The sequence below is a fragment of the Pelmatolapia mariae genome, linkage group LG10_11 (genome assembly GCF_036321145.2).
Source record: "Pelmatolapia mariae isolate MD_Pm_ZW linkage group LG10_11, Pm_UMD_F_2, whole genome shotgun sequence".
In the NCBI taxonomy this organism is placed as follows: domain Eukaryota; kingdom Metazoa; phylum Chordata; class Actinopteri; order Cichliformes; family Cichlidae; genus Pelmatolapia; species Pelmatolapia mariae.
Genome location: NC_086236.1, coordinates 3,552,957 through 3,830,638, shown reverse-complemented (window position 1 = coordinate 3,830,638; position 277,682 = coordinate 3,552,957). Strand labels below are relative to the sequence as shown.

Below are 277,682 nucleotides of genomic sequence, written 5' to 3'. Positions count from 1 at the left end.
CCTGCTTCATGCCCTGGGGGACGGGCTATGGCCCGCCACACCCTCTAGCAGACCATTACATGGAGAAACCTTTTGAATACAAGCGCGCTGATCCACACAGGTGTGCACACGGGTGTTCACTGTTCGTAGCTGCTACTTCAAAGCACATTGTGCGCTGTCTGTCCTGCGTGCTGCACAACAACATTCAATATTTAGTATTTACTGCTGTTCACACTTAGCTAGATTAACGTGATGGTGTTGTGTTTAGTATGTTGCTTTGTTTTGGGCTTTTTTGCTTGTTTTCTCTTCTTTTTCTCTCAACAGGTGATCCAGGAGATTTTTTTTTCTTTGTCTTTGTAAGTGCCCTTTCTCACTGTCTCTCTTCCCTTCTGTTTTTCTTTTCCTTCCTCTCTTTCCTATCCCCCAGTCATGTCTGTCCCATCTGTAGCAACTGAAAATAAAATAAATAATAACAACAAAGTTTGATCAAATGGACCAATACGGCAATGCCATGATGATCCATTTGGCAAAATAAATCCATTTGGTATCCTTGTTGGTCTTCAGACAACAATTCTGACGGCTAAAGAACCAAATGGGACAGACAAAAAAAAAAATAGTGGCGCAGTCCACAGCGTGGATATGGACATTACTTTTATTTTTATTGCACAAACGGGTGAGAGCGCGATGGTAAAGTGGAGACTACTCCAGGATAGAAACAACTGCATTTTACAGCTAACACGACTCTGAGCAAGCAGCTGCACAGAGAGCATGCTAACGCTAAGCTAGCCAAGAGCCCAGAATGATGTTAAAGCTGAGTGAATGCTGAAACCAACCCAGCACCATGATAAAGTGAGCGGTCATTTGCAGTAAGGCCCGCCACCGAACTTCAACAGGTAACAAACTGAAGCCTGTAGGCTCTGTTTCTACCTGTGCATGTTTCCAAAGTAGAATCACCGTGGCGATAGCTTTAAAGTGTCTTTATGCTGGTTTTAGTTTTTGATTTGTGCTGTCGGCTTGTGTTCATACCTAAATACTAAGAGAAAGATCACGTGTCCTCATTAGCATAGGGATTTGTGTTGGTGTGTCGGGCTGTAGCCTGTAGCTTATATTGTTAAATGGTCTTATGACACAGTGTGTTTCAGATCATTTTACAGAGAAACATGAAAGTAACGCAACGGGTACTATAACGAATTTCTTTCTCCTGGGTGTAATTAAGTAAGAATTAAGTAAGTCATTTTAAGAAAAGAGTGCTGTGTAATATGTGTAATAACGTTTTACTTTCTTTGAGTAGTGACCCCAACACTGATCACAACAAAGGGGGGTAATACCTTGAACATGCACAAACATTTGACCACCACGCAGCGTGTAATTAATTTGCATGAATGTAATGTATTTGAAACGCTGCTTAGAGATGGTGGTGACTCTCAAAGTGGAGCTAATGAGAATCGATAAGTGATATCGATAATGGAATCAGAATCGATACATTTTCATCAATTCCCATCCGTACAGACAACATTGGGGTATGCTTCTAATGAGACAACGAATGGTCTCCTGGGGGATTTTCACAAGATCTGGACCAGGACATCACTGAGTTCCTGTCCTATCGCACGCGCTCAAGCTCCTTCAGATGGTACGAAACATAATTATCCAGAGGAATTCTACTGGATTTAGGTCACGTTGAGTGTGGGGGCCAGTCAGTGGTTTGATTTCCATCATCCTCCAGGAACTGCTGGAACTGCCTCCATATTATCGCCGCATTAGACCAGCCATTGTTATGTACCAGGTGGAACCCAGGACCCACTGCACCACTGTATGGTCTGACACTGGATCCAAGGATTTCATCTGGATACCTAATGGCAGTCAGGGTGTCTCGACTGTTGAGGTCTGTGTGTCTCTCCATGGATATCTCTCCCAGGGCGATGAGTGACCCACCACCAAACCAGCATCCTCAGGAGAATGCTACAAATGTTCCACATAATAAAAAGCAGTAGAGGCTGAGAAAACTGCATAGATTTAAGCTCCTGTCAGGGCGAGCCTGGAGGCCAGTACGTAGATTTGGACCCAAGCGCAGATTCAATCACGGACAGCAGTCATAGGATTTTAACACAAACTTTATTGTGAAAAACAAGAGTAAGCAATGACATGGGGAAAGAGTGCGTGGCACGGTGATCTCGAGTGTGAAGGTTCTGGAACAGAGGGAGAGAGTGGGATGGGACACAGGGAAACGTAGGCTAGGAAGGATGAGATAGATCTGGGTTTGGTGGCTTATTAGTGGAATGGAGATTTGCTCCGGGGGGAGTAGTGGTGGCCGGGTGAGTGTCCTGTAAGATGGTTCAAGATTCAAGGTTCTTTATTCGTCACATGCATAGTTATACAAGTATAACACACAGTGAAGTGAAACCTTGAAGATGGGTGAGAGTTGTAGAGAGTCCGACCTGATTGATCCAGTGATCCAGAACTGTGGAAGGCAGGAGGGCAGGCAGGTGAGGAATCGTGAGCCTGTGAGCATGAAGGAGCGTGAGGAATTCCAGACTGGTGACCACCATCCAGGAAGGTATGCAACTGTAGGCAATGCATGTGGAGAATCCGAGGAGCTACTGTGAGCACATGGAGAAGAAGGTAAGTTAAGCATGAAAACAAAACACGAAACGCAAAGGCGGTGTTACGAACACGCGATTAGCACACAAACAGTTTTAAATAGTGATGGTCTTACATGGTGAGTAAGACGAGGGCTCCGCCCAGAGGTGGGAACACTGAGACATCATGGAAAAATACAGCCACTCACCCAAACCATGACAGCTTTGTTTGTGAGTCGGATTGAAATTTGTGTTTAAAAATGTCTTTTTGCAACAGCAGCAGGTTAAAAAGGTGAGAGCATCATCTGAGATGCTTGGACGTGGTATCAGTGTTCGTTGGTGTCTTTGTGTAGATATGCTGTTAAGAGTTATAAATCAGTAAGCCCAAACAATCATATAATATGAATATATTAGAGCAATGATAAAATGCATGTTTAAAATATAGTTTCTTTTTATTTGAGAAGCAGCTTATATTTGATGCTTTACAACTTCTGGGCAACAGAAGAGTTATTTAGCGTGACACCCGTCAGGACACCTCTAGAAGCTTTCTCCATATTCTTTGAGTTTGATCTGAGTCTAGTTAGGCTTTTTCTGTTGTTGTTGTTGTTGATTTTATGTTTCATACCCATATTAAGCCTTAAATCTCTGAGCTTAAATCTCCCCGGAGCTGTTTACAGTCGAGCGCTCGTGCTCCACAGCTCAGGAACCGAGTGAACTGAAGGCTTTGCTTCAAATTCAGCAGCTATTTATTCAACCTGCTAATGTTTAAACAGAAGCCTTTAGGACCCACAGTGGACCACAGGGTGTAGTTTTAGTTATTATTCATTGATTCACGTTTTGCTCTAGCTGTTCGTGTGTGTGTGCTCAATCCATCACCACTGCAAAAACACGCCCTATCTGTTTGATGCTCCTTCCCCCGACCACCAACTGTTTGTTACGAGCAGCTGATGAAAAATGCCGCTCTCCTTCGACTAAACTTTTTGTGCATGTCTGCCTCTGGTTTGTTTTTGTCTCTGGCAGGTTGCAATTAGTGAGCGCTGTTTGTCAAACAAGTGGCCGCCAGCGCTGCGGGTGTCCAAAGGGAAAGTGTGCAGGCCATAAAACGTCCATGCTCAGATTGTGTCCATGTGCGGCAGCTGTGTAATCATGTGAAGCCTTTAGAAACTTCGAAGTCTATCATTAATGGCTCTTTGTGGCCCGTATGCACACACACTCCTGTCCAAAGAAATGCTACAAAAACTCAAGGGGCAATAATCATCCGATTTACAGATCAACACAGACTGATTAGAGCTCGGGGAGGCAGCCTGTGTTTGTGTCAGTGGACAAGAAAAATCTGTCTTTCATCCTATTGTGATTGAAGTAGTCTGAGAGGTGAGTTAAACTCCTGCACCTCCTTTATGCTCTGTTGTCAGATCTTTAGAAAACTTAGTTTGTAGGAAAAGTGGTTGTAAGGTAGAGAACCTACAATAATTCAGAGAAAACCCCAACAATCAAACGACCCCCTTTGAGCGAGCACTTGGCGACAGTGGAGAGGAAGAATTCCCTTTTAACAGGAAGAAACCTCTGGCAGCACCAGTCTCAGGAAGGGGCAGCCATCCATGGGTTCAGTCCCTCGTTTTCATTGTGCTGACTGAAAAGTTCTGTTAGTAATCCTAGCTTATTTTCATGAGTATACCTGTGATATGCTAATAAGTTTGACTTGTGACATACAGTTTCAAAACACCAAGACGTTTCATGAACACTGACCTCGAGGTTTTAATCTTGCCACAGGACTTTCACGTCCACAGGCAGCCCTATTAATTCATGGTACATTGATTAACCTCCTAAGACCCGAACTCTTCCACTGCATGCATTTTTAATTTCTCTTTGATATTTGGGCTGATTGGGGCCCGATGAATGTAAAAACAAAGAATTACCAGATTTATTTATTTTTTACCTGATTTTTGTTTCTAAGAAAAATGAGAGCCACATATGAGGATATTCGATTAAAATTTCGATAGAACAGTAGCAGTATAATGTCCTCATAAATAGACATCAGGCCCTTGTAGAGCAAAATTTAGTATTTTGGTCTAAATAACCCAAAATGTGATGTCCACATATGTGGACGCCAGGTCCTAGGAAGTTAAAGGCATAATTTGGCTAAGTGGCCCACGCTGCAGTAGCAAATCATGACTGAACCCAACACTAGTAGGAGTGCAGTCATTTTTGTGGATGAGAACATAAAGCTAACAAAAAGCTCTCGTTAGCTGTCAGTTCTGAAAGTGTATTTTTAACAAACCTAATGATCTCTTACAGCGAGACATAACGAAATAAAAACATCAACACATCCTTTACTGCTTGTTAAAGGGGTGCGTCTTACCACCGCCGCTCAGACTGGAAGTGACTTTCCTTTAAATCGCTTTGATGGACACTCCCGGAGAGTGGTTGGCATCATTATGTTTGTTCAGTTTTACAGCAGCAAAATAAAAAAAATGTGTTTCATGTTATCAGTTTTCAGAAGATAAGCTGTGTCTTTGTACCGACACATAGAAGGTGTAAGCTCTCTGTTGAGCGTGAACTTATAACCTAAACAGCTAATTGGAGCCAAAGCCTGCAGTACTTGTTCCAATGATATAAAATATGGTTCTCAGGAAGTAAATACAAGTTTAAGACACACCTGCAGCTTTAAATCCACACCTTCACATGAACAAGGCCTGTATTAACGCTAAACTACACCTTCATGCTGCACAGTGTCCACAAAACATATCAAAACGATCAAAGTAATTGATAGAAATGAGGCAAATCACTTCACTGCTTATATTAAAATAAACCTTCAAGACAATTATATATAAAGCTTTCGTTTGTTGATTCCTACTGTACCAGAAGTCCCTGCCAGAGATGGAAACAGCCTTTAATGCCTTGGCTAAATAGATATCAAGAAAAAAACTTGAAATAACTAGACCTTCTTATTGCAGGGTTAAAAATCCCGCTGTGAGAAATGCTGTATGTGAGGAGATAGTCACTCACTTCCTCACACCAAGGACAGATCAATGGTTGAAGAGACAAAAAAGTAACAATGTTTTTCAAATAAATTAAAGAGGGAGAAGTGAAACCCGGAGATGGTAGCATTCGAAAACCCAGCATCTTACACCTGCACCTGTCATTTCACTGCGGGCAATTCATTACACCTGCAGCTGCTTCAGACCCACACCCTTTACATCCTAGATGCCAAATCTTTGGGTAGTTTGTACCGTAACAACTGTACTGTAATTCAGACATGAAGTAGCTTTATTTCTTTTATTATGACTCAATACTTCGCCACAACACTTTGCGCTCTGGTGCAGGAGCTCGTAGTCTCTGTGTTCTCTGTCTGAGGTGTAATGATGGCACGCTATCAGGTTCACATTGTCATATAGGATTAAGATTTTATTTGTTTCTATTATTCACTCATCCATCAAAATCATTAAATTCAGGTGTTCCAATCCATCAGTTGATGCTGGGATGCACAGAGGTCACCAACTTTCTGCAAAGTCAATCAAAACAGACCTCCAAACTCACAAACAGTAGTAGTAGACAGCTCCATGGAATGGGTTTCCATGGCAGCTGCATCCAAGTCTTACATCACCAGGGGCAACGCAAAGCAGTGTTCTTTGGAATGATGAATCATGCTTCAGATGGGCGAGTCTGGGTTTGGCGGTTGCCAGGAGAACGGTACAATTTCATGCTGGGAATAGTTTATGGATGACCTCTTCCTGTTCCAACATGACTACACCCCAGTGCACAAAACATATAAAGACATGGATGAGTGTGCAGGGCCGCTGAGTACTTCCACACCAAACTCAGAGTCCTGACCTCAACCTGACAGAAAACCTTTGGGATGAATTAGAGCGGAGACTGCGAGCCTTCTCGACCAACCTCAGTGTCTGACGTCACAAATGTGCTTCTGGAAGAATGGTGAAAATTCCCATAAACACTCCTAAACCTTGTGGAAAGCTTCCCCATAAGAGTTGAAGCTGTTATAGTAGCAACGGGTGGGCCGGCATTATATCAAAACTATGGATTAAGAGTGTGATATCACTCAAGTTCATATGTGTGTGAAGGCACACGAGGAAATACTTTTGACAATATGTAGCACATACTGGGTCACATTGAGCGTCCAAAGCACCTCCTGTGTGCACTCAGCCAACAACGCTTATCTGCTTTAATGTATGTATAATGCATATAAGCCATCACAGCCATGTATTAACAGGGATGATGGAAGGCAGCAGCGGATGTCAAATACAGGAAGGCCTATTAAGCATGCATTAAAATTGCTGATGGTCCACTTGTATGCAATTCATTTCAGCAAGATAGAACAATATCTATGCCAGGAGAGACTCAGAAGGTCATCAGCAAACAGCGCAACAACAGCGGTGCTCATTACTATTCATTGAAACTGGCATGTAAATTGCAAGAAAAAGCGGTGCATGTGAAGCCCCGACTGCCACAAAGCTGCCAAGAGCTAATGAAGAACCTGTGCATCGAGGTGCTGAGAAAACAGACAATGCTGGACTGATGTTTATTAGTTGCTGTGCTCCTACGGCGCCGCAGAAGCTAACCTTAACCTCTGGCATCAGTCTGTTGGCATCAAATGTCCTGGTAAGACCTGTGTGTATTTGTGTATGTGTGTGTGTGTGTGTGTGTGTGTGTGTGTGTGTGTGTGTGTGTGTGTGTGTGTGTGTGTGTGTGTGTGTGTGTAGCATCTAATGGCAATGATTACACCTGTATGAAATGCTGCCAAACTCAGGCACACACTGAAAAGGTCTGAGCAGGTGCAGAAACTTGTAATGTTAAAGCAGACCCTTTGTGCTATCTGCATATTTATCACGTTTCAAATTGTGGCCTTATGTGAAAAAAAATAATTGCCCCCCTTGTTAAATCATGAATTTACTTTGATTAACAAAGGTTTTTTTTGGAAAGCTGAGCTCAGTTTCACTAACCACACCCGGGCCTGATTACTGGTGGACCTGCTGAATCAAGAAATCGCTTAAATTGAACCCATGTGACAAAATGAAGCAGGCTAAAAGATCTCAAAAAAGCAACACATCATGCCATGAGCTAAAGAAACAGCTGAGAAATAAAGTTACTAACATCTACATAGACATTTCTAAGGCTTTGGGACTCCATTGAACCACGATGGGAGCCATTATCCACAACTGAAAACGTGGAACATTGTTGAACCTTCCCAGCCTACCAAAATTACTCCAAGAGCATATCAGCAAATCATCTTCGACAGCGGTCCCCAACCTTTGTTGCGTCATGGACCGGTTTATGTCTGACAATATTTTCACGGACCGGCCTTTAAGGTGTCGCGAATAAATACAACTAAATATGTCCACTACCAGAACCAAAAAAAAGAAGATTTATTCATAACACATGGGAAAAGACCCAGGGAAACTGAGTTAACAATTAAAACGATTTAAAAAAAATAACAATAAAAGCCAATAAAAACCCTGAAAACCATCAATTTCACACCCGAGCCTCAACTCTCGCGGCCCGGTACCAAACGACTCCCGGACCGGTACCGGTCTGTGCCCCGGGGGTTGGGGACTGCTGATCTTAGAGGTCACAAAAGAACCCAGAACAGAATCTAAAGAACTGCAGGCCTCACAGTTAAGGTCAGAGTTCATGATTCAACAATAAGAATGAGACTTAGCAAAAATGACATCCATGGGAGAGTTCAAGAAGAAAACCACTGCTGAGCAAAAACAACACAAAGCATATGCCGACAAACATCTGGAGGATCCCCAACACATCTGGGAAAATATTCTGTGGACTGACGAGACAAAAGCTGAATGTTTAGGAAGATTTGAGTCTGGTTACATTTAATGTAAAACTAACAGCATTACACAAAAATAACGTCATGCCAACAGTCAAAAATGGTGACAGACAGGGACTGCTTTTTGCCCTGAAGCTCAAGATCACTTGAGTTATGTAGTAGAACAATGATCTAGAACACAACAACAAGTCCACCTCTGAATGGCTAAAACATGGTTTTGGGGTGGTCTTGTTGAAGTCTGGACTTAAATCCAATTGAGATGCTTTGGTGTGACCTTAAAAAAAGCTCTGAATTGAAATTGCTCTGCAAAGAAGAGAGGGCCAAAATTCATCCACAGCGATGTTAAAGACTCGTCGCCAGTTATCACAAACACTTGATTAAGTATTTGTCTGCCAAGGATGGCAAACAAACTAAAAATTTGTTTGATAATTTGACACGTGTAAATATGACAAACATTCAAAAAACTAAGAAATCAGGAAGAGGCCAAATGCTTTTTTCCAATAATGTATGCACGGGCAGGTAGTGCAGAGATGAGTTACACATTCTGTAAACCAATTTTGTAGAACAGAAAACTAAAAGCAGCAGAGAAATGAAGAATCGCTTTAATAAAAATGTAAAACATTTTGCTGCATCTGATAGCAAGCTTAACTTCATTCATGTGAGCCTGAGAGAAGGATTACTTACAATGATATATCAAATCCAGCAGGTTCAGAGCAGTGGAGTATTAGAAGATGGCTGTTCCCCCCTGATAGAACATCTGAGAGCAGCACAAACGGCTGACATTCGACTTTTCATGTGTACAGAGCCTGAAGCTGTTTGGCACAGGCGTGTGTGCCAAAACTAAGACTATAGAGAGGCCAGAGGAGGTTATGTGTATGTCCACGCCAGAGGACTGATTTATCTACTGATAGCTCAGCGGTGGTAAATGAGAAACTGAGAGGCTGCTGGCAGATCTCAGGGTCCTCTGGCCTCACAGAAGCTTTATCTTTGGCACACTCTCTGCCACATAAAGCTGCAATATGACGATGGCAGGGATTCATATAACACGCTGATGAGGTACAGCATGTTGGTGGTGTTCATTTATAGACTTTGCATCTGCTTGCAGGTAATTATCCAAAGAACAGGCTTTTAGTTTTAATTCAGTGTTTCGTCTTGTTTTATTTTGTTCTGCTGTATTACAGTTGCTCTTCCTGTCACCTCGTCATGTGTGATGAGACGCACTTAACTGCACTAATCTGAATGAAATGAAATTTGAATAGTCTGAACGCTAAATGATGGATGTGAAATCCATAAAGAATACTTACAGTGTGCTAATACAATTTAATTCACATAGCACCAGTTGACAACAATGGTTATCTAAATGCGCTTTATATAACTACAACGGTCAAACAGTCCACCACAAGAGAGTTTCTTAGATGTACTCTTGGCCTGATAAGATTTAAGATTTAAGAACTCCGGATCAGGACTTTTTCATACCGAGCGCGTCAAACCACGCAGCAGCATGTTAACGACTGGCCCTGTGTTTAGATAAACCGTGTCTGTTTTTTCATGTTTGGTCTGTTTTCAGCATCTTCTTCTTCTACCCGTGATATGAACTTTGAGAATTTAACCCTTCCCTGTAGCAATGTATTTATAGTAGCCTAACCATAGTTAGCAACAGGTAGCACATCATTAGCTCAACTAGAACTAGGCTAACTTTACTAATAACACTGTAAATGTTACAGCTATTTAGATTTCCATTTTTTACACTCACAATTGTAGCCATTGATTCTTTTTTAGTTTAAAGGATTTCTAAAAAAAAAAAAAAAAAAAAGAAAAAAGACTGTGGTACAGTGTTACCACCTTTGGATGGACTAGCTAGCTAATGCACTGCTAACCTAAGCTAATCTATTTCTCACTGATACCTGGATGCTAAACGCTGATCATTTTATTAGATATGAAAGAATTTGAAGCACATTTAACTTTCAGTGTCACCTCAGTGTTTGTTTCCTTTGGAGAACCAAGTGAACCTTAGCGCCTGGCTAATGACATCAGGCTTAATAAGCTAATCGCAGCTTAACTAATGGATGGTTGAAGTTCACCTGATTCATCTCTGACTATCAGTCTTGTTAGAAGGGAAAGTTTGGAGCGTTGAAGTTTCCTGAACCCAGACTTGGAGCATGTTATATCCAGCATGATGATAATACAGGATATGTTTTCAATGTTTATCACATCTTTTTACAAAAGACTGTGACGGTGAAAACGATTAGCTCAAGGCTTCAAAAATGGGTCATCGCAAACCAGTGAAAAACGTGGTAGTAGCTTCTGTGGCGGAAATTTGTAAATGGTGGCACCTTTAAACCATTATCTCCAGAGTAAAACAGCCACAACAAATGCTTACACCTTATGTTTCAGCTTCTCCCAGTTTGCAGTTAGACAGAAAAAGCACAGCTCTGAGGTCTTGGGTCTTTGGGCGACCAGTATTCTCAGGTAACTTAAAGGCATCATGATGGGAAGAGAGATCACACTTTAATAAACTGCACTAAAAGCTGAATGTGGTGATTTTTATTCTTTAAGAAAACTGCTAATATATTAACTGCTACTTTGATACAAGCTTCTACTCAAAAACGGGATGAATAACTTCAATGTTGCTTTAAATCCTGTTAAATTCACAGGGCATCTCTGACCATCTTTTTTACTCCTCTGATTTTTTTCTCCTTCTATCTTGTTTTCTCCTCGTTTTCCTTTTGTCTCCTTTATTCTTCCTCAATTTTCTTTTTATTCTCCCTCATGTTTCTTTTTCACTTGTGGCTTTTATAGTCCCCCTACATCCCCCACATACCTTTCAAGGACAATCTACAGGTAAGGATGTGTTTGCTGCAGCAGCGATCCTGACAGCGCCCACTTTTATCCGGAGACTCAACACAACTTCACTTTGAAATCCATCATGTCTGTTCCTATGGGCTCAGCGTGAGGAACATGCGCGGGGGGTTGAAGGCTGCGTGGTGAGTGTTGCTGGTGCTTCAGTGGAATGATGTCATCATGTCTACCTTAATACCCCCGGAAACTGGGATCCACGTCGGACAGTTCAGCACAAATAAGCCAACCATGTCATCCCTCTAACTGGTGAGATTATGTCTGACAATGGAGGAGGTTAGGGCATGTTTCTGTTCTCACACACACACACACATACACACACAGAGACACACACACACACTGAAACTCAGGAAAAACTGGGTTGAGCAGCTTTGGGATCAGAATGGATGGATCGTGGCTTCAGGGATCCAGCGTACAGCATGTGTGGATGAAATCACATCAACAACACCAACTCGTTCTTTTATTTTAATCTATGTCCCCTCACATACAGCTCAGAGCTGATAAAGCAGAGTTCCTAATGTGGCCCATATGATCAGAAATAGCCCATCCTCTGCTGGCAGCGATTTCCAAAGTCTGGAATGGGAAGTACCATCCAGGTGGGCCTCCAGAGCTCATTCAGATCAATGTTAGGATTTGAGTAAAATGAAGCCAGGATTGTAAACTATAACGCAGGACGCAGAGTGACACAGAGTTGCCATTTTAACAAGGTTTATTGTTACACAAGTTAAATATGAACAAAAGGTGCAGGACTGCAGGAGATCACAGGAAGAAGGCTGTTAATGCAGAAAAAAGCTGAGTCGTAGCTTGCATTGATCTCAGAAAGCTCCAGGAGTTCAGGAGTGGTGGAGGGTGGGCAGGCAGGTGAGCTCTGGCAGGTAAGCAGAGCAAACCAGTCGGCAACTATCTGGCTGATAACGGCTGCTCGCGCTGGTACGTGCTGTAATGAGAAACTCAAGAACAGGTGTGAAACTGGGAGTCCACCTGAGAGTCTGAGAGAGAGAAGATAAAAGGAGAACAAGTAAACATTTAATAATGACACAAAGACGAGACCTATAGTCCTATTAGTGCATATTATTATCTACATCTTGTTACCTTTAATGCTTATTATGAGGACCTTAATTTAAAGAATTCCCTCAAACACAACCATACCAAGTGAGGTGACTTAGCATGACAAATAGTTGTGTGGTTAAATTCTCCAGCTGTAGAAAAGAGCAACACACAGATGCATCTTTAAGCACTTCAATGGGAAGCCTTCCTTGTGTGCAGTCAATGACAAGGTTCCCAAAATGAAACGTCTAAATAAACTGCACTGCCGGAGCTGTCCTCGAAGGTGACGGCGGCAGTGGAAAACCCATCAAAGCCGCCAAGGCCTTTAAAACAGCTTTGGGTCAGAGGACAGCAGAAGAAGAGAACAATCAGGAGCATCACAGAGGCAGCAGGAGAGGCGGAAAGACAGCTCTGGATCACGGATGGCAACCAAGACGTGGCCTGATTGCCTCTGGCTACACTGGATAGGCGAGGAGTGTTGAAAGATGTGAAACACCTCGTAACCCCGGGTGATGGTGTGTATTTAAAGGTGTGGACAGTGTAAACATAAGTCCCCCGGAGCGTCAGAAAATAGAAAGTATGAATTTTTAAACCAGGTGGCAACCTCCAGGGCTGAGGGCTGAAAAATAAAGCCAACATGGACATGAAAAAAAATTCTCTCATGACCACTGGAGGCCAAAACAGAGTCAATCCCTACAGACTCCCATGTTAAACTTCCAAACTTTTATTTGGGTAAGATGCCACCACTTTGTCCAACTTCCTAAAAGTTTGCTTTCCAAACTGCAGGAAACACTCACCTTCAGGCAGTAGTGAGGCTCCACCCACTTTTAGCAAAATTCTTCTGATGAGGGGCATCCAATCAGGAGAAAGGTAAAGGGGGTGGAGGTAAAGCAGCTTTTTTCAGATAGAGGATTTAAGGATAAGATATATAACGATAAGGACCAACTCCTCTAAGTGGACTTTTTGTATAACATTGCACATGTTTGAGCATATGTGAAACTCCAAAACTGAAATTTAAGGCTGAAAGGAAAAAAATCTTAGAGCTAACGAGAGGAGCTGATGTTGGAAGAATGTAATGTTCAGTCAAGCTTCCTCACAGAACATTTAAATCCATTAATTCAGTTAAAATGCAGCAGATTTACAAATTGAGGGAAATTGTTTTCCATTCCTTGTTTGTAATTTGGGATGACAAGCTGAGTGTTTTTCTACCCCCAAAAAATCTAACTGTGTGCTGCTTTGTTGTCTCAACCGAATAATGTGTTTTGGTAAAGAGGCTCCCATGAAGCACAGTGCAGCTTCAATCAAAGATGGAAATTATTGCAGTGACAAATTTTGAGCTAATCAGGCAGCTTCACTACAATTTTTAATGATTGTGACTCCTTGATAAGACCTTGTAGGATCTTACCTGGTACATTATCACTGCAGCAGGCTGGTAGTGGTTATCAACTGTGTCAGGGTTAGTATAGGCACAAAAACACAACTTACAAGCAAATAACTCAAATTAACACCAAATATATTTATTTTAATTAACAAAAAAAAAGGAAAAAATTAGAAAATATTAAACAAAACCTCACAAAAACAAAAGAAATGACAAGCATTAAGAAAAACAACAGAAACAACAACCTACAAAATGAAAATTACAATATTTAGATAATAGAAAAAAAAATTCAATAAAAAAGCTGTTAAAGTATTTCAGAAAAGATGAAACAAGATGAGAAAACATAAGTTGACATGAAATTTCACACAATAAGTAACATAGAAAATCACAGCTTTATAAAAAAAAATAAAAATTAAATAATTTTAAAAGTAATTTAGAAAGCACAACTTGTACAACGTAGCTCACAGATGTTGAAGTCCAGTCCTAGCGGGCCGGTGTCCTGAAACTTTTCCATGTGTCCGTGCTGCAACACACCGGAATAAAATTAGTAGGTCATTAGCAAGACTACAGAACTTGGCTGCATGCTGAGGTGGCGATTCAGCCATTTGATTCATGTTACAGCAGCTCATGAGTGAATGAACATGATGCAATAAAAGTACTGTTAGAAGTACTTTATTTTTTAAAGTTACACTGTCATTTAAATTTACTTGAGTAGGGTTATGGGTTGTCACCTCGGCATCCAGTCAAGTCTTGCTAATGATCTACTAATTTTATTCCTGTGTCTTGCAGCAGGGACACATGGAAAAGTTTCAGGATACCGGCCCTCGAGGACTGGAGTTCGACGTCCCTGAGTCATAAAAGGAACCAAACTCTCTGACAAAAAATGGAGGCGGGCACCAGAGTTCATAAAAGCAACATTATTGATAACTAAAACACACAAGTGTAACTGTTGCAAACAGAACATGACAAAGTCCATGATAGTATCGATACTGACTCTGGTATTGGTGTCAGATCGATACCAACGCGATGGGATCGATACTTTGTTTTTATCCTCTCAGTTCAGCACGTAGCCCACTTTTGTTGAATAAATTATTTTTTTGGAAATGAAAAAAATATACCTCAAACATGCACTATGAAAACTGTCTGAACCTTTTTGTGTTGACTGTGATGTCTGTTTTATTTGCACCCTAAAGCACAGTCGGTGTCAACAGAAGTGGACCGGCACATTTACAGCCCAGGTCTCCAAAAAACAGCTGAAAATACACAAAAAGCTGAAAAGTGTGTTTGGTTGTGTTAAAAAATTGAGTAAAAAACACAGTGATTTAGTGTTCATTAAAGTCTATTCAGAGTTTGCAAATTCATAATGATTCATCTCACAAATCAGTTTTTGGCCGATAGGTTAAAGTATTGGTATCAGTATTGGTCCTGTATGTAGCTGGTATCAGATCAATTATCGCACATGACTCAAATGGATTTCCTCCCAAGCCGTCCAAGCTAAAAATAGAAGTATTTCAATAAACTTTAATTATTTTGAAACTTTTGGAAATGTTCTTTTTTATCAAATGTTTGTGGTTTGTGTTGTTGTGTTTTGTAAAGGTAAATAAAGGTGATGATCAAACGTTCGGAGCACGGTATGAATTAACTGATCTCCCATCTGAGATCAACTTTTACTGGCAGCTCAGAAACATTCTCCCTGGAAGTCCAGTCCTGACCACTTGCATTAACTTTTGTTTCAGACTGACCCAAATTTAAGGTGGCGGATCATCACTGGTGACAGGAGCAGGGTCTCCGGCTACGACGTGGAAGAATCTGCAGTTTGCTGAGCTCAGAGGCAGCGAATCAGGTGGGAAACAAAACCAGAAACATGCTTGTTTTTTCTTTTTTAATATTCAGTGTTGTGTAAGGTGAGTTCTGCTACAACATCCTGAGATATCTGAGGCAGGAAATGATCCACTCTGTGGCTCACAGTAAGAAAAAGGTGTCAGTTTGCAGCAGAGCACATTAAAAACACAGGAAGCTTTTTTTTTTTGGCCACACTAGCCCAATTTTTGGTTCCCGTCTGGATTGTTTGTTAGATTTACCTCTGCATGACTTCGTCCACTTCCCACTTCCTTTGACACACGGGAGGAAATCCAACCTCCATCACAAAGGCGTAATTACAAGGAGACATGAGAAGCCAGCTTTAAATCAGGCTTTTCATGTTAGACAACCAGACTCTTTGCAGAGCAGCATAAATGACTGGAGCGTTGCTTCTATATAAATACATCAACACACAGAATCACACTGAGAAAATCATCATGTGGACTCTTATTTTTGTTCCTACTATAACCTGACAGTGGATGTGATGGTTTATGATGGCACTGTTACAGACAGTGTGCTTTGTGCAGCCCTCACTCACAGTTTATTTTGGGATATGCAGTCTGTAGCTTCATTCTAAGCGGGCCTCGTATTTTTGGACCATAAACACGACATCGAGTGCACTTTTAGGGAAATTGCTCCTGACGGATTGCGGCTCTAGTGACTCACATTTTACAGGCTGATAAACACAACACGTGCAGGATGCCGCAGGAAGTACAGGAAGGTTAAGACGGTCTGACAAGCTCAACTGTACACATACTTAACGTCACTGTCAACACGGAGTCAGCTGTAATCAGGTGAAAGCAGGAAGCACTGCATGCTAATCAGCATTGGATTCACTCTGCCCGCATCTCATTCTCCTGCTTTTTCACGTCGGCTCCCTTCATCACAGCTTCTCCACCTCATCAAATCATGAAGCACATCTGTAGCAAAACAACTGCAATCATGCTGGAAATGACAGCGACTCCGAAGTTGCACTTTTGCAGTGTTTTTGTAGAAAAATGATTAAAATATGGCTCAGAGTAGCCACTGATTGGAACGGGACCATGACTCGCCTTCAATTTAAAGCCATTATATCCATAAAAAGGCTCCTCACACTAAAGGTGTGCGCTCTAAAACTCCAGACCGACAACATTACGGCGATAGCACTGAGCAGCTCCTTCAGTGGGAGAGTGCGGCACCCACGGTGTGGGACGGAGAGATTTTGCAGGTCTTTCCTCCCCACTGCTGTCAGACTCCACAACAAAGACTTTAACTGATCAAACACACACATCCACAAATGTGCAATAACACTAATGTGCAATAATCTTTCTGGCACCGTTGTATTTTCACTCTGTTGAATATAGCATTTGTATTCTATTTTTATCCTATTGTATATTTTATTCTATTTTATTCTACTGTATATAGTATTCTATTTTTATTCTATTCTGTACAGTTGTGTACTGTATTTATTCTTATTTTATTTTATTCTAATTGTCCTTCATAACTTTTGCACTGTCCACTTCCTGCTGTGACAAAACAAATTTCCCACGTGTGGGACTAATAAAGGTTATCTTATCTTATCTTATCTTATAAAGTTGTGTTTTTGACACTATCTTGGAAGGACAAACGAAACTGAAGGAAATGCTTCAATATATTTATTGAAATGTGGTGGGGGACGTACGGCAGGGAAAAAAAGACCAGCTACACAATTTTCAGCCAGTAGCGGTGGCAGATTACACGTTTTTATCCGTGGAAAATAACGCCGTTCCGTTTTGTCGGGATTCCTCCTGCGTTTCATTATCACGGGCACGGTGTCCTTTGGTGTTGCGGAAGTATTCCTGCTGTGAGATAATGGTCCTGTTTGTTTTAGAGAAATCTGCATTTCATCTACAAGACCTCGGTTTGCATCCCGTTGGGACCTCGTGTTTTCTTTTCCCACTTATTTTTGACATTCACTTCCACTTGTTTGTTTAGTTTAGTCGGGGAAAAAGGAGTAAAAACAAAACACCCCTTCACAGCAGTAACCTTTGGGGACTCGGTGTGAAAAGTTCCTATAGGTGCTGAAAAGAGCGTTATTGGAAGAAACCAAAGAAATCCTATTGTGTTTGGTTTAGGCTCTACTGCTGTGTGATACTGCAAATTTTTGATGGAGATCCAAAACCAAGTAATTACAGGGCAAGTATTGCCAACACCAATTTAAATGACCACTGAAGCATTTCTACTTTCCACAATAAAAGACGCCATTCAGGTGCCGCAGAGAGAGCTGGATGGTGCCAAAGCAACAAAAGATTGCTGTTGTTCAAATAAAGTGTCAAACACGTCCCAATCAAACACTGTGTGGGTCCGTTTGTGCCACAGCTATAAACAAATAGACGTGACAGTCAACACAAAAAGACAAGTGTCAGCAGTGGCATCACCCAGAGACGCCAAACAGCTGTGTGGGTAAACGAGCCAACCTGAGGTCCTGATAAAATGACACTAAGCGAGGGCCCGGGATCAGAGCAGGTTGGTTCTGGTGAGTGCACAACCTGCTGTGCTCGCTTTGAAGTCCAGTCTACACCAATACGCACAGTCTACTCCCATAAGAATCCAAACTACACGTGGCTGGATCGCAGCGCAGTTAAAAGAGAAGTTAAATAATATTTAAATTTTACTTTAAGTTTCTGAGCTCACACTCAACAATGGAAACAGTAAAATTAACTTGATTCGTTTCTCGCATTACTGAAATGAACTTTGGCCCACTCTGGGCACTTCCACATTACACAGTCACGCCAGCAAAGGCTGGAATATCACACAGTACGCTTCCTTATTAACTGCTTACAGCCTCACCTCAGTGTTTACAGCATGACCTCGGGACAGGAGACAGAGCGAGCGCATTAGCCTGAAGGGAGCCGGAGACCGACTCCGAGTGTACTGTGGTGATTCTGAGATGAGGGTCAGGACCCCGAGCGCCTCTCAGGACGGACACCGGCGGGTCGTTTTTTGAAAAAACCTGTTTTTATGTAATGAGCTCTGATCCCAGGCGCTCCCACTGAGGCCCGATTCAAAATGCAAAAGTTTCAGGGGCTAATTTCCATCTCTCAAAAAAAAGGTCCAGGGATGTCCAGAAGTCTGAACGGGGTTTCCTTCTGTGGTTTGCAAGCTTGATTTCATCATTATTTCAAGTGGGCACGCTAAAAAGAGTGAACAAAGGAGTTCGGAGATACAGATTCTTATTGGAATAAACTTTAATTTGAGGCGCTGCATGACAAACAGTCTAGACGTGGTTTAAGTGCAGACTTTCAGCTTTAATTCAAAGGTTTTGTCGAGAGTATTGAATGAACTGCTCAGGAATTACAGACATTTTTGTCCACAGTTTCTCACTTTTAGAGGCTCTTCATTCACATTTTGATGGTTTGATGTAAAATCCACTTTGGTGGCTTTAGAGGCAAAATTAGAAAAAGTCATGTTACTCTCCAAATACTTATGAACGCCCTTTTTTTTTAGGTGTCTCACTCACTTCTGTCTACCCAGACACTCTGTCTTCCATTATTTCTCTGTCTCTCTTCCAGGTCCAGCTACAGTATCTATAATGGTTTCCACACTCTGGGGCATTTTGTTCTTTTTTTTAACGAGCAGAGCGTGGGATTAATGTTTGCCAGCTGGAGGCAAACGGTCGTCCTGGGAGTTACCTGTCAGGACCCTGCAGTGGTTTGGGCCTCTCTGCGGGGCGATGGATGTTACATAACAGCAGGACACGTCACTTTGGAGGAATGTGGGAAATGGGAGGGGGTGTTAGAGGGAGATGGAGGGAGTGGTCCGCCTCTGTGTGATACCCAGACATGAGTCACAGGGAGATGAAAATAGGTCAGTAGAAATCAACCTGAAGAAATGCTCCAGTTACACAACGTGCTGTGGCGTGCAGACAATGAGACGGTTGCATGCAAATGAGTTCTGTCCAGTGTGCACAGCTTTCTGTACCTCCTACACAAAACATTCAGTGAATGGATCATCAGCTGACCAATAAGGGATAGCATCGGCATGCATTCAGCGTGATTAGGCCTAATATGAACAATGTTCTGCTTTAACGCACTAGAAACAAATGCTTTCTGTAAACAGTTTGCAACAACATAGCTGCCACTGCTGAAGCCTCTATATTAGCACTCGAAGGAGTTTTATTGGGCAGTGGGAACTGATTCTAATGATGCACGCCAGCCAAAGCTCACGTCACACTGAGCTGAGCCAAGGTCAGACCGTGCCACGTTCAGAGCTACACCACATTACACCACAAGAGCTACATCTCAGACTCTACAGGCCTGAGTTAGTATGTTAAAGGTTAAAGTACATGACAGGACAATTAGAATAGGACTGAACCGTTTTCTTGGAAACGTTCCAGAGAGAAAGCCTCGTCTCTTTAAAAGAAACCTGGAAGTACAGTCATGGTCAATACAGTCAGTACGAACGAGACCAAGCTCCATGCACTCATAATTTATACAGCTGACAGCATCGGCCTGACTTTAAAGGTAAATCCTTGTTTAATGAGAATCTAAGACCTTCTAAAATTAACTATCAACAGAATGTAACAACAGTTTTAACTTTATGTCCACAATGTTTGTATATTATCATGCAGAGATACCAGTTTGAACCACAAGGTGGTGCAGTGAGTCAGTGGTTCAATCACGAAACATTCACAGACACTGCAGCAGTCTGGTAGTTAGAACAGACCATTATTACGAATTATGTTCAAAGTACAGACTCTAATAATAATAAAACTTTGGTAAAACTGCTGCCACCTTGTGGTGAAACTATGAACTTAAGTTGGTACAGTTTTAACAGCAGGTGGGTGGGGCTTCTGTTCTTACTGAGGCTTAGTATGGACTCTACATGCACACTGTCCAGCTTCTTTCTGACTGCTATTGAAACTGTGGAAAGTTTACCTTCAAAATAAAAGTTGCCCCTTTTGAAATATGTTGGCTGCAAAGCAGAGCTTTTACTTTGAAAGTGAGTCTTCTCCATTTCTTTGCACCGTACCTTTCTAGGTTTAGTACTACTGGGCTAGTAGTTAGAGAGTAATTGCGGACAAGCATGACCAACCAAACAACCGTGGCAATCGTGTGATTTGGTCCAGGAGCCACCGCCAGCCAGTCGGGGAAAACTCATTCATCCTTGGGAGATGCGTCCCAATGTGGTGGACAAATCTCGAGCCACGTGTGCGTGATGTCACATGAGAAACCTGAATAGCCAGATCTGTGTGGCTGAGGTGACCGTAAAAGGAAAGTCTGTGACTGTATTTAGAGCAGTGAAGCCTGAGCTTGCACATGCACTGCCATGTTTAATGTGGACACCAAGAGTAAGAGCACACAAATGAAGAATACTAAAAGCGTGTTTCCTTTGAAAGATGAACTATTTTTATCTCATTAAATACAAAAATATGTAGAAAAAGTTCAGGTCCAGTGTGATCGCTCTTGTCGTGGATGACTTCTGCCTCTGACTGGCATCTTTTTCATAAGTCAAGCAGGACGCGATGACAAAAAAAAGGAAAAACAAACAGACACGTCTTCATTGGCTCGTCACTGCCACGTGCACCTGTGCTCCTGTTGCCTTCAGACATGCTGAGTGTGAATGCTTCCTGAGCCACAAGGTCAGACAGACGGTGGCAGTGTTCAGACAGCTCACACACTCACACTCGCGCACACACACACTCGCACACACACAACATGGACGAGCGTCTTAAATTATTCAGGAGTAGACAAAACCCAGAGTCGGTAACTTTTCCGAGTGTGAAAGAGAAGGCTTCTCTGTCAGCAGGCTCCCTCGGGGACGCAAACCTCTTCACATTCTGACCATTCAGGCTGAGCTTCCTGTTGGAGGGAGCAGCAGTGGTGCTCTGTGAGCGGACGCAACAACAACAAAAAAACGCCTGCGAAATTGCAGCACGACATTTTTAGGTTCCGGACTAAAACAAGCCTGCAGGATTTGACCGACTTTACCATCAGACTCAAACATTCTTCTGCTGCTTTAACACTACAAGTTTTTTTTCTTTGCATTGTCTTTATTTAAGAACATCAAATGCCGCTCATTTATTTGGCCATGCTTATCATCAAAAGCCCAAAATAGACTCTGTGTCCTCTGATGCTATAAATGCAGTTTCTGGGGGGGGGGGGGTTCTCAGAATAAAGAATAAAATTCTGGGTCAGTCTCTGAATTATGAAGCGGTCCTGGCAGGGCACTCTCTGCTGCATATACAAACATTCATCATTATGATCGCCTCACTGAGCCTCGATTTCTGTCAAGATATTTCAGAGTAGGTTGGAATGATCATTAAAATGCTGACGCACTGCAGGTTGTCTCCTCAGATTGAAGCTGCAGGATGAATATTGCGAGGCGAACGCTCTGTGCAGCCTGTTCCTTTGTTTTAGGAAGGTACCGTTCCAAAGGGAACTTCCATATAATCCAGGTTTACAGTTGGAACAATTTTCAGAAGAAGTGCTGCAGAGCTGCGACTCGGTTTACTAATAATGGTTAGTTAAATATAATCAGCCATGATTGTAGGGAACAGCAGTAGCAGGATGCTTTTCAGATCCTTGAGTGAGAACTAGAACTCAGGAGGAAAGCCTGTTCTCATTTCCAGGCTGTTTATTCTCAGGTGTCTAACAAATACAAAGGTCACACAGGGCTACAGAGCACCTGGAGACCTCTGCTCGTTAGAGAAGATGGTCGCTGGCAGTCGCTGGATGAACAGGATGCTGCAGCAAAAACCTCCTCGCGATCATAGACACTGACGGAGTACGAACATCCATGCTGTACCCGCATATCCCTCGGTTTCATTTGAGTAAATCAGGTCGTTCGACTGAAAGTTTTGGAGTGTCACGTAGTTGTTTAAATGTTAGAATTGAAATGTTTTTTATTTAGATAAAGAAAAACAAAAAAAAACGGGTAAAACATCTGTAATTTTGCTTCTTTCATGTTTGGCTGATTCCAGATGTGAGAGTCACAGTCAGTGAGCGTGAGGCCCCTACAGTATACTGCCAACGCTTTTGTGTCAATGTTTTAAGGACTAAATTATTACTTGGGGTGCAGAAAAATGAAAATTGTATTATTTAAAACCTGTAATTATATGTAAAAGACTTTAACACTAGAATGTTATTGCAAAAATCAAACTGATCTTTGTTTTCCTCTGAACCTCGTACATAATATTTGATACAAAGATTGATTTAATCTTCTGTCTTAGCTTGAACTTGTAGCTTCTACCTTCAGGGTTGTTGTTCTATACACATCTATCAGCAGCTGACCTTACAGTCAGTAACTGAATGAACCCCTACAGGCTCGTGATCTTACTGGAAGCTGCTTTTTTGTCCTACTTTTTTACTTTAAAAAGCGATATTCATGAAAACTTGATGTCTTTACTTTGTTGTTGTTTTTGTTGAGTCTGTTTTTTTTTCTTCTTCTTTTTTAGTTCAAAATAAAAAATCTGTTTCGTTCTATTGTGAAGCTTTAAATAACTGTACAACTTTTCCATGTAGCCATGGCGATGAAGTTATCTTTCATCGTTTTTAATCATCCGTTTTATCCTTTTTAATACCTCAGGTCTAATTTAGCACCTGGCCCTCTCTGAGCTTAAAGGATCATGTTTCTGATGTCATTGGACAAAAAAATCCATCAAAACCTTTCAGCATATTGAAATGTAAGCTTTTGGAGAGGAATTGAGACTCCAGATCATCTGAGTGCTGCAGTAAGTTTAAAGAACACTTGTGCCTGGGTGAGCGGGGTTAGAATCCCATTTGAAGCCAGAAGTCGGCATCGTGTTCGGCGTTAGAGTCGGCCATACGAGCTGCAATTCTTGACTTGTCAACATGCCGCAGTGCTGTGGTCCATCCATCCAATCAACCATCCATGCAACTTCCAGTCTGGATCTTGCTAGTGGAAGCCTCTCCCTGGCTTCCAGCTCCGAGGAAAACCGTGACGTCCAATCATACACTCAGTATACCCAACAAGGGCACCCAGACGACCTCATCCTTAGCTTAGTCCTTATCCTTAGTCGACAAAACACACGCAGACTGGTTGGTGAAACTCCCACGGCCCTTCCAGAGGTAAACATCTGGTCCACAGCCAGGATGGAGTCCGCACTGCTCCAAGATCCAGGGTTCGACAGGTTGGTTGGAACATGCTTTCCATCACCCTGGAATAAACTTTTCCCAGGGAAGGTGAGCACCGTGACACAGCTGGATAATTGGAGCACACCCTCCAGTCCTCCTTTTTGAAAAGTTGACCAGCAATTCGACTTTTTCATCGTTTCATTTTGTCATTTTGTTTTGTTTTGTTGCCTTTTCTAGATTTTAGTCTTCTGTGCCTTGAACTCTTTACGAGTAATCCTTGAAGCAGCTACCATTGGAAAAACCTAGAAATGATTCAAATGGTCGTCTCTATTGGTCTACGCAGAGGTGTCAAAACTCATAAGTGCACTAAGGGGGCAGGGGAGATCGTCAAATGTCTTCATGAAAGAGTGAAAACATGTCAGCTCATCAACAGTACCAAAGGATCTGGGTAACTGCATGCAGTGAGCTTATTCCTGCAATGCTATAATCCTTTAACATATGAATTCCAGGCAGTTTAGTATGTCTTTATTCTGAAAAGACAAAGAGAAAAAGACGTCCTTCTTCATGACTGATTTTGACTGGTTTGTGGGCAAAGGTGAAGGGGAAAGAAGCCGTTTGTCCTTCCAGTTCGGAAGTTTGCGTCTTCCTGATGTGATTTCAGGGGATAAAATGTGTTTAGTATTGATCCTCAGAGCATTATTCCCTCCACTCAGACCGACGTGGAGAGTGTCAGAGCAGTCGGTTAACCAGTCACATCAAAGTCATTCAGTCAGTCAGTGCCTTACTCGCTCTTTTTGCTGCATTCATGTGAGAATCACTTTTAAAAACTAGTTTAAGACTGTCAGAAATCCAAACTGCAATTATGACACACGATTTATTAATAATGCAAAAGAGGAGGGAAATGTGTCTGCTTTTTAAAGCAACTTTTACCAGATTTAATGGATTTCCTGACAATAAAAAGCGGTTTTAACTCTTCAGCCTTGCTGTCAGGTGAAGCTGTCTGATAATATGAAGACTCATTACTTTCTAGCCTTCTGATGTAGGACGTCCTGGAAGTCCGTCAGTAAACTGACATTAAAGCTGAATTTGAGGCGAGATGCATACGTAATATGATTCAGGTGTTAGTGCTCGTTCAGTGGAGCCAAACAAATCCTGTTTAGTCAAATACTCCAGCTCTGCTGATCCAATCACAGTTTACAAACATCTCTAACAATGGAAAATGAGGTTGTCGCTTGTGCGCTGTGACTCGACAATGATCTTTGCAGCAAAAAAATGTAATAGCAGAAATATATTTTGACAAATGCAAACTGATAATTGATGCTTTTGAGCTTGATTTGTTGGAGACAGACAACCGTTTACAACATTTATAACACCATAATCTCAGACATCCTCACCACCAAACTGGACCAGCTTCAGTTACCACTGCCACCTGCTCCTGGATCAAAGACAAACCAACCGGACTCAATCAGTCTGAATCGGCCCCCCATCATAGGTGTACACCTACGACTGCACACCAACCCACCCAACCAACGTCATTGTAAAGTATTCCGATGACATCACTGTGGTTGGACTCATCCCTGATTTAAATCAAACAGCATACAGGTTGGAGAAAGAGAACTTGTCGCACTGGTGCTCAGAAAATAACCTGAAGCTGAACGTCCTTAAAACAAAAGAACTCATAATGAACTTCAGGTCCCTCAGACAGGTCCACTCCCCTCTCATTATAAGTGGAGAACAGAATCTCCACCTTCAGATTTCTGGACACCCACATCACCGTCGATCTCACCTGGACCCAGAACACCATCGCCCTGGTAAAAAAAAAACAGCGCCTGCACTTCCTCCGTGTCCTGAGGATGAACAACCTGGACCAGAAGCTGCTGCTGGCCTTACCGTTCCTCAGTGGATGTTTGGTACGCAGGGGCCACAACAGGAAGAGTGCGCAGGGGGTAATTAACACTGCCCAAAAATTCATTGGCTCCCTCCAGAGGTGGCAGAGGGTGACAGATTTGTCGGACAACCTTTTACAAGATTTAAACATCATAATACAAATCTATCATGCAAAATAAAGGCCCCACCCAGATTCATACACACTTGCTGTGAGGCAACAGGGTTAACAACCACACCACCATGCTGCCTGGTAAAGACCCTTCAACATGACTAAGAAATCTCAACAATCAAATGAACCCCTCTGAGCAAGCACCTAATTTCTAGTTTATAGTTTTGGTCACATTTGTTTTATGAAAGCTGGTGATAACTGTAATTCTTGCTCTTTTTCTTACTATCAAGCAGTGGATTAAGGTTTATGCTTAATAAGACTTCAAGACCTCAAAAATTTCCAAAAATATGAGGAAGTAGTTTTCAAACATGCAGACTATGAGGATAATCTGCCAGTCCACCATCTAATGTCTCACCCACGATGCTGAGAAGGTCCTCTATGCAGAAACTTCCCCGAGGACACAAACCACAACCCAGCACTTACACAAATACTCATATATTAAAAAAGGAGGCAATGATCTCATTATCTCACCGGGGTGAATGTCTTCACATTCAGCTGGTATAACTTTTCAAAGAACTAATAAAATCTTAGTCACATAAATGAAAAGTAGAATTCATAAGCACTGTATTGCATACTTGCTCAGTTTAACGCACTCAGGCTGTGCTCTTTGGCCTGGTGTGACCATTAGCTAATATTCTCAAACTTTATATTGGTGATAACTCTGACATTGCAGAATCAGTTCACTGATCCCACTTCCTTTAATTGCATCCTCGTTTCCCACACTCCCTTGCCACTCAGTCTCTTTTTCCTCTAAACCATCATTTGAAGCAGCATCTGTTTCTGATGGAGGCCGATCAGCTGTCGGTCTGCTTTTAGGGCTCAGTCGAGAGTTTGGTTGGAGGAGACTATGTAAGTGAATTCCCTAATTATGCACTGTCCAAATACTAATAAGGACCCTGCTGTTTGCTGTTGTCTATATCTGCATGTGTATTAAAAACCTGCCCTTGAATCAGCCAAACCACTGTGGAAATGTGTAGCTCATATACAAAGAGGTCAGGCAGGGCATGAAGGTAAGTTAAGCCACAATCCCAGATCATCAAATGCAGCATAGATTAGAAGGCACGGCTGGAAAATCTCTGCATTGCTCCGTATTTAAGCTGCTGTAGCCTGTCTGCAGTTGTAGCCGCCTCTGCAAGCTGCTTTGAAACCCACGTGTATCCCAAGCTCCTCTCTTTGTTGGTGGTGCCTGCTCTGTTCTCATTGGATGTTTTTCCCCACCTTGTGCATATATGTTTATAAGTAGGTGCATGGAGCAGCTGGGAGATTCCTGACCAGAGTCAAGCTGCCAACTTCAAATGAAAGGAAATAACAATCTTGTTTTGATTACAGATTAAAGGTTAAGGTTAATTTATTGCCTCAGATATGAGGAAATTAGTATTGCAGTTTCCCAAGACAAGATAAGCATTACAATAAAATAATAATGAGCCAGTTTAACTGACAAAGGTACAGATGAATGTTAATAATGGTTGAGCTTACATAAATCCTGTCTGTTCTTCAAGAATACATAAAATGCATACTCAGAGTGTAGCATATGGGAAAGGTCAGCTGAAGGGTCATTTCTATAATCCTACCTGCCGGTTTAAGATTACAAATTTGAGGTCACCGCTCAAGCATGAGCGTGATCCCAAGGCCACCAAACCTCCTGCTGCTTGGCTACACCTCCATAACAGTTATTAATATAATCAACGGGATTACATCACCGAGTTGTGAGTTTGTGTTTTCAGATGATAAAACAAGAACTCGCTGATTAATTAGTTTGCTTTCTGTTTGTCATTTTGTGACTTCACAAGGAGCAACATCCAGCATCCTTCAGAAGATAGCGTAGCTTATGTTGACCTGAATTATTTAGTAGTCGTTACAAAGGACTCTGTTTGTGTGTTTGCTCTCCATCTGTTCTGTCAACAGTGTGATCTTTGCAGAGTGCAGAACAATAAAACCACTGAACAAATCCCCGTTCAGCCTGAATAAGAAATCACTTGTTTTCTGATGCATTCTCTAAATACATTAGGAACATCCTTGACTCACTGAGATTTATGGTAAAGGTACTTTTTGTATTTACCTTCTGCAAAGGTTAACTAAAACTTTCACCACCAGGGGGCGGTGTTTTACCTGTGCTGTGCTGAGATGTTTTCATATGTCTGCTGCTTCTTTAAGTTGATGCTAAAGATGTTTTTGCCATTAAATGTTCTTAACGACTTACCTGGTTAATTAAATAAAGGTTACAGTGACTAACTGCCCCATCTTGTGGTGCAAGCTGGTATTACAAAGCTTAACTACTTTTAAACACGGGAGTTTACAGTACCTGTAAGGCTGCTTACGACCTTCTGACGTGATCCTGACCCTGAGGTGTGAAAACAATCCAGGAAGCCGTCCCTGGCTCAGTCTGTCCCCTGTGTGTAGATGTGAGCAGGACTACCAATCAGCCAATCTCCTGAGAGGAGACGTGAGGTAGGAGGACGCTGGTTTGGACTTTTGTTTGACAGCTTACCTTGGCTCTGTGTGAGATGTTGTTTTTGAGGCTGCTGAGAGCTTCCACATCCTGCTGCTTTCACCACTGTTCTCAAAGCTTTCTTCTCGGTTTGAACTGAGAACTTTGGCTTTGAAGTAACATTAATTTTGCATGCCGGACTTTCAGATAGTTTGTCTTGGTTATTATAGACACTGGAGGAATGAGGTCAGTGTATCAAACACTGTAGTTAAACCTATGTTTTGCTGACTGCTGCACAAAACCAGCTGGACTTTGACAGTGAAGTAAAAACATATTTTTTTATTATTTGTGCATCTAGTTCCTAGTTTAGTATAGATGGCTTTAGATGTATTAGTTCCCTTTAGCGTTCCCTTCCTGTTGCCTCAGTTTCATCTTTGCGTTAGCCTTGTCTGTCTTGTTCTCCCGGTTGTGTTGTGTTGTGTTGTGTTGTTGTGTTGTGTTTAACTTGCCGTGTCTCGTTATGCCTGATTTATTCCCACTGTTCCTCTTGGCCTTTGTTGCATCAGTTTCGTGTTTCTGTAATTTAACACTGAAACGCAGCACTCTTGTTGTTTTACCAGCTCCAAATGTTTCCTGTGTTCCTGCTTTTCAGCTTCATTTTTGGTTCACCTTTAAAAAGTTTGTCTCAGGTTTGCATTTGAGGTCCTCAGTTTACATGAAAAATGTCAAAATAATGCAACCTCGCAGACTCCAGTTGCATGACTGAAGACTTTGAGGAAGTTATTGCCCAACTTGAAGAATGCTCACAGTGTGTGATTAATGCTACTGTATCCTACAAAAGACTAATAAAAGTTGTTATTTTTCTACCGCTACTTTAGCTACATGGAAATATGATAGATTTATTACCATATACTAACCTCATAACATCCAGCAGGTCATCACTTAGGTTGAGCCAGATGATTAAAAAAAATCATATAAAGAAGTAGACATGAACCAAACAGCTTTGTGATGACCTGCTGGATATTAGCAGTGTTGGGAAGGTTACTTTTAAAATGTATTCCATTACAGATTACAGAATACATGCCCCAAAATGTATTCTGTAACGTATTCCGTTACGTTTCTCAATGAGAGTAACGTATTCTGAATACTTTGGATTGCTTAATATATTATCATGCTGTTTACAACTACGTGAATGTACTATTGCTGTGATTTATTACTGTTACTGAAGGTCCGCGGCTCCGAACCGTAGTAAAGGGACCTCTGGCTAATACGTCGGGTTCCGTGTCGGCTCGTAGCCGAAAAATAGCTTTACTTTGTTGTCTGGGTCAAGTTTGAGACAGAGAGAGGCGTTGAAAGGCTGCTCCAACGGAACTTATTGTTTCGGAGGAAAACACGAACACAGCGTACAGTCGAGTCTTAATAGCTTACTTACAGCTGGGCTCGTCAGGCACTCTTCTTGGCTGCAGTGGTTATTATTATATTTACATGCTTCCAGCTCCCGTTTCTGCTCGATGACAGCTCGCACTTTTCCACTCTCCTTTTTCTCCCTCCCTCGCTCACAGACATAACGTGTATGGCAGTCCATTCTCCCTGCAGCACGGACTACACTGCCCATGAGGCTACATTCTTTAGAGCTATGCCTGTAGCATTCTGCCTTTTAGCTTAGCACAACAACAACAACAAAAAAGCGCTCTCTCACCCAGGAAACACGCAGAGAGAGAGCGTCACCCTGTAACCATGGCAACCGTAACGCTGCCGCCTGGAACAACAGAACGTAGCTGTCAAACAAACCCAAACAGTCCTGACCCACAACAATATGAAACAGGAAAGTACCGCCGTGTAATCCATTTATTTCAACAAAGTAACTGTATTCTAAATACCACCTTTTTAAACGGTAACTGTAACGGAATACAGTTACTCATAATTTGTATTTTAAATACGTAACGGCGGTACATGTATTCCGTTACTCCCCAACACTGGATATTAGGAGGTTACAGTAGTTGATTCTAGCATATGTTGAGGCTGAATTCACTGAGCAGATACGTGGATTATCCACAGCAGGGTTAATTGTGTCACCACCCAACACTTTTTCTTCCATGTGGAAAAACAACACGTTGTCATCCCAAGACGTAACATACAATGCCATGTGACAAATCGTCAGTATGTTACGCTGTCGGAAACATGAGGAAATATGAGAACCGTTTGGAATGAATCTACACATATACATTTATTTTACTTTCTCATCAATTGCTTTGGTAAGCACTATATAATACGATTAACATTTTGCTTAAGGTCAGGATTAAGGTTAGGGTTAGGGCTGAAATACACGGCTGGAACATGTGTTACCGCCAGGAGCATCATTCTGTTGGAATGGAATAGGAATCTGTGGGATTTTTCTTGGTGCTTGGTGGTTCCCCAATCTCTTTATAAGACTGGGGAAACCTGCAGTCAGCTGAGACTGAAGAGGTCACTTCTCCCACTGAAAACGCTACATTCAGATGAACAGAACCAACTTTTGCGGATTTACTTATCTGGATGATTGAGCATGCATCAAGACATTATATCAGTTGGTATCCAACTACTATGTTATGGATTCACATGCATGCTTTTTCAGGCTTCATCGCTCTTCCGATTTATTTTGCCTTGTGATGATGGTCAAACCAACAATAACTGATCAGCAAAGATCCGCTCTAACATCGGAAACATTGCTGCACGAAGCCTCCCTCACGGTTTGCTCTGTATATGTATTCCCGTTTGTCTCCCACCTTTAATTTATGATTCTGAATCTCTTGATCAGATCAGGACTTTAAATCACTGCTGAGCGTGTTTTTAATGTTTTGTTTTACCTGTGCTGGAAAGCTTAGCGCCGCTCGTCAGCGTGTCTTTGATCACCGGAGCCTGCCTGAGGTTTCCATCCTTTTCTCCACACTCAAACACTACAACAGATTCTCGAGGTACCGAATCGCTCCCCTTCAGCTGGACGCTGCGTGCTCAGATATCTGATGAACCGAGGCCATGATTGGTTGTTACACTTAGCTGCTGGTACCTTTGATCTGTGGCTTTGAGGTCATGTGATGAAAGAGATTAATATTGGTCCGGAGCGCTGCTGGGATCAAACAGCGAGCCGAGCCGAGCTCAGGTACAGCCTCCCACGGGTCAAATTTATCTGTAATCGATATTTTGGGAGCCAACAGGCTCATTTTAGAGAAGCTACAGGTGTTCCTGTACAGATGCTTTCTCTTTACATGAAGGTGAGGCCCCAGCAATGACAATCCTGCACAAAGAACTACAAGCATATTCTCCCAAATTTAATCCTCTGGGGTCTGGCTTTTCATTTCACTGCTGCCTCAGACCTCTAACTATACGAAGCATGAATACACTCAGATACAAGCACGTAACTGATATCATTTTTAACCCAGGCTGGACTCTCTGATTGTGTGTGCTGCCTTAATGCTATGCAGTGATAAAAAGGTAAAGGGTAGTTCAGACTTGTTGTAGCCCAAGGCCTCAGGTAAGAAGCGAGGCAATCAATCGAGAGAAGCAAGGTGCACATAAAAGATCATCCCTGAAGGGAAATTAATAATGGACCCCCTGACAGATTTTAACAACCAGCATCGTTTTATACCCACTGCTGGACTCGCTCTCTCTTTTTACACTCGCTGTAGTCCACAATCAATCCACATGGTGATAATAATAGTTGAAAAGCAGTTTTGATACAATTTTAAAAACACAATATTGAATTTGCAGGATTATTAAAGTAATTCATCTAAAATAGATCTAATAAAAGAACCATGGAGCTAATGTTTTGGGGGTTTTATGCTGCGTTTTAGTGTTTTGGCTCAAGTATCAACTTTTCTAAATTTAACAAGCTCTGAAACAACAGCTGTGCATTAGCTTAGCATAGAGACTGTATATAAAAGATGGTGGTAGTCCCCAACACATCATGGTGTGACCTCACTGCTTGCGAAATAGCATTTTTAAATCAGTTTATGTGGTATCTCTATGTTACCTTGTACCTTTTTGTTTTTACAAATTGCAGTGATTTTGTACTGGGGGATCACATCTTGTGATTTTATATATTTAGTGTATTTTGGAATGTGGATTACATTTTTTATGGTTGTTTTTAAATTGTTTGGATGGATGATTTCTTGAGAGCCTAAAATTAATCACCTGAACTGAGTGCTAAGTTATCAGCTAATGCTAGCTAGCTTGGTTAGCGAGGTGGATCCATCGACTGTACAGGTGAAACACAGAGACTGAAGGAGGAACTTCTCAGACACCCTGTGGCTTACCGTGGACTACAATATTTAAATACTGTTGTCTGTTACAGTATAACATGAAAACACTCAAAGTGTTTTCATGTTATACAAGATGGAACTCCATTTAGCATAGGTGAAACCTAGCATCTGTAGCTGCTAATTCTAAACGCCTGCACACCCCAAACTGCAGCATCCAAATAAAGGAGTCATTTTTTAAAACGCTTAAGGAGTCGAGCATAAATGCGGTCAGACTCCTCCTTTCCTGTGTCCTTACAAACTTTCTTTCCCACTTTGCCTCAACCTCGTGACTTTTTCCATCACGGTCAGTGTAAGTGAGGAAAAGCTAGTAGGAGGTTATTTAAAGATATTCTGAGTTTATCTTTAAATCTAAAGCTCCGTCTGTGCTTTGAAGCAAGAGGGAGACTTCTTGTTTTACACTTTTATGTCAGGGTCAGGATACCATCAGCGCTGAGATTCATCACAAACCTAAAACTTTTACTCACCGTTCTACGTTCACCTCCTCCTCTACTTGGTTCAAGCTGTTGTAGCTCCTCTCCCTTTACTTTCTCCTGATTGGCTGCCCCTCATGAACAGGAGGTTTAACCCTTTCACGCATAGTGGTCACCACAGTGGACAGCTATTCAAACGCTATTTTCTTGTATTTGTGTCAGTGGTGATGATATACTTGCACATAAACCACTACATTGGAAACTGATGTGTCACACCATGCACATCAGTTTCCACTTAAGTGGACATGTAAAAAAAACTCTTTAAAAAGTACATGTTTAAAAAAATGAAGTTCAAAAATATTTTTTTGTCACGGACCCGGTTCCGGGGACTGTGAGCAGTGTGGACTATTATTACTATTATTTGATGTGTGTTTCTTCTCCACTATGCTGTCATGTCTGCGTTCCACATTTTGTATGTATAGGCAGGGTGTGTGTGTATATGGGTGTGGCTGTAGGATGGATGACAGGCACCTGCAGGCCTGATGGGTGTGGCCCTGCTGGAGGACTGGCCACACCTGAAGCCCATGCCACCACCTGCTGCTAATTCGACTCGTCGGGGGAGATATTTAGGAGAGTGATGGTGCTCTTTCTGACGCGGGATCATTGAGTTAAACTCCAAGTCAGTGTGTGTCAGTGTACGGTAGTGCAGATTGTGTATGCCCGCGAGGGGTCAGTGTTTGACGGCTGCTTCTGTTGTTTTCCTGCGGGAGGAACGTGGAACAAGGAGGACAGCACGCACAGCCTACTGGGTCCTCCTTTCCCTCACATTATTTTTCATGCCTAAAGATGAATAAAAATGCTTAAGAAAAAAATCCTGATTGAGGTTTTCATAATTCATGCATGAAAGGTTTAAACAGCAGGTGGGCGGGGCTCCTGAGCTCACACCAGTAGCTGTTTGCTTATAATTCTGGTTTAGAAAGGTGCTATAGAGATAAAGTTAAAATGGTTCTTAGAATTGTTGTTGTTGTATTTGAGATAACCCCCAATATGACATCACAAAGAGCCGAGAGTAAGAAAAAAGCACTGTATTTAACAGCAGAAGAAGAGCACTTCTACATAAAACAAAAGCACGTCCTTGTCCTAATACGTGCTTCTTATACACATGATGTCTTAATAGAAATGAGACAAACATGGCTCACATTGATCTCGTGCAAATGCAGCCTGTGAAAGTTTTCATTTTGCACACATTTCTTGTATTTTCTTCCCTGCGATGCCGAGCAAAGTCTCCAACTCTCTTAACGCAGGAAATGAGACTCTCCAGCTTTTAAGGACCTAATGTCACCTGATTATTACCTCGACTGGACACCTGAAAATGGAGCAAATGTAGAAGCAGAGAGGAAACATAATGAAGTGTTCAGAGGAGAATGAAGTGCCTTCCTGATTGAATGTAGCTCTATTTGTGTTCAGCATCGGTTCTGAATCATACCTGGACGATAGCTGTGACACTCTCGCAGATGAAGGGTCACTGAACCAAATCTTTGCCCAGCTGGAGCAATCAAACTCGGGAAAATCACCTCCACCGACAGGAAGTCCTGATCAGCTGCGCCTGGATCACACTGTATGAATGTGAGGTGGTGCCCTGCAGGTGGAGGACGAGGAGGAGGGGAACTGCAAATCTCCAGGTAATAAAAAGCAACCACTGAAGGTGTTTTGCATTATGCAGCGTCAGGCCTCAGTTTGTCTGCAGAGGCACATCACGCATCACGAGTTTAAGGTCAGATTCACAGCGTGGCATCATTATTCTCTGTCCCACTCTGTTTCCACTTCATTTTAAATGCTCCGCTGAGCTATTTTTCTCTACCTGACTGAAAAAAATATGAAAAGCAAAACAGCGATCGTCGGCATCATAGCTAAGTTTTTCGTTATTAGCACGGTCAGGTTGAAATCTTTTTAACTTCTGAAGCAGCAGCAATCTGATATTTACTAGAGAAAATGTCTTTATTTATAGTTCATTCATAAAATTAATCTGACTATAGGCCCCTATATGAGGCACGTGTTTGTGACTTTTGGGCCACAGCTGTCCAGTCTAACATTTTCCCTAACCACTGGACCACATCTGGACCACACAACATCTGCCAGTGTCATAACTGAGCCAAATGTAGTCCAGATTAGACCCAAATGTTCCCAGAGTTTACAAAAAGAAAGACAAAATCTCTCTAGGGGTTAAGGTGCATATCCCAGGAGTGCAAATACCTTCAGCTGTGAGCTCCTGGTTTGATTCCAGTTTCCATAAAGCACCTCTGGAGTAGATGGCATCTCCACTTTCACCACAAGATCACGAGAGATATCGCTCGCCACAAGTGTTCAAGTCAAGCCACTTTATTTACGAGCACATTCACAACTACAAGAATAAAATACTAGATTTTCAAACGGGTTTTGAAGTGTCGAGTGAGTGAGCTCCTAATTTAAAGGCCTGATCTCTTCTCTTTAATCTGCTTCTCAGTCCAACTGGAAGCATTGGGTCAGCTGACCTTAATGATTAGAAAGGGGAGGTGGTGTTAACCCATTTAGTGACTTAGAAGAAAACCTTAAAATCAATTCTGAAAGCCACTGGGAGCCGACATGAAGAAGAAGGAGAAAGCAGAACCTATTCTGATGATCAAGCCTTGATTAAATGAAGGCATGGATTACTTATGATTAGAAGAGAAAGTCCTTAGCCTGGTAAAACAAGAGCTAATTTTGGGCACCCCTGACCACCAGAGGACAGCACTGTGCCAGACTGCTGTTAATGAGGTGAGGTCAGAGGGCAATAACAGCGGCAGACAGCGGAGAGATGACGAAACCCAACAAAAGCATGTAACTGACAGGAAAAGTTCAAAACGGAGCAGAAGATGTGAGCTGCACTCGCTGCTCGGGCTCCTGCGGAGAGTTTACTGATGCTGTTTGCTGCAGCCAGAGGCCCGAATGCTGCTCTGAGGCAGACAGCTCATCAAGATGAGTGACAAGCTTGTGGGCAGGAACAGCAGCAGCAGAGGAAAAAAGAGGACCAGACTCAACAATACAGTCTGTGCCCAGAGGCAAAAACTGGAGGAGAGGTGAGCAGAGGAGACGGGCTTTCAGTCCTCTTGACAATCAGAGATATTGTGGGCTGAGAGCAGCGAGGGGAAGCTCAACAAGGGGGGAGAGTTAATGATACTTTGGACGCCCGAGTGTGTGGATCTTACACTGTGCTTTAGCTCCGATGTGTAGCTGAGGGATGCTTGATGCACTGGAAGTACTGATGCTTTGGTTTAAGCAGTAAATCCTGAACTTGCTGTAGCTGAGAGTCCCAGTGTGTTGATGCTTCAGTTCCTCCTCAACATTTCTCTGAATACGAGCAGTTTCTGTTGGAGAGTTAGAGGAGCATACAGGAAACTTCAGTCATTGGCACTTTAATTCTGACTATCGGGTGTTTTTTTGTTTTGTTTTGTTTTTTTTATTGGGTTTTCTGAATCGTTTTATTAAAAGTTTTTGTGCAGGAAAAGGGAAACACAAACAGGTGAATGTTCAACAATTACTAAAATATAACCTGATGAGTCTCTCAGCCTGTCTGTCGCTTTCTTATCTTCTAGCAATTTTTAAGGTTGTCTTGAGCAATAGTTCTCCAGACTCTCTGAAGCTGTTTTTCTTTGGATTCCTTTTTCACTTACTTTCAGTCGGGTCCTTGAAGTCTTTGGACTGCTGGGTTCTGTTGGGCCTCGTTGTGTCTGCAGTTTCAGATTATCAAACAAAATGTAGCATTGGGTAAAGATAAAATCCAGTTTTTAACAGTGTGGACCTAATAGCTGTTTGTGCCACCTTTGGCAGTAAGATGAGTCACAGTGAGTCTTTCATACCACTGAGCAATTTAGCATCACCAATTAACCTAACCTCACTAATTGCATGTCCTTGGACTGTATCCAGGGAGAGTCGCCTGGGCCGTCGAGACGTTTTTGGAACATGTGAGACGGACTTTGGGTTCTTTTTGGTGCCATCATGTCATTTTTTCCCCGTCTCTGTCTTACTGTTGAATCATGAACTCTGACCTTAACTGAAGCAAGTGAGGCCTACAGTTCTTTAGATGTTCTTCTGGATTCTTTTGTAACTCCTCGATGAGTCGCCGATGCACCCTTGTAGTAACTTTGGTAGGAAGGCTACAACTGGGAAGGTTCACAACTGTTCCAAGTTTCCTCCATGTGTGGATAATTTAGTGCCAAAGCTTTAGAAGTGACTCTGTAACCCTTTCCAGTCTGATAGATGTCAATGACTTTGTTTCTCAGCTGTTTCTGTGTTTCTTCAGTTTGTGACATAATGTGTTTTTTGAGTAGATAAGTGATTTCAGAGTCAGCAGGTCTGGCAGTAATCGGGTCGGGGTGTGGCTAGAGAAATGAAATTCAGCTTTCCACACGGGACCAAGTATAGGTTTGGATAACACTTTCCCATTGCATGAAATTATTTAAAAACTGCACTTTTAAACAAAGATAACCTGATTAAATAGAAGACAAAAATTTGTTTGATGATCTGAAACATCCGAGTGTGACAAATATGCATAAAAACTCAAGTCAGAATACTTTTTCACAGCACTGTAATCATGATGAGAATAAATACACAGACTTTAACTTGGAATGATCACTGCATTAGTGTCACAACAAACTGAAAGAGCAGATTTAATTTGCACTGAACGGGCTGCTTTAAAACAAGACAAATTGTCTGCTTTAATGCCTTCAACCTTTGTGTGTTTTGTCACATTTATTGGTGTCGCTTTGATTTTGCACATCGTCTCGGAAACAACAGAGCCGAATCCCGCAGCCCGTCACGGCGTCGCCGAGCCAAACTCCCACCTGCTCTCTCGTGCTGGTGAGTCACTCTTGATGAGTGCATTAGCGGGACGCATGCAAATGCAAACGGATGTGCTCTGTCACTAGTAAGGCTGCGCCTTGCTTCTTCGTCTGCTTGGCATTTCCCTCTGATCGGCGGTGAGGGGAGTTCAGATTTGTAGTGGCGCAGCGTGCAGCTGAGTGCTATTTAATTACCTGCTTTTGGAAAACCGCTGGGAATGCAACTAATTTAGGTCTTGTTTGAAGGGTAAACAAATGTGCCAGAAGATGTCTCCCATCACCCTCCCAGCAGAGGAAGAGGAGGGAGGGTGGGAGAGGCAGGAGCTGCTTCCTATCACAAATATTATAATAGCTGTCTGAGAAGCTCTTGGACAGGATTGAAGGCGTGCAGTAATGGTGACACTGAATGTAATTTTTTTTTTTACTCTGCATAATGCCGCAGTGAATTGATCGAGCTTTGGGTTGTGCTGATATTCAGAGGGCTTTGTTCTCAAACACTTGAGGGTAAAGGCTGTGGAAACAAAAGCAGGAGAATAATGAGGGAAAGAGCTCTGCTTTGATATTTGAGCTCAGTGTTTCAAAGCTGCAGGTGTTGGAGCGAGCTGAAGTGCTGACTGTCATGCTGACAGATACTTTACGCCAAGACTTCAGGTGCTGGGTGACTAATGAAGGAGCTCGAGGAAATCCTCATTTTCGAACGGGGAAATTTCATCCTCTTGGACTAAATTAGAAGGCAACAAAACTTCAGAGGAAGTCTTTGTCGCGGTCAAGTTCAAGTCGAGTTCAGTGTTTCATAACTTTGGAAACTTGCAGACACAAACACGGCCCTTTGTTCCCCTCACAGCCACTGTAATTATGTAAATGCACAAAATAGACTTACAGACTTTTTTTAAAAAGGCATCCGGCACAATAAAACACAAAGGATGCTCAGTGCCAGAGAATCTGCTGATCATGGAAGAGGGTGATTTACGTAAGGGGTGCAGTGGGGATGACGAAGGAGTTCATGAAAGAATAATAAACCTAAGGAGAAATGCACAAAGTTAAGGCAACAAACACACACAACAACTGGGCAGTGGGTCAAAGGAAAGCCAGATTAAAACACTTAACAATGATAACAGGCACCACCGACACTATAGTTACTACAATCAAAGTTATGATTTGATAGCAGTGTTAAATCAATAAGCTGCGGTTCTTGCTGTGAGTTAAAACGTGGAATTTCTTTCTTTCTTTAAGATCATTTGAGGCTCGACTTAAACATTTCTTTTTAAAATTATAACAAATAAATAAATACATCAGAGAATAAAAAATGTGAATATAAATATGATCCTACTAACAAATCAGGTATTTGTTAGTAAAATCATAAATGAAAACAGGACCCGCTGCAGTGATGGAGATTCTGTATGATGAAGACAGAGCTGAGCATGAAAGTAAGCTGTCGATTTACCGACTGATTTATGCTCTTACCCTCGTCTATTGCCAGGAGGTCTGCAAAGTGACCAAAAGAATGAGATGGCAGATACTTACAGTGGAAATGACCTTTCTCCGAAGGGTGGCTGCACTCTCCCTCAGAGCAAAGGTGATGATCTCAATCAGTCGGAAGAGGCTCAGATTTGACCAGCTACTCCACATTGAGAGGAGGCAGCTGAGGTGGTTAAGGGTTCTGATTAGGATGACTCTCAGAAGCCTCCCAGGTGAGATGTCTCTGAGGCCCGGGAGCAGACCCAAGACACACTGGAAGGATTACATCTCTCAGCTGGCTTGGGAACAACTTGGAGAGCGTCTGGATGAACTTTAGGAGGTAGCCAGGGAGAAGGAAGTCTGGGCATGGCTGCTGACATTGCTGTGGATGGATCTGATATCACCCAGTTCTGAAGTTCTAATCTCAGAGTTTCGTGGAAACCTTCCTCTCCAGATGAGAAAAGATGTTATGTCCATGCAGCTGGGCTGCCTCTGTGTCCACTGTAGAGCCCATACATCCAGGAGCGCCGAAGGCAAACGAAAAAAAGCTCAGTTTATTCAGATCTGCCCAAATAGAGCAGCTAATAGCAAAAAAAGTCACCACAATAATGACTGGGGCAGCAGATACCGAGATATCAGTCAGACGAGCTGTTTCTTTCTGCACTCTACCTGAAAGCTGAGTCGTGTGTTCTGAAAACTACTTCACTGTTTTATTAAATCCCTTCACAGACCACACATGAACATTCCCTTCTCTTCTCCTTTAGATTGGAGGCCAGTAATGTAAATTCCCATAATGACGGTGCCAGGAAGGAAAACAAAACTGGCCAAAATTAGCTCTCAGGTGACCAGAGGGAGAGCTGGATCAAAACTGCTCTGCTGCGGTATGAATGTGTCGATGAAAGCAGCTGATAACAGCTTCTCCACCATCATCAAACTGACAACTGAGTAAAGGGGCAAAGTTAAATGAGGTGGAGAGGCCAACGGGTGGTAGGAAGCAGTGGAGGGGGGGGGCAATTAAACAAAATCGGCATCAAAGCAACAAATTGACAATTTACTGTCTGGTTTTAAAAAAGCATCATAGTTACAATTTAAAATTATAGCATGTGTTTCTAATGTGCAGCTATTTTAGTCTCTTACGCCACAATAAATAATAATTCTATTGCAAGAACAAAAAAAAAATCAAGTGTTTTATTATTAGAGCTTTTAAAAAGTTTCCCCTAAATAAGTAAGCAACATGTTCACAGCCATCTGAAGCTGTTCAGATCAGAGATTTGTGACCTGCAGGGAGGCTAGAGGTGGTCGCTTCTATCATGACATCCAAGGACAGGTTGTTCATCATGTGAAGAAAATCCATCAGCTGGGGAAAACATCAAGCTTTACATCCTTGGATGGACAGGCTGAGGCTGTTTAGTAAACAGATAGGTCCAGGTGTCCAGCTGTCCTTAGGTAAGACACTGCAGCTCTAGTTAAGAGCAACTTGAGGCTCTACCTGTGAATTACTGTGTGTGCATTTGGGTGAATGACAAACACATTACAGAGCTCCCAGTACGGTTGCTGGTCCTATGAAAGTGCATTCTAATGGACATTATCACCTTTATCTCATCCATAGGTTTGCATCTTGGCCACTGCTATTAGAAGCGACCATATGTGCAAAATGGCTTAATTAGGAATCTGCACCTTCGTCTTTGAAGCTCTGCCTCGAGTTTCCACGTTTCACAGGTATACTGACAAGAGAAGAGAGCACAGAGAAATGTTTTTGTCTCTCCAGATGGTTTTAACCTTCGCTCTTACTCTTGTCTGTGCTATCCATAAAATTCAGTCACTGTTATGAAGGGGAAAACATGGGAATCTGTTAGGATTATGGAACTGCAGATCATAAGATTATTTCAGCATTAGGAGAAATGTATGGCCCTTTATGTGGTTGATGAGACTAGAAAAGTGCCATATAACTGCAGTCTGTTTAGCTAATTCCAGCCGTCTTTAAATAGCCAACTTGTGGCCTAAATCTAAGCACACTTGATCAAAGAACACAAAAACCTGACCTGATAGTCAGATAGTGAGGAGCCATATAAGGCTTTCTCATTCTTCAATTTAGCATTTCCCCAAGTTTTTATCTTCTCCTGCTCTGTTTATTTAACTTTCCCGAGAGAGGAAGTGTGTTTTTACCGCTGAAGATGACGAGAGTAATGATGATGAGGCATGTTTGTTGAAGGCTGGGTGGTTCCTTAAAGCTGAGATTTTCTTCCTCAGCAAAACATTTTATTTGAATCCTACTGAACTATTATTCACTCATCTCAGGACTTTATGAAAAACACAATATTTCACAACTCTATACTTCACTGCTCCAAGAGAAATGTTGGATTGTTTAAGACCAGTCTAGTCATTTGTGTTATGTTTTAAGTTATTTAACGCTTATTCAAGCCAAGAGTGGCTTAACTAGCAAAGTCTAGACTAAATTCTTTCAGCACAAGTCCAAGTTGACTTTTAAGCTATTCAAGGATAGATCCCCATGAAGTCATGTATCTTATTTTTCTACTTCTTCTTTTTGCTGCATGCATCCTTTTCTATTGTCTCTTGTATGTCCCCTCATTGGGTCTCTTTCTGTGATGTTATAGTCATGTCCTTACAGTATAATGTGGCTTAAGTTGACTACTGTGATTCATCATGTAGATGAAATTGATTTCTCTCTCAGGTTTGTTAGAGTCAAGTAGCAAGTCATGCAAAACAATTCAAATGCATAAGTCCAATTTCAATTTTCAGTCATTTATAACTCCTTAAAGAGTCATTTTCTCAAACTGTTGGTCAAATATCACAAAGACACCAGAAATCCTTCATATGAAGCTGTTTCTCCACTTGCACTGCAACTTTGAACTCTTCTACAACTTTCCTGACAGAGGTGCATGTGAGAACTCAGATGTCCAACACAATCTGATCAGACTATAACTGGTCTTTAATCTGCCAGCTCTGTAATAAGAAGTCCATGTCCATGACCTGTCACATTGCATTAGCTCAGCTAGTATTCTAGGACATTTAGTAGTAGCAGCTTATCGGGGCCTGGAACCTGGGGCTCGCTCGGGCCACTTCGGGGGTGGGGTGCCCTCGGCCTCTCGGCCTGGGGCTCGGTCACTCAGGCACAGCTGGCTGCCGGCGGAGCTCACGGGCACGTCACTGCAACCCCCCCTGGCTTCTGCTCCGCGGCTGCTGAGTGATCCCTCATCTGGGACTCTCCTCAGCTCTTTCTGGGATAGTGGCGCGGCTGCCCCTCTGTTGGTCTTCCTTGGTCTCTTGTGTTCTGGGGGCCTCTGGATGTCTGGAGTTTTGATCTCCTCCATACCTGCTTCATGCCCTGGAGGATGGGACTGTGGCCCCCCACACCCTCTAGCAGATCATTACATTAAGGAACCTTTTAAATACAAGCGCGCTCATGCTCACAGGTGTACACACAGGTGATCACACACACAAACTACACCCTTTTTGGCTCCTACCTCAAAGCACACTGTGCGCTGTCGATCTTACGTGCTGCACAATAATGTTTAATATTAAGTATTTAGTGTTATATTCCCATATATCATTGTGATGTTGTTTATTCTATTACTCTCGTTTTCTTCTGCTTGTTTTTTTTTTCTTTCTCAACAGGTGATCCAGGTGATCGATATATGTATTTTTTGTCTGCTTATTTTGTTGGTTTTTGTTTTTTGCCCTTTATCCCCGTCCCTGTTCTCCGCTGTTTTGTTTTTTTTGTTTGTTTTGTTTTTTCCCCCCTCTTTCTTTCTCCCTTTTCTTTTCCCCTGTCCCGTATCTAGCAAGTAAAAAAATAAAATAAAATAAAATAAACAATAAAAGGTAAATCAAATGGACCATTACGGCAAGGCTGGGATGGTCCATTTGGTAAAGTAAATCCGTTGGGCATCTTTCTTCGCCTTTAGACAATAATTCTGATGGCAAAAGAACCAAACGGGACAGGTTTAAAAAAAAAAAAAAAAAAAAAAAAAAAAAAAAGTAGTAGCAGCAGTGAAAGGAAGTCTCACTGGGGTTTGACCATCCAGTTGAAAATGTTTGGACATCACAAAGGCTTACAGGTTATGGTTCTGCAGATGTTTGGGGTGCCATGGTCATCGTTATGACTGATACGGTTTGTGTGACCAAAGTGAGAGCTATGTCTAGTTCCATGGCACAAAATTAGGCATGTTGTTAGTAGGTGCTGGACTCCACCAAGGTTCTGCCTCGTTGCCAAGATCTGACGATCTATCCTGTGCACCTAGTTAGTCAGGGGTTCATCCTACAGCAAGATAATGACCCAAACCACAGATCCAAGCTATGCCAGAACTACCTCAGGAAAAAAGAACAAGATGGTAAGCTTGGAAACATGGAGTGTCCAGCACAGTCTCCAGACTTAAACCCCATCGAATTGTTATGTGAAAGCAAAGCAACCTACAAGTGCCACATTTATAGTAACGTCTGCAACAGATGTGTGAAGAACTTTCTGAACACTTGATTTTTATTGTATTTCTATTGGTCTATAAATTAATTCCATGATTTCTTTTTTAACTAAAATTTGCTTATTTGTACTATAGTTTCATTTCAGAGTGCAATGAGACGTTAAACTGCACAACTTCCAATAAAAAATGGAAAAATTGGGGCTTTCTAAAACTTTAGACCAGTAGTGTCTAAATGAACAACTGAAAAACATATCCCAACCTGATTCTCTCAAAGTTGCTCAAAGCTCATGTGAGAAAAGTCTGACAAGTCAATCCTTGCATCATTCCAAACAAGTCCAAGTCGGCCTCGTCTCTGAAAGCTGTTCCTTAAACAACAGCCTCCCTTCAAAGCTTTAAAGTTGCTTTTACATAACTGAGACCAAGCTGCCACCACGAAGAGGCCTGATAATGAAATATTCAGTGTGTGCGGCAGTGCAGTGTCTCGCAGTGTGCATGGAGTGTTTGTGTTTATAATGTGAGTGTGTCTGCTTCCTTTTGCGTGCGTGTTTATACTGCTGATGCCTTTAACCCAGGTTAGATGTCATTTCCTCCCTTCGGGCCGGCCAAATCCTTTAATTTCTCACACAAGCACGCACACACAAAAGATAAATACTTCTCATTCTCGCTCTGCCTCGCACACACACGGACACTCTGTAATCATTCGCTTATCTTTCAGCTACACACACACACACTGAAAATTGCACTGATATTTTTGTGAGGATCTTCGCTGACATATTACATCCCCTTGCCCCATAAACAAATTCTTAACTCTCAAACACCCTTTGAAGGTTTGTCCCAAAGTTTGGACCGTCCCAAACATCCTGACTTTATGAATTTGGCTCTCACAAAGATAGATGTACCCACACACTTAACTTTCTGAGTGTGGAGCTGTAGGGAGGGAAAGGGCTGTGCTGTTTCACAAATTGCATGCAGACTTTTTGCATCAAGTGTCAGCCCCCCCTGCCTCCTCTTCTACCTCCTCCTCCTTCCTTACTTTGCTGAACTCTTAAGTGAAGCACACCCTCCGCATGAGCCGTAACAGAGTGAACGCTGCCCGCATGGATTAGAAACTGTCCAGAAACGCAGGTTTCTCACTGGGAATATGTGACTGTCGAACGTGTGGAATATGGCTCAGCACACGACGGTAAAATCTCAGCTGCGGAGATCTTTCAGCGAGCATGTCAAAGACTCCACCAACAAGGCTTGGGATGTCTTCTGGAGGGGTGTGAGGGAGAGGCGGCTGTGGGGTGAGTTGGGATTCGATGTGGGTGAAGATTAATTAGCTGGAAAAAAGTGGTTTATGCAAGGTTGCAGAAGTGTTTTGGTGAAAGTGTTTTGTGCAACTCAGCATGGTGAAGGAAACTGATATTAGGGAAGGGAGGTATAGTTAAAATCATTCGTCTGTTTCCAAAGCAGTTGAGATGCTGTGCAGAAGGTGAATTAAATCAAAATGCAGTGGTTTGCAAATCAACTGAACCCTAGAGTCCAATCACAAAGTTTTAAATTAGCAATGTCATTGTTTTTCTGCTCATCTTGAATTCAAAGCAAGGAATGTATTTCAAAAAAGTTGGATTCGGAGCAACAATAGAGTGAAAATTTCATGCTTAAAAGCATTAAACACCTGGTGGAACATGTTGCTTTTCACTGAAGTTCACTGGCAACAAGTCAGGAGAATGAGTGGGTATAAAAGGAGCCTCCCAGGAGGCGATGGGGATGGTTTCACCTCTCCGTGGAAGAGTGTGTGGTGAAGAAGTTCAGTAAGTTAAGTTCCACTGATGCTAAATGAAACATAACATCCAGGCTTTGTTTAATGACAGAATGTTGCTGAATTAAGCAACTTTGCCTAAATCAAACACTCAGCAGCACTGGCCTTTATCAGTCCAGACCACAAATCACCATGTGAAAACATTTGGATCATTATGTGACAAAAACAACTACACAATTGTTGTTGGAACAAAATCAAAAGCTAAGACGTTTTTCAGAGTCATCTGCAGATGTTTCTGGAAATTCCAGTGCATCTCTGAAGGAGCTGTGATTCACACACTCTTCATTTACAGAGGCAATGCTGAAGTGAGTCAGAACCCAGTTTGATGGGAGATGTGATCAGAAAGCCTTACCTGATTGGCATTTGGCCAATCCCACACTCAGAGTCACCTTCTCATACACCTGTCTGGACTAGTTGGTGTTTTTAGGTCAGTCTGTTCACTCTTTACCCAAAGAAAGCCTACTAGGAGTAGTCTTTGAAGCTCTTTTGTGAACTGAGTGGTTTCAGGCCTGCTGATAATAGAAAGTGACTGGATTTGCATCAGAAGTTAGGGAGGATGGTCTCTGCCTGTGCAGCTACCTTTGGGAAAACCCTGAAAAGTATTCTAGTGTTCATCAAACTCGTCTTTGGTGATATAAACTGAGGTGTCGAGACTCAAATGTTGTCTTTATGGGTGCAAAGTCCTGTTGGGTTCCCTTGCTCACGCGTTTCTGTGTCGTGGATTCTTTACCTTGTTTTTTATTTTGGAGGATGACGTTGCGGGGACACAAATCTGGTGAGTGGTCCAGAATGTGAGTGAAGACTGTCTGTGTAGGCAAAATTGAGTAAAACTCCTGGATATCACATTGGAGGATGAATTCATGGTGCACAGCACAACAACAAGAGACTGTTGAGCTGGTTCGTTATCTCACTCCTCACCTGATGCCCTGGCTTCAGGTTTGGATACTGTGATCTCTACAACTGAAACTACTAAGAACTTGTAGCTGAACAGCCAATCTATTATCATAAGCCAGGAAAAATCTCTTTCTAGATGACAAAACAAGGTTCGTTAAAGAAAAGTTAAACTAAAATTGTGCACGAGTTTTGCAAATTGCAATAACAGATAATATGTACACCATAAATTTAAGCAAGAGCTGCAAGAACCTATGATACAGAAGGCGTTGTAAGTTAGTTTCTAAGGTGTTGCTCTGGCTTTTCCTCATCTTCGAGTAACTTTGCTGGTGTCTTCAATCGAGGTATTTCGATTATTTCTGTTTGGTTCATCCAGAGACACACTACGTGTTGTTCTGGGGCTCTGACTCCAGTGAATTTTGTGAATTTTGAGCAACTGACACTTTATTTCCAGCATGCTGGTGAATTTGAATCAGCATCAGATTATGGTAGAAGTGTATTTCTAAAGAAGACCAAGTCCTGAAGATCTGAAGCATCGTTGTGCCACTGGTTAGCGTTTTCAAACACATGTGTGCTAAATGCTGGCATCATGAAATCTACACCTTTGCCTTTAAAAGCTATGAATAATAAAATCCATGGACCGTATCATAACATGGTGGTCAGCTGCTGCTTCCTGCTGTCCATCATAGACAGTTCCATGAAGCCACTAGCATGCGAGCTGCAGCTGTGACTGATTGTGGTTTCACGTCTCATTGAAGCTGAGTGTTTCCCGCGCCTGTTTCGCGCTGCGAGGCAAACTCGCCGGGTGATACTCGGGGTGCTAAACGGAGCTCTCGGTTTTCGAGGAATCCCAGCGTGGCGTCTGTAGTGAGAACTTGAAAGCTCTCTCTCCATCTGAGAGGTCAGGGGTAGCATTTCAGCGCTCTTAACACAAAGCAGGTTTTAATGGATCTGTGAGCCCGCGGAGAAAATATCATGCGGTCGAGCCGAAGCTGGGTTGGTCTTATTTTCCTGGAGGCCGTTTGTGTGTGGGCTTGTTAGTTGAGCCTGTGACTAAAAGGTTAATTCACTGAAGTAGCTGGGAAAATGTCAAGGTGACCCCCGAGCGTGACTCTTCGCCTCCACCTGCTGCGCCCTGTGTGCTCCACTCTCAGGTGTAAATGTGAATGTAAAGCAGGATGCTGTGAAATACCAGCGCTGGCAAAAAAGAGAGCTTCAAAGGACTTTCAGTGCTAAAGTGAGAAGTTGAGAATGGAATAATATTTTCTGCTGTGTGCATATGGATGGATTATGAAACCGAGCTCCTCCGGGCAAGACCTCCACACTGCAGAAAAGACAAAGCAGCTCATGCAGTTGTGTCTTTTTGACTCCAGCTCTGTGTCTTGCAGGTGTTTCGTGAGTCCTGCTGGTGATTTGACATCTGTTTGCAGTGTTTTCCATCGACGTTTTTATTCCATCCTTCAGTAATTTTCTGCCTTTTGTTGTTATTCGTCTTTGATGATAGTATATCATTTCATTTTTGGTCATTTCCTGTCCTATTTTGGTTATTTTTGTATTTCTTTCTGGGCTGTTGTGCAGGTAAAGTCCAATTTTCAGTTATTTTCACATACTAATTAATTCTGACCTGTCGTGTGTGCTTTATGTACTCACAGCATTTAATTTAAGCTGCCAAACTGAGAAGAAAGTTGATGAGTCAGCTAATTTTGGTAGCTCTCATAGCCTACAGAGATTGTGTTTTGATGCTTTCTGCATAATCGTTGGATGTTTCTCTTTTCATTGGTGCTCATTACTCTCAATAGTGTAGTGGTTTAAACATTACCTGGACAAACAAAGGGTTGCTGGTTCGATTCTATCCACAGGGTGTGTGTCAGAAAGAGCCAAAAGACAGTTGTAAAACTCTTCTGAATCAAACATGTAGATCTGCGCTCTGTGAAGGAAGCAGGAAATGTAGCTTTTCATTATTTCTTAATGGTATTTTATAAACAATGGTAACCCAGGGATGTCTTTGTGAGAAGGAAACTTCACCAAAATAAAAGTACCAGCTGTTTCTTTCTAAGCTTTCACACCAACACCAGGCTGACACTTTTCTATCAAAGCGAATGGTAGCAAAGTGAAACTGTGAAGCAGTTTTCATATGTTGGTTTCACAGGATTATATTCATACTGGCTCAAAAAAATTTTTTTTCAATAGGAGCCAAAAATGGAAATGCTTTTGAGGATCACAAATTCTTCAAACTGATCCATTGTTAGCGTTATTTTAATTTTGTCCGTAGCATTTGGAAAGAACACTTTCATGTGGGCGTGCTTTACAGATCCCTGATTGGATTTTTTATACATGTCCTCATTGTGACTTTGTACGGAGCCCCGCAAGGGACATAGGAGAAAAAAAAAATTAAGATGAACTTTTGTGCAAATGTTTTGGCCGCATCCTTCAGAGGTCGCCAGCTCGAAGCCGACCGGGAATGCCGGGAGTGCGGCGTTCCCCCCGGCTCTAGTGGGCATCGACCTAAAGTTAGCTTTGAGATGGTGGGTAACAGACGTCTCCGAAAACATCTGAGCACTTTTACAAATATGTGATGTCTTGATAAACCGAGCAGATACTTGAAGTTTACACAGCTACATTAACGCCTGAAAATAGCTTAAACGTTTATTTTGTGACCCAGAAAGCGTAAGATTAAAACTAAGTAGCTGCCGCCATTGTTAGAAATGACTTGGCTGGGCCGCGCTATGAATTCTGGGATAGGTTGGGTCAGGAAGGATACACCGACTCAGCCTTCAAATGCGACCTGCGAAGGATGCAGTCTATTTTGCGAGATCTTGCAAAAGTTCATCTTAATTTTTTTTTTCTCCCATGTCCCTCGCCGGGCTCTGTAACTGTGCAATTCTAACTTTTGTGCAAAATCAGAGATAAGTGATTGAAACAATTAACATATAAAACACCAGCTTGCCTCTACTAAAACACATATTGTGTGAGTTTTCCTGAATCTGAACACCACATTAATGTGGCGCCACAGAACTGCCACATTAATCGGAAACACACAAGATTGAAATATACACACATTCCCATTGACCCCAGTCTCCTGTCATAACATGTAACTGTGGCCTCATTTTGGAAGAAGTGGCGAAATGAAACAGAGTGTGTGTTGATCCAAACAGCGGGAAGTTCGATATGTTACAGATCAGCAGGCTGCAGAGGACGAGGCCGGTCTCTGAGCTCAGAAGCTTTTAATGACAACGCTGCAAGAGCTACCTGCAGGTCTTCGAATGAACGTGAAAGTTGAGTAATCCTAGTGCTGCATATTAACACCAGTGTGTGTGTGTGTGTGTGTGTGTGTGTGTGTGTGTTCTGACAGCTGGTTTGGGTTTTCTAGTGAGAACAGATACCTGGCTCCAGCTGTGTGTACATTTACATCAGCGTGTGTGTGTTTCTGGATCAGATCAACAAATGACGTTAGAAGGGTTGTGCTCACTGATTGGCTGAGAGAGAGATTATGTAATGCTGTGGTTCAGATCCCTGCAGCACACATATTCACACACAGCTGAGAGAAAAGCACAGGGTATAGGAACATAAGACGGCAGCCTTCTGGTGACGAGAGAGAAAATCTGTGTTTGCCTGGTGACTGCAGCGTTTTTTGTTTTTTTATGGTGGTTCAGAGGTTGAGTGTGCAACACCCTCAACCTGTTGGCGACCACTTTCAATCCAGAAGGAGAGGAAACTTTCATTTGCTCTATTAGGTCACCTAGTTCACAGCTGTCTTGACACAATAGTGACTGACTTCAATGGCTCTCAGACAGACTGTCAAACATTACAAATATCTACAGCCTGATTGCCAACACAGACCAATGAATCTGAGTCAGTCTGTACTAATGAGCACAGACTGCGATGTGTCTCTTTGCTATAGAGAACTTAACTCAACTGGTTGCCAAATGTAAAAATGCAAGGCTCCTTAGCACCACTGTCATTGCACTGATAAATCATCATCCTGCAGCAACTGAAGCACAATTTCTGTTTCAAATCTGTAAGGGCTCCATCTGGACTCTAAAAGTAAAAAATGTATGTGAATTAGTGAATCAGAGTGTGAACGCAATTTCCAACATGTACCCATTTGATTTCAAACTGATTGTAGAGTAACCATATATTATTGTCATTTTGAGAAACTTAGCAACTTACTGCCATCTTTAGTGATATTAAAGTTAGTGAAGATGGCATCTGACTGGTCCCTGTCTTTGAACCAACCCTTTGAAAGGCAGCAAGAATACATTTAGATTTTATTTTTGTTTGTTTGTTTTGGCTACGTTTTTTTTTTTTTTTTTTTTTTTTTTTTTTTTAATTTAAACTGTTGAGCAGCTGAGGACATGAAACAATTAAATGTTGCTATCCTCCATGTGTGAAACCAAAAATGTGATTTATTAAAATAGTATTACTCACAAAAAACAAACTTAAAAATAATGTCATTTAATGTTACCAAAGCTAGCTAACTGACACTTCTACTCATCACTTACTAGCCAGCTGCCAATAATTTAGCCACACTATAGAGCAGACAAAAGTGTGTAACATTCATAAAATAGTTTGAAAATTGCCAAAAAGCTTTTGAGATTGTCAAGCTTTTGAGCTAGCTAGCTAAATGTTTGTATTAGCAGGTGTTCTAGTGTTAGCTAGCATAAGTTAGAAAGAAACACGGCTCAGGGTTAGAGTTGATTTTGTAAAACAAACAAACCCCTTCATGAATCGATTGCCTCGCTGATGTCACTTATAGTAATCCTCCAATAGCTACATTTCCATTTGGTTTGACAGGCTCCAGATAGAACTGGTTAATGTTAGCTTATCTGCTAGCATAAATAAGTTGTTTGATACCCAGTGTAGCATATAGCTGTTAACCTCATTGTTTCTATCTAACAACACGTCAGTTTAGAGATTTTGTTTGTTTGTCAGTATGTTTCGTTTGTGTTGGAGCGCTGTAAACTAGTCATTTAGTGATGTTAATGGTTACTGAGCTCCATTTCTTAGCTGACATTAGTGCTTGCAGCTAATGTTAGCTATTGTTACTTTTGGGTTTCTGAGGAGCGTTTGTCTAGAGTCATTCATATAGAAATAAGTCCACAGGCTGTTAGAGGCGCCACAGAGTAAAGTCTAATTTGTACTGAGTGTTATTACAGTCTCATAAGCACAGGCAATAAAGCTTAACCAATAAACACTAAAAACTACAACTATTAAGATGCATAAAAACAATATACTGTTTGTGATTAACATTCACATATCAGTATCATTACAAAAAGAGTTGTTTGTACACTGTTCAGGGGAACTGAACCCTACAGATTTCGATATCCATACATGATATTCAAGCTGTTACTCTGGTGACAGGTAGTGATTGTTATTTTCTTCTTTTATAACCAAACTGTCTCTGAACTGAACCAGGTTTGTGTCTCTCCTGAGGAGTGACAACTGTGTTGACTTGTAGTGTGAACACAACCCTCGAGAATCGCCTCTAATTTTCATTCCTGCCTCTCGTTTTGTCCTCTGGTTTTCTTTTGTTGCTCACAGTCTCTGAGCCTCTCTACCACGGCAGCCATTCTTCATCAGCCTGTCCCGATATTTAGAATAAAAAAAATTTGTCATAATTCAAATCCCAAATATGGCTGTCCATTGAAACCTTGCAGGCAGCATGACTCCAAACAGTCTGTGTCATAAGCTTTCTGTAAACTCTTCTCCACCGATATGAAAGCATGAGAATATCCAGAAACTCACAACAGGTGCAGGTGCCTGCAGATTCATATCCATGGAGAATTTGAGTGCTTAAAAACTAATTATAATCGTGTGGATTAAGCTCATCTTCTGTATTTTATGCAAACATTATGTTTGCATAAAAATAAACCATTATGTTTAGCTGAACCTAATCCAGTTGCTTTTACTACCTAAACTTAACCAGGGAACATATCTTGGATCAGCAACGTCTCCCACCTCCACCAACCCCTCCAACCTCTACATTTCAACTTCTTTTAAAATTGTAAATCACTAAATATAAGAGTGAAAATTGTCATGATGGACATGGAAAAGTTGGCACAGCAACACAAGTTAACGGATTTGAGGTTCTGACTACTGCCTATAGACTGGATCTGTTCACATAAATCACTTTAATTCAATTAAATGTCAATTAAATTTAAGTTAGTTGCATGAACACAGTCACGCTGGGCACCCACGAATATTCGTCAGAGACTAATTTTCCTGCCAAGCAAAATTAGCCAAGCTTCCTTTTTTCCATCTTAGCTAAATTTTGCCAAAGCTGAAATATTTTCACTTGAACAAAAGCTCATTTGCCATGTTCGCATTATTTGAGACAATTCCCCTAACTATATACAGCACCACACAAAACGCTTTGCTTTGCATTTGGTGGATTTTGACATCACAGAGATCCAAAAGTGTAAAAAAAACTGTAAAGCTGCTGTTTAGAGGACTTATTATTCGTATATGTTTGTTTTGGGTGGTTTTTTGTTTGTTTGTTTTTTTACTTTGGCCATGTTTAATTTGTATGTGACAGAAAATAAGGACAATTCTAAAAGGTCCAGTTGAGAGTTTAGGCTTTGTCATTGTCGTCATTTCCATGATTTCACTGTGGGCAGCTTAACCAGTATTTGAAGACAGACATGAGAAATGCTTGATAGATTACTAATACTCTACATAAAATGCTCTTTTAATTTGGGCTTGCTCGCTTTGGGATCAATTTGCCACCAGTAGAGTTTTATTGATGGAGAAAAAAATAATTACAAAAAAGCGTACATTTCCGTCCTTGCATTTTTTTTTCTTTCCGATGAAGCCGTAGAAGCTTCTGCTCTCCATTTGCATAAACAGACAGCAAATTATACAGTGATTTTACAGTTAAATAGCCTTGCATAATGAAGTGGTTCTTGAGGATAAAGATGATTAAAACTGAAAATGAGAAAGCAGAGATTCACTGAGGCTCTGAGCCAAAAGTGATGGGGGAATCGATGTGAAGGCTGGTGTTTGTTCTGCGATCAGAGACGGGCCAAACTAAACAGCCGAGTGGGGAAAACTGGGGTGAGAACCTGGGTGACACGCACACACCGAAACAAAACACAAACTTCCCCTTCATGTCTCTGCAGGCTTGACAGTAAGAGGATAACACACACAGGGTGACACACACTCTTTATAATCAGCTTTCAAACACACACACACACACAGAGTTTTGTTTTTTGCAGCTTGTGTGGTAAATGGATCTGTTTTGGGGCAAAAGGAGCAGCATGACTGCAGAAAAAGGGCATGTGTGTTTCATCATCTGTCTCTGAGCGGCGGCAGGACGTGAGGAAGAGCGTGTGTGATGGAACGAACTGCAGGGTTTAAAACACAGGAGACTAAGAAATAACAAACACACTGTACTCTCCCACAGTTTGAAGGCTCAGTCATGGCAACACTGCTGACACACAAAACAGTGGACACAAATCAGTCCGTGCCCTCCCGGCCCACAGCTCAACCTGGAGCTGTTGTCATCTAAGTTCACGCAGTTCTTTGGCCATGGGCCATCACACACTGAATCATTATTTTTAATAAAAGAGACAAAAAATGCTTAATGATGTAGCAGTTTGGCTGCTGTAGATCAAACAGGATGCATTCTTAAAATCAAGAGTGCTGCGACCCACACAAAAACCAGAAAATCCCACACGGCCCACTTAATCTTAAATCTACATCTAATCAACATACATGAGAGTTTATTTAACTTAAAAAATGTTATTCAAAAATTATAAACAACGTAGGCTGTTTCAAGGCCAGTGTGTGTGACCCACCACGAGGAAGCAAACATCAGTATTAGATCAGTAAATTTAGGTCAGAGTAATGAGTAGCATCACAAACTGACCACTTCTATTACCAGTCTGAATTCACAATTATTATTAAAATAAATGCATACATTTATATAAATGCAACTGCACATCCTCATTTCAAACTGAATTTCTGTTATTACTGCAACCCACCTGCAGTACCTTCACAGCCCAGCAGGGGGCCTACCACTCTGGGAATCACTAAGCGTTAGAGCACCTGTCGATACATTCACGAAACCAAGAAAAAAAGATGAGGCTGCCAGCGTCTCACATTTACATTGAAGGTGGTTTTTGGCGTCACTGTCTTCACGCTCCTGATTTATTACAATCTGCCTGACCGAGCGTCTTCGACGTTTGATAAGACGCTCTCTGTAACATGCTGCAGTTCTCTGTCTCCTTTATTTTCAACCATGACTCTTGTTCTCTCCAGCTTTTTGTTGACTCTTGTCATGTGCACCACATATATGAACTTTAAAAAACACACATTGTAGCTACAGCCGACAACCTCACTGAGATTTCACTGTGGACTTTTAAAAGCTTTTTCATAGTGAGTAATCAGCATACAGCGGCTTGCAAAAGTATTCGGCCCCCTTCAACTTTTCCACATTTTGTCACATTACAGCCACAAACATGAATCAATTTTATTGGAATTCCACGTGAAAGACCAATACAAAGTGGTGTACACGTGAGAAGTGGAACGAAAATCATACATGATTCCAAACATTTTTTACAAATCAATAACTGCAAAGTGGGGTGTGCGTAATTATTCAGCCCCCTGAGTCAATACTTTGTAGAACCACCTTTTGCTGCAATTCCAGCTGCCAGTCTTTTAGGGTATGTCTCTACCAGCTTTGCACATCTACAGACTGAAATCCTTGCCCATTCTTCTTTGCAAAACAGCTCCAGCTCAGTCAGATTAGATGGACAGCGTTTGTGAACAGCAGTTTTCAGATCTTGCCACAGATTCTGGATTGGATTTAGATCTGGACTTTGACTGGGCCATTCTAACACATGGATGTGTTTTGTTTTAAACCATTCCATTGTTGCCCTGGCTTTATGTTTAGGGTCGTTGTCCTGCTGGAAGGTGAACCTCCGCCCCAGTCTCAAGTCTTTTGCAGACTCCAAGAGGTTTTCTTCCAAGAATGCCCTGTATTTGGCTCCATCCATCTTCCCATCAACTCTGACCAGCTTCCCTGTCCCTGCTGAAGAGAAGCACCCCCAGAGCATGATGCTGCCACCACCATATTTGACAGTGGGGATGGTGTGTTCAGAGTGATGTGCAGTGTTAGTTTTCCGCCACACATAGCGTTTTGCATTTTGGTCTCATCTGACCAGAGCACCTTCTTCCACATGTTTGCTGTGTCCCCCACATGGCTTGTGGCAAACTGCAAACGGGACTTCTTATGGTTTTCTGTTAACAATGGCTTTCTTCTTGCCACTCTTCCATAAAGGCCAACTTTGTGCAGTGCACGACTAATAGTTGTCCTATGGACAGATTCCCCCACCTGAGCTGTAGATCTCTGCAGCTCGTCCAGAGTCACCATGGGCCTCTTGGCTGCATTTCTGATCAGCGCTCTCCTTGTTCGGCCTGTGAGTTTAGGTGGACGGCCTTGTCTTGGTAGGTTTACAGTTGTGCCATACTCCTTCCATTTCTGAATGATGGCTTGAACAGTGCTCCGTGGGATGTTCAAGGCTTGGGAAATCTTTTTGTAGCCTAAGCTTGCTTTAAATTTCTCAATAACTTTATCCCTGACCTGTCTGGTGTGTTCTTTGGACTTCATGGTGTTGTTGCTCCCAATATTCTCTTAGACAACCTCTGAGGCCGTCACAGAGCAGCTGTATGTGTACTGACATTAGATTACACACAGGTGCACTCTATTTAGTCATTAGCACTCATCAGGCAATGTCTATGGGCAACTGACTGCACTCAGACCAAAGGGGGCTGAATAATTACGCACACCCCACTTTGCAGTTATTTATTTGTAAAAAATGTTTGGAATCATGTCTGATTTTCGTTCCACTTCTCACGTGTACACCACTTTGTATTGGTCTTTCACGTGGAATTCCAATAAAATTGATTCATGTTTGTGGCTGTAATGTGACAAAATGCTCAAGGGGGCCGAATACTTTTGCAAGCCACTGTATTTGTAACTAATATCGTGCTGAAGATGTGCATGAATTTGGTCCATTTTCAGACCCTCTGCATTAACTTTTTTTATTTTTTGGAACAATTTAATCATAACCTTAAGTTGTTCCTCTCCTAATGTGTTTATATCAGCCTAATTATAGCAGTGTAGCTAGCTAGCATGTAGGAGACCAGTATATGCCAAGTAGCCAGACTTTGCTAGCTGTCCAAACATTGTTGATATTTGTGGGGCAAGATGTCAATTTCATGTTTGCACCTTGTTAAACTCTAATCATATTGTATTATTTTTTATGCACCTACCAGTGAGAGTGCAGGATACCAGTGATTGACATATGACATTGCCTAGGCAACCAGAGCCCAAAATGTCCACTTGTGACCAACTATCAGGTTCAAAATGACGAGAACAAAGCAAATTACTCGCTGTATGGATGCAGTTGTAGTAGGTCAACGCTCTCTGCAGATTATGGGTCATTACGTCCCTGTTGTGGAAAACACAGGGACTTAACAAGTGCCATCTATTTGATGTTATCCTTTGTAAGCTTTATATTTCTAATGCTTTGCATTCAGGTAGCTGCTTGGTGTGTACAGTGTTAGGTGCATGGAGTATGAGGGTGAAGTCAAAGTAGTGAGAAGTCTTAGCTGCAGCTGTGTCAGGGAAGAGCTGTGCTCACCACAGAGACAAAGAAATCTCTTTGAGATTGTTCGCTTTCATAAACGCATTGGATGTCTGTCGTCATCGCTGCCTGGGTTTCATCAGTGGTATTACCTCATCCTCAATGCCTTCCTACACTCCGTCTTTTTTCCTTTCCCTCGCTCTGCTTTGCTCTTTTCCTCTCCATGTGCTGCCTCCGCTCTTCTCCTCTTTCCTCTGTTTGCCATCACTCCGGCTGCATTCATACGACGGACTCTGGAGAGTACCGAGCTGTGTGTCTGTGTGTGTTCGATGGGTTTTTTGCCATTCAGATGGAGGCTACGCTACACTTAAAAAACCTTTCCAGATGTGCAGTGGGGGCACAAAAACTCCAGCTGGAATAAAAGAGTAAAGGATTCAGATTTCAGGTTTCTCGACTCCAACATCCACAAAGAGAATATTTGAAAATTGTCTTATTTACTGATAGGTTTCCCATCTGCAATTTTCCCCTCACAGTTCATGAATATTTTAACGTATGAAGCCCTCTGAATCATTTTTATCAGAAATTGTTTGATTTATGAAGATGCAATCTTCATGTGGGGGAAGATGAGAATAAGGAGGAGGCAGGTCTTCCTGTTCAGAATGAGAATGATGGACTTTCTACTTGAAGCTGAAAAGAAAATGTCAGGAGAGGCAACAAAGTGGTCGAGTTTGCGGAGCTATTCAGGGAGCCTGTTAACACCGCCATCGACCGCATCTTCTTCTGTGAGTTAAACTTAATGGTTTCAGGGCCAATCACAGAAAGCTTTGTGTTTTTAAACCTTTAAGTTAGTCCAGTGAATGACTGATGAGTCGGTGAAGAAAAAGCAGGACGTTCAAGAGATGGGAGTTTACTTTTGACTCTTCACACAAAAAAGCAGCAAAGATGGACAATTTTTCAGTCACTCGGCTCTGCATTAGGGAGGAGGACGGCTCAGCGTGGCAGCAAGCGCCGTACCACCTGGTTTAGTTACTTATTGCAAAGGTTTGGATCGAAATGCTTCATGAGCCGATTCATATTCAGCCCATGTCGGATGCAGAGGAATGAAATTTTCATGCGCTACGTCCATCAACGCTCAACTGCGGTTAAATTCCAAAATTAAGTAATTTCCCTGAAAACAGTATGCACTGGTCTGATTGCAATACACCACTGTGTTGATTTCCATTAGGACCTAATAAAAATCAAATGAATGAGCTACTGGAAGCTAGAAAACTCAATAAAAACATCCTCGCAGTATTTTAGGTGGCTGCAGTTTGGCTCCTAATGAAGAGATTCAGCGTTGAGTTTGAAGGTTCAAATTTACTGCCCTGAATTCATATGTCAGTCTTATAAAAACTAAAAATCATCATAGCAATGACCTTGACATGTTGTGTACTGACTTTAATCAAAAACCACTCTCTCTCGTTTGCAGCCTCTAACAACTTCAGCTCGAGTGCAGTCGAGCCAATAGGACCAAAAACTCTTCACTCTGTTTCCACACCATGAAGAAAAACCTGTTTCCATTAAAAGCCACGTTTTCAAAGTTCAATAATTACAGTGCTCAAACCTCTTTAACCAGCTTTTTAAACACTGAAACATGATGCCATACAGAAAATTAGATTTTCAAATTAAGATTAATTATTAAATTGAAAACCCACAATTTGGAACCAGTAGTCTGAATATTTCAAATAAATGTTTTCTCCAACCTATAATTCACCTGTAATCACATCTTGTGACCGGTTTCTTTCCTTCTGGGATATTTTAAGGACTAAAACGTGTGCTGTTGTAAGGTGGTACCAGCATTCAGGATTCCTGGAGGTAGTACAGCTGGTATTTTCCCCATTTTCCTGCCACAGATTTCAGTGTCGAGAGATTAAATAAAATTAAATTATTAAATTATTAGAAAGCAGATCAAACATCCAGGGTACCACTGCTTGTGTTGGACTGAGAAGTAAAGGAAAGTCAGACACAGGTTAAAGTCCAACAAAAAAGGTTTTTCTATTAACCCAGAAAACAAACTTGGTTAAATTATACTAAAGATCTAAATCTCGGGCCCATAAAAGAGGCCAAAGTAACAGAACTCTACTCAAAAGTTGGTAACAAACAAACTGACCTACCTAAATAAGACTTAAACTTAAATACAGCCCACAAAAAGGGGTAAAATGCACAAAAACGTAGCTGAAACTAACATAACAAATTCCATTTCCCCCCCATGATCCAGAGTTGTGGTATGACCCAGTTTACAGGTCTCCATATAGCCTTGCTCCGCCCCTTTTTTCACCTATTAGCTCGTCAACCAAGGGACTGGGAGCAGCTGCCACTGAGAAAACAAAGAAAGATGAAATAATACACATTGCAGTGTAAACTAAAATGTGCGCACTTATTTTAAGTGATTGTATAAGTAAATTAATTATAAACCAAAACCAGTTTTTATTTCCCTTTAAATTAAATCCTATATTTAAAGAGAAAAATATAAGTGTTGTGTTATGTAGAAGTCCACTGTAGCACTGTGATGTTTGACAGATATTACCCAATATATGTGGCTGTAACTGACAGAAAAGAGCAGTGGAAAGTAATTTTTGATGTGTTATGATGTAAATGGTTTAGTCGTCTTTTTGATTTAAATAAAGATGTGGGCCAATTAGATCATTTGTTATTATGTAACCTGGCCAATCAGCAATGATTTCCCAGCGACCCTTGCTGTTGACTTTGGTCCGATGAGGTCTGTGGCGGGAGGGCACGAACCTCGTCGAGTGTGGAAAATCTAACTGGTTAGAAGGAAAATGTCAGAAGTGGCAGGACAGAAAGTCAGCTAGCCACTAAGCTAACAGCTACAGTAGAGAAAAACCCATAAGCTGTGTCCCAAAACCTAGGCCGCATCCTTCGGAAAACCCGTCCTTCGCGGTCTACCTGGGTCGGGTCCTTCAAAGACCCAGAAGGCCGGAAGTGCGAGGCTGTGAAGCGGGACGGTCTAGCCTTCAGATTTGCGTCACCGCTGTCTCGGTGGAGTTTAATAAACTCGGCCGTCTGCTCCTCGCTCCCTAAATTATAACAGGACACTGGAGCAAATTCTCGACCATCTCACACTTCTGTTTAATCAGTTTTCTGTTTGACGTTTATTCAGCTGTGTGAAAACTATAACTTTAATCTCAGCCAAACCGATTTACTCAGGAACAAATAAAACACTGATAAAGCCAAACAATAACAAGTCTGACACGGACCAGAAAACTGTACTACGCAAATTATGCAAATCATGCCACAAACCGGCCCCCACCTCGGACTCAAACACGGAAAACCTTTTCGACCACCTACACAAGAATCATGTGAAAGAGTGTGGAGAGAGTTTACAGATGAGAAGCAAAACAGAGCCGTCAGGCGCTCAAAATAAACCTTAGACTCAAACTTTAGAACAGGCTTTCCCCCGCAGCACGCCGCGTAATAAATACTCACAAAGAAAATGGCGGCCGTTACAAATTATGTCTAAAAATGTATAGCTTCATGCATCGGTCAAAACACTCGACTGCAGGTACACGACGCCCAGCTGAAAACACTTCACACAAGTCAAGCTGCCCGAGATTCATTTAATTTTTACAGAAAATACAATATTTGGTGATATATATGTTTATCGGGATAAGAAATGTTTTATGTTATGAGATTTTGGTCATATCGCACAGCCCTATGGCCTAGTGTCCTTTTCTCTAGTTCATTGACATTACACTGGTGCAGTTCATTGAAACTGTGATCCCATGATACTGGTGCTCAAAGCTGGCTATAGAAACAACGTTTAGCTTCAGATCGTGACACTTGGAGTGACTGTAAAACTGCTGTGGTTTTTAACAGAGCTTTAATGTGCTTTTAAGCCCTGAAAGTATCAGATGGATGTTGTACTAGTTAAGTTAGGAGGGATCAAAAATGCCGGGATTGTTTAAAATTACTGCATTATTTAATGTACCACTATTTTAGGATTTTCCCCTTAAAGATGTGGCAATGCAAACACCTTTTGCGTCCTCCCCTTGCATGCATGCTTGCCGGGCTTATTTTCTATTTAGAATTTGATATAAATGTTTTCACATTTCAGGCCACTCAATATTTGCCTCCAAGAACCGAGCCGGCAGCCAGTTGGCGGGTTTGACGAGGTGGGAAAAAAACTGCTCTCTGCATCTCTCGCCACAATGAAATTCAATGTAAAGCACCTGCGGTTGTATTAAAGCAGCAGAGGGACACAGCTTTGAAAGGACAGCAGAATGAAAAGAAGAAAATACGCTTTCAGCAAAAGCCAGAGTCCCATATTCCACAATATTTATTGAGTTGGATTTATTATCTTGGAGGAAATGTGCTTTAGTTGTTTCCAAAGAGAGCAGAGAGGCGAGGAGGAGGCGGCCACCTGAGAGCCACAGAAAGGCCCAAAATGGCTGCTTTTCTCATCATCTCTCAGCAGATTTTCAGAGAGGCAGGGTGTGGCAGTAAACCAGGGCACAGCCGAGGAAAATGGCTTATCTGAAATGATTCTGCTATCCTGGAACAGCAGGGTGTCCTGTGGCTTAGAGAGTGAGTTTGTTAAAGGTACAACAGACTCTTCATCTTGTGGCAGCAATAGTTTCGCCCGTTTCGGTGCAGCTTTTACTCACCTCCTCATTCCACAACCTTAAAATCTAGTTTCTGTCTTATTGGATTTGAGAGTCATTCTGTGGAGCTGAAGTGAGAGACATGGAGGTGCTATGAAAACACTGTATCACCCCCTGCTTTGCCATATAACTTATAAGCTTGTTATAAGAGCCTCACATAAAAAATAAGGGTTTTTTTTATTATTTCTGGGAAACTTAATGTCATACATGTTAGAATAACCAGAAACCCAGGAAATCTTAGACTGGCTGCACTTACACCAACTCCAGCCTTCGTTCTAAAGCTGGTGAACTCGATCGGTGAATATCGAGCCGTTTGCTGCTGAAAAATTTGGTGTCACTGACAAACTTACACAATCCTGGTGCGTTAGTGTATTGTGTGTTCTATGATGGCGGATTGCAGAAGACTTTGGCCATTAGCTCAGCATTAATGAAGTAAAGTCAAGTTTATTTATACAACACATTTAAGTACAACAGAAGTTGAGTGTTTATGCTGAACAACACACGATAAAATAGCAAAACATAAGAATATAATTGTAAATAAAAGTAACATCCTATACTGTTCATATACCTTTTCATGATTTCACTTCCTGCCTTTTATTTCGATTATGCTGCACTATCCATAGACATCGTCATGTTTCTGCGTTCCCTTTAGGCTGAAGAACTGTAAAAAATTATTACTTCTATATTTCCCATCATGAATATTGTTCTGTTAGCTGACGATGAGCAGTGGTGGATGAATGTATGGAGCTATTCATTCAGTAAAGGAATAAAATAAGTAAAACATTTGAAAGTGTTTCCAAAAAAATTATTTCGCCAAAAATGTTACCAAATAGCGTTAAATGGATCAATATTACTTCTGCATTTGTTTAATATAAGCTCAGTTTAGATATTTTTTATTCATGTATTTTGTTCAATTTTGAATATTGAAATATTGAATCATATTCTATAAAATCATATATTTTTCCGTGTGGCTTTCATGTTAGGACCATGTATCACTGAAAAAAGAGCTCTGACAAACAAGCTAACACCTGTTTTTTTTTTTTTTTTTTAAACATACATATTACAATACAGTAATTTAAAAAATCACAGCTGAATTAAAGGGTTTAAGCCATGTATGACAGCATCTATGGGAGATTTTTAAAAAACTGTGAAATCGAAATCGCTACAGTTTCAGTGGTGCCAAAAAAGTTAAAGATCCCTGGTTTGAGAAGGAGACGCAAATCTCTTGGGGCTTTGTCAGGACCTGTATCTGGCATAGAAATCTGCCAAATCACATATGCAGGACTCACTGTAGCGAAGCCTTATTAATAAGCAGTGTTGGGGAGTAACGGAATACATGTACCGCCGTTACGTATTTAAAATACAAAATATGAGTAACTGTATTCCGTTACAGTTGCCGTTTAAAAAGGTGGTATTTAGAATACAGTTACTTTGTTGAAATAAATGGATTACACGGCGGTACTTTCCTGTTTCATATTGTCGCAGGTCAGGACTGTTTGGGTTTGTTTGACAGCTACGCTCTGTTGTTCCAGGCGGCAGCGTTATGGTTACCATGGTTACAGGGTGACGCTCTCTCTCTGCGTGTTTCCTGGGTGAGAGAGCGCTTTTTTGTTGTTGTTGTTGTGCTAAGCTAAAAGGCAGAATGCTACAGGCATAGCCCTAAAGAATGTAGCCTCATGGGCAGTGTAGTCCGTGCTGCAGCGAGAATGGACTACCATACACGTTATGTGTCTGTGAGCCCGAGGAGGGAGAAAAAGGCGAGTGGAAAAGTGCGAGCTGTCACGGAGCAAAAACGGGAGCTGGAAGCATGTAAATATAATAATAACCACTGCAGCCAAGAAGAGTGCCTGACGAGCCCAGTTGTAAGTAAGCTATTAAGACTCGACTGTACACTGTGTTCGTGTTTTCCTCCGAAACAATAAGTTCCGTTGGAGCAGCCTTTCAGCGCCTCTCTCTGTCTCTCGCTAGCAAAGTTGACCCAGACAACAAAGTAAAGCTATTTTTCAGCTACCAGCCCGACACGGAACCCGAGGTATTAGCCAGAGGTCCCTTTACTATAGTTTGGAGCCGCGGACCTTCAGTAATAGTAATAAATCACACAGCAATAGTACATTCACGTAGTTGTAAAAAGCATGATAATATATTAAGTAATCCAAAGTATTCAGAATACGTTACTCTCATTGAGTAACGTAACCGAATACATTACAAAATACATTTTGGGGCATGTATTCTGTAATCTGTAGTGGAATACATTTTAAAAGTAACCTTCCCAACACTGTTAATAAGGCAGCAGTGGGAAGTAGCTTTCTGGGTCAACTGGAGTTAAGGCTGCTTCCAGAGACAATAGTCAGCTGTGGCCACAAGATGTCACTAAGTTTAGAGGATGGTCTGCACAGGCAACAAGAGAAGCTTAAGTGACAGAATACTGTTTGAGATGAAAGGAGAGAAGATCAGTTTAATTTATAGATTTCACTGAGTAAGCAGTGCTTGGCCTGACAGAAACCCACCACATTAGTGGGGCAGGCCTTTCCAGACAGTTTGGACTTTTAAAGTTTAGGTTATTTTAAAAAACAAATTCAGTGTAAAAGCTAGCTGGAACTATTAACATCTATCAGTTAGCTAACCTAAGCATTCACCGTGGTGTATAAATTGATAACATGTCTTAAGGACAACCCTTGGAAGCATTTAAAAGTGCTGCCACTGCCTCTAAAATCGCCCGATCCACTGCTCAGCACTTTTCATAGTTAAATGTAGCTCAAAGTGTTCCACAGAATCACTGAAGTTGATTAAGACGGAACAAGCGCAGACAATAATTAGCTGGATGGAAAAAACCACTGGGCAATTAAAACTCAATAAGTTGTTATTTCACCTGTCACAGCTGATCATCCTGTGATGTTCGGTCAGTAAGCTGATTAGCTTTTCTTGTTATTCCTCCTGGATGTTGTTGTGCTTCCTACTGAAGGCCTGACATGATTTGTGTTATCGTTTTCACATTCACATAATGTTGGGGTTGTGAGCCTTGGTTATTTTATGCTGTGTTTTTGTAGCTGTTGTTTCACATTGAGAAAATCTCTCTACCTGACTGACTGTTATGTTCATTTTCATATCTCTGAAAACTCCCAGGATACAGTCATCATTTGGGTATCTGTGGCTGAATAACTTTCCATTCAGTTTCCCAGGGGGGAAAAAAATCTGTTTATTTACTTCTTGTAGGAGGACGCATGATAACAGCGCAGGCGACGAGTTGGTTGGGACAATTGAGCACAGCGGCATTGTGCTGCTGAGACGGATGGGAGCGCGTCACCTCGCACAGTGTTGTCCCCAGACGGACCTCATTTTCTCCTCTGCTCGAGTTAGCACATTCACACTCACTGCTGGGTGAGATGCTTCAATCTTAGAAAAACTGTTTTTCTTATGTAACAGCTTTTTAAGACGTGGGTCTGAACACAGGAGCTGGATGAATTTGCTTAATTCTCTGTTGGTTATGTTGTCAGACCAAGTGGGTAAGATATTGATTTTATTTTGAAGTCTGTGATGCTTTTCATTCTTTTCTCAAGACTTTGCTCACCTACCACTTTACAGTATTTGGTACACTTTGCTAGTACTGGCTTGGACCCCATTTTCCCGTTTTACCGCTCAGCAGTTATAAAAGGCTGATGGGGTAAAAAAGTCACCCACCCGGGTGGGCTGGCAGCATAAACACCTATGTTTGTGAATAACCCGAGAACAAGATGATGTAGGTATATCTCCTAAAAATCTTGGACAAGTTCAAATCCTAGTGACCTCAAGGTCAGAGGTCAAGTTTTTTGAAAATCTTGTGAATGCAATAAGTCAAGAACAAGTCGAAATGGGATTGATAGGTGTATCTCCTAGCACAATAAGGGACTGAGTTAAATGTTCATGGCATAGATTCAACAAGGTGCTGGAAACATTCCTCTGAGATTTTGGTCCATGATGTAAATCTCCTGTTACACCAAATCCCACAGGTGCTCTGTTGGACTAAGATCTGGTGACTGTGGAGGCCATTTCAGTACAGTGAACTTGTTTTCATGATCAAGACACCAGCTGATTTGAGCTGTGAGATATAGGGTGTTATCCTGCTGGAAGCAGCCAATGTGGACATCAGGCAGGATGGATCCATGGTTTAAACCAAATGTTCCAGCACCATATTAGACTCATCAGAACAAGCAACATTTTTCAGTCTTCTACGGTCCCACTTCAGTGAGCCCATGTAAATTATAGCCTCGGTTTCCTGTTCTTAGCTGACAGGAGTGTGGTTGTGCTTTCAGAGATGCTCTTCTGCATAGCTTGGTTGTAACAAGTGATCATTTGACTGATGACAAGGCATCTTCTCCCAGAGAACTGCCACTCTTTGGGTAGTTTCTCTTCTTTAGACCATTCTCTACAATACCTACACGGTTGGCTGTGTGGGAAAATCCCAGGAGATCAGCTTTTTGTGAAATACTCAGACCAGGCTGTCTTAGCACCAACAGCCATGCCACATTAAAAGTCACTTAAATCACCTTTGTTACCCATTCTGATGCTCAGTTTGAACTTCAGCTACAGGTGAATCTGGAGTTTTGGAAAAATTAAAAAATAGCCTCAGGCTCATCCCATACTGTCAAATCAGATTCTGGGAGGAGCTGAGATGGAGGAGGGTTGCAAAGCTTAAATAGTAGACCCAGAATGAGATTTGCCAGTAAGATGAGTAGGAGCCATCAGTTAATGTGTGCTGGCTGTGCAATCAGCTGATGTGCAGGGATGCAGCTGAGTTTGAGTTTGCCAATATTAGGTTAAATATACGAGTCCAACTTTGTCTTTATTATCGACTACCGTTTGTCCAGATTCGGGTGTGAAGGCAGCAGCTGAAAAACACAGGTGCTTTTACTCCCTCCAGATCTTCCTGAGGGGAATCTAAGGGCTCCACAAAGCTCCAGCGTATCCTTTGGGAAACATCCGGGTGGCAGATGACCCAACTACCTCGTTTAGCTTTTTCACCTCGAAAGAGCAACAACTCTATTCTGAGCTCTTCGCCCTGTTCCCAGGTGTTGGTCCACAGTCCCAATGGAGAGAAGTCATTTCTCTGCCACCTGCATTTGTGAACTTTCCATTACTACCAAGAGCTTCCTGACCCTGGGTGAAGACAGGAAAACATCAAGTGCTGATTTCAAACCTTTGTTTTGGAATTAGCGCCTGAAGATTAACGTCTTCTGTCAAAGAGTGCGCACTGTCGCAGATGAGGCTGCAGTCTCCCTTTCTCCTGTCTACCTTCACTCATGAACAAGCGTGAACTCCTTCAACTCTCTCCCAGGTTCCTGAGGCCAAGATGCTGTTTTCTCCCAAAGTACCATCTCCCATCAAAGCTGTAACCTTCTGTAAATGGTCCATTTTTGGTACTGAGTAAAGTTTGGTAGTGTGTAAGCTGGAGTTTAAAAAATAAAATTGGAAGTTGCTTCATTCACAGAAACTGTGATCTTAGATAGAGTGGATGGCTGGGTCGTGCTTGTATTCTCGAAGTGACGTTAAAGTACTTTATTAGAAAGAGTCCAACAGAGGATTCTGACCTTCATCTCTTTCAGTCATTCTGACAGTACACTCTGACCAAAATCTCATCAGCTCCTTCACAGTACACATGCTCACATCTTTCTTATCCGGGTGCACAGCTCTCCAGCATCCCAACAGTCAACACAAAACGAGTCCATTTCAACAGACTCTCAGCTCAGCCTTTAATGAAACAGACTGGCTGGAAAAAAAGTTGCAGCTTTCTGCAGGTATTCAAAAAGTTCACCGGTTCATGGAGAAGTACTTAAAGCTTGAAAAGATTAAAGCACCACATCAAATACAGCAAAGTACTGGGTTACATCCCATATATCCACCATAGCCACGATATCTTTGTTAGTGAGTTTAAGTTCCTAACATCTTTATGTCTGTGTGTACACAGTTTGAGATTTTACATCTTTCTTTGCAAAATGTCTCCATAATGGCAATGTGGGTCTCACAGTTGTTTAGCAGAAACTATAAACAGTTACTGAAATGACTGTCAGTCATCAATTTGATGCTAATATTCAAATCAGAGGGTAAATCTTCATCATTCAGATAATTCATGTGTTAATCCTTAAAAGTGCCAAGGTTGATTCATTTGAGATGCAAAATAAAGTATTTTGTCCTTAAAGGTTAACGTTAGCTCTGCCCTGTCCTGTAATATCACATATTTGAGTTTTTGATGTCAATTCTGTCCATCCGACTGTCTCAAACTCCTCTGCCTTGGACTGCAGCTGGTGTTTAACCACGCAAACCAAGGTGATGGAGTTGGACTCCACCTGCAGGATGAGGGATTCGGCAGAGAGGCAACGCTACAGTAACACCAGAGAAAACAGTGGTTGGAGACCACAGCATGACCAAAATTAGTGCAATAGGGTGCAATGCATATGCAATTTTGCAACTGTTCAAATGTTGTGGCCTTTAAACCGACATTGGTTCATCAAGACTGTGACAAAATGCATTCAATCTGCTGTCACTGTGCGATGTAATGTGGTCAGGTTAGCAGTTGCATGCACTCTGTTTGTGATAATATGGCAATTAACTGTAGCAAATCTGCACAAATCAGACGTGTTGCTGTGCATTTGTTGAAATCTGTTGACATTTATGTACTTTACATTAAGCAGAAATTCATGAACTACTTAGATTTGAGTCCAACTAGAAGCTCACAGGTTTAACACAGAAATTCCTCCACAAATCGGGCAGCGTTTAAGTGTTCATCGGTTATGCTCATCAGACTGATCAAAATATGTTGGCTGTATAATATATGTGTCTGTCAAACAGTCTGAGGGTGGTCGCAGTCAGTCCGAGTCAGACTGTGATCATTGGAGAGAGGTTGCCTCCCACCAGGTGACCTCTGCCATCATCTTAAGATGGGCATGAGGTTGACAAACTGGAAAACAGATGCCAGAATGAGGCAGTTCTCATGTAGACTGTCAGATTGCTCTCCCTCAGTAGTCTTGCATCTGAATTCTCAGTCTTGGTAGTTTCTACTGAAAATAATGAAAACAATAAACATATTACTGTCAGTATACTTCAAACTGGGCTTTAATATACTGAAAACAAATATATAAACTGTGTGTTTTGGTTGTTGATCGTTGACTGGCCCATCAGTAATGCATTTTAACCTATTTTCTGCTGCCAGACTCAGAGTCTTTGGATGAAAGCTTCAGCATCATGCTTAAAGCATAAAAATGTGACTGCGTTTCTTATTCAGGCTGAAAGGATATTTTAGACATTGTGGGATTAGTTCTGCTCATTATGTGCACGAAATGATTCTCTGTGTGCGATCGCTGTCAGTCATTTGACATTTCAAATGTTCTCTTGCTATTCTTTCCACTTTCACACCAGGGGGAAACAACGATTAAGTATGCAGCAGTGGGGCTGCAGTTCATACATGTATTCATGCGTAGTAAATGTGTAGTGAAGTGAGAGTGTTTAACTCGGTGGTTGTTCCTGCCCACTGATACACGTCTCTCCGCCGCTGCACGATTTACGTGTTTACACTGCGTGAATCTGTCAGGATGCCTCTCAAACACAGCTGCGGTGATGTTTGATCCGGGTTTTACCTGCACGTACGCAGTTATCACAGAGCATCAGGAGAATGTAAGACTCAACGCTGGCGATGAACAATATTGAGTGAAAATGATAAAGCACTATCACTGAAACGTCAGTTATTAATTGCACTTCAGGAGCGACTATTCAAACATGTTGATTTTTAGTAGGAGCTGTCATCTGCGCTCATACTGCGCTCCATGATTTCCCTCTTCACTCCAGTGTTTTAGGAATTAATGACTGTCTGCCTGTGTCTGTCTGCAGACATCAGTCATACCTTATCAGTATGAGAAATAAGGTGCTTCAGGAAGTTCAAGAAAAACTGTAAACTATCGTTGCAAAACATTTCCCATTTACAAGTTGTCATCATTTACTTTGGCTTTGTACTTTAGTTACACCCTATACATCTGCTCCAGATGTTTTTTGTCCATAGCCATTCTGGCAGGCCTCTATTTTGAGCTAAATAGTAACATGCTATTGCTTGCACTAGTTCACAACAAGGCGAGCAACACTTGGTGTCAACAGGAGGAGACCTCCAGCAGAGCCAGGCTCAGAGTCAGGCACTTTTCTTATGTTATCTATTTGCTTTCTTACTAAAAGATTCATTCACTCGTTCACACAAACATTCATACAGCACTTTTAATCTAACGTTCACTCATTCACACTCTGATAGAGTCACTGGGACAAACTCGGGGTTCTGTATCAGTAAAGTACCTTTAGTGAGATCAGAATTGCTGTGGGAGGAAATCCACACAGTTTTGTCATGTGGAGGACGCTCGTATGGATCCTGCTGCTCATAGAAGCTGCAGGTGAAAAATTCCTGCCATGATTTCTGGGAATGCAATGGACATTTCATGAGGTATTTCAGTCTGGAGCAGAAGTAGTAAATCAAAAATATCACCATCATAAAAAAGTTACATTTGCTTCAAATGCTTATAAATTTTTAAATGATTTTGTTACTTTTTTATTAGAGAGTATCGATCTGCCAGCACCTGAGTGACATCAGTGATAATATAATTGAATGTTTGACTTGTGTCACTGTGTTAACCATGAATACCCTCACTAGAAGCTTTAATGTTGATTCATATGTTGTATTTTGAGTAATGTGTGCATCCTTTGATATAAACTCAGTGGTGACTTTAGTCATCTGAGCATCCATATGTGCTGCAAACATGATAATTTCCATAAAGCACTGTTCTTGCAAACAGTCCCTCTTGTTTTCCGCACATTTCACATACACACTTAGCCGTGGAGCTAAAGTTGCAGTCCCCCAGAGAAGGATCTCTAACGGTGTCTGATTGGTGCTTTGGTGGCTCTGTATCTTCTACCTGCCTGTGTCGTTGTCATTCACATCATCACAGGACAGAACTTTGTTTGCTTTTATAGCTTCACTCGGAAACCACAAACAGATGAACAGATGCTAAATGGTTTTCAGAAACGGTAAACAAGCATCTATATTCATTGTGTGTCTGATGGAGTGTGTGGGACTGTGTGTGTTATAGGATTGGCTATGTGACAAGTAACCCTGTTGTAAAAGAACTTCTCTGCTCGAGTCTCACGTCAAACAGCCAGAAGCCTTATGGCCCTAAAAGGAGTTGTGCTGTCGGACAAAGATGAACATCTCTGGTCGGATTTGTGTTTGGACTAAAGCTCCCGCTGAACCTGGAGACTTCAAAACAAAAGTGTTAGCCTGCATCATTTCTCAGCCGAAGGGTGACTGCCTCCGTATGCAGCTGTTTTTCAGAGGTGTCCACGGGGTATATGGGCTCTTTTCTTTTGCTTTTGCTTTTTTAAGGGGGGAATGGGTCTATCCGCTTGTTAAGACTGAGCTCATTTGCCATTTATGGGTCCAAATATTCGTGAAGTTCCTAAAGTACAAACTCTGTGACACAGCTGAGAATTAAAAATGGTCCTGATTTGTTCAGCTCCAAGAAAATGATGAGTGTGGCTGTTCTCCTGGGTGCTGCATTAAAGTTTAATGTCCATGAAAACTAAGATTTACGAGGCTAGAGAAAAATGTGCACTCTCAACCAGCTGGCGAGTGGTTGCAGGAAGTTGCTGAGTGAAATTGGACCCAAAGAGGATTCTCCACCAAAAACAACCACGAGCAGATTGGTGCAGTTGCCCGTTGTTTGCATGGAAAATGCCAACTTGTCTGCAAATACTTGGAGAGCAGTAGTAAAGCCTGAAAAAGCATGACGCAAACCAGAAACGAGCACCTTCAAAGTAAAACTAGTGACAGTTTCCGATTCATGTCACACTTCTTTTTCACTACCGCTTAGAGAGTATCGGAAAAGCATTCGTAGACAAGTCAGCATCTTCGATGCAAACTACTGACAACCGCTGCAATCTGCTAAGCCAAAGCAATCAAAAGGAGGCCTTTGGCTAACCGGGAGTACACATTTTCCTCAAGCGAACAGTCAGATGGCCGAGGACCAATCACTAAGCCTTATTCACTTGGCCCCACATGGTCGCCGTAAATAAATAAATTGAATCTCATTACTGCTTCATGAACCAGCATCAGACTGTTTGGTAATTAGAAACTGATCCTAATTAGTGCATCTTATTGGAATAATACATTTTAAAATATTAAAAAATAGTAACAGTAATAGTTTCCGAGAGAAGTCTATGGATTATTTATTAAATGAAATGCTCTCCTGCAGTGCTTTAAATCACCAAACTTTCCAGTTACTTTCTCATCTATATTCTGAAGGCAGATGCTAAAGGGGATTGTTCATATATCATTCATAGCCAGATTTACAGAACATTTTATACCTACAAACATGGCCCAAACCGATTTTTCTGGAGTTTGACAGTTTTCTGATTTATGGAGTGATTAAAAATAAAACATTTCTAAAATCCTCCCTGCAGAAGTGCTCAGATCTACCAACAAAATCAAACCGTGTTCAGATCTCTGTGATCAGTTTTCATCTGATTGGCTGTGCTGTGAAAAAGTATTTGCCCCACTCCTGATTTCTCAGGTTTTTTTCTTGGTTTCTTAGCTCAGATAATTATTTAAATAACGACTATAAGTTCAGAAAGGGGAGTGGCAGTGCTTTCTCACAGCAATATATTGGAGATATCCTCTCTCTGACATCATGCAGATGCAAGAGTAGAAAAAACTGACAGAAACTGAGTGTTTCTGTCGTCTGAAGCTGACTTGGATATTCACAGAGTCACTTATTTGAAACTTTGGGCATATTTTAAAGCACATGTCATTGTAACAGTGCAATATAAGAATAGCGAGTCTTCTTTAAAATGGACCCATAAAAATGATTATTCTTCCCCAATGTTTCCCGGCTTTAGCTCAGTGTTCATTTCTTCATGTTAAAGAAGACAGATGATGATTTTTCTCTATTACGTTCCCCTCTTAATCCCAAACCTGCTGTTTTACAACTCCATCGCCACGAATCATCCGTCTTCGATAATGAGTTTACTTTGATGGCGACAGTCGATTTGTCAGAGTTGCTGAGCGGGGTTGTGAGGTGCTCATTTACCTGGAGGATGCAGTCAGGCTGTCTGAGCCCAGCTGTGCCTCCAGACAGAAAGCCCGCCGTCCCCGAGCGCGAGAACTTTGTCATCATTTAATGTCAGTGAAGATTTTCAACGTGAGCCTTTCATTCATCAACATCAAAAATGTTTTTGTTTGCCGGGTTTTCACAAGCTTTGCATCGATGTCTGCTCTACTTTTCTTTTTTGCTCTAATGGAGACCAGAATTTACTAAATAAATATCATGTTGCATTCAAAATCACACGAAAACAGTGACTGAGACCACAAAGTCGTCAGCAAAGTGTTTTCTGTGCTCGTAAAGAAGTAGGGCCATATTTCCACACATGCAATCTGAATTCAGATGAGGCGCCCCCTGCTGGTCACTGAGCAGAATACAGGTTTAAGGTACTTAACTGACTTTCTTATCAGATATGGAAGCTTTTGGTCATTTTTTGTGGTAATGTGCATCTCTGGGTGTTGTAATGTAGGTAAACACCTCCTCCCAGGTGTGTGTGTGTGAGAGAGATTGTGTTTACATATCTTTGTGGGGACCAAAGATTGGAAGTTTACTATGCTTGTGGGGACCAACAGCCCTTATGGAGACAAAAATCCTGGTCCCCACGAGTTTGAAGGCATTTTTCAAGCTTAAAATGTGGTTTTAGTGTCAGGGTTACAATTAGGTTATGGTTAGGTTTAGGCTAAGGGTTAGGCATTCATTCATTTAATGGTTAGGATTAGGGTACGCGGCATTATGTCAATTAGATGTCCCCACAAAGATATGAAAACACAGTGTGTGTGTGTGCAAACATGCATCCCTGCATTAGTACCGTTTCACATTTGATCTGCTTTGCTTTATTGCGAACAACTGTGTGACTGCTGTGCCAAATCAGTGTAATTCAGCCAGCAGATTATTTGTGCTAATGGATGAAAGCAAACCAAAGGTGCTGGGTTTTATTTGTCTCGTCTCTCCTGAGGACAGAGCAGGATTACAGCAGCCGCAGAGGAAGCAGCCAGAACAGGAAGTGGACATTTCTTTTATTCTCTTATGAATGCAGTCGTAAACTTGGCAGAGTGGCTCCAACATTAATCCCGATCCGGTTGCTCTGTTTTCCTTTTTGCTTTTGCTTTTTCATGTTTCTGTTGTTGTGTTTTTTTGGAGTCCTGCGATACCACCGGCTGAGGATTACTCGTCCCCCCGCTGCGTTCCTGGCTCCAGCAGCTCGTCCGGGTGGCTGCGAACCCCTCCAACGATTCATATTCGTGCGGCGTGAATGTGGCCGCTGCTGATAAAGTGGAGATGCAGCGGCGGCGTTGTTCCCCTCAGCGAGCAGAGAGGAGGCTCAGACAAAAGGAAAGGAGAGGAGAGGAAGGGAGGGATGTGGGAAGTTGAAACCAGGTCCAGTGACGCATCATCTGCATTTCTGACTGTCTGATCGTGCTGCATCTCCATAGACTCCCATGTGAAGATTTCCACCTTTAAACACGTCTACAGGCTTAATCATGTTTAAATACTTCAGTCTCAGTCTCACACAGCTGTTAACCTCCTTCTTGACTCCAGATGTGAGGATCACAGGAGCCTCGTAGTTTGACTTCCATGTTTTTCCTTTTGCTGTGCAAGGTGTTCCTGCTATTTTAGGAAAAGCACTGTTTACTCTTTTCTTCAGCTGGAAAAGCTGCAGTGCAGGAAACAACTGAGCTGTTCCTCATTTTTAAGTGGGCACCCTGAGGAGTCCCTCGAGGACCCCCGGAGCGCCCCACATCACTAATTTGCTGCTTTCTCCCACCGAGCCGACGGTGGAGAGTGAAACTTCATGACAACTTTATTTAAAACAAAACAAGATGTTCAGCTGAGCCGAGCGTGTGTGTGTGTGTGTTTGTGTGCGCTAATGATCTGATATTGTTTTATGGGTTTGTTTTGGAGTGTGTGTTTGGTTGTGGTTAGCAACAACAGGCCTGCAGGGATTGAGATGTGGAGTGAGAAAAAAGAGGGAGAGAGGGTGAGGATCCAGCCAAGAGGCTCCATATCTGCCAGGCTGTGTATGGAAACACAAAACACACACACACACTCAGTATTGCAGTGCTTTGTTGCAGACTCATCTCTCCTGAACCCTCTGAGCCACATGAAAAAAGGAAAATCAGGATCTCTGACTGATGCACGCCCTCACCCCTCCCCTGCAGATTATTCCCACATCATGAACTTTAAAAAAAAAGATGCTGCTCCAGCAACTTCTCTCTTTTTTTGGAGGAAGTCAACCTGCGACTCTCGGCTACCGTCCCTCACACCAAACCCCTCCGTCAGGCGACATTCAATTTGCAGTTAGCTCTCTTTCCATTTGCAGTTAGTTGGCTAAATGTGAGACTCCGGGGATGTGAAGAGCAGGCTGAAGATGAGCAATCGTTGTGGCGCTTCATTACTTAACTCTTCTCCCTTTTGGGAGCCAAAATTCAGTTTAAGTGTATTTGGAGGAGGTGAGAAATTTGGCAGCAATTAAAAGCCCCCTCCATCCACGTCCAGAGACAAATATGTTGTTTTTACTGAGGTTAATGCAAATGTCTGATAACCTGAGGAGAGGATCTCTCAGGTGTAGTCAATCAGCTATTGAGCAGAATATTTATGTCTCCACATTAAGCTGTTCAGAAGTGACAAGTTTGCACATTTCTCCCTGTGGAGGCGTTTGTTTGAACAATCATTGGAATTTCCAGTACTTTATAATTTTGCCCGTTTGGCCATCTTTTCCATCTTAGGAAAACACTGGGTGCATTTTATTTTTCTAATTTATTACCTTTGTTTTACCAGGAAGTCTTTACAAGACAAAACATTTCAAAAATGCTGCAAATAAACCATAAAATACAAAATCCACTCTCTACTCTCTAGTATTAATCCAGTACCGACACTGGTGTGAATACTCAGCCCTAACATTAAGTGGTTTCACAAAAGAAACATCTGTAACTGGTTGAGACAAATCTCTCCCATACAGCAAACAGGCATGTTTAGGCCACACCCCCACTTTAATGCCACTTTCTTGTGATTGGTTGAACAGCAGGTGGGTGGGGTTTCTGGGGCTGGGATGACCATATTAGGGATATATGCAATCTGTGACATCATACAGATCCAAGAGTAGAAAAAATGCCTGAAAGTGAATGTTTCTGACAAAAGTTTGAGTTTGTACAAACGCCGGCTTCTTTATTTGAACTTTTAATCATCGAAATATAAGCATCCACTTATTCAGGTAAAATGCAACTGTATATCTGTGACAATAAGGGAAAGCATATTCGGGCCACTTCTATGAGATTTCTATGAGATTTTTTAATTTTAATGTTTTCTGGTGTTTTCACTTCTGATTCAAAGCTGGCAGTTTTTAAAAGCTCACAAACTCCACCCAGCTGCTCCGTCAGCAAGCCCTTATACACGCATCTAATTTTGTTTGTCCACCTTTCACTGCATCAGCCAGTGTGGAGATTTGAGCATCTCATCATTTACATGGTGAATAACTTTGCTCTGTTCTGCGAGGTCACAACTAAAAGCTCATCCCAGATTGCTTTCAGAGACTCGTTAGCCTTCTTGGGGAAGATTGATTTATAATTTTACTCCACGAGACGTCCACAATTACAAAAACTGGTTGCTGGCATGAAAATTTATAACAAAGCAATTATTAAACTTCACAGCTACGAGCCATTTGCACAACCGTAAGGATGCAGCCATCCTTATAATGCCCACCCTAATCATCCGTGTCATCGCTGTCATTGTTGTCTCAAAATGTGTGCAGCTTCTCCTGTTATGGATGAGAAAATTCAATACAAAATTACCCTGAATGTAGCCCACCATCTGTTAGAGCCAAGTTCTGATTGTCGTCATCATCATCATCATTAGCGAGTAATGGAAGACTACCAAACGGAGCTGGCCTCTGCCCAGCGGTAGTGTGTTTTTAAAGTGAATCGAGGATGGCTTCTCGCAGTTGTTCTGCATCCAGCCGACAAGAAGATGAACAACAAGAGTGAGTGAAAGAAAACCAGCTGCAGAAACAAATTAGTGTCCTCAATTTACATTCCAGCACAGCGGTGCAGGAGAGTTTTTGTCCTAAAAGTAAACTGCCATGGTTACGTATTATCGATATATAACGGGCCCTCCTAAGACTAAACAAATGTTTTCTGAGCTAAGAGGAAATAAACCACCAGCTGTGATTAAAAGATGCCATAACTGTTGGTTTCTGAAGGAATTCTGAAGCTTTTTGGAATCAAAACTGACTTTAGCTAGCGAGCTTGGTTAGCAAGCAATAAACATGCTAATGAGAGCAAAGTAGCTAAGATGGCTTCCAAAAGCCACAGCTGTGTTTTCAGTTCTTCTCTCTTGATGCTTTTGACAAATTTAATTAACCAACAGAGCTCACAAATACTGATGGTTATAAGTACAGCCTGTAAACTCTCACCAGATGCTTTACCGAGTACACCTTGCTAGTACCGGGTTGGACCGGGTTTTTCCTTCAGAAATGCTTCAGTTATTCATTGCTCAGAGGTTTTGGTCCATGTTGTCATGACGACATCACACAGCTCCTGCAGATTTGTCTGCTCTACATCCATGATGTGAATCTCCCATTACACCACATCCCAAAGGTGCTCTGCTGGACCGAGATCGTTCGAGCACACTGTTTTCGATGGTTGAGCTTTGTGACACAACGTTATGATCATGTCTGCATGCCTAAATGCAACGAGTTGCTGCCATGTGAACTTACTGCACATTTTCTTTCACATCCTAAAAACAGTAACAGGAAGTGTCCTGCTCCCTCCTTCCTCCACGGCCGGTCCAACCACTGCACACCAGAAAAATCATACTGATTATTTAGCCGTCCTCTCTCTGGCAGATTTGTGAGAGTCTCTTGCTTGAAGCGGCAGTACTATTCTTCTTTCTGGTATTGTTATGTCTCACTCTGTCATGGCTCCAGCGGATCTCCGAGCCAGCCGGGGCAGCAACGCCTTCGCCGCCGATGCCAGACGTGCTGCTGGAGGACTCTGCTGTGGCCTGGCTGCTTCTCTTCAGTCATTTGGCCTGATGGATAGCTTTGTGCTGTTGGATGAGTCTCAGGGATGCACCAGGACTACTTTGTCACTGCAGCTCTGTCTGCTTTGTGTAGAGCTGCGTGCTGCCCAACAGTCTGCCTACAACTGTAACCGAGGCAATCAGCAGTGAACCCGAACGCTGTGATGCAAAATCAAAAAAGCTTCATTTACTCGTTTAACAACAACAAACTGACATATGTGATGTGACACCAACTTTTCTGCACGACTCTGACTGCTCTGCTCCTCACTAATAACAAAGAGGCGAAGCAGACGAGGTCACCCGAGGGGACGACGGGTTCACGGAGGCCATTCGCCGCCGTAGTTCTCATTACATTGTGCCGCGGGCCCTTCAAACCTCATTCGTCACCGCGGGGATGGAAATGACGAGGAGGATGCAGCTGAGACGAGGCAGGAGGCTGAAAAACAATCTGTTTGTGTCTGAGATGGAGCTCTGAGGGAGCTCGCTGCCTGGGGATCAGAGTCAGGGTCAGGCAGGTTTGTAAAGGGATTCATATCTACATGTATTTTTTTCATTTGGAAGCAAATGTTCATATTTGTTGCTGGAAACTTGTTAGAAACTTTCCAGGAAGTAGAGCTGTAGCACTGAAGTACTAAGGAGGGGAAAAAATGAGTGAAATGGAAAAATAATTAAATATTTCCATTACATGTTGGAGAAATGCAGCAAGCTTCTGCCTGCAGAAGGCCTGCATGTTTCTTCAATGAGGGTTAAACAAAAAATGCTGATTAAAACAAGAGCACAATGAAAAGAAGTTATTTATTAAAGCCATGAACACATTTTAAGCTGCACGAACTAACAAATTCCTCTTATTTTGTGAGCGGTGAGTGTTTAGGTCATTTTATCTGCTCTGCGATGTTAAACCGAGCCGCCTGAACACTTCCAGCGCTGATTAATGTTGTGCAAAAATAAACAGGGCTCTGAAACTGAACTGATCTTAATGAAACAAACCTTTGCAAAGGGATCAATACAGCAGGGACAGGTGTAAAGAAATATTACCAGCTCGTTTACACCCACACTGTGGATCCAGTTTGTGTTCAGCTGTGGAGAGCTGTGGTTGTAGGAACCAGCCTGATAATGAAGACACATAAAGTACATCAGGACCTTGAACACAGCTTACAGTCAGTTGTTTTCCATCTTCAGACTCACTATAAGCAAACAACGTCTGATGCTGCACCGTGTCCTTCCTCAGAGGAGAATCCTCAGTTCTTTTGCTCGTATGCTGGATGAAACTCATAGGTCCTTTGGGCCAGAAACAGCACGACGTAGGGTCCGATCTGACCCACGAGGCGGCTCTGCCAAGAAGGGCTGGGTATCGTCACTGATTTCTAGAATCGATTCGATTCTGGTTTCGATTTGATTTGATTTGAATCAGGGAAATCAGAGTCAGAAATATTATAATTCTGATCATTTATCAGTACTGACACTTGTGAGACTTCATCACAGCAGATGCCTTTCTGTCAGAGTAACTGAGGATAAAACACAAAAAAACATGAAGGAGATTTTTGTGACTTTTTATAGCAGGTATCTACGGTGGCCCTGAGAGGCCAAACGGACTGCAACTTAAGAAAACACCAGTAATAAGAAAAAGGCTGCAAAAGCACACAAAACACAACGGAAATAGGAAAAAGGATACAGAAATAGGAAAAAACAGATTTCCAAAAGCACAAGGGAAGTGTTTCTGGGGAGACAATAACCCGACGGACCAGTTGCAGGAACCCAAAACATGCTAGGTGTGTTTTATTATTCATATAATACTGATGACGGATTTTTAGGCTAATAGTTAGGCTAACACACTTACCTCTCATCTTTCTTTCCTCACAAAACCGATAGATCCTCCACTTCTTTTAAATGTCTCCCAGCGCAATTCTTAGCATATTTTGGTTCCTGCAACTGGTCCGTCGGGTTATTGTCCCCCCAGAAACACTTCCCTTGTGCTTTTGGAAATCTGTTTTTTCCTATTTCTGTTTTCTTTTTCCTATTTCCGTTGTGTTTTGTGTGCTTTTGCAGCGTTTTCCTTATTGCTGGTGTTTTCTTCAGTTGCAGTCCGTTTGGCCTCTCAGGGCCACCGTAGTTAACCTTAAAAATATTCTGCAGTAGAACAAGAACAGAAGAAAACCACGAATCAACATATAAACATTACCTGATGCTGCTGAAGTGAAGCAGAGCAAAGTTGCAGAGGTTTAATTAGAGACACAGCTGAGCATTTTGCAATTCGGTATGATTTTAAAACGTTTACATTTCTTCGGTATTGAACAGCAGAAATGAGGCTTTCTTGTCGGAAGTGATTAAAAAGAAAAACAGTGGCCGACAGCGCTGTACATAATGGTAGACTGGTGCGTAATAAGCAAGCAAATAATGCAGAAAAGAGAGATTTTTAGATGGGAAACTGTTCTTGAAGTACACTGAGAGAGAGAGTTGTGCATGAAGTGTGATTTTATCGTGGCGGAAGCAAAACAGCAAACATCAGAGAGAATTAACAACAATGTTTATGTGAAGCGTAGTTTGGATCTTCTTTTGCTGCTGGTTCAGTCAATTTTGGTTGGAGAGAGACAAAACCTGCAGCTTCAGAATCTAGCGCAAAAAAAGACGTAAACACAGAGCGCAGACCCGCCGACGCATCAGAATCGGTGAGCTGTCGGCTTTCAGCCCCGACGGCGTGTCCGTGTACGGGTGAGAAAGCCGACATCTCACTGATTCTGATGCCACGCTCTTTGTGTTCACGTCTTTTTGCGGAATCCGTGTACCTGCTCTCGTTTGCTGTTTTAGCTGTTTGGCGGTTGTTGCGGTCAATGCGGTGAAGCAACTGGAAGTATCTGTGAACTTTACAGATCGTGGAAATAAAACGTTATTGTTTCGTTCCAAAGAATCTCGACATCATCGGTTTTGTTAATCGATTTTTTTCATTGAAGGTGAATATTTTGAGGATGTGGCTCTCTACACTGACGGTATTTTTATTGAACTTAAAAGAGCCTAACACTCCTGGATTGGGCACCAGGAGAAACCCTGCAGCTGCATGTTGTAGATAATAGATGTAGGTATGGTTTCCCCTCCTTCACACTTCAGATGTCTGCACTTTTTAGAGTCCTTCAGTAACTCCCTCAGCTGTTCTCACATGAAAAAGATGTTTAGATGTATTTAGATGTGGAGTAATTCAGCAGCAATGACAAAGAGTTCATAAGTCAACCTGAGTTAGGGCTGTCAGAGGAAATTTAAAGGTTAATCATAAAATCACATTGATTGTGGAGATTAATATTCAACGTCTCCCTCTCGAGAGGGCAGAATGCGAAGCGAAGCTGTCGGGTCCACACACTTGTTCAGGGTTTCTAAACCGCCACTGTGATGAAACTCCTCATTAGGATCAGTTTGTGTGGTGATCTTCTGTTTGTCACTTGAAGGAACATTTTTGCACAATTATGTATTTCCTTGTTAGAAGGTTTGTGACAAATTGTGCAGTGAAATGAAGCAGACCAAGCACTGAGCAGTGGAGGAAGCAGTGATACGTGAGGTTTGAATGTATGACTAGCAATAAGCAAGTTCTGACTGCTTAGACTGGCCGACCATGAGCAGGTGACTGAGTCCTGACTCAACAAACCAGCTCTTCTCTGGGGTTGTCTGAGGCTGAAATAGAAGAAGGGTCTGGTTTTCAGGATAAGGGGGCCATCCCGAGCCGGAAAAGTTTGCAGAAGCGGCTGCATCCATGAGTCAGAGTGTGCTGCAGGACATTGTGTGTCAGTTAGGCTAAATTAAGAGCTCTGCAGCTCTGACAGCCTCCCAGCCATGAAAGAACCTTTTTTTCCTTCCCTCCCTCTCTTCAGAGGATGGTGTGGCTCAGCCTGTGAACTAAAAACTCACCATGAAGATTTATGATAAAGGCCTGAGAAAGCTGCTCTTATCTTGAGCTATTTCTAAAATAACCGAGCTGAAAAACAAGGGCTGCTATCCAACAAACACAGAGGCACAAACTCTACAAAAGATGGATGATTTTTACAAATGAGCTGCTGCTTGTTAATGGAGATCGTCTCCATGTAGGGTCATTTTTTATTATTTTTATGAAAACAGCAATTAGATATCAGTTTCTATGCTGATGATAACATCTTGTTTGCATAAGTTCCACTCCAAACACAGCGCTTAGTACTAATCAGTCAGCTTTGATGCTCCGCAGATATGCATACCATCCTTAACTTACTATGAATGAAACATGCCTTTCACAGGTTTGGGTAATAAATCAGTAATCAGCTAAATGATTAGGAAATAGGACAAAAACAAATACCTTTCCTCTTTGGATGCAGAGCTGCTGACATTGATTACCAAGAGTTTATTAAAGGCACACAGAGCCTAAACACAGAATTCAGATCAAACTGGACACAAACAAAGTAAGAGACAAAAACATCTTTAGTGACACAGTGTGAGCAAACAGCGCCCTCTGTGTTGATAACTGGTCATTACAGGATGATGGTCAATTCTGAAAGTGGTTACCAGACTTCAAAGATAAAGTAGCTAAAAAACACACTTGACAAGTGGATTGATACACGCCGTCTAGACGAATCTTTAGACCCGCATTCTTGAAAATGGCCAGCAGGGGTCGACTCCTCTCAGAGCATGATGATTTTATGGTCTCAGTTGTTAGTTTCAAGTTTTACTGAATAAAACACGATGTTCATAAAACTACAGTTTAATTTAGACTAAAATGGACAGTAAGAGCACTTTTATGCTCGTTGCTTACAGCGATATATAACCTGTCACTGCCACGACAGCTGGGTTAAACACATGAGTGTATAATCATGTCGGTTTTAGCTTCTTTTTAATGCTATTTCAGTACAGAAGCTCAGAGATTCACACATTATACAGACAGAAATGTTTGAAAACCTGAGACTTTGTGGAAAAAGTCATCGGCGCTGATGTGGCGGTGTTGTCTGATTGGTGACACTTATTGTTCAGGAGAATACTGCAGTGGCTTCCTGCGCTGTAATGGTGGGTGTAAATAAAAGAGCATAAAAGTGACCATGTGATGATGATGATGATGTAGTTGGTGGTGAAGAGACCAATGCGAGGCTATGAACATGCGGTGTCTTTGGTTGTCCACCACCCCTTCCTCTTCTTCTGACCACTCCCAAAATACCAAGATGGTGATGCCCAAGATGTTCACCTCAACACATTTACCTCCATCTTTTCTGTACAGTCTATGAATGCACAGTAAGCTGCTTTTTTATTGATTCTAAAATGAATGATTTTGTTTTTCTAAGTTGACCTCCAGATTTTAAAGACCAGTAAATGAGAGTCAAGCTCAAACTGAAGACGAGATTGAAAATTTAACATGTACGTGAGATTTCAGTCGCATTAGCTGCTCCAACCACGCTCTCAGGTGTTTGTTTCTTATCATCCAGTTTACGCAACAATATCATAAATATTTTCCAACACATTTCTACATTTTATAGTCATGCTTTGTAATAACTGTCATAAGTAAACGGAAAATTGTCAGCTATGAAACTTTAGTTGTATTTAACAGTAAAATAATCATATTAATTATTTGTAAGCTTCCAATTTGAAAGAAATGATTTTATAGCCTCATCGCTGACACCTGCTACCCTCCTTTATTTATTAATGGTAGTTGTTGTAAAGTTGTTGTTACCTTTGCATTTATAAATCCATGGCTTCCTTGTTAAGGCCCTGCAAACAGGCAGAATATCTCCGACTGTTTGGAGCGTGCACAGTGCCGTGCGATAACAGCCTGAGCCTGATAATCGTATTATTTCTGCACCTCTGCCACTGATGTGTGACGTCTTCAGAGTGAAAACCAGGAAAGAAATTAGACAAAAATCGCTCTGCTCTAATCTCCACTTTTCCTGCGTCCCTCCCACAGTTTACCTGGCGTCTTATTGATTTTATGCACCTCTCCACGGTCCCCGGTCCTGCTGTAAACCTGTAAGCCAGTCTGTTGCTCTTTATGGATCAGGTTTTTCTCCTTCATAAGCACATGCAGGGAAACTCTGCGAGGTGCCAACCTCTCTGCACCGCTGCCTCTGAGGCATATCCCCGCACATTTATCATACTTGTCGGATAAAGTGACTCTGATTTAGATCTCTCCCCCTCCCCGCTTTCCTCTTTCTTCCTCTGAGCTTGGAAAATGGCTTATTCTGCTCCGTCCTCTCCACAAAGAAAGAGATGCATTCATCTCGGGGTGGCCTAGCTTTTGCTCCCCTTATTGCTGCTTGTCAGCTGTTTTCTCCTCAAACACGCTAACTCCGTCTGACCTGCTTATCCAGCACTATCCGGAGCCGCTGTGGCCCGGGAGCAAACTGTTCCTGGCCCGAGTGAAATCCATCATGCCACCTGGGGTCCTTATCACGAGGAGAGGGGAAGCAGGAAAATACGATAGGGGTGGTCCTGACACAAGGAAGGTGAGCAGAAAGAGAGCAGAGGAGAGATCGGAGGCAGAAGAAGGGGAGATAAGGGGAGAGAGGAGAAGGAGAGATTTGAAAGAGAGCAAAAAAGTTGGGAAGGCTTCAGGGAGAGATGGAGTCTGAGAAGCAGTTTAGGAGCAGGGGCGGTTCAGATAAGGCAGACACGACAGTCTGGGAAGACGTGACTCAGATAAGATGCACGACCAGCTACAAGCAGGGTCAACAAAAAAAACGAGCAGGCTAAAAGAGAGGCGGGCAGAAGCTTTAAGCCGCACGTATCACCGCCACATCAACCCCCCTCAGGGCCAAAAAATATAGCAGCTAGACCCTTATTTACCAGCTTGAAACACGCCAAGGGATCCACCCATGCAGATGTTTCCAGTTCTGACACCAATACCCGATTAATAAGCTGTGTTCCTCTCTGTGAGGAGGAGACAGGGAGTTGTAGTTTTATTTTAAGGTAACATCAGGCTCGACTTAAACTTCCTTTCCTGACTTTGTAAAAGAATAAATGGCAAAGAACGGCTCAGTAAACGGCCGGACCAGCAAAACAGCTGCATACCAACTACTACTGCTAAAATCTTCATTTACTGAAGATCATCAGTTATTATCAGCTCCAGTCTTCTTTAATGGGACACACCCATGAAACAGCAGACACTACAGAATCCAACAGCTCTGAGTCAAGCAAAGACAACCTGAAATGGAGGGATAGTGGATATACTGGACACAGACGATTAAGATGGAGCTGCATGGTAGAAGGAAAAGAAGAAGACCACAGAGAAGAGTTATGGATGTAGTGAAGGAGGAGCTGCAGAGGGTTATTGTGACAGAGCAGGATGTTAGGCACAAGGTGAGGTGGAGGCAGATGACCTGCTTTTAGGAGCAGCTGAAAGATGAAGAAGAATTTACACTGATTCATCTTTTTTGTATCCTGAGAGAATTTATATTTTGTTGATTTGTATGTTTTCTCACTCATATTTTATTCACAGGGACACAAAACAAAAAACGGGGATGTTAAATGTTTAAAAAATAAGATGTAAACATGCCAGAGTTTAGTGAAAAACAGCTAATTTTCATTATACAGGGTTCGTACGGGTGCTTGAAATCCTTGAAAATGCTTGAATTGTAATTTTGTCTTTTCAAGGTTTGAAAAGTGCTTGAATTTCAGATGTGGTGCTTAAAAGTGCTTGAAAGTGTAACTGTATTTCATTCACCACAAATAACTATCTGATTATTGGTTTTCTTATCAGATAGAGAAATAAAATGAGTCGCAAAATGTAAAAGCAAAGTTTCCCCGCCTGGGCTGCCTTGCGCCTCTGTCTGTTTCAACGTGTGACCCCGCCCCTCCCCCGGACAGTCGGGGATGAGTTCGCTAACATACCTGTAGATGCTGTTTTAATGAGTGTTTGATGGAAAACGACAAGAGCGCAGTTTGCGCTCTCCAATCGCATGATAGGTGAGTCCTAGTAAATAATTTTCCAGTACGTGTACGTTACACATGCTGTTTTTTAAAATTATGATTATTATTTTGCTAGCTGTCAAACTCGCTGGAGAAATGATTGAAATGCACTGAGTGTGATGCAGTATGGCAGCGCTATTATGGAATATGCTGTGAACTTAGCTAACATTACTTAGCAGTGATATGAGTTAATTTACTCAAGTGAAAGCTTTAAACATTAGCCCGATACATAACCAGCCAACTTAAGGCTTACTGATTAACCCTCTGGGGTCAACGACCCAGAGTCTCCATTTCAACTTGGGTCGAACGTGCGGACTTCAAGCTATATACCAGGTTTTAAATTGTGTTGATAGGCCACGGAAAACCCATGTTTTTTGTTTTGTTTTTTGTTTTTTTGTTTTTTTGGGGGGCGGGGGTTGAGTAAAACAGTGGCGTTTACTCCAGGAAGAAACGGTAAAAACAGCGTTTTCTAAGGAGAGCACTAGCAAACACGCTTTACTTGTAAGTGAAAAAAGAAAAAAGTACTTCCCTATTGGTGCAAAAATGGCAACATGTGGCATTTGGTTGCTTGGCAAGAGGGGGAAGTTTTAGGCGTGACTGACGAGAGAGAGCGAAAGAGAGTTGCATAAATAATTTGTGTGCCTTCTTCTTTGATGCAGAGCACCTGATTGTTCTGTAAATAGTTTTAAATGGTTATATAAAAAACATCTGAGCCTTGGCTGCATTTTTAGGTAAATAGTACCATATAACTTTGTTGTTTGCAAAACTTGTGCATATTTTTTTTAAAAATGTACAATTTCTATTTGCATTACAAGTTATGAAAATGATTCGTTAAACATGCTTGTGGTTTTTACAGTCAAAAATATCACTTTCTACTTGTATTTTAAATTTTGTCTGAATTTAGATAAATTGTGCTGATACAGTTTGTCAAAATGAGAAAATAACAGATTGGCAAGATAAACAGTTTTTAAAGGTGAAATATAGAGGCCAAATCAAAAGTAGTCAAAAATGGCCAATTATACCCTGGACCCCAGAGGGTTAGAGGCTAAAAACAAAGTTGTCACCAAGTACTGTTTATATTTGTGTGTATTGCTGCAGCTTTTTTGAGTATTAACTTGGTGCCTTTGGGTGAAATAATGGTAATATGAAGGACCGATCCATATGGTCACAAAGAATAGCCACTTATTTCTGTGCTACCAAAGTTCCCCGGCTTTCATTCAAAATGTGTTTATCGTCAGCACCTACACATTGAACTACTTAAACATTATAAATGTGTTCAAGCTCACACTGAGGCCTGTGGGGCACTATCAGCCACTCAGACAGTACACACATTTATGTGTATTTGTATATGAATATTTCATACTTTAAGGCTGCCTGTTTATTTAAGGCAGATGAACAAAATACATTGGAATTGTACATAATAATATCACAGATGATAAATGAAATAGATTTTAAGTAGATGCTTGTGCATTCTTAAAGTCTTATATGTTGAACTGTGTGATCTGTTCAAAGCCTCCCAGTCAGTGCTGTTCTCTATGCCTGTCTGACTGTACATGATGTTATTAGCACAAACACTTTAAAGGTGATCATTGAGGACTTCAGCAATAATACAGACAGCAATGTAGTTAGCAATAAAACAGTTTAATTGGGAATTAACTTAAAAAAACAAACAAACAAACAAACATCTGTCTCCTATTTCTTGTCACACAGGAAAGAAGCATCAATATCTGACGAGAAGACTATTTATTTCTTTTTTGTTTTTTTTTCAACAGGAGAAGAATATCTCTAACAAGTTGATTTGTTCACATTTTCACATCTTAATTTTTAAGTGAAATGTGCATTTTGAGTTTATACACTATGTACATAAGGCAACCGTTTCCTTTTGCAGTATTTTTGTGTGGTGCGTTTTTCTGTCTTAACAAAAGGGGAACAAAGGTGTTTAAGTTCATCTAGGATGATTTGTTGTAATTTTCACATGGTCGTACTGAGGTGCTGCGAATTGAAACATGCATTCTTTTTTTTGGGGGGGGGGGGGAATGTGCTGGAAAAGCTTGAAAAGTGACCTTGAAACTGCTTAAAAAGTGCTTGAATTTGACCCTTAAAAAGGCGTATGAACCCTGATTATAGTCCCAGAGCAGATCACGTGAAACTACAACGTACTTAATGACACACACATAAACACACACACACAGAGCATGGACAAACAGTCTTTGGATGGACATGCACTAATAACACTTGTATGCTTGACTGCACTTTCTGTCTTTCTGTTTCTCTCACTCACACACACACACACACACACACACACTCATGCCTTTCCTCTCGCAGTCATTTAAGGTCCCAGCAGCACTGATCAGATTTCAGAGCCAGCCGAGTGTGATGATACAGACGAGCTGCAGCAGTGCAAAACACCAGGCTCACGCTGCCGCTTTCCTCTACTCTGTGCGTGTGTGTGTGTGTGTGTGTGTGTGTGAGGGGTTCAAGAAGAAACACACATGCCAGCAAAAGTGTTTCTCACCTGGGATCGGAAGCATTAGCTGTTAAACAGAGCATCAGGGTCAAAGCCCCGCGCCGCTCTCGGACTTTTACCAGCTGCTCAGTCCAAGTGCAAAAAGCTTTCCCTCAAATGATGTCACATTAGAAAACAGCTGGGAAAAAAGTGGAAACACCTCGCTGTCCACACTGTCACAAAGATGAGTCTACAGACGCAGGGAGAACGTCAGATATCTCAAAGAATTTAAGCAATCTAATGTTTTCCTTTGAGACAGAAAAACGTGAAAGTAGGAATATATGAAGACTGGGATGTTTAAAATCACTGATTCCACTGGGAAACTGGCATCGTAGGCAAGATATATTAGGTGCTCTGAGAACGTGTTGGATGGCAACATAAATCAGGATAATACAACACATGACGAGTGTCACAATTCGGAAACAGGGACCAAATCACCGCACAAACATCTACGGGGTCACAGCGTGAAACCCACGTGGAGCGTTTCATCTTCGAGTATTCCCAGTCTGAAAATCATTTAGTTACTACTCACCAGATCTGACTTCCACCAATCGATCTTATTAGTGCACCAAATAACTGAAGTGTCACAGGAAATTATTCAGAAACTAGCAATCAGTATTTTCTCACTTAGAAATATGAAACCTGCTTTGATTGAGACTGAGTTCAGGTCTTCTCTCTCCTCTGTTTCCTCCTCTGAACTCTTTGATTTTCTGTCTTTTTGTCTCCCTCCATCACTTCTCCTCTGTCACCTCTCCTGTCCTTTACTCTGAGAGGGAGTCCGCAGGGAGAACAGAACACATGTCAATCATCTTCTTATCTCCGGCTTTTAGAGAAGAAAGCCCGGGAGAGACACTGAGCCATGCTTTCTTTCTGTCTTTCTTTTCTTGGAAAAGCTCGCTGTCAAATTCTCCCGCAGCGTTCAGCCTCGGCTGACCTCTCTGATTCGAATAGGTGCTCATTTTGCACACCGGGATACGACTGAAGGTCCCGGGGACCGAGCAAAAGCTGAATTGGTGAAACTAGTGTTCTTGAGCCTCGGCTGAGGTGACTGATGACTTCATTCACTTTCGCTCCCTTCTGGAAAACACAGCTTTAACTGTGGTCGAAGCATCTGAAAAATGAAGTGCAGTTTATTTCAACAAATCACCGTCCACCTGTAACCCATACAGTTCTCTGAATAACCACCTCCATCACTAGCAGATTCAGAAAACGAAATTGTGACTTTAGCCTTATCGAAAGCTCTATGAAGGAGGCCTGAAACACAGAAATAGGTTTGTGCACCTCCTCATCCATCATGTCGAAGTAAATCCTATTTTTGAGTTTGGTCTTTGGTTATAAGTCTGAAATAAATTGATGAAATTAGCTTTAGCAATTTTCACAACTCATTCTTTTTTTGTTTCCCAGAGACAGCTCCCACATTAAATCAGCCTCTAAGACTTTTGTTTTTGTGCAAATGAGTTACAGAAGTTTGCCATGAGAATGACATAATCCTAGCTGTGGCGCCTGATGTGGACAAACAAGATTTATTCAGGAAAGAAAGTTAAAAAATATTAAATTCAGACCCCATACAGCTGTAGCCAGCTGGTGTGTTACTACAACTGTACAAAAATAAACACCACTTAAATAGTTTGGTTTTGCCCCAAGAGCCACTCGAGGGGGTTGGTCAAAAACTGGCCGTTGTTTATTTTTCGTGAGTTTACTCAGATAGCAGAGTGACTGGACAGATCTGTCTTTGAGTTTATAGGCTGTCAGTAGACTGTTTACCTCAGCTGTCAATGTGGCATCTATTCACTCTGGAGGAGGCTGTGAAACGTTGTGAAAAGAGTGTGATATGATGAGTCAGTGAAGCTCTTGTTTGACTGATGACAGCAGCACTGAGGTGAGTTGTTGAGGATATCCTGAGGTTTTCTGTCAGTAAGCGCTGCTGTTTTTGTTGCTGTTAGCTTCTGTTAGCCTCTGTTAACAGCTGTTAGCTACGTTTAGCCTCTGCTAGCTAACAGCTATTAAAACGTTTTTGAAGTGGATCTAACATTTTTGATTCAGACACTTAGCGAAAAACTTCCATCCGATGTGGGAATGTAATCAAACTATTTATCAGGGGGAAAGTGTGATTTTTAGGTTATTCGAGTCCAACGTTACCTGAAATAATGTTAGCTTATAACCAGCTGTCGTTGTTGTTTAGCCAGCTCGTCGTGAGCTGTCCAGGAAGCTCATGTCTAATCAGCTGACAATAAGTAATTAAAATATGGAGAATAAATGAGCGCGTTTCCGTGTTTCTGAAGCTCTGACTTCAGTTAGAGATGGAAGCTGAGGTGAAGAGGGTGACAGTTTATAAAGATGCTGATAGCGTTGTCTCTTTCCTTGGCCTTTTCACTTCTTTGCTGAAGGGGATTCCTTCTCTGATGATTAAACAGATATAATGCTTCATATCTTGACTCTTTAGGTGCAGACATGAATAATTGTCCCTCCGTGAACGCCTACAACTTCTGTTTCGCCTTTGGCGTACCACGTCTGTGTCTGGTCTCTACTCACATAAAACATAATTAAGTATAATGGTGATGTGCATGTTGGCTTCCACAACCCGGTGTCCTCTCCGATGTATTTTTAGTGTATTCATTTGGAATAATTAAAGGTTTATAAGAAAACATCACCTTCTGTGTATATTTATGAGTGCAGTGTCCTTTTTGTTAAACAACCTGAAAAAACTACTGGCTGTACCTTTAAAAAACACGTAATACAAAGTAATTTTATGCATATATTACTAGTAATACAGATTTACTAATTATCGTGTTCTTCAGGAGACAAACAGTCCACATGACAGTTGTGACTTTCACCCAGAAGTGCTTCGTGTCCCTGTGACACCAAGATCAAAGTGGATTTACAATGTTTAAACTGGGTGGATTCACCATTTTTAGCTTTAAGCTCCTAGGACCTGCCGTCCGCATATGTGGACATCACATTTTGGGTTATTTAGACCAAAATATTAAATTTTGCTCTACAAGGGCCTGATATCCACTTACGAGGACATTATACTGCCACTGCTCTATTGAAATTTGAAACAAATATCCTCATATGTGGATCTCATTTTTCTCAGAAACAAAAATCAGGTAAAAAAAAAAACAAACAAATCTGGTAATTCTTTGTTTTTACATTCATCAGGTCCCAATCAGCCCAAATAGCAAAGAGAAATTAAAAATGCATGCCGTGGAAGAGTTTGGGTGTTAGGAGGTTAAATTAAGCTTTTTTAATTTCAGTTTTCTGTGGTGCCACATGAGAGCTCGTGGTGGTCTTAAACAGTCATGCAACCAAAGCGTCGTTCATAGCCTAACATCAGTGTTTTATTTGTGTGATTGCAAAGATGTCATCTCTGCAGGCTCCAGTATCATCTCCCACAGAAGCTATGTGATATTCCCAAACACTTGTAGTAATCTATAAGTGTCCGTCTGCTGTATTCTGTGAATATTATCATAAATATAATGTGTGAGGTTCATTCATCCTGATCTCTGATGAGACTCTGAAGTGTGAACTGCTGCGTTCAGCTCTTTTATTATTAAATATTAATAAAACATTATATTTATTATAAGACTGTAGCTGTAGAAGGAGTTTCCTATGCAAAGAGCGCCTGCCTTCATCCAGACCTGCTCTGACTGAAGGATGCGATACATTCTGGTCCAATGAGTATCCTCGAGGTGCTTTTATTTTTCCCCGTGTGCCTCACGGAGACCCATTTACCTCCCTCCCCCTCTCGTTTTTTTGGTTTTAAAGCAACCGCTGTGAACACCTGACCTTTCATCAGATTATTTAGATTGCAGAGTTTCTCCTCGCTGCAGAATCCACTGTATCAGCGGCAAATGTCACGCCGCCGTGCTTTACGTTCGCTCAGGAGGAAACTCTCTCACCTCGCCGATAATACATCTTTAATACATCCATTCAAGTGCTCTACTCTATACTTCCACTCCACTGCTTTTGAGAAATACTGCACTGATTTACTGTAAACTGGCAGCATTAGTGATATTTTGCACACAGTCCAGGTTCTTGATTTTTCACAGAACTCTACACAGTTTTTTATTTAAATCATCCCATTTGTGTTTTGGTGTTTTCCTTGTCTCTGACTGACAGAAGATGCACATCAACAGTTTACAGTAAATGACCCTTTAATTTGTTCAAAGAAGTCCTAAATGTTTGCACAACATCTTAAACTGTCAGTCATGCCGCCAGTGCAACAGCCGCCATCGCAACAGCCGCCATCATATCCACAGCACGCGATCACATGCTTGGGAGCAACGTCACGCTGTAGTTGTGTTCTCCTGCCACCAGGGGTCATGTTAGAGAGCAATAGGAAGGAGGAGGAGGTGAGGGAGCAGGGCAGTGATCTCTGAGTCTCAGGCATCAGCAGCTAAACATCATCTACTCACAAAAACACTGCAGGAATAACAGCTCATCTGAGACGTAGAGTCTTCACAACGAGGCGGGAAAGGTCTCATGGTCTCTTTTTTATATCCCCGTTTGGTTCCCCTGTGCCCCCTCATTTCCTGTTTTATTTTGAAGATGAGAGCCTCGTGTGGCTCTCTGGATCTTCTTTTTAATGCTAATAGCATCCGGGGGGGGGGGGGGGGGGGGGGGGGGTGTAGTGTTGTTAGCCAATGAGAACGCGGTTTCACAATCTGGTTCACCTCCATCCAGTCACATCAATTTGTGTGTGTGTGTGTGTGTGTGTGTGTGTGTGTGTGTGTATACTGTAGGTGTACATACTTTGTACAGCACATTTGTCAGTCAAACTCATACCAAGGCTTCAGAAATCAAATCTATTCAAGGAGGCTTTAGAGTTCACATAGACGTCGCCCAATGAGGCACCGACAGGGGTGGGCAGGGCCTGTGATCATGTGACTTAGAGCCAAAAACACTGAGTGGGTAACTGCAAATTTGGGAGGTATCTTGTGGAGCCAGCTGAAAAATAGGTGGAAAAGTCCAACTGAGGGGTGGTATTTAACGTTTGTCCCATCCAGTCTCACACAAATCCATTTATTCCACTTCAAAACAAAAAAATTTAAACATAAGTAAATTAAAAAATGTAAATCTTGAAACTAAATGGAGCATTTTGATTTAAATAAAAGTTTTATGTGCAAAAGAAAGACACATTATAAGGTGCCCGATAAAGCATAAATCTTTTAAAACTGAAAAAAAAATTAAAAAATTACAAAAACTCATTAATGTAAAAATCCAAATTCATTTCCCAACTTTTAAAATAAAAACAAATCCAAATCTTTTTCCCGAGAGAACCGACATCATCGCCCGCTCCTTGGCTGAAACGTGTCGGATGTTTCTCATTCTGCCGTTTCTTCTCCCAGCGTCAAACTCAGATCAGTCTGCAGCACTTTTGTCTTTATGTAAAATATGAATCAGTGAATCACGTTTGACTTTCATTCGCAGGCAGTTTGCATGCACATCAAACTGTTAAGCACTCGACAGCGGGGCGAGAGGGAGGTGTTTTTACTCTGCCGCCTCCGTCTCCCAGCCCTTCATGCAGCAGTGTTTTGTTTTCCACAATATTGATCCTTTAATGTTTAGTTGATGGAGTGCTTTGTGTTGGTCAGCATTTTCACCAACTGCTGACGGTGTGCTGCCAGTTATTTCCACCTGCTCCGGGCTGCGTGCTCGGGTGTTTTTCTGCAACATTTTTTATTCTCTGCAGAAGTCGGAGTGAGACGTCGGCTGCACAGAGACGGGAAAAGTTGACGAGAATGAGGGTTAAACTGTGCAAACTCACAGCAATTATATGAACTTCTTGTGGTGCACTTTAGCATTTTCTTGCCTTTTGAAGGTCTAATTTCTGCTTTTTTCCTTGGAGATCATCATCAGAGCCACCAACTGATCTAAAGAAATATATAATGAATGTTTGCAGTAATCAGACATCACCTTCATCCTGTATTCAATCATCAAAATGTTGCCTGCACGGTGCCTACAGGAGAGTTTGAAGTCTTCAAAACAGGTTTCTAATGAAAACACGTGACTTATATGCAGTAATACTGAGAAGTACTTAGACACGCATGACGCTGGGTACATTTATCTGTTTGTGTGGTTGTACCACTGTTAATAAGCCGGTACCTTCAGTCATCGTAGTAGCAGTGAGATTACGTGAGCAGTGCATCAGCCTCCAGTCACGATGATTTAAGAAACATGGAGCTACTTTAGCAACCGCCAACGAAACGTTAAAACCTTCTCGTGCCTGTCATACGTTCACGGTGCAGATCTCAGTGTCTAGTTAGTGCAGCTGGAGAGGAGTGAGGAAGTGGCAGGTTTAACATGATATAAACTATTAACAAAGAGTTGACCTATAAAAACTTGTTTTCAGCAGTTGTTTTTAAAAAAAAAAAGCTGTGCTTGGACGACAGAGGCTACGCCAAAGTTTAAGAGCTACAGCCTGAAATGCCACCCTCCATCACGGTCTCACTCCAGCTGATCTCCAGTTTAGCGTGTTATACATCCATGTTACACGGTTCAAACTGCCTTTGAAAGCACATGTGTGTTGCCGTAGAGCTCGAATGCGGAAAGCTGCAGGGTCAGAGGTTAATGTCGTCCTCTGTGAGGGAGGTGAAAGGCGTAATTTTGTGCTGCCGTTGGTGAAACTCATAAATGATTGAGTTAGAGTTAGAATACATCTTTAGCTCACTGGCTAAGGATAAAAGGACAAAGCGTTTGGTGAGTGATTTGCTTTGTGGCCCTCGACTAGAAAACACACACGAACAATAATAACACTGATATATGAAGTCAAAGGCAGTCTTGACGTCTCTCTCTCTCCATCGGCTCCTCGGGGGACCCGGGCCAGGTAAGATGTACGATCTCCCCGTGTTCTCGGTATACCCGCAGGTATCCTACCAGCTGGAGGTGCAAAGAGAGACGAGCACAAAAAGGTGCATGTTGACCTCAAACAGGGAGAAAATGACCGATAAAGGACTAAAATTGACTATGAAGGGACTTTGTCTCAGGAGATCGAGCAAGTTTGTCCACAAAGGAAAAAGGTTTTTTAAAACCTATTTAAAGGCAGAAATTACAAGTGAGCACGCAATAAACTTAATTTATTTCCATTTAAATTCAAGGCTTACCCCACAGATCTAGATTCAAGATTCTTTATTTGTCACATGCATAGTTATACAAGTGCTTTCCTTATAAAAGTGTTTTATGTGTACATTTGTTCACACTCCAGAGCAGCAGGGGGCAGCAGCAGGACACACAGTAACCAGAAGTATTTGTACAGTAAGCGCGAAAGCGTGTGATTTTGTTTGTTTCTTTGCTTTTCTTTGAACATTAACTGTTTGTTTAACATTTTTTATCCTCAGTAGACGAAATATGGGATTTAGTTTTTTTCAGTTTAGCTTTTTATATCCAAACACAGCCGTGAATGCTGGGAAACATTACCTGCAGCTCGTCAGCAGGTGTGTCTGTGGTTCACCCACAGCAGCGCTTTCAGCTGCAACATTGTTGGTAGTGAGGAGACTGCAGCTGTGCTTTCAAATGGTCAAAATGCTAACTGTTAGATTCAGCATTTTAAATAAAATCACAAACACAAAAAGGCCAAGAAAGAAAAAACTAAATGACTACAAAAAAAGTTATTTCAAAGACACACAAAATGAAAATTTGGGGGGGGTGACAACAAAGATGTAATCATGGTCTTTTAAACCATGATTAAAACAAAATGTGTAAACGCAAGACGACTCCAGAGAATGAAGTGAATTTAAAGAAAAAAGGCCAAAATCTAACCAAAATGACCACAAAGAGCAGTGATTACAAAATGACCATAAAAGAAACAGGCAGCTATTAAAAGAAGCAAAATGATCACCAAAAAAAAGCTTCTACTCAAATCTATTGAGATTAAAGCAAAACTGTGACCAGACGGAGATTTTCTGCCATTTAGAATGAACTTTTTTCAAAATTAGCTCATCTGTGCTGCTCAGTTTCACCTTTCCTGTGGAGAAATAAGCTGCACTCGGGTGTATTAAATATACATGCACACAGAGCTGAGACAGTAATGTACACAAAACTAAACTCGGGCCACGACCACATCGAAGAGCCTCTATCAGCTCTGAAAGCAACCCACTTTAACACACACACACACACTTTGCTCTGCAGGGTTCGTCTGCTGCTTTAATCACTTGGTTCCACCGACTCTCTGCTAGCGCGCCGTTAGCCTACATACAGTATGTCTAATTCTTCAGCCTTTAGCGCGCTGGCCTCGTTTCACTGTGGGATGAAATCGATTTTATGGCGAAACGTTGCTGAACAGTTTGTGCTTTCAAACATAAAGTAGGACAGCAAACAGAGCAGCTGCTCCGGTAAACACATGCATACATACAGTACACATGTCCTACCTGACTCTGAGGTGGGCGGCTCCTTTTTTACCCTTTATCTTACTTTTTCATGATTACAGTAAAAAAAAAAAACCTGTTGGCTGCTCTTCGTGACCTCCTGTGTTCTGGGTGTTTAATTCAAGTCTGTCTGACTGCCACAGGGCTGCACTGGAGGAGGAAGCAAGGCCACGCTTAATTAAAAGTATGTGCCTCATTTTCCCCCCTTTATTCAAAACCTGATCTTCCTCCAACCAAACTGACCCTCTGCTGGTTTCATGTTTGGTCTCCATTGAGTCCTCAGAAGAAAAAGGTTTTTTAGCTTTTACAGACTCTTTCTAGGTTTTTTGGTTTTTGGGGTAGAGACTTTTTGAGCCAAGTTTTCAGGCTAGTGTTAAGCTAACTCTGTGCTTTTCAACCTTTGCTGCAGCGATCTGGATCAGTGTGCTGACTGGCAAAGCTGGAATCTCAAACAAAGTCAGCAAAAGTTTAAGTTATGAAAACATTTTTGACTTTAAATGTTTAAAATCATTTATGTAAAATCAGGTTTTTTATAAAAATCAGTATACACTGTGCTATTTTACAACAGAGGTGCCGCGTTAATCTTCAGGTTACAGCAGGGGACATGAAACCAGATTTAAATAATTGTCTGTTAGCTTTTTTTAACAAATACTTTCAGATATTAACAAAAAAAATGTTCAAAACTATTAAATAAAATTAAAACATTTCAAAAAGGTCCAAAATAACTACCACGGAAAACAAATACAAATACAAAGTGAATTAGATGACCTTCAGAAGACAGAAAAACACTGAAAACAAGCATAAAAAGACAAATCATGACTGCAAACAGATGCTAAATGACTACAAGGACACAGAAATGACGATAAAGGGAAACTTGCAGCCAATAAAAGTCATAAAAAGGCCACAAAACAAAGAGAACCAAGTGATCAGAGGTTTTTTAATCTAGTAAAATACAGAATAAGTTAAAAAAAAATGACCAAAACAATTACAAAAGAAACAAAAAGATACAAAAAAGACAAACATGATACCTCAGAGACACAAACTGAACAGTAGGTGAAAGTAAAAGGCAGAGAATGACCACAAAGTGAGACTGATGGAGGACATAACGAAATCAAAAATCACTACCAAATTACACAAAATCACCTTGAAGAGAGATGCAAGTAGAAACAGTAACAAAAACATAAAAAAGATGTAACACTAGCACTAACACTATGTAGCAAGAGCAGTTAAACAGATACAAAGACATAAAAATTACTATGAAATGACCATAAAATGATATAAAATGACTACAGACACACAAAAATAACCACAAACCTAAACAGGTGAAGGCTAATAGAAACAAAACAACTAAAAAAAATCATAAAAATATTTTCTTAATGTGAAATGACTCACAAAGGACAACAGAGAGCCACTAATCAACCACAACAATTCAGGTTATCTTACATTTAACAGAAAGACATTGTGTACAATGTAACTACTGTTTGAAAATGTGGTGGTAGTAACCAAGCTTTAAAAACAGGAAGGGGCCAGAGCTCTTTAATATCTCCGTACTTTTACTCAGAGTTTTTAATTCAGAACTTGTATTATCGTATTTTTACCCTCCTTTATCTCTGACTGTAGTATTCTCAAAGACATCCGTCTGTCTTTGCCACTGCAGACTCGTCTGTTCTTCCTCGCTGCTGCTCTCTTATGGCTTCTCTGCTCATACCTTTAATGTCATGATCTTTAGCAGCCAATGATTTTCAATAGGAAAAGGTGGCCTGACCTTTCCGTCAAAGCCTTCTTTCCGAATGCTCCTAATACAACGAGGCAGGCTGTTGTGAGAAGCGGGCTGCTGGCTTAGGTCTCTGGTGATGGCTGGATGTGAACTGTATACAAATGTTTGGGAAAACGGCTCAGTTTATGAAGCAGAGTCTATGACCGGGGAGAAGCAGGATGAAAGTAAAGCCACAGACCTTTTTTTGACTGAGAAACAAAGATTGAAATTTTAAGTGAGTGGTTGGTGAAGAGCCAGATATTGTTTTCAGGAGCTGGTGGAAACCAAAAACAGAGCTTAAAAAAGAGCTATCTGAATTAGAGACCACCAACCTTTTCAAAGAAAGAGTTCACAGCCTTCATAAAATTTGTTCCCCTGCCTGATGAAGGCTTTTTCTTTACCTTAAACATGACCATGATAATACCCAGAGAGCAAACACGGGGCTTAATGTAGGCTACTTTCGTCACCAATGGCTCATCTGTGACATAAGTCACATAAACCAGTCGTAGCTGGGTGGTAACATGGGTTACAGCAGGTGTTGTCTGGACCACATGATGACCAAATGTCTCAGTGCTCCTAACATCTGCCTCATATTAGTTTAACCTGTAGCTGAGCTGTGGAATCCAGACTAGCCCTGAGCCACTTTCGCCAGATGTGGCGAATAGGAAACTGCTAATGTGGGCCACATTTGGGCCAAACAACGAGAGCTTTCTGGATAAACACACCTTAATTACTCTTGGAGTCTTCCATGGAGTTTTTTCTTGTTTTTTTTGTAGGCTTTACAGATCGATTAATACTACAGAGAGAATGTTGGCAAATCCAACTTAGGAGGTCAGATGAGGTAGTATAGAGTGCAACTAGGTGGCTGGTGGATCCACCAGCCGGTGGCAGTCTGCTACCTGTCAGTACGAGGCAGCAGCCAGCAACTCACAGCAGTTACACTAACTTAAAATAAAATCTGCTTGTTCAAATATGTAAAAATCTAGTCCCACAAAAGACCATCGAACTCTGTGTTTTCATGCCAGCCCAGCACAGTGCATAAATGAAAAGGACTGTAATCCTCTCAAACATGTGAAAATATAAATAATACTGCTGGCAACGACCACGTCACGGCTAAAGCCAACAAAGAGTAAACAGAAAGTGCTAAAATAACATCCAGTGTGGCATTATCCAGCAAGGCATCAGCAGACTGAACTTCTAAGTGAAAAAAAAACAATTCAAAAAATCCCCCTAAAAACAGCTTCTTCTTTTTTTTACACTAAAAAGCCCTCGAGCAGCACCGGGAATCATGATTCTCGTCCACTGGGAGTGAAGAGGAAACAGTGTGGTGTTGCTTTAGAGCCACAAAAATGTGACGACTTACACAGGAAACTGGTGTTTGTCTCCTACCAGTGAATGCATGTTTCTTTGCTCCCTAATCAGGTCATTCTTGTTTCTAAACCTAATCACATCGTATCTCATCAGGAAATGGGGGCACTTATAGTCAACATATTTTATCACTTAATAGAGAGACTGTTACGAAGAGCAGGTCAAGGGAATGAATGGGAATTCATGTGTGGAATTTGAGGGGAAAAGGTTTAGTAAAGCACTCTGTACAACATGAAAACGTAAATATTTTACACAGAACATCTGGTCTCTGAATCCACGTTCCCAGCATAATTCAGTTCCTTCTTAGGACCTTCTTGCACATGACGGGGGGGGGCTGTTAATGATGGACTTGAGGACCGAGTCCAGGAAATGAGCAAGGCATACCAAAGCATATGAATCAACTGGAGACCACTTACATCTGTCGTGAGTTGGATTCAAATTTGGACACTATATCTGGATAACCTGATCCATTTAGCCCAGGTCTATTTTAGGATAATGCCCTCAGTAATTTCAGGGTACACATTCATACATCAACATAATGAATTACTAATATGTAAGAAGTAATTATCAAATCTTTCACCTTTAGCACCCGCTGAACTCTTATGACTCGACTGCTATTTCATGTGGTGTTGGATGGAGACAGAAGAGAAAGAAATGAACAAAAATCAAATCAGCAGAGAGAAAATACCCAGCGACAGGAAGCAGACAGAGTTTACTGATTACTCATTACTGCTGATGACTTTTGGAGAAGTGATTAGCACTTATAGCTGTGTGATTCGTCATTTCAGGTCAAACACAGATATACTGTACAGTCAGACTTAGAACTACCTCCATCCAGTAAGGCATTTAAATTAACCTAAAAAAAAAGAAGCACATATTTAAAGACTATAGAGCTAGTTTTAGTGGATGTAACCAAAAATCTTAAGCTGAGAAAGCTTTGGGACACAGATAGAGAGCCCTGTGCAGATAAATGTCCAGCCAAGTTACCAGTTTAGCCCCAGGAGTTTAGACCAACTAGCCACTGACATCATCTGAGTTAGCAGACATGCTAGCATAAGTGTTTAGCATTTAATCAATCAAGCAGTCACTCCTATTAGGGCAAACTGGCTTTTTTCTAGTTAATGTTAGTTAGTTAGCTTGTGTGAAGCTGCTTTGTACCTACTGGTAGTAGCTAGCTAGCTAACCTTAGCTTGTATGCTAGCATCACTAGAAAAACAAAAAAAATATTTTTTACAAGTAGATGACGTCTAAAAGACAGCAAAAAGGTAAAAATAATCTTAAAAAGATCATGACTACAAAAGATATTTTTTAAAAAATGGATCAAAAAGAAAACAAAAATGCAAAATGACCACAAAGAGAGACAGGCGAACAGCAAAAGAAAAAATCTACAGCTACAGAATGACTACAAAAACACCCAAAACAGTTAGAAAATACTCAGAAATTATACAAATAAACAAGGAAATAAAATTGATGAATATTAAAAGATATAAAATCATTAGAAAAGGAATATAAGTTGAAAAATAACTTTAGAGACACATAAACAGAACATTAAGGGAGACTAAAAGCAACTAAAAACACAAAATGAAAACAGAAGCAAAAAAAAACCAACAATACAAAATGAGACAGAAAATGGCTAAAAACAAACAACATGTTTTAGAAAAGAGATTTGATCCCAAAAAAGTCCAGAAAAATGTCTATGACAAGTGACTGACCACAAATGGAAACAAGAAAAATTGTGAATATAGGGTTCGGGTCATTTACAGAACAACGTTCTTGCTATGAAATTAAAGCTTTCGGCTTACGGCCCTCATTAGGAACATCGTAAAATATACTGAACATATTATTTGTAATAAACTTTCTCTTGTGGAACAGCTGAAGCTGTGCCAGAAACCCTTCTCTGCCTATATTATAATTATTGCCAAATGATTCCGTAATCACATCCTTAATACCCAAGCAGTGCTCGTCTCACAAACCTGTGTGTGTATCCTCCTCTAACCTGAAACTGAAAGAGTTCAAACCCTAAAAAGTTGAGTCCTGCAATTCTCTCAGTAAACCTGAGATTTATGTCCAACGCAGAAAGGTGTGTGTGAAGGTCAGAGTGGTGAATGTGCAGGTAGTGTGTCAGCCTTCAATGTACTTTGGTCAGAGTTAAGGTACCATCACATACCTCTGAGCTACAATTTTATTCACAATAAACACATTTTGTTCCCAAATTCATCCATGTGGTTCTGACGGGCGCCATCTTTAACTATATTTCTTCTCCTTATTCTTTCAGCTGCTCTCTTTCCGAGTCACCAAAGCAGTTCATCTTCTTACATCTCATTCTGTCTCTAGCATCCTGTTCTGTCACACTAACCCTCCTTCACTACATCCATAATCCTTCTCTCTCACTCCCGCCTAACATGCCTTCCTCCTCTGCTCTTTCTTCTTCTTTAGCCAGCAGCAGCACAGTGTTGGTCAGCAGCACCGGGCGTGGTCATTGCTATTAACAATGATACTGGCCTGAAAATAACACCTTGACTTGGGTTGTTTGAGATGAAGTTCCACATGCCTAGAGTCCAGTCAGTGACCATCTGGCAACCACAAGCCCAGGTAGGGTAGGGAGCAATGTTGCCAAGTGGTTCCTGGAGGTCAATGGTAGTTACCAGGTGAGGTGTATAATGCTGCACCAAAAGCCTTTTGTGATTGCTTTGGTTGCCAAGAATTCAAGCTAGTTTCCATTGACTTGTCTGCAAACACTCACCAAGCGTGACACAAACCAGAAAAGAAAACCAATCACCTTCACAGAAAAGGTCGCTCTTTTTAAAGGTTCAGCGTCACTCAGCCAGAAGTTTGTGAGTATTTGCAGACAAGTCAGCATCTTCCACACGAATTTCAGATTACAGCGATAGCATTAATCTGACAACCAGAAAACCCCGGCAACTTGTCCGGAAATACACATTTTTCCTTAGCGATCAGCCTCTGTAATGCGTCTTAGTCACCAGCAACTCATCTGATGGCACAAAGTAGAGATATATGGGTAAAGTTTGTTTTTTTACATTAATGGCAAAACAGCCTGTGAGCTTTTTCACATCCAAGTCAACTTTGGCGTAAGGAGGTATACTTTAATTGTGCAAGTACATATGATAATACAACATAACAGTTTTGATACTTTAGGTGATTTTCCCCCTGCAGCTGTAAAGTACACATATTTTTGGCTTAAATGTAAGTAAATACCCATCATAGCTGCACATTTAGCCACATGTCAGTGAAATGATGAGTATTGGGAACTACTGAGGACAGAGGGAATGAGTGGAAGTTCATTATGCCATGTTTGTGTTCTGATTACTTCATGCGGATATTTAAAACTCCTTTTCACCATGAAACTGGGACACCGGTGGATGCCATCGTGACTGCTGTGGGACTACAGCACTCAGAGCCACCTTCTATAGATCAGAGTCTGATTTTCAAAGTCAGGATTTGGGTGGAGTGTTCCTTTAACAGTTCAACTAGCAAGACAAAAGGGAGTAGGAGATGTGCAAAGGGAGGGAGCATGAGAAGAAAAGTGAAACGACAAAAGAAGCAGACAGATAGTGATCTTGAGTAAAACAGAAAGATTGAAAAACAGAGAAAAATAAAACCCTACGAGGGACTAACGGAGAGAGATTAAAAGAGAGATTGAGAGTGAAAGAGTTATCCACAAGCTGTATATCCAGGTCACTTCAAAGTACTAAGAAAATCCAAAAGTCCCCTGGGCAGGCGGCCAAGTTTTACCTGCCCCTCCACTTCTTCCATTAACACCCCTCCCAAACCAAAAAAAGCTGCAGCAGATTTAGTGCAACTGCAGGAAGTGTATATTAAACACTGGCAGTTTAAATACGGCTCCCTATTAACACCTCGGAACTGATTATGAATCACCAATAACGCAGCGGCCTAATTTTTTCTTGTTCCCGAGTTATCAGTCATTGTTCCCATCAAAGGTTTATGGGCCCCAGGAGGGGACGGTGCTGGAGAAATCGTCCGCCAGTAGAGTGATTAGAAGTTTGGAGATGAATGTGGAGTGGAATTAAGTTTCAGAAACCAAAGAAAGACAAAGGAGAGTTATATGCTGCTGAGCAGCGAGACATTTTGTTGCTTCAGTTTGGTGGATCATCCATATTTAATGTGATGTGTGGAGCATATTTTAATCTTTTGTTATTGAATATATTGTAAAATAAACCTCTGCTCGGGTAGCTTTGAGAAAAAAGCTGAAGAATTTTCTCTGTTGAACTATTGGATGATTCAGATGACAGAGACTCATTCAGTGGTGTCACATGACAGCTTTCAGTCAGCTGCTACCTATGAAAAGCAGGCCACTGTTACGCAGAAGGCACCTTTGCATTGGTGCCTTGCAACTTCAGTCGTGGCACTACTGGCCACCAGGAGATGACGGTCTGTTCTACGGACTGGCAAACCACGTTAGGGTTCAAAAAAATCAATAACCTACTAAAAGATCCAGTAAAGCAGTATGCTGTACTGGAACACAGAAAGTATAAAAACATGGATGTAGATTGAGATATCAGATGTACTTTAGTGTAATACCACTTTGTACCACAAAATGTCATTTGGAAAAGTCTTTAAAAACACTTTATTTATATTAGTGTGGACAAGGGGGGTAAAACACCGCCCCCTGGTGGTGAAAGCTGCAGGTTAAATAGACTCTGTGCATGAGGAAATGCTAACTTCCTGTTTTAAGACCGGATGTAGAGTTGTACATTTCCGGAAGCTTTATTTTGTGGTTAATCGCTACTGCAAAGAAGGACTCCAAATTCATGTCCAAAATACGAAAACGGAAAGATCACGTTAAGTTACAAAGAGCAGAAGGTTTGGACACTCGCCATTGCTGTGTCCCGCTGTGTACTGCTGGGGGGAGATTTAACAAGATGTTAAGTTTCCACTCCTTTCCAAAGGATTCAGAATTGCGCGCACAATGGCTGATAAAAATCAGAAGGGACGGCTTCACAGTTACGACCAGCTCTAGTGTGTACTCGGTATTTTGAGACTGGAGAGATCTTTGTGTCTTCCTCTGGGAAACGTTGTCTTCAGCTGAAAGTTGTTCCATCGTTATTCCACTGGAATAATTTTTTGAAAAAGACAGAGCGACCCGGAGTTTGGGAGCGCCGCCCTTGACCTGTTGATACAGTGGCTATGGCAACCGAGAATGACAACACAGAGGATGAAAACACCGATCGCTGGGCAAATGTTCAGCATTCAAACTACAGGTGAACATTAGTCAGATGTTTCCCCAGTTATGTCGATATTAGCTAGCACAGTCATGTACACACCTACACAGCATGTCAACAAACCGTGAAAAAAGCCACAGGATATAAATAAAAATGCTGGTAAGCGTCTCTATATATTAGTATTTACGACGGGTATGTTGGGACTTACCTCCAAAATTATACAAATACTGAGAAATATAAAATTTGAATCCTTTCGCTCTGAGGCGCAGGGGAAAAATTATCGACAAGTCGATGAACATCATCTACAGATATATTTGGTAAATGCCCAAGACGTCTTGAGAAATGTAAATGGCCGCTTGATTCATCCATTTGGCTGACTTGTTTTGGAAAACCCGACTGTAAACAAGGCACGAATATCACACCGGAAACGAAGCGCTCCACAGGAGTTTCACCACCAGAAGTAGCATACGCTAATGCGCACATAGTCTATTCAGAGGGGTTAACTGCAAAAAGTACCTTTAAGTAGCTGATACATAATAAAGCCTCTGTCAGTGCGCCCCAGGGTGGCTGTGGCTACAATGTAGCTTGCCATCACCAGCATGTGAATGTGTGTGTGAATGGGTGGATGACTGGTTGTGTAAAGCGCTTTGGGGTCATTAGGGACTTGAAAAGCGCTATACAAATACAGACCATTTACCATAAAGCAGGAAAGATCTTTACAGCTGCCAATAGAAGAAGGGACCATCCTGCTAAAGGGGGCTACAGACCTGTTTATGTTTGCTTCTCTTAAGAGGTTTCACAGATTTTTTTTAATGTAATTCAAATTGTAAAGTTACAGCAAAGTTTGGGCAGACCTGACCGTTGTGTCCTCAGTGGCTGCACAAAACAACTGTATTTACACATTTTATTTAAGATTTCCTCTAACGTATTGGTTTCTCTCGAGTTAAAGGGGTATTAAGTAATTTAGTGTCTAGACAGGGAGCGCTCCCTGTGATACAGACTGCAGCCAGAAATCTGAGCAGCTGAAGGAATAGTTGTTTAGTCACTCGTATTGATCTCCAAACTCTATCAACCCTCTGCAGATGGGGATTCTGTGCTGCCGGGCAGTGAAAAAAAGAGAAAATCTTACTTATTGCTCTTTTACAGCTAAGCAGAATGAGGCGGGCATAATAAAGTGAGCAGCCAGGACGGACAGGTAATCAGACATATGGGCGAGAGGACAGTTGAGACAGGCGAGCAGACAGTCGCATTACTGCAGAGACAAACAGTCGGACAGCATAATAGGCAGACAGACAGGCAATCACGCAGCCCCTCAGGAAGGGCCGCTTAATCACGGCGTGATTTCCTGAGCAGGCGAACACGAGCGCTACAATAGGCTGTATCATCCTGCGTATCTCAGCGTTCTGGGCGGGGACTTCCTGCAGTCATGCTACAGATCTCTGAGGTGTGGATGGCGGCGTCCCCATAGGAGACCTCGAGGAATGTAGGCTGAGAAGCACGTAGTGAGGGTGCTCTGTGGTCACTGCCTCCCAGGTCCGTTATTTATAAACACACGGTGAAGACTTCAAGCACATAACTGGTTTTTGAAGGGAACACTGGTGGAATGACAAAACCTTTAGAGTGCTTTTTAATTGTGTTTGCATACATTTTTATATCACCAATTACAAAAAAACACAAACGGAGAAAACCCACTGTGTGGTGCGTGCATCATGTATCCATGATGATGGGTGTGCAGCAACAACAAATAACATCATTTGATTGGCTGGAAATGGTGAACGTTGGCTTGAAATGCAGGTGCTTTCTGGCACCTATAGTTGGATAAACTAGGATTCAGCTGCATCCAACTGTAACTGTAACCACACCCTAAAGACTAAATACAGTTTAAGTGGGTGACTTGTACGGTTGGCACAAAGGAATAAATTATCTATAGAGATCTTTAGAGACACAAACTGTTTTTGTAGCAGGTTATAAACGTGATCATTTTAAATGGGCGTCTGTGGGTACTGACTAGGGCTGGGTATCGTCACTGATTTCTAGAATCGATTCGTTTCCGATTCACAAGGTCCCGAATCGATTCGATCCACGATTCGATTCAATTCGATTCGATTTGATTCGATTCAATTCGATTTGAATCTGGGAAATTTTGACAGTCAGAAATATTATAATTCAGATCAGTACATTTACATATTTTTGTATCTATAAAAAGGAAGCTGACACACACAAGACTTTATCAAAGGTGTAAGTGTCACAGCAGATGCCTTTGTGTCAAAGTAGCTGAAGATAAAACACAGAAAAACATGAAGGTGGTTTTCCTGGCCTGGGATTTTATAAAAATATTCTGCAGTACATCAAAAACGAAAGAAAAGCATTAATCAACATATGACGTTACCTCTGAAGTTACAGAGGTTTTATTAGAGACACGGCTAAGCGTTTTGCATTTTGCATAATTTTAAAAAGTTTAAATTTGTTCAGTATTGAACGGCAGAAATTAGGTTTTCTTTTTGGAAGTATGTAAAACGAAAAAAAAAACGCGTCCAACAGCGCTGTAAACAACGGTAGACTTGTGCGTAACAAGCAAGCGAATAATGCAGAAAACAGATTTTTAGGCGGGAAACTGTTCTTGAAGTACAGAGAGAGAGAGAGAGAGAGAGAGAGCTGTGCATGACGTGTGATTTTATCGTGGGTGAAGCAAAACAGTAAAAGTCAGAGGGAATTCATGACGATGTGAAGCGTAGTTTGGATCTTCTTTTGCTGCTGGTTCGGTCAATATTGTTTGGACAGAGATCAAACTAACAGCTTTAGAATCAGCGCAAAAAGGGCGTGAACACAAAGCGCGGACCCGCCGACAGATCAGAATCAGCGAGCTGTCGGCTTTCAGCCCCGACCGTGTCCGTGCCGTCAGGTGAGAAAGGCGATATCTCACTGATTCTGATCCGCGGGTCCGCGCTGTGTGTTTACGTCTTTGTGCAGAATCCGTGTACCTGCTCTCATTTACTGTCTTAGCTGTTTGGTGGTTGTTGAAATTTTGTGAGGTTACACCTGAGACTCTGGCGTTTCGGGCAAAATAAATTTATATTAAAAAATCGATTCAGGATTTTAATGAATCGATTTCACGTTATCCAAGCTAGAATCGATTTTAATCGATAAATCGATTATAAAAACCCTAGTACTGACTGATGGGAAGCCCCAAGTGGACATTAGAGGAACTACAGCTTTGGCACTCCAGTTTTAGCTTTAGTCCTTTTTAATAGAACGGTTTCATTAATACAGTTTCTTTTTCTAACAGACTTTATTGGAATAAATCAGTTTAACCATCTACAAATTGCAGCACAAGCATAATGTAATCTTACATTCTTACTGATAAATTTGTCATTTTTTTCTCATTTTTCTTATAAATATGAGTAGTGTTTCTCATAAATTGGCAGTTTTTTAAATTGGTCTACCACTTTCTTCTCATAGATGTTTTTTCTTTTGTTTTTTTTTGTTTTTTTGTTTCCTTTTTACTCATCAATTTAGCATTTGTTTCTCATCTATTTATCTTTTTTTATTTTACATATGCTTGTAAATCTTTTCTCATAAATTTTTCTCATAACTTTAAAACTTTAATTTAAAAAAGTTTTTTGTTTTTGTTTTTTTTTCACCAAAAGAAATGTTGCTTAATGTTACACAAAAAGTTCCCCGGTGTTATCGGTGCCCATGCCGGGGAATGAGCCGGTGTGTTTCCAGTATTTTTCCAGTTTGTGATCATATTTGATGTTGTTCTTGCAACACATTTCAGAGAAAACAATCAGCTCCTATAGATGGAAATCAGACATCAAAGCAAAATTTTACTGTCAAGTTGATGATGAGTGTTTAGATGAAAACACAAAACACAATGTGTCTAGATATATGTGTGCCAACACCAGCAGATTGAGAAATCAGAGGGAGGAAATCCCAGAGCCATTAATAAGAACACGCTGTTTTACACTTTATGGAAAATCTGGATTTTATCTTTAGAAACGAGGTAAATTCCAGGAAACATTAACTGGACGGTCTCACATTTTTCTAAATTTTTAACCTAATTTTTAAAAAATTCATTTGTGTCGCTAGCACCAGGTTGGACACGCTAATTCTGCTGCTTTCACCTCATAAATGTGTCATTTTGTCTTCTAAATTTTTCTTTTTTTCTTATATGTGCCAACGTTTCTTTTTTCAGTTACACAAGTTTTATTCTCATAAATTTGTCATTTTTTCCTCTTTTTTTCTTTCTTTTTTTTAAATGTTTTTCAGACTTGTAATTATTGTTAATTTGATGGGGATTTTCTTTTTGGGTAATAACCACCCCAAGGACTGTTGGGATGACACGAACAAACACAATGCTTCTAAATATACCCACACCAACATAAGCACACCCAGATGTAAGTCAGAGTGCAAAGGGAGGAAATCCCAGAGCCACTTGTGAGGAGATGCTGGTTTTACATGTAATTTGACTGGAGTGACCACGTAAATGACAGGAAGCATAAACTATGGCCAGAGTTCAACATTCATGATGATTTTAATAGTTTTTATGCATTTATTTGTGAAACCAGCTGAATTGGTGGTGGTCTGCATCCATGATCCCCAGGAAAAACGCTTTGTGTCCAGCATAATGTCCAGTGAGGACAGTCACCGCGTTCCCAGGTTCATGAACTTATTTTGATGCCACAGCTAACGGGAAAGGAAGTCCACCACATCCTTGTTGAACAATAAAACTTTATTGTCGTTGCGATCTTGCGGTGTTCATACTTCTGCGCTGTGGAGATTTAGGACTGGTTTAAACCCAGGTTTGTTTTTTGGTCGGGTCAAGTTTACACATTTAACTGTGATAATTCTGTAAACAAAGGTTTGCAAAAACATCAAAGTACAAATGGGTGCATTGATGAAGAGCCATTTTTGACTATCAGGATTCAGTTTATAGCACTGGGTTAATTACAGCTTCACCTCTCTCTGGAGCTGCATGGTGGGCTCTACAGAAGCCGATGGCACTATTCCCTCCACTTTGTCTCCTGCCATTTTAGTGTCTTTTCCTCAACACGTAATTTATTATTCATAATTTTGCGGCAGCGTTTTTATGTCTTTTATTTATTTTTTGTGGAAACACCACGCTCTGTTCCACCCTGTTGGTTTGAAATTGTGAAACTCAAAATGCAGTTAATATTTAATGTTATAGAAAGCAGATGACATAATAGCTGTCATAATAAAAGTCGCCTGTGATGCGAACCCCATCGGATGCCGTTTCGGCCGTGACACTGAAGGTTAGGTGTCTTTTTCAGGTGTTGTGTTCCAGATGAAGGTGCTGACAGATTTTGGGCATCAGAGATGGCAAAGCTGTTGTTGGGGTGGGACTTCCTGACGGGAACACTCAGACCTCTAACAGTGACCTTCACCGGACACAAGTTTCCATTCATGGCTCTGAAGTCGACAACAAGCCCTCATTTATCTGTAGGAACTCTTGTTAATAGTCTTATATTTTCTACATGAGTGTTTCTGCCTGACTGAGCTTTGCGTGTCTTGATTGTGTCTTATTGAATCTACTTCACACTTGTCAAATCTATACCTGCTCTCTTACACTTTAACAGTGTCCTCGTTTGGCCTTTATCCTCAAAATCAACAAGGTCATATCGACTTCTTACCTATTTGGGACACCCGGATAACAGAACTGTGCAGCCACATGCATGTTGGAGAGTTGATGTGAAAGGTAAAGGGAGCTGAGGGTGAATGTGACGCTGTCCATTTAGTGGCAGATCTATATTCCTACCCTGGTGTCAGAAGGAATTGAGGAGATGGAGGATACAAGCAGCAGAAATGAGTTTCTTATGAAGGCGATCTGGGCTCAGGTGAGAGCTCAGCCACTACTCCTCATCTAAAAACGCCAAGATGCCTCCTGGACGGCTCAGTGAGGGAAGGAGACGACTAAAATACTGGTTTAGGAACCTCTCGGTATCCCTCTGGAAGACCTGGATGGTGGTGGCCAGGGAGAAGAAGTAGAAATTCGATGGATGGAATAAAGAACCCACACTTTTTTTTAGCTTTTTCCTCCTAATCTGCTGCTTTTGGGAACACAAACTTCCCACTGTGGCTTCGTGCTTAGCATCTTTGCCCTGACAAGTCTCCAAACTTGGACTTTTGTCAGAGGAAGATGTCAAACATGGCGCCAGCCGGAGCCAACTGCCACACTTGGTGTTTAGAGGAATTTTGGAACAATATCCTCACTGAAAGGCTGGTAATAACATCCCTGCACATGGTGCCAGGGGCTCTGCTGACCCTTGGCAGTGTCCCCGGGCTTTTCTTCCACCGGCCAGAACAAAACAACAGAGAACACTTTATTTATAGCAGCGTGACAACAAATAAAGATGGAAAGGTCAGCCGTGGGGCGTCCACATGGGATAAAGGGGCCTGTTGCACTGCTGAACTTCACAGCCAGTTTTTGTATCTATTTCCTAGCAACAATTACACTTCATGGCACAACTTTTTAGTCCCGCTGTTGAGTTTCCCCGGGCACGCAGGATGCTTCAGATCCCAGCTTTACGTCCACACAGGTGCAGCCGGCTGAGAATTCATCAAAAAGAAACGGCGGCTGACAGCATGATAATGTTTGGGTTTAAGCATGGAAATACGGATGAGCTCTAGAAGACGATAACAAGATGGCAAGAAGAAAAGCAATCCATCAAGTAAATCCCCAAACGGCCATTTCTGCTTGTTATATCAACAGCATTGTGGAGAGGGAGCTGAATGGGCATTTGGTAACAAAACAGCTTTCGTCTGTAATGGCTACCACACTTCACTCTCTCTTCTTTTGTGTTTCTGGTATTTTCCTCCTGATTTAAAATGTGCTGGAGTCCTTGTTAATGCTAACTGTCCTTAAGGCCGCATGCAGACACAAAACTGTGTAAAGGCAATTCAGACGACAGACTTTGACTTACTGAAGTTTGAGTTAAATCTGCACATCCCCCAAATAATATATCACTAAAATACTTCAAGAGCAAGCAGGAGAGTCCCCAAAGAAAACACGAACATGATCAGCACCAACGTTAACCCACATGCCTTATGTTTGGAGATATTAAAGCCTTTAATAGATTTTTCCAGGAGATTTCACTTCATAGACCTGAGCTTGAGGTTTTGGGCTGCACTCTCAATACATTTAACTAGTCTTCTTATTCTAGCGCTATCTTCTTTATTTGGACAAACTCTGTCTGATTGCATCTTTGGTAAATCCTAGGTATTGGTTTTCTTTTAAGTTTACCTCTATATGCATCAGTAAATACTTTAATTAGATTGTTTTATTGTTTCATTCTGGTTTCACTGTTTCTTTTGGGTTTCATCGGTCTAACCTGGCCTTCATGTTCTGGAGTGTAACCAGAGGTTTGCACCTTCGTATAAAAACTGTGCATTTACATTAATGAAGGTGATTGTTGACTTTGTGAATGATACACCTACTTCCTCAAGAGTGTTCTTGACTTGGTTAGATGTTGTAAAGTTGTTTTTCTTAAACATGGAAATAATTCTGTGATCATCTTCTTTAGCTGCCTTTGTTACTTTAAATGATCAGAGCATTCATTCTTTTTAAAAATGTACCAGATTGGTTATTTGGGCACTCCCAAAGTTTCCACTGTTTCTGTGTGATATGGTTATTTTGTTTTTCAACCCTCCAAATCAACTCAGATATTATGTCTGCTTCATTTAGTATGAAATAATGAGGAGATAATACTTTTCTGTTAGCCCTCACTAGTTCATTCATGCCACCCAGTACAAAATTCATGCATCTGTTAGAAATGGTGAGGTAATTACATTTTTGTATTGGATGTCTAAAAGGACAAATGTCCAGGTAGATCATGTATAATTTTCTAATGGCCGACAGGTGGCAGATCCTCTGGTTTCCAGTTTGATATTCAATTCAATTCAGTTTTATTTATACAGCGCCAAATCACAACAACAGTTGCCTCAAGGCGCTTTATATTGTACAGTAGATCCTACAATAATAGATACAGAGAAAAACCCAACAATCATATGACCCCCTATGAGCAAACAGTTTGGCGACAGTGGGAAGGAAGAAACCTCCGGCAGAACCAGGATCAGGGAGGGGCGGGGCCATCTGCTGCGACCGGTTGAGGTGAGAGAAGGACGACAGGATAAAGACATGCTGTGGAAGAGAGACAGAGATTAATAACAGATATGATTCAATGCAGAGAGGTCTATTAACACATAGTGAGTGCATCATGGGAATCCCCCTGGCAGCCTACGTCTATTGCAGCATAACTAAGGGAGGATTGAGGGTCACCTGGTCCAGCCCTAACTATATGCTTTAGCAAAAAGGAAAGTTTGAAGCCTAATCTTAAAAGTAGAGATAGTGTCTGTCTCCTGAATCCAAAGTGGAAGATGGTTCCACTGAAGAGTGGCCTGAATTGAATGAATGAATTTTGGTAATTTGGAAAATTATCACTTTATTTATGACCTGAGTAAACACGTTCCTGGTGATTTTATAGTCTTGCTAGTTTGAGGTCACACTGAATGACACATTATGGCCATATTGTAAAATAAGGTTCTTGTTAAGGTTATAAAGGGTGAAAGTTAAGTCGATGCTGCAGGGTGTAATAAGAAACTGAGCCCTTTGCACTCTCAATGATAGCTTGAGGCTTCACAGCAGGACTTTATTAAGCAACAGGTGACGACACAATAGCTACATCCATCTTCTATATACAGTCTACAGTGTTATCCTGAAGCAGACTGAGTGCATGCTGGAACAAAAAGGCGAAGCAGCTACAGACCACTTAACACAAAACCTTCTGAAAACATCTCTGAATCTTTAGCATTCATGCTAAATTAAATTGTAGATTTTGTTTCTATTTGTATCTATTTCTATTATTTTATTTCTCCTTTGCAGATAAATTCATATGTATGGCATTCATGCAACCGTTTCCGTTGCAGTCACTCTCCAAAGATACTAAAACAGCTGATATAAAACCAAAAGGATGCACAAATTAAGCTAATTTACTCGCAGCAAATCTGGATCCAGATGAGGATCATTTGGACAAATAAAGCAGCAGAATTTAAATATAACAGGCAAGCAGGCACACAAAAACTCTGCTATGTGTACTGCCAGACTATTTTTTTCATTGTGTGGACGGCCCATTACTTCACACTCTCAGATGGCTCGTAAGCACTAATGAAGAGCAGCTTTAATCAGATTCCTAATAAATTGACCATGTTTGAGGTTGGATGTACTCCTGCCAAGTCAAACAGCTCAAACAAAGAGTGTTTACCTCCACCAAAGAAGAAGAAACCAGGATTTAAGCTTAGCAGGACAGATGCTCGCATTCACACTGGTACTTCAGTTGGATGGAGACAGAGGTGCGTTTACTGTGATTATAAGTTACATCATACGTGGTTGTGTAGTGGAACTGTACGTGTGGTTTTGATGTGATCTGAAGCATGTTTAACGAAGTTATCTGACATTGCTTTGGTCCACTGCAGTGGATAAGGCTTCATAAAGTCAGCAGCAGAGACAGAGACCAGGGCAAAAACACCTGTGCTCCTCCAATGGTGTGCAGTGAATGCAGGACACAAATTTAAGGTGGCCCAGGCATTTTTTAGCACATCTCACTAGATGCAGAAAGAAACTGAAACTCCATCACTCATTTTGATGGTTAATAATCTCTTTGGCGCTTAATGTTGTGCAGCGGATATACACGGTCAGGCAAATGTCAGAAACGCAGTGACAGGTTCAGAGTGCATCGCTCAGAGGAGGAGGCCACAGTTCACGACAGCGGCTTGCTTCCTGTCCTGCTGCATCGGAAATACCAGAAGCGAAGCCTCCACGGCGGGACTCAGATGAAACTGCGCACACTCAGGAGCACACAAAGTAAACCCAAAGCCGTACACACCCCAGAAGCAATAAACACAGCCTCGCATGCTGATGCCGCCTCCCTCAAACACCAAAAACACACATAGGACACGTGAGGATTGTCCTCACACTGAAAACCTCCCATCCGCTGGAGGTATTGTTGGACTCTTCCTCCTCTGACGCCTGTGAGGCTCATGTTTAGAAAGAGGAAACAGCCTCGTCTGAGTTTGTACACAGCACAGAGGCAGAAGGTTTGCACTGTGTTCCAAACCTTCTGTATTTACACTCATGATGGCGTCTCTTGATCGCAGACTTTCACAATGAGACCTCCTCCACATGCTGAGAAGTTGTTTTTCTAAACCATAGACATAATTCTGAGATCATCTTCTTCTGTTGTCTTTCAGGCTTTTTGTTGCTGCTGAGCAACAATTGTTGACACGTTGTTGATTAGGCCTCAGAGCTCACAGAAACCTGCAGTTTCTCTAATGTCCACTAGAGGCTCCAGCAGTGAGTCGGTCCCTGTAGATTGCCAGTTTCAGAGCAGAAATAAACACGCTTACCGCCTGATTCTCCCATTACTCTGTCTTGTTTGAGCTCTTGGTGCGTTTTGGTGCATATTGAATCAAATAAAAATACACTGGTACATTTAGTCACCAACCCTTGGACCTTATAGTAAAGTATAATCCTGGCTAACCAAGCTTACTATATTGAGCTGACTATTAGCACTCCACCCTCGTGACTTCTGGCTCCAAAAAAGCACCAAGGCTAAAGTTACAGACTCACGATGCTGATTCAAAGGCCAACAGTAAGAAGAAAAGGAGAATCTATATTTCAAGATGGGAAATACTCACTGAAAGTTTCGATTTTTTTAATATATTTTTATGACTGATAGAATATTCAGATATAATTTTATGACTTTAATTTTGTAAATCAAACTTTAATCAGATCCTTACTTCCTTTTTTTGATCAGCCCCACGTTCCTCTGTCCAGCGTATGTACACCTCTGGGATCACCATCCCAGATGTCTCCATAAATCCCAGATGTTGTAAAATATCAGAGTAAATATTAAGGAGGCAATAGAAGTGATTGAATGTAAGCCTGCTGCTCAGTCTGTTCACAGCAGCTGCTGTCACACACACACACACACACACACACACACACACACACACACACACACACACACACACACACACACATATCCTAATTAATCAGTGTGAATTAGGCCAGTTTAAGTGGTGACATGGACCAAAATATGACCTCATCTCTAAAATCTCTGGGTAGGATTTAAAGCAGCTTATCGGGCCTTGTTTCCACTCCTCCCCTTCCCTCTGAACCTCCACACACTGGGAAAAGTCCATCAGTTGTTTACATACTCCCACTTCCTCCTCCTCCACTTGTGAATTAATGATGCAAGTGCCGCGGACCGCTCTCCTCTCCTCTTCTCTGAGGGAGTTATTCACATTTAAAAGCCCATAATCAAACACCTATGCGTTAAATGGAAGCCCATTAACGCTAATGGTATACCTTGGACCGAGCCGAGATGAAACCTTGAAGAACTACAGACTATTAGGGCACGGCAAGGACTTTATCCTTCCCGTGTTGAGTCATTGGCTCAGTCGCATATCTGTCTTCCATTTCATCCAAAGCTGTTCTTTTGCAGCGCCAGTAATCGGCTAAGGTCGGAGACTGGAGCTGGTGGAAAGCACTGGATCTCATAGAGAAGGAAAGTTCATTTTGCTAATTTCTTCGCTCATTTCTCTGTCTGTAATTTCACCGTCTGAGGGTTGTGATAGCAGCCTCGAGCGGAGGAGATTATTGATTAGGCCTCTTTTCAGGCAAACTGGATTTTCTGTTTTATAGTATTTAACAAGGGGGGTATAATAATCACCAGCCTGCCTGGGTGCAGCCAGGTTGCTCTACAATCCAATATTTCCTTCTTGAGGGGACCTTCAACATCTGTACAGATTTTATCTCCCAAACTCACCCTTCAAACTCAAAGCGGCTCCTCCAGCAGGGGCTCACGTGTCCGCTCAAGTCTTCCCTCTGGTTATTTTTAGGATACCCCCCCCCCCCCCCCCCCCGTCTGTGGTGTTCAGATGGTCTGGTCCAAGGCATGGGAAGGGAAGGGGTGTGGTAGAGGAAAAGGGGAAAACTTCAACAATGACTTCATTAACACGATGCCCGACACGACCGGCATAACTGGACTTCACAGCTCCGTTCCCACGCTGGATATACGGCTCTGGATTTAATTCTTTATGAAGCTCATGTGTTTGTCCGGTTCAGCTGTCAGGGGTGACATGGAGGCCTGCTGAAGTTTCCTCTGCTCACAGTCCTCACACCTCAAACAGCATGTTGATCACAAGTGAGTATGAGTTCAGCTCAAGCTTATATGTTGTGTTACACGACAGGATGGGAGGTAATGAGATCGGCCTCTTCATGCTGTTTCTCTCTGATGGCGTTATTCACAGGAGGTGATTTGGAGATGAGTTTAGCGAGACATAAAAACTTTTTCAAAGGTTTGTTTGTTGAGTGGCTTAAGATGAGACATAAATATGTTGATTCTTGAGGCAGAAGAAGAATTTAAAGAACTCCAGCGCTGACTAAAACTTCTTTGTTGTTTGAAGGCCGTGGGCCTGAAAACATCACAAGTGAGCTTTTGAACTCTGGTGATATAAAAGCTCGTTTTACTGGCAGGAAGAGCGTGGGATTCACTCTGAATGTGCGTGGGTTACTTTTGAAATGTGATCCGCTGGAGAGAACTTTCCACCTGCTGAAGAAAACCACCGTACACATATTCAAACATTTTACTCTGAAAACACATTAAAGTACGTCGAAGGCACTCCTGTATGTAGACTCAGTTTATTCTGAAACATGGCACTTCATACCTGTGTTTTCCTTTTGGACCCTTAGTTTCTTTCTCACCATGTTTTTATTGTCAGTAAATTTGTGTTAATGTGAGGAAGAACCTGTTTGAACTGTGGCGTAGCGGGAGCAATCAGGATGCTGTTTGGAGGTTATTGGTTCGATTCCTAGTGCCTTTTGTCCAAGTTCAACTTGTAAAGTGATTTGAATAGAGGTTCTGTATACATGCAGTTCACTGTGGCTCCACACTCGCCAAACAGCCGAAACGTCCTCGGTTTGATCCCAGGAGGAGACTCCCTTTGGGGTTGTGTCAGGAAGGCATCCGGAGTAAAAAAATCTGACCGATGAAAGATGCTTAGCTGCCGCTGTGGCGCCTCCTGGCGAATAAGAGTGCATAAGCTTCGTATATGTGCTTCATTGTTCAGTGAGTTGCTTTAGCTCTCTAGTTCCGACATTTTAATTCATCTTCTTGTTGATTATTGTGAATAAAACGTTTATGGCTTCTGGACTTTTGACTCGGCATAACCAGTGACTTTATTTATGGTGGGTTTTTTTATAATTTTAATTATTTAGTTTAATTTATAGTTAATTTATCTCTCACTCATTTGTCAGTACTGTCCTTGTTCACACACAGAGAAATGTTTGTCTGTAAGTGGTGTTGATGAACTTCCAGCATTGTTTTGTTTGAGTTTCCTGGCATCACAGGGGTGTGTACAAGGTGCCCTTGGGTGTTGATCTCTTGGCGTACAAACCAGCCGTGGTAGTATTATTTGCTGAAAGTAAACGGTCTTGTTTGACAGAGCAATAAAGTCTACGAAAGGAGACAGGAGGGGTGGCAGTGGCTTAAATCATGAGACTAGACAGTTATTCCTGCCTGTTCTCTTGCCCAAGGTTAGTGCTCACATGGTTCATTTACGCACAAGGTCTGTTATTCCCAACTTGTCATATAGTAGGGTAAGTAGGGTTAGTGTGATGAACTGGTATATTTAATGCAAACCACAGTCTTTTCTACATATAGTCAAGCAGTTTTTGTACCAAAACGCAACCAGGAGTATCTAACAAACTACCTAAACCTGACCAAAACTACCTATTCAAGTAATTTTAGTGCCTAACCCTAACCACAAATACCTCAGCAATTAGTTTTCAGTGTCTAAACCTAACCAGTAAATGAAAGTGAAAGATAAAAAAGTACAGATCCCAAAGGCCACAACAGGTCACAAAGTGCAGTCTAATATCTAATACACCTGCAGCTTACATCACCTAATGCAGTTGTTTTGAGAGAGATTCCTCCCTGAATGTCTTCAAAAACCTCCACAGAACACACATTTCTTCTTTTACATAGAAAAAAATAAAAGTTTTTCCCAGTAAAGGTTAAGAGAGAGTTTCTCCTCTTTTTCTAACTGCAGTTAATTCTGGTCCATTTCCTTCTCCAGATACTCATCTGTAAATGCCAGACAGCCTCATAAAAACAAAGTACAGCAGGTTTCATGTCATAAATAATAATAATATATCAGTTGACCTTTTTTTTCATCAAAGACAACTTAACCATAATTTATTTTAAAAACTGCAGTAAGACTCACCGAGGACCTCGCACGTGTTGTTTTTCACCTAACAGTTAATGAGCTATAGGTGTTTCTACCTAAATGCACAAGTGGCTCATTAAGTATCAGGACTCACTGAGGTTTTAGAGTCAATACTGAGGTGAGACATGTTGCAGGCCAAAGTAAATGCAGTTGGGAACCTGCTGGGAAATGAACTCTTAACATTTCATAGTAAACAGTTCATAATTTTGTGCCAAACTTATGGTTGCCATTCCACTAATTAAGTCAAACATATCTCATTAAATCTTTTAATTTAAAAAAGTATAAACCAGGTTTCATGTTTAGGTGTTACCTTTAGCTAACATAATGTATCTCCAGATCTGCCTCGTCAGTCTTAAAATGGTCAGTGTAGCTGCTCTAATAGGTATAACAATCAAGTTTAATATCCAGGCAGCCATAAAAAAGCATTTAAAATGATTTATGAAGTTTAACAGAGTTAGAAGTTAGCAGGGAGTTAGCTTGCTAGTTTCCATCTTAAGATGATATACCATGTTGTGACTGAGAGATTACTAAAACGTACAGCTCTGCATAAATTAAGACAGAAAGACAGAAAACTAAACAGCAGCAACGTTTGTAGGGTTACTGAAGTTGGGCTAGCTGGTATATAATGGTGTCAGAGATGGGCAGTAATGTGTAATCTGATTACTTTTTTCAAGTAACGAGTAAAGTAAGGGATTACTATTGCAAAAAAGGTAATTAGATTACTGTTACTTTCCCGTAAGCACGCTGCGTTACTGCGTTACTAAACCGTGATTTTGTTTGCGAGAGTGTCTCATGACCATGATGTAAGCGAGTGCGACGTTCGTGGCAACAGCTGTGTGCAGATCAAAAATGGATACTATATCGAGTGCGGGAGAGAGTATGACAGGTGAAACAGGTGAAAATAGAGCAACAGGACCACAAAGTCTTTGATTTTATTCATTTTCTGCTGTGTTTTACGTGCATCTATTTGAAAGAGTGAGTGTAAACACAAAAAACCTATTTTATTTTATGTGCTGGAATATGCAGAAAATAGGTTTAAATGTTAAACAAATTTCTTCCAGTCAGAGAATGTTGCATATAATTTAATGTTTGCTTGACGCATAAAGTTAAAAGATTAAAACTAATAAAACAAGTTTTAAAAAGAGACTTTTCATTTGATTACATTTTATATGATGGATTATGCAGAAAAAGTAGAATTGGGCTGAAAGATCTATCACTTTATTACCTATTCAGGGTGTAAATGATGTTTTTTTAAAAGTAACTAAGTAACTAATTACTTTTGAAAATAAGTAATCAGTAAAGTAACGGGATTACCTTTGGGGGGAAGTAATCAGTAATTAGTTACTGATTACTTTTTTCAAGTAACTTGACCAACACTGAATGGTGTGCTACGTGCTGGCTAGCTACAAAGCTATGGTTAGCATAATATAAACACATTAGCACAGTGAAGCTGGTGGATGAACACGAACTTTTTCCCCTCAATAAAAGTTAATGTAAGAGTCCCTGCTGAGCAGATGATCCATCCCCAGCATGAGGTTAGTCATTAGCACACTGCTGCATTGTTTGGATGACTCGCTGTGAAAAACTCCTGATCCTCAGCTTCATGTGCACATTCAAATCTTAGTTAGCCTCAGAGCGTTTCTTTTCTGAACCGTTCAAATATTTGGTGTCTGGCAAACCATGAGACGACAGTGATAATAAAAACCCAGAGAGGCCACAATGATCACTGAGTATTTTTTAAGGGCTTGTTCAAATTAAATAGAACAAGATACATAGCATAAAACACGTTAAAAAGACAACCGCCTTAATGAACACAGTGCAGTTTGTACCTAGAAGCAGGGTTCATACGTCATCACTTAACAACCAGATACCTATTTTGACCCAAAAAGAAACTTTGAGTAATTTCTTTTGGTTAGGCAGTATAGCTTATAGTCCATTAAGCTAATGTAATGATTCTTCAAATGCAAGACTATATAACCTTAAATTGGGGGAGGGCCACACCCCCATTTTCTTCATGCTAATTCTAGTTTTCTTCCTGTCCCAAAGGAAATCTTTAACAAAATGAAGTCGTATGCTGCTACAGGGATTGAATTAAGAGTGATTCATGTGTATTAGGTGAGTAAGCAGCCTCATGTTGTCTACCGCAGGCCTGAACTTAACGAAGCCTACTTGCTCTTCACCTATGTTCTGGTTTAGGGGCCAGTGAGCAATTGAGTGTGTCCCACTTTGAACTCACTACCCATAATGCTGAGTTCCTGAGAAATTATTCACTCCACCTCCTGAGCCATGTACCTTCTTTCTTCTTTGCCTTCTTTCAGCCCCACCATTCTCACATTAGTCCTCTGGCTCCAGTTCTCCCAATCCTCCACCCATGCCCACAATGTCACCAATTTCTTGTCACACTTCTCCGCACATTTCTCCACCCGAGCATTTACATCTTCAACATCGGACACTCATTGTTCCACTTCGCCCAGCAGTCTTATTTGAATATTTTCTACTGAGTCTTTAAACTCTTTAGTCGGTTCCTTGATCGAAATAACATATGCGGCCATCACGTCCAATCACGCGTTCATCTTTCGTTTCTTACATACAGTAGCAATCAGTACTTCTCCTGTCAGTACAGCTTGACTCTTTCAGAGTCACTGAAATACTTTCAAGCGTTGGGCTGGTCCTCGTTGCTAACTTCTCATTCCCACACTTAGCCTTGCTAACCTTTTCAAAAGTTAGCAACATTTCTCTGGAAGAATGCTAATATCTGACCACTGACGACGATTTTAAGTTTTTACGTGTCAGAAGTACTCATATTCTGATAGGCTAAGAGGCATATAGTCCCAATTTATGTGAAATAAATGATGACTCCACAGTTAGCTTAATAGTAACCTGAGAGAGTTTATCCAAACTCACAAAAGCCATCTTCCACTGACACAAAGGCTCTGGACAGACTGTGTTGTTAGCAACAAAGACAGTAGTGGAGGATAATTATACTGTACCTACCTATCAGGTACGAACTAATACAGCAATGACTGAGGATGAGCGCAAACAGATCCAGTATCCTACAGCATAGATATAAGTTTACCACAAAACTGCTAACTGCCAGTTTTAGCCTGCAGATGTTTAAACTGTCCAGAGTTCTCACACAGATGTTGAATTACTATTATTACCAATTATTTGCTATAAAAGACATTTCAGAATATCAATGAATCAGAGTTTAACAACATAACATATTAAGATGCTTGATATAATTCAGGATAATATCAAGTAATTTAGAATTAAAAGATGTTACCCTGAATTTAACATCATAACAAGCTGCTCAATCAGCTCTGTGCTGGCATTACTTGCTGTTTTAGACCCGTATGAATGTGACCTGGATTTACTGATTAGATATGTGCATTAAAGAGCAGATGAAATATGCACCTAGTAAGTGTTTTCCAGGAAGGAGAAAGATTTGATAGCTGTAAAACTCACTAAATATTTGAAATTACTGAAATGTAAAAGTAATTATATCATGCAGCAAAATAAAGACCACAAACAGACAACGAATAGTTTGATGTTTACGTTTGTACACCAGCATCAGTTTATTCAGGACACCTAGAAGTTTCTGTAAGTGTACCACTGAGGATGTTTAATGAATGGGAGCTTGTATTTATTGGAAGATGCCATGAACTCAGGGTCACTGCTTCCTGAACACTTTTAAACAGCTATTTCTAAGGACTTCAATGCAATGAAGTCTTTACACAAACAAATGTTTTCACATATTTGTAAGCTTGTAAAATTGATTTTTGTTCCATTCTGTGGGTCAAAGAGGAGAAAGTCCTTTCAGAACCCACAAATTGGCTCATTATTACTGTTTGCAGGAACAAATCTCTTCAGCTTTAATTAAATTCACTTTTCGTAAAATCTGGGAGTTTATTTGTGAGTACTTTGCATGTTTTGTACTAAAGTGTCATAAGTTTAGTTTTCTTACAGAGTCCACAGAGCAGCCAACATGCAGTGTAGATAAAATGCCGTTACTGGACTCTCAGTCCTGTCAGTGCAAAAAACCACTTGGGTATATTTTTACTGTTGTTGGTCTAAAGCTGCATTTCTGATTTGGTGAGTTTTGGTATTTGCCCCTTTGGCCCGTCATGACCGCGGGCGTCTTAAACTTTGCAAAGCTGACTCCTTTTGCAAAGCTGACTGAACTGACAGGAGAATACCGCAGAGAAGGAGCGAGGAGGAGTACGGAAGCATGGCGTGCCGTTTTGACAGGCAGCTGACATACCTCTGATCTCCAACCACACCTCTGGAGCCCTGGAGACACTCCCGAGCTCTCCCCGAACAGCAAACAGAACATGGACCAGTCACGCAGACGTTCAGTGAGGTGTAAAAAGCACTGCCCTCAAATATCGGTTGGATATTGGACGTCTGAAGGACGGGAGCTGCTCGTGATCTGAGTGTGAGAGAAAGTTGAGAATATCTGGCTTTTGCAGATTTGATCAAAAACACAAATGACTGCATAGCAAACACGGCAAGTTAGAAGCAGAGTTGGAGTAAATGCTACTTGTTTTATATGCAGTTAGTTGGCTGCCATAGTTTATATAACACATTACATCCAGATTTGTTACAGATTACAATAAACTGAATAGTTTTTCCTCTCAAAATATAAATTACAGTCACGTAGTCCTTCAAATTAAAGTTGTATTTGTCTTTTTTGTTAAAGGAATAGCCAGTTTTTAAGAACAAATGTTACCCAATTACCTTTTCCTACGGTAATGTTACCTTTCCCACTTGTTTTCAGAAAGCCACGGCAAAACACACACGTGTAACTTTTAACATGAAGAAAGTTCTGAACGTGAGCAGAAATCTTACAGAAACTGAATTTCTTGTTTCTGTTTACACAAACATGTTACTGCCCCGAACAAAATGCACAAAACCCCCCTGATGTGGACAAACTGTGAACTCGATAAACTGACTCACAGGAGTAAATCCTGCCGATCTGTGGTGCTTCAGTCTGGATAACAACAGAAAAGTTGAGGACGGTCATTGTTCTGAATGTACCCTAAATTTCCATCTGCTGCCTGATTTTTGTCTTTTCCTTTACATAAATGAAATATATGTTTCTAATGAAAACTTATGAATGAAATTAAGCATCTGCTGCTCAAAATGTGATGATAACAACAATGCGTCCACACAAAACCTACAGCCATGTAGTTTCATAAACATTTTGAAGCAGTTCAACGAGTGTTGTTAACTTTATTATCATACATAAATCTGAAATCTGACGTCTGCTACTAGACCTTAAGTCTAAATCTTTATTATGCACATTTTCAGTTGGAGTCTGACGCAGTGAGGCGACCTGATAGTAAAATCTCTAAACCCCAGATCATCCTTTTTTCTGGTGAGCAGTGATTCTGTTTGTTCCAGGTCAAAGCTTTGGTGTCGAGACAAGCGTAAACACCCAAACACAAACGGTCCACCGAGCACGTAACTTCACCGTGCATAGTTCCTCTCTGCCGCCACACATACACTGTCCAGTTTCCTGCTGCAAGCCAGGCGGAGTCACCCTAATCAGACACTCCAATCTTATCAGGGCCCAGAGGGGCCAAATCGCAACTTCCTCTGAGACAAAGTCATTTGGAAAGGGAAGAGGCCTCTGCCTGCTACTCAAACAGGAGCTCAGCAGATACCATCGCTTACGTAAATACAGAGCTGAGTAGAGTGGGGACCGGGGTCTTTCATCAAACCTGCGAGACCAGTTTAAAATACATTGTTGCTTCTTGAGAGGTGTGGAATGTGTCGTTCTTCACTGGACTCATAATTCATGTGAAAATCAGTTCAGAAATGAGTTGGGTCTATTCTTCCACCCACTGACAGCTCCTCTGGTGCTAGAAGGCGCTGGGATGTGTTCTTTGAATCACTGACGGAAATCACGAATGTTAAAAGTGCGCTCGGTAATATCACTGATACATGAATTAGAATAACAATGCGTGTTACTCTAATTTAGCTAAAGATGAGACGTACTTTATTTAGTGCGTGAGGGCAGCCAAAACATGAAGAAACACCAAAGAAGGAGCTCTAATCAAATCTGAGATAAAATGCTTAATAATTAGCTTAATAAGAAAAATCTAACAAATAAACATGCATGCTGTGGTATGAGACAGGAAGGACTTCCTGTTTAAATCAGCAGTTTATGATCACCATAAGCATTCTGTCTGAAGGCCACCAGATGGCGATATCTGTGGTTCCAAAAACATTTCTGGTCCCTTTGAGGTGCTGCAGACATGTGACCACTCACCATGTAACATGTGACAATCAATGTTCTCAGTGTAGGGTCAAGTGAATGGCGCCAGTCACACAGGCCTAGAGACCGATCTGCAACCATCTGGCAACCACAGCTCATGATGGAGGAATGTGTATTTCCCAGCTAGTTGGCATTGTTTTGGTTGCTAGCATATTCTTGCAGTTATTCTCTGAGCTGTAGTGAAACCTGAAAATTGCAAAGCAAATCAAAAAATAAAGACACGTTTCCTTGAATGTAAAATGTTTGCCCTTTAAAACATGTTAGCTGCAGCACAAAGGTGAAACTTTGACTTTAGCGAGTATTTGCAGACAGAGATAAACGCTACAGCCAACTGTGGCAAACTGCTAGCAACCAAAGCATGAGTGCTAAGAGGTTTTTGGTGCAGCAAACATCTTTGATTCTGATTTTACTCAGCAAATGTCACCAATTTCCAGCAACCAATGACAACCAGCCGGGGAATACACATTTTACCCAAGCAACCAATGGTTGTATCACCATCATCCAATATGGCGGATAACTCTTGAGCAATGTGTGCATGACATATCCATTTCCCATCCAGTCACATGGATGACCTCTATTCTGTCATCATAATGATGTTCGTGCATTTTCACAGCACATATAGACATACAGACTAAGTGTGGTGGAAATGGTATGGAAGACAGAAAACTGAATCAGTTCATTAGAGCTTTCTCTCCCCACGTACAAAAACTGCTAATTGTCTCTTTGCCAGAACTGAACAAGCTTTTCCTTATTTTATCACCTCTTAGACATCAGTGGCAAAATAGCCTTTTATGGCCTGCTGCCTTTTAGAGTCTCTAAGTTTCAAAGCACAGTTCAAACATCTAACTACACTGCAGCACACAATAAATCATAGGAAATCAGCCTTTAATTCAAAGTCGACTGACCTTTGTTATTTCCACTACCCCTAACCCTAACAGTTACCAGTTATTTACAGGCCCAACAAGCAAGTTCCTGAAAGTTCTCGGTTCTGCCTCCAAATTCCTGTTAACCTGCACTTCCACAGCTGTTTACAGTGCTGCTTACTGACAAAAATCCCACCTTTAGTGCAGCATCCGTCCCTCTGTGATTTCAGTTAAACTGTTAGATAATTACAATAATAACAATTGTCCATTTTTCCCCACTAAGGCTGTAACCTCAAACATTTCCTGCAGGAGCTGTGAGCCCCTGTAGCCTTTAAGTAGGAAATAAGAACCTCTTTAAAGTGGGAAACTGGTTTAAATGACAACTTCTTTAATCTTGTGAGCCCAGAGGTTGCAAAGTGACAGGCTGTGATTTTTTTTCTTCTGTGCTGTAATGGTCGGAGTGAGAGAAAAAGCAGTTCGGAGCTCTGGTAGATCCACATATCCCTGGATTTACAGCTCCTGCTGTAGATGTGAGCCAGCCGCTTGACAAGCACTTGATCCCTTTCCTGTCTTGAATGTCACATCTCCATCGAGACGCCAGAAAACGGGCTCAGCATCTTACTATCCCGTTACGTCAGGGTCAACATAAACATGCTAATTTGACTACATTTTACCATTCAGCCTGTTCCTTTCATTCTGTCTCCCCCTTCTGTCATTCTGAAGGTTTAATATCCGCCTGTGTTTTCATATCGGGACCATCTGCTGTTCCTCTGACCGGGGGGGAGGGAGACCACATCATAAGCCGTTTCCATCCTGCTGTCAAGCAAATTTTAGTCAAAGTTTTGAAAAGTCACATAAAGTAAAATGAGAATTAGATGCCTTTTCTTTGTGTCAGCTGAAGTGAATAAGTAGGCAGTAAAAAAAACCCAACCAGGAGACAAGAAGCGTTAGAAGAACCAATCCGTCATGGCCAAACGGCTGTTGTTTGTTCTTTAGTGGAGACTAATGTCGGCCATATTTCATGCTGTCTGAATATGAAAACAAGAAATGCCCTTGGCAGTATTCTGACTGCTAACTGCGACGGGCCTCTTCTGCGTGAAGAGAGAGCAGGTTTAACATTTCAGGGGGAGTTGTGGTGGACAAATATTTTGAGAAATCCAAATCCTCCTCCTGAGCCGCACAGGCAGACTGAGAAAATGATTTCTGTCGCTGCTTGTTGTAAACATCCTGGATCAACTAAACGTATTTCATGCTTCCAATCACAGTTTTCCACACAAATACCGGACGGCAGCTGAAATTAATTGGTATTCAGGTGTGTGGATTTTTCATGTTGTTTTGAAGTGGGGAGGAAATGTGTTGAAGTATGCACGCCTGTTTCTACTCGTGTTTCTCATCTAAGTGTGTGAGCAGGGAAGAGCATTACTGTGTCAAGTGTACTTTACTGTGTGTGTTCTTTTTAAGGCGTTTTGATAAAATGGTCACTTAAACAAACAGACTTTAATTTAACCCCACCATCCTCAGTGTTACTCTATAGAGCTGCAATAGCCACAAATATTTTTTAGAGGAGGGACGATATGACTTTAAAATAAACATGCGTGGAATCTTATAGCAAATGTAGGAGATTTATGCTGCTTGGCAATATTTTCCGTGTTGCAGAGTTATGACTAATCTATATTTTGGGGCATTTACATTAAAGCAGTTTATATTTATGAGTACTTATTCCCCATTTTATAAGTTGACTTACAGATGAGGGTTAGCACTGCTAGCACCTGTATTGACAATTTATAGCATGCCCCAAAGTAAACAGAGTTTTGGTGGGAATAAAGCAAAACTAAAGCTGAAAGGTTTTACATTTGCACTTTTGCATTGTGTATAAATATTTATAAAGCAATTTAAGAAGAAAAAAAAGTTAGCTAGGCAACACTGCTAATGACTTAATCGGAAATGCGGCACTTACACCTATATAATTAGGCAACTACTTAAAATGTGTAAATTATTAAATATCATAATGTTATATTGTGGTTTTTTTAATGCTGCTAGCTATTGCTAGTACTAGCTAACATGATAGCTAAAATTATTCGATTCCTACTACGTGTTAGTAAAAAGAGTGCAAAAAATGTTTTTGTCCTTTTACAAAAGTAATACGTTTTGAGACTCTTGACTAGCTCATTAGCTTTACACTAAAGGGGATTTGTTGTGTTTATTTGCAAACCTACAGACATTCACTGAACTAGCTTAACTGTCCTTGTTTTAAAGCTAACTATCTTAGAGGACACATTGTGTTGCTAATGAACTTCTCTGATGTCAAAAAGCAGAAGCTAACTAGCTAACTTAATTTGGCATTTGCTGAGTCATTGACAGCTAGGTAGTTACTTTTAGCACAAAGCGGTTGGGTTGGGTTTTCTGTGAGACTGCTGAAAATTACCTTTCAAGGCAAAGACATGTTAGATTTTGGTTGTGATATTGGCTACTAGTAGCTAATGCTACTAATCGTATGCTGCTAGCCCCCACTAAATGAATTTGTCATGTCGTTTGCAAAACTCGCTTATTTTTAGCTAGCTAAACTGTGTTTTATCATATTAAATATTTGCAATAGCACATTGTGCTGCGAAGTAATATTTATCATTTAGAACCCATTATATTTTGGTATCTGATAATATTAAATCAACACACCCAATGTCACTGGCAGCTCATTTATTAGAGTTAGTACAACCTGTGCCTAATCTGGGCTTCTTTTGGCACTGATGGCTCACTTAAACAATGTGGTGTTGACCAAATGAGCTGAAAGTAATGAGGTGGTTCTAGCATGGGTTGCAGGAAGTTTAATCTGGACTGGATGTAGCCTAAACATTATGAGCCAGCCTTGACAAGTGTTATGTGAGCCAGATGTGGCCCAAACACCTGACAGCTGGTCCATATACGACTTGTGGCTGGTTTTAGGCAACCAGACTCACCCAGTGTCAGGACTGCCAATTAAAACCAGACGTATTTATATGTGGGATATGGAAAGCTTAAATCAAAGATGCACACACTCCAGATGTATTACTCTGAAATATCTGTGGAGTTCAACCTTTGTCATGGTCTGAATAGAAAATGAGAAGTGTGTGAGAGCTGGTGTGTTGATGAGCCCAGCCATAGCAGTGAGTCTCAGAGGAAGAAGGTGACAGATGGCAAGAAGTTGAAGAGGAGGAACCTCTTTCCCCCCCGCTCTCTCAAGAACCCCCATCCCCACTCTTAGCCAATTAGCAGTGATTAAAACGGCCTCTTCCAGGAGTCACAGTTAATTAATAGCCTGAACGTGCTTCCAGTTTTTCTCCCTTCATGTTCTTTTTCTGCTTCCAAATGCAGATGTAATTAAACTTCATAAACAGACAGCTGATTAAGTGCAAATATTTGCCCTCTTAAAGCGGGCGGAGCATGAAATGATTATAATTGAATCAAATGTTGTTTTCTTTTCTCTGTGTTTGCAGAGATTGAAGCCAAGGAGGCCTGTGATTGGCTGCGAGCAGCCGGCTTCCCTCAGTATGCGCAGTTATTCAAAGGTAAGTATGAGACTGTTCAGTCAACTCCAAGATACCAGAGTGTAACCCCAGACGCCGTCTTATTGTGCCATTCGTCTTGTCTGTGTTTCAGATTGCAGATTCCCCATTGACATCGAGTGGGTGAAGCGCGATCACCACTTCCTGGATAAGGATGCACTCGAGTCGCTCTGCAGGTAACGAATGCCATGCGGGAGCGCAATGCAATATTATGGACAACTTTCAGCAAGTTAATAAAACTTTAAAGTCAGCAGCAAACTTCTTAAGTATTTTCCGATCAGATTCTAACAGCCCAAAAAAGTTCCCAGAGGATTTTCAAGATCGATGCATTTCAATTTCTTGGTACAAATACAAATTTTGGTACAAAAAATCCCTGTTCACTCCTCTAAGCACTCTGGATCAGTTAGTTGTTTTTTTACTCTGGGACTATATGATGTCAGAGAGAAAGAATAGTTAAGTAATAATATGAAGCTATGGAGCTGAAAATGACTATAATACATGCAGTTTAATGTTTCCGTATCCTGCACTCATTTACAGGCAGGTCCAGTACTACTACAACTTTAATGGGCGTAGCATTTTTGTAATTTATATCATCATTATTATTGTTGCTGGATTTTAATTTTCTTAATTTTCAGGTTCAGTTTGGAAGATGAAGACTAATTGTTTTTCAAAACTCGCCTGACTGTCTCTTCTCCAAAGAGCCCAAGGTTTTTTTATTTTGGCCTCTGTCTTTGAGCTGCAACTGAGTAAATTTGGAGTGAAAATAAAAACAACAGCCTAAGGTTTACAAGAGTGATCCAGGGTTTTTTACACTGAGCACAAACACTCCAACAACAGTGTGATCTGTGCCTGATTAGATGTTATTCAGGAGAAGCTGGGTGTTTGGTGCCTTGCTAAAGGGCTAAACAGTGCTAGTAAAGACAAAGGGTTCTTTCTTCATGTTCATGCTCCTGGTTTGGACATTAAACTTGCTGCCTCATGATCCCAGAGTCATATTTTAAATCAGATTTTCAGGTTTGAACCACAGGTCTTTGGTTTCTTACAAACTGTACTGAAGGTATTGATAAACAACTACGAGCTACAGTGTGCCATTTAACCTCCATTCACTCTTCTTCCTCTTCCTCTTCCAGGAGGTTAATCACTTTAAACAAATGCGTGGAAATGAGGCTGGAGCTGCGGAGATCAAAACGCAGGGTGAGTGCTGAGAGTGAGCAGCGAGTAACTTGAACGCAACGGGACGCTCATATCAGAGCGGCTGGCGCCACGCAGGGGGGCTTCACGACATGAAATCTGCTCTTCAAGCCCCACTTGGAATTCACTGATATCAGCTGATCGCTCCTCCTGCTCGATGCTTCATTCTCTAAGAGGAAGTGTTTGATTTGTTTTTCATGCCTGAGTCTTTATTGTCTTGTATCGCCGTGAGGTCTCTGGTGTCACGTTAAATTCATGCAAACAAACATAAAATAGCTTTTTCAAGCCAGGAAAGCGCTATCAACGCTACAGACAGTGAAAATATTTCGACTTTTGGCCCCTTCTGTTGCGTCGGGAACAAAACGTCTACACTTCCCACAATGCAACTTATGCAAATACACCTTTCAAACCCCACGCCATGACTGTGTAGTACAGGTTTGCTGTTAAAAACAGGCCATAGTTGTGTGTTTGTGTGGTTTTCAAACATTTTATGGGTTTGTCTGAATGGGCCATCATCTTCTTCTTCTTCTTCTTCTAGGGAGATGACAGTGGTGAGGAAGACTTCTGTGCCATCAGCCCCAACTGGACCTACGACAAGCGGACGCGGCAATGGCGACGCCTGGACTCCGCCGTGGATATCCTCCAACTGTCCCCCAACTCGCCTGATGTGTCGACATGCGATGACCACCATGATATCTGCTCCATCCACAGCTCCAGCAGCACTGAGAGCGAAGGCCACGAAGAACACCAAAAGAGACTGCGAGAGCCGACTGACGGCTCCACCGTCACCACCGCAAGCACCCCAGATGACCTGGAGAACAGCAGGAGCCCGTCCCGCTGCTCATCCTCGAACAAGACCCCGTCCCTGGATACTTCTCTCAGTGGACCCCCCTCCCCCGGTGGAGGGTCCTCCAGTATGAGTCTCGAAGCCGAGAGCTGCTACCCCGAGAAACCACCCAGGAGGAAGTGTACCACATTGCTGAGGAAGATGGAGAAACTGAGGCTCAAGGGGGTATCAGGTGAAAGCAGCAGCAGGGGTCGGGCCCGGCGTGTTATAAGCAGGCCTCTTCTTGTCCCAGACGAAGAGAGGATGGAGGGGCTCCACTGCACGTCAAGGTGAGGCTGTCCATCCTACCCGGCGTTGACTCCGGCATCATTAACCCTATGTGTCTTTTAATTTACCATCCTGATTGTATCCAGTCTGCAGGATCAGCCCAGCAGTCATGCTTCTTCGTCGCCCTCGTCTCCTCACACCATCAGCAGCAGCAGCAGCAGTAACAGCCACTCAGAGAGCAGCAGCACCGTCAGCACGCCCAGCCCGGTCACTCGGGTCAGGAGCAACTGCAAACGATCCAGCAACAACGTCGGGGTTGGCGGTGGGACGAACCACACAGGACCAGAGGTCAGAACATGGACAAGATTCCTCCAAACCTTTTATTTCATCTAATCCTAACCTTTTAACCTTGACCTATATCGACCTGTATAGTGACTGACTCTGTTTCATGTATTAAATCCTTTTTGTTTCCTGTTTCTGAATGGATTGTGATATAACCTAAAACATTAGACCGTTCCCATCTGTCTTACTTACCAACAGCAAAATCACAGGTTTCTTCTTTATTTCCTGACTCCAATGTTCTCGTTATTTCTAGGACTACAAGAACCAAATCAACAATAACAATAACAACAGCCAGCAGAACATGGTCTTCACGATCCCCCACGGACACAAACCAGGGACCTTTCCCGCCTCCCTCACGCACAAACACGCCAACCTATTACCCATCAGCTATGACACCTCCGTGAACTGGAGGACTGGGAGCTTCCACGGTTATCGGACGCGTCAGACAAGATGCCATGGGATTTCTTCTCTGGCGACCGGGAGCATCTCATCCTGCGACGTTCCCAGCCCACTGCCTGTGCTCGATTACCGGTTGAGCGTCTATGACAATGTGCCTGACCACCACCAGCTGTCTGAAAGTGAAGGCGGCAGCGGTGGAAGCGCCAGCGATGCAGACCGGATGAGTGAGTCAGAGGTGGGTTAAATCACGGTTACGGTATTTTTACTTTATACAGTAAATAAGTACTCTATATAATATTAAACTGACGTTCTTCTTTGATAGGGAATAAGGTTATAATAATATCCTTAATATGATGCCAAACCACCTTGTTGTTCAATTTATGTTTGTTCAGCCAATCAGAAGAAAATTGACTTAAAGCGAAGGGGGAAGGAAGGGACTGCATCTTATTCAGACAAATTGTCGACCCAGAATGACACAAAGAAGGATTATTTTGAAGCTTGACTCATACAAAGCCAGTGTAGAAGAGTCCAAGAAATAAACGTGGAGCTGGAAATGAGCATAATGCATCCACTTTGATTTTCAGTGTTTTCTGTATTGCTGTTTCTGGGCTCCTAAATGGGACTGTATGCCCTTACAGGTGGAGACATTAGTTTCAAAATGACATATTAAGCCAAATAATAATATGTAGAAAATAAGGACATCATTTATTTTTTACTACATTGTGTTTTCATAGTAAAAAAGCTTTAAAATTAAACCTTCAAATGAAATTTAAAACAGGTAAAAACAGGAGGAGGCGCCCTCTCACTTCCCCTTTGGCTGTGCTGCAGTTCTACAAAAAAGTATAAAATCTCCAAAGTATATAATATTGTTGTGAATGTAATGGAGGATATTGATTCTGCTAAGCTAAGCTTTGGTATCAAGTTGTAAACTAATCTGGCAAAATCTGGAAGTCATGTAAAAGTAGATAAGAAATATTACTGAATTCATTAGAAAATGGCTTTTTATTTCCGCTCCATGAGTGTGGAAAAAATCCAAAAATTAAACCCTTAATATACAAAATCTGCTAACTTACAAAAAAGAGAGATATAGAGAAGTCATACAGCAGAATAATGTTTGCATGATATTTTCATTATTTGTGATTTTGCAAATCCCACAGTGTGCCTTTAAAGCTCCAACAATGATGCTGCAGAAGATACATTTAACTGAGTCTAGTATCCAGCTCAGTTAAATCTACATCTGCTGTTAGTGATGCCTGTTATAAATGAGGGTCTTCATGTCGCTTTCCCTTCTTTATACTTCCTGTTTGTGAAGGGTGGAGAAGGTGTAAATAATGTACTTTTTGCTGTAGTCACCCCAACCAAACTGATTTAAAAGAATAAAACACTCTGCTTGGTTCCAGCCAGGTGTTCTTTCAATTACTGTACCTTTTGTCTCTTGCTTCAGTTCCTTTGTACATTTTTTTATGCATCTCAGGGGCCCCACAGTAAACAGGAATATGTGGGCCAAACATTAATTGCCATCTGGGCTCCTTGTTGTTCACCTACTAAACAGAACAACAGTTAACTAATAGTTATTCTTCTGACCTTGTTATCTCTCTCAGGTGAGCCGAGTGTTGGCAGGTGAGGACGTTTTCTCAGCTCTGGACAGCGTTTTGGAGAAAATCAGTGATCTCCAGCAACTGGTGTCCTCCTGGTCCGAAAACTTGTCTGAAGATGACAGTCAAAGAACCTCCTCCTCTTCCTGCTCTCAGGACTCGCCTGCTCACGGCTCCTCTGCTGCCTCCCCCTGCCCCTCCTCGCCCAGCCATATCAACCTGGAGGTGCAGCTTTCAGAGGAGGAGGAGGCTGAGAACTGTGAGAAGGTTCCCTTGGAGTCGAATGCCGTGTTACGACGGAGAAAGAGCAGGTGAGTGTAACGTAATTCAACATTTCACAAGCTATATAACTCAAAGTGTTTCACAGGTGTTGGTAAAAACTGATCAGGGTCATTTAAAAAAAAGATAAATTCAGGCTGTACAGACATTACTGGATGCTTGGAGAAGCCCTGGACACAGTGAGTGTAAGCCAAGTGGTAATAATGACAGTTATGGGGATTTACTCCCTCAGGCATCGACCAAAGTAAGAGTGAATTTAATGTCAGGCACTAAAGATAAAAGCAGCAACCTCATGCTGCATATTTGTTTTCAGATATAGAGCAATAAAAAGTTATGAAGCCTTTCAGGTAATGCAAAGTAAGCCATACTATTAGTGTATTTGCTCATGGGCACTGCTTCTTTCTCCTGTACCCATAACAATATGGGTGTGTGCACTGTTGCTGCAAACTAGCGTGTGTTTTTTACACCACTAAAATATCCCATTACTGGATACACCTGTCAGCCTATTCAGCTTTTTCCTATTTTCTGTCATATATATCTTGTTCCACAGGTGGATGTTCACATTAAGCCAAAGTTTAAGGTTTCATAATGGTAATGAACTTTAAAGAGCTGAAGTAACTACCTAATTTTTTTCTGGATAATTTCTTTCTGACGTCAAAGCTCAAAAAAAGATTTCTCGCCAGGTCTAAGCAAAAATTTGGAGTTATCTCAAAATTGTGGGATATTTCAAGATTGTGGGTTATTTTGAGTCACTTACTTAAAAATAAGTGAAACCTTTCATAGAACAAACTAAAAGTTTCAAGTCAATAAACCAAAATTTCTTAATGAGAGGCGGGAAACCTAAAACACGAACACGTGATTTCTTCCTTAGGGGATACACTCCACTGACTTAGAGTGCCATACTCAGGAGTTCGGTGCTGTACATTTTGATAGTGACTTTGCCTTACAATGCTATCAAGTACATTTATTCAACTGATTTACAGAATTAACCTCCAGTCATTTATTTTTGGACATATATGCAGTTGATTATGATTTTGCGGCTGTTTTGTATTCTATACATAGATAATAATCTAGAAAATTGGTCTGTGCTTCCCACCCGACCTTGGAGTATTGATATCTGTAATATTTTTGATGAAGCCTTGGTATTATATATTTCCAGAGTTAAAGGCCCAAATCTGATGCTTTTTAAAAAGAAAAAAATGTAAATAGGACTGTAGTAGAAAATAGTTTGGACCCAGAAGGAATCAGAACTACAAGATGGGCCCGTAATATAAATATAGGTTAAAATAAGACTTTTATTATGTTCTAGCTGTTTTGAGCATGACCCTTGTAAGTTTACCCAGAAAGCTCTTTTTTATTTTTTCTCCTGAGAATGATCAGAAAACAGAGCAAACATCCAGGGTATTATGCTTGTTTAGGTTTGTCTACATCAAAGAAAATATGTCTAGTTTTCCCTTGGATTAGGCGTAAAACTGATTTGGCTGAAGTTTCTAACCGAGCTTGTGTTTTTCAACCACATTTTTCAACCACCCTATGTACTGTGAGGGCTTCTTCATGGCTTCATCAAATATTCATAAGTTATTCAGAAAAAAGGCAGCTGATTCTGAGGAGGTCCTTCAACTGTGCTGCTTCACGCCATGATACGGTTATTCCGGTGTCTCCAGCAGGGTGAGCCAACAGCTCCTCTGGTCCAGCGAGCAGAGCCTGCCCTCCCTGCCCTCCAGTCCAGGCGTGGAGAACCAGTCCGCCTCCCAGTTCCTCCTGCTCCAGAAGCTGTCACTTCTCAAACTCACCGCTCTGATGGACAAGTACTCCCCGTCCAGCAAGCAGGGCTGGAACTGGTAAGAAGTGTGAAAGGATGGAGCTTAGTGGGTGATTTCATGCATGAAAATAAAAGTGGAGTTCAGCGGAGGTCGAGAAGGTGAGAAAAGTCCACAGATGTGAGGAGAAACTTTTTCAAGGAAACAACTGTGGGAAGGAGGACAGGTGGGCGGGTGGAGGGTAAATATTTCAGGCAGCCTATTTAGAAAAGTCATTCATAATTCATTGCTCAGGTGCAACCTTGCCTCATCTGAAAAAAACAAAAACAGAACAACAACACACTTCAAGAGGAATAAACTCCCACCCCAAAAAACACAGGGAGGGCTGCCAGTGGCTCACCTTGAATCTGCTTTCCTGAGAAATTAAAGGAAAGTGTGATCTGTAGTTGTTTCTACTTGGCATTCATGCACAGTGACTTATTTTGAGCTGTATTGTCTCCTTTTAAAGGGTCAACGCATTTACATTATTTATACTGCTGCGCCAAATGAATTGGAAACTGACTACAAATAGGAGTACAGATAAAGATTCAACATTGCTAAATTAGTAATTCAACATTTAGCTTAGAATTTTATTGGGTTAATTTAACAGTTTCTGTTTAAGAAAGATTCTGTTTAAAATGAGACAAATCAGCAGTCTTAAATTACTTGTGTAGCATCTTTCATGAAGGTACGTGTAGCTCTGTGCGCTCCACTGATAGCTTGTAAGACAGAGCAAAATGTAATTGTATTAATAAAAAGGAAACTGAAAAAGACAAAACTAAATGGATAAATAAAATACAAATATTTTAACCGTGTAAGACCCAACCCATCAAAAAATTGCCAGAAAATTCTGATTTGGGGGGGGGGACTGACGTGTGTAATAACCCTTATAACAAAATCCACAAAAATGTTTTTGCTATATCATGTTGTTTATGATATATTTTAATGATATATTTATTATATATTTTTTGTATCACATTTGATACATTGGGAGGTTTTTTTGGCCATAACATTATTTTAAAAAACCCACGAAGTGAACGTAATAATGCACCTCTGGGTAAAAGAGGCTAAGTTGCACTTATGTACCGTACACGTGAAACACCTGCTATTTAGTGCTAACGTATTTGTTTTTATTGTGAAGTTGTTAAGTCACAGGGGATTGACTCGCTTTTGGAGGTAACCTCAAGTGGCAGCTACAGGAACTGTTTTCAGTGTTAATGCTAAGCTGAGCTACCTATCCGGTCTTTAAGTGATGATGTGATGAATCCTGCTTCGGGGCCCACTCTACTCTTTGTTTATTAAGGCTGTTGTGTTTTTAACATGTTTTAATGTTTTGTAGCTTGTTCTATTTAATCTCAACAAGCCCCTAAAAACAGTCAGTGATCACTGTCGGCCTCTCTCGGTTTTATTACCGCTAATCATTTTAAAGCTCAGTTTTTAAAACCTTACGATGTAACTCCAGCCCAGCCCATGCAGCAGTATATTAATAACTAACCTCGTATTGTGGATGGATTATGTCAGTTGTTCTCCCGACTAAAGTTTGGTCCGTTTACAGCCTTGTCCCTAACCTTCGGGAACCCTCACGTTAACTTTTATGGAGTGGAAAAAAAGTTAGCGTTCATCCTCCAGCTTCACTGTGTTTATGTTATGCTAACAAAGCTGTGTAGCTAGCAATCATGTAGCACATCATTATACACAGTGTTGGGGAGTAACGGAATACATGTACCGCCGTTACGTATTTAGAATACAAAATATGAGTAACTGTATTCCGTTACAGTTACCGTTTAAAAAGGTGGTATTCAGAATACAGTTACTTTGGTGAAATAAATGGATTACACGGCGGTACTTTCCTGTTTCATATTGTCGCGGGTCAGGATTGTTTGGGTTTGTTTGACAGCTACGCTCTGTTGCTCCAGGCGGCAGCGTTACGGTTGCCATGGTTACAGGGTGACGCTCTCTCTGCGTGTTTCCTGGGTGAGAGAGCGCTTTTTTGTTGTTGTTGTTGTTGTGCTAAGCTAAAAGGCAGAATGCTACAGGCATGGCCCTAAAGAATGTAGCCTCATGGGCAGTGTAGTCCGTGCTGCAGCGAGAATGGACTGCCATACACGTTATGTGTCTGTGAGCGAGGGAGGGAGAAAAAGGAAAAGTCCGAGCTGTCATGGAGCAAAAACGGGAGCTGGAAGCATGTAAATATAATAATAACCACTGCAGCCAAGAAGAGTGCCTGACGAGCCCATTTGTAAGTAAGCTATTAAGACTCGACTGTACACTGTGTTCGTGTTTTCCTCTGAAACAATAAGTTCCGTTGGAGCAGCCTTTCAACGCCTCTCTCTGTCTCTCACAAGCAAAGTTGACCCAGACAACAAAGTAAAGCTAGTTTTCAGCTACGAGCCCGACACGAACCCGCCATATTAGTCAGAGGTCCCTTTACTACGGTTCGGAGCCGCGGACCTTCAGTAACAGTAATAAATCACAGCAATAGTACATTCACGTAGTTGTAAACAGCATGATAATATATTAAGTAATCCAAAGTATTCAGAATACGTTACTCTCATTGAGTAACGTAACGGAATACGTTACAGAATACATTTTGGGGCATGTATTCAGTATTCTGTAATGGAATACATTTTAAAAGTAACCTTCCCAACACTGATTATACACCAGCTAGCCCAACTTCAGTAACCGTACAAACGTCACTGCTGCTTAGTTTTCTGTCTTCATTTATGTTGGAAGTGATAGCAGAGCTGTACGTCTTAATTTGTTTCGGAAATCTCTCCGTCAGAACATGCTATATTATATTCAGATGGAAACTAGCGAGCTAACTTCCTGCTAACTTTTAACTCTATTAAATTTCATAAATTCGGCTTTCATGGATGCCTGGATGTTAAACTTAATTGTTACACCTGGTAAAGCAGCAACGCTGATCATTTTATTACAGATGAAAGAATTTAGACAGTTTTTAACTCTCAGTGATGCCGCAGTGATCGTATGACTTTGGGACCTGCAGCGGAATTTGGGCCCAGGTTGCAGCTACATATTTATCATAAAGCCCTAAATGTGGTATTGATTTTGTTATTTCAGTTTTCAGTAGAAAGTGAATAAAGTTCATCCAATTATATCAAACTAGTCATTTTATTGTAGAAGAACTTAGCTCAGTTTTTTGTGTAATCAGTTTGAATCTTCCTGAGGTGGTGTATGTCGTGTTTTTAATGTTGCTATTGGAGCTTAACATGCAAGTTCTGAGGACAGGGTAAACACAAACAGATACCTGTCTGTTTATTAGGAGTGTTAAAGTCAAGCTTTACTTATGCTTTAAATGTAGGGCTTCACTTATTACTGACACACATGGCTGTAATGAGATCAGCGTTTCGCCTCCTACACTGTTTTTGGAGTGAACCCTCGTTCAGAACTGAGACTAATTCATTTTTCATTTGAATAAAACATTCAAACATTCTGCTTGTTTATGTTGCTGAGCACTTAGGTTTTCATTATTATTATTATTATTATTATTATTGTTATTATGTGCTCTCCGTGAGCATGTGACCTGCTTGTTTTACGCTTTGGTAGAAAACCAATTTGTTTTTGGTCGTGGGTGTTATGCTCAATGAGATAAGGCTGGATGTGGGAACAGAAAACCCTCCTGAAATTTCTCCTGGTAGATATTCCTCTTTAATTTTCAGGATCAGACGTGTGTTTGAAGGGAATAACAGGGAAAAATTCCTTTGTGGAAGCAGGTTGGGGAAGAAAGCTTCCTACGCTCCAATTTGGCATTTCAAACTGCTCCGCTGGGTTAAAAGTCTAATAAACAGCATGGAAGGGAAGGAGGAAAGCATTGCACAGATGACCTTTAAGACATTAAAGAAGAAAACATCAAGTTAACATTTGTGAAGCAAAACCGGAGTTTTAAAATGGCCCAAATTCTGAAGTCTAAATGACTTATTCTCACTCACATTATGTGAAAATAATGTTCCTCTTTTAGCCGAACCAAATAAAGACGATGCTGTTGTTGGGACTGCGTTGGGATATGTTTCACCCCATCCATAAAGACCAAAACAGGTTTTGGTAACAGGCTGTAAACAGGTCTGTTTCTGCTGTAAGTTAGGATATTTAAATACGGGACTCTTTGGGGATTTACCCACTTTTGGAGCCGGCTACGGGAGATGGGCGCTCGTATGAACACATATGAAAGAGGTGTCAGTCTTACCTTCAGCCTTAATAACAAAGAGTGAATAAGTGTAGCTCTGTGTGCTCTGTCACTTCAGCACAGTTGGGAGAAATGCTCCAGCAATAGAAGAAAAACACCTCCAGGCTTCAACAGTTTGATCAAGTCTTCTCATTTCATTGATTTAATCACTGATGCCAAAGCGAGCTCTTGATGATTAAAAATACGGCAATTAACTGCTGATTGGGGCGCCTGATACTCGGAGGCACTTTGCTCAAAATAGCCGGTTTGTTTCCGAGAGAAGCTGCAACGAAAAATGAAGGAACAGGAAAGGGAGTCGAAAAACTCTAAGACATTTGTCCTTTTAGAGGAAGCTTCAGAGCCGAGACACGGTTTTATAACTTTTAGAGATAATGAGCCAAGTAAAAGAGAAGAGGTTTAATTTCTATTAAAAGACTGCAGTTTTATTCTGAGTGCACTCAGCACTACAATTCCCAGCTAAAAGGCAATCATTCAGTCATTAAAAGGATGCTGGTACCAGTTCAGAAACACAAGGAAACTTTAACAGTCCTTTCAAAAGTTCAGATCTCTTTGATCAACGTCCACGGTTTCTGAATGTTTTTCCTGCAGCGCTGCTTTGAATGGCACACACATTTTAGCAACCACCAGGGACTTATGCAATCAAAAACTGTTTATTTGGCTCTCCCTTCAAAAGGAAACGCTTCCAAACTGCCTTTTTTTTCCCAAACACTCGACTGGTTGAGAACACATTCTTGAAATGCCTGCAAAATAATTTCAGAGTATACATTCATTTCCATAACTTGTCTGTGATTTTTATATATTATATATTTCACGGTCTAACAGAGGCCTCTCTCTCGCCTGCAGGACTGTTCCCAAACCCCCGAGGAAGACCAGGCCGATGGAGCTGAAAGGCCGACAAGTGTTTGGGGTTCCTCTACTCCTCAGTGCCCAGCAGACAGGAGAACCGATCCCCCCCTGCATCCTCCGAGCTCTGGTCTACCTGAGGACCAATTGTTTGGACCAGGTAAACCAACAAAAACCTGCAGGGATTGAAGAAGCTGTGTCAAAAATGCAGAGTGTCGTGTTATTCAGTGGCCATTTGTGTTTTATTAAAGTTGAAGAGACAATATTTTTTTCAAATTCTTAAAGCAAGTTTCACGGCCACATGTGCTTTTGGTGATACTGGGAAACAGTTTTAGTGAAACTGGCTTTTAAAAATCAAAATATAACCCTTAAAGTGGCTTTGTAATGACACATAACTGGGTGTAGACTGTGATGAAGGCTGACTAGTTTCCATAACATAAACGTTAAAAATCAGAATCACGAAGCATCGGGATTTGATTCAATTTCATCAAATGTAGTTTGATGAAATAAAAGTTTTTAGTACTACAACTGTTTGTTTCCAGTACATTAACTTTTGTAGTAGGAATTTTGTTGTTGTTGTTTACTACTTTTAACTCCAGTTGAATATTTCTTGAAAGTTGAGAGGAATTGAAAGCGTTAAGAAAAAATGTCTGCTGCAGTCATGTACAATAGTGTAAAATATGACAATAAGAACGTTTAATGTCTTTTACTTCCTCTCAGGTGGGCCTCTTCCGGAAGTCGGGGTTGAAGTCCCGCATCCAGTACCTCCGTGAGCTGGTGGAGTCTGATCCAGACGGAGTTTCATTCGAGGGCCAGTCCGCCTTCGACGTGGCCGACATGGTGAAGCAGTTCTTCAGAGACCTGCCCGAGCCAATTTTCACCAGCAAACTCTGCGAGTCCTTCCTACACATTTACCAGTGTGAGCAGATAACACTCAGTTCTGATTGATTGTCATAAGGGATCAATGGTTTGCTTTCCCAACATGCATCTTTAATAAGAGAAAGTTTAAGGACTTTAATCTTGCCATAAAAGCAATCTCGTCCCCTTCATGCAGATTTTCCGAAGGATCAGCAGCTGGTCGCGGCTCAGGCGGCCATTTTGCTGCTTCCGGATGAGAACAGGGAGGCGTTGCGGACGCTGCTCTTCTTCCTCAGTGATGTTGTGGCTTGCGTGGATGAGAACCAGATGACTCCCACAAACCTCGCCGTCTGCCTGGCGCCGTCTCTGTTCCACCTCAACACGCTGAAGAGGGACGCTAATGCAGCTAGGTGAGCCGAGGCCAAGAAAACGGTCTTAAAATGTGTTTCTGGGGCATCAACAGGCATCGGTTACCTCATCGCTTCTTCTAAGCAACTTTTAAAAATTGACATCAGACGTTTCTCTAACTGTGAGGAGTCACACAATCTCAGTATGGAAAGAGACGGAGGGCGTGAGGCGTCTGACCCACATTGTCAGAGTTATGCAAGTTTTAACAGCAGTTACATAAAGAGCTGGAGGTGTGGAGTCCACTCTGCCTGTATCTGTGTGTGTGTGTGTGTGTGTGTTGCTTTGGTTTTGGCCTAAAATGAAAGCAGATGAAGATCAGAAGAACTGGGAGATTTCTGTGAGAGCTGTTCCTCTCCTAAGCAGCTTGTTTTGCAGCTTTTAGCCCATTTACTGCAAATCGTTTATTTGATATCTTGCCTGGAGTAGATTTTCTGACACGTCTCATCCTGTTTGTCCTTAAACATAAAACCGAGCATCGTTTTCTCCTCAGAATTCTGTGAGGTGACGACGTCAATGCTGTTGTGGTCAAATTAGATAAAACTGAAGTAGCCTCGACTTTTTCGTGTGAAAGACCAAAGTCTCTCAAAAATCTTACAGTTTTTTAATAATCGATTCAATTTGGTAGCTTTGCAGTCTCTGTAGGTACCATTTTAACCCCTAATAACCAACAGTTTACCTTCTCCTTATGTGTGCCTGTTTATCTGACAGTGGGCAGGTTGCTCATTGAGGTGCTCAAAAGCGCTTTTTCTTCCTCATTTTTCCTTGCTGGATGGCAGTTTTCCGAAGCTCTCTGCTCTCACAGATCTCATGACTTCTGGATCTGATCCATCGTTTTCATATGTCTCTTCTCTGTTAGCGAAAACCCGCCGGCAGAGTGTACGCGGAGAACTTATTACATAAGCTCCACAGATTTCCATCTGACCTCAGCTTCACTCAGTCACATGAATAAGTAGATTTTCTGCCGCTCATCTGTACATATTGAGAAGGTGGTTTAGAAAACAGAAAAACTAGATGCACTGATGATATTCTGTAGTATTAGAGTTCATGTTTTTAAGGAAAGATCCAATGTAATAGTATTGAAGGCTCATGACTTGGCTTGTTCCGCTTTTGAATTCTCATGTCCGGTATTAGAGAGAAAATGTATTTTTGTCTTTTTTTTTTTTTTTTTTTATGCAAACGTTCAGCAGTGATTTGTTGGCTGTAGTTCAGTAGTAAAGGCTCTGAAAGGGTTCGTCATGTGAGCGCTTTGGCACGGGCGAGGTTCCCACGGCAGCAGCCGCTGCTTGTTGAGAGTAAGAGTGATACGTGCTTTCACGTTAAAAAGTCATCATAAGTCTCCAATAACACCAGAAAAAGTCACCAGACCTGTCGCTAGTCGCTTTTTAGGAAAACAAGTCACTAAGGGGGTCTGAAAACTCAATAAATATAGCGACTAAGTCACTAAGTTGGCAACACTGCATCAAGCCTGTCTTTTTAACCACTTTAGCTCCTGTTAAAGTTTTGTTAAACCAGGTTTAGGCTGGACGAACTGTTGGTTTGTACCTTCAGGAAGTCAAACAGTGAAGCTGCATTTTGCTGTTTTGGGCATCTTTGGACCAGTGTCGGTGATGAAACATGAGACGAGCCTCACGCTGAGACTAAAAAAGTCTGTTTCTTTGTTGTTGTGTTTTCTCCTTTCTTGGCGCGATACTGATGTAAACATGACAGAAACATTTCATGTTCACGGTTTCTTCCGTAAAAATGGAGGAAACTGTGGGAACAGCTGACACCTACTACAACTGTCAGTCCTGTCTTGCTGTGTAAGTTTTATCTTTCTTTTCTTTTCTAACTTTCTCTCAGCCTTTTTTACATAAGCCACTTTGAATTGCCGTCTTGTTGAAAGGTGCTACACAAATAAGCGTCCCCCCTCGTCCTTTGTTTTTTGTCTGTCAGCCTTCCTTTCTCTCTCCACCCTCGCTCCGCTCATTCTTTCCTCATATATCTCCTCCTCTGCCTCCTCTTTCGTCTCTCATTCGTTTAATCACCCTTCTTTCAGCTTTTCCTCTCTCTACCTTCTTCCTCCCTCCTTGCCTTTCCTTTTCATCTCCACCTCTTCCTCTTTCCACTTTGCCTCTTTTCCTCCCTTCAGGCTGACGGGACGGATGATGGAAGTGACACAATCAGCACTTTGTGCCTCCCGTTTTCCCTCGAGCTAAAGTCCCGGCCCGTCAGAAATCATGTCACACTTTGTGCTGGGAACAATAACTCGGGGTGGGGGGAGACTGCCGCTCGCTGCCGTTTCCCACAGATCTATGAAATCTCATCTGGTGTTTCTGCTCTGACAGAACTCACCACTCCCACAGAGTTATACTCTCTTGCATCTGACCAGCTGGGGTTGCTGGAAGTACCGTGTAATTTCTCAGTTAAAAAAAAAAAAAGAAGCTCATCTCTTACACTCTTAAACAACTTGAAAGGAAAAACTATTTTCTGTGAATACATCCAGTCAGCCTCAGTCGGTTCAGTGTAGGGGTTTTCCAGAAAACATGACCTTCTGAAGGTGGTAATTCCTGATATATGCACAAAGCCTAAAATGCTGTGACGCTGACACGTCCCCAAAAAACCAAAAAGTATAGAGTTGCAGGGTTCCTGTGGCTTCTTCAAAAAAGGCATTAAATTAATTTGATAATAACATTCATAATGTTTTTGCCCCAAACAAACAATTACTTGACTGAAATCTACAAATCTTCCTGCCAATTTGACCACATTCCTACATAAAAGAAACCCAAATGAATAAAACTGTTTTTAAAACCTGATGACTGTAATCTGACAGTGGCATAAAGTTTAAAACAATAAGCTTTGACGGCATGATGCTGGGTGGAGGAACCACTATGGAAGGATTATTCCTGCTTAAAAAACAGTTGGGAGAAAGTTGGGAAGGAAAACCAACTTTGTTCTCGGTAACCAACCCCGAGTACTTAAAGTACTCCTCTCATAGGAGATGATAACAGGATGTTGAACTTGCTCCTGTGGTGTCGTTGCTGTAGGTCCGGTCACAGGAAGTACAGCCTCGGCCGCCCGGATCAGCGAGACCTGAGCGAGAACCTGGCCGCCACCCAGGGCCTGGCTAACATGATCACCGAGGTCCAGAGACTGTTCCAGGTACCACCAACCCGATCCAAAGGACGTTTATAAGCATGAAAATACATTTTTAAGAGATTAAAAGATCCAAATCATCTTTCTGTAGCTTCCAGAGTTTTGTCCCGGCCAGAGTCTAACCGCCAGTGATGACGTCTTCACTGAGGAGTCCAGAGGAGGCCTGGTTACCTTGAGTCAAAGCGGCGGTGAGGAGGACTTGGAGGAGAGAAGGCGCAAACTGCAGCTGAGCACCCAGCAACTCCTGAAGGAGGCCAGGGAGAAGAGCCGAGGCTGGGAGAGCCACCCGGCTCCAGATCACGTGGAGCTGGCCTACAAGAAGGTGAATGTGGGGGGGCGGGGGAGGAGGAAGTGACATCATCACGCGGTTTCTGTGTCGCACTATGAAGGCTCGAAATTAACCTTAAGGCCTGCCTCTAATTTATCATCTCTGCTCATCTTCAGATGGACGATGGCTGCCCGCTGTGGATGTGGCGAGGCTCTGTGGAGGTGGACGCCGCACAGGGGGAGCTGCTCCACCGGCTGCTGAGGGAGCAGCAGCTGTGGGAGGAAGGCCTTCATCAGGCCGCCGTCATCCAGACCTTGTCCAAGGACGCAGACGTCTACCGCTACCTCCTTCAGGGCCAAGGTCACGGCCTGGGCTCGCAGCCCCTACAGGAGCACCTGCTAATCAGGTAATGAGCCACAGCGAGCCCGCGAGCGCTCGCCTCGACCTGCTGAGCTCTACAGAGCAGGGAGGACGGGGGAGTTGAAGCTGAAAGTACCCTCAAAGTGTCACTTTGAGTTACACTGAAACAAAGCATATCTTTTGTGTGCGTGAGGTTTGAATGGGGGGGGGGGTTGATGAAATTTTAATCCGAGCCTGAAGTCAGATGAGACATGACAGTATCTGTGTTTACAGTTGGCCCGCGTCGCTGGTGCACCTTTTCTCCTTCAGACTCCCTGCCTCTGTGAGCGCTGTGAGCATGAACTCAGAGTTACCCCTGACTAAGAACTAAAAATCACCACTTCTGCATAATGCATTCAAACGAGGTCTTTTACTTTCACCAAATCCCTCACGGAGACCCAACCAGAACATTAGTGTGGCTCTGAGGACCCATGGGCTTCGAATGAAAACGTCAATCTTTAAAAAATAAATAGTTTCATTTGTTTGAAGGAGGGAAAACACTGAAAGCAGCTGGTCGGGGTCTATTTGAACCACCTTTGGTGTAACGCTTAATAACTTCCCCAGCTGATGGCCTACACTGAAGCAAATTTGCATTTATTTACAGCAAGACTTTCAACACATATTCAACAGAAATGAAATAAAGACGATATTTAGCACAAAGAAGGCTGATTGTAGTTTGGTTGGAGGATTTGTATGACTGAGTCCTTTTGCTTGAGAGGCTGCTTAGTTTAGATGTCAACGGCGAGACAAACATCACTCGGACAGGTGGAAATGTTGCATTTAGATGGGACTATTTTCAGCGGCAGATTATTCCACACAGTAAAAATAATGTTGTGGGAGCAGTTTTGAACTCTCAGAAATATTTTATTCTCCTTTGTGACATGAATCGCTCCCTCCTCAGGATCTGGCAGGCAGACCCGTCCTCCGGCCTGACGTACCTCTCCTCTGTGTCTACCGAACTCCCCGAGGTGCTGGCGGAGGGGATCAGGGTCCACACCCACATTTGCCTCTACCTGCTGGAGCCCACAGGAATCAGGAAGACCCGACTGACACACCTCTGTCGCACAGATACAAGGTGAGGAGACGTTTTAAAGTGATCTGAGCCGGAAGTAGAAAGCATTTAAATTTGTTTACAGTAAAGTGGCCAAACGGTCCTTTAAGTTTAAAGGCTGAAGGGTGAATTATGCAGGCTTCCGTGAGAAGCCTATTAAAAGAAATATCTGGAGAGAGCGCTTAGTCCATCTTATCTCTCTTAATTGAGCCCGTTCTGTGTTTTTGACCTCTGCCAGCACCCATCTGCAGCTCCTCCCTGTAGGTGAGCAGATGAGAAAAAGGAGGAGGAGCAGGTCTCCTCCTCATGATTCATGCCCTTTGAAACTAAGTTGCTGCAGATTTTCTGCTGCTTACGTGAGCAGGCTGACTCTCGGCGGAGCCCTGCAGCTCCATTTGTCTATGCTGATTAAATGAAACTAACCCTCCGTGCCACAGAAAGCAGGTGGCGGTGGCGCTCTCGTAGCGCTCATCCCTGTCATTGAACTACACGGGAAGGTGCTGTAGGCAGCGACACTGATTCAGTGTGTGGGAGGCACATTTCTCCCAAAATCCTGCGCATATGTAAGTTCTCAGGTTTGATCTGGTCGAGCCATTTCATATTTTTTTATTGATCCTTCACAAACGAAGCAATGGTGATCTATCCTGTACCTGACGAGACATTATAATGATTGTAATTACTATAATAAATCCTCAGGGAACCACGAACAGCTCCACAAGATTTCATAGATGGAAAAAAAGAACTGGGCCACACCTTTTAATCTTTGAATTTGGATGTTTTAAGGGCTCAAAATCTCATCTGGCATTAACATCATCACAGAAACTGCACCAGGAGCTTCGTTGCGTGGGTTTCCTTAGGCGCAACGTGCACGTGGTACAGTTCTTTTGTCCATATAAAGTCTCGATAACTACTGTGGCACTGCTCTGGGAATAAAATAAGACACAAAATTAGGTACAATAACTCCCCTGGGAACCATGAACATCTCAAAAATGTAATGGTGACTCATCCTTCCTCCTGCAGTGGATTCAAAAATTACAAAAACATCAATAGTTTTTATTTTATTGCATTAAACAGCTGCAACAGGTCTTCATGGTTCCAAGAGGATGCATCCCACTTGCTCCGGTGTCCTAAATGTGACGACAGAAGTGATGTCTCAGCTGCTTACAATAGGTATCCTTGAATATTGCTCCATCCTAGAGGACGGACTGCCACGTAGATTTGTTCCTGGTTCCCAGAGGAATTACCACACTGACGTTGGTGTCATGGACTCATTTGTGCGTGTAGCATTGGCGTGGTACCCATGACAGCAGTGTCGAGCAGAATCCATAATGCCAGCGTGATTATGATCATTCTTTCGGGAAACATCTCTGCACACGTTTCATAGCAGTCCATAAGTGAGAATAGGGTACATCCCCTGGGAACCATGAACAGCTCTACAAAATAAGTAACATGAACCTACAGGTGGAAAACCTGCACCACTGCTCCCAGAAAACTGTTATACACCAAAGCTTCTACACAAAGCTCAGGATGTATCCTCTGGAACCAGAAACATGTCTATAGTACTGCATCCAGTTTTTGATAAAGACCAGACCAATCAATGCTGTCCATAGAGACACAAGTATCACAAATAAAATTTCAAAGAATGCAATTTGTCAGGATTTTCTGCCGTTTCACTTTTGATTTCCTAATTTTCCCTGAATGTCGTCGCCATGTGAGAAAATGAACTCCAGTCAAAGAGTGAAAATGGTGATTTGCTACATGAGACGGAGGGCAGAACAGCAAAGACGGGTTTGATCTTTCACTGTGTGATTATCTCAGCAGGCTTTTCAGTCGGCCCATTACGACTGAAGTGAAAAGAAGCGCACAATCACACACTGGCGTCTGTTTCTGATGAGTACGTGCTGAATAAAGAGCCGCCTGTGAAACTGAAACTGTTATCCACAGCGACGTAGAGCGCATACAGAAGTGCAATCGGCTTCATTTCCAGGCAAACATCGGCCCGCTCGCGCTCCTGTTACGCAAGAGTGATCACGTAAGAAAGAAGTGAAAACGCCCAGAGGGATGAGTGCCTTCACTCTTCCCTTTGTCCAACTTCCTCTCGCCTTTAATTTCCTCTCATCTAAACATCTGTGATGCGCCAGCCTGTCTCGGGCTTATTTGCTGTGGCATTAATTTTAAGTGCTTGTTAGCTTTCAAGGCAAGACAACAGATCCACTGCATCAAGGTCAGCGGGGCTTTTTACAGTACAGGGCTGTGAAGAAGATCCTATCACCTCCAGAGGAAATTAAACACGTTACAGCCTCAACGAGAGGAGGGAGGGAGCGGGGAAAGCAACATGGATTTTCAGGCTGAAGCTCAGATGCTCTGTTACCATGCACCTGTTCTTACTCAGGTTTAGATGACAAGCCTGAATAGAAGAACTTATAAACAAGAACTGCAGACATGTATTTAAGGGACTTCATACCTCAGTCAAAATCTCTGAATACCTTCTTTGTCTTCTCATCCAAAGCTCTCAGACATAAGGACAGAGACTTTTGAGTTTTTGATGTGCCTGCCATGCTTCCTGCACTGACCCCTGACTAAAAAAAACAAACCAAGACCGTAAAACATTTGACCAACATTCGAAACAGTCTTGGTGCTCATTTGAGTCCAAGCTTTAAGAAATCCAGCAAAGAAATACGTCCATCAACAGTCTAAAAAAAACGGAAGGGGGCAGTACTTCCTCTGTGCTCTGGCTAAAACTGCAGCCCCCTGGTGGCCTATGCAGGTACTGCAGGTGGGCCCCGATAAGTCATTTGCAAAATATAGCTTTAAAAAAAAGTCGTTAGATATTAAAAGATATTAAAACTTAATCCTCTGGGATAAAGCGATAGACTAAAATGCCCAAACCGATCCCAGGATCCAGTCGTTTGGGGTTTCAAAATCAAAAAGGATTTTTTGAGTCCTGCAGGCCTCCATCTCTCAGCTTTTAATAAACGTGATGAAATTGTGAAACTGAAACTGAAATTATGTTTTTTAAGTATGGCGTCAGTACTTATTGTTAAGGCCTTTACACACGTGAAGTCCGTGCCCATTTCTTTTGTGTTAAAATTATTTTTTGGTCTATTTAATTGGATTAATTTTATTTTTTCTCTAGATCAAGCTTGGTTTTTCTGATTTTTTTTTTTTTTGCAGTGAGCTCAGTGTGTCCACACGTCTCACGACAAGTTTGAGCTGTAAAATTCTGAGTTCCACGTTTGTTCCTAATGCGCTCGGTGTGTATCAGCCTTTATTCCAAATTTTTGAAGCTATTTTTGATCCTGATGTGAATCCTGATCTAAAGCCATTGATGGAGACTCAAGTTCAAAATCAGAAGATTGACCAATGTAAGTCCTGAACGACAGGTGTTGCACTCAGGCGAAACCTCATCAGAGCTGATTTAGGAGCATGTTTTTCGAGTGTCATCTTTTCAAACTGCTGCTGCGTCTCCCTGAAATCCGACACAATCATAAACTTGTGTTTTGGTCCTGCTGTGGCGGCAAAACGCAGGAGGTTACAAAAATGAACAGCAGCAGACATGATGTCACTTGTGTTGTCGCGCAGAGACATTTGTGTGCCTGTAATGGTGTAATAGTTCCCCTGTCCCACCTTTTTCCCGCTGACACACCTCCTCTGTGTTTTATCTTCCAGGGGTCGGTCGCAGGAGTGGCACAGCAAGGTGAGCGGACTCCGCCTGGCCTCCGGTCTGCTGGCCATCAAAGACTCCTTCAGAGCCGAGTACAAAGAAACAAAGATATGAGCCCATGCAGAGAAAGTCAGGCTCACCTGGAGCGCTCCTCCTCCTCCTCCTCCTCCTCCTCCTCCTACTCTTCTTCACGTCTGGTTGAACTGCAAACCGAGCAGAATGCAGGACGAAACGGGGCGGACCGCACCGTCGCTGTCCTGCGTCTTTCTGGAAGTTTTAAAACTCTGCCGTTGGAGTTTTCTCTATATGTTTGCTTTTTACTGTGGGTGACCTTGCGGATTGCCAGCAGCACCTCTGCACTCCCTGCTGTGCCTGTTACGCTTCACACTCAAGTTCACACACAGACACACAAAAATGCAAAGCATGGCGAGCTTTGACAAAGGACGTTTTGATGGGAGGGTGAAAAAGCTGAGGCTGGTTTGACTTTGAGGAAAAAAAGGAGCAAGTGTGACTTCTGGAATAATGGCATCACCGGCAGGAAGAGAAGGAGGCAGGGGAAGCTGCCGGGACAAAGACAGGAAGCGAGGACAGAAAACATCAGGAAGCAGACTTTCAGCCACCAGAGAGCGGCTGCTGTATCAAACCTGTGACCGAGAACAAAGAAAAGGAACGACGTGCGGCCGTCCTGAACGCCTTAAAAGGACATCGAAAGCTGTGAAGTCGGCTCGACGGTTCTAGAGACGGTCCGGCTAAAGCAATCGGGAAAAATCTGAGGAGAGACGAGCAAATCGTCTTTCTCGAGCTTGGCGGTGACTGCAGGGCGGTGATGCCTGTAATAAAGTGGACTTTCTAATGCCTACACACACTTTTTGCCATCACCAGAACTTCTAAATTCGCTCCTGTGACGGTTCGCAGACGAGCGATATCTACCTCTACACGGGACGACGCCGCGGTGGTGAAAACTCGGAGGCCGAACTCCAGGATTTTTTTTGAACTTTGTATTTATTCTTGTACAAATCTTCGAGTGTTGCTTTTAAAGCCTGCTTGACCTGAATACTGCATGAAAAAGTCATTAAATTCTATATCAGATTATTTAACTTTAAAGTATATCTGAATACAAATGTTCTATCCAGATATGTTATTTAATTCCTGGCTTTGTGTGTGAAACCTATCCGTGCCAAACACCTAATTAAAATGTTTATTTCTCCTCAAACCTGCTTCCTGTTGTTATTTCTCCCTCTCTCTCTCCTCTGTGACTCGTCTGACTGCCAAACAGATTACCGACTGTAATTTTGCGGGAAGGCGGGGGAAACAGCAGGCAGCGTGAAGATGAGGTGCCACACTGCGCCACTGAAGCACAAGAGATTAATAAGTCTGGCAATGCGATCCAAAAAAACCTTCCAACCCTCACCTCTTCCTCCTCCTCATAAACATGCAATGTATTATGCAAATCGTGTCTTTTGCATAAGGCTAATTTGCATATCTTATTGATTCATCTCTCAGATCACATGGTTAAACTGCTGATAAACGCGATAAGACGGAAACGTGAAGTAGAAATACTTATTGGGGCAAAGACGTCGTGCTCCGGTCCAAACAGGCTTTTAAGGAAGAGAGAAATGAGAGAAAACAGAAGTCCCTGCAGGCGGTTTCATTTCCATACAAGTCTGTTCTTCCATATGGTGCTAAAACACCACGAGCTGAACTTTGGATGAACTCAGGTCAAAGGTTCAAGAAGCCGGCCAAGACTAGAAATCACAAAATAACGTGTACCAGTCCGCGAGTCGTTTGGTACCGGGCCACGAGAGTTGAGGCTTGGGTATGAAATGTATGGTTTTTATCGTTTTTTTTTTTTTTAATCGTTAACTTGGTTTCCCTGGTTCTGTTCCCGTGTGTTATGAATAAATCTTATTTTTTTGGTACTGGCGCTGGTCTTATTTTGTTGTATTCATCCACAACACCTTAAAGGCCGGTCCATGAAAATATTGTCGGACATAAACCGGTCCATGGCCCGGGTGGGGACCGCTGTCTTACATAATCCAAATGTTCTCATTGTTAATACTATACTTTTACTTGGGTAATACTTTGGTTACTATATATAACTTATTAATTCTTTCATTTTCTGTTACTATGTTATTACTGAGCCGTAATACAAAGTGGGGTTTTTTTTTATACCTCAAGAGGTGGTGGAGACCAAAACTGGAGTTAAAAGATTAAAAGATTACTGGACTTACATTCCTGAGACAAACGCAGACACGGGTCCAGTGGGATGATAACTTCGCCAGAATGGACTCAAGCTAACACGTGCTCTGTAAAGACAGACTACAGTCATGCCCCACAGTGGTAGCCAAAATACATGCAACTTAAATATAACCAGAAACACACAAGTACAAGTAAAACTTTATCTTTGAAGGTAAAGAACAGAGTTTAAGTTTAGAAAAGTTTCTTATGAAACGAGGATTTCAGAAGGAAGTCAACACTGGGAAACAAAGAAGAGACAGTTGAATAAAGAGGGAATCTGTCACAACAAGAAAATAAAACATGAAATTACACTGCTTAACGAATTATTTGGTAATTATGAAAATAATTTTTTGCATTGATGTAATGCTTCAGTATGCACAACCCTTTCAGCTGAAATCGTTTTAAAGCTAAAATCTACATGTTATTCATTAATTTTCAAATGTAAAAATTCACAAAAAAAGCTGAAAAAATAGTAAAGCTGTTGATTTAACAAGTTAAATTACAGTTATTTACTCACAGTCCTGCAAAGTTGAAAATTTATGCTTTCCTTAACATTTTCCAAATCTGATTGCAGTCTTTGCCGGCCCTTTCTGGCCCCGGAGCCTCATGTTTGACACCCCTGGTTTAGACAATTCAAACTACTCAATTCCACTTCTAGAGAACCTCACTTTTCAAAGTCATGCTGAAGATGATAAAGAAAATTGGAGTTGAATCTGCCGACACAAACAAACAGATTGCATCTTTGTGGCTGTATGTACAGACACCTGCTTTTTACCTGCACTTCTCAGGTGAGCCCCCATCCCGAACCTGAGCACGTTGTTCAGCAGGTTTGATCTCCACAGGCGTCGTCACCAACTGCCAGGCCCTAAAACCATCCAGGCCTTCTAACCCAGCGCGAGACATAAAGGAGAGGGAATAAACTTCAGCTGAAAGGACTGAGTGATGATAATCGTCTCTCCCACTGAGGCAGGAGGGTTATTGCTTCTGCAGGTGTTACTGAGGTGGCGGTGGCATGGCGAGCAGTCTCCTCCCGGGGCGACTGTCAAAACACCTTTAACGCCGTCCTTCAGCAGCAGCAGCGTGGCAGCACCCAAAAGAATAAAAGAATAAACTAAAACAGAGGCTCTGCGGAAGCCTGATGAATGTTTCATGAAGGAATTATTGCCTGAGAAGGTACTGAGATAAAGTCCCGGGACGTATGGGACGATAAGAGACAACTAGAAAGGAGAGGGACTTTATATTTTTCATAAGCTTCAAAGATGGGTCACAGGAAGACATCTTCAGAAGTCTTCTAACAACTATTGTATGGCTTGTGGCCATTCTTGGAGACATACAATTTTTATATCTACCGCAGTGCACATCTGTCTGGGGGGTAAAGGCAGACTCAACAATTACAAGCTCGCGGGCTGCCTCGAGGAAGTGTGTGATGTATAATTAAGTTCATCAAATGGGTTTGTTTGCCTCACACTTTGAGTTTCTGAGAAACAAAGGCCACTTTCTCACACGAGTCATGAAAAGTGAAGACTAATTGTTATCTGAAATGCAGCGCGAATCAAATGTGACTTTCCATACATCACAGTCAGGGACGCAGGGTGGGCGGACGCAGAGGACAGCAATTAGAGTCAAAATACATGCAAAACACTTCACACTGAAAAAAGCTTTAAGTCAATCTGTGGACTTTATGTGTGATTAACGTGTTACGCAAACCTCCTTTAAAGGAACGAGTTCGGTGTCTGAAGAAGACGAGACACGGTGAAAACTGGAAATACAGCAGAGGTGAAAGCTCGAGTCCATCAGCCACAGCTCTCTGTCGTTGCCTTCACGCGTCCAGAAATGATGCTACAACTGCTGATAGCAAAGCCCTTTGTGTATTTTTATTTTGTGTGGATATTGTTCACACTCTCAGATTACTAGCTAACATTACAAACTAACTAGCTAACCGAATACACTGCACTAAAAACCTGTGTATGATTGTTTGGTATATTGCCCGTACAGTTGCCCATAATTCTAATGAAAAGCACCAACTTGTCTGCAAACACTTGCCAACTACCAGCAAAGACGTGGTAAAACTTGAAAAAGTACAATGCAAACTGGACCGGAGAAGGTGCACCTTCAAAAGTAAAATTTGTGCCTCAGCATGTTTCAAAAGGAGCAACTTTTTGAAGGGTAGTATTGCTTGGATAGTTGCTGGCAACTGTGGACGACTGCTGCAATCACGAGGGGGGATTTGCTAACCTGTCACACGTTTTCTCCTGCAGGAGGTTGCCAGATGGTCGCGGACCAGTGCAACTGAGGCCTTATTCACTTGTCCAAGCCAGACAAATCAACGTTGCTAGCAGTCACATGTCTGCAAAGGCAGTTACATGTTCGTGTCACATTTTAAACACAGACTCAGAAGTAGCATGTCCCACTTTTATACTGTCTATGATTCAACATCAGCAGACTAATAGCTTAAGGTTGGATGTGAGCTGAAAAAGCAAACAATCCTTCTGCTTCTTGTTTTTTAGAGCTAATATTAGCTAATGCGGGCCTGCTAATACAAAATGCTAGCTCTGCTAAGTCTTATTTAGCATCATTAAATTATTCAAACGAGGTCTAGTAACTTCACCGTCCATTTTCATAGTACTTTATGTTTAATAACCATGTTAGATGAACTCATTTAGCAACATATCTAACTAGCATTCCAGTCAGATATGATTAACTACAGTTTGTTGTATTAGTTCATAAGGTCATAGAGTATTGATTTTAACCATCAGTAAACAATATAATTACAAAATATGCATAGCTAACATTTGCTTTTTAGAGTAATGAAATCTCATAGCAGATTTTTATTTATGTAGCCAAATTAAAGCTAGCTAGCTAAGTCAAATTTACAGCTGACTTTGACTTAGCAGACCTTAATGTTGGCATACATAACATGAGATACAAAAGTATAACGTCAGTTTTGTGTGCTGAATACCTAAACACCGTTTCATTGATATTAGCTTACACACAAACACAAGTAATAATATTATTACTGCAAATAGCAATCTCAGATTTTTCAAGGCTTTTTAAATTCATATTTTGTATCTCTGTCTTTCCTGGGTGAGGGAAAAAAAAAATCATGTTAATCAGGGTCTACAAAACGCTGGGTACGCTGATGAGCCAGGTGTAAACTACCATGTGATCTCTCTGTGTAATGACATCCAATCAATGGGCCTTTCCAGCTGCACTTTCGGAAATTAAACCCAATGAGCAAAAGTGGCACCCATCCATCTCTGTGCCTACACTTCCCAACGTAGAATCCCACAGATTGGCCGTCATTATCCAGACAGATCACGTGTTAACAGCATGAAGTGGAAACAGGGTCTCAATGAGCAGCAGCACATGTAATCTACCTCTGCTTGAAAAACAGCCAGTTTATCCTGTGATATCCAAGATCGTAATCAAAATGCTTTTACTCACACACCAATGAACCGATTTCAGAGCTTTACCCTCTGAAGGGCCGCTGTGTACACATTTTTATTCCAGAATAGCTCCCGACCACAGAGTTTGTGTTTAAATATATCCGACCAAACCAGGAAGCCGATATGTCTCAACTGAAAGGCAGTTTACAGAACCAGCTTTAAAATGACTGACAGCAGACTGGGTGATATTTTGGTTTCATAATCGCCCTTTAATAAAAAGATCCTTCACACGAGACATTAATAAATGAATCGAACACAATGATTTCCACGTCCCATGTTTGATTTAATAAGTGTTATGGAAAAATAACTCTTCCGGTTCACTGAGTTCAGACTGCCAAGGTTGATCTTCAGGCTTCCCCTCGTTCTGAACTCTGACATCACATCCTCTCGACCGGGTTGAGACCCAGGATGTCAAAGCTTTTGGCCATGATGGCTGCAGTGGCTTCGCAGAGCAGCATCCTCCACATGTTGATCTTGATCACCTCACCTGAAAAGGTAAAAACAGACATACGGAGGAAATCAAAGGCGTGTTAGAGTTTATATCTCTTGAACTATCGGATTATTTTCTCAGTAAATACACATTTTACAAAAGTGCTAGCACAAACCAATCCCATGATGAGTGTTTAACAGGACTTTATTTCTCCATTTTCTGTCCTTATGTAGAGGATAAGAAATAACAGGGCAGCTAAAAGATACAAATTCTGAAACAAAATAAAATTAAGGCGGCGATGATGGGAAAAAAGACAGAATAATAAACAGAGGTGAGGTGAGACTGAAGCGGTCAGAGGTGCACTAGACAGCGAGACTAATAAACAACAAAAAGATCAGAGGGCGCGTTTAATGATGCCGCCATCACCCGGCAGCATCAAATAAAAATCAGTGACCTGAACATCTGCATCCACACACAGCAGCCGTGACAGCCACGCACTGTCAGACAGAGAAGAAATCCAATAGAAATTAAGTCGGTAATGAGCAGCAGAGGAGCGTTACACAGACAGGTCGTTAAAGGGGCGTGAACGTGGACGGTGGACCCAAACAAGCCTGGTGTGCGGTGATGCGACAGTGCCGTCAAGGATGGAGAGAGGAGAAATTTTTTTCCATTTAGTAATTAAATACACACCGATCTGTGGATCGCCATTTTTAAGGTCCAATTTCACTATTTTCATCATCTCCATCTTGATTTGTTGAAGCCGGCAGTGATCATGTTCCAGCGAGAAGGTGGAGTTACTCTTAGGTGACTCTTACTAACAGGTTTGAACGAAGTCTGCCAGTTTGAAAGATGATAATGGACCCAGCAAAGTGCTTCAATGCTGCATTCTATTTAACAACCACCAGAGGGCGACTGTTCTGGCTGGAGAAAGAATTCCAGCTCTCGGCTGTGAAGGTTCTCAGTCATCCAGGTCATGGTAGTCTAAAGAGCTTGGAAAGAAAAACTTCTTCTTTCAGTTTCTTGAAGACGTTTCACCTCTCATCCGAGAAGCTTCTTCAGTTCTAAGGTCAAATGGTGGAGAGTCCCAGATTTAAGCCCTGTGGGAGTGTCCCCCAAAGGGGTCACGAACCTCCTAGCCCCACCCTACCATGTGATTTCCTGAGGTCAAGCTGGTCTTCAAGCAACTTAAAGAAGTCCAGACGCTTTTCTCCAAGCATTTTAGAATTCCAGCCCTCGGCTCCTGGGATTTTTGTCCTCAGCCAACACTTTCCTTTAACAAACTCACATGAATCTCAAACTGAAAGCAAGGCCGCTCTATGATCTGCACACAGAATCGCAGGCTTTGTTTGTCCATCTCCAAAAAAGATCAGAAACAGCCCAATATCGTGTAACATCATTACAAAGAAACGTTGCCGTAGTAAATCTAAGAAACCCACCAGCAAGGCGCTCTGGGCTTGAACGACCTTACACTGGTGTAGTCTAATAAGCTGTGGGCTCTTTGTTAGCAGGAAGGCCGTACAATGAGTCAGACCTCAGCTCAGACTAACAGTCCAGACAACCTCTCTCTCATCAGGATTCATTGACGACCTGCAACACATCGATTCCTTCTGCAAAAGCAACAGTGAAAAGTCGAAAATTCAAACCCTTCTTTGCAGCTTCATACTAAACAGTCGGGTCTGGATCCTTTGGCCATCCAATAGGACCTTGGCTCAAACTTTTGTTCTGACTACATTATGCCAAGTTTATTATTTCAAAGTTTGCACAGCTTTGGTTTTGTTTTACACTTTACAGTAACTTTTAAAAGCACATTCTGAGAGGAAAGGACATCATATCAAACCAAACTCTGAATATTCAAATCAAAGTGAAGAAAAAACGATCATCGGATGCACTAAACAACCAACACGCGAACACAAAACTGAAGTTTTGATCCTGACCAGAGAGTTGTCCCCCTGAAACTGATCTAAACCTCGACCCAGCTCACCCGTCTGCCGGTCCTTCTCCACGCAGTAGCAGCTGTCGTAGAACTCTGTGAAGGTGGTGGCGAGCTCGTACAGGTAGTCGCACAGCGTATGGAGGAGCAGGTCGTCCAGAATCTTCTGCAGGATCTCCGGGAAACGCTGGATGCACTTCCCCAACTTCCACTCCTTCTCGTGGTCCAAGAGGATCTCCGTGGTCTCTGCCGCCTTCTTCAGCGTGGCCTCGTCGATTTTGGCCAGACGGGCGATGGACCTGCGAGAGGAAAACAAACGTTTAAAAACCAGTTAAAGAGTCCAGGCTAAAAAGAAAACTACTGGGAGGGCTGTGCTGTCTACCACCTATAGCCTCAAATAGTTAATAGTTATGAGACGGGTAAATCTACTACAAAGGATAAAAACGCTCAGAACCAACACCTGATGATCTCCAGCAGTTTAAAAAAACGTAAGAAACAGTCGTGATTTTGTGAAGAGCTCAACAAAGACTTAATTTTAAAGGCAGATACCAAATATAATTGTTCAGTGACATTCAGGAGAATATCAGAGCAACAAATGATGGACAAACCAAGTCCTGAGACGGTTTATTACTTATCCAAACATCGGCATAAATCAGTTCAACTCAAAGACTAATTGGCTTTTACTTGTGATGGTTTTGATGTTTAAAGCAGGGAGAGTCGCAGTGGTTAGCTCCAGTATCCTGCACTCTCATTGGTAGTTGACCACTCCAAAGTTGGAAAAGGTTTAACTCAGGACCCGCCTACTTCACATGAACAGCGGTAATTCTGCTCAACATGACTTTAAATCACTAAATATCAATGACCTTCAACGGTTTCCACGTCACTGGTCACCAAAACCCTTTCACACGCCCCCGATCTCCTGTTGGTGATATGATGAGAACTCGGCTTTGGAAAAAATGTATAAAACAAGTCAAACCGGTCTGATTCTCCAAGCATCCACTCGGCCACAGTTATCCCATCGTGTTCCCAATAACGATCCATCTTTTATCCACAATCAAACCAAGCAGAAGCCGGCTTATAAAAATGACCAGTTGATAGTTCATTATTTTCTCTTTTTATCCTTCACCTCAACAATGAATAAACCAATTTTAGGAAAATACATGAAAGAAGTGATGCTGGGGTTCATGTTGAGGAAACCCAACATCTCCTAAAACACTAAGCTCAGTTTTTTCCTTCTGTGTCCATGTTCATTTAAACTGGGCGGCCCAGCTCAGGGTTTTAAGTTCTGCTTCTGTCCATTTTTCTCTCTCTTCTTCTTCTCTGAATCTTGAACAGCACAGCAGGGGGCAGCTGCCGTCACTGAGTGCTCTATTGACTGAACGCAGGAACATCGAATCCTCTCGGGCGAGCCCGCTCACCCCTCCCGGTTGGAGGGGGAAAAAAAAAAAGAGAGAGAGAGAGGATCAATCCTTGCCGGGCGCTCTGCCACCCCGACTCGAACTCCTCCGGGAAGCTGGAGAGGAAGATCAGCGCGGCTCTCGTGCAGCCTGGAGACGCTCAGTCGATGGAGGGGATAAGAGTGAGGACAAATTGGGTCTCACTGAGTGGAAATACCCCAAAGACTAATCCCAAGCCACAACGATCGCAGAGGGTCTGGCGAGGCCGATCTGATACGAGTAATGAAAGTATACTGGTGCTGATGGGAGGTTCTCGTACAGGACAGACGAGAAAAATGGAGGCACTTGATTTAACTTTCAGGATAGTTTCAGTGTCCTAAACAAAGGGTCAAGCAATAGTTCATATAACCGATGGACAGATTACTATGCATTACTACATATAAACTAATCAGTCACTACTGTTAAAAGAGGCTGTTAGCAGCAACGCCGCTCGATATTTTACACTGGGTTTGATGGGCTGCGTGAAAAGAGCTGCAACAGAGGCACAAAGCTGCAACTTTTAACTTTATCTCTGGATTTAGTCCGAATCTGAATCTTCCAGGTGTAAAGTGAAGCCAAGACTAACTGAGGTCGTCTCAGTGACCGTGAAATGCCAAGACTGCTGGAGAAGACTGAGGTGGCACAAAGACAGGATGGAGTGGACCACCGAGGTTAAATGTGTAACTCCTGGTACTCAGCCGGGACTCGTCATCCATTCATCTAAGATTTTCAAACCTTTCCTGTCAGCCAATAACTTTGAACCCTGAATACACATTTTTAATTTTCCTCAGTTTTCATGTGCACTTCAGTAAGGCTGCAAACACTCGACACTCCATTAGCTCCTTTAGGGCTGTATAACAGATCAGGTCTCCGAGTGGTCCGCGCTCATTTTAGATCCAGGCTGTTCTAAACTTCAGAACTCGTCTAAATCTATATACAAATTTTACAAATGCTATTTGTATCCTTGTGTGCCTGACTGTGTGCTGGAACACGTGCACTTCTTAAATCTTTTTTATCTAAACTGTAAGTATTAAAAGTTGTAGTGAACCCTGACCTGATGCGGGTGAAGGCGTAGAGGAGATACGCCGCCGTGTTGCCTCGGTCGTCCAGCATCTTATCAAACGAGAAGACGTAGTCGTTGTTGCGGTTGTGGGAGAGGTCGGCGTATTTGATGCAGCCGAACGCGACGGCCCTCTGAGCCTTCGTGAGCTCCTCTGGAGTCAGGACCTGCAGAAAGAAGATTTTCTTTTATTAAAGCAGACAATCTCTCCCCATCGCCGTCTTCGCCCGGCGTGCTTTATGGCATTAAAAATGCTGATAAGTGTCGTTTTAATCAGCTTGTAATTACTGAAGGCAGTGCTTCACCTTCTGCTTCCAACAGTTAAACCAGTGAGATGAATTTAATCCAAATAATGAAACCAATTTACTATCCTCGGGCAGAGATTAAATTGACTTATTGAGTCATAGCCTTCCCTTGAATCTGTGTGTGACGTGTTTGATACCGTAGGGAGTGAAGAGGAGGATTATGAAGATTTCGTGATAGTGATTAAAAAACAAAAAAAAAACTGCAGTCAAGCAGAACACAGCAGATAGAAGAAGTGACGTGACAGGACAAAGATTAATGGCACAGGAGGTGAAAACAGGGCTGCGAGTAACGGGCAGGTTAGATTTAAGGTCAGATTTGGAACAAATGGCCACTTTTCCACTGCTGAAACTTCCAACGTTTACACAAACTGCCCTTCGTCTGCTCCTCCAGCGGTTCCCACTGTTACATACGATCAACTGAACTTTCAAATCATTTTGAGATAGCTTCGAAAGAAACACCAAAATAGAGCTCGGAAAAAACAAAGATAAATATGATGGGAATATTGGTCATGTAACGTAACTCGGGCTCTATGACCATAGGTGCACAGAGATGACCGGGTTCAAGCTTTTCCGGCCGATGTGCCAGGAGGACATTTGTCTAGCTTCTGATTTTTTTCAGATAATATGGAAATTAACTGTGAAAATATCCTGCAGTCTACAGAAACAGAAATTCACATTAACTACGTATATTCAGAGGGTTTGAAATAGGGTTGGGCAATATTTTACAACCGACAAGCATCAGTCCAGTAATCGACGATGGGGGGTATATTCACGCATGCGCCGACTTTTGATGGGCGGAGCAATGTAATCATGCACGGACTGATTTGTGCATTTACAACACAGAAGAAGTCCAAACATGGACGAATTAATTTCCCCCAAAAAATTAGTGCTGTCAGCGTTAACGCGTTAATGTGGCATTAACCCGGTGATCACCATCAACGCCATTAAAATTTTTAAGACGCTCAACCCATCTGGAGCGCAGAATGTACAAACTTTGGACAAACTGCCTGAAATGTGTTGATAGAGACATTTCAGGGATTTTGACTCACTCTGTGCTCCAGACGGGTCACATTAGTTGTGATGATGGTGCGTTAACGCTGACAGCACTAAAAAAAAAAACATAAAAGTTGCCAATTTGGGATTTCTTTGGCTTTAAACTAGATGAAAGAGGTAAACCTAAGGCTGTAACCAAAGCGGTGTGCCGCTTGTGCAGACGTATAGTGTGAGCAAAGTACTCAAACACGACTAACTTTTTTTTTTCCCTTCTGTTGACTGCTTCTATTAGCTCCATCATTATTAGCAAACTGACTCATGGGCAAATAAATAAATAAATCGCCCTTGTAAAAACGACCGCCGATAGTCGATATATTCATCCAATTGCCCAACTCTACTTTGCAATCACTCTGCTTTTCTAAATTAGATCCAAGAGTCTGAGAGTGACTGCAGTGAGGTGGACTGTGATTGTTTGTAGAGAGGTTGCCTCCCACAGCGCAACCTGTGCAATCAGCTGATGACCCAAAGTGGTCGAACAGCGAGTGGTCGAGTGTAAACCTCTGGTTGAACAGTTGTTTACATCATCGAACATGCGATCGGTTATTTTTCCTGAACAGAAAGACAAATCAAGTACTAAAACCTGCAGTTCCACTAATGTCCACTAGAGGCCGCCTCCAAAAGTGAGTCAGTCCCCATAGACTGCCATGTTAAGATGACCAACCTTACAGCCGTAAATAAATCTTCACAGCCCGCTATAAAATACAGTTTTGGTCTCCATCAATACTTTCCACCTTCAACAACTACAATGGGTGAATTTTTGTAATTATTCCCAGCGGTGGAACAATTCTGGGCTTTGAGATTCTGGAATATAAAAATGTAAACATAAATATTTTATGAAATGATTGCAGTAAGTGTTTTTAATCATCCTGGCATTCACAGACATTTGTCTCCCGGCCGAATCTTCCATTTTCACTCCATTTATGAACCAAATCCTAAATTCAAATCCCCCTCCTGCTGCAGAGCCTCTAAATGACATCAATGTGTTTTCAAAATTACCGCAGCAGATACATGGTTTTCTCATTTTTGTCCCATCTTTTCAAAAGTGTCGAGGGGAAAAAGTTTGAAGTGGAAATTTCCGAAATGTTCTATAAAAATATGAATCTTTAAAACTCTGCCTTCCCCTCCTTTCATTGCATTCTGCCCTGAATCTTAATCCCATCTTTCAAACGGGGCTTGATGTTCTTTTATTTAGTACTAGAAGGTGTATGTTACTTCGCTGAGCTCTCAGAGTGGCTCCAAAGAAACAATAGATCTCATCCCCCTGGTAGCTGTGACCTCCTGATTCAAGGACAAACCTTCAATGTTTTATAAAATCTTGGATCCTTTATTGAATTACAGCAGAACAGAGCGAGCTCTGAGAGTTTGAAGGGAAGCCTCTATAATCCAAGACTGAGAAGCCTCTAAGAGTGCAGGAGAAAAGAAATAGCCTTAAAGACATATTCAGACGTTTAAGAAGCTGGAGCCAGAAGTACTCGACAACTGGTCCAAAGACTAGCCAACTGATTACTCGTCTTATCAAAGAAAGGCACTTTATTTAAATTCTCCTTGTATTTAGGCAGAAATTCACATATTTATCACCATTTTTTGCTCCTAATACACAATTGTTTCTTTTAAATGAGATGTCCTGATCAAGGGGTGCAGTGATTCTCCAAAACCAGTGTCTGGGCCGTACCACTTGTTTCTTTAGAAGAGGGTCAGTGACATAAAACAGGCCTGATCCATTTTTCTGATGTGTTTATATTAAGATTTACTCAGATTACATGCACATCTTTGGAGTAAGTTTTGCTTATATGTGGAGCTGCTGTTTTGAAACTTGAGCGAGGAAGACTGATGATCTTATTTTGATGTAGTAACAGGAAGAGCAACCATTACAGAGTGTAGATTAGAGAAAATCCTAAATAGATTCTTGTGCACCCAATTCTTGTTTTAAAAGGTGAAGATAAAAATAAATATATCAAATAAAATACATACTAAAATCTTTAGAGGATCTAGTGTCGTTAGGTCCAGAACACCTGATTACCAGGTCGTACAGCTTAACGGGGTGCTTTAGTGACCTCATCCACCATATCCAATCAAAACGAAGAACCAGGAATGAGAAATGCTAAAATAATCATAAATATAAACCTTTCTGAGACCCTCAGAGTCCAGCAGAGCTATAGGTGGATGTTTTTATGACCACTGGGGTTTTTGACTAATACTCTACTCAACCTGGCAACACGTTAGCGTTTTATGTACGTGCCTCGAAAATAAGACTGAAGTTGAGTCACTACAGCGACTAATCAGCCGAGCTGTTACATATACATCCAGCAGATTCTCAGACCAGTTTAATCGATCCCAGATGGCCTGAGTGTTTGTCAGTGAAACACCTTTGCGATGCTGAACGTACATTAGCTGTGTGACTTTTTCAGAAAACCTGACCTCTGACTTTGAGGTTAACCTGTAGAGGCACCTGTGGTTTTAATTTGAATTTAATTCATAAACACTGCCTGATGCCTGCCCGGCGCTTCAGCCTGATGGAGAAAAAGAATGAACGGCTGAAGTGGTTGAAGGATTATTTTGAACAGGGAATCATGCAAAGCTACTTTGCAAATAGAAATATGGAGCTAGAATGAGGAGAAGAGGCCCCATCATGCTTAGAAAGGTTCCTGCTCTGTACTACGAGCTAAAAAAAAACCAAAAACTGAGTTGTAAACTCAACAATCAGTCCCTGCAGCGAGGATCGAAATTCTTACAGTCTGGTCTGAAAGGTGCTTTTCTAACAGCCACAAAAGGACAGGTCAGGGCCTGAGAGGCCAGGATGTGTGTGACACACGGGGCAGGATGAGACAGGAAGGGCCAGAAAATAACAGGAAATAAAAGCACCAAACACAGAAGACACAAAAAAATGAGGAGAGAGCAAAGTGTGAAACATCACAACTGCTGAAAACAAACATGAAGGAGCAGCAGTGTTAGAGAGCGGGCTGAGGTTCACGGAGGCCACGGCTGGGGTTTGTTTTTAATGAGGCCGGGTTAGCAGATGGTAGACGTGGGCACCGACCCAGACGGAGCGAGGAGCGCCAGGCCGGAGAGGCCTGCAGGGAAGCTGGCACCGGCTTCCCCGCAACCTTCTCAGCATTAAAATTGCTGCAGTTCAACTGAAAGTCAGCGACTGTTTGCACCACACCTAGTGCTCCACATAATAACTTAACCGGGTCAGGTTCTCTTGTTTTTCTCCTCTTTAAAAAAATAAAAAATCTCCCTGCAAGTTTAACATCACAGAAACACCTCAGCACCAGCAGGTGAGACACGGCGAGTCAAAGTAACGGGAACGTCGAGAGTCTGTGCGAGGCGGAGAGAGCGGCTAACGATGGCCCGGGGAGGGAAGAAAAGGATGTAAGCAGGTATTTCTGAGTTGAATCAGGCAGGAAACACTTCCCACCTCCAAACAACCAAACAAGCAGCTCTTAACGAGGTCCGGACGAGCCGGTGATGGAGGATCAGAGCCGGGCGGCGGCGGCGTGGTTTGGTTTTAGGAAACAGAGAGGAGGGAAAACCGGAGGGGAAACACGCTGGCAGAAGTTTGTTTTTCCTGAAGAATGACTTTAGAAAAAGGAAAATAAACAACTCGAGGCTCGAAAGACTCGAAGGACTCTCCGCTGACAAATACTCAATCCACTGAAGATAAAAAACGTGAAGTCTGACATTCGTCTGAGCTTTGAGCCCTGAAATGGGATCGTTGGGTCATCAGTCAAAACTCAGAGGCACTCAGCAGAGAGTCAGGAAGTTTATGACACACAACTTCCTGCTTTATCTGTGCAAAAGCTTTTATTTAACACAGAATATCTGCTGAACTCAAGCAAACTGAGGCAGTCAGCTTCCCTTTTACAATCTACTAACCTCTGCCCACCTCTGGTTTCCCATGATGCACTTTGCCTCTGTGTTTACAAACCAGTCAGCTTTTTATCATTAATTATTACTAATCTCCGTCCCTCTTCCACAGTGCGTCCTTGTCCTGCTCTCACCCCCAATGGTTCTGCTGGAGATGGCCCCGCCCCTCCCTGAGCCTGGTTCTGCTGGAGATGGCCCCGCCCCTCCCTGAGCCTGGTTCTGCTGGAGATGGCCCCGCCCCTCCCTGAGCCTGGTTCTGCTGGAGGTTTCTTCCTGTTTAAAGGGAGTTTTTCCTTCCTGCTGTCGCCAAAGTGCTTGCTCATAGGGGGTCATATGATTGTTGGGTTTTTCTCTGTATTATTGTTGGGTAGGACTCTTATATATACTTTACAGTATAAATAAATCTGAAGTGAATATGAAGACTCACTATGGGAATGGATGTAAAGTAAAAAGAAGACATGGAAAAACTTCAGAAACAAGGAAAAGTCAGCGAATCTAAAGCACGACCACATGGTGATGAACGTTAGCTTGTTGTTAGTGATGTCGTAGCTATATGAGCCGTTAGAAGCACGTGTCACATGACTTTCACGCACTTCAGTTCAGGATCACCAGTTAGCCTAACGAGCACATGTTTGGATTGTGGGAGGACAAAATAAGGAATAAGTGGGAACGCATCAACATTTTGTGTGTGTTCTCCTAAATGTCGATATTTTTAGTTAAACGCTCGTCCCATCGAGCCCGACCCTCTGATCACCAAGCTTCACGTCTCCGGTCCGATTCTCCTCTCGAGGTCTTTTTAAAGCTCCACGTGTGTGTGGTGAATATTTAACCACGAGTCCTCCTGCTGATTCAAATCGATCGATGGCGGGAAGTCTTTTTTTGTTCTCCCTCCTGGGTTACAGTCTGCTGGAATAATTCCTGTTATTATGATGATGTTATATCCATATTCTGTGTCAAATATTTTATCTTTTATAAGCAGACGTTTGGAGCGGCGAGGGACGCCGTCCAGCGAGCCGCTCATTATTTCTTCCCCGAGCCCGGCTTTCGATTCGCTCCGACGAGGCTTATTCTACAGTAATGACCACCTCGCTCTACAGTAGCCATTAATTCTTCCCGCTCTCATCCCGCTCGGAGAGAGCCAAACTTGGGAGCTTTCTCATCTCGTCCAGACACGGCTGAGGCTGAAAAACCGCCGCCCGGCTGTTTCCCTCTCATCCTCTCAGCCCTGTGTGGTCTTTTCATCCTCCTCTGCTCATGTGTGAGCTCAAACCTCTGCAAACACTTTTCCTCTCGGCTGTTTTGAGTCATTAATCCAAACAAGAGCAGAACCGTTTGTGTCTGATTGGTGAATTTCACACCGATCGTCCGCTGATGAGTCAACAACAGGAAAACAATCATTCCGGTTTATAACCTGATCTGTTTTTCATGCCCTCTTTGAGCTCTCCACCTCCACCACACGTTAAAGGCACAAGTTTAGAAGTAGCACCGGCTCTTCCTGCTCAGAATATACTGGTTACCCCATACTGGGCTGTACTGGGACCCCAGGTTTGGTCTGTTTAAAGATCCAATGGGATATTCCCATTGATAACCTGTTTTTGTAATCTGAAGGCGATGTACCAAACTGTAATATTCAAACGTTACTCTCGGTCGGGTCCAGCAGCCTATGGACCGACCTGGGTCCAAAGAATGTGACGTTTCCTTTTGAAAATTATGTTTGAGCAGTGATCATGAGAAAAAAGTTACATGCAGCTCGTTTTAAGGTCATGCAGGCCTGCAAGTTGTTATTGTATCTATTTTATAATAAGTTAAGGCCCAAAACATTTTTACTGATAATAATAAAAAGACATTTGATGATTATTTGTCTGATTAATATGGCCCCTGAAAACTACAGCATATTTACGATGTAAGATGAGGAAATATTGTTTTTTCGTAAAATATCCAATTTTCAATATTGTCTTCTTTAAAAATCTGACCTGTTACCTTCTTATTGTGCCTACTTTCAAGTATTTGTAGGTAAATATAAAGGTAGATCATTTATTTATTAAAAATAAAATTAACCCGTGTTATGAAGTGTTACCTTTTGTCTTTTAATTTCTTTGTGTGCTTTTACTGTGTTTTTACTTGCTTTTCTTATGTTGGAGTGCTTTTGACCTCTCAGGGCCACCGCAGAAATCTTCTTGCTTACGTCATCTCGTGGAAATTGTATCTGAGTTGAAATGCTCGTTGGCCAGTTAGTTACTCTAACTGGGACTGTTGTTGAGGGCCGTCCCAGTTTCTCGTGTGGAGCCTGAACTCCTCGCTGCCGTGTGAACAGGTGAGGATTTTCTTAAACTTGCCATCACGTTTTTGTTCTGCCGCGTCTGCAGCCTCACCTTGTCTCGCTCCTTCTCCTTCAGCTTGTCCATGGACCTCTTCAGTCCCTCGTCCAGCAGGTCCATCAGCCTCACCGTGTCTCCAGAACGAGTCTTAAACTTCTTCCTGAGGAGGAAACGGCAGAAACAGCGGCTAAGTGCGAGGACGGCGGGTTACAAACCACCTGAAGGGGAACCAGAAGTAACAGAGCTGCTGCAGAGTTTCTCATCCCCAACCTGAACTAGCAGAGGTTCCACTTCCTGTCTCCAATAATTATCATGACAGCAAACTATTAGATTACTTCTGCTCGCCTCGGGGCGATACATTTTGTACAATCAAGCAAATCAGCTAAGCATTACAAGCCGAGCATGAGCCAAAAATTTAATAACCCCCGCCTCCCCTCCCTCCTCTGTTTACTCACAGCTATAACGGCTCCCCCCGTGGCTGCGTTAAGCTCTTATTGTCTGGATGAGCGATTATGAGAACAGCGTGATAAATTTCTAATGGAGTCTGCCGTAGTGCAGACATAGTGGGGCCAATTTACGCCCCCTCAGGTTACCGCGGGGCATTTAGCGGCACTTAGTTATGGCCTCCGCGAAGCGTAACGTCAGCCCGCCGCCTGAACCCGGCGCTTCTTCTCAGGTCGACTGATTAGGAATAAACAACAACGTGACAGATAAGCGGTCAAATCACAAATCTGCTCACCAATCAGAGCGCAGCGATCGCTCACACGACGACAAGATAAAAACCAACGCTCAGAGACGAGGCGCTCCGGTGCTCAAACTGCACGACAAAAAAACGGGAACATGGCGGGAAAAATATATCTGAGGTGTTAAAGTTTATGAACGTGATGACTTGGAATCTACAAATAGATTAAAGAAGAAGAAGAAAAAGAAGGAGAACAAAAGCAGGAGGAGAAGGCGTGGAAGAAAATGGAGGAAAAGGTTTAATATAAGCAGCGAGAGGACAAAAGAACAGAAGGACATAAAGACAGTGGAGGAAGAGTGAAATGAAAATGTTGAAGAACAAAAAGAATAAGGAGAATCTCCAGAAAAGGGAAAAATAAAAAAAATCAAAGAAAAAGTTAAAGTAGCAGCAGAAGAAAGAGCGAGAAAAGGAGGAAATAAGTGGAAGAGAAGGAGGAAAATAGGAGGAAAGGGAGAAGGACGAGGAACGCAAGAGGAGAAGTAAACGAAGAAAAAATGAAGATAAAGAGGAAAGATGGAGAAAGGAGGAAGATGCAATGGGAAAGAGAAAACGAAGGAAACAAACGAGCACTACTGAAGGAGGAAATAAGTGGAGGAAGAGGAGGAGTTAAACAGAAGAACAGAAAAGTTTAACTGAACAAGCAGAAGAAGAACGAGAAGAAAGGAAGAGGAGGAGGAAGGAGACAAGGAAAGAAGATGAAAGAGGAGGAAGGAATGATAACAACACGGACTCTGAGTCTGAACTTTTTCATCACTGCTGTCCTCCTCTTGCTCCTCCTCTTGCTCCTCCTCTTGCTCCTCCTCCTCCTCACATGCTGAGTAAGGCAGGCTCTGTGATTCGCTGCAAACGACTAAACTGTTTGTGGGGCAGTGGCTGAAAATCCTGCGTTTGATTCATCGATGCAGAAAAAATAAATAAATAAATAAAACGAGCCTTTATGTGAGCAGCAGGAAACACAGGAAGCCTGCCCGTCTGGCGAGCAGAGACCTCGGATCTGAAGTCGGCTTTAGAGACATTTTTTTTTTTAAACCCCAAAAAACAGTTTTATTGTTTTAGTGTTTGTTACGTGTAGTTATTCATTTACTCGTTTACGTTTGTGGCATTCCAAAACCGTCGCAGAGCGCCCTCTGGTGGACAAACTACACAACTTCAACATTCAGAACGCGGCTGTAGGGCGTTCCTCGCGTCTCTTCATTTATCAGCCAATCAGGCGGGCTCTCATATTTGAGCCCTATTTTAGAATTTTGACTTCCTTGACCATCCACGGATGAGGTCAGGGGCGGAGTTATAAGTGCGCAGTGGGCGTCGTCCAAGGGCAGGACCTAACCTGTGCATTGAATCCATGTAGAAACTATGGTGTAGCCTTCGCGAGCGGTCGACACTGTCGTCGCCATTGACGCTAAATCACCTGACGGAGAGTCCCACTAGTGGCAGGCTGTCCCCGGGGAGGCGGTCCTTTTAAACCTCAAAGTCGTCACATGATCCACCTCAGGTGCTTCAAACCCCACTCACACTTTGTCCCCAGTGACAATGCCCCACCCCTTTTTTCCACGCCTTTGCTCAGCACCACCTCCCCAGTGTGTCTCCACCCGGTGATGTCCTACCTGGCAACAGTCGGGTACCTGCAGCCCTCAAACAGCACTCAGAAAAACAAACTCTACTGTCAGAGCGTGTTTTGAACTCACTTGTCCTCCCCCAACACCACTCCAAAGCCAGTGTGCTCCACCCGGATCACTTTGGGGTCGTACCAGCCGATCAGCTGAGCCGCGGCGAACACCACCTGTAAGTGCATGCTCTGGAGGGGAAAACACACCCAAATCCAGTGAGAAACCCTCCAAACGTCATGTTTAGGAAAGAGACGGAGCTCAGAGCTAAATCCAAACCCTCTGTGGTCGCGCCTCCACCTACCTGTCCACTGTCAGTGACGTAGATGATGATGTCGGCCTTCTCTTCGAAGATTCGTTGGTGAATGGCCGCGAGGTCTGACGTGTCATAGGTGTAGCCCCCGTCTGACTTGACGATGGTGAGGGGGATGGGCTGCCCTGGGGGGAAGACGACCTTACGACCCTCGTCGAGCTCCACCAGGCCTGAGGTGGAGATTTAAAAGGATGGAGGTGGTTTAATGAGAGGGGAAAGAAAGAAGGTCCAGTCAGTCCAAAAAAGACAAGGAGATAAAAACAGGAGGGCACCAAACATTCATGAGGCAATGCTGCCACCTGGTGGTGACACTCAGAAACTACAGGCTGCACTTTATTATCCACTGAAAGAGGAAAAACTGATTCTATAAAGATTTCTATAAAAATCCAAGTCAGTGTGATCAAGGGAACAAATAAGCTCTATTTCTGTTAACCCTAAATGCTCAGAAATGCCCTCCGTGACCTTTGACCTGCTGCACACTGACCTTTCTTCTCAAACTCCTTCACCACCTCAACCATCAGGTCCTGGTAGTACGACTCTCCTCTCTCAATGAGCGTGATGTCCAGGCAGTCGTAAATTTTCTGAAACTCTGGAGAAATAAAAAAAAAAAGAATTAATTAAAACCTGTCACAGGTAGACTGGCTGCTCTAAAGAGGGGGAGGAGCTTCAACGGGTTAAACCCGTCCTCGTGTCACATGACTAATTTAAGCCCAGCGGCTCTGAATCAGGGACGAGTGTTTCATTCCTGTTAGCATGAAAGGTTAAAACCCGACGTACCTTTCCTGGAGACGTCACAGATGAGGTTCCAGGCTTTGATGAACTCCGGCTCTTTGCTCTGCAGTTTGATGACACACTGGTACGCCCGCTTCTTAAACTCCTCGTCCGTGTCAAAGCGCTTCTTTGACTCCTGAACGAGAGCACGAGAGACTGTCAGCTCCCTCGTTTCACTGTTACAGTCAAATCTGAGAAAACGTGTCTCCCGGACAATAACTCTAGTTCATCTAATGAAGTCCCTCACACTGAATATGTTCAGAAGCCTCAGGGTCGGTTTAATTTGGGGCTTTTTTTTTTCTTATTTCTGCAGCATTTTTGAGCTTTAATAACTTCACAGATACAGGAAACGTTGACATGAAACCTTCAGGGCTGAAGACACGTTTAAGCTGCACCAGATTAATGTCTGTACCCGAACATTTGATCAGTGTCATGAATGCAGAAACTTCAAAAAATGCATTCTGGGCAAACTTTCAGGGCTCGCATCACCATGTGGGACAGGTGGCTGTCCCAGGTCAACTTTCTGGCTCAAAGGAACAACGGCAGCCACATCTTTTTGTGTCACAGGAAGTGACCGGTCCTGTTTTTTTCACAGAACTTAAATCTGTTTTTCAGCCCTGAAAGTTTCATGTGAACATGTGGGGCGATCGTGGCTCAAGAGTTGGCAGTTCGTCTTGTAATCGGAAGGTTGCTGGTTCGAGCCCCGGCTCTGACAGTCTCGGTCGTTGTGTCTTTGGGCAAGACACTTCACTCGTTGCCTACTGGTGGTGGTCAGAGGGCCCGGTGGTGCCATTTACCATCTCGTGTACTTATGAAGTTATGACGGTTAAAAAACTGCACTAGGGGTAAAAACCTTAATGGGTCCTAACACCACATGGGATTTTCCCAAAAGCAGCCCGATCACACACAGAGACGGGATGAGCATGAACTGACTTTGTAGAAGGCCTGCAGGTCACTGATGGGAGGGGAGACGGTCAGGTAGTCCGGAAACATCTCCTGCAGGTGCGCGATCAGCATCCCAAACTGGGTACCCCAGTCCCCCAAGTGGTTCAGCCTGCAGAAATACAAACTAACTTTTTAGATTTTATTTCTTGAAAGGTTTTTACCGTTCGCAGCTACAACACAGCGAGCGCGGCCAAGCTGACCTGAGGACTTCGTATCCCAGAAACTCAAACAATCGGCACATGCTCTCCCCGATGATGGTGGAGCGCAGGTGACCCACGTGCATCTCTTTGGCGATGTTTGGAGATGAGAAATCCACCACCACCTGAATGCAACACAAACACACAGGAACTGATAAATGCAGACAGGTAAATCCATCACAGGTGAACTCAAGAAGACCAGCTCCATGTTTTTATTCCTGGACTCTATCAGAGCAGCTTTGCATGAGTCATGGTTCATAATAAGCCTATTTTATGTTTGATCAGTACCGTTTTAGTGTGTTTAATCAAAGTTTTTGACATCCGCCTTAAACCACACAGGTTTTTACTTCCTGTCACAGCTTCAGTTTAAAAGCAATCATCTTCTTTCCAGTTTTGCATTAATATTAATTTCTGTCTCTATAGAAAAAGCTTATTTTGGATTCTCCCTCATTCACATCCTCCACCTCCTCTTTCTCTTCTCTGCTTTTGTGAGCATACACATATTTTTTTTTAACGTCACACTTTATATGAATAATTTCAACTCCACACAGATAAATGTGAACGTGACTTTTACAGCACCAAAATAATTAAATGAGTAAATGTGGTTCTTTATTTTTGTAACTGAAATAAATAAATTAATAAAATAATCTAATCTGTCTATTTTCTGGTTCCTGCTATATTAAACTGAGCTCCTCACCTCATCTCTGCATCCAGATTGCCTTCACAGGAAGCTCATTTCTATAAGTTTTATGAAAAATTTTTATTTATTAAGAAAAAAATAAAATTTTCCTTTTCACAACTTGTAAAAAATATTTAAAATGTGAACCTAAAATCTGCTGTAATTTGCTTTGATGTAACTCTATAAACTATCTTATTGTTTGTGTGTGTTTGTGGAAGGCTTTTATTGTGAAAGGCAAGGACCAAAACAATAAAACTGGTGGGCGGGGCCTCTGAGGTACTCTCTTTGACATCACACAGAGCCAAGAGTAGAAAAAATGCGCGTGAAACTGTGTTGAATACTAGATAATTAGACACAAATAATTAAATCAAATGTTAAAAAAGGGATCAAAGACTTCAGAGGTTAACTAAAACATGGCGGGAAAATAACTTCAGCATGTGCACAGACCTTCTTCTTGGATGGCAGTGGTGGGGGTTGCACTCCATTAATCAACACGTTGCTCAGCTGTTTGGACACAAATGTCTTCTGCAGGTAGATGTTGATGAAACCTGAAAGAGACAACTTTCTTTAGACTCACTTTTTAGTCATTTATTTACTCTTGTTTTAAATCTTTTAATATTTATACAAAACAAAGAACTATTTCTCTTTAAATATGTACACATTTGACAAGGTTCTAAATTAAATTAAATTAAACTAAACTAGAAAAAGTTGCATTTCCTGCGAAAATGCAGTGTGAATGCCGTGTAGTGGAAATCGGCTTCCGAAAACAGCTGAAGAGGCAGAACTGTCTGCTGAAAAGAAGTAAAGAAGTTGAACTGTCTGCTGAAAACATGCTGCAATGGGTGAGAGTGGAACCCAGCCCTCCTGCTCATCTCACTGAGCTAAAACACAGATCACCCCGGCGAGCTAAATCAGCGATCACACTTGTAATGTGTTCCCATTCATCTCAATGGGCCAAAAATGATATGGCTGGCATTAGCAGAAAGAGCTGAACAGTTTAAAATTTGAATGGTGAAAACTGTGGGAGTAGTTAACCAGCAAAGAAACGGAGCAACTAGAATAATAAGGTAGAAGAAGAATAAAGTTTAAAGAGAAACAGGAACTTAATAGCGTTCCCGTTACTATAATTGTGTGAATGCCGTGATGTCTGTGTTGTCTCCAAACACAGACATCATTAAAGGCGGAGTCTCTACCTGGCCCCGCGACCTCCGTTTTCTGGACAAGTTCGTTGTCTGGAAGATTTTTGATGATCCTCTCTGCGATCTCCCTCGGGTTCATCTTTGTCCCCTTTGCCTTCAGCATCTGCAACCCGACAGCCAGAGACAGTCTGGCTTAAAGAATCTGAAGCAAAGCTTTTTAATCTGACCTGCTGAGACCAGGACACACTGCACTGCTCAAATACAATCCTCTAATTTGACTCAATGCAACTGCAGCTTTTAAAACTGTAAAAATCATAGTAAGCTATTATAAATCACAACCAGAAATGAAAATAAGCCACAATAATTCATAACAAGCCACCATAGATCATAATAAGCCACCATAAACCATTAAACATAAACTCTTCAGTTTTCGGGCGTGGCGGTCTAACCTGGGACATGCTCATGGCGCTGTTGCACTGGTAGTCCCCAAACTTGGCCTGCTGGCTGGGCGCAATGGAAAGCGGCGGGTTGTCAAGCTCGGGGCAGGAGACCCGGATGGCCTCGCCGAAGACCTCCTGAAGTCGCTTGTTGATGTTTAACATGGCTTTGCCGCGTTGACTCAGTGACTCTTCCTGCAGACTCTGAGGACAGCACAGAAAGGTTTAATGGTTTTTCATCAATCTGCTTTTCTCAGGTTAATATTAAAACGCCTCAGGACAGCAGAGCGTCACTCACCTTCTTCAGGATGTTGAGGCGGTACTTGAGTCGGGCGTTTTCCTCCCGCAGCTCTTCCAAGCGTGGAGATGGACTGAGGTTCTGGGAGTTTTCAAGATTTTTGATCTCTGCAGACAGACGCTGGATCTCTTGCTCCTAGATACATCAAAATATTTCCATTTTCCAAAAAAGACACTGAGAAAGAAAGTTCCAAGTGGAGCTGCTCAAGACGCTCTAACACGCTCCTACAAATAGTAAATATTTTTACCCCGAGTTCCAGCCTGAGAAAATGCTTTAGGGTTTTAAATGCTGTCCATTTTTGTAAAACTACAATTTTTAAAAGGAACTGTGGAAGTATAAATATTTTTACCTCTATGGCTACGAGCATTACTTACATCAATGATCATTAAAAGAGGAACGAGTTAGCACCCTGTGGTACACTTCAGGAATTATAAAGACACATATATTCATAACCTTTAACAGTTTATACTCTGTTTCTGTATTTCACTGTTGATCTCTTATATACCCGTGTTTTTGATATTTGTAAACTACTGTGCAAAAGTCTTGAGCCACTCCGAAATTTTTTAAAAATGTTTTTCTTTGGATTTTAGCCGTTTCGTTTTTACTCCAATATATATACCCGACCATTATCAGATGTGGGGGTTGGGGTGGGGGTTGGGGTATGTGCTAAGCCAGTTAACATGACGATGAATCATCTAAGTACAAAACAAGGAACCTAATTCAACAAATGAATCAATGTAATTGCGAGCACTTAAGACTCACGTTTGGACTTCAATTACAACTTTGTTTTTTTAAATAACTTTAAACACATTTTTGTTTATTAGAAAAATAAATAAATTAAAAAAATAGCCTTGAGTTACGTGAGATTAGACACACTTTCACTTTTACTTTCTTCAGCTAAACAACATCTGCAGGATCATGCCTGCATTCTTTTTAACCCACATAATATATGTTTTGACTCAGCAGAGAAACCTGCCAGTCGACTTTCTCTGATCAAATCTTCTCAGATCAGGTAGCTGATACATTTTCAAAGCCATTTTAAGGCAATACACAGAAAATAAGGAATTTAATGAGTTCCTGGATACGTGGTGGTCAGGTGGGTAAGCGAGAGAGCTGAGCAAATAATAACTGTATGTATAATGTATAAAAAGTTAATAATACATTTTAACAATTTTGACAGGGTGCACAGCAAAGTTAATATAGCCAACTTACACTAAAATTACACTTGAAAAGCATTTTAGTTAAGAAAATAAAAAGTAGAAAAACATTTTCTATAAGAGTTAAAATGAAACTAAACAATTTGTGAACTTGGAAAACTAAAATAAAATAAAAAATACATATTTAGTTTTTCAACCTTGTAATATTTGTTATAGCTTAGCCGATGAGGCTTTTTATGGAATTTCAATGTCTGCAAGACTGAGAGTCAACTGCTTTCAAAAGAGAGAAGTAAAAGATTAAAAACTAAACTAAAATTAAATGTTTCAAGCAATAAAAATGAAAATGAAGCAAAACTGTTTTCAAAAACAACTGAAACTAAACTGAATTCAAAACTGAAATTTGCAACAAAGTAAAAAAATAAGAAAATACAAAACTATCACTCCACTAAAAGACCGACCACACAACAGGACAACCTTCAGTGCACCATATAACTTAGTAATTAATAACTACTTCTTATCAAACAATAAAGCGAGTTACTCTTTTTCCAGCGCTGTGCAGCCTTCTGAAAACAAAATGCAAAAACACCCACATCAAATTTACGCTTCAGTTTATTCAGTAAAAGTGTCTCATCGCTTAGCGTGTCCAAAATCAGATGAAAGCGCTACACAAAACAGAAGGAAAATTAGGAACCGACAACTTTACCTAAAGTCCACTGAACAGAAGTGAGCCTCGGAGTTCAGAAACACATCGCTGTTGTGACTTTTAAAGTCTAGCTCAGGTCGGGCTGGTGACACACCAACATCACACCACAGGACACCAACAAAGTGATAACAAAGCAGACCTTTTAATTTTAATTTTTATGTTTATTTAAGCATTATATGACAGTATGTTTGCACTAAGTACCTCAGCAATTTCCTAATGTTGTAAACCTGCTCAACATTTGGCAATAAAACCCTTTCTGATTCTGATTCTTCAAGTCTTTAAAGTGCACATCGTACACCAAAGCAAAACCGAAAGTTTTTTTTTTTTTTTACAATGTGTGCACAACAGCTGATGCAAGAAATGTTTTCATTGCAAACCAGAAAAACGAGTGCTCTTTAAGCTCCCATCAAACATGTGTTTAATTACCTGTTAACAGGAACTATTTCAGAAAGGCCTTAAAGAGTGGTACCGTTATAAATACACTGTTCAAAAGAATAAAGGAAGTCAGTTAAACTTCTGAATTATTGATGTTATCAGTTAGTATCAGAGGGGGTTATTAATCAGGTTCAGCTGCTTTGGTGTTATTGACGTTAACCATAAGTGCAACGATGACACAACCCCCAACGCTCGCCTGATCCAACTGAACACCTCGGAGACGTTATGTTTCAGCCCGTCCAACACCTCCAGGGTAAACCTCAGACTGAGCACAAGCTCACTGACGCCCTGGTTAGATATCCAGCATGATTTTTTTCCCACCTTTGTGTTTGTGAAAACACATCAGGTGTGTTTTCAAAGTGTATTAAAACCTGCTTAATCTCCACTAGAGGGCAGCAAACACCACCTTAATGGTTAGATTTAAAGGTAAGGACTGCTCATGTTTTTATATCAGATATTGGGTCTGTACATGTGACATTATGTTTTTTCATATTGTGAAACATGCTAGTAAACAAACTGAGGCAGACTAACTGTACTTTAAAGGCTGCATGAAAATCCTCACATATGTGACTCTGCAGGTTAGTGCAGGATAAACAGGTTACTTTGCTGCACTGTGGTGGATTTAAAGTGAAAAACAGTGTGTGACTGGTGCACAGTGGCTGTGGGTTCGTGGTCACAGTTAGCTTACATCAAGTGTAGCAGAGATTCATATAAAGTTTAGCTGATGATGCTGTGATTCTGACTGAATTCCACTATCATATTAACTTCATACCGTCTAGTATGAAGACAGCATAAACAGTGTACTGTGAGTGTAGAGGATGGAAATCAGCCAGGACTACTATTGAAACATCTGGTTGAATTCAGTTGTGTACATCCACAGAGAGCAGCAGGTCAGCTGATCACAGCCTGTACACTAAGAAAATATACTGGAGCTCTCAATAGAAATTATTACGAGTTGTGAGTTTTTTTCTCCACAGAGGCATTACAACTGATTCCTCCACCTGCTGAATCCACTGGACACATTTTCCTGTTTAAACACAAAGTCACCCTCTACAATGTAGGTAACACAAAATACAGCTTTCTTCTATTTTCCTTACTTTTCTTCAGATTCAAACTACAATTAGAATTAAAAAGTTTGTATTCCCAACGACTGATATTATTTTATCATTATGTTAATAAAGCACAAGGTTCAGTTAGCTTTGCATAAAAACAGGTGGTAAAAATGTCCTTCAAGGAGATACTTTTACTTTCTTACTAGTACATTTCAGACTTGGTACTTTCACTTTTATTTTTAAAACAGGATTATCTGTACTTCTACTTAAGTACAGAATGTCTGTACTTTTGCCACATCTGTCCTTATTGTGCATTGTTGCCCTGGGGCAACAAACCAATTACCGGTGGGTGGGTGGGTGGGGTAATTTATTGATTCATATACATATCATATATCATAAAAACGGAGCTCCAAGCTCCCAAAAAGGAATGTGAAATATTTATTTTTCTGAAAAAATAAGTTTGATGCCAGGGTTAAGTAGAGAAAAATGTTCTCGCCAGACTCAATTTAAAAATCTTCCGATTTAACTCGTCCTATCATTTTCAGTAGTCACTCATCTTTCTGGGCTCCACTGTGCACAGGTGATAACCAATCACATCTGGTAAGTTCGGCATATATGTGACTTACAATAACGAAGCACAGCTCTTTAACAATTAAAAATTCTTCATGCCATTCCTCCTTCATGTGCTGTCAAAGCAGTGTCCTCGAACAAATCAAAGGGACCTCCGACTACAACAAGACACGTTTGATTTAACAAACTTAACCCGAATTTGACACTAATGCATATATATATTCAATCAAAGCATGTCTGGTTTACTCGATACTGCACCTATTCAATAAAAAGCCAAAAAATCTTGAATTAGTACTTTTTTTCATTAGGTCTGGCAGAACTTTGGAATGTCGCTATCCGGCGGCAGAATGCGCATTTAGCCCTGCAGCTCGCATTAATCGCTGACCTGTTGCTGCAGCCGGGCCGTGTACTCGGTCACAGGGTCTCCCATGTTCCTGAAGCTCTGCGGAGAAACTCTTCTGTCTCCTGGACTTGGAATCTCGTGGCTGACGAAATACAAACCGGAGGAAAGGAAGAAGCCCGTAACTTTACAGTCCACTTCCGGTGCCGGGGAGTGCTTCTTCCTCGCTGCATTGCGCCGGATTGAGAGCGCCTCCTGCTGTATCGGAGCTTCCAGGCGTGATTTCAGTGGATGTTTTAGCTTATTGTGCTTATTTTCTGACACCGTATCGATAACAGTGATACATTAATTTAGTGGATAGAAAAAAGTTAAAATGTTTAACAGCTGCAGCTCTTTGTAAGTTGACCTAAAAATCAAACTACGCACACAAACAAGCAGCATGAGAGAGGATGACATTCCCATATGAGACTATCTATTTGATCTTTTTAATATTTTAATATATTCATCAAATTTATTTCATATTGTTTAAATTTATAATTGGTAATACTCCCATGCACATTCAGTGCAACATCACACTGCTGCAAATGCATGTCTGTTAATTGATGACAGTCCAACATCTTATATTCTTCGTATCTTATCGTGTCAGTGGTCGTGTTTTTAGTGATACTTACCACATGACACACATAAAAGTCATTTTGGTGTGTTTGCATGAAGAAAATCTTGGTCTTGAATCTCTTTACCCTCTTACTTTGGTTGGAGAGTGACTGGTTTTGTTGTCCCAGGATCAAATCTTTGCTTTTTTTGTAGATGATGTGATTCCGCTCATATCAGCTCAAGAATACAATGTATTAAAAAAAAAAAACAATTAAAAAAAATCACTTTTTTTTCTCCTCTCCAGTTAATGACTGGCATGTAGTCCTAAAATTGTCAGCATATAATAAATGAAAAGAGACCAAGTCCAGAACCCTGTGGTATCCCACAGGAGTAATTAAGCTAATTAGACAAGCAAGCCAACAATTTAATGCCAAGTTTTCAGATACCAGCAATTTAATAGTCATTTTGAAACCTCTTTTGATAATTAGAATTTCAGAGAGAAAAAAACTTGCCTTTATCATCTCTGCTCTCGTGGATTTCTGGACAGAACAAAGAAAAACACACAACACACGAGTAGAAGAGAAGAACTTTTTTTATTTGTTGTGAAACTACAAAACATATCGTTTGTTTTTTGTGCTGGTGAAATATTTACAACTCTGGTCGACAGTACAGTGTCTGAGAATAAAATTCACAGCTTTTCAGGACTCTTATGATAAAAAGGGAAAAACAAAAAACAAAACAAACAAAAAAAACAGGAAAAAAGCACACATACCCCCCAAAAATCACAGAAGTGCAATAAATACATGCAGTGTGTTTCTCGTAGCCGCCTGCAAACGCATCACCGGGTTTGAACAGATTCATCAGATAAAATAAACATAAAAGCACAAAAAAAACAAAGATTTGCCTATGTGATGAAGAAGAATCATTTGTGGCTAACAGCATTTGTTTTTTAAAAAAACCTACATTCCTTCATCCAGATGTTTCAAATAAACGAGTCTTTTTTTAATCAGAGGTTAACCGCTGAATTCCTATAGGTCCAATCTACTCGAGGAGACAGAGGACAAACAAAAAACGGCTAATATTAAAAAAATGAAAGTTCCTCCAAGTCTTCTTACGCACCCAACAACGGCGGCTCGTTTGGACATTAAACAAAAACACCTCCACAGCTGCAGTGAACCCACTGCTCGTCCTGCAGGCGCACGCCCGACTCCATAACATTCATTCAGTTCTCAGTGCGAACAGTCGGCACAAACTGGAATCTACAGCTGATCTGCACTCGGAGAACAATGACGCATTTCTCATTATCAACTTTTTGTGATTAAAAAAAAAAAAAAGATCACACCAGACACGGCGAAAAAAACATGCAAAAGCTCACGAAGTGGTCTGATGAGCAAGTGTACGATTAAAAGTAACTTTTTGTAATTCCCCTCTGCAGACTAACTAAAATGTTCACCACCAGGGGGCAGTGTTTGCTGAATGAGTTGAGCCTTTTTCAGATCTAGTTGTTTATACAGTGGAACGCCGACTTATGAAATTAATTCGTTCCCGAGGGTCTTTCGTAAGTCGAAAATTTTCGTAAGTCGAAGCACCCATCGCGCCTTTTGAGTGAACGATAGGCTATAGGCTAATTGCTAACTGCAACAACAATACGTCGTTCAAGTGGAACAGCGAAGCGCAAGTACGAAAGCCAAGGGGGTTGTCACATGATTCGGAAGGCATTGTGGGCATTGTAGGCATTCTGGGCTCAGCCAATCAGAGCCAGCGGATTTCGTTACGCGGGCATTTTGCCATAACACGGGCAGAAATATTGCTGTTAAGTGCTTTCGTAACTTGAATTTTTCGTTAAATGGGGTATTCGCAAGTCGGGGTTCCACTGTATTTCCCTGTCGCTCAGGAGACTTTGTCTTTTCATGGACACTCACTGTAATGACTCGGTGTGCCATCCTGTGGTCCAAACTGGAATTACATGAAAATACAGGCCTTATTTCAATGATAAAAATGCTTAGTGTGCAGATCAGGTCAAAGCAGCCGTTTCTTCATATTCTCTTTAGTTAATTTTGGAACATTTACAGTATTTTTTTAAACCCTGCAATTTACATTAAGTACCTTAAAAAGAAAAAAAAACATCTGGCTGCATCTTTACGGTGACATCAGCAGTCTGAGAGTAAACCAAGGGAAGTTTCAGGATGGTAAGATTGACTGGCAGGTGTTAGCTTAGCTTTAGCACCACATGCTAGCAGCTCACTATTTCCAGCGTCTGATTTTCTGTCGTGCCGTAGCAGAGGGTAAAATTACAAAAACACCTCGTGACGAAGGGGTTTGACTCGTTTTACGTCAGAGGACGGGGATCAGCTTTTAAATCTTTGGTTTTGGTCTTTTACACTGACTGTTCACACTGATGTCGGGCGATTGTGTCAGATTCACATCCTACAGAGGCTCTTTCAGAAGTCATTAGTGTCTCGTTATTTCAATCTTATTACCTTTTTTAAATGTACATTCTAGAAAAATATATCTACTCCTACCTGGATGTGGTGGGACTATCTGACGCTTTAATGAGGACTGAAAACACTCACAGAGACTGGGCAGCAACAGGAAGTGGAGATGACGAAGGTAAACGGTCAAAATGGACAATAAAAAAAAAAACTCAATCACTTTCTAGAGCTGCTGTTTCTCTACACAGTTAAAAAAAGAAGAAGAGAGAAACATCTGGAATGACAGCAGCAGCAGCAGCTTGGTTTTTGTCAGCTACGTTCTTCTTTACACGGGGAATGGAAACACGAAGAACAAAACGCACCGACACCATCAGCCTGGTGGCCCAGCAAGAAGGAAAGTCGGACATTCAATAGACAGCCGCTTATTTCTGCATTCAGCAGCTACAGAGTGACAACATCAGGCAGTCACAGGCACTTTAGTGACCAATCAAGGCCCAGCGTTCATTTTTAGCTCCATTTTTGGTCTCCACCACCTGAATAAATCATCTGCTTCTTGTTCAGCAGGTAGTTTATAATCCCACATTTTGTAATAATAATCTAGAATTCATGTTAAATGTTTTCCATGTGAAGAATTTTCCACTTTTTAAATCATTATTTTGGAGAAGACTTCCTGACACACGCCTGTATGGAGGATCAAAACTGCCAAAATAATAATGGAACAGCAAACAAATTAATAAATAAATTACAAATGTAAAAAAACAACAAAATTCTTCAACATTAAAGGCATTCAATTATAAAATGTAAGACAAATATCTGTTTACTGACCTTCCCTGTATTTCTGCATAAAATTAATTTAAAAATATTAACTCATGTCACATTTTACAAATTAATAAATACCTACATGTATTTATTTTTTCGAACATTTAATGTCATTTTATTATTCACTCAGTCACATATTTTGTTTATTTTGGCACCTTCAATCCTCCATATTCTGAAAAGTAAAAAATTTCCTGTGCCAGATTTCTTTTTGCCTTTTATGTAAACACTACATTAAACATCAGTTTATATAGAACGTGTCAGGAGTCTTTGGGAGTGACGTTTTTCTAATATTTACCAACTCCTGAGGCTCTTTAGCTGCTCAATGCATCGATAAGTTCACTAAATGTGTCTTTCTCCTCGTTTCAGAGCCTCAAACAGACAGAAATGAGGAGAAAAACAGTTTAAATAACCAGCTGAGGAAAAAAAGGTGATATGCTGAGTTTTGCTGGGGCACCACACTAACGCCATCCAACAGTTTTAAGTGCAGAAGGTCCAGTTCTAATAGAAGTGAATGCTTCACAAACATCCAGTTACAGGTGGAAACGTGAGGGCAGGAAGTCTGAAATTAAAACTGCACAAACTGATCAGCCAATCAGAGAGAAGCGCAGGAGCTTACAAAGCAAAGCTGGACTTCCGTCTTCCTATTGGCTGACGACTCAGTTTTTTTTTTCAGTCGCTTCCAGTCAAACAATCATACGATCAATAACAAGTTCACAGTCATCAGAAATGCGTTTGAGATCACTTCCTGTTTCGACAATCAGAAATCGTTCCAGCGTGAGGCAAAGGTTTCCAGACGTTTAACTTTCCAAAAACCCACATCAAGTTTTTCTTTTTTCCAACTTCTACCTCAAGTTTCTTAAAGTGCAGACTACCCGATCAACTACCTGAGTGTTAGCGCGAGTTAGTGCTGTTTCTACACCGATGTGTTTGTGTGACGAGAGACGATGATTACGGATGATTACGCTCAGAGTGACGCGTCTCCTCTGAGCTGCTATCGTGCGGCCATGCTGACGTGCTACGACCACCTGTGCCGTCAGCAGGACGTCGCTCAGTTTACAGAAAACTTACAGTTTGTGCCAGTGTTTGAAGATGAAGATAATCCTTAAGATTTCAGTCCAGGGTCAGTTTGGCAGTAAGCGTGGCAGCTTATTTTTAACTCTTCGACTCACAGAGAGCAGCTATGCTTTAATAACAGTTCAAAAAAATCCTTCTTTATGGCACACTGGACCTCAGTGCAGCCGCTCAGTTAATCCTCTTTGTGAAGGAAGCTGTTTTAGCCCCTCCCCTTTAAGGAAGGCTTTCTTTTGATTGGGTGGAGCCTGAGATGGCCATATTAGGGAAATCCCCTCTGTATGACATCATACAGAACTAAGAGTAAAAAAAATGTGTTTGGACAGAATGTTGCAAAATGTTGCCGTCTTCCAGTCTTCTATTGTATTTTAGTCCGTTTCACTGTTTACAGTACCAATTGTACATGGTACCAGTTACTCCTGTATAGTATTTATGTTTATTATTCTCTAATTCACTTTTTTCCTGACTCTTGTGCTCCTGTAACAGGTGAATTTCCTCAGTGATGGATGATTAATAATAAAGTCTGTATGCATCACACAGGAAACCTAAAGAACTGCAGCGTTAGCTGAACACAAATGCTGCATTTTGGCTCTCTTTGCTCCAGTTTTGGTCTTCGTCACTTTAAAAATCTGGCTCTTATGTTCACAACATAAAAAAAGCAACTTCTAAGTCCCTCATTTTGCAATAAACTGTAGATTTAGTGCTTTAAATCTCTTTATAAATGAGCCATAACATGTGATTTGTTGTCTTTTTGGCCTCTGGAGTTTACTACGCCCTCTGCCCTCCTTACAGTTTAACAGCGTAGTAATGTGAAAAACTTATTTAATCCACACTGGGCCATAAAAAACTCAAAGGTATGTTTAAGGTTTAAACAGGCACATGAATTACAATTGGACATGATCCAAAAACTTTCTCCTGCCTGAATGGACAGGATATAATCTGAGGTTATTTAATCTTAATCTTTAGCTTCTCCTTAAAATGAATCTGACTGGATGCTTCCTGTTGAAATGCATCCTGGGAGTTGTAGCTACCCTATCCTAAGAAACAGCTGCTTGTTTTTTGTTCTGATCATTTAACCAGCAGAAATTTCACGTCTGTGTAGAAAATAAACCTGACCTGGATTAAAAATCTTAAGGATTATAACTCTGACGGATCTCCAACGACCTGCGGTGACTGCGGCGATTCGTCTGCACAAACATGTTTTAGTGTTTCACTGTTGTTGTGTAGGGAGAGCTGCATTTAAAAACAAATACAAAAATTAAACACTGTGCTGTTTGTCTGCTCAGAAAATACTCTAATAATAAAAAACAAATCCCACATCATCTGAAGGTCAATATTAAATATCTTTAAGCTGTAGCTGAATTTTCCTTTGAGTACCATTTTTGATTTTGTGCCATTTTCAGTACAAAAGTCTTCGTATGCTCATGTGTGACTGTATGATTCTGTGCTGGAATGATTTTAAACACCTACGAGTCTAAGAACAGCCGGTTAGTAACAGAAACAAAAACAGAAAAGTGGAAACGAGAATAAAAAAGGAAAAAAACAAAAGCTCCAGCAGTGCTATCACTAATTTACAAACAAAGACTATCCACATTAGAAATGCTGAGCTCTTTAAAATTACTCTCTCCACAGTTTCAAAGGTTTTTTCCTACTTATTATTATTATTATTATCAGTGTTATTATTATTATTTATTTTAATTCTTCATAATACCGCCAGACGTTTGCTTCGTCGGTGAGGGAACAGCAGGGAACGACTCCGGAAGGAAAATACTTTGAAATGCTTCTCTACACGTCGTCCGCCGGCAGGTCGGGGATGCAGGTCTTCGCTCGTGTGAAGAACGCCATCTTCTCTCTGAAACCACACACAGTGACATCATCATCGTGCGCGATGAGGTCGCCACCTTCTAACTGCCCCACGAATGAATCTGTGGTGGTGACGGTGCTTTTCGTACCTGAAGGTCTGCACCTCGGGAACCTCTTTGCGGCTCTGGCCTCTGATCTTGTGGACGTCCTTGGCTGCGGCCTTCATCATTTTCTCCACCCGCTTCTCCTGCTGCTGCTCCTCCCGAGTCTGAAGAGAACAAAACCAGTGAGTTTTTATTCCAGCGGGACAACCCTACTGTTACAGTAAAAAAAGAAAGAAAGTAGAGCGCCCTCTGGAGGATTATCTGTTTCATCTGCACATTGAGAGCAAACGAGGACACAGAAACTGATTTCACCATGTAACATGTGGACAGAGGCTCCACGGGAGGCCTGGACACTCCGCGGTAAGTTCACCTGTTTCTCGGCCTGCCTGAGGAGCAGCCGGAAGCGTTCGTCTTCTTGGACCCAGGCGGGCAGCTCTTTCTGGCCCTGCTGCCTCGCCTTCTCCAGCTGCGTCTTCAGCTCCCGCAGCACCCGCAGCTCCTGCGCCAGCCGAGCCTGCCGCGTCCGGGACACCTGCAGGTCCAACTCCAGGTCCAGGGAGGTCCGCAGCAGCCCGTCCAGACCTTTAACGGGTACAGGAGGCTGAGAGAGGACAGGAAGGGGCGGGGTTAAGTGCCGAGGACAAAACACAGGGAAACATTACAACTGCAAATTTGCTGGAAAATCATCGACTATGAACTGACGAGCTCTTAAAAATGTGACAGAGAATCTGATGGAAACTGTGAACGAGTGCAACAAAACAACAGTAACACCATCGATTTCCTCCCTGCTGCAGCACAAACTCACAAACACACAACGTCACAGTGCTTCTGCTGCCTGGTTCTGTCAGTCAGACAGGCCGGGCTGAGTTTGAGCCGAGGGCAAAGAAAGAAAAAGAAAAATGCATAAAACAAAACAAACCCAAAGCTAACAGAACCCAAACATCAGGGTTTCCTGCTGCTGTTTTGTTGGAGGTGACGCTGATCTAAACTAAACCAGGGCTGAACCATAGCTCGACGCACACAGTCCTGCTACGTCTGCGCAGGTTTAAGTGCAGCCATCAGCGATGAAGCCTGTAAAGTCCTCGATCTCTGGAGAGGGCTTAAAAGTCACCTGAGTGTTTAATAACACCTCGACTTATTTGCAAATACTGTCACCAACACCTGCTGCCGTGGAGCCCCGGGAGGCCGAATCTGCTGCCTCGACTTTAAATTAATAGAAGCTGGCAAATGTCAGCGCTGCATTAAACATTCAGACGGTCATTAAATATTAAGAGTCGCTTCACTGGGAGTCGTTAGGAGGTTTAAAGCCTCAAAATGCAAATTGGCTCTCCTTTCCGAGTTAATGCGGTCAGCAAATGTGAAGGTATTGCTTTTGAGAAGTCGAGAAGCAGGAGGATCAGAAAGACGAGAGAAACCGCACCACTGAGGCTGAAACACGGGAATCGAGCGTCACGCGGTTCAGCGTGAACAGCCACGCTCACAGGTGAAGGGGGAGGGGCTAAAATGACTCATTACAGACAGTGCTGCACGGAGGCTCAGTGTCAGATAAACTAGGATTATTATGAACTGTGAATCATGCAAAGCTACTTTAGCAGAGTCACTTACTCAACAAATACCAACAAAGCTTCAATGACGAGTCTCACAAAGGAACTACTTTCTTTTGTCTACATCCGCCACACAAAGTAGGCGTGACGCTAGCTAATGTCTAATGGTTCTGCAGTGATGCAGAGGCGAGGGGGCGGAGTCTTTACCCTCTTCATGCGCATGCTGCGTCTTTCGGAGGCGTTTCTGACAAACGGGGACTTCTTGGAGAGCGTGGAGCTGTCGCTGTCACTGCGGTTAATCTGCGAGGACAAAAACACGCGTTTAATGAGGTCGCAGCGTCGCCATCAGCACAAATTCTGCGTAGGTCTCACTTACCCTGCAGATGTACTGGCTCTGAGGTCCGGGCGAGAAGGTCTTGGAGCGGATGATGGTGTTGCCCCTCATGAAGGGGTTCTGCTGGCGGACGTCCGGGCGCCGCTCTTTGGGCCGAACCACGGAGCAGTGATGCAGCGACGGCAGGCTGTCCATGCTCGTCTCCTTGTTCACCTGAAGGAGAGAGCCACAGCGGTAACGAGGACGCTCACCGACCGAGGCGCCGTCACAGTTTTAGTTCTAAAACTGCTTCCTGCTTAAAAACAAACTCGAAAAAGGTCCACTGGAACAGGAAGTGATTCTTCTTCTTCCCCTGCTTAAATGTCAACGTTCCCAATTATCAGAGAAGAAGAACTCTAAACACAAAGCGGCTCGTTGAACTTTAAGCTGAAATAAATGGCGTTACCTTCTCTGTGATGGTGGCTGCCGCCACCGCCGTCGGAGGAGGAGGGGGTTTGGTCCCCTTCTCCTCATCTTCCTCCTCCTCTGCTTCCCATTGGCTGCTCTCGGGATAAAACTCATCCTCTTCCCCCAGAGGCCCCACCCCCTCCACGCCATGCCCTTCGTCGTCATCGAACACATCCGCCTCCAGAGGCTCGCCATGCCTGATGAAGACCAACCACAGACACTCGTTCTTACTCGCTACGCCACCATCGTCTTCCTCAGACTGAACATGAGGCTCGCTCATAGTTTGCATCACTCAGATTTTCATCCTCAACACTCACCACTCGTCATCCTCAGGCGCTCCGGCTCGGTCGCCGCTGGAAACGCGAGTCTGAAACACAAACAGTTGCATCAGGACGTTTTAATCCTCCGATCATTTCAAACTTCCAGATTTTTTAGATCATTCAACAACGACATTCCCCGTCACACTCGTAACACACACAGCATTTATGTCCCGAACAGTTTTCCACACTGATCGTGCATCAATAGAATTCCTCTTATATTCCTACGTGACTGCAACCAACATGGCGTCTTACTTTCTATCCCTTTAAACTGATTTATGTATTTAGATTGAAGCTCGGTGACGAGTAAACGCTGAAAAATGTAGTTCTGATCTGGAGTAACTGGTGTATTTTCTGAATGACAATAAAGTGGATATTCTATTCTATTCTATTCTATTGTATTCTATTCTGTCTCACTCACAGCTCTACCTTTAAAGACTTTTTAACCTTTTTATTGGCTCATGTATCAATTTAATGACAGAAATGTGTAAAATTGTAACTGTTACTTTTCCTCTTCCTTCTTCATGTGCGCACAAACGACTTTATTATCAAGATCAATATTACCTCACAGGGACATTAAACTCATGTTGTGACTCACTGAAAGCATCTAAATGTGAAAAAAGGACATCTGAGAACTAAAATGAGAAGAATTAGTTTTGAATGAAACTGTGGAGAGGAAACGAAGCACGGCTCATTTCTGGGCCGCTGGCCGGGCTTCTGCTGACCTCGGGCAGATAGACACGACTCAGCAGGTTGTACCACTTGGTGCACTTCTCCTCCGAACAGCTGACGTCAGCGAGGCTGATCTGAGCTCCCGCCTGCAGCGAGGAAGAGGAGGAAGGGAGTCAGAGAGAGTGTGAGCATGTATTAAACTGTGAGTGATAAGAACCTCGTTAACAGATGATTAACAGATGATGACCTTTAACAAACAAACCATGAGATCCTCGATGATTAGTGAACATTATCTTTTTCTTTTTTTTTTTACAGTGACGTACGAACTGAAACTAACCAGACACACTTCGTGGCCCGACTTGCCGGTGTCGCACACGTCCACCCTCAGGGTCTTCTGTCGCAGTGCACTGTGGGAAATCTGCATGCCAAACACCTCGTTGAACTCCACGGCGTCTTGAGGTGGCGAGCTGCGTGTTCGGAAGAGGCAGCGAGTGGCCTCCACGCAGGGAAGCACCGCCACGCGTACATACCTGCAGGAGGAGAGGGCAAAGGTCACGCGATGATGTCACGATGTAAATTACAGACTGTACACTAAAGATGGACATAGGGGGTTCCGGTAATGGCGGCTGGCTGAAAGGACGTGCCCACTTCTGCTCCGCTATCTTTCTGTAAAAATCCTGAATAATACTCGTTTGTTAGACATTGAATGACACCTAGGACAGCTGTGATGCCTCTCTCGCAAAGGAAATCCGGGAAAAACATTAGTAGACCGACTCAATCGAAATTATCTAACTTCACTTCTAAGTTGACCTCTGAGGCTAGCTGTGAAGCTAGCGTTAGCCGTGAAGATAGCGGGACTGGTATCAACGCTAGCCAGGCGATGGAGGAAGGAAATGATGAGCCGACTGAGAAGGAAGAGACGGCCGAAGGCTCAGACGTAATATTAACGGCTATTGCAAGCTTGAAATCCGACTTTTCCTCCAAGCTTGACGATATTTTGTCAGCAATAGAAACCGTGAGGAAGGATGTTAATGAGTGTGTCAAGCGGGTCAGCGAGGCGGAGGCCCGGATATCTGCAGCAGAAGATAGCATTACCACCTTGGAGGCAAAGGTACGGACTCTTGAAAATAACAACAAAAACCTCGAGGACAAAGTGCTGGATCTGGAGACCAGATCGCGACGATCTAACTTGAGACTTGTTAACCTGCCCGAGGACGCAGAAGGAGCAGATGCGTGCGCTTTCTTGGAAAACTGGCTACCAGAGGCTCTGAACTTGGCGCCGCTACGGACCGCTCTGACGCTGGAGAGAGCGCATCGGGTCGGCCAGAAGAATATGTCAAATACCGCTGCACCAAGGACTATGATCATGAAGTTTCTAAACTACAAGGATAAAATGACCGTGATAAGAGCTGCCAGGGCAAAGGGACAGATTCTTTTCAAGAACCGCCCGGTGAGATTTTATGAGGACTTAGCGACTGGAGTGCACAAAAATCAGAAAGAGTTTGACGCCGTGAGACAACAGCTTCGCTCCATGGGTATCCGGCACGGCATGATTCCTCCTGCGCGACTGATAGTGACACATAACGGACAGTCCCGCATCTTTAACCTGCCAGGTGAAGCGGAGAACTTTGTGAAGGCTCTGAGGTCGGAAAGTGAACTGGGGTGAGATGATGTAATCATGGTCATATTACAGTGTGCTGGCATGGAGGGATGATTACTGAGCCTTAAGTTTAGAAAGAAGTGAGAGGGAGAGAGAGAAAGACCAGTTTGTTATACTTATTTGTTTACTGGTCCGGAGGTTTACAGCCACTGTTAGTACCCTGATTTCCTTATCGTATTCAATAACGAGTTTTTTTTTGGTCGCATAGCGGAGTGGGGTAAAGGGAAAGTGTTCAGGCACAGTCGGTTGATCCTCGCTTTTGGGTGGAACAACCTTTAGCTGTTAGACAGGTGCCAATATGTATAGGGGGAGGGAAATGGGTGCCCAAGTTCAAGTTAAAGGGGCATATTCAGTATTCGTTGCTATGGATGTGGTTTTTGACATTCAGGTATTATTTGTTTCTCTGTTCTTTAATATCTCAAATGTGTTGGGAAGCTCATTCAGTGTTATATGTTATGTCTGGTGGGATAAGAATTAAAATTTCTTCTTGGAACTGCAGAGGGCTACAAAAACTGGAGAAGGTGAAACAGGTAATGTCTAGACTGAATTCTATGCACTCTGACATCATGCTGCTGCAGGAAACGCACCTGTTGTCTAGTCAAGAGGCGAAGATTAGGAGGAGGTGGCAAGGCAGTATATATTCTGCGCCCTTCACTTCTCAGGCAAGAGGTGTTATGATTTTGATCCACAAATCTATACCATTTCAGGTGACAAAGGTTATTAAAGACAAGGCTGGGAGATATGTTATTTTACAGGGCACTCTTATTACGGAAAAAATAATCCTGATAAATATCTACGCTCCGAACATTGACGACCCAAAGTTTTTTCATAATCTTTTTCTTACAGTATCATGTCTGTCTGGTAGCCTCATTATGGCAGGGGATTTTAATTGTACGTTGAACCCAGAGTTGGATAGGAGCTCGGGTACTGATCTCTCTCATCCTAAAAGTAGGCAAACTATTCAACATTTTATGAAAGAACTTGATCTGAGGGATATTTGGAGGGATATGAACCCTAAGGTCTTAAAATACTCCTGCTATTCACATACACATAAATCATACTCGCGTATTGATTACTTTTTAGTTTCTACCAATCTGAGTTATAAAATAAAGGACTGTCACTATGATAATATTTTAATATCTGACCACTCGCCAAACTCGTTAATATATGAGGATCTGAGACTGAAGAGAGATCCCCCTAGGTGGAGATTTAAACAAAAGTGGCTCCTGGACCCAGAATTTATATCTTTCATAGATAACCAAATAAACATATTTTTTGATACTAATAGGGATGAAACATCACCCTGCTCAAGATGGGAAGCTTTTAAGGCCTACATAAGGGGTCAGATTATTAGCTTCACAAGTTATAGAGCAAAGCAAACTTATCAGGAAACAAAAAAGTTGGAGGCAGAGATTGAGGTGCTTGAGGGAGAATATTTTCAAAGTTTTTGTCCAAGAGTCCATCAAAAGCTTCTGTTACTAAGAACACAGTATAATGAACTTTCTGCTTCTAAGGCAGCCTCACATCTTTTACGTCTTAAACAGACATTCTATGATCAAGGGGAAAAGCCCGGGAAATTATTAGCCTGGCGCCTCCGTCAATTACAGAATGAGAAAAACATTGCCTCAGTTGAAAACAGTGACGGACAGGTTATTGTCGACCCTCTAGGAATTAATGAAACTTTTAAGGTTTTTTTTGAAAAGTTATATAACTCAGACATAACACACATGGGACAAGAGCAAGATCTCTTCTTGGATACCCTTCAGTTGCCCAGCATTTCAGGACTAATGAGGGCAGATCTTGATACACCTATAACAAAGGAGGAGATATCTGTAGCAATAGACCATTTGAAAGTAGGTAAAGCCCCAGGCCCAGATGGGCTGCCGACAGAAATTTATAGGGCATTTAAAACTAAACTGCTGTCCCCTCTTTTTGACATGTTTTCGGATTCATTTGAAAAGGGAATCCTTCCGGTTTCATTAAGAGGGGCCCTGATAACTTTATTGCCCAAACCTGGTAAACCGTGCAATAAATGTGGTAACCTGAGACCGATAAGTCTTCTTAATGTGGATCTCAAGATACTTTGCAAAATTTTGGCTCGAAGACTGGAGAGATCTTTACCTGACCTAATTGCCTGTGATCAGAATGGGTTTATTGCGGGCAGACAGGGATTTCATAATGTGAGGAGAGTGTTGGATATTCTTCATAGTCAGGAGGGAAAATCGGACACTGCTCTACTATCATTAGATGCCGAAAAGGCCTTTGATAGGGTTGAGTGGCCCTATTTATTTGAAATATTAAAAAGATTTGGCTGTGGGGATAATTTCTGTCGGTGGATTAGACTTTTATATAATGAGCCATATGCTGAAATACTGACAAATGGAATTATATCTAAGCCGTTTGAAATTAAACGGGGCTGTAGGCAAGGGTGCCCTTTGTCCCCTTTATTGTTTATTTTAGCAATTGAACCGTTTGCCATTGCAGTGCGGTCCCATAAGAGCATAACTGGTCTATCGGTAAACCAACAGGAACACAGAATTGCCTTGTTTGCAGATGATGTTATTCTTTTCTTGAAAATGCTGAAGGAGTCTATCCCAGCCTTGCTGGATCTACTACACATATTCGGACGGATATCAGGATATAAAGTGAACAAAGAAAAATCTTCACTAATGATACTTAACTCAGGAGAGAGGGAGGGTGCTGGAAATCCTTTCCAATTCAAAATGGTAGACTGTTTTACTTATCTGGGGATTAAGATAGTGCCATGTTTGAGAGATATTGTTGGAGTTAACTACACCCCTATGGTAGACTCAATCACCTCATCCCTAGATAGATGGAAGCCCTTGCCCTTGTCACTTATAGCGAGAATTAATGTTCTCAAATTAAACATAATGCCCAAACTTTTGTACCTGTTCCAGAACATCCCATTGTCACCCCCTGCTAACTTATTTTCACACCTGAAGACAATTTTTGTACGCTTTTTGTGGAATGATAGACGACCAAGGCTCCGTTTATCACTTTTGTACTTACCGTATGACAGGGGAGGCCTCAAATGTCCCAATCCACTTTGGTACTATTGGGCAGCCCAATTGAGGACTATGATGTATTATTTTACAGATAAATCCCCCCCGCCTTGGACAAATATGGAAAACAGTTCAGTGCCTCTTCCCCTTCCCCAGTACCTATACTCAGCGAAAGTCAAAATGTTGAAAAAACAGACAAAAAATCCTATAGTCAGAAATATGATTATGATCTGGTATCAGGTTAAAAAATACCTGGGTGAACCCACCTCCTTCGCACGCCTTAGTCCAATATGGGGTAATCAATTTTTCCCTCCAGGCAGAGCAGACCCTGGTTTTAGGAAGTGGGCTGACAAAGGCTTAAAGACAATAGGGGATCTCGCGGGATCAGAGGGTGAGATTTTGATGTCATTTGAGGAGTTGATTTCCAAGTATGATATCCCATGCAAACATCGGTTTAAATATCTACAAGTGAGAAACTTTATTAGATCATCTCAAAATCAGTGTTTGTCAATCCCTCCGTTTTCCACTCTGGAAACAGAAATGAAAAGAGATTGCTTTGGAAAAGGAATAATCTCCAAATTATATAATATGTTAGTAGAGGGATCCCCTGAATCTTCTTTAGGAAAACTTAATGCTTGGAGGGAAGATCTACGGGAGGACTTATCCTCCGAAGACTGGGAGAAGGCATGTGCTGAAGCACAAACACAAACTACCAGTACTCGTCTCAAAGTATTGCAATATAATTGGCTAATGAGGACGTATGTGACTCCAGAAAAGCTTAATAAGTATAATGGTGATACCCCAGACTTGTGTTTCAGGTGCGGTGAGGAGAAAGGGATGTTTTTCCACTGTGTCTGGGAATGCAATAAAGTACAACGGTTTTGGAAAGAGATTAAACAAGCTCTGGATACTATTTTGGGTACACGATTAGCTCTTGACCCTAAACTTTTTATTTTAGGGTTATATCCTGATGGACATCTTATGTCTAGAAAGGTAATTACCGCCCTGGACCTATGTTTACTGCTGGCAAAAAGAGTCATAGCACTCTCATGGAGGCAGACCAGTAAACCAAAATACATTAACTGGATTAAGGAATTGTCCACAACTTTACCTATGGAAAAAATCACTTACATTATCAAAGGGAAACTACCACTTTTTCAAAACATCTGGGGTTCCTTTATGCAATATATGGGAAATATGGATCTTGGCAGTATGGTGGATGGGGCAGATGGGGTGTAAATGTTGGTGGTCCTCTGCAGTTTCCTAAATTAATGTTTTTTATACTTGATCTTTAATGCTGTGTGATTTATACATTTGAGTTTGTAACTTTGAACCATGCACAATAGTGTAACCGAGTTGGTGTTGAGCAACCCTCGGAAATAGAGAAGCTTATTATTGTTATTATTGTATGTATTTTTTTTTTTTTTTTTTTTGGGGGGGGGGGGGGGGGGGGGTTGTGTTTTTTTTGTTTTGTTTTTTGTTTTGTTTTTTTTTCTCTTCCTTTGTTTGACTGAGTTATTATTTACGGGTCATATAGTTTGTACTTCCACTTCACTGTTGCTCTCTAACATCTTATAAGTGTTTGATTTGCCAGGAAGGGCGAGTGACTGTTGTACAATAATTTAGCTGCCCTGGATGTTCTCTTTGCTGTGGAAGCACTCCAATTTCTGTATGTAATTTTGAAACGCAATAAAGATATTGTTGGAAAAAAAAGAAAAAAAAGATGGACATAGCCTCCTATGGCATCAACCTCTGGTTTAGTTTTTTTTTTTACTTTGGAGAAAAAGTTTGTTTACTTTTTTATTAACTTTATTACTTTGAAACATCACCTAAAGGCGGCTTGGCTGTTTTCTGTGATTATACTTACACATATTTTAGTTTTTTAACTTTCATTATGATCTCAGTAAATAATCATTTTAGTTTTAGATCAGATTCCATAAAACTGCCTCGTAGAAAAGAAAAAAAACGACCGTATTGAGTTTTTCTGTTGAGCGCCTCAAACACACGGCAGCGTGGCAGAGGCCATTAAACCTGCTGAGATACGTTCGAGGGACAGGAAACACACTCAGACTGAGACTTCGTACATTTTCTGGTCGGTCGGCAGACAGAGGGCGCTGCAGTTGGACAGCTGCATGACGTAGACGGTGAAGCGCCGGTCTCTGGCCTCGTAACGGAAGCCGAGCTGCACCTGAGGGCAGCCGGGCGCCAGGCGGTCCTCGTAGGAGCTCAGCAGGAGGTCAGCGGGGAGGCCGGGTCTGTGGGAAACAGCACGCAGAGTTATTTTAACCTCCAGCTGCAGTTATGGGAAATCCGTCCAACGTCACTCATTTATTAACAAACTGTAACTTTAAATTTATGAAACAAAGAGCCAGACCAGGAAAAATAAAAGCGTAACAATCCGAGGACAAACCTACGACCTCAAATGTAAAACCTTCGTACTTGCGCTCTGACGGTTCGTACACGCCACTGTCGCCGGCGACTGACTCGTCAGACACGGCCGAGGTCACCCCAATCTTCTTTGGCCCCGCCCCCGTCCCTCGCAGCTCGGAAGCTGAGCCTAAAAAAAAACAAAACAAAAGAAGATAAATAAATAAATAAAATAATTTGAAGTGTAATTGTATTCTCCATCAGCTTTGCATGAGTCACAGTTCAAAATCATCCTTCAATAGCAGTGAAAAGCCGAAACAGCGACCACGTGTGGCGTCTTTGACTCCCACTCGTGTTATTTATGTGCAAGTACAAAACCAAAACGTCCAAACTGTAGAGAAAAATGATTTCAGTGTCAGTAAAGAGAAATGCACCCAAAAACTTGAACATGAGTCTATCTGATCCCTGAGCTGAGGTCAATGAAGTGAACTAATCAAACCTGGCCTGGAGCCGCCCAGCACTGCAAACAATACATTAAAACGAATATAATCAATAATCTGTGGACTACATGTGATGTGGACCTGAGAAAGACTTCAGGCTCGTGTGGCTTTAACCTGATAAGAGCAGGAAACCAGACACCAGGTGCAGCTTTCACCTGAGCCTGACTCTCACTGCCGCTCTCCGAGCTCTCATTAACCACACAAAGGTGCAACAAGCTGCTGCAGCGCTGCAACAAATGTAAACATTTAAAATAACAGAACAGTTTCTTTTTTATTTGAATTAAACTTTCTGCTTTTGCTCCTCGTCTGACGTTTTCTTGATTATTAAACACATTATTCAACAACACCGACCGTCACTGAAGTTAAAAGTGTGTCTCACAGTGGATTTATTTCATATTTAAAATATGTGGTAGGGGTCACGGGGTCGTCCAGCAGAGATTTGGGGAATTTTTGCCCATAAAGCCCTCGTTGCTGGTCCCAGTCAGTCTGACATCATGGTGGGAAGTCTGCGAGCGCAGGCGGAGGCAAGAGCGCCACGAAAGACGTCGGAGCCGACAGCAAAGTGCTGCATGCTGCCGAAAGCAGATCAGGAGAGAGACAAGCCGGTAACACAAGCAAAGGTAGGTCAGCGCTCAGGTGCAGAAAGGGGCCTGGGAGGGGAGTGAAACGTGAAAACATCACATTCATCGACTCACTCGGTCCTAAAACAAACACGTTAGGCCCACCGGTCCCGCCTGATCCATAACACAAGACAACAAAGACCCTCAGAGTAAAAAACTGAGGCAAAGCTATTAAAAAAAAGTGAAAAACTCAAAAAACTGTCTTCAGAGAGTTTAGTGTGCTTCTGAACCCTGAAAATGTTGCTCTCTCCGGTATTTGTGACGTTATGAGGGATCAGAAATAAGAACTGATCAATACACCAGCACCAGGTTATCAGCTGATATCGATATCGTATCAGCATCAGTAACAGCCGATAAAAAAATGTAAGAGTAGAAGAAGAAACGGGAGAAACATCCGTGAACCGTGTTACAGGTGTTGATGTTGCATAATTTGTCCTGTAGAGGGCGCCCTGCTGCTGCTGCAGGCTGGCACAGCGTAAACGAGCAAACGAGTAATCCACGACTGGTTTTAACAGTAAAACAGGATTAAACTCAGAAAGGACTCGTTAATAACGACACTAACAAACGTCAGGCAAAGATGTTTGTGTTTTATGTCCCTGAAAAAATATCGTCCCACATATCGAATGTTTTAGTCACCAAATACAAACGTCAGCCTCAAAAATCCTGCATCTGTCGGCCGTATCAGAAATACAGGAAAAAAACAAATGATTGTACTAGTGAGAGGATGTAGAGGAAAAGATTAAATATCATTAAAAAGTCCTTTTTTTTAAAGACTGAACTGATTTACCTGGAAAAAAAGTTTTTCAATTATTTAGTTTTAAAATTAGTTAAAAGTCAAAATTATACCTGAAAAAATAAAACTGGAGCAATGAAGCAATCACAGTTTTGCTGTAACCGCCGTCTCCTGATGCAGAGAACGAGCTTCAGCACTGAACAGCTGCAACCCTAAACCCTCCAGACCTTCACCTCCACCCTCCTCATCGCTGCCAGCAGCCGTCAGGTGTCACACACAGTATTAAATTCCTCATCACACACACTGAGAGGAGGAGGAGGAGGATTCCTGGAGTCGGGCTTTCTAATAAAGCTTTTTCTCTGAAGTCAAGAGCTGCCTCTGTCACAGCGACTCGTTCCTCACTATGTTTTACAAATCAGACCTGACTGCTGTGAGGCTGAGAGCCTGGGAGGCTCCTCAGGTCTGATGAAGAGTCACGTTTCCACTCAAACACGCAGCTTTTATTCTAGTTTCTGATGGCGGGCGGTCTGCGGTGCAGTTATAAAGACGGCTCATTGTCACCTTAGCAAAACACTGAGGATTAAAAGGACTCAGAAAAGCGTCCGTGCTCACTGAGATGAAGACGTGCTTCCAGTTTTTGAAGCCCTGAGGAGTTCGTGTGATTGGTGATGCAGCAGGACTCAAAGTGAAACCAGAATCAGTGACTGGGATCAATAACGACTAAAAACATGGCAGATAGATCGTGCTGTGTAATCGTGCTGCTTCCTGTTTACCTTTGACCTCCTCGCCCAGCCTGCCGTGGTGGTTCTGCTTCTCCTCCGGACCTCCCTGCTCCTCCTGACGCTGCTCCTCAGAGTCCAGCCTGAGCTCCAGCTCGGCCAGCCTGCTGTGGAGCTCCAGGTCGAGGCCCAACCCGGAGCCCCCCGACTGGCCCGCGAACGTCTCGCCTGACAGGAAGCTAGTGTCCGTGACCAGGGGCGAGCACGGCGGAGACAGCGAGGAGAGAGACGAGCGCGGGGATAAGGAGTTCATTGAGCGCGGGGTTTCTGACAGTCTGAGGGCCTGGATCCTGGAAGGCTCCGCCCCCACGCCAGCCCCTGTGCCTCCTCCAGCGTCTCCTCCGGTGCCTCCCGCCTTGGCCTGGGGTCTCCCAGCGTCTCTCGTGCCGCTGCCGGTCACCACCTCGTGCTCGTGGATGGTGGTGATGGAGCTGGAGGGCCGGTACCCCCCCTGGACGCCCTCCTGCAGAAGGCTGTCCAGCTTGTTCTGGAAGTCCGGGTCAGCCAGCTCCGGCTGCTCCAGGTAGATGTCGGTGAAGCTGAGGGAGGAGGTGGAGCCAAGGCTGGAGGTGGTGGCCAGCGAGCCGCGGCTGGAGGTCAGAGAGCCTCGACTGCTGCCGGACGAACAGGAGAGGGTGCTGGCCGACAGGCTGAGGAGGGAGAGGGAGGAAGTTAACCACAGACACGATGACGTGTGAGTCAGCTGATCAGTGCAATCGTGTCAACGTTGGAGCGCGAGTCTGTTCACCTGCATCTAGAAACACAAGTCCGTTTCTCGTATCTGCTGCGCTACGTCACAAACGTTAAACCGCTGCACTTCCTTTAGCGATTCTTGTCTTTAGATTGTGACGTAGAGGAAACCTGGTTTGGTTACAGTTTCAGTCCTGACGTTTCCATCCAGCTAAAATGCTGCTCGGCTTCATTACATGTTCTAAAGAAAGAATCAGCAGATCAAAACCTACAAAGCCAGCACCTGCTGACTACGATCACGACGTAAACGTGCTGAGCTCGACTGCTGTCCAATCATTTCTCTGGAAAACTGCCCTGGGTCTAACATCCTGGTCTCTTCCTGTCGAGCGTCAGCAGCAAACAGATTCCCAAAAGCTTTTTTCCTGTTTTATATTTTCTGTTTTTCATTTTCTGCACACAATGCTATGACCCTGACCTTTGACCTCGCTGCCCACACGCAGTGAATGTCCTAAATGGAACGGCTCAGTTTCTTATTTATAACATCTGATTTCACCTCTGAGGAGCTAAACCAAAAAAAGCTGAAACGCGATTTAAAAAACATATTTAAAGAGTCTTGGTTGACGTTTGTTTGCTTTGCTTCTTTTCTTTGAATAATTGAAACGACTGTTGACAATAAAACTCGTTTTTTGACTTCTTCATGATAAAAGTCATCCTCATCTCTCCACCTCAGCCTCTGGACGACGAGCTAATTAAAGCGCGACGGCTCGTTGACACGGACGCGGCGCACTTCCTGTCCTGTTACAGCCATCAAACTCGGGAGGAGACGGAGAAGCCGACAATGCTCAACTTGTGGTTTTGAGCTTCTTACGGCAGTGATTTTAAAAAGAGCAGAATAACAACACAAACGCTTTCATCTGTGGGAAACGTTCGGCCGCTAAAGGTCGAATATTTCAATCTGTCGACCGCCCGCTGAGAGCGAGCAGAGAGAAATCTGTCCCACTAACGAGAAACAAACCACAACACGAACATTTAACAAAAACTCTTTAAGATCTGCTCCACTGAACTATCCACATCATTTTTCTGCATCCTTAATTCTACTTCATGTCTTTTTATAAATAAGGTTTTAAAATGAGTGACACACTCAGAGCACCGAGTCTGTTTTACGTTCCCTTATTTAACGCACTTTTATGTATTTCCTGTTATTTCTGCCCATTTGGTTAAACATATTCAATGCCTGACTTCTGTCTTGAGCCTTTATTTTGAAAAGAACTGTGGAAACTGAAACTTCAGTCTCACTTCTGCAGATTCTTCCATCATTCTCTGAGTTATCGTAAACTTTAAAGACGTGTTAATTATCTTTAATGAGCTCAACGAGAAGCACGAACCTCTTGAGCTGCGTGTGCAGCATGGTGGCGAGGCGTACGTTCTCCTCCAGCTCTCTGACCAGCTTGTTCCTCTTGCAGTGAAGACGAAGCCTGAAACAACAAAAACACAAACATGCCGTTTAGTTTCTGCAGTACAGAAAAAAATCGATGCCGACAGCAGCTCCTGAACGCCACGCAGCGTGCTGCAGTTAAGGAGATCAACAGCCTCGGTGCAAACAGACGTCTTCTGTTTCCTGTTCGTCTCCCTTTTACACATTTTTATTTACTCCTCTGACTCCTCGCCATCAGGATCAGGACACCATGGAGACACCGCCATCTTCTCTCCGCATGTTAACAACCCCTGCAGCAGGGTGAAGTCCTCCCCGAGGCCGCTTACAGCACGTCTTCTGAGGTCTTTCTTTTAACTAGTTTTTATTAGTAAATGTGTATTAAGGACATTTTAGGAGCTGATAAAGGAGCTGCAGAAACCCTGCTGTCCACACGGAGGCAGACCTGAGCAACATTCAGACGACTGAACCGCCCAAAATCTTTAAACCAGAAACTGCAGGTGTGTGTGTGTGTGTGTGTGTGTGTGTGTGTGTGTGTGAGTGAGTGAGTGAGTGAGTGAGTGAGTGTGTGTCTGTGTGAGTTTGTGTGTCTGTGTGAGTGTGTGTGTCTGTGTGAGTGTGTGTGTCTGTGTGAGTGTGTGTGTGTGTCTGTGTGTGTCTGTGTGTGTCTGTGTGAGTGTGTGTGTCTGTGTGAGTGTGTGTAAGGGGGGGAGAAGGTGGACTACAAGAGGTTCTTGTTCTTTGTGAGCGCGCTGTGTAGCCTCTCAGGTTACAGGAACAGGAGACGTGACACAAAGAGAGTCTGAGCTCAGGTAGAGTCTGACCTGAACAGGAACAACGGGAGTCCTGTTAGAGGAGGTGGAGGAGGAGGAGGTGGAGGTGGAGGGGGGTGTCTGTGGTATTCAGGAAATGTGAAAGTGGTGCTACGAGGCTAAGAGGGATACAAGGGACTGATGATGATGATGATGATGATGATGATGAGGAGGAGGAGGAGGAGGAGGAGGAGGGAGGAGATTCTTCATGCTCCTCAGGGAGGGCTGACGTCTGTAAAGGTCAGCTGCATCACCAGTAGGGCTGCACGATTAATCGTTAGAAAATCGCGATCTCGATTCATACTTATGTGCGATCTCATTTCCAAATGACAACGATTTAAAAAAAAAAAAGAAAAGAAAAAAAAAAGACGACGATGATTGTACCGCATTTTGATCCGGGACGTAATCTGCATGGAAACAAGCGCTCACTCTTCCTGCTCAACAAATGACAAGGGCGGAGCCTTATACCACGTGATACAGAAGCTGTGCCGTGTGATGCTCAAATTGGCAGGAAAGAAACAACGGAGAACACGTCAGGGATGACGAGAAAGTGACAGGAGAAAATTTGTCCCGGTCAACCACCCAAACATCAATAACGGGAACCTTATACAGCGCTTCCCTATACACGTCGAACTCCCGCAGGCACAAAGAAATTACAGAGGCTATTGCTTATCACCTGACCAAAGATATATCAACACTGTGCAAAACGAGGGATTTAGGAAAATGATCAACACCCTAGACAAACGCTACACAGTGCCTTCCCGCAACTATTTTTCTATTGTTGCACTACCTGCTCTATACACGCAGTGTCGAGCAACGGTGGAGGAGGAATTTCAAGCAGTACAACATTTTGCGGCAACAACAAAATGTGAGGCATTTATTGTTTTTATGTTTATTTATTGTTTTTATGTTCAGTTTCAACTGTTACGAAGTTGATGTGCAGTTAATAAGTGCTATAAATATTTATATTGGAAAAGAAAATCGTGAGAGAATCGTGATCTCAATTCTAAGCAAAAAAATCGTGATTCTCATTTTATGCAAAATCGTGCAGCCCTAATCACCAGCTGGTAAGGACATAATGACGCCGTTTACACACACCTGTCATCACCTCTGACCTCCTCGCTGCACCTTTACGCTGCAGCTGCTTTTTAGTTTCTGCAGATGCGTTCAGGAACCGAACCAGCAGCTTGGGCAGGTGATTGATGAAGCGCTGCGGTACCATCGTGCTCTTCGTACAGGTCGCCGTCGCGGATCGGCTCCCGGCCCTGCACCCTCTGCAAGTGCACATGAGGTTCCTCACCGCTGCACCGTGCATGACGAGCAAAGGTAAAACACTCCACGCTGGAGTTGCATAACACACTGAAGCTGTCGACTTTGTGCTTTTTATACCGCCTCCAGATTACAGGAGGTACACCGAGGGAACCGCACTCACAGCGAGTCCTGCTGCAGCACGAAACCACAGGAGGAGGAACGGTTACCCGAGCACGGCAAGAAAATACAAACGTCACACAGCAGGACGCTGCGAGCGATCCGGACAACCTGCACAGTATAACCTGCAAACCCAGACGCTCCCTGAACGCATCACATACAAACAAATAAAGTTTTGTTAAAGTGCGTTTTCACACTAACGACTGGAACCGAATCCTGGTTCTAAAAGTCAGGAAAAAATGAAAGCCGCGGTGTCACGGCGACGTTTCCCACGTGTGAGTAAAGTTTCTCTGGGTCTTGAACTTTACTGTGATTTGTAGCGTCAGCGCTGACCCTGCAGCACACGTTCTCATTACAGTCGTACATTAATCACCTTTCGGTCAGCGCCTTGCTCTGGTTGTCTCTGGCGGCCTGCAGGTCTCGCTCCAGCCGCTTCTTCTCGGACTCCAGCTTCTCTGCGTCGTTGGGCTGCAGCCGCTGCCGCGGGCTGACGTACTGCAGCTCCTTCAGAAGCTCCTCCTTCTCGTTGATGAGGATGAGGCGGTCCCGCTCCGGGTCCAGCAGCCCCGGCCACGCCTCACTGTCCAGTTTGGCGATCTGCACCTCGATGGTGGCGATCCTGGGAGAGGAAACGAAGGAAACAGTTTCAGCTTTTTCAACAGAAATCGGCGTTCCACCCGTAAACAAACATAACACTTTAAAATCACTGGGGGAAATGTGTGGCTGCAACAGTCAGCACATCACCTTTAAGCCCAGAATCAGGCAGATTATCAGAAGCAAACAGACTTTAAATGCACTGCGACGCCTCATTAGTTTGATCATATCTCACATTTTTGTGCTGAAGATCAGACTTTTTCATCTCAGAGATTCTGAGGGGTTTCCTTCTAGTATCCACCTCCGGCCTCATCATTGTCTAAGCTCTACATTTAAATCTGCTGACACGTGTGCAGAGACAGACGGTTACCTTCTCTTGGCCTCCTCGTACTTCAGGCTTACACGAACCTTCTCGGCCAGTTTGTTGCTGCTGGTCATGAACTGAATAAAAACAAACAAAACAACACGATGGAGGTTAAAACTCAACGTTTTACTGACAACACTCATTGAAAACTGTGGACAGTGTGAGATACTTGTAACGCCATCGAGTCATCTGGCTGAAACCTTCCACTAATGTTACACAACAACAGCGTTCGATCATCTTGACACACCAAAGAAGAAGAAAATAATAAAGAAACACACTAACAAATGGGTTCATCCAGCTGTGGAGTTATATTTGACAATTAATTATGGCAAACAGTCATAATCAACGAGTTCGTGAGCTGGACGAGCTCCGGCTCGGGGCTTACCTCGGCGGGGATGTCGGTCTGCGAGCTGGCGTCGGAGTAGAGCCGCGGGATGGACAGCTCGGAGTTGGCGAGCGAGGTGCTGCTGCCCCACAGCTCCTGCTGCGAGCCCGAGTCCAGCCGGAAGCCGTCCTTCAGCACCGCCAGTTTCTGCAGGAACACGAGACAAACAGAGAGGGCGCCGAAGGTCACAGCACGAACCGCAGCGAGGAAAGAGGCGCAGAATCACAACAGCATCGCAGAACGCTTAGCTGCTTAACAGCCACTGTCATCATTATTATTATTATTGAATGAATTACAATTTATATTTGTGACTTATTACATAATTTCAGTATAAAATCATAGAAAGAAGGCCATCGGATTCCACCTGCGTGAGGAGCGTCAGTCAAATGTTTGCGAGCCCGACATTTCTTTGAAATGCTCTGACCTTTGCCCTCGAGTCATATTTGATCATCTAGGAACTGAAGCTGAGAATCATTTATGAACTGCAGCCTGTTTGCACAGAGCCACTCAGTGAAAGCTGCTCAGGGCAAAGGGCAGGCGTGAAGGAGCAACTCTGGGAAAGTGAAAAAGGAGACGCTGCTTCTGTGTTTGCGGTGCAGCCGCCAAAGCCGCCGCGTTCCCTTTCATCTTTACGACCACGATGAAGTCTGCGGTTGGTTTTGAAGTGTGCTGAGGATTGCAGCTTATCCCTGCTTTTATATGGAGCAGAAAAATAACACAACACCTCCATCATTACAGTATTTACAGTCCCACAGTTTTATCTGCAGTTCCAGCTCCATTAACGCGTAAAACACAAATCTCCACATCGAATGTGCTTTAAATCAGCTTCTCTGCAGATCTGTCAGCTGAATGTTGGTGCTACCAAATCTCCAGTTTAACCACCTCCCGAAGGCGTTGGACTGGATTCAGATATGGGGACTGAGGAGGTCACTGATCTCCTGCACCATCCTCCTGCAATCAGCCGTGAAGAGCCGAGAACAAACCAACACGACTGGATGACTGGGCGGGACTAAGGTATCCAACGAGTGCCAAGGAAAGCCAATGAAAGAGCCAGGTTACACAGAGCGGTTCAGGTGAGCGTGGTGGTCTGTCAGTGGTATCACTTCCTTCATCCTCCAGGACCTGCATACTCTCCCCACATGAGGCCGAGCACTGTGGTGCAGCCGGAGGAACCCAGGACCCACTGCACCAGCGTGGGATCTCCATGGACCTGCCTCCCCAGACCTTCACTGATCCACCAAACCGCTCACGCTGAACGACGGTACAGGCAGCAGAACGTTCTGCAGACCCTCTCACGTCTGTCATGTGCTCAGGGTGTGGCCTCTGCAGGGTCCAGGTCACCTCACGCTAACAGCAGTGAAAAGACGTCAGTGTGCCTGTGAAACTGTCCCTGTGGGTTTTGTGTCATCGTTGCCCCTCTGGTGCACCTGTTGTTAACGTCATTCACGCCAAAGCAGCTGAACCTGCTCAGCACCCCCCTCTGATACTAACTGATCACATCAGACTTCATGCAGTACTCTGATAAAACAGGGTTCCTTTAATATTTGTGTATATACTCATATTCAGAAATAAATGTGTGGTTGTTGACATGCAGATATACGATGTGAACACACACACAGGAACAGACAGCCTGACAGACTGAGCTGTCAGCTGCAGATGGTAGAGGGGGAGGAGGAGGGAGACGGACAGAAGGAGGAAGGCAGCAGATTATTTATTATTGAAGACACTTTCCTCCTCCTACCTCAAAAGCAATCTGCAGTCACAGCACACCTGACGGTTTCCATCTTTACGTGCATGTCGCAGTGAATTTTTACAATGATGCACTTCAAATGCAGACGCACACGTCTGCACCCTCAGCTCTGTAAATTACCACCGCATACGTTTTCAAGTCGTTGCATCAGAGCCCAAAAAACTACACATCAAACACTCAAAGTTCGTCTCAGCGCACACCTGTAAACAAACCCTCATCCTCTTCATGCAACTTTAATCCCCCTGCAGCCGTGGAGGAAATATGGATGAGTTAATACTGTAATGAAAGGACGCGGAGGAGCAAAGGGGTGCCGGGAGATACCGGCGTACGTCGCGATGAGGCCGTCATTCATGCAAAACAGAGAGCTGCAAACTGAAGCTGTGGGAGAAGAAAAGCAGACTGAGCGGCCTTTAAACGGCTCGACACACATGACGGCCTGCAGGCTTTTTAAAAGTCACTTCAGCGTGAGTCACTGTGTACATAAGATACGACAGTACATGCTTCAGAGCCACGAAAACAAGATAACAGACAGTCTGGAGCTGAACACAAGCTACACTTCAGGACTCGAAACCTCTTTAAAAATGCCTTAGATTAAAATTACGATCAACTTTTTGTGTAAACACTGATACCAGTTTAATATTAACAGCGAGGAAGAATGAAAGCTTTGTTCAAGTTAACGATAATTAAACACGTCTGTTTGCTCCTCGAGCATTTCAGCAGCAGCTTTAACCACCGACTTCTCCTCGAGTCAACCAAGCTTTCCATCTCTGTAATCCAGCCCGCTGTCTTCTTTTTACCTTCAGGCTTCTGCCGCCGTTATCACCCCGGACCCGTGGTCACCAACAGGTGGATCGCGGTCCAGATCTGGATGCAGGCGCCCGTCTTTACGGGCCCAAGTTATTTGAATCTTTTGTCTTTCTGTTGGTGTACGTACAGACGAAACACAGACCAATGCTTTCTAACTGTGTCCATGTGATGCTGCTCGGCCAATCACATCAATTATACAGAGTGAAAGCAGAAAAAGAGAGGAAGCAGCTGGGATAGTTCACTGTAAACACATCTGATGGAATGAATAAAAACCTTAGAATTAGAGGAGCCTCTCCTCATCGTGTAAACTACTAAAACAGTTTAAATGTGTGTTCTTTGTTGTATTTGACAGCTCGACTGCACGCAGACACTGAATTCTTTCAGGCTGTTTTTCTCTAACCGGACCTCCTTAAATCTTAGCTGGATCCCCTTCCTTTGGCGAGCTGGGTCTAACCCTCAGACACTTTTGTATTTTTAATGCTTTACGTGAGCGCTGATGTTTCGTACCAGCCCGACTTTGCCTCGCGGTTTTAACGGCGTCAATCTCTCCCACTCAAAACCTGTCGCGATGACGTAAACAGCTGCACCGCTGACGTTCAGACGTTCTCTTACAGAGTGAGAAATGCCAATCACGTTACTGCGATACAGAATGACACCTGATCATTTTTTTATCAATGCCTTTGACTGAACTCACACGGCGTCTGCTCCACAAACACTTTAAGACCATCGCCTCTGTCCTCGTCATCATGTGACACACGTGCACAGGTGTAATATGAACATACACGATGCTCCCAGCTCGTCTAAACTGAACTCAAACCTTTAACCAAGCCAAGCAAGGTCCTGCATCCAAAAGTTCAGCTGCACAATAACATCGAGTGCCCTCCTGTCGATGAACGAAAGGAGGAAGAAAGACGATCTAAACGCCGGCGTGAAGCACATAGAGTCAAGATAGCTCTGTGGTTTTATTTTGAAAGGTCAGGCTCTGCTGAAACATCCTCACAGCTGTTTTGTTCCTGAGCTTCTCTGACTTTACATTTGCTTCTACATCAAAGTCTGATGTTTTTAACCGTTTATTGGACCTTCTTCATGCAGGTCGAGGTAGATTTATCATCACTCCAGACATCCCAGAGTAACTGTTAAGTCTTAAATAAGCCATAAATTACACGTGAAGCCTGCTGAGAGTGTAAATGTGAGAAGTCCAGGCTTTCAACCCAGGTTTACCTGCATGAGCTCCTGCTTCTCCTTCTCCCCGGAGCTGATGGCGTCGCGGATGGAGCGCACCTCGCTGAGGATGGCCTGGGCCTCCTGCAGCCTGTAACCGGACGGGCTGTTGGACACCTTCTGGTCGATCCTGGAGGAGGAGGAGGAGGTCAGTTAGGATTCAGATTGAAAACCATGTGAGCAGATGTTTGTTCACTTAGCAGCGCTTTGATACAGGGACAGAGGAAGCTGCTCAGCGCGAGCACGTCACTCAGCGGGCTTTGTTGACACCAGTCTTCTCACCTTTGTGGTTTCCAGTAAAAACGCGTCATTCAACATCTATCGGCTCTGACTTTTTACTCTTTGTGGAGGAGCGATACACATAAAGTGTAAATTTCAGGGACGAGGTTTGGATTCCACTCATGACTGTAAATCGAGCTCCGATGAACCGAGCTTTGATTTTTCCCCCAGTTTCGGGTACGTCACGACCTCAAATTAGTGAGAACTGAGGAAGCCGACAGGGCCGCGTTCTGACATTAAATCGGAATAATTGTGTGAAAATACGGTCAGGATGTTCTCCCACAGCCGTCGTTTCTCACAGGCATCACAAGCTCAAACACATCCTTACTGCCCTGCAAAAAATACCATTTACTACTTCATAAATGTGTGACAGTCTTGTATAATTTAGATTGATTTATGAATCCCACGCCTTGTTTCAGACTAAAAGACTCTTCCTCAGATGTAAACAGCTTTACTGGTGAACTCATAACTCTGTCACTGGTATGAATGAGTCACCAGTTTATCAGCCAACGTGTCATCAGGCTGTTGGCTACATCAAACCCTCTGTAGGAAACGGTGTGCGGTTTAGGTGCAGGAGCGACCTGGAGTCGGCGAACGCACCGGACAGACACGCACGCGCCTCCGGTGGCCGGTCTCTGAATCGCTCAGGGAGGCGGATGAGGTCCAAGCTTAGCCTCGCTGGGTTTTTATTTGTTTTTGTTTGTTTCTGCTGTGAAACAGCTGATAGGACAGATGTTTTCAGGACGTGAGTGAGTGTTTAATCCCTCCTCTAATCGGCCCACAGACCTTTCAAATATGATATGATATGATTTATTCTATATTTTAATGAGAAATTATATAAATAAATAAAAATTATATAAATAAATAAAAATAACACAACACGCTCAGTCATGGTTGATATGTTAAAAACTGCACAGTCAGTGGAACGTGTCAGTAATTCCAACTCTAACTACGGCGAGGGTCGACTGTTTGTTCAGGTAAGACGAAGGATCCCGGCCACGGCTGCGAGTGCACATCGGCTGTGCTCGGAGGCGGCGGCAGCAGCCGTGTAAAGCCCGTCATCAGTAAGTCATGCATGCATCTGAACAACCGGCCCGTCCACATTCTTCAGAGAGGGAAGAGGGGAGGGAGGATCGGGCCGAGAGGGAGGGAGCGAGCGAGGGACAAAACAAGGTAGAGCAGGAATGAGGAAGCGAGCAGGGAGGGAGGCACTTGTGTGTAACTGGACGAGGGGACGAGTAATCCTCTGAAATCCCTCTCAAACATGGACTCATGTTCACTGAAAGCAGCGCTTCAGATCTAAACGTGCACACACACAGACACACAGATATATAATTTATACAGGAGAGGAGTGTTTGCTGAAGTGGGAGGTGCCCTCTGGGTTTTTATGGTCGAGGGAGGTCACCTGGACCTGGTCATCAGCAGCTTCTGCTCCCGTTTGGGTAAACACGCCTGACACCTGTGACCTCAGGGACACGTTTGGCCTCAGACTCACGTCCCCACTGAAACTCGCCGCTCAGCCTCACAAACCCGCCTTCACTGCAACTTTAAGGCTGATTCATGTTCACGAGCACGCTTGACCCCCGAGTCCTGTCTATCAGACGAGGGCGGGCAGCTCACGAAAATTACTGTGTTTGGTAAGTAGTGTAGTATATAGTACATACACACCTGACATTCACACTCTACACATGTAACTCCTGCCAGTGAAAACACAGCAGACGTATCTGTCGACCAGTCTCACTACAGCGATAAATTAATCAGCTGTAATCTTTAGGCTCCACTTATAATATCAAATATAACAACACGTACTTCAATTTACTGAACAGCCATTTATCAATAAACTGAATACATGTATTCATATTAATCACTTCATTTATTTGGACTATTCTCCTTTCAGCTCAGTGTGAAGCTGAAACATCGATAAAGGTTTAAATTAATCTCTGTCTAATTTACAATCGCAGGCACATCTGCGAGGTTTCCCTCCATGGTAACAGATTATATTATAATCCTCTATGAAAGCAGGGTTGTTGGGCACCCGTCACATCAGTCCTGCCACTTTATCTCAGCCAGTCACTGTATTATGACAGACTGGATCAAAGAGCGGTCGCAGACTATAACATCCCGGACTTCATTGCATACAGTGTCTGTTTTCCTGAGTGTGCCTGAAGTGTTCAGAAGAAATCAAATCTTTTTCCTTTGTGCTAAAAAAAATGTGATTTCACATTAAAATGATTCCAGTCCAGTGTTTTTCTCCTTTAATCATCCAGATTTGTGTGTAATGTTGATATTTGATGGGACAGCCTGGTTGTTGAATTTGGGGTGAATACTTTACTGCATATTTGGTTACAATACTTGTACCTGCTTGGATTTGATGCATTTATACGTTCATTTATACGAGCTTCTGCAGGAGCTACGGATGGATCTGAATCTGCTGTGAGGCCTCGTCTCCCTTTTTCAAAACGCGGTCCAATGAACGAAGCTAAACTAAAGTCCCGGGAAGCCTGCGTGTACTTTTGGGTTTACATTTTTCCCTCTTTTTCTGCTCGTAAACTTTCACTCTCGTGTGCGGCAGTGAAACCTTATCAGGAGCCGAGCGTGTGGCTGCATTCCAGTCTGAGCCGGGGGAGGGGGATTGGCTGTCCGGACGCCGTCTACGTAGCGAGTGGAGCGGGAGGGGAAAGTCGCGGAGGAATGCCGTCCGACCGCTCACTCTTTAATCCCGCTGACACTCTCACTGTGCCATGTGGGGCAAGACAAACAGACCCAACATTCCTGTTCGCACACAGAGGGAAAAGAGCCTTGGCCACTTTAAGTTCATATTCGGAGGGGTGGAAGCAGGTCAGAGAGGCGAGCGCTCCCTCTCACATCTGCATTGTTCCTGATAGAGTTTAACGATCAGAAGGAATGTGCGATAACAACCGAGGCGATAAGCGGCGGCTCATTTACACCACTTCAATCTCCGTTTTCACATTTACAGTTAGACACACACACACACACACACACACACAGAGGGGCAAGTTTCAAACATATCGCTTCAGTGTGATGCAGATAACAGACGAGGAGAGCACGGCGACGATATGGGTCAGAATCTGAGGGGTTTAATTCACATGAATTCATGTGACGTGTTTTTCTGATTCTCCTGATCTCAGCTAGAAGACGCTTGTGTTCACCTGTGTGAGCGATCATGTGACCGTCTGATTCTGATTTTTTTTCTTAGCGCGACCTCTCGACAGACTAACAACTGTGACTATCAGCGTAAACAAACAAACATCAGCTTTTCTTCAGTTTCTTCAAAATGAAAGAAATGATTAAACTTCACAATTTCCCTCAAACTACTGAAAACAGACGCCACCTTTACCTGACACACGTTACTAAACAATCATTGTGCACATTCAGATAACAGGACAACCCTTTTTCTCTTCTTCACTCCATAAACTGATCGATTGCTCATACCGAGGCTGCTGGCTAGCTTTAGCTTCAGCCACTTTGCCTTTCGTAGCTTTTTTTTTTTTTTTTTTTAACCTGTCCCGTTTGGTTCTTTTGCCATCAGAATTATTGTCTAAAGGCGAAGAAAGATGCCCAACGGATTTACTTTACCAAATGGACCATCCCAGCCTTGCCGTAATGGTCCATTTGATTCAACTTTTTATTGTTTATTTTATTTTCACTTGCTGAATACGGGACAGACTTGACTGGAGGAGAGAATGTGGAGAAAGAAAGAGGGAAAGAAAAAAACCTGAGAAGAGGGACGGGGAAAAAGGGCAAAAAACAAAAACCAACAGAATAAGCAGACAAAAAATACATATATCGATCACCTGGATCACCTGTTGAGAAAGAAAAAAGAAAGCAAGCAGAAGAAAACGAGAGTAATAAACAAGATCACAATGATATATGAGAATATGACAGTAAATACTAAATATTAAACATTATTGTGCAGCACGTGAGATCGACAGCGCACAGTGTGCTTTGAGGTAGGAGCCAAAAAGGGTGTAATTTGTGTGTGTGATCACCCGTGTGTACACCTGTGAGCATGAACGCGCTTGTTTTTAAAAGGTTCCTTCATGTAATGATCTGCTAGAGGGTGTGGGGGGCCACTGCCCCGACCTCCAGGGCATGAAGCAGGTATGGAGGAGATCAAGACTCCAGACATCCAGAGGCCCCCAGAACACAAGAGACCAAGGAAGACCAACAGAGGGGCAGCCGCGCCACTATCCCAGAAAGAGCTGAGGAGAGTCCCAGATGAGGGGTCACTCAGCAGCCGCGGAGCAGAAGCCGGGGGGGTTGCAGTGACGTGCCCGTGAGCTCCGCCGGCAGCCAGCTGTGCCTGAGTGGCCGAGCCCCGGGCCGTGAGGCCGAGGGCACCCCATCCCCAAAGTGGCCCGAGCGAGCCCCAGGCTCCAGGCCCCAATAAGCAGCCGCCAAGGAGTGAGCCGGTGGGTACCTGGGCGCCCACCCCCGGAGACAGAGAACCACCAACGCACCGATGTCTGAGGGCGTCCGCCACCGGCAGGGGAAGTGGTGGGGGGAGATGGGCCTCCAAACCTTGGAGGGCCTGAGATGTCCTCAGAGAGGTGGCGTCTGATACCCAACCTGACATATAGACACAGACAAACAGGCACACACAGATACAAACATCTATTCCCACCCTCATGCTCTCATATACAATTGCTCAACACTCACCCAACGTGGAGACAGACATAGAGAGACGCTGTACACACAATCACACTCCCCAAGCGTACTCTAAGCCCCGAGTCTAGGTACCCTTGCCCCTGGAGGGGGAAACTGCACCCAGACTCAGGTGGTGTAACCCTTTTCCCTGCGGTGGGGAGAAGCAGACCGCCCCGACTCCGCAGCAGCAGGGAGGCCCCATACACCAGACCCCAGTCGGACGGCCAACTCCTCCTCCTAGCCCCCCTGCTCCAGCAGGCCGCAGAGAACGGGGGTGTAGGAAGACTCCAAACCTCCCTCCACCCGCTCATATGTACTGTTGATGTATGTGTGTTCTAAGGTGCATTTAAAACCCAGGAGGGCATGGAGCCACCTGCCAGAGCAGCAGGTAAGCATATAGCCCCTCCTGCTAGCCCTCAATGTCTACATGTATTTAAAATTGAGAGGTGGGCAACGACGCCAGGGGTGAGGTGTACACCCTGATGGTAGTTTGGAATCCGTGTAGCGTGCCCACCTCCAAGATCCTATATGTATGTGTAATGAGAGTGTGAGTAATGTGAATGTCTAAGTTGTGGGATAAAATTGAGGCAGAGGCAGCCAGAAGGGGACAGAGGGGGGGGATGTCTCCTCTGCACCCTGGTGACACACCCCTACCCCAAGGCCCTGCATGTGTGGGTGATTGTGGTGGAGCGGGAAGAGGGAGGCCGCTGGAGATGGGGAGGGAAGGAAGGGAGGGGCAAGTGACCCCTCCCTGGGGCCAGCTCCCCCGCTGACCCCAGTAGGCACCCCCATGCTGTGCATGGGGGTGCCTACTGCATTTCGTAGGCACCCCCCATTCGTAGGCCTACTGCATTTCGTAGCTTTTTTAAGGGTGAGCTGGTCGGTGTATCTCTAGCAAAGCTTGTGTGGCACTAACCAGTGTTGGATTGGTTTTGTTAAACTCTCAGTAAAGGATGCCTAAACATCCATCCATCCATCTTCTTCCGCTTTATCCGGGGCCGGGTCGCGGGGGCAGCAGCCTAAGCAGAGAAGCTCAGACCTCCCTCTCCCCAGCCACCTCCTCCAGCTTATCCAGGGGAACACCAAGGCGTTCCCAGGCCAGCCGAGAGATATAATCTCTCCAGCGTGTCCTGAGTCTGCCCCGGGGCCTCCTCCCGGTGGGACATGCCTGGAGCACCTCGCCCAGAAGGGGCCCAGGAGGCATCCTTGTCAGATGCCCGAACCACCTCAACTGGCTCCTTTCGATGTGGAGGAGCAGCGGCTCTACTCTGAGCCCCTCCCGGATGGCCGAACTTCTCACCCTATCTCTAAGGGAGAGGCCAGCCACCCTTCGGAGGAAGCTCATTTCCGCCGCTTGTATCTGCGATCTCGTTCTAAAGATGCCTAAAGATGTTTTGTTTTATTTATTTATTTCTATTGTTGCCCGTTTTGTTTTCTTGCCGTAGCTCGAGTGCTTCGAATGATAAATTTTAATTTCAGACTCTTGAACTTTTATTACTGCATAACAGTTTTTTTCCATCCATCGTGAAGCTTTTCCTCCCAGACCAGACAGTTGTGTTAGTGTTGGATTTTTGAGTTTTCTGGAATAAAACACAGACGGCGGTTTACTCTGGATGAGGAACAGGAAGAATGCGAATGATAGCCCTGATAATCTGGGATCTACAGTAACCTGTGGTGAATGTAGAGTGGTTTTTATGATAACCCGGTGTAATATTCAAAACTGCACCTCAAAAAAGAAAAAACACTCCAGATTTCATCAAACAGGAATATTAATCCTGTGTTTGTTTGTGCCCGAAACGTCAACAAGAACTCGAGAACAGCTTCAGTCACACAATCTGAAATCCTTCTTTTATTCCTCGTTCTGTGCCCGGGACGTCACACCAGCTCTGAACAGCACAAACATGACCGCGCTTGATTTTCAGCCACAGCATCAGTAAACTTCCTCTTGGCTGACATGTCGATGCAAACCCAAAATGAAAAAGTGAAAACCTGCCCAACAAACTAATATCGGAACAGCTGAGCATTAATCTTTAGGACGTGGCTGCAGATTGTCTCTCCGGGTGGAATTAATCTACCTGTCTGCCCTTTAAACTGGGCTGTGAGACTGAGGGAAGGTCACACAAACACTTTCTATTCATGTCAGATTCTGACTGCCTCGCAAATTAAATAAGGAGCCGAAAAAGGTGAGGACCAAATCCCCCAGCCGGCTGCTCACGAGCACGCCTGTCAGCACTGCCCTTCAGCGAGGAGGACGGACTCGCTTTGCACCCCTCTGGACTCCGGCAAAGCAACCGAGGTAACACAGCAGGACGGACAAAGACACGGGAGACTTCAAAACTCACTCTTTGAGCGTCTCGAAGCCTTGCTCTTTGTACAGCAGCTCCTGCTTCATACAGGCCAGGTCCCGCTTCAGCTTGTTCACCTGAGAAGAGGCAGAGACAGGGTGAGGGTTAGAAACCAAACCTCCAGGACCAAAACGTCTTATTTACATCTTTAAAAGTGGGTCACAAATATGGAGTTTAATTCTTAAAGCAAAGGCTCTATGCTTCAGAGCAGCTGAGCTCTGTATGTTACCCTACAGGTGTTTAAACAAAACATTTCAGACAGTTTTTTCTACTCTCAGATCTGTATGATGTCACAAAGAGGGGCTCTCTCTTTATGAGGGGCAACCAATCAGAAGAACGTTGGCTTAAAAGTAGTTGGAGTGAAGGCGACATGGTTTGTATCAAAGTGAGCCCAGTATCAGGCAAATAAGGATCATTCTGAACTGTGAATCATGCAAAGCGGCTCTAAAAGAGTCCAAATCAACTCATGAGGAAAGAATGAGTTTGGTATGTGGTCGTGCCGCTTTGCACAAATTAAAATGCTGACTATGTGGGGGGGCGTGGCCAGAGTTCGACTCAGGTGACTCTTCAGGTGCATATTTGATCCACAGCCAGGAGGTGTGTGTGTGTGACGCTCTTTGTTTTTCCCCTTTCAAGATGAACAACAGCAGGGTTTACACCAGCCTAGAAGGCCAGAAAGCTCAACACCCCCACCCTGCAGCGAAGCGCCCGAGCAGCCCACAGTGCCCGCCGGCTTAATTTGTTAATTTGTTAACTGTTCACTAATCAAAGCAGGTGGGTCGTCCTCTGCTTTAGGTAAATGTGACTCCATGCTCTCTCTCACCTTATTTTCCTAATGTTTGTTTACATGCCTGCAGGCTCAGCTAATGTTATGCCTCCTATTTGGACGGAGTTGGTCTTACCCGACTTTTGGCCGTGGCTATCTCGGCTTTGAGGATGTCCGGGTCGTATTTGCTGGAAGAGGACGATCTGGAATTCACTGTGGAAAAAACGGGACATGACAGAGACGTTAGAGAGGCTGTGATTTTCAGCTTCAGGCTGAGGCCGAAGCATTTGGTACAGTCTCAGTGAGGAAACCTCTGCTGAATTAGTTTTAACAGAAAAGCTGAAAACCAAAAAAAATCTATAAATACAGAATTTTTTTTTATTTTTTTTTTTTAAATGTGACAATGTACAGATGAATAAAAACGTTATTTTACTCTTTTTACTTTTATTGAACTATGTTTATTAAATATTTGTATTTTTATTCTGAATTTGAATGCATTTTTAATTTTTCATTACATAAACATTATCATTTTTTTATTTCTATAAAAAATTCATCATATCATCTTAATATTTTTGATAAATATTTTTATTTTACTTTTATTTTTTCCAATTTGTTTTTATATTCACTTGATATTTATAAATATTATATTTATTTCAAAATAAATATTATTTTTCTTTTCTTTTTTCAAATTAAGGAATTGTTTTTACATTTTTCACTTAAAGTACATTTTATTAACTCTTATTTATTAATTCCCATTTTTTGTATTTTTAATAGTTTCTTAATTATTTATTTTATCTTTCTATATTCTTTTTATTAATTTCTTGTACTGATTACTGTTTTTGAAACTTTCTCATGATCACTACATGTATGAATGTATGAATGAATGATTACTGCTGTCACTGTCACACTGTGTGATGCTTTAAACCAGCAGAATTAGGCGTTCTTCCTCCTGCTCTCACATCAGTGTCGTCTGCAGACATCGGTCACTCCTGCTGACCTCCTCTGTCCATCACCATCGCAAACACAAAGAGGCTCAGAGCTGATCTCTCATGTAAAATCAGACAGATGGAGGTTTTTGATTTCGGCCGTCACTCACAGCTCGTCTGCGACGTGGACTTGTCCCTCCATGCGTCGTTGAGCTGGCGGTACTCCTGCTGTGCCAGGCGGAGCCTCTGCTCCTTCACCTGGTAGATCTCCTTCTGGGCACTGAGCGCGTCGCTGGCCACGGCCAGGTAGTCCCGCAGCATGGCCTCCTGCTCCCGCTGCCACTGGGCCCGCGGGTCCTCCAGCTGGGTGCTCTCTGGAGGAAAACACGGTGAAGAGGAAACATGAGCAGGAGTTCAAAGGTTGGAAGAGGCACAAAGCTTAAACACTTTTTTTAGCTTTCTTTTGATGCAACAGAGGAACTGATCACAGCTTCTTAATGTACAACAGAACAGAAAAGACTGTTTCACTATAAGTTACGACAGTGTCAGCAATGTCCCATAAACCTGCCGGTCCTTTGCTTCATGAAGCTGAGCGGCCTCCAAGCCTGAGCGAGGGGCTGAATGGTGCCTCATCTCATTCACAGAGGAGGGAGAAACAGGATGATGAGGAGAGAAACTCACTGGTGTTGTGGTCGACATAGTACGCTCCGACGACGGGGTCGTACGCCTCCTCCCAGCCAACCGGCAGCTCGTCCCCGATGCAGTCGGCGAACGTCAGAGGCTTCGTCTGCCTGAGAAACAGAAAAACAGAAAACAGAGTCAGAGCACAGAAACCTCTTCATCACTCCTCATCATCAGGGCTGCCACAGATCAGGATGCAAAGGAGGGCACATCTGTCTGACTCGCCTGTTTACACGAGTTTTACGTGTTTTTGTGTTGGCCGCTCGATGTTTAAGATCGAGTCCATTAAAGCTGTTTATTGGGAAATGCGTCCAAATCAAACCCAAACATTCAAACCCTGCTGAATGAATCCACTCAAACACTGTTTTTATCCCCACTCGCTCTCTGTGTGAAAGCTTCTTCAGCAGCAGGAGGAGGAGGAGGGGGATAGGAGAAAGGCTGGGTGTGTAGGGGGGTGGTCCCTGTCGCTCATCACAATAGGAGGAAACCGACCCGCCACATTCCACAGGCGGTGGTGACGCATCGCCTGGAGGTTTCCGGGGCAACCTCTTGACCTTAAAGCGCCTTGGCTGACATTAAATATTAAAAATCCCACGTGGACTCATAACAACCACGTTACCGTGTCATATTCTCCACTTCACAGTCCTGCTGCGCATGAACTGATCTCAGGACATCAACCAGAGGAAAGCTGGGACTTTTTTAATAAATGCCCACTGAAGACTCATTTTATTTTTTATATTATTCCTAATCGACATCTTTAGAAAGCAATTTATAATTTAATTTTGAAATTATATTAACTATATGGAAATCGATGGAAATGAAGGATGCGCCTCCATCTGAGCTGTATTTGTATTTATAGCTTTGTCAGCTTGTCCCCTGCTCTCAGCCTCGCTGTGTGTGCACTTCCTCGCACAGAGTGGAGCAGACTCGTCTTCAAAGTAAAAGTCGTGCTTTACTGCTGAAACTGACACATTTCAAAAAGCCGCAACTTTTACTTTGAAGGTCTCCATTTACAGTTTGCATCACTCTTAGTTTCACAACTGCTTCATCAGCGGCAACCTGCTAGTAAGCAAGGCACAGAGGTCTTTGTCTCAGTACGTGTACCTCTATATCAGGGGTCGGCAACCCTAGGCACGCGTGCCACAGCTGGCACGCGAAGGGTTAACTGATAGCACGACCATAGCTGGACTGGCCATCGGGCATACCGGGCATTTGTTCGTTGGGCTGATGATTTTTTATTTTATTTTTGTAACGGTATAAACAATGAAAGGTGGTGGATTGGCCAGATGCTGGCCGGTGTGTAAAATAACTCAGTTGTTTGGTGGTGGCTATGGCGGAGCTTCCACAGATTCAGTAACATTAGCAAGTGGTGGAGGCCAGCAGGTGGATGAGAGAAAGGGGAGGCAGGAGGAGAGACCCGAGGTGGGCCGGTCTGAGTGTCAGGTGAACTGAACTTCAGGTAAGAAGTTCTGACCTGCAGTCTATCTGGGTCAGATATAAACCAAGTTTAGGTGGAGTTTATTTTCGTTGTGCTGACTTTTTACAGTCAGTTACAATAACTCGTACTGCGTACTAGCTAGCATGCTATGATGTTACTGATAGTGAACTTTATTCTATTCATAAGGTTAGTTCGTAGAGTTGCCAACCGTCCCGTAAAAAGACGGAATCGTCTCGTATTCAGAGAAAATATTACGCGTTTCGTATTGAGCTGAAAAGGAACACAGTTTGTCCCGGACTTCAGCTACAATGAAAAAGACACAAAGCTGGATTTATTCTGTCGTTACGCTGCACAGCTGCCTCTTCTTCTCTCATCCTTCCCCCTCTCTCTCCTGTTGCTACTTCAATCATGAAACTGATCAATGATCAGCTGATCAGCTTTTCTCTCTTGTTTGTTTATCGCCCACTTTGCGCCAGAAAGAGGAAACCAGCGGATGTCGCGCTAAACAACAGCAGCACGTTTAAGCTTGATAAGCTGTTGTTAGAATTTATTTAACCTCCTAGGACCTGGCGTCCACATATGTAGACCTCACATTTTGGGATATCTAGACCAAAATAATACATTTTGCTCTCCAAGGGCCTGATATCCAGTTACGAGGACATTATAGTGCCACTGTTCTATTGAAATTTAAAACGAATGTCCTCCTATGTGGATCTCATTTCTCTCAGAAAGAAAAATCAGGTAAAAAAATAAATAAATCTGGAAATTCTTTGTTTTTACATTCATCAGGTTCCAACGTGCCCAAATATCAAAGAGATATTAAAAATAATATTAATTTCTAGTATCAGCTGATGTTTGCTGGAGCCACAGCTGTAAAAGCTGCTGGTCATGAACTGTTTCTGAGAGACAAATAACACCAGGATCCTTTTCTAAGTAGCTGACAGCTGGTAACTGTGCAGGGGCGGCTCTAGCAAAGTTTTGCCAGGGGGGCCAGGTAGGGCATTAACAGGGAGAGGGGGGCACAAAGAAATGCTTTCTTATTCTCATTTAAAATGTCTGGCTGTTATTAAATAATTATCTGAAGCTTACAACCAAAGTTTTTATCTGACGTAAAATGTATAGAAATCATGCATATACCAACAAGACAGTGTATATCACTGTCACAGCAGTGTCTGTTTTCATTCAAAGGCTTTATGGCTTTAATACCTGGTGGGCCGGTCTTGCACGACACGCAGTGAATTAATCTGAGGAGGTGCATTAAAAAACATAAATGGCCGCGCCAGCGGTGCACATCGCAAATTAGCTCGCATAGACACATTAGTTGTGCCGCTTCTTAATGACGGTATCTTAGCTAACAACCCCAACTACCAGATTCAACTTGTAATTGGCTAAAAATAGCTTTCCACATTCCGACACTTCAAATGCTTCAGGAGCTGTCCGCTCAGCGCAGCATCAGCACCACGGAAATACACGGATACATCCGTAGACTTGAGACAGAATTCACAATGCGTTTTTGGGACTTTCAGGTGTATGGACCAATGTTTTCTTTTCTGATCAAACCAGAAATCTTTAATGAGCAGCTAGATTTGTCTCGCATTAACTGGCTGAGTTAAGGCCAGTTAATGCAACATCGAAGCAGCTGGAATCCACAGCTGTGCGTGTTCATGGAGCTGCATTTTCACCTGCTGGACATCACTACCTGACAAGTTTAACTGTCTTCAGAACATTGCAGAGGCCTTATTGACAGTATTTGGCTCTACATATCTGTGTGAGCAGATTTCTCTCACATGAAGAGTGTCCTCAGGTAGCCGTCTGAATGCTGGACACTTGGAGACCTGTGTCTCTGAGTGGGAGACCAGAGATCACATTAACATGTGTATTAAAACTCTAAGCATATATGAGTAGATCTTTCTAAGCATAAATGACAATCAACAATACAAATCTAACACATGCCATATCGGCTCAGTTCATTTTTCTTATCATTGTTGTGAGGAGACCATAAATAGCAAATGCATTTTCTATTGTACAGTTCATTTGCTGTTATGGAGTTCTTGTTACTGATGAAAAGTGTCTTTTTTTGTTTCAAAATAGCTGATAACTATTCGTTCATAGATGCCAACATCTGTGAACAAATATGATTCTATAAAGTGGTTCTATATAGTGTGTAACTATTGCTAATGCAATCATATGGCACATTGACTTCTGAGGAAATTTTAGATGGCACTTGTCATCAGAAAGGTTGCCTACCCCTGCTCTATATGATCATGTTTCCGCTCTCCAACCAGTTTTGATCGTTGCCTCGCCAAATGGTCGCTAAGCGCTCACTGTGTGGCTTAAGTTTCTATTTCCCATGTCTGTGAGTCTGCAAGGGTCCGAGTGATGTAAATTTGACCATCAGACAGCGGGCACAGGGGTTTATATGGATGCCATGTGCCTGTTTTTGGTGGTCGCGCACACTTGTCCACAGGCAGACTTCACAGAAGTACAACCGGAATGACCGAGTGTAATCAAGGCTGTAATGACAACTTCTATCTTAAGTGCAACAAAAGCTTCCAAACAAGTGTTTGGCACATAAGAGCTCGAGCGAGCGGGACAGAAGCCGAGGGTCAGCTGTGATTTTCAGTCACGTCGACACGCTCAAAAAGTAAAAGCTGCTGAGTGAAAAAACTCCACACTGTTCGTCCTTTTAATGCCAACTTCCTCCGTCCTGTTTCAGATCTCCTGCTGCTGACGTAAGCTGAACAGATCCACACCCGATCCAGCTGGAGTCAGAACCCAAACACTGGATCGTGTCCATAGTTTCTGCTTCTTTGTACTAACAGTACTGATCTTTTTATATATAATTCACAATGTTCACCACATTTGGTGAATGGATAACTAAACGTGAATAATTTCAAAACATAGAGTAAACTGAATATTAATCTGTTTTTTTATGGTTTATATTTTCAGAGATGTTGACTTGTTAGCCACAACTTAAAGTGAGTTTGACCCTCCTGGCTCACGTCATCCAAATATGAGAAGCTGAAAATCCACATCCATAAATGATCCTGCCCCTCGTTTTCCTCACTTTACCGGGGAAACTAAAAAGGTTTCATTTTGTTTAGATACGGAAACTCAAACACATCATCGCAGTGTGCCAATTATCAGTCGACAAAAAGCCTGTGTGTGTGTGTGTGTGTGATAAAAGCATTTGGATGTGTCTGTGTGCTAAGCTTTGTCCAGACAAACACACAGATGTATGAAATCCGTCCTCGCTGATTCCGAGGCTTGTCCCTGGCGTTTCTTCTCAGCGTTCCCTCGTTATGTCGTGACTGCAGATAAACTCGGAGTCGGCTCACTGCTGAAGGCAGAAACTGAACTGGGTCCTTTTTCAGCTGATGAATAATGAAAGGAGCCCGGAGAAGACCCCCTCAGCTCAGCTCTAAATTTAGCCGGGGAAGATGGAGAGGCTGCTGATCCCAGAGAGCCAGCTGTCCGACCGGCGGGTTGCTCGGGTATCCCATTATTTGATTCCTCTCTCTCTCTCTCTGTTTCCTCCCACCAGCTAAATCCTATCCTCTGATCATCGAGCCGAGGGGAGTCGCTAACATAAACCCGTCGCTCTCCGTCACAGTTTCCCTTCACAGTGGAGGACCAGCTGGCAGTGGCGGCGACGGCCTTCGTTTCACCGTCAGTCAATCAAATGGTGCTTGTAGTGCTTCTCGCATGCTTCACTGCATCAGTGCTCAAACCGCCTGCAACGGCCGAGGGAGCAGATCAAAAACAAGCCACAGTGAGCGTAAACAAGCGTGCCGATAATACCTCAACAATGAGACGTGTTCAGTCACGTGTGTTTGGACCGTTAGTGTCCAAAAATCAACAAAAACTAATTCCAGCACACTTTAAGAAATCCTTACACGCCACAGCGTGAAGGCGAACACCTTGGGTACGTGTGTTCACGTGTTTTTACTTTAGATGACAGGAAAATTTAAAAAAGGCAACTTTCTCCTGAGTGGGATCCCCAAGATGACCATATTAGGGATATCCTCTCTCTATGACATCATACAGATCCAAGAGTAGAAAAAAAATTGTCTGAAGCGGAGTGTTTCGATCAGGCTCGCAGGGGCCTGGAGCTGGAAGAGGAAACCTGTTGTCACACAGCTCACCTGCAGGGCTGCCAGTCATCCATGTGGACTGACAGCAGGCTGCCTGTTAATCGGTCTGCATGCTGGTTTCTACTTCAGACCAGTCGAGCATTACTGAGCTAAATATCCATTTACAGGGCGCTTCTGAGCGTGGAAATCACGCAAGATTACACATTTAATGCACCGCTGCCATTAGAGAAGCAGTAAACTGTTATTTTCTTTGCACTTACAGATTTTAAAACTACATCCTGTGAGCTTGGGCGTAAGCGGCAGGATTCAGAGGGGATAATGCTGGAGTGTTAAATGCACCAATTACAGGACTTTTAGCATCACATGAAAGGATGCACATTTTGGAGCTCACACGAGACTCAAAGAAGAAGCAAAAAAGTCATTCTGGTGACGTTCTGGTCAAAAATGAATTTGCAGTCTAACAAAAGTGGTTGAAAACCTGATACAAGTACGTACACCCCCCCCCCCCCCGCTCAGGTTTCACATACCAAGGTAAACACTGAGCCGAGCCTCGGCGCTCTGCTGATGCAAACTGACAAAACGAGTGGCAGAGTGCAAACACACAGGGCGGCGAGCTGCATAGCTGAGCGGTGAGTCAGGCGGCGTGCAAATTCCTCAGGTTGAGTTATGAGGCTTCAAACCAGTTCATAGCTGCTCAAGGTCCAACTGTAAAACACCCTCACCACATCACAGCCATAAAGCTCCACCGACAGATAACCGGTGGATTCATTACCGAGACGGCCTGCCCCGTGTCGCCCACCTCATACCTGCGTTATCTGACCAATAACATTCCTTTGTTCTGATGAAACAGGTTCAGGGCCAGCAGCAGAGACCTGACGCGGCAGTCTGGACAGTTTATAAGCACTTTTCTCATTCTTTGAGTCTCGCGGTGTAAAACCTCCCGCTGAGAGCGAGGAAACCTTTGACTGTACAAGAAGAAGAGCAGATGATACGTTTGAATTTGGACTCAACATCTCTATCATCCAAACCTGTACGCCGACTAAAGCTGCAGACGTTGGGCTGTGGAGCCCGCTGCCCTCAATAGATGGGTTTCGCTTCCCAACAGATGACCCAGTTTTGTGAAAAATGCATTTTTGCTTTTAAAGGTCAGTGAAAACCCGTGTCGACCAGTTTACCGCCCCAGAAAAGCAGGTGCTGCGTTCAAACTTTGGGCGTCTGCAGAAGACTCGAGGTCTGCATCGTCCAAACTCTGACCTCATCGTGTCCTTCAAGGTACTCAAACTGATTAAAAACCGTTTCTTTATAAGGGAAAGCAACATAATTCAAAATGAATCAAATGACATCCAAACATTTTTCAGCGTAGTTTGAATCCACGAGGACAAAATGACACATGTGTAACCACATCTGTGTTTTTAACCCTGTCAGACACTCAACATCCCGGGTACACTGAGCCGCTTTAACGTCACCCAACATCAGCTGCAGGGTTTTTTTTATACATTAAAACAGCCATCTTTATTATATTTCCCTTTACAGAATCATTTATTATATTACAGTCACATTTTTAAGTTGACATTTTACTGTATTTTTAGCATTTTACTTATTTATTCCATTTATTTGAGCTCTAAATGGAGTAAAACTAACGATCACTCAAAAATGATTTTTTTTTATCCAATTGATTAATTTTGTCTTCTGAGTTATTCTCCTTTTAATTATTTCAACTTAATTAATTCTTCTCAAGCCACAGTTTTGTTATTAGTTGGATATATGTTGCATATATACGTGTATCTTGAACATCTGGCCATCAGAAAATGCGGATTTTGACTGAATTTTCAGCTTTAATGATGACTAAAGACCTCGCACCGTTAAATGTTGAAAACCGAGACCAGAATCAGGATGAGTGCCCATGGATGAGGATGAGTTTGTGTGTTTAGTCTGGGACGTGTTTGTTTATGTTAAAATAAAAATCTAAAACAGAAATCCTGGTTCTGTGTTTTTTACTTGTTTTCTTCCTCTCGTTTCTTCCTTTCATTCGGACTGAAGTTCTGCATAAACTGCTGCATGCTGAGCGAGCTTTAGAGCCCAAGGCCACCATTAAAATGGGACTGCACAACTCACAAATAGATAGCCTTGTTAATTAACAAAGAGCAGTTTTTATAGCTTCAGAATCAGGCCATAACAGAGCAGGAGGAAAGCACAGTGACAGAAAATAACAAATATTCCTGCACAGCTGCAGCTGGACTCCATATTCAAATACAGAGCATCAGATAAGCTGCCGCTCTCGCTTTAAATACAGGACGAGTGTAAGAGATGCTCCGAGTGTGGAAATCAGACTCGCTGTCCGTCTTCATTCCTGACTACAATGGGAGGATTTTCACATGACTGCAGCCTTCAAACCACCTCGTCCCCGAGTTTCCTTTACGAGAAACGATGCTGTAATCCAGAGCAAACATCGATGAGCGCATGAAGCGATACGGGAATGAGGGGGAAACCTGTTCGACGCTGCAGGAGTAAAAACAAACAGCGGAGAGTTCGTCCTTCCATTTGTGGGTCAGCCTTTAAGTTCACACGGTGCACATTTCTGCTGTCAGGCGAACGCACGTCTGACAGCGGGAAACGTTCCACCTTCGTTTCCTCTCCGTGTGAAGAAGTCAAAACACGTCATCTTCCAGGTGTTTGAACTCATCTCAACAAGCTACACCCAACACACAAACACATCCTGTTCCAAAGTTTCACACCATGAAGCCACGCACGAACGCCGCGGGGCCTGAGGGCTCACGCTGGGTCTTTCCCAGAAGCATCAATCAGACACGTTAACCAAAATTAAGCCTTTAAAGCCGCCGCCAAGCTGAAAGTCCCTGAGCCCTCGGTGCCACTGTTACCTACACATGTACACTCGGTACTCATTCAGAGGGTTTGCTTACATTTGTTTACTTTTCCCCCAAACTGCTTCTGTATGTTCTCTAAATCTTCCAGGCTTTAAGCTTCTTTCTTTAACTCAAGTCGTCCAAAGTTAATCATGAACAAGACGGAGGCAGGTGAAGGAGGAACTGGGTGACCTCCATCTAAAGAAGAAAGAGTGGGAAGCAGGGGTTTCTAATTATTTCATAACTGATGTAATTTTACAACATGAAAACCAACTCTTTAGACGAAGGAGGAGGAGGAGGAGGAGAAATGGCTCTGTGAAAGCTTTTCTTTCTGCACCAGTCCGACCAAACTAAAACCTTCTCATGCTTTGCTGAATAATAAGTCATGAGAGTCGCTGGTTACGCATTAAAACCAGCACGGAGCGGCGGTTAGATCCCGGTTTACAGTTTGCAGGGCCTCGCGCTGCACTTTGACCCCGTGCACCTTGGCAGGCAGTGAAAGGGATTTCAGATGAATCGGGCCTTTTGGTTGGCGGCTCTGCGAGCGCTCGGCCCCTCACGTTGTGTGTTTCAGGAATGCGCCTGTGTTGTTTTTTGTGGGGGGTTTTTAATTCAGGACTTTTGTTTTCTTCTTTCTGCACTTTTAAGACTGTTGAGTGTAAAACAACCAGAGGAGAAATTCTCCATTCCACCTTAAAACACACCAGCGGCTGTGTGTTTGTTATCTCACCAGCAGCCCAAATAAGTGGAGGCCGACAACCGACGGTACGCTGACACCTGCAACAAATCCTTACTTACTCTGCTGATTACACCTCATCTTGTTTTAATAAAAACATAAAAACCTGAAGATTTAAAAAAATAAAAAAATTCCCAGCTGGTAACTTCGATCGCCTCCCGGCAGTTATTTTATAGACCGTGAGCTGACTTTGCCCCGTGTGATCAGTCTGGTTTTGTTCAAATTGTTGTTGGGGGTTTTTTAGCATAACTGCTCAAAATGACATGAAAGTGTCACCAGATCAATGTTTCTCACACTCGGATCTCTCTGGGAATCTACCACAAGCCGTCGGGCAGCTACACCACCCGTGAATAAAGACCTGGATGGGAACTTTCACATCAGCAGAGATCCATCTACAGGACAGGCAGCTAACTGTGGTGACCTCCACCAATGTTTTTTATGTTTTTTACTGCCATTTCTTGTTCTGCTAAGATGAAGGCATGAAGTGATTCATGGGGATTCTAAATTATCACCTTATGTTGGACCTCTGACCTCTTCTTCAAGCTCAAATAAGGTCAAACCTCCATAAAATACCATGTCACATTTGACCTCTGACCTCACTTTTATATTTCCCACCTGCCTTTCCTTCAAGTTGACCTCATTGTGTTTTAAAGTAAGAGAAAGAGAGTGAGCTGCTTAGTATATATCACAAGCTCAGGTTCTTCATGTCCAGTTATTTAAAACTCCATGTTTGTGTAATCAAAGTAAACATCTGTCATGCTGCCCTTCTCTGATTTTTACTGCACTACAAACTTCTTAAAGTTCATTTAAAAAGAACAAAGAAAACAAAGTGAATGTGTAAAAAAATACAGCGCTGTTCCCTTCAAAGCAAACGCCGCCCACAGAGCGAGAGGGTTGGTGGTGGTTTGCGCTCTCAGAGTGCTTCTTGTTTATTAGCTGTTATTTATTAGGCCGGTATGCGATTGGTTTGGCTTGTCTGTCTGGTTATTTACGTGCAGGACATCTAAAGATTGCCAGAAAATGTTTTCGAACTGTTTTATTCACCAGGGCTTTTACTGAAACATAGCAGACATTCCTGGAATATCACATGCTTGGAAATTGTGGGAAAAATGTGAAGATTTCTGTTTAAATGCGTTAAAACAGACTTCTGACGAATCAAGAACCATGCAGAGTCAGCCCCCTCACCCCAGAGGCATTTTCCGAGTCCGTTTACTTACAGGAAACTTTATCAGAGGTTTGGAATTATTCTCGGAGTCAAATGTTCTTGATTAAGAAAAACAGGCAGACGTTCAAAGATGGAATCATCCTCTTTTTAATCTGACAGCTGGAAGCACGACCACTTCTTGGACACAACGTGGTCAAATAAACTCAAAGCGGAGCTCAGCAGCAGTCAGAATACTCTTACTGATGATGGCCGCTGGCTCTTCTGCTTTCTTGTAGTTCTAACTGGAAAATGTAGAAATCGGGAGTCAAACGCAGCAACCAAAGTAAACCAAACACACTGGGGGGAAAGAATCCAGGTTCTGTCACCCGGAAAAGAAAAAAAAAAACAACCCTTGAGATTTCCAGACATTAGGCATAAAGGGATTTGGTGTCAAAGTCTGAGGGGTCTTAAGTGACTGGTAAGACTGAAAAACCCTGTGAAAACCCACCCTCCCCTCTGCGCTGTGGCAATCTGAACATGTGAGGCTTTGTCACGCTCGCCTCTTTAAGCCTATTACACTAATGGTTTCTACGAGAGAGGAGAAAAGAACAGGTAACACACCTCCACGCCTGACAGCAGGAATGTAAACTAGCAAACAAGAAAGCACCTCTGGCATCCTGAGCTGTGAGATACCCAAGGTTTTATGACAGGTTAACAAACTGAACGAGGCTTTCTGCTCTGTGACACACTCAGCTCGAGGTTCCCATCCTCAGATTATTCCCGAGAGAAGGAATGATTCCTCACGCAGAGGTAAACTGGTATTTGGAGTGAGTTATTTGGAGGAACCTCACTGGACTGGCTGTTCATTACTGACCCGTTTAATCATTAGCGAGATATCAAAAATCATCTACTACAAACACAAAATGACAAACCATCCAGAAGCCAAAAATAATAACGTTGCTAAAAAGTTATTTAAGAGCAGTCTAGGTGGTCTGATTAAACATTAATAAATGAACATGTTCAGGCTGCCAAGAGCTCAAAATACTTCACTAGCTTCCAGCTGCCTCACGACAGCAATAAAAGCACGATTACAGGGTAAAAATGAGTTTTTCCCATACTTATCATATATATACATAAAATGCATTCACTCTAATTTACAGATAATAATTCATACAGGTGACTGGCTTTCACTTCAATTAATTAATTACTGTGCACACCTGTGAGGCTGATTCATCAGGTAGCCATCACCTTCTGTTTCACCCACCATGACTCCAGCAGCCACCCATTTCATTCACGCCTCAGTCACACCAGCTGGAGACTACCCGGCAACCACCGGTTGCTAGGGAATAACAAGTATTCCACCATCCAGCTGTGAGTAGTTGCTGTGAAACCGACTGGTCAGTGTTTCCCTGGTAACCAGCAGTCGCTAGGGAAAAATAAAGTATTCCCGACCAGTTGGCGAGTAGTTTTGGGAGGTTCTATGCAATTGCTTGGTGAGTGTTTGCAAATGAGTGGGCGTCCTCCAAGAAAACTGCAGGTGATCAAAGCAACCTGTGAGCAACCAAAGCAATCCCAAGGAGGATTTTGGTGCAGCACCCTCTTTGCGACTAATTTAAAACCAGGCAACAACCAGCAACCACTCTCCAACCAATCAGAGGTTTGCTGGTGGCGGTCTCTAGCCGTTGGTCAGCCACTGGGCAACTCTTTTATTGGAAGGATCATACCAACTCTCCTCCATCACCTGCTACCACTGATTTTACTATGATGTCTTATCAAATAACAACCTGCCAGAAAACTGGGAACAAGGTCCCTAAAATCAGGCATTACTGGGATCAGTGTGACTGGCTTTTACCTGCGACAGTTCCATAAACAAAAGCGCCTCTTCAGCAGGTTTAAATATTGCACATTAAATCCATATCAAGGTACTTCAGTGCAAACATGGTGTGGAACTCTGTGTTGACTTCATGAACAGACAACGATGTTTGGCCTAAAAGGCTCACACCTCCTCGTTTACCGCATGAATGGAGCCTTTAACACATCATGTATTTATCACATGTATGTGCTTTGACTATCTGCCAGAGGTCAAAGGTCGACGGCACCTGTCCTCACGCAGTCCTACCTGTCTCTGGGGTCGATCCAGCTCGTGCACTGGTTAATGTGGTCAATGTAGTAAACTTTGCCATCAAAGTCTCTGGCTTCCTCCCAACCGTCAGGTAGTGGCAACTCCTTCCTCGGCATGTCAGGCGAGTCTCCATGTAATGAACTCCTCTCTACTCAGAATCATCGCGAAGAGATACCATCATCATCATCACCATCACAGTCAGCCTCTACATCTGCAGTTAGTCCCCAAATTCAGAGTCTGGCTGGATTAGGCCATGGTAACAATCCATAATAATCCTCAGATTAACAATCAGACCCTGAACAGGAGGAGGAGGAGGAAGGGGGTAAAACAAACTGTTTCATTAGGCTGCACTTGTGCAACAATTCATCCCGGTTTGAGAGCCTCAAAGCATCCGTAACGTAAACACAGCAGCTGGAGGAGTGTCCAGGACGGTCTGGAGTTTCCCAGATCCGCGGGCAAACTTTGAGGCGGCCTGGAAGAACTTTTTCGGGATGATTATCCACGCTCCGCCGAACACGGACGGGGTCCTGCTGCCGCCGGTGGTACTGCTGCTCGGGTTTAACGGAAACACACGGGGAGCCCCGTAGAAACCTCCAGATTAACAAAGCGCAGACTTAGAAAAGGGTGGAGCAGCAGCCAAAACGTCCTCGCGTTCCCTTAAAACACCCCCAAACCCGCAGAGCTGGGGCTCGGCTCCTCTCCGTGCCTACAGGCCACCATGTTTAGCCGCAGTAACCGACGCTAGCCTCCAGCCTGCGGGACAGGGAACAGTCCGCCCGCCGCTTGGAGAAAGGAGAAAAGTACCGGGAGAATTCACAGCCGTTAAAATCCGCTAAATAGCCGAAGAACTTCTCTGTTATCCCGTAAAAATCCTCCGGTGAAAGCTGGGCAGAGGGAGGCTGCAGCAGTGGCAGCGGCGGCGGTAAAGTCTTCTTCGGTCCCGATGACTTCGCAACCGATCAAGCCAACGGCAGCCACTCAACCCGACTTCCGGTTTCAAAATAAAATATTTGTTGACAAACTCCAGGACACAAAATAAGACTTCCGGGCAAAACAATTTCCGAAAAATACTTTTACTGATCTCATGAGGGAAATTATTGTTTTATAGCAGCAGGAAGAAGAATAAAATATACAGGGTTCTATGAATAACACAACATAGTAAAAGGCCTATAGTGAAGGTAAAAATTAAATGTAAATACTTTTGGTTATTGTATTGAAATATCACTAAAATTAACAAAATCTATGTTAAAAAAAAGAATGTTGCAGTAAACTATAGCTAAACGTTAGTTTAAAAAAAAGTTAAAACTAACACAGTCAAAACTAGGTGTGAGTTAAGTTAGTAACAAACAAGATTAAAATTCACTAAGAATAAACACTTGGAACTTACAATAAAACCTACAGTAAAATAGAAATGCACACGTGCTGCGTTTTTATTCAAACAGCTGTTCCGATTTCGCAAAATCTTGCTCCTGACAAACAACTTTCATAATTAAAAATAATAATCAAAAATCCACCTGAAACTAGCAAAACTAGCAAATCTACTCTGTAAAGTGAATCAAAGTGAATTATTTTGAAAGCAAAAACTTCAAAAACAAAAATTTCAAATCTCAGTAACTCTGTTTTCATTAAATTATTTTTATTTTTATGGAAGCATTGTTGTTCTACCTTAATTTAATATATAAAATAGCAAATTATGCATATTCTATAGTTTGGGGTATAATTTTATTTATGATTTATACTTTTATTCTACTACCACAGTAAGAATCCATTCAAAATATTGAAAAAAGTCCTTCTCTTAATCTATGTCATTTTACATTTTTTTATTATATGGATATTTATGGATTATTATTTATTATTACTATATAAATAGTAACAATAATGATTATTATTATTGGTAAATTTCAAACGTTATATTTTGGCTGTTTTGTACTTTTTAATTTTTTTTATTGTTTGGTCTAAAAATTTAAATCAAACAAATAAACAAAACAAAAATACCCAGATAAACCTCCACATTTACAACTTTTATTATTTTTATTGACAGAAAGTTTCATTGTAGGCTATGAGTTATAGTGATACTTAAAGTTTTGTTCCGTTTTGTGGCTCATTCATTAATGTTTTATTCATAACGCCTGGTTTAAATGTTATTCACTTATTTGTTAACAGATATTTACAGAGTTAAACCTCCCAACCTGCCCAAACTTTCAAGCCCACAGCGCCCCCTGGAGGACAGTATTCCGCAGTGCTGAACAGGTTGGGAGAAATGATGGTTATCATCACCTGCAGGTTCTTCCATCGTGCGTGAAACTACTTCATAGTGCAGATGTTACGGGCATGGCTGCGTTAGGCTTAGGCTGCTGAGGGTTTCCCATGATGCACTGGGTGCATCTTCCTCACTCACTGTGTTTTTATACACCTCTCTATATTTATTCATCAGTTATAATTAATTTCTGGCTCTCTTCCAAAGCATCTCTTCATCCTGTCTCCCTCCCCTCACTTCAACCAGTCGCAGCAGATGGCGCCCCTCCCTGAGCCTGGTTCCGCCCGAGGTTTCTTCCTGTTAAAAGGGAGTTTTACCTTCCCACTGTCACCAAAGCGTGTGCTCATAGGAGTCATCTGATTGTTGGGGTTTTCTCAGAATTAAATTGACTTGAACTGAATCTCCAGCTGAAAGGTTCCTCTCTTCTCTAGCCCTGAGAACACGATGTTCACGATTTCCAAACTGAATTTCACAGCAGTGTTTATCTCGCGGCCTTCTTTCTGTTTTTCTTTCACAGGGATTCAAGTGAAACTGAAGGATGCAGTGATGAGCTGCGTTCACTGACGTGTTTCTAAGAAATTGATTTCTACCACTGAATCAACACATTTCTGTCTTTGGTGCTGCGCTGCCTGAAGGCTCACAGCCTCGTTTTTAACCTTGTGAAGATTTCTCTGAATCTTAACGACTTTATGTACTATGAATGAATTATGCACAGTCTTCCACGGAGAGCTGAGACCCTCCCTATATATATATCTGTAAAAACTGTGTGAAGCTCTTCTTCATGTCCAATCATGCTTTTAATTCCCCTCAACAGTTATTTTAATTTTTGTTTTTTTTTTTTAGCATAAAACAACGTCAACAACAGTTTTCTATTGCTCAGCAGTTGCTGGCATTAAATTCATAATGAACATCATGTGACATGTTTGGGTTTTTTTCAGGAATATGTCCAATCAAAAAAATGTGGATTAATTATTTTGCATATCATTGTTTTGTGTTTTAATTTTTGCGAACAGAGCAGCAGTTCAGTACGCAACTTTCTGAATACTTATATAGCAGCAATCTTTGCACAGTAATATCAATACCTGCTGTGTTTGACAGTGAAACCCAAACATCCTAACATTTTACAGTTCTGTTGCCTTCAAGCGCTGTAGGAAAAACTCCACATTAGCTCCCACTGCACTAAACTGGTCGTCTAAATCACTGGAATTGTCACGGCTGCGCTGGCAGCCCGTGGGGATGAGGGACAGGAGGACCCAAATGCAGGAGTCTTCAATGCAAGCAGTGTGTTTATTTACAGTGACGTAAATAATACACAACAATAAATCCCTGTGCGCCCCAGACTCCCCTGCCGTATCTTCCTCCCAGTGTCCGTGCCCTCGCTTCCAAGTGTCCATGCACCCGGTGCTTGCTGCCCCCTCGTTTCCAGGCTCCTCCTGGGAAATAACAGAGGCAGACATTAGACACGTTCCAACTGCGGCAGGTTTACACTTACTGATATGTTGAAACTACTGACAGGTAGTCACATAATGATCCAGCGTCAGAGAGAGCTCCACCACACTCCTAAGTAGCCCCTCCGACGAGGCTTGATCAGCTGCAGGTGCGTGTGATCATTTCCTCAGGTGTGGCCAGCCACCTGGCAGGGACACACCCACCAGGCCTGAAAGTGCCTGTAACCCAGCCCATCAGATACAGCCTATACACCCAAATGTGGAACACAGAACGGCAGCACAGTGCAGCTAAAACACACACATATAATAACAATAATAATAATGAGAGTCCACAGATATGACCCAGAACTAGTGTCCTATCACCTGTTACCCATTATTATTATTATTGTTGTTAGTATGTCGGGGTGGCTGTGGCTCAGGTGGTAGAGCAGATCAGCTACTGATCGGAAGGTTGGTGGTTCGATCTTGGCTTCCTCAGTCAGCATGTCAAATATTCTTGGGCAAGATACTAACCCTGAGTTTCCCTCCGATGCGTTCATCGGCGTATGAATGTAGATTCGTTTGCACTTGTGTTTAGAAGTGCTTGTATGAGTGGGTGTGAATGAGGCATGTTGTGTAGAGCGCTTTGAGTACTCTGGGAGAGTAGAAAAGCGCTATATAAGAATCAGTCCGTTGTTATTGTTATGACAGATTTGACTGTGTTTGATGGATTTTACTGTCATAAACTGTGATGAGGTAAAAGTGGAATATGCTCAGTCTGCCGTAATAAATTGCAGTTTGTACATACAAGGACTCTTTACAGGAGAATCTACACAGGAGCCAAAACCCAGTGAGTAAAAATAAGCTTTAAGTGCAGTTTTAAAAGATTCAGTGAGGGAACAGATCTGGCTGTGAGGGGAATCCTGTTCCATAGTTTGGGGGTGAAAACATCCCTCTGAGTGGAAGTAGGAAGAAGCCAGACCATGAAGGTGTTTGTAGATAAACAGGAGGATACTAAAGCTCATTCTGAATTCTCCATGAGGAGCCCAGCAACCAAACTGGAGACAGGACAGAGTGGACCGACTGGGCCAGCATAAAGGGAAGTGCAGTAGTCCAAACATGAGGAAATGAGGGGATGAATGAGAATGTTGTGATCAGTCACAGAAAGAAAAGGCGTCATTTTTAATGCAGAGCATGGATGGAAGAAGCACCGAGTTCATCTGCTTGTCAAACTTAAAGCAAGAGTCAAATATCACACCAACATTTTGACAAAGGTGGACAAACTGCCAAGCAGATCAGGGAAACTGGAACTGGGAGAGCAAAAAAGGACAATGTGTGACCTCTGACCTTTCTGATGTGAGGGACCGGGATGTGTCCAACAACCTGTAAAAGAGTTAAAGTAGCTGTGACAGCAAAAGGGTCCAAAACAGAGTCTTTGACCATTTCCATTATTATAAACACTTATGAGTCTGTGTTTCTGAGCAGATATGTCGTCTTCCACAGGACTGCAGGTGTAACTCAGACCAGTGGAGAGGAGCGAGAGCTAGAAGGTTTTTTTATCCCTTCAGTCACAAAGTGAAAAACAGCGCTGCTTCTCCATCATTATCCCGGCAGCTGTGTCACTCTTTTGGCACTGTTGTATTCAGGAAGCAGTGGGTAAAGCTGTCCCTGCTGTGGGATGCAGGGTCAGGCCTCCATGAAGCCTCTGTTACTGTGGAAAAAAAGGAAACGCCTTCACTAACAGACGTGTTTCCAGCTTTGAGTGCTTTCTTAATGAAGCACTTTGCTAGATTTGTGCAGCTTTTTCAGGAGGAAATATTCAAACGCTGTTCTTCCCTTCATAATTGTTTTATATAACAGGAATAAAATATCCACTAAATTTGAAGTGAAGCATGAAATGTATTTCTTTTTAATGTTATTGTAATTGGTTACAGCAACAGTAAAACCCACAGTGCACTTCACTGTGGGGTACATCACTGTGGGGTACATCACTGTGGGGTACATCACTGTGGGGTACGTCAATGTGGGGTACATCACTGTGGGGTACATCACTGTGGGGTACATCAATGTGGGGTACATCACTGTGGGGTACATCACTGTGGGGTACATCAATGTGGGGTACATCACTGTGGGGTACATCAATGTGGGGTACTGCTGCTTTTCTTGTTGCTTCTTTTGCAGAAAACATCTGCAGACCATAAACTTCTCTAAGATGACTGTACATGGAGGAAGACTTTTATTACGGTTAATAAACACCTATCACATATGTAAGTTCGTGTTTTTAGAGAAGGATTTATGGAGATGACACAGACATGAAGGATTTGTATTGTTGTCTAAATGTCACTCGATTTAAGGACATTTTAAAAAGAACACACGGCGGCCTTACACATGTGTTCAGGGCTTCATTTTGTTTGGAATAAAACAATTATTTAGGTGCTTAAGGTTGTTCTGTATAGGAGATAACATTTTAAAAAATGAATAATAGATTTAATTCAATGTTATTTTGACAATATTAATTAAATATATGTTATTTTTTATAATAAATTAAAATTAAAGTATATTTGTATAAAATTAAAAATCTCCACATTACTATAAATTATGAATTCAGTAATGAATATTGCTATAAAATCAACATTTGTAATATCATTTAATATATTGCTACAATACTAATTGCAATATTTTTCTGAAATGATGGAAATAAATGAATAATTTTTTTATTAATGAGTTAATTTTAATAATTAATTTTTACTGTAAAAACAAAAGTAGGAAAGATTGCTTTAAAATCCTGCATGTTATTATTGACTTATTTAAAGATGGGGAATTTATGTCCTATATAGATCTTGTCCAAACATACAAATTGGAAAGGAAGGAAAATTATTGGAGATATTTGCAAATTAGATACTGTGTGACGTCAAAGTTCAAAGGGGACATGAAAATCTTGTTCTAAACTTTATAAATATTCCTTGGGAGCGCCACACAGATTCATGCTTTTATACGTTGGTAAATGATAATAGAAGTGGGGAGTATTCGAATATTAAAACTTTGTGGCAGAAAGATTTAAATGCACCAATTCCAAACAAAAAATGGATGGGGATTCTGGCAGAAAATGGGATTTATGTTAAGGAGGCGAGGAGCAAATGCATAAAATATAACATTCTGCATAGATATTATCATACTGCAACAAGATTACACCGTATGAAGCGTATTCCTGACAATCTGCAAAATTGAGGCGGGGACTTTCCTACATTGTTTTTGGGAATGTTCCCTTATAGCTCCTTTTTGGAAGGAAGTCATCACACTTTTAAAAGGTTGGTCAGGATTAGAAGTGCCCTTAACTCCTGAATAGTGTTTGTTAGGAGACCGTTCTCATATTCCAAGAATTCATAATAATATTTTTACGGTTGTTATGGTTGGACTGGTAACTGCATCGAGGATTATCCTTAGGCACTGGAAGACTACAGTACGTCCTGAGCTGAAGGACTGGATCAGAGCAATGGCAGAGACTGCTTCCTATGAGTCCATGCTCAATAAACTTAAAAATTATACAGAAGACAAAAATAAACATTGAGATTACTTTTGGAGCTATCTGAAGCAAACAGGAAATCATGACCATAATACCATAATCTGAAGGATTATTAACTGTGACCACCGGCCCATATGTTACTTTACTGTCATTTTTATTTGCCTGTTTCTGTGTTTCTTCTCTTGGAACCTACTGTTAGTTAGTTTCCCTAACAGTAGGTTGTGCTGCTGGTGTGGAGGGGTGCACACCAGCAGTTTTCTTGGTCCCCCCTCCCCCATACAGGTTTAAGTATATGTTTTCAAAAAACTTGCAAAATCAATAAAAACTTATATGTAAAAAAAAAAAAACGTGCAGTGATTCGATGTTATTAAACCAATATTAATGTAAAAAATTCTACAGCATGATAAGAGTATTTATTCATTTAGTAATTCTGTTTTATTATAATAACGTTAATTCACTGAGTAAGACTGTTAGATTAAAATGTAAATATTTTTTTATAAATAATTAATAATTAGTGTTATTAAATTAAAGTGTTTTTACTATTTTAAAAATATGTTAAAAAATTAAATATTAGAGTCTGATGTTCCAGTATATATAAGCAAATACTAGCTGTCTACCTTTATATTGGCCTTGGAATTTAAAAAAGCTGATAAGTGAAAAAGTAAAGTAGAATTAAAGAAGAACTTTTGATTTCCGTTATGAATGTTGGTGCTCCATAGTCTGGTTTGTCCACCAGGGGGTGCTTTAGAACTTCTCTGTTTGCAACAGGTGCTTGGAACATTACAAACACAACAATCAGCTGATCCGAGCAGAATTTGTGTAAATAGCTATCTATGACTTCTAACAAGAAAAGAAGACTCTTTATAACCTGCACTGTTATCTCATTAATAACACCACACAACAAAATATGAATGGAATCTGTTTATGTTTCATAAACCCCAAAAGTCAAAGTCATCAGCAGATATATTGGAGGCTTAAATCACCAAATATCGGTATTGGTATCAGTCGGGCTCTCGTACAAATATGCATATTCACAAAATTCAATAATTTTATATCATTATAATGCAATAATAAATAAATGTATCAACGTTAGTAGGCCAGGAACAAATAAAATCGTCATATAAATCATTAGATTATGACAGATTAAAAAAGAAAAAAGTACATTTTGTTCTTAATCAGTGATCAAAGTAGTCACAGTTCGCTGACCGTCAGTGTATTAGTTAAACGCGCTTGCACAGAGGAGAGGAGAAATTTCCGAGCAGCGCCTGAACGCAGCATTTTTTCTGCGTCTGGTAACAAAAACATCGGAGCGGCTCGGTCACATGTAGCGCGCCCAGCCGCAGCACGAGCGCGGAGCCGCGAGGAACGAGGAAGTCAGTCGAGCCGTCGGCGTCCAGGAACAAGCAGCAGCGGTGCGTCCGGCTCCCGTTCCCGGCTCCCTCCGCCACCTCACCCGCCACCTATGGTTCTCCTCCGGCACATCTCCATCGCCCTGACCGCCGCCGTGGCTGCCCTCGGCTCCGCGCTCTTCATCGCGCTGAACTACTTCTACAAGAGGCGGATATGGTCCCCGCAGGCGGAGTACTGCACCATCAAAGAGGTGGGAGGGCAGGTTACTCACTCAACCCTCTGAGTTTGGTAATTTTAGACGTTTAATCGATTTAATTTAAATTTAGCTGAACTGTTTAACTTGGTGAGAAGCGCGTTCAGGGACCTCTGACTGAGGCGAGGAGACGCTGCAGAGTCATTAGAGCTGCTGGAGATGTGCTGATGCTTGGTGGAGATGTGCCGGTGGCATTATGAGAAAACAGAAAGATGTGATGAAGAAGAAGAAAAGAAGGAGGTGGTGCTGATAATGAAGCCGTTACTGATAATTAATGATGATGATGATGATGAAGGTTGGAGAATGTAGTGAGCATGATTTGAAGACTTTGATGTAATGCACTTTATTTTATATTAACAGGACAGCATTATGTAACGTGACAGCTCCAGAGGTGTATTGATCGCCCCCTGGTGGGTGGTTGAACTGTAGGTCAAAAGCCCCGCCCCCTCCACATTAGTAACCATGGACACCAGTGATCTTTAAGACATGGGCGTCACCCACCCTTGACCGAAGGAAGCTGTTCTACTTCCTGTTAATCCCACTGTACAGAAATCGGGTGCAGTTAAGACAGAGCTTCAGCAGGGGGCACTGGTGAGCTTCTCCTCATTAATTATAACGTCACGGTAGCTACAGCGATATTTTATCTGTGGTGTTTTAATGTATTAGTAAACGAGACAAACCATCCAAAGATGGAAACTGTTTACGTCTTAAAGTGGGTGTCTATGGGACCTCAAGTGGCCGTTTGAGGAACTGCAGGTTCGGAAACTTTCATGCTAGCTTAATTTTTTTAGATGTCAAATTGAAAAGCACGCTGAATTAATTTTTTCTCAGACACGTTTGTTTTCTGATCAGCTTTTTTAACGTCCTCATGACCGACGGCTTCTCCAGATAAACTCAGAGTGATTCCTGTCACCTCAGAAAGAAGCAAAGATTACAGCGATTACATTTGCTGATTGTGTTCTCAGTTTACAGAGTTCTGTTTTACTCAAATCAGAGAAAAAGGCCACCCCAGTGTCTTAAAGACAAAAAACCCCTGAAGTACTCACAGCTTTTCATGGGTAAATGACTGACTTAATAATTAAAACACTTGCAGATTGTTTCAGCTTTAATTGCTGCTGCTGAAAAGAGAAAAAAGTGGGAAATCATGTTCAAGGTGATGCTGAAGTAGCGAGCTTCCTTGTGGGAATATGATTGTTTATCTCAGCTTCCTGCAGAGAGACAGAGGGTCTTAATGAATGAGTCTTCACAGCTGCAGCCTGAATCTCTTAATAAAATCTATTTGCATGTTTCTAATCTTGTTTCCTCGATTCAATCAGCAGCAGCCTGTAATGGGCTTAGCCTGGTTTATCTGGCTCAGCCCGTCTTCGGGGGATAGTGCCGGCGTCTGCCGGCGGCTCGCCACAGAGGAGATGTAAATGTTTCAGTCTGGGGATTCGTTCCAATCACGTCTCGGGAAAGCGAGGGGGGGGGGACTAACGGCGTGTTTTTGACCCCAAGGAGTCGGAGCAGGTGGGAGGGCAGGACACGCTCATTTACAGAGCGACAAACAACCACAGGAGCACTTCGTTTTGTTCTTTCTTTCGCTATTTTGTTAGGTAGACGATGGGTTCGAGGCCTTTATCTTTATATTAATCCCAGTTTTTCATATTGTCTGTGACTCCGCGGCCTCGTCTCTACAGGCACATTCGTTGTTGTTAAATGTTGCTGTTGTTCCTCTGAGATTTGCTCTGTGTTGACATTATTAATCGTTCGTGCAGTTCTGCCACATTCGAGAGGTGTTCAGGTACCTGTGACTGCGATGGTCCCCAGACTCCACAGAAATGTCCAGCAGTGAAAATGTGACAAACTTATAAGAATCTAATCTGTTGTGCATGTACAAGACACGTGTTGTCCTTTTCTTGTTATAGTTAGCATAACTTTAACTAAACCTAACCAGGGTTGTATTGCCTAAACCTAACCGAGTAGTTTCACAACACAAGCCTAACAGAATAAGTTTCTTTCCTTAAATGTAACATAGTAACAGTTTTAATTGTCTAAACCTCAGGGAGTAGGTTCACTACTTAAACATAATTAAGTAGTTTCATTTCAAAATAACTGAAACCTAACCAGGTTTTAATTGTCTGAACCTGACCAGTTTCACTACCTAAACCTAACCAACTAGTTTTACTACCTAAACCTAACAGAATACTTTTCTTTACCTTAACATAACATAATAGTAGTTTAAATTGTTTAAACTTTAATAAGTAGCTTTAATTAGTTACTGAAACCTAACGGAATAGTTTTAATTGTCTAAACCTAACAAACTAGTTTCATTACTGAAACCTAACCAGGTTTTAATTGTCTGAACCTGACCAGTTTCACTACATAAACCTAACCAACTAGTTTCATTACTGAAACCTAACCAGGTTTTAATTGTCTGAACCTGACCAGTTTCACTACATAAACCTAACCAACTAGTTTTACTACCTAAACCTAACAGAATTATTTTCTTTACCTTAATGTAACATAAGATTAGTTTTAATTGTCTGAACTTAAACGAGTAGCTTTAATTAGTTACCTAAAACTATCCAGGGATTTATTGCCCAAACCTAACAGAGTTGTCATTTGTAGTTTGTAGTTTCCAAACCTTACTGAGTAGTTTTATTCTCAAAGTAAAGCTCATAAGAACATGTAATTTTAGTGTGTAATGCGAGATTAAGGGTAAAAATAATAATACTTGTTGGCCTTGAACGTGAACAATGGGTCCAACAGCCTCCAATTGTGGACTTTATCACCCTTTAAACCAGGAAAAACTCAATTATGGGTACACGGTCACAAGTATCTCGATGTGATGCGATTCATGTAAACGTGAGTTAATGCGTTACGTTTAGTATTTCATACATCGACAGGCGTGTGTGCTCGCACACTCTCTGCTTTGTGTCAGGGTGCAGTGGTATTGGAGTTTCATCTAGTCTTAAAATATCGCAGCATCATAAGTCAGAGGTGTCAAATTCAGGTTCAGCGAGGGCCACGCTGGGAAATGAGATCCTCACCGAGGCCCAGATACACGGTCTACAGGCACGATTTCACTGCAAATGTAACGTCTCAATGGCGTTTTTGCATACAGTTTGGTGAGGATGAAGCCCGCAGCCAGTCCACATCGAGTATTTTAGCCTGTGTGACATTTAGTCCAGGAATATAATGTATTCTCACTGCAGTTCCAGAGGAAGGCTGCAGACAGTCAGCTCCCAGCAGTCTGTTTCACAGACCTTTATCCGACAGCCTCTGCTCGTTCGTGGCCTTTAATAAAACCAGAAATGTCCTGAGGTAAATGCAAAGTTTTTGATCTTGACTTTTGTCCTTGAACGTACTTCCACAGGTCTCACAGAGCCCGTTTCAGGAAGTGTGCCTGTACTATAAGATAAATACAAGTAAAGCTCGGCCTTACAGCTCCATCACTGAATCTGGGCTGATTGCACATGTTGTGGCGTAGCTGCGTTCTTCTCTTTGGTTCACAGACTTTGTGAAACCTCTGTTCACCGCTGGTGACCCCACATCGTTGTTGCTGTGTAGCTTCAAACATCACGGTGAAGACTGTGTGGCTTGAAAACGGGAATTATCTCACGGTAATGGATATAAACTCAGTGACGACGCAAGATGCTCCGCCTTCCTTCTCGGCTGAAATCATCTCTCTCCCAGTTTGTTGCTTTTTGGCTCGAAGATGCTGTGAATCGGGTCACAGGCTTTCACCGTGAAGCTGCAGTTTTCTTAGGAAGTACATGTGATATAATGTCCATTTCTTTCCATGACACCAGGCCTACCTCCTGTCAGCTGACCATATGTTGACGAAGAGTCTCAGTCTACCAGGTTTTTATTGGTTGGTCACAAACTCAAAGCTCAGGTTCTATTTAATTCACTCTTTCTGAATCACTCAGCTTCAGAGCTGGGGTTCTTTAGGTCAAAGAGGTTAAAACTAAAACCAGCTCTCATTGACTTTATTAACACGTCAGTCAGGAAGTACTCAGCGAATCACAAGCTGGCTCGCTAACCAAAACTTCTGGTTATCTTTGGACTCTCGACTTCTGGGCGTTGATAAAGCTGCTGTTAATCAGATAGTGTCCACAGAGAGCCTTCCTGTCACTTCCTGTTATTCCAGGCGAAGCTCAGACTTGAGTTTGACTTCCATTTCCTGGAAAGGAGGAAGCATTTTTAACCCTCAGTCGATGCTTGATGGAACTCGATTGTGTCTTTTTGCCACAAGTTGAAGCTTGTTATTCGTAGTCTGGCTGCAGTGAAATCACTGAAGTGGAAGTAGATGCGAGAGAGAGAGGAAGAGCAATCACATGTAATCACAGGAGAAGTTGTGGAACACGAGCGGCCGACGGCACGTGGCGTCGTTAGAGGATGATAGTTCCTTTTGCCTCCTCTCTGAGTAAACCGCAGCTGTACACTTGCTATTCAGAGCTGCAGGCGAGCTGGCTTTACCGCTCCCTCTGTGGGAAGCTGCTGCGTTGCTGAGCGTCTGCTTCGGTGGAGTGTCCTTGAGAGAGACGTTAAACCTCTGTCAGATCCAGCAGCGCTGATCTGCAGCCGAGCCGGGACTCTTTAACCTCCCCGCGGGGCAACAAAGCAAAAGAAATCGATTCAGTATCACCAGTTTTTATGAGAAATGTCTGAAGCAACAAGAAAAAGTTTAAAGAGAAAGTTACAGAGGGAGCAGGAGACGATTGAATTGCTGGTTTCACCTAAAGTCGTATTAGATCATTTGAATACGCGTGCAGTCCAGGTAGAAGCCAATCAGACGATGAAGATGCACGCACGGCGCGCCCTGTTAGGAGCAGCAGTGGCTCTGCAGCCTCAGCAGCTACAGTGAGGCTTCTGCGCTGTCAGGGTTTGAGGTTGATCTCCCAGTGGGCCGACTCAGCCAGAAAAACACGGAGGCGAGCTTCAGAGCTGTCAAAGCGGCCTTGTTTATCTGCTGCTACATTTATCCGGCAGCACCAGGCGGCGATTACAGCCAGAAAGACGTCAGAAGAAACGCAATCCATCATCAAAATATCCCAGACTCTTCATCTGGCCTGTTTCTGCAGTGCTTGCTGGGTAATTATGAGGTGGTTTCATCTGTTAGGGAATCAAATTAACTGATTCTGAAGGAGTAATTTTAGCACTTGATGATCCATCAGCAAAGCGGTATTTTTAATAGGAAGCTGACGCATCTGCACTCTAAAAGGGCTGATATGAATTGGTAATTAACCTCTACAGAGCTGCGGCTGCACATCAGCACACGGCATGAATAAAGACCAACCTTGTGTGACTTTTAAAAAGGAGATGACTGACGTGTGAGGGATCTCAGAGGGGCCGTGACGTCCCCGAGCCTCTCAGGCGCTTTCAGAGCGCGTCGACGTTTGAAGCCTTCTCTGAGACTCGCGTTTCTTTATTCCTGCAGACGCAGAAGGCTCGCTGAGACAAATCTGCCCTGAAATAAAAGTAATAAAGGAATGCCTGCTCTTTCATTAAAGTATAATATCACGAGTGGTGTCCCTTGAGGTTTGCAGAAGCTGATTCATATTCCTGCACATTATGAGGAGTCTTCAGTGCCAAATTCCCAAAAGTCTAATGCATTCAGTTTGATTTGAAGAGGCGACCCGGTGTGAAAAAACACAAACATCAAGTTAAAATACCTGCTTCTAGCTGAAAGGCAGAAGAGTCAGGTATTCGGTTTGATCCAACCACAGCTGTGCGAACATCATTTCATTACTAGGTAATCTGCTTTTGCAGTTTGGCTTTGTCCTTTATTAGGTCCCTGCAGCCAAGATGAGGTTCTTGAAATGTCCAGAATGGTGAATTTAAAAAATGTGACATTAAGACAAACACGTGTCTGGGATGTGTCATATTACAGGTGGCCCTGAAAAACATGCTCACCAGCTATCTTTGGACTCTTGACTTTCAGTATCTCAGTATCTGTTAATCAATTCTGAACTCAAAGACTCACTCCGAGCAGAGAGCCTTTTCTGCTGTACTGAAACTGGCAGCAATTTAGTGAATAGAGCTAAATTATTTCCACCTGTTTCTAGGCAAAAAGCCGGCGTTGTTAGTTTAAACTTAAATTATAGTGCGTGTGAAATAAGATGCAAACCAACTGAACCAAACAGTAAACAGATATTAGAAGTTAAAGCACGACAGGAACATCCTTCCTTGTTGAAAAGCAGCTCATTATGGTGTTTGAAGGTAGAGCCAGACCAGTTTATCCGTTCAGCTGTTTGTATGTATCTGCATTTGTAACGGCCGGTACATGGAAATATGAAAAGTAAGGCCTTGATTACACTCTCTCATAGGCCCGGACAGCTGGAATACTTATTATCGTTAAACTTCTTTAAGTCTGATTGAAGTCTGTTACCTGGGACACATGCATTGCCTGTAGTAAATACAGGCGGACAGATGGACATCCTCACAGCACTCACTCACTGTCTGACGACAAAATTAACGTCACTGGGACCTGAGCAGACTTGAAAGCTTGTTCCTGGCTTATAGGAGAGACCGGAGAAACACCCTTCAACCATGTTATGAGTGTTGACTTTCCACTAGAACAACTGATGTTCACTCCTGGAGGTGATATTTTGTTGTAATGTTCTCCTTGATGTCCGAAGCCCTCCAACCTGGCCCATCACTGTGCATATATTTCCTGTATTTTGATGAACTGCTTGTGGTTTGGTAAGCTCAAAGTGCAACACAAATATTCAGAAACCAAAGGCTTCTCCAGGCTCATCAAACACCCTCACTCTGTGTTGAATAAGTGATGTGTTTAATCTTTGCCTCAACTCAACATTTCCAAGCGTTTGCAAACATTAACAGCTCTGCGGTCTGCCTGCAGGAGGAAGAGGAGCGTGGGAAGCGCCAGGTCCTGGTACTCGGTCTGGACGGGGCCGGGAAGAGCAGCATGCTACAGGGTTTGACCCCCGGGGATTCAGCGGCTAAGAGAGGCCGGTGCCGGCCCACCCGCGGCTTCAACTTTATGAGTCTCAACGCCCCCGCCTGTCAGCTCGACTTCCTGGAGAGTAAGGCTCCTTTTATCCGTCCTAATCAAATACTGCTCTGTGTGGAGTCTAGCGGGCATTGATGTTTTATCAAACAGCATGAAATGAAGAAATGGAAAGAGCTTTGGCCCAACTGTTCAGTTCAGTTGGCCATTTGTTTCATAAAACTGCCTCGAATCAAACAGCTCTGCAGACATGCCCGGAGACACACTGTGGAAAACCGGATTCATAAAATGTTAGCATGAAGTTGTGTGAGCTCAGACTTGGTGAATGAAATTTGCTGATTTTTTTTAAACATTAGCAAGTTATGGAGATAAGTGAGTGTGTGCTAATGTTAGCACATCTCTGCCACTTGAAAGTGTTTAGCTCGTTAGCTCGTTGACATTTGTTAAGGTAGACCCTTTACTAACCTTTACCACTGTTTAGCATCTTAGATTACAGTCACACAGGCCTAGAGACCAGTTGACAACCATGTGGTAACCACCAGTTGATTGAAATTATATTCACTGTCCAGTTGCTGTTTGTTTGCTGTCCGTTCCTGTGAAATTGACCCATAAAGCTCCATTCACACAGGCCCAGAGACTGGACACCGACACCCTGGCAAAGAGGGTGCTGCACCAAAAAACCCTCATTGTCATTGCTTTGGTTGCTAGCATGCTGGGTAATGTTGGATTCCCTACTTATAGTTGGCTTGATGAAGTACAAACAACCAAAGGCTTTTAGCTTGTTAACATTAGAATATTTCCAAGCTTGCAACAAGATGTTCTCAAAAAATATAAAGTGGTGTAAAAGAAATTTAAAACAGAAAAATATGTTCATACAGTTTTATGTTTGGACCAGAAAGTATGAAAACGTGAAGCTGGTAATGTCCATAATTGATCTGCTTTAAGTGCTGGTAAGTAACTCCATTGGCTTTATGTTTGAGTTGAACTTAAAGGGAGATTTGATCTACAACTTCAGTTGTTTTTCTTCCCTGAAAGCTCACATCATCCATCACTGCCAACACAAAGGCAATCACAAGGCAATCTCTGGCAATGGCTCTCTGCAATCTCTGGCAATGGCTCTTGTTATATTATTATTTGTTCAGCGTCTGAAACGTTCAGTATCAAGGTATCACGAAAGTTGACTGTGACAAAGAAGCCTGGAAAGTGTATTTCTGTTTAATTTCACACTATGGTGGTAAAGTAAGATTGCATTACGTTTGCTGGCAGGATCAATAAATCCATCACATTAGTGCTCCACAGCACTAATAATAACATGAATGACTTCACTTTGCATTCAGCCAACATGTGTGGTCAGCCGTGTTTGGCCGATGTATTTAGAGGAATGTGTCACGCTCACTGATCTGAACACTGCTATCGGTGGGCGCCACTAATCTTTTTCTCATCCGCGAAAGTAAGAAGAGCTCACGCCGCCACCCACACAGTCACAATACTTCAGCGGGTCTGTGCATTAAATGTCTAAAGTGTCTTTGTCTCTGTGACGTTGACTCAGAGGCATGCTGACAGGTGAGAAGCAGTACGATGCACGGATCTCTTTATGGAGTCCTCGGGGGAATTATAAATAAAAGAACTAACACCAGATCAGATGGAGAAGTAGTTTTAGGCTTTGAGCTGATGATGAGATTTGGTTTTGTGTGAAAGGGAAGTGAAACTGTCAGTGGTGAGGCCCTGAATCCTCAGCTTTTTCCTTCAGCGTGGCATGTCCACTTTACAAGCTTTGAGAAACAAATTGTGTTGCCATGTGCTGAAATTTAATTACTCAAAAAATAGTGTCCGAACAGAGGTAACAAAGGCAAAGAAGCAAAGGAACGAAGAAACGGAGAAGACGAGGCAGGCGGAAAATATGAGAGAGCAGATGAAGAAATGAAGTAAAAGCACAGGAAATGAGATTACCCAAAACAAACAGGGATGATGAAGGCACGAACAACAAGAAGACAGAGGAAGGCAAAGGCATGGAAACTCTGGGGAGACTGAAAGAAGAATAAAATCAAAACAAACATCACAAAAACCCGAGACTGCGATACAGATACAGCGGTCTGTGATACATGTATAACAGATATAACTCTAACTCTACAGAAATCCTTCAACCAGTCTGATGTCAAAAAAGAGATAAAGCTGCACGACCTTTAATGGTACCAGAAAATATCCTAGTTTTTTTCCTATTCTCATATAAAAACAGGTTTTAAAAGCTCGGCGTTCACTGATCTAAAACGTTTTTCGTGCACGTGAAATGAAGAACTAAACTGAAACTAAGACCGAAGCTTAAACTAGTCAAAACGGTTTTTGAAAGTCTTTTACTTTTCATCGTTAATGCACAGGTCTTCCATTTTAATCATCTTTTCATGAGACACATTTAACTCAAGAAGAACGAACTCTGCTAAAAGACAAAAGCGAGATTTCCGTGTTTACTTTCACGTGCTGTTGCTGTCCCTGCCATTCACTGAACAAATGAATGTGTTTTTGTTGATTACAAGCTCAGAAAATCTTCTGAAATTAGAAAGTGAATAAAAGCTGAGAAGCAATCTGTTGATTGCATATTAGAGTCCATGAATAAAAAGATGAAAAAATTTATGTAGAAGTGCTTGCTGAATTCAAACTGGATACGTGTTCGGTATTCTTGAAAAACTTAAAGCTCCCAGATCGTCTCTTTTAAATTACAAAACAGCTTCAACACGCAGGCATCAGGAGGACTCGTCAAAATAACAATTTTCTTACGTCGTCATGCACTCACACCGTTAGACCAAACTCACTTACGAAGGCATGTGTGCCGAAACACATCTGGCTTTTTTCAGGTTTAAGGATTACGATGTGATGAGAATCACCGTGCTCGTGATAATGATGGTGACTTTATGATACTCTTTACATGGCAAGAAAATTCTCTAAAAGATTCTTTTAATTGGAGAAGAAAATATAACGTTTAAAAAATCCAGCGTTCAGTAATTATTTGTTTGCACAATTGTGTTGTCAGTGTAAAGGTTAAAATACAGTGGAACCCCAACTTAAATTAATTCGTTCCAGAGGGTCTTTCGTAAGTAATTTTCATAAGTCGAAGCCCCTTTTTCCATCGCCTTTTGAGTGAGGCGATGCTGGCTGAAGATGAAGTTCTTGGTGGAGGAGGAGGTGGCAGAGGTTGAAGAAAGCATACGTATGCATGCATACATACGTACGTGTACATGTACATGGAATTAAAAAAATTTTTTTAAATTTTGTATTTTATCTATTTCGTTACGCGGGCATTTTGTTGTACCATGGGCAGAAATATTACCGTTAAGTGCCTTCGTAACTTGAATTTTTCATTAAATGGGGTCTTCGTAAGCCGGGGTTCCACTGTATTGATAAAAATCACAGAGTAACACTGATATGAAACTATTAGGATACACTGCCTATGACATCAGTCATTGACACGACATCCCAACATCTGAGGGAAAAAAGAAAACCCAAAATGGTAAAAATTACCAAAATAACCAAAAATCATTTATGGTTATTTGCACAGTTGTGTTGTCAGTGGGTTTGTGTTTTATCATTATTATAGTGCTGTCTGCACTATCCACCATTTTCCTCGTTCTTCCCCCTAAGTTTGAACTTTGATTTACGTTACCCTCGGTCATTTGATAAGCGCTGCTATGAGCGCTCATAAAGTACTCATCATACCGATGGGGACTTTCAGCACCTGCATGTTTTGATGAAAATATTGATAATAGGTTTTTGTAATGGTACAAAGAGTTTAACGAGTGTCACTGCACTGTCAGTATGTTTGTTTGTTTTTTTTTATTCTTAGCTTTGAGCAGCTGTTTGTGAGTCAACATTTGTCCGACAATTTCATTAGAAATGCTAAAAAACCAACTTACCAACTAAATGTGTCAAAGAGGCCCAGTTAAATTGAATTAGTCCATGACTGGTGGCCGTTAGGGCTGTGTTATTAATTTTATTCCAATTGCAATTACAACCTTACCTTCTATTAATTTAAAAAATAGATAATTAGGGTAATCCTCTTTTGTAATAACTAATTTTTCCTCTGCACACATCCCTTTTCTTTACTTTTGCTTCTAAATGAATTCCCAAACTAGCAATGGCATGCTCAGTTCATTTCATATATATTTATTTACTAGGGAAAATAATAGTTAAAGTTTTTTTGGAAATCAATTTAATAAACCCACTATTTTTCTAATGTTTGTGAGTCATTATGTAGATTTTTGACATGAACGAGGAGCAGTGACAGTCAGCAAGGTGAATGTTTGATGGTATTCATGTTCAGACAGTGATTCGGTGCTCTGCTAATTTAAATCAACAAGCCTAGGCCCACTAATTAGTGTTTATTTTAAAATTTACGCTACCACAGTATACTTACTGTCCCGTGGACGTGGTGCACACCTGTGAGAGTGAAGACAGCGGTGGAACAACGGGTCAAAATCTGGATTCAAGTCAAAGTTTTGAGTTGAACTTTGGCTGCGTTAGCAGACATGAAACATGCCCACGTGCATCTGTGAGAAGGCTTTAAAGAGGCAAACTTTAAAGACCTTTTGGAGAATAACAGGTTAAAAGGTTCTGTACTTAAACACCAAGTTTTGAACTGAGATGTCATGTGACAAGGTATCAACACGACAAATCTGGGTGGAACAGTCGAACTTTGGCTGTAAAATCAGGTGTAAATTCCTCCTCAGTGCTGCTGCACAGAGGCCTGCAGCGGCAGTGAAGCAGTTAGGTGGGTACAGGCACACGCCCACATCATTCACACCCGTGTGACTCAGTGTTGACTGCGTGCACACACGTGGGAGGGTGTTTAATAAGGTGGCCTGTAGAGCAGCAGGACGAGCATCCCGTTGAGATCGCCGTGACAATAAAACACAAGCTGTTCATGCCGCCGAGCGCCGGGTCCGGCCTCCATACTGCATCGGGTAAACAGGTATTTATTGCTGCCACATCACATCAGCTTATAGTACAGCACTCCCCAGTTTCCTAGCAACATTTCCCATTAGGTCCAGCACTAATGAATTCTTGCTACCCTCTTGGATTCAGAGGCAGTTAGGACCTAAAGTCTTACTCGCCGCTGTGAGCAGTGATTCGTTTGGCCGTCGAGCACCGCTGGTTCCTGCAGCCGGAGGTCACTTCTGCTGCAGACTTTCCAAACCACTGAAGCTGGAAACTGATTTTCTAGCAAATGTGACCTGTGACTGTTTTTGGTACAAGCAGTGTTGGTACTGAAATGCTGTAGATAGCTGTTTTTTTTCTTCTTACTTTATACTTTACCTTATGAAGGCGTTTGTATATTACAATTGGTCTCATTGCTCCAGGTTTAAATCACGCTGCAACAAATACAAGAATCTTGTACAGCAGTAGATTTAAAAATGAGATGTCCTCAATTACTCTTTTTACTCAGTTCCACTAAAAACAATGGAAAGAAAAACAAATCAATACTGAGGTGTTTCCTCTGTGATCCCAGAAAGCAAGAAAAACCAAATAAAAGGAAAACTTCATGCTCAGGTCGATGGATTACACAACATAACTGAGTATTCTGGTTGATTTATAGATCATATGGAAATGAATGGAAATCAATGACTGCCTGGGGAGTGCAGAAAAACAGCATTTTCTTACAAATGTAAAACAGATCTACAACTCTTAAGTTTTCTCACTGATTTACTGATGATATGTAAATTAATGGAAATGAATGGCTGCCTAGAACAGTTTAAAAATACAACCAAAGTCCAAAAGTGCACAGGATGTATTTAAGCATAGGAACATGTGAAATACATATGAACGTACATTTAATAAAGTTCTTAATAGATTTTTTAGATCACTAGTCATAAAAACAAGAAACACTCCCTCCCCCCCAGAAATATGTAAAAAAAAAACAAAAAAAAAAACAACCCCTAAATTATTATTTATGAGTCAAAAAACTAACTGAATTCAGGATTTTATATTCAAGTTAGAGCCGGCAAATTATTCAAGCATAACATTCAACCACTAAAACAATTTTTTCTGTTCAGGAATGCAAGTAAAAAACTAATTTACATCTTGACCACAAAATAATGATGTCCTTTATTTTTTTTCTGCTGTTTTTGTAAAACAGTAAATTTGAAAATTCAACAATTATATTTCAGGATAAAAAATATTCAGATTAGAGAGTTTTCACATACTGGTGTATTAACCGTTACAGTACTTTAAAATGATCTTAGTAATGACCAACACTGGTAATTAGCTGTGGGATTAAATTACATGGATGGAGTCCAGTGAGGTCTAAAAGTTTTAGAGCACAGCTAAATGTTTCCAAAGCGCTGGACATTTGGAGCTACATTTCTAGGCAACCTTTGATTTCTGTTCATTTCTATAGTTTAGTATCAATTTACGTTTATTGATTTACAGATTGTACAGAAGTTAATGGCAATCATTTTCACACCTGCACTCTTAGGCCGTCCAAGTCAAACTCTGGTTCAGTTTAGCCCAGTTTGGAGGACTCGATCTGGTTTGTTTATGTCGAGAATGTGATCCAACCTCAAACCGACCAAACTACCAGTTGTAAGATAGAGGTTAGAGCTGAAAGCCTTTGGGGTTGGCTTGGAGTTCACTCTGTGTGGAAGGAAATCAAAGTGTGAGGAAAAGCTAAAGTTTATAGACTCAGCAACTGAATCTGTTCAACGTAACTGAACTACAGGTGTTAAAATGGCCCAAAAATCCAAGTCACGCCATTAAAAATGTTACACTTTGATGTTGTTCTATCATTCTAACCAACCACTGACTTCCATTATTCTGGACTGTGTAAAAATGTGAATGGATTAAACAGCCTAATCAAAATGAATCCTCACATTCCTCAATGTTTAAATCATGATGACTGAGCTGCTGCTGTTTCATGTAGCCAAACTAATCCAAGAATCCTGCACACATTATAAATCAGATGTGTCCTCAATTATTTATAGTGTCTCTGGAAAAGAACACAAGGAAAGGAAAACAAATAAGAAAAAGTTTCAAGAAGGGAACAAAAAATAAAGTAAAACCAAAACCACATCAATACTAATGTATTTCCCCCAAAACTAACAATAATCTGAGCCTCTGAGCTGCAGGAAAACAAGAAAAACTGAATAAATTCCATGAAAAAAACCCCAATTCAGACCCATTAAATGAAGAGAAATCGCAGCTGCACTGTCATATTTTACTCTGAGCCTCTTTAACATATCATGTCTGGAGGCAACAAGATGGAAAAAAATGAATCAGACTAATTTGCCCAGGAGCGAACTGTGGATATAAATAATGCCTGAGTGCCGTCTCAGCCTGTTTCATCCCTCGGTGAAAATCAGATTGCATTTGGTCCGGTGCAGATGTGAAATTAATCTGTGGCCAATTTGTTTAAAGTGGGGATGCCAACAGCTTATCTAATTCTGCGTATCGATCTGTCCTTTTATTTAACCGAAAGCCTTCCTCCAGTGAAATGGCCTTGAGCATGGCGGTCAGTCGGGGATGTGTGGGTATACTGTGTTTCTTTGGCTGACAATTTTATTTTGTCGTTGTTGTTGTTTTTTTGTATGAATCAATGGACAAACAGCCTCCTTTTCTCTGAACGCAGTGTTATGTGTACTGGTACACACTTAAAAATAAAACCGGTTATTCTGGGCAAACAGATCCCCCTTAGGGAGCGACAGTAAAACAATGTCTCGTCCTTGTTTTTTAATTATGAGAACTCCTGTTGAGGAGAATTGTGTATCGCTTCAGGAGCTGAATCCTCCACAGATACTGAAGCCTGCAGGCCGGGTGTTGCTCAACAAGAACCAGTTTTTATTATGTGTTGTCCAGTAATGTCTAAAGACTAGCCAAGCTTGAAGAACACATAGAGAAGTCCAACCGTCTGGTAGATGACTCGCGCACTTCAGGCCGACGCAGTCAAAAATGTCTGCGGTGTGTTTTCTGTGCTGCAGTTGGTGGTGGTGAGGATCTGCGGCGCTACTGGTCAGATTACCTGAGACGGACTCACGTTCTGGTGTACGTGGTGGACTCGTCTGACAGAAGCCGCCTCCCTTTGGCTAAAGCTGAACTGCACCGCCTCCTGAGGGTGGAGCCCCAGCTGCCTGTGGTCGTCCTGGGAAACAAGCAGGTAAACCATAAAACAGGCGTCTTTTTATGTTTTTGCATTTTTAAATCCAGTTTACACACAGAGAAAGTACAAAATTATGAAGTCACAGCTAAACCGTGTGAGTGTTTTTAGATTTCTGGAGAAACTTTTCTTATCGTTTTAAGCAACCATTGATTTCCATTAATGTCTGTGTTGAGTAAAAGATAGTAACTTATAAAGTTTTAGGGGACATGAAAATTATGGAAACTAATTTTCTGCAGTTTCAGACATTAAACCTCAAGTTTCAAACTATATTATGTCCTTAAAAACTAAAGCAAAGACCAGTATTTAATTCAGTTTAAATTACACAGCGCCAAATCACAACAACATTCACCTCAAAGCACTTTATATTGTAAGGTAGACCCTACAATAATACATAAAGAGAAGAATCCAACAATCATATGACCCCCTATGAGCAAGCACTTTGGGTCATAGGGGGTCATGAGCAAGTGGGAAGGAAAAACTCCCTTTTAACAGGAAGAAACCTCCTGCAGAACCAGGCTCAGGGAGGGGCGGGGCCATCTGCTGCGACCGGTTGGGGAGAGAGAAGGAAAACAGGATGCTGTGGAAGAGAGACAGAGATTATCTAACTTTTTTTATGGATTATATGGAAATTAATAGCAACCCAGAAGAACAAAAAAAATAATCAATTAAAAGTCTGTGTAGGTTGTGTTCTAGTTATTTGACAAACTTTTTATATACAGAATATGATGTCTTTTATTTCTTTTTCTTTTTTATATGTAGACGCATTGTTCACATAAGAATACAATAAGAATACAATATGTAATTTATGGATTATGTGGAAATGTATAGAGATCAATGTAAAAATACCCCAGAAGGCTAAGTCTACGTGCACACAGACACGAGTATTTTAGAAAACGCAGCTTTTTCTATGCCTTTGCACCTTTCGTCCACATGTAAACGGCGGTTTGGGTCACTGAAAACGGATATTTTTAAAAACTCCTGCCAGGGTGGAGATTTTCGAAAACTCTGTTTTTGCGTCTACGTGTGGAAGAGGAAAAGACTTAGTCATGCAACGTCAAAGGTGTGCGCCTTTTTTGACGTCACGCTGTGCGCCACTTTATTGTTTATGTCAGATGAATTTCTACAATGGCGGATAGAGACAAAATACTGTTGCTGTTAATCTTATCTTCAGTTTTTACAAACGCAGGTACAACCAAATCCTGACGCCAACGTTGTCATGGGTTTTGAATTAATTTAATCTTTTTAAAATTTAATTTATGTATGCTGTGTGCATTTTGTCCATTCCTAAGTTGTGAGTCTACACCAGTCACATTTCAGAGCGCTGTGACTTATGATTATGAATCACTCAGACTAATGTAAAATTTTCAGTTTCTTTCTTTATCGAATAAACTTTGGCCAAGAGAGCCAGTGAGACAAAATCCAAAATACTGTCTTTAGTTATGAACATTTGAAATGATGAAGGCACTAGAAAAGTAACACAAAATTAGATGCCTTTCCAGAAAAACACAAAAACTTTCACAAGTACTTAAGGTTTGGTGAGGGCACAAAACTCTGTTTACGCTTTCCCTCCCAGGCTTCTAGACTTCTGATTGGCCAACATTTCCACATGGTTAGGATGTGGCATGTTCTTCACAGCGTTTGACTTTGATTTTTGCATTTACATGTGGACGGAGATATTTTTTCAAAACGCGTGGATGGGATTTTTTTTTTTTTTTAACAAAAACAGAAAATCTCAGTTCTCAGAAATACCCGTGTACATGTGGACGTAATTAAGCATGAATTATTTTTTTCCTTCAAAATAAATAGTTAGCTGAAAGCAGCCACGCAGAGGTTGAAATTTGCTTGCAGTTAAGTTCATAACCAGAAGAGGAAGATTCATCAGAGTCCTAAAATACATTTCCTCCTCAGTTCATATTTCCTTTCAGTGTGTGGAATTATGCATGACCCCGCAGGGAAAAAAGGAATATTAGTCACATTTAATGTTGGATCACTGCGGCTCGATCCTCGCAGTGCTGTCAGAAGAAAAACTTACCTGAAACCTCGCAGAGCAGCCGCAGTCCGGTTACATCAGGTCACGTCATGTTTAAAAGATCAAGAGGCTCTACAGGTGTAAAATGAGCAGACTTTTACTGACTCTGCTTTCATCTGTGAAATTAATAAGGAAATTTGGATCATCAAACAGAATAGAGAATAGACCTATTAATTAACCTGTTGATACGAACGTAGTACAGGAATTCAGATTTTTCATCAGGTTGAACTGCAAAGCTTTGAAGTTTTACATCAGAAAGTACACAAATTCAACAATTCCCAGCGGTTTGGGTGATTTGCAGATCAAATGATGTGTAAGCTCCAGTTAAAAAGTTTAGTTGAGTGGTAAAAGGCTGTTAGATGTTTGGATGACATATAACCGTGTCATTTTCAGGAGGAGCGTGTTTCACGTGAGAATATAGCGAAGTATATTTAAAAGTCTGTACTGTTCAAATAAATGTCAGAATCATTCCCTATTTTTAGAGTTAAACCACTTATGCATGGATGATTACCCGTGTTCGATGTTATGGCTTCATTAGTTTTCATATTCACAAATAAGGTAATATCTTATGTTACTTATCAGACACTTGGAGTGTCCATATTTATAATCTGAAGATAGTCCTAAAAATAACCAAATCTGTCAAAAAGTTGTTAAAGCTAAAAATGAGATTGTTATTTATCATGCAGGATTTTCTCAGAAGTCAAAAATTATTCAATCAAAAATGTTTCTGTTCAGTAATATAAGTTAATAAATGTAATTTATGGTCTTAATCACAAAATTACTGGGTTTTTTTTTTTCAGGTTTTTGGTAAATGCATATTTTTAGCATTAAAAGTATTTTCATTAAAGAGCTTGTGCATACTGGTGAATTTACCATTACAGAAACATAAAAAGTTATTTTGGTAATTACCAATATCGTTAATTTAGGGCAACTGTGGTGGTGAGCTAATGCGTCTGTTGAGGTGTTTGCAAACTTGCCTAAACCTTTGGCTGTACCGTGACACGGGCTACATAAAGAAGGAGCTCTTTCTGACAGTGATACTGGCGTTCGCCCACCAACCCTTTGTTCTCTGCCTCTGCTCTCGCTTAGTTTAAACAGCACAGAGATCGTTTCCCACAGAACTCGTGAGCTGGGAAAGACGTGGTGCCAAGAAACGAGGCGGACATCTATAGAGTCGCACCGGGGTTGAATGGTTTGTGTAGGAAGGTGGTTTTAAATTCACTCGCTGCACACGTGAGTTTTGATCACCACAGAGACAACCAGCATTTGAACAGTGTGACATGTAGTAATTTGTAATAACACACTGTGAAGATTTCTGGAAGTTAATGGGAAAGTGTTTTATTCAAATCAGCAAATTTTCTTGTGGAGGCGAACTCGACGGTATATTTGTTGATATATACTTTGATTGAAACCTGGGTGGATTTCTAATGTAACTGCACAGACTTTTGGGTAAATTGGGTATAATTGAAGCTTAACTGTATTTTACTGGAGTGCTCCGTTAACAAACTTGTCCTTCATACCAGAGATGATGCTAACACAGTTAGGAGATGTTACACAGTTCTTAATTAAAGGTGAGAAACTGGGTTCATTTGCCACAATTAGAAGGTATAAAGCAATAGTGAGATCGTAATAAGTAATGTAATAAAACTTCAACCTTTTTTCCCTCCTCTTCACAGGATAAGCCGAACGCTGTGAGTGTGTCGGAGCTCCATGAAGCCTTGTCTCTGGGCTCCGTGACCGAGGACAGAAAGCTGTTTCTCTTGGCTGCCCAGCTGGACTCTGATGGAGCCCTGAGGAAGTCCTGCAAGTGCCTGGATGCAGTCCAGGACCTGCTGCTCCAGCTAGTCTGATCAAGGATCCCTCCCACAGAGCAGAAGAGGAGGCATGGAAGCAAAGGGGTGGCTTGAGGACACCCTCCTCCTCCTCCTCTCTGGTTTTCTTGTTTAAGCTGAGAGGCAGAGGAGGACGGCGGGAGAGTGAAAAGATGCCAAAACGGAGTGCTGTTTTTTTCAGTACCTCTTCTCCTTTTTTTTATTAGTTGGCTTTAGAAACAGTAACTTCTCAAGTATCTTACACTTTCCCTCCAACTCATCTGTTCTTGCTCAGTGAAGAAGAGGAAGTGCAGACTGAGGAGGATGAAGACAGAAGGTGGCCCTGAAGTGACTCAGATCTTACAGAGATCACCTTCTGCTGCTGACTCAGACTCTTATTTAATGTTGGCCTGTTACAGGTTTATTTAAGCATGTAGTTTGCGTGTATATAAAATGTGTGCTGTTGGGTGTCAGGTTTGTAGAAACAGATTTTTGTCAGGTTTTCATGTTTTGTGAAATGTTTTTGTGTAAAGTCAGATCAGGGCGTTGGCCGAGCAGAACGGTTGGCATTTGGGGATTAGCTGAGTTTGCGTCAGAGGATGACTTCTGCACTGCAGCTTCTCTGAGATCTAGTGGAATATCGTGTGGAAATTCAAAGGGAAGTCCGAGACTTAAAAAAAAAAGAAAGAAAGAAAAAAATGCAGCATGTTTTACTTCTTGCAGGTATTGTCATTATTGGGGGAACAAAGATTGGAGACTCCAAAGGTCGTAAAGTAAAAATAACTCCTTGCTTATCAAACAGTTCGTCGTTTCCTAGGAAACACTTTGAACAAAACGATGTACAGACACTGGGCGTTAGCTGCTTTTCATTGTTAGCTTATCAGGCTAACAAAAATGAACAGCTACTCTTTTTTTTTTTCTCTTTCTCTAAACTGTGGCCGAAAGCCTACGTATTCAAATACTTCATGTTTGAGGTGTGCTTTAATTACTTTAATACAGATACTTAATGTGGCTGCTGTACTTTAAAATAAGTGAAAACAAGCAGTAGTCATACATTTGATTAGTCGGCACAACGTTAGCTAATCTAGTTCTACTACTGGCAGCTGCAGTATAAAAAAACCTGTGTGCATATTAATCAATGATAAATCCATGCACTACCAAAATAATGTCACGCTAACGCCATAATGAATTACAGATGTTTACGTTTTCGGTACAAACTTAATGATCTGTCAACTTGGGAGAAGAAGAAACATTCAAAAGTCACGAATCCTTTTATTGCAGTTCTTCCAGCTCGGTCTTACAACAAAGTGGAAAAAAGTTGTCAAAAAAAAAGTTCATGTTAATGGGATCGAATTGTCAATTGTTTTTGAAACAGCACGACTTTGTAAGTATATTTAGTGTCTGGAGCATGAATCAGCTTTATAAGACGTGGCACCATGATGGTTTAAACCTAACCCAGTGTTTTAAATTCAACCAATTTTAGATATTTGAAATGTGACCTCTGAAATAATGAATTCTACATTCAGAACAAGGTGATGGCGGACTTTGTGGCTCTGTAAAAATGGAAAATATGAACTGTATGTACACAGATATGAATCTGTACACATGAGACTGGATGGATAAAACAAAAAAGACACAGTTGGGACTTTGTGTTCAGGAAGGTGAAGAAAAACAAATCAACTTATTTGTGTTCCCAATACAGTTTAATATAATGGCTGTGAGTATTTTAAAAACTCCTGTGAAACTGCAACTGGTTGTTTTTAAAAATGTGTTTATGGTCATAAAAGTCTTACTGAAGAAACAACACAATGGACTGCTGTGACATGGTCGTGAAATACTGTTTATGTCGTGCATTTGCCTGACAAACTTTTTGTCTCTTTTTCTGAAGAGATAAGTGTCTCAGATGGGGACATCACTGCTTCAGAGAAATTGGGCTTTTAGGTCAATAGAGGCTCTTTGTGATTTAAGACGTCCCATTAATTCAGAAAACAGGGCAATTGATTTTGTGAACTGAACCCATCATGCTTCTGTAAACCCTCAAACAATTTCTTGAAAAATGCCAAGTTGTCTACCCTCAGATTCTCTAGTTTTGGGCAGTAATAGTCAGCAGTGGATCTAAAATCAATTCTTCGTCTTTATTTTGCCCGTGCAGTCTGGACGTCATCCCATTTATAAGCTCATACTTCCAGTCCCATTTCAGTAGCTGCGTAGAAATCAGTTATCCCATAAACTACACGTCTTTGAATGTGTAAATGCAGTATTTGACTTTTAAGCTCTGTGTAAGATAAAATGGAATTAGCTAGATCTTTAAATGCTGTATGTGTGCAGCAATGTTCGCTTCCGATGCACAGTTTTACTTTTTAATGAATGTGAAGTTTTATTCCTTGTGATGTACTTCAGAAATGTTTTCACTTTAAAGTTGAGTGGATTTGCTGTTTGAACAGTTTTATAACCAGTCACTGCGTTTCCTGTTTTATGTGTTCTGTTAGATATACATTCATGCATGTCTACATGGTTTTTTATCACCAAACCTGAAGGGGACCTATTCAGTTCATTTCCAGCTCAGTGGGTTTATTCTTGAATTCTACTAGAGTTGCTTTGCATGATTTACGGTTTAAAATAATGCTTATTAATCTAATTACTGGCTGTTAGTCCAACTTGAGAGATGTTTTAGTTCCCTTCCCTATCACTTTTCAATCCAACTTTAGTCTGAAAATGTGGTTCCCTGGAGAGCCAGGTGGGCGGAGCTTCTGTGCGTAGAAAAAAACTGCTTGAAGCATGGTGACTCTTAGAGCAGTCTGAAGCCTGAACTTTTGACTCACGTGTTTAATATGCAGATCCACCTTTGTAAATGTTGTGACAAAATGTGGAGAAAGATAAAGAAGACATAATCGAGTCAACTCAAACGTCATTCTTGAATGGAAAATTGGTTTAAGTTTGTTTTGCTTGGGTTTTTTTTCCATGTGATAAGAGTGACATAAAGTCTCATATTTCTCAAGTATTTACTTTACTGACTGCTCTGCTGTAATAAAGACATACAGGTTTACATACTTACGTCCTCATTGGATTTTTGACTTTGAAAGTTAGTAAAATATTTAGATTTATTAAGCCAACAAATGTAGGGTGGAATATTGAAATTGTAGTCCCTGTGGTCACTTCGACTCTTTCTGACTATAAACAAAAATAAAAGTTCTTGGCATGTATTAACTTAGTGTCACAGCTGTTAACAAAGTCTGGGAGACTGTCTTAATTTGAACCATTCGGACTAATAAACTACAGGTCAAAAGAACAACTGCTGTATGTAGAAGTATGAAAAAGGAGCAATGACAAGAGTTGTTTATGATGTTAAAAGAACGAACATTTGTTAATAGGAAAAGTGCTCAGCTTTAAAACTTACTTTGGCTTCTGTCATTTCTGGAGTGCAGCGCCCCATAAGACTTACCAAAAATAAGACTTCTAAGAGGCCACGCCCATTCTGAAGACATGATTTTGTAGAAGCTGGAGAAGGAGACATTGACAGGATCGCCTCGTCATCACACTGTGAGATTCAGTCAGCGAGCTTGGTAATTCACATACACCTCTGTAGGACTGTAGTCCAAAATCTACCATAGATGTGCAGTTTCACTGCAGTTTTTACTCACGTATTGGACTAACGGACAAGCATGATGTTCTTCAAGGCAACTGCCAGTGACTATCCAAGCAACAGCCTCCAGCACTTCCACTTAAGGCAGCAGTTCTTCCCCATCTTGGAATGGGCAACCATCCTTTGATGGCTGAGAGCCATGGTCTCTTTGTCATAACAATTGTGATTGTCAGGATAAGGTGGATTAGTCTCTGCTCCTACGTTACCTCCATCTTACCGACATGTATACTTGGGACCCCATGAATAATTTACCATAAGAAAAGAAATGGCAACACTGTTTTTCTTCCTTAAAGCATTATTAGTTTTGTCATTAATGCCATCTAAAGAAAAAATGCTTATTTTACTACTACAAAGGTATAACTTGTACTAAACTTTTCTGTAATACAACTTGCAGCTTTTATCCAAAGTACAATCCATGATGTTATTAAAAACCTATTTGCCATCCTGTGATAGTATTCTGGCATCACTTTGTTTTAATGAAACCAATCAGGATCATTTTGACCCCTGAAATTATTGCACAACCAGCCCAGAGACATAATCTCTTCAGCATGTCCTGGATCTGCTCCAGGCCTCCATTACATGTATGAAACACCTCACTTAAGAGGAGGTGCCCATGAGGCACCGGGGTCAGATGCTGAACCACTTCCACTGCCTCCTGTTGATGTGGAAGAATAATGGCTCTACTCTGAGCACCTCTCAATTGACTGAGCCTATTTCTAAGGCTGAGCACAGACAACCTTCAGAGGAAACTCATTTCTGCTGCTGATCTTATTCTTTCTTGCTATCTATAGGTCGTGATCATAGGAGAGGGTAGGAACATAGATCAGCCAGTTAATCGACACGTGTGCTTTTACACTCAGTTCTGTCATCACCACAACAGACCAGTACAGCATCTGCATCACTGCCAGGACCACACTAATCTGTCTCACGCTCCACTCTTCCCAAAATACTAAAACTCTTCCACCTGGGAGAGGACCTCATTCCCAACCCAGAGTGTGGAGTCCAGCTGTTCCTAGTTGAGAACCATGGCTTCAGACGACAAGGTGCTAACTCTCATCTCAAGTGCTTCACACTTGCAAACAGCCCTGGTGCAAGCTGAAGTCAACAGAATCACATCATCTGCATAAAGCAGGAACAAGATCCTGAGACGATCAAACCTTTCAAACTATGGCTGTGCTTAGAAATTCTGTCCATAAATATTATGAACAGAATCAGTGACAGATGGCAGACCAGCGCTCACTGAGAGCAAGTCGGACTTTTTGCTGTCAAAGCAAGCCAAGCTCTCAAGCCTCTCACTCAGTTTGTACAGGAACCCAAAACAACTATAGCTCAACACTGCAGTTATAGACCACAGTTTGCCTCGTGCTTTGCACAGGTCACGCATGAGGCACCAATGACAGGAAGAGCAAACATTTGCTACCTTACTGTCCGTCTTAGTTTCGGCATCGTAGGCAACACCTTGTTCAAACACATTTTTAAAGCCAAGAGTTGGACAGTCTCATCGATGGTGGAGTTTTCCTCTCCTTTATTGTCCATGATAGTGTTTCGCACTTTAAATTAGGACCCATGGCAAAAAGTTTAATTATTATTCAGGGTCAATGCCTGCTCTTCATCACATTTTCATGAGAAAAAAGTGCTGTTTATCAGGGGGAGATCAGATTAGCAAGTCTAACCTTAATGTACAAGGACATTACTTCTAATTGGATGATTTACAAACTCATCCCGCCTTACTACACAGCTTAATTAGTTCTGATTGATTCTCATCTCTCAATATTTTCGTTTTGTTTTTGTTTATGAAATTGTAAATACATTTTATGACAGTTTTGTCCTTGTGCATTACTTCTTATTAAGTTAGTCTTGCTTTTAAAGAAAGAAAACCAAGGTGGCTGACAAAAATGCAGTTATTGAGGAGCAAACATCTTTTTTAGCTGATGGGGTATTGTCGTCACCCTGCCGTGTGGAAAGGCTGGTGTGTGGGCACTGGGTTAATTCTTTTTATCTGTAGTTCATTTGTTTTGATTTCCCAGAAACAACCAATGGTTAAAGAATTATCAAGAGAGGATTTAAAGTCATTCAAAGCCATCAAACCTTGTCGCTCGGCTTAAACAGAGATTAATCCCGTGTAAATGAGGTGCTAAAGTACAAGTGGGGAAACATGCACAGAGTAGACACGCCATAAACATAGGCTTGCACTCAGCTTGTAAGTATCCTGTTATATCACCCGTTGAATGGAGCTCTGAGATATCCCCTAACAAATATCCTATTTGCTTGCTTAGCCGTGGAAAATGCCTCATCACCCATACGTCTGCTGACTGAGCAATTCACTGCAAACACTGATAATACAGACCAAATCTATAAGTCTCTATAAATGTCCAGACTTGTTTCTTGGGTGAAGTTCCCCAGCCGGCAGAGCAGGACTTTTATGAATTTGCTGAGACGTCACTCTGGCTCAGTTTCACAGCAGACTGCTACGAGTGTGACTCAGTCAGCATAAAGCCTCACAGCAGGTACGACTGAGGCATAAAACATAAAATGACGGATCACTGGCTTGTAAAGATACATAACATCTAAAGAATGAAGTGATTCATGAGGGAAAGAGATGCACCATGGGTGAAACCCAATAATCCTGACTTCCATGAATGTCATTTTAGTACATGACATAACTTCCAGAAAACTGCATCTGCCAAAAAACAGTTATATAACAGATACAAGGCTGTCCTTGTATGCTAGTGTATATACTGAATGCACAAGAATGAGCATAACGCCAAAAGAAACCCCCAAAACCTTATCAAGGCAGCCTTATCAAATCCAAATCACAGAGTTGCTCTTATTGATTGCATTTGCTAAGGCCTCAGTCACACAGGCCCTGCAGCCACCATTCCCTAACCAGTTAGCAAGCGGCTGCTGGAAGTTGCTTGCTGTCACTGGTGGTGGGCTGGTTGCAAAGAGTGTGCTCCAGTCAAAAACTTCCTTGAAATTATGTTAGTCACCCACAGATTGCTGTGGTAGCCCAACATTCGCCATTTACTCTGAGCTGTGCTGAAACCGTGAATTTCAAAAGACGCAGTTTTTACTTAGAAGCCAAACGACCTCAGTTTAGTTGCAGAGTGTTTACAGGTAAGTTGCCATCCATGCAATCTGCGAGGTTTGGGGTCTTTCTCACCTGGTGATTTCCAGCAACCACTCGCCAACCAGCGGATGCTGGTGGTTGCAAACCGGGGAAATACAAATATTTCCTCAGGACACACTGTACACAAATATGAAGTAATGTCTTAAACCAAACTTGGTAAAAAAACAAACAAAGGTCCTGATTTTTCACGCTGAACGACTCTGTTAATAATTCACAGGCAGCGGTGTTTATTTATAAACTGAGCAATCACGCCCGACATTCCTTCAGTACGACCTCAGAAGTTCCTGCTCTCACGCCAAAGATGTTTTTTCTTGGCTGTGAATGATTGATGAGAGCTCAGAAGGTGAAACAGCTGATGAAGAGTTTGTTAGGATGTTGTTTAGCTGTCATGCGGGAGATAATCTCTAACAACAACCAAAGACGATAAAGGTACAAACCAGATGTTACCTAGTCTATCAGTTTAACAGACGGGGTCATAAAAACTCGTCATGATTTCATAATCTCAGTTATTTTTTGCTGAATCAAAGGAATCGAGCCAGTTTTATGCACATATATATGCATATATGTGTGTATATATATATACACACACATATATGAACACAAAACGTAAGCGTTTGATCGATTAGTTCAGAAATGATCACAATAAAAACACTTCAGAGTGACTATGGTTGGGATTGGGATTAATAAACCTTTCCTTGTTATATCTGAATTATTAGATGTTACAGCAGATCTGCCATCAGTGTTTCACACAGGGAGGGAAATGACTTGGATTCACAGGCATGTGTGGATTGAACAGGACTGATTGGTTAACATCACCTTCATGGTCCAACCAGGATGTGTCCCAATCATTTTATTTAATCTTGGATTTATTTGGTTTTGTTTCTTATCATGATAATTTGACATTTTCTGGACATTTTACCATGAACTCTGGGACAGATGTTCAGTGTTCCCACAGCATGAATTTAAGATTTTAAGCGAGGGGTGTCAAACATAAGCCCCAGGAGCAGAAATCGACCCGGCAAAGACTCACAGCTTTAGAATATGAAGGAGTGCATAGATTAATTTTAACTGTATTTTCACGACTTTTACAGCTTTTCTTATTGATAAAGACAACCCAGCCACCCTTAACCACCATACTACACCAAGGGACATTTTCTACCAATTAATAACTAACTAATGCTGTATTTTTATAACTATAGGACAGTCTGAGGTATAAATTACCAGAACCTTTTCTGTAACGTTACACATTTATCTTGTGTTCTTACACATTTGGCCCACGATGTAAAACGAGTTCGACATCCCTGATTTAAACTTTCTGTGATTCAGAGACATACGACTGTAGTTTCAGTTTAAACTGAAACATTTTTGCAACTCTTGGGTTGATTGTCGTGAAGAGCGAGAGGTGGGCTGTGAAACTGAGGGACGCTGAACGTTCATTGGTTAGCCAGTGAGTAAATTATTTTACCTTGGTTTATCTGCCTTTCTGACTAATGGAGACCATAATCTACATCATCAGTATCACAATGTTGTCATGAATACATGAAACTAGAAGCTGAGCCCTTGAACTCATCAGGGCTCAGCAGGGCCATCGTCTCAGATAGTCGCTGCCCCCTTTTGGTCATTAAAATTATTCCCTTTTGTCTCCTTTGTTCAGACCAGCGCTCCTCCAAGCCTTGTAAAATAAAACACTTCACTAGAGCACCAAGTGTAATCTAATGGATCCTTTTAAAAATAAATCATTAAGACGACGTGGAGGTCTGTTAATGGGATTCACTGAATACAGGCTGATTCATTAGACCTAGCCTGTCTTCAGAGCAGCTCACGGACACGCGTTTCTCTTACTTCAAAAGGACATCATGACCTGTCTGTTATCACGTATCTCACTTTCGCCTCAGGGTCATCGTGTTTGTCCTCACTTCCATCTCCACTGATTAAACTGACGGCTCCTGCAGGTTGTTCAAAGACGGTGAAGCACTTTGAGCCTCCGATTAAAACATGTTTTTAAATTTAAGACCTCATCCTGATTCAGCTTCTGCAGAATTAATCTCGTATCAAACACTCAAATTAACGTGTACGTTTATATTAAACACTTGTGTGTTCAGTAAAAGAGTAAAACCAGATTCTAATGAGGTTTCTACCTAAACACTCACAGTGAACAGTCAAACTTCCTCTGCATTTAAACACGATTAAAAAAAAGACTGAAGCTGAACTCCACTGCAACGAGAATTTAGTTTACAATACATTGTGCACAAAAAAAAAAAAAAAATCACAAAATATTTTTTCCCCTGCACTCCCTTATTGGTGGAATTTTTAAAGCCTTTCAACAAGTTTTATGAATCAGCTCGACAGCTGTTTAAAGACTTGTTTCAAATCTCCTGGTCCATGTTTCTACTATTGGACTCTGCTTAAGGAGCTTTGCATGATTGACAGTTCGAAATAATCCTTATTTGTCTCACACAGATACTCGGTACAGTCAGTTCCCATCCCTTAAAGAAGAATTGCTTAAAACAGTGTGAAATGTAATTTTATGTCTTTAAAGGCCAGGGCTCGCAAAAATCGCTAGCCCGACGTCCCGGGGCTAGCGATATCTCCGGTCGGGCGACCAAAATCTATCTCAGCCCCGGGACGTCGGGCTAGCAATTTTGCGAGCCCTGAAGCCACGCCGAAAGCAAGATCTGGGTCACGCTTTCACACGGCGTTAACATTTTTGAAGTGTTCTCCTCCAAATGAGCAAAAATATTTTTATCTGTCGCTTCTGGTCACATCCAGAAACTCGTCCTCAACAATCATCCCGACTTTTATTTCCGGCTCAAAATCTGAAAAATTCCAGAGAGTTTGTAAAACCGCTCAGATATTTGTTATTTATCAGTGAAAAGATTCACCAACTTCTTTATTTTAGCATCTCACTTCATATTTGTTTCGGACTTTGCCCGGGTTTGCTTGGGAATAAAAACAGAAATCAATTAACACACCATTAAAAACAGATCCATTTTTCATGATTTTACTTAGATGTTTGGGTCCTCCTGTGGTTTGTGAGGATAATGGAGGAAATTCAAATACTTTTATCCCAGAGAGGGGAAAAAAAACCCACACCTGCTGGATGAGTTTCAAGGGGTTTAAATTATTAAAAATCTCATTTCAGTCATGTTTGACTTTCACAAGAAAGAGCGAATAAATCCTGAAACAAAATGACTCAATTAAAAATACAAAAGGCGAGAGCAACGTCCCAGAACACGGACGTGTTTCCTCGGCACTCGCCGACAGCTCCGGTATTTTACTCTCCGTCCAAACACTCGACCTCAGTCTGAATGTCCACAGTCCACTTCCTCAGACCCACAGCAGATCTTCTACTGGACCATCGGCTCTGGAGCTGCGAGCGAGCTGGCGAAGGCCTCGTAGTGCTGCGGGTGGCAGCGTTTATACTCGCTGATTTTCCTCTTGATCTGTTTGGGCGTGTCCTGGTAGTAGTTCTTCTCGTCTCTGGCCATCGCCTACAGAGCGGGGAAGGAAGGGACAGCAGCGTGAGAGGGCGTTCCTCTGTGAACATTAACCAGACGTTATTCAGCTAAGTGATGCTTAAACACAGAGGATCAGCTTCAATTAAACAACAAGTTGGGAAGACTTTGAATCCAGACTCAGGCTGAAGGCTTTTTACTGTCAGCATCTTGCTCTTGTTTTCCACTGACTGATGGGGTCTTAGTTTAAATAATGAATCCATGCTGTATTAGAAAACAAGTGGTCAGTTTAACTCTCAGCATTTCCCACCACACTCAGTATGGCCACCTGCTACGTGCTGATCTTTAATTTTTATTCCTCCATGATCGACTGTAAGATAACCTTCTTGTTCAGCTAACCAGCTTGTGCTTTCAGACACCAGCTAACTTGCTGTCCAAGTTGTTTTCAACATTTTTCAGCTTCCTTTCCAGTGAGTCTCTCATCCTTTGGACTCCAGCTCCACCATCCACTCGACTACAGCTGTCAACTGAAGTCTTTCTTCTGCAGAAAATTAAAGGATCTCCCTAAAAAGACCCTGCAACCAGTGGAGGACTGGTTCATGTCCAGCCTGACTGAGCCCAGGAAGGTGGAGCTGGAGTCAGTCTTTGGATGAATGACTCACTGGAGAGGCAGCCAAAAGTTTACCAAAAGTCCCTCCTAATGAGAATCTGTGAAGAACACCTTGTATGAAATATTATTATACAAAGAGCCAGGAGATGACTGCTGTTCTGCACCAGGACTTTTCTTTTTCAATTTTGTTTATATATAATCCCAACAAAATTCCTCTCAACGTGGTTCATATTGTAAGCCAAAGACCCTACAGCAATACAGAGAAAACCCCAACAATCCAACAACCACCTAACGAGGAAGCGCTTGATGACACCGGGAAGGAAAAACTTTTAACAGGAAGAAACCTCCAGCATGAGCGGTGTTTGAGTGTTTCCTACATATTAATTATACCTGGGTGGTGATCAGGTGTAATAACCACCAAGTATATTCAGCACCTGATTTTAAAGTTTCATGTTTACTAAAAAAGTTTCCATTACATTTTATTTTGAAAGTTCAGTCGTTCGTAGCCAGAGAGGCCTCAGCCATTCGCATCAGGGACTTCCCTTCAACCTGCTGTTGAGATGATCCTCGATGTCATTCAGCTGACTCGCCACAGAGGATCTCGACTCACAGCTGGACCACAGCTAGTGATGGCTGTCAGCACCTACAGCTACAATCCAAGATGGCGGAGTCTGATGGGATCAGCGGGACGAGTGACTCGCCGGAGAGCCAGCTGATCACATCGCTCTGACTGATGAAGTACTCGTCAATTCAAGCAGTTCTTCCATCTGCTGTTGTGGTAATTTGATGGTTGACCTCGGTCTGAATGTTCTTCTGTGTTTTAATTTGTAAAATAAAAAAGCATCACTTTAATGGGAGCAGAAGTATAAACTCGGGTCTGAACTGCAGTAAAAACCCTTGAATCTGCCTACAGCTTCTCTCAGTGCGGAGCTCCAGCTGACACATTCGGCTCAAAAAGTCGAGGATGGAACATTTCTCCGTGAAGGTCGTTTCATTGTATAAAGAAAAATCCACACTCTCACAATATCCCCTCTTATTGACCGACTCCGGCTTGGCAGCGCTCCCGGCGGTGACTCAGTCTCATCTAAAGCAACTGTTGAAAATCCATTTTAATGAGTCCTTTTTCTAATAAAAGCTCGGTTTAAACCTCTGCCACACACTGCTCTGTTTATCCAAGTCACTTCAGGGTTATTCCAAGAATAAAAAACGACAACAATCAATGCCTCTGATCCGACCCCCTCAGAATCAGATGATTTTTCTGTGCAATAACTGCAGTATGTTTAATATTTATCTTCATAGCGTGATTATTTTCTGAGTTACAGGCTCATGAAACACAAAGATAACACATGCTCCGGCCTATCTCCCCCTTAAATAAGATAAAGCAGGCCCTGACGTGCTTCGAGGCTGTTACAGGTGCAGATATGGGATGCCTCTTGCAGAGACCATGGGTGATGCACATGAGTAACAGTCATTTGGGGGTTTCTGAGACGTCTCCAAGCAGAAAAACCTTTTACTGTCAGTACCTGCTCATTTTTGTGAAATTTTCATGAATAACTCAGGAAATTGGCCGTAAAATGAAGGAACTGTAATTTACTGTTAAATCCAGATGAAAGTCCCATCACTGTGGTCCAAGCTTGGTCGTTCTTACCTTGTAGTCCTGGTTGTGCTCTCGGATCATGTACTGAACGTATTCGATCAGGTCGGTCGATAACGTCTTGGTGTCTTTCCCGGGGAGGCTGGCCTCCGCCTCCAGCTCTGCTCACACAAACCAAACACAAAGAACAAAAACACTCTTATCAAGTTTAACAGGAAAAAGGTACATTTTCCATCTTAGTCAGCTTTAAGGAGATAAAAACACTGAAGGATAAAAAAGGAAAATATGCAAACTGAAATAAGGTTGCCGACGCAGAGGAGTGTTTCTGAGCTGCGACCTTGCCACAGGTTGGAAATAAAAATGGTGAATCTGCAGCTGCTGCTTCTATAACATCACAACAAACACAGCGCAGAAGTGAAACACCGCTTTCATTTTAATTGGTTTAATTAGGCTGCATTCACAGAGCAAGCAACATGAAAAGACTTTTGGAAGTGAAGTGAAGAAGCCTTCATTAAAAACACTAACATGTCATTAAGCAGCAGCAGCAAAGGAAAACACATCAGTGAGAAATCTGCAGCGGCATCCACAGCCGAGGACGATTTATCCTGACTCCGCCCCTGCTCCAGCGCCACGGTGAAGGTCAACTCACCATGCTCGTGTATTTCCACAGTGTCTGTCCGCTCAAAGTGCTTCACACTACAAGTCACACTGTTAGCCATGTGCTTTATATTGTAAGGTAAAGACCCCACAACAATACTGAGAAATGCCAACAATCAGAAGACCCCCTACATCAGAGGTGTCAAACATAAGGCCCGTGGGCCAGGATCCGGCCCACTGGACGTCTTCGCCCAATGTGCGAAGGCCACAAACTCTGGACGTTCAACTGTATTTTCATGAAATTTACAGTTGTCCCGTTGATAAAGACCTCTCCACAGCCGTTCATACTGAAGTAATAAAAAATAGATAAATGATTAAATGGCAGTAAAGATCTTTTTTTCCACTGTTATGGAAAAATCCCCCAATCTGGACGATGAGCTAACAGAACTTTTTCTGTAATTTTACAGATTTGCTACCCACTCTGGCTGCCTCGTGGTCGAGTTCACGAGTGAAGGGAGAGCTGAAGCGGACAGACCGGTGTACGGATGAAGTGTTTGGGAATATTTGCTGGTCCAAGCTAAATCCTACAAGCACAGCCTGGTTGGCGTCCACGAGCAGGCTTTAAACGAGCCGTGGTGAGCAGCATCCAGCCAACTCTGAACACAACAAACCCTCCTCGGGCTCTGTGCAGCAGCCGGCTCGGTGGACTCTGTTGGGCTACGTTAGTGACGGAGACGAGCGCCGATCTACGTTCCTGCCGTCACCTGCACCTCACACTGTGGGCACAGACTGAAAGGCTTTCTCAGAAAGGTGAATGGACTCCTCCTCAGACTCAGGGTGAAGACATCAGACCTTCAGACGGAGTCCAGAGTCGGGATGATAACCCTCCACATCTGAATGAGCAGGCCTGGATGCCTCTGCTGAGGTCACCGACCTTTCTGTTGTTCTCTTATTGTCATTTATCAACCTTGGCGTCGCTCTATAAACTTACTGCTTCTCCATCGACTTATTGTCTTTATAAGATCACAGCTTATTGTCACGTTGATCGGAGCCAATGAACTAGAAATCATCCCTAAATCATAGAAAGTCTGGCAGAAAAACGTGCTGACATCATGGACACACGACTCCTGGCTCCAGATAAAAGAATAATAAATGAATAAATGAGCAGGTGGGATTTAGCTTAGCGTATGGAAACCACCTGTCACCTGCAGGATGAAGTGAAGCAGACATTCATGTAGATGAGGAGGAGAAACTCACGCTGTACGATGTAGGGTTTGGTGATGACGGCAGGCTTCGTATCTTCCCTGGGGAGCTGCACGTGTGGAAGAAAAACACAATGAAGGTCATCAGGCAGCCTGTTTGGACTCTGGGTTAATAAACATAATCATCCATCTTCCACCGTAATGCGACGCGATGACAGCTGTGAAATGTGGCTTATCTCGTCTGCGACGACGTTTCGGGAGACAAAACCGTTTAAGTGTCCTCGCCGCCGAGCCCGGGGGGAAGACACAAATTCATCATTTAGTCGCCGTCACAGGAGAACAAAATGAAAACGTGTCTGAAGGCTGCTGGAAAACAAAGTGCAGCCCGCAGGCCGGGATCCACTCGGTTTAGCCCCGAGTTGAAACGGCAGCGGTGATTAATTAAAAACACGAGCAGCTGTAAAACATCAGCGGGATACTTTCAGGAGGTAGCATCTCTGTTTCTGTCTGAAACCTGGAGCAATCAAACATCTCAGGCTGAGTGCAGACTTCATAATTAACACTCTGTCGCCCCCTTCAGGCCCAAACTAATATTTGCAGGACGTGAACACAAATATGCTGCAAGTTTAATGTGCTGGTCGTTTTTAACATTAACAGAATTTATAGCAAAAACTTGAGGTCATTCCTTCATTTCAGGTGTTTGCAGTTGCTATAAATATGACTAATTTAATGACTTTCATCTTTAGCTATACACTCACAGACCACGTCATTAGGTACACCTCCTCAGCTGCTCGTTAACACAAATATCTAATGAGCCAATCATGTGGATATGATCAGGGTGACCTGCTGAAGCATCAGAATGAGGCAGGAAGGTGGACGTTGTTGGTCTGAGTGTTTCAGAAGCGTTTTTCAGACCATCTCTACAATTTACAGAGAATGGTCTGAAAAAGAGAAAGTATCCAGTGAGCTGTTTGAAAATGCCTCTTTGATGTCAGAGGTCAGGATGGCCACGGCGCTTTATGCTGATAGGAATGCAACAAGAACTCAAATAACCACTCACTACAGCCAAGGTAGACGGAGGACCACCTCTGAATGCATACTGCTTGAAGCAGATGTGCAACAGCGGCAGAAGACCACGCCGGTGCCAATCCTGTCAGCTAAGAACTGAGGCTAATTCACACAGGCTCACCAAAACTGAATGACAGATGATTAGAAAGATTGAATAGAAGACCTGAATAACATATAAACATTCACAACCAGAACTTATGAATAAATTCATATTTATGTTTTGAAACCGACTCTGGATCCTAACTGCATCTAAAACATGTTTTTAAAGCAAATTAAGCGCAGCTAAAGAGATCCGAGATCTAAACTGTGTGCAGTTTCTTACCTTCTGCTGTTTTATGGGCAGAGAGCGGTTAGGATCAAAAGCCAGACCCATCTCCTGCAGGTTCCTGGCGACGGACTTGTTGTCATCCCACGCATTTCGAATCTGAGATCTGACAACGACAACACGTTATACATGAGACTACATCTACTGTAGCCTAGCACGTCACCAAGAGCACAACTTTGTTTGTAGAATCAAGTCTTTAATACACAGGAACACAGTTATTCACCAGATTTATTACTAATCAAACGTTCAAGTTCTTGGCCCACCCCAAGACTTTACTGATAACTGGCAAACCGCCTGATCTTCCTGTTTCCCTCCGTTAACAATGACTTCCTGACAGCCAGTAAACCACAGATCCATCTCTCAGGCCCTGTGTCAGGACTTTGCGGGATTTTTTTCCTTCCATTTCTTAAGGACATGACTTTTCCAGTTTTCTCAGCATTTTTAAAGACACCCTGCATCTGCTGGGATATTTCAGTTGTTGGTTCACATAAAAGAGGACATTTTAGTGCCTGTCACCGTCAATAATGATCATTTCATCCGTCTGTATATCACTCAAACAACTGCATTAAAAACAGCATGTGAAGTTTTAGTGGCAGAGGGCCTCTGTACATTCATCCTCTAACATCAAAAAGCTGATTTCATGACAAATATTCAGTTCACAGTCAGATACTTGTGTTAAAAGTATAAAATAGTCTCTTTTATGAAGAGTTTATCCAAAATATGGAACATTTCTTGAACAAATGGGACCAATCAACTTTAAACAAAGGTGAATTAATTCGCTGTAAATCTACTCACTAACGTAAAGAATGTACTCGATCAATCAATTAGTCGACTCTCGGGTCACCGGTATGTTTTGGCTGCAGCTTTAACAACGTGTTTTTGTATCATTCCTACTAATATTAGCGCACATGCTAACACTCACTGCTCGATCCTCGGGTTCGACTTCTTCTTGTTCTTCGTCTTCACGTTCTTCCGGTTCCGGTTGTAGTCAAACTTCTTCCTCCGGGCTGACTGCTTGGCTCGCGGCATTTTAGAGATTTTCCTCCGTTTTCAGAGTCGCAAACTTTGTGTTGTTCTTACTGTGGCTCAAAAAAATCAGAAAGGAACAGGCAACGTGCGGGCAGCAACAGGAAGCACGTGTTTGGTTTGTCCAGGTCATGTGACGACTAGGCCACGCCCCCTCCAACCCAACCTTTCTTTTCTCATTTTTTCAGAATGTACAGAGTCCACCTGCAAAAACAAAATAAAAATAAAATAAAATAAAAAAGAATATAGTACAAGAGAAAATAAACATATTTTAATATTTACAAAATAATGTGACATAAAAATAAAAATATAAATGAAGAAATTATTTTCTCTGATTAAAACAATTATTTCATAAATCAAATAACTCAAATAGTTTTGCAGGAAAAACTTAAAAATTAGAAAGTTTTAAGTTTACTGTATGTTATGCCAAATTGCTAAGATATTAACAGAGGTGAGTCCAGAAGGGGGGGCATGTGGGTCCCCCATCCCAACAATGCCACAGGATCAGAGTATTGTTAACCTTACAGTGGATGAGAGCAGAAAGAAGGTACAACCATTCACTCACTTACACACTGTAACATTGTAACATATTCCCATGTTATGCTGTTTTCTTCTACTCTCCTATATGTTGGATACAAATAATGCATCATTTATTTTAAAGCTTTAGTATCTTATCTTGCAGATAAATTGCATTACCAACAACAATATACGCCATTAATATATCAAAAGCTTCAGCATTAAATTGGTATACACGTCGATCAATCTATTATTTTCATCCATGCCATGTATATGACCGTGAACATGCCATGAATAATTCATTCATGAATACTTTGATTATAAATCAGAATTACAACTTTCATCTTTTTTGACGGCTGCTAAAAGTCAAAATCCTGTTTTTTTACTTGACAAAACAATTATCCAACACAAACTGATCTTTAAACACGAGCAGTATTGTTTATTACACCACCATGTAATAAATCTGTAATAGCATCTAAAAACAAGCCCAGTGATTTCTACGGCATTTTTCTGTGGTGATTTGAGGGGATGTTTATTTTTAAATGAGATGTTGGACATCGTGTTTTTCTGAGCTGCTGAGTCAGAGCTGAGAACCTGCAGCTGATGACTGAAACCTCCAGAGGTCAGTGTGATCTAACCTACTCCACACCTGCTCAGAGACTCACAGCGCTGAAATCCAGACATCCTCAGAGTCGTCATTATTCATTATTGATCAGACATAAAAAAAAATCTACACTTAAACCCTCCCTCCTGTTTGCTTAAAGGTTAAAACCCTGCTGATGATCTGAGTTTCTTCTCATAGTTTTCTTTGTGAGAAA

General features: G+C 42.2%; 5 protein-coding genes across 7 annotated transcripts; 2 read left to right on the top strand and 3 right to left on the bottom strand.

The window, feature by feature from the left end:
• Positions 1-44,530: 44,530 nt before the first annotated feature.
• Positions 44,531-152,345, top strand: si:dkeyp-23e4.3 (rho GTPase-activating protein 7). 3 transcript variants are annotated; one of them, XM_063486714.1, is made up of 17 exons: positions 44,531-44,778; positions 129,566-129,637; positions 129,729-129,810; positions 130,765-130,828; positions 131,364-131,941; positions 132,026-132,227; positions 132,475-132,855; positions 134,222-134,526; positions 136,162-136,335; positions 141,341-141,500; positions 142,061-142,259; positions 142,395-142,608; positions 145,630-145,744; positions 145,830-146,060; positions 146,183-146,412; positions 147,307-147,480; positions 151,126-152,345. In XM_063486714.1, the coding sequence occupies exons 1-17, from the start codon at positions 44,658-44,660 to the stop codon at positions 151,232-151,234; spliced, it is 3,411 nt and encodes a 1,136-aa protein (XP_063342784.1). In that variant the 5' UTR covers positions 44,531-44,657; the 3' UTR covers positions 151,235-152,345. The 3 variants fall into 3 exon arrangements, with proteins under 3 accessions (XP_063342784.1, XP_063342783.1, XP_063342786.1); XM_063486713.1 differs by having other exon boundaries at positions 136,159-136,335; XM_063486716.1 differs by lacking the exon at positions 44,531-44,778 and adding an exon at positions 116,693-116,869 and having other exon boundaries at positions 136,159-136,335.
• A 4,633-nt stretch (positions 152,346-156,978) lies between these two features.
• Positions 156,979-180,782, bottom strand: rars1 (arginyl-tRNA synthetase 1). Its single transcript, XM_063485452.1, has 15 exons — positions 180,631-180,782; positions 176,329-176,463; positions 176,043-176,234; positions 175,648-175,756; positions 174,902-175,002; positions 173,779-173,900; positions 173,567-173,687; positions 172,640-172,769; positions 172,347-172,451; positions 171,854-172,032; positions 171,631-171,740; positions 169,258-169,363; positions 161,655-161,827; positions 159,216-159,463; positions 156,979-157,291 (listed from the first exon to the last, which is right to left on the bottom strand). Exons 1-15 carry the CDS (start codon positions 180,673-180,675, stop codon positions 157,182-157,184), a joined length of 1,986 nt encoding a protein of 661 aa, XP_063341522.1. The 5' UTR covers positions 180,676-180,782; the 3' UTR covers positions 156,979-157,181.
• A 980-nt stretch (positions 180,783-181,762) lies between these two features.
• On the bottom strand, positions 181,763-232,892 carry wwc1 (WW and C2 domain containing 1). Its single transcript, XM_063485047.1, has 22 exons — positions 231,948-232,892; positions 219,553-219,662; positions 219,042-219,245; positions 218,082-218,158; positions 217,177-217,256; positions 209,888-210,017; positions 206,110-206,256; positions 205,731-205,801; positions 205,140-205,385; positions 202,480-202,569; positions 200,399-201,054; positions 197,845-197,962; positions 197,490-197,660; positions 191,060-191,252; positions 190,776-190,868; positions 190,051-190,100; positions 189,732-189,930; positions 189,329-189,499; positions 189,160-189,252; positions 187,779-188,009; positions 187,454-187,572; positions 181,763-187,353 (listed from the first exon to the last, which is right to left on the bottom strand). Exons 1-22 carry the CDS (start codon positions 232,064-232,066, stop codon positions 187,287-187,289), a joined length of 3,435 nt encoding a protein of 1,144 aa, XP_063341117.1. The 5' UTR covers positions 232,067-232,892; the 3' UTR covers positions 181,763-187,286.
• A 7,558-nt stretch (positions 232,893-240,450) lies between these two features.
• On the top strand, positions 240,451-263,718 carry arl10 (ADP-ribosylation factor-like 10). Its single transcript, XM_063487243.1, has 4 exons — positions 240,451-240,757; positions 247,611-247,794; positions 255,680-255,855; positions 259,564-263,718. Exons 1-4 carry the CDS (start codon positions 240,620-240,622, stop codon positions 259,735-259,737), a joined length of 672 nt encoding a protein of 223 aa, XP_063343313.1. The 5' UTR covers positions 240,451-240,619; the 3' UTR covers positions 259,738-263,718.
• Positions 263,719-268,728: 5,010 nt separating this feature from the next.
• nop16 (NOP16 nucleolar protein homolog (yeast)) lies at positions 268,729-276,459 on the bottom strand. Its single transcript, XM_063486300.1, has 5 exons — positions 276,245-276,459; positions 275,320-275,428; positions 273,985-274,039; positions 272,185-272,291; positions 268,729-269,962 (listed from the first exon to the last, which is right to left on the bottom strand). The coding sequence occupies exons 1-5, from the start codon at positions 276,349-276,351 to the stop codon at positions 269,819-269,821; spliced, it is 522 nt and encodes a 173-aa protein (XP_063342370.1). The 5' UTR covers positions 276,352-276,459; the 3' UTR covers positions 268,729-269,818.
• Between the last annotated feature and the right edge of the window lie 1,223 nt (positions 276,460-277,682).

Coding starts and splice junctions, on each gene's coding strand:
- rars1 (XM_063485452.1), bottom strand. CDS start 180,675: ATGGGAGACCCTGTGACCGAGTACACGGCCCGGCTGCAGCAACAG. Junction 169,364..171,630: donor GTGGTGTTGGGGGAGGACAA/GTGAGTTCAAAA, acceptor TTTCCTCCTCAG/GAAGAAGTTTAAGACTCGTT. Junction 159,464..161,654: donor TACGCCTTCACCCGCATCAG/GTCAGGGTTCAC, acceptor TTCCTCTCGCAG/GTCCATCGCCCGTCTGGCCA.
- nop16 (XM_063486300.1), bottom strand. CDS start 276,351: ATGCCGCGAGCCAAGCAGTCAGCCCGGAGGAAGAAGTTTGACTACAAC. Junction 275,429..276,244: donor TCGAACCCGAGGATCGAGCA/GTGAGTGTTAGC, acceptor TGTCGTTGTCAG/ATCTCAGATTCGAAATGCGT. Junction 274,040..275,319: donor TGCCCATAAAACAGCAGAAG/GTAAGAAACTGC, acceptor CCACACGTGCAG/CTCCCCAGGGAAGATACGAA.
- arl10 (XM_063487243.1), top strand. CDS start 240,620: ATGGTTCTCCTCCGGCACATCTCCATCGCCCTGACCGCCGCCGTGGCT. Junction 247,795..255,679: donor TCAGCTCGACTTCCTGGAGA/GTAAGGCTCCTT, acceptor TCTGTGCTGCAG/TTGGTGGTGGTGAGGATCTG. Junction 255,856..259,563: donor TCGTCCTGGGAAACAAGCAG/GTAAACCATAAA, acceptor TCCTCTTCACAG/GATAAGCCGAACGCTGTGAG.
- si:dkeyp-23e4.3 (XM_063486713.1), top strand. CDS start 44,658: ATGGCTCAGCACACGACGGTAAAATCTCAGCTGCGGAGATCTTTCAGC. Junction 132,856..134,221: donor ACCGGATGAGTGAGTCAGAG/GTGGGTTAAATC, acceptor TATCTCTCTCAG/GTGAGCCGAGTGTTGGCAGG. Junction 146,413..147,306: donor CAGGAGCACCTGCTAATCAG/GTAATGAGCCAC, acceptor CTCCCTCCTCAG/GATCTGGCAGGCAGACCCGT.
- wwc1 (XM_063485047.1), bottom strand. CDS start 232,066: ATGCCGAGGAAGGAGTTGCCACTACCTGACGGTTGGGAGGAAGCCAGA. Junction 210,018..217,176: donor GGCTTCGAGACGCTCAAAGA/GTGAGTTTTGAA, acceptor CTCCTCCTCCAG/GATCGACCAGAAGGTGTCCA. Junction 187,573..187,778: donor TCAGGCAGGCCGAGAAACAG/GTGAACTTACCG, acceptor TGTTCTCTTCAG/ACTCGGGAGGAGCAGCAGCA.